At 42.7% G+C, this 287,589-nt stretch overlaps 13 protein-coding genes and 1 long non-coding RNA gene across 22 annotated transcripts; 7 read left to right on the top strand and 7 right to left on the bottom strand.

The window, feature by feature from the left end:
• Positions 1-1,823: 1,823 nt before the first annotated feature.
• LOC306785813 lies at positions 1,824-3,525 on the top strand. The gene is made up of 5 exons (XR_013772446.1): positions 1,824-2,068; positions 2,237-2,282; positions 2,537-2,628; positions 3,167-3,277; positions 3,375-3,525. It is a non-coding gene; the product is annotated as an uncharacterized lncRNA (long non-coding RNA).
• Positions 3,526-16,141: 12,616 nt separating this feature from the next.
• Positions 16,142-17,961, bottom strand: LOC306785682 (apoptosis-stimulating of p53 protein 2-like; the record flags this gene model as incomplete). Its single annotated transcript, XM_079280137.1, has 6 exons — positions 16,142-16,519; positions 16,624-16,823; positions 16,952-17,118; positions 17,303-17,436; positions 17,573-17,710; positions 17,938-17,961. The coding sequence occupies 6 exons, from the start codon at positions 17,959-17,961 to the stop codon at positions 16,478-16,480; spliced, it is 705 nt and encodes a 234-aa protein (XP_079136263.1). The 3' UTR covers positions 16,142-16,477.
• Positions 17,962-29,899: 11,938 nt separating this feature from the next.
• On the bottom strand, positions 29,900-55,731 carry tp53bp2a (tumor protein p53 binding protein, 2a). 3 transcript variants are annotated; one of them, XM_079280587.1, is made up of 21 exons: positions 55,669-55,731; positions 55,213-55,368; positions 45,830-45,977; positions 44,718-44,831; positions 43,415-43,485; positions 42,621-42,725; positions 41,269-41,443; positions 40,897-41,078; positions 40,603-40,767; positions 40,298-40,336; positions 38,728-38,775; positions 37,830-38,013; positions 35,803-35,925; positions 35,504-35,625; positions 34,993-35,404; positions 33,017-33,843; positions 32,208-32,345; positions 31,938-32,071; positions 31,587-31,753; positions 31,259-31,458; positions 29,900-31,154 (listed from the first exon to the last, which is right to left on the bottom strand). In XM_079280587.1, exons 2-21 carry the CDS (start codon positions 55,237-55,239, stop codon positions 31,113-31,115), a joined length of 3,423 nt encoding a protein of 1,140 aa, XP_079136713.1. In that variant the 5' UTR covers positions 55,240-55,368; positions 55,669-55,731; the 3' UTR covers positions 29,900-31,112. The 3 variants fall into 3 exon arrangements, with proteins under 3 accessions (XP_079136713.1, XP_079136714.1, XP_079136715.1); XM_079280588.1 differs by lacking the exon at positions 40,298-40,336; XM_079280589.1 differs by lacking the exons at positions 55,213-55,368; positions 55,669-55,731 and having other exon boundaries at positions 44,764-44,831; positions 45,830-45,968.
• Positions 55,732-57,550: 1,819 nt separating this feature from the next.
• Positions 57,551-69,279, top strand: xpo5 (exportin 5). The gene is made up of 33 exons (XM_079280136.1): positions 57,551-57,700; positions 58,089-58,210; positions 58,298-58,370; positions 58,471-58,608; positions 58,957-59,139; positions 59,255-59,281; positions 59,363-59,548; positions 59,890-59,966; positions 60,059-60,103; positions 60,212-60,302; positions 60,414-60,497; positions 60,590-60,715; positions 60,797-60,887; positions 60,982-61,110; positions 61,403-61,512; positions 61,632-61,787; positions 62,042-62,083; positions 62,175-62,264; positions 62,420-62,619; positions 62,714-62,816; positions 63,025-63,206; positions 63,392-63,492; positions 63,588-63,684; positions 63,774-63,962; positions 64,204-64,306; positions 64,421-64,467; positions 64,881-64,990; positions 65,633-65,692; positions 65,916-66,007; positions 66,093-66,200; positions 66,806-66,943; positions 67,148-67,312; positions 67,474-69,279. Exons 1-33 carry the CDS (start codon positions 57,599-57,601, stop codon positions 67,618-67,620), a joined length of 3,714 nt encoding a protein of 1,237 aa, XP_079136262.1. The 5' UTR covers positions 57,551-57,598; the 3' UTR covers positions 67,621-69,279.
• An 18,478-nt stretch (positions 69,280-87,757) lies between these two features.
• efemp1 (EGF containing fibulin extracellular matrix protein 1) lies at positions 87,758-104,524 on the top strand. Of its 2 annotated transcripts, none has more exons than XM_079279920.1 (11): positions 87,758-87,890; positions 88,406-88,509; positions 88,713-88,758; positions 88,959-89,255; positions 100,002-100,124; positions 100,279-100,398; positions 100,749-100,868; positions 101,043-101,162; positions 102,054-102,180; positions 102,269-102,461; positions 102,627-104,524. In XM_079279920.1, exons 2-11 carry the CDS (start codon positions 88,429-88,431, stop codon positions 102,786-102,788), a joined length of 1,389 nt encoding a protein of 462 aa, XP_079136046.1. In that variant the 5' UTR covers positions 87,758-87,890; positions 88,406-88,428; the 3' UTR covers positions 102,789-104,524. The 2 variants fall into 2 exon arrangements, with proteins under 2 accessions (XP_079136046.1, XP_079136047.1); XM_079279921.1 differs by having other exon boundaries at positions 87,764-87,880.
• An 8,096-nt stretch (positions 104,525-112,620) lies between these two features.
• On the top strand, positions 112,621-138,328 carry LOC306785842 (serine/threonine-protein kinase MARK1-like). Of its 3 annotated transcripts, none has more exons than XM_079280366.1 (18): positions 112,621-112,857; positions 115,526-115,726; positions 119,441-119,494; positions 127,227-127,275; positions 127,795-127,860; positions 128,209-128,279; positions 129,463-129,519; positions 129,660-129,896; positions 131,170-131,289; positions 131,971-132,070; positions 132,187-132,299; positions 132,397-132,544; positions 133,303-133,484; positions 133,695-133,786; positions 133,933-134,073; positions 134,260-134,511; positions 136,482-136,526; positions 136,640-138,328. In XM_079280366.1, the coding sequence occupies exons 1-18, from the start codon at positions 112,807-112,809 to the stop codon at positions 136,983-136,985; spliced, it is 2,325 nt and encodes a 774-aa protein (XP_079136492.1). In that variant the 5' UTR covers positions 112,621-112,806; the 3' UTR covers positions 136,986-138,328. The 3 variants fall into 3 exon arrangements, with proteins under 3 accessions (XP_079136492.1, XP_079136491.1, XP_079136493.1); XM_079280365.1 differs by having other exon boundaries at positions 132,397-132,589; XM_079280367.1 differs by lacking the exon at positions 112,621-112,857 and adding an exon at positions 114,877-114,912 and having other exon boundaries at positions 132,397-132,589.
• A 164-nt stretch (positions 138,329-138,492) lies between these two features.
• LOC306785990 (leucine-rich glioma-inactivated protein 1-like) lies at positions 138,493-143,670 on the bottom strand. Of its 2 annotated transcripts, XM_079280610.1 has the most exons (8): positions 142,988-143,670; positions 142,707-142,778; positions 142,103-142,174; positions 141,937-142,008; positions 141,222-141,293; positions 140,642-140,814; positions 140,369-140,533; positions 138,493-140,207 (listed from the first exon to the last, which is right to left on the bottom strand). In XM_079280610.1, the coding sequence occupies exons 1-8, from the start codon at positions 143,182-143,184 to the stop codon at positions 139,390-139,392; spliced, it is 1,641 nt and encodes a 546-aa protein (XP_079136736.1). In that variant the 5' UTR covers positions 143,185-143,670; the 3' UTR covers positions 138,493-139,389. The 2 variants fall into 2 exon arrangements, with proteins under 2 accessions (XP_079136736.1, XP_079136735.1); XM_079280609.1 differs by having other exon boundaries at positions 140,369-140,814.
• A 2,843-nt stretch (positions 143,671-146,513) lies between these two features.
• LOC306786169 (centrosomal protein of 55 kDa-like) lies at positions 146,514-150,348 on the bottom strand. 2 transcript variants are annotated; one of them, XM_079280855.1, is made up of 9 exons: positions 150,226-150,348; positions 149,453-149,584; positions 148,644-148,709; positions 148,280-148,430; positions 147,921-148,026; positions 147,607-147,838; positions 147,430-147,504; positions 147,071-147,193; positions 146,514-146,767 (listed from the first exon to the last, which is right to left on the bottom strand). In XM_079280855.1, the coding sequence occupies exons 2-9, from the start codon at positions 149,582-149,584 to the stop codon at positions 146,585-146,587; spliced, it is 1,068 nt and encodes a 355-aa protein (XP_079136981.1). In that variant the 5' UTR covers positions 150,226-150,348; the 3' UTR covers positions 146,514-146,584. The 2 variants fall into 2 exon arrangements, with proteins under 2 accessions (XP_079136981.1, XP_079136982.1); XM_079280856.1 differs by lacking the exon at positions 147,071-147,193.
• Positions 150,349-150,845: 497 nt separating this feature from the next.
• myofl (myoferlin like) lies at positions 150,846-169,117 on the top strand. Its single transcript, XM_079280316.1, has 54 exons — positions 150,846-151,026; positions 151,493-151,548; positions 151,704-151,795; positions 153,991-154,099; positions 154,303-154,399; positions 154,691-154,860; positions 155,193-155,321; positions 155,785-155,847; positions 155,961-156,011; positions 156,092-156,122; positions 156,221-156,336; positions 156,865-156,991; positions 157,079-157,182; positions 157,264-157,332; positions 157,442-157,485; positions 157,573-157,655; positions 157,750-157,782; positions 157,919-158,043; positions 158,139-158,252; positions 158,469-158,646; positions 158,904-159,028; positions 159,123-159,232; positions 159,380-159,572; positions 159,665-159,820; positions 159,929-160,060; positions 160,154-160,317; positions 160,735-160,849; positions 161,631-161,733; positions 161,848-161,987; positions 162,074-162,238; positions 162,500-162,587; positions 162,726-162,803; positions 162,930-163,111; positions 163,214-163,372; positions 163,460-163,561; positions 163,745-163,906; positions 164,018-164,183; positions 164,270-164,340; positions 164,438-164,452; positions 164,542-164,640; positions 164,847-164,975; positions 165,426-165,581; positions 165,729-165,820; positions 166,228-166,398; positions 166,499-166,647; positions 166,892-167,031; positions 167,178-167,266; positions 167,342-167,437; positions 167,575-167,716; positions 167,839-167,938; positions 168,068-168,261; positions 168,348-168,457; positions 168,561-168,708; positions 168,823-169,117. Exons 1-54 carry the CDS (start codon positions 150,939-150,941, stop codon positions 168,859-168,861), a joined length of 6,159 nt encoding a protein of 2,052 aa, XP_079136442.1. The 5' UTR covers positions 150,846-150,938; the 3' UTR covers positions 168,862-169,117.
• Positions 169,118-169,966: 849 nt separating this feature from the next.
• On the top strand, positions 169,967-192,925 carry LOC306785393 (poly(ADP-ribose) glycohydrolase-like). 2 transcript variants are annotated; one of them, XM_079279753.1, is made up of 18 exons: positions 169,967-170,013; positions 170,743-170,832; positions 170,994-171,608; positions 171,717-171,849; positions 172,482-172,598; positions 172,707-172,787; positions 173,252-173,326; positions 177,611-177,703; positions 178,840-178,994; positions 181,728-181,807; positions 181,909-181,969; positions 182,499-182,574; positions 184,327-184,474; positions 188,589-188,667; positions 188,758-188,866; positions 189,603-189,708; positions 190,920-191,048; positions 191,700-192,925. In XM_079279753.1, the coding sequence occupies exons 2-18, from the start codon at positions 170,780-170,782 to the stop codon at positions 191,879-191,881; spliced, it is 2,292 nt and encodes a 763-aa protein (XP_079135879.1). In that variant the 5' UTR covers positions 169,967-170,013; positions 170,743-170,779; the 3' UTR covers positions 191,882-192,925. The 2 variants fall into 2 exon arrangements, with proteins under 2 accessions (XP_079135879.1, XP_079135880.1); XM_079279754.1 differs by lacking the exon at positions 169,967-170,013 and adding an exon at positions 170,018-170,091.
• A 2,631-nt stretch (positions 192,926-195,556) lies between these two features.
• ogdhl (oxoglutarate dehydrogenase L) lies at positions 195,557-210,228 on the top strand (the record flags this gene model as incomplete). Its single annotated transcript, XM_079280795.1, has 22 exons — positions 195,557-195,778; positions 196,162-196,326; positions 197,115-197,217; positions 198,818-198,933; positions 199,018-199,172; positions 199,670-199,816; positions 199,898-199,988; positions 200,069-200,248; positions 200,363-200,491; positions 200,919-201,098; positions 201,186-201,338; positions 201,964-202,066; positions 202,195-202,323; positions 202,796-202,946; positions 205,856-205,983; positions 206,056-206,234; positions 206,383-206,454; positions 206,977-207,102; positions 208,015-208,087; positions 208,186-208,349; positions 208,451-208,605; positions 208,698-210,228. 22 exons carry the CDS (start codon positions 195,557-195,559, stop codon positions 208,819-208,821), a joined length of 3,045 nt encoding a protein of 1,014 aa, XP_079136921.1. The 3' UTR covers positions 208,822-210,228.
• A 2,908-nt stretch (positions 210,229-213,136) lies between these two features.
• chata (choline O-acetyltransferase a) lies at positions 213,137-220,703 on the bottom strand (the record flags this gene model as incomplete). The annotated part of the gene is made up of 14 exons (XM_079280819.1): positions 213,137-213,568; positions 216,419-216,556; positions 216,653-216,715; positions 216,889-217,030; positions 217,119-217,237; positions 217,333-217,465; positions 217,572-217,672; positions 218,160-218,329; positions 218,412-218,589; positions 218,844-219,024; positions 219,148-219,201; positions 219,762-219,880; positions 220,172-220,363; positions 220,656-220,703. The coding sequence occupies 14 exons, from the start codon at positions 220,701-220,703 to the stop codon at positions 213,137-213,139; spliced, it is 2,070 nt and encodes a 689-aa protein (XP_079136945.1).
• Positions 220,704-221,960: 1,257 nt separating this feature from the next.
• Positions 221,961-224,448, bottom strand: slc18a3a (solute carrier family 18 member 3a). The gene has a single exon (XM_079280722.1). It carries the CDS (start codon positions 224,051-224,053, stop codon positions 222,485-222,487), a length of 1,569 nt encoding a protein of 522 aa, XP_079136848.1. The 5' UTR covers positions 224,054-224,448; the 3' UTR covers positions 221,961-222,484.
• A 3,335-nt stretch (positions 224,449-227,783) lies between these two features.
• Positions 227,784-233,222, bottom strand: rgra (retinal G protein coupled receptor a). The gene is made up of 7 exons (XM_079279690.1): positions 232,921-233,222; positions 232,448-232,604; positions 231,941-232,062; positions 231,161-231,314; positions 230,922-231,039; positions 228,900-229,013; positions 227,784-228,664 (listed from the first exon to the last, which is right to left on the bottom strand). The coding sequence occupies exons 1-7, from the start codon at positions 232,997-232,999 to the stop codon at positions 228,521-228,523; spliced, it is 888 nt and encodes a 295-aa protein (XP_079135816.1). The 5' UTR covers positions 233,000-233,222; the 3' UTR covers positions 227,784-228,520.
• Between the last annotated feature and the right edge of the window lie 54,367 nt (positions 233,223-287,589).

Genomic DNA, 287,589 nt, shown 5'->3' with positions numbered 1-287,589 from the left:
AGAACTCTGAAGGATAGCTTTTGCCCCAGTTAAATGTCACATAGCCTGACAGAGAACTAGTTTCAACTGCCAGCTCTATGGAGCTAAATCCAGGTCAAAAGTTTCGTTCACTTGAAAAAAAAATGTGAACCTGGAAGTCCAAAAATACAGCAACGTATTCAAAATAAAAATAAGTGAATGAAAAGTTTTTTTTGGGTTGAATATAATTTTGATTCAGTTCTGGAATTTTTTCGAATACATTTTTTTTTTTCAGTTTTCACGTTCATATATATTTTGATATTTGAGTTCTTATATTTTTCAGTTTCAGATTTTATATTTTCAGATTCAAATCTTTTTTTTTTGGGTTTCAAATCTTTTTTTCACGTTCAGGTTTTTTTTTTCATTTCAGGTTTTTTTTTTCAGTTCAGGTCGTTTTTTTCAGTTCAGACTTTTGACCCAGATCTAACGTGGGGGGCGTGGTATCAACTGAGAGGGGCGTGTCATCATGAGTGACAGCATAACAACGAGGGCTGAGGAGTTCCTCAACCACGTTGCCTTCAGGGAACGTGGGCACCGCGAGAATTATGATTCAACGCTTTCTATTCACCATATTCACGTGATTGAGAGTTTAAAAAATGACGCTAGTGCCAAAATTCTGTTTAGCAAGCTGTTTTAGCCTCTACTTGGGACGAATCACAGTAAAAGAGCAATAAACAATGCCATATTGGGCCGTTCAACTACCACACTTTAATATATGACGTTTCGCACTTCCACACACCACTGTGAACGCAGCGATGGCGTCCGCTCCACCTGGACCGCCTGCTGGCGCCAGCGCGCAGGTAAGAAATCGAATACATTTTTTTACAGATACTAGAAATTATCCTAAATATTATAATGATGATTGTAAGATAGCGTCATACATAAAGGGAGAAGATGTATTTAAGTGGGGATTTCGCCAAAGCAAATTAAGCAACTAGCTTAATGCTGTTAGCTTGTGTTTGTGAATTGTTCCCTCCTTACACTGACCAGCTCAAGTCCTTCAATGTGTGTTGTCTTTCGTAACAGAATGTCGACTATAATTCGACAGTGGCTGCAGCTGCACAGAGCCTTATAAATGTTGCTTGGCGTCACTGTACAGAACTTCGTCGTTCATCAGTGTGGCTCCTCACATCGTTATCTCTATCGTTATATAGTTCTTGGTGTGGATGGACCTTTAACGTTAGTTTACACAGCATAACCTTTGCAGTCCTCTTTGTTGTTGTATTCTGATACGTAATTTAGGCTATGATAGACGCCTTCCAAGTTGGCTCACTTTGCATAAGTTTTAAGTAATAACTTGCATGCTGTTTGTTTGTTATGTGTGTCTGTAACTTAAAAGATGTAATCAAGCTAGTAAAATAATTTGTGTTTGTTTTTTCTAGGAGCAACTGAAAAGGGACTTTCTTCAGAGACTACTGACTAAAGTTTCCCAGGTCACTCAAAGACTGCCCCTAGATGTGAACTATTTGCGGTTTGTAGTCAACCAGGAGATGGCTCTTTTTAGGTCATTGTCGGTCCAGGTTCAGATGCCAGAGGATGTCATTAATGCTTTGACACAGTTGTCAACACTTATCAATGTAGAGGAATCTGATCCGACCCCTAGTCAGGTGCCAGTGTTGCAAGGAGAAATGGGACGGCCAAAATATGTTGTGTCTCCTCAGCAACTACAAAGCTTGATACGAATGTCCTTACCAGTGTCATCCATTGCAAAACTTCTGGGTATTTCTGAGAGTACAGTGAAACGGCGCATGCACGATAATGGCCTTTCCATAATGCAGTTCTACAGTAGCCTAACTGATCAACAACTAGACAATTTCATGAGGTCAGTGAAAGCCAGGACACCACACGTAGGATGCCGAATGATGAAAGGAATGCTGCAGGCCATGGGCCACCGTGTCCAGTGGAAGAGAGTGTTTTCATCCATGCAGCGTGTAGACTCTGTTGGTGTACTCTCAAGAATGACAAGGATGGGGTGTGTTGCACGAAGGACATATTCGGTTCAGGGTCCTCTGCACTTGGTACATATCGACACAAATCATAAACTCATCAGGTAAGCCATACATTTGATGTTTACATGCTATTTAGATATACAGTGCTTTGGCTAAATACAGGATATACACTAAAAGTAAAAATGAATATGTTTACAAATTTCCAGTGACATTTTTTTACCACCCTTGTTTTGCATCAGCATTTTGCGTTTCTTTTTTCCCCCTCAAAGATATGGCCTTGTTGTTTTTGGAGGGATTGATGGATTCTCACGAAAGGTAATTTCTTTTTCACCAATAACCATTACTTACAGACTAAGTGAGATGATGACAGTTGAAAATGACCGATATGGGTCTACTGCAACAATTGCTGTCGGGTGTACAGGTCCTCTTTAAAGGATCTATAGTTTTGTTATTATCCATCTAATACCATGTAGCATGAATGTGTGATGTGAACTAGCTTGTATTTACATACATTTACGGGTCTAAAAAAATGCTTTTATTTATTTCCACTGCATGATATTCTGTTCCAGATCATGTACCTCGGTGCTGCGACCAATAATAAAGCATCCACTGCACTTGATTTCTTCTTGGAGGCAGTGCAAAAGTATGGCTTTCCATTAAGGTAAGACCAACACATAGGTGTGGCTCACTGTGGTACTCATTCCTCAGTGATTTGTGCATTAGCTGTCAGTTAAACATGTATTCTTGTTTGAACGTTTTGAGCAGTGAGATAACAGAGAGGTTTTTGCACAACTAAGACATTAGGTAACGACCGATTCTTTACTTACATTAATTCAATTACTACGCTAAGTTGTTGAGAATTTAAACAAATTCTATACCACATTAATTGTCAAGATAAATCAAAGTGAATCAAATCACTATTTATCTGTCTAAAGACCAACAGGTCTTGAAGTATTGTCGTATACAATACTTCATCACTTCACTTTCTATCTATGCTGGTAATCAATCATTACAATGATTTGGATGATACTATTAGGTATTTGTCCAAAGTCTATGCATTTAGAATTCTCACAAAATAAAGATGTAGTTATTGGAGCCTATATCTTCTGTTTTTACATTTAGAACCTTAAATTGCCAATTTTTAAACATATTTTAAACTTTTATTTTTTATTTCTTTAACTGGGATACATTCTCTTTAGAGTACGAGGTGACCAAGGAGTGGAAAATGTTGGCGTAGCACGATGCATGTTCACTATTAGAGGCTGCGGAAGGGGAAGTTTCCTCTCAGGAAAGAGTGTGCACAATCAAAGGTATATATATTTTTTATAATATTCAGTAGAATTAATAATGTCAGATGTTGCAATATATTGTACATACTTGAGGGTAATTTTATGTTTTCTTTACCAGAATAGAGCGTCTGTGGCGAGATGTTTGGATGGTTGTTTCAAACGTGCACTACGAGATTCTTCACAACCTTGAGGATGAAGGTGTTCTAGATCCTTCTGATAGCATCCACCTGTTCTGTGCCCAGCATGTATTTCTTCCACGTCTGCAGAGGGATCTTGATGTCTTCAGGATGGGTTGGGATAATCATCCTTTAAGGACAGAGCAAAATCTGTCCCCACAACAACTGTGGACAATCGGACTCCTCCAGAATCCTGTTAATGCTCCAGACCTGGCAGAGGTAGCAAATCTAAGTTATTTTTATGCAAACATAGTATTATACATTGATAGTTTTGACCAGTGTTTCTGCTTCATAGAATAGCAAAGCTCACACCATTTCCTTGAATTTATTTTAGACACAAGCATTGTGCATAAAACAGCTTTTCAACACTGTAAAGGAAGCCCTCAAAACTTATACCATGAAAAAACATCTAGGTACAACTGAATTTAGTTTACTTTAGATTACACTACCAATTATAATTTGGGGTAAGAAAATTGAATATTGTTTAATAACAGATGTGTCAAAGTTTTTTTCAATCACCAACGTCAAATTAATGAAAGAGATAACAGAACAAAAATGTGTTCAAAACTGTTCAAATGCTGATCAGGGCTTGTATCTCTTTGTTCACATTACAACTAATTAAATGATACTATGTTGATACTTGCATCGTATCAGTTATGTTCACATGTTGATCTATTTAAAATCTGCTTACCTTTATAGTTTTACTTTATGTCCTCTGTTGGGATCTAAAGGAGCGTGTTTGGGTTATCAGCATTTAAGAAACTGAATTCTTGACATCAATAGAATTATTGATGTATGTAACAATTATTAATGATTATTAATATAAACGGGGCACCACCCTGCGAACAGGGACCAATAACCAAACGATAAACTAAGTCTCATAATTAGTAGTCACTCATAATGTCAATAGTCTGCGTATGACTATACATTCAGTGACAGTGAAGGTTTTAAGTTCGAGCACAGGCTACTACATACAGTCTTATCAAATACATATGCACAAGTAATCACAGACGACTGCTCCTGAAAGTATAACAGAGTTTATTGAATCAAAATAATAAATGATCAAATCAATTAATATTGCAACCAAGAAACGTTATCATACAATTTTATATGCCTAAACTAAAGAATGAATAAAATGGATGAGGGTGTATGTCTGTGTGTGTATGTGTATGTGTGTGTGTGGGTCTGTGGGTGAACAGGAAGGAGTCTTACAGCTAGAGACAAAGATGGCGGCGTCGAGTGACGCTGGCCAAAGGGGAGGGGCCTTAAGAACTACAGCTAAAAACTACAAAGATGGCGGAGTCGAGTGACGCGGACCAAAATGGCAGTTAGGCTGCTGTATGTAATTCACGTGTGCCTGGGCAGGACGTGATGTGAGGCGCTCGTTTGAACGAGGTTCCCCAGGGGTAGAACTAGGAGCTGTGTGTGTGTGTTTCGTGAAAGGAGGAAAGAGAAAAAAGGAGCGAGAACTCGAAGTGAATCACGCTTCGGCGTGCGATGTGGTAGGGAGCCTGCTTGCTGGTTCTATCATGCATAAATATACCGCTGTCGTCTTTGAACTGCCGGTAACTTATGCCGTGATAAACCACGCACCTCAGCTCACTCGTCGAGTTAATGAAAAGAGAACTTCCACACGGAGTGGAAGACAATGAATGAAAATAATCCCAAAGAAACAGTCATAGTTGATACACAAATACAGCGGCGCTTCTCTGCGCCGTAATGATTGCGTAATACCTCAATATCACGCGACAGTAATTTAAACACACAAAAACACGGGGATGTCAACATATAAATGAATGGCCTGAATTAAACTTACGTTAATTTAAGCTAAGCTATGCCCAAATGCCAAGAACCTTACTTGTAGATGCTTCGTTGCAACGTGGAAGTGTTTGTGGCAAAGCTGTCCGTTTTCCTCGTCGGGAAGGGGGACAGGGGGGAGCTTGCGGGTCGGCGCGGCTTTGCAGCGGGCGCTGTGTCGCGCGGCGGTGAGCTGGCGCTGTTTCGGTCCGTCGTGGCGTGGCTGTGGAGCAAACGCAGACGTGAACTATCCTCGCTGCAGGGAGGACAGTTTAGCTTCGGCTGAGACGACGTGGTCCGTAGGTCTCCCGGTAATCATCGGTCAGGAGAGGAGCGAGGCTTCGTCGGCTCCTCTGTGCCGGTTTGTGCACAAAATAAAAAGAAGCAGAAAGCACTGAACGAATGCTGATGCAGATTCGTTATCGCGGGCTGTTTCGTCCAGCGAAATGGCTCGTGACCTGTCAGGGTTTGATGAGGGTTCGAGGGGCTCCCTCGTGGGGGGAAAGCTGGTTCTTCTGTGGCCTGGACGGGGGTGTCCGAGCGAAGAGAGCGTGGTGTGCTCCCTGTTCGACGGAGGTCGACGGGAAAAAGCTATGAGGTGGGGGCAGCAGAGAGTTTTGTAGAACATCGGCTGAACCACAGGGGTCCTGGGGTCTCTTGGCCTTCGGCCAATGAGACTGCAGCGGTTACCATGGTTTTTTGGGGGGGAGGGGGAATTCACACCTGAGTGTGAAATTTCACCCAGAGGAGGCTTGTTCTCCTCAAACTACAAGTCAGGATGAGACCTGTGCTTGAAACAGTGAAGGCCCGATTCTCTTTGTCCACAGCACATGTTTAAGCCATAGGCCAGAGCCCAACACCTCTGATTTCTATATGACAAATGTTTAATTAATAAATCTGCCTTTTTTTTCTTAATGAAGGAAATCGAGGATGCAGATCTTGATTTCAACAGTGCCAGTGAGCAAAATGCGACCAGTTCTGGAGTGATTTTTCCACCCATTGCATGTCCCCTATGTGAGGAGGATATGGCACGCCTTAGGGCCGCTATTGATGTTGCTAGACCATCTGAGTCCTACGGCCGAGACATTTATTTAGCTGTATTGAACTATGTACTAACTCATGTATCATAAATGCAAACGTTGTGTTTCAAGGGTTTTACCACTTTAACACCAACAAGTATACAATGAATGTGTTTTAAATGTGTATTTGTTGTGACTGGCAACAGTGAAGCCACATGTAAAGAAAAAAAAAGAAGAATAAATCGTATAAAATCATTTTTTAATTCCAAACCTTAACATTTTGTTCTCTTTTATAAACATTCAACACAATTTTTGTGTGTACGGAACTCATTTTTCAAAACAAGTATTTTTAAATATTACAATTAAATACTTTTCTTTTCTCAGAACATGAGAGTATTAAAACAGCAGTTTTTGCTAAACATGAACGGAGGCAAAAAAAAATAAATGGAGGGTAGAGAGAGACAATTGTCTACACATTGTGAAATTCCTGCCCGAGATGAAAAGCCTCCATCATAACCTTTTTGAACTCGACATATGACCTCATATGTCGTACGGGTAGTGCAATTGTCTTTGTACATGCTGAGACGACAGGGTAACAGATGCTGTGATGCCCAAAGTCTGCACTGCAGTCGTGGTTAAATCTGAGCATCACAGCAAAATCCTTCTTCTCGGATGGGAGAAGTGGGATGTGACCTCGGCCCGTGATCCACTGCAGAAACCTTGCAGGTGTGATGGACCGTGGGCCGTCTTCGTCCTCTTCATGATCTTCAGCTATGAAGCAAAGAGAAGAAAAAAATAAAGTTTTGTGACAGTTTAAAATGTAGTTTTCCTTTTTTACTGCAATGCAGGTCTTTTGATTTAAAGAAGTGAAATAAACAGAGGTACTCTCGGTCACAGAAGAACAGCTGATCCAAAACAAATGTGTGTGATTTCCTGAGGTTTGGAGATATTCGACTGTTTCGGCCAAGCACAATGGTTATAAATGGCATTCTGTGTTAACATTAAGTCTTTTTACATGGAATGGAGATATAGATTGGCCTTTGTAAAAGTTCTCATTAAGAACTAGAGGTTTAGGAAAACAAATTCTCATTTGTATGTATAATGTCTATGCAGTTGTGGAGTGTAACTAATTTCATTTACTAACTTCACTTAAGTACTATTTAAAAGTACTTTTACTTTACTTCAGTATTTGCATTCCATGCTACTTTATACTTCTACTCAACTATTTCAGAGGGAAATCTTGTACGTTTTACGCCACAACATTCATTGAGAGCTTTAGTTTCTGGTTACTTTGCAGATTTAGATCATTAATACACATTACTAAAATTAGCTCCACCTTCAACAGCCACAACATTAAAGTGATCAACATTAATGCATCATATATATATATATAATGACTAATTATACTTTTGCTATATTTTGATGCTAATACTTTTGTGCTGATTTTTTGTGTGAATGCAGGACATTTACTTGAAACAAAGTTTTTTTTTTACAGTGGTATAGCTACTTTTACTTTACTCAAAAATTACTTCTTCCATCTCAATCTATATGTATGCTTATTGTGATAATGGCTTTGCTCAGCCAAAATAAATATTGTGACAGGGATGTGACAGGGCCTCTGATTTAAAACACAAAGTACCCTGGCAAATAATACCTGTTACCACCATCAAGCTTTTTCAGGGACAATATCACTTCTTCAATACCAGTATAACCACAGGGGTAGCTGGCTATTTTTAAATACTACAACAAATTCCTCAATCTTGTGTCACGAAAACACTACAATTTGACAGCTTTTGGAATTTTTTCATTTGCAGGAAATCATAAACTATACACCTTCAGCTTCATAAAGCAGGTCCTGGATGAAGTTGATCATCTCCAGCTCAACCTGATGCCTGGTAGTCCCTTTGTCACTCAGTTGAGGAATAATGGATGCCATTACAAACTGCATTGACCTATGATGAAATAAAATCAAGATGCAAATTATATACACACATTCATTATGAAATTTCATAGAAAGTGTTCTTTGTTCATAATAATAAATGGTCACTCTTGTTTTGCTCACTTTTACATCTTCCCCAGGAACAAACAGGGGCTGGCAGATATCTGGGTACTTCCTGATTAGCAGAAGAAGGTCATACAGCTGCAGGCCTTCCCTTAGTTGTTCCAACATAGGCTGCAACCTCAGCACTGCGTGGAGTATGATGGCACTACAATAGTAGAAAGGAAAATAATTCCTATAAAACCTTACTCATGTATTATACTTTCCTAAACATAAACACATGTCCTCGCGTACCGAACAATTGACTCCTTGTTTCGAACCGAGATAACTCCAGTATATCCGCAATTACAGATTTCATCAGATAGGCCTTCAATTGAATGCTCAGTCGACAACTCAACCTGAAAATGAAAAAAAAAATGTCATCTCGATTAAATCTTCAGGAACATCTCGGTGCCATATGCTATGTAAACATATGGCAATATCATTTGACAAGGACTGCTTTTTTTCATTAACCCAGCATGTCTACCATGTCTTACCTGCTCAATTAATGCACGCAACTGGACATCTGCCACTGCATCACTGTTGAGAACTGTCGGGTTTATCTGCCCACTACAGAGGTAACTGTAACTCCATGGGCTGAAGAAGGCTGGGGCCGGGCCACCTTGTGCCAAACTAACAGCCAAAATCTCTCCAACAGTCCTATTTATGCAAATTGAGCATGAATGTATTACTTATGTTACAACAAAAAGGAATAGTTTGTCCTTACTTGCACAGAAACATACACACCTGTAGAGGCCACTGTCAAAGTCAGTCAGAGAGTATCGTGGGCTCCTCTGATGTTGGGGTCCCTCAAAGAAACGACCCTCAATCCCTGCCACCATTTCTATACACAGAAGTACAAACAGCATTTCCTGTGGTGCTCAACTTCTCTGTCAAGTAGTATTTTATTATTGTGTTATTGTGGCCTTCTAATCTGCGACAACACAAAAATTAACTACTAGCCAATTACTTTAGACCGGAATAGTTTAGTTGAAAGTTCAAACTAAATGTAAATGTAAAAACCGTCTGACTATATTTGTTTTGTATGTAGTCATCTTGACTTTAGTGGGGGGGGGGGGGGGTTCTAATTTGGGTTGTTGAGAAGAGAGTCACTGCTGTAAATAATGTTGTATTCTATTTCTATGTACACTATGGAAAAATTAACTAACACGATTAACAGTATAACATACAACTCAAGGATAGAGGTCCTTCGATAACTACGATATTTTTAAGATAAAAGTGAAAAATGTCTACATGAATCTTGGGTTAGCTGCCCTTTTAACCAAAGTATGACATCACTCATGAGCTGAAACCTAAAACTCTTTCAATAGTGTATAAGAATGCAAATATATATGTTTTTGTTTTACCTGTGAGAAATTATTTTCGGAGAGCACCTGTGTCTACCCCTGCCTCCCCAAAGAAGGTCACTTTCAGAGTAGCAGTGGGTGAATTTTTCTTTTGACGTTGCCACTGTAGAAGGCCTCTCTCCACAATGTTTGTTCTTGAGATTTGGATGTTGAACCGTTTCTCTACGTCAACTCTTTGACAAATGGTGTCCAATACATCATCAACACTGCCAAAAAAACTCAAAATTACCAGATGTTAACTCCTAATGTTGAATACAAAAGCTCTGTAGGCTAAAGATGTTTTTGTATCAGCACAACACAGTATTTACCTCTTGATCTGCTCCTCTCCATTGTCAAGGCTCATGGACGTTGTCTCAGCAATCCTATGGTCTTCTGCTCCTCTAAAACAAGTACAAGGGACACATGTATTGGTACTAATAGAAAAAACAAGTCCTGTAAGTAACATAAACATTAAGAATGTACAGAAACGTCCACCATAACAGATAGGACACGGAACCTTCTGTTGAACATAGAACAGTTTGAATATTAGCGACTGTCCCAAACCATAAAGTTGATGTAGGCATTTCACAATGCACTTCAACAACATTAAGTACCGTACCTCTTCAATAGATGTCTCTGTGTCACGGTGCACAGGGGGAGCTGTCACAGAAACTATCTGGACCTCACTTTGACATGCCTAAGACATAAAAAATTACCCACAAATATGCTGTTATAACTCACTGGACAACAATCAAAAGTTAACGTAAGTTAAACTTGCACAATGCAACATCACATATACAGTATTTCATAGCTAGATTTACCTCAATATCCTCTGCTGCCGACTGAGAATCCATGCACTCTTGAACATGGAGGGCCAAAATCTGCAAAGGGAAACTCACTTTACACGTTTGGCATTGTGCTTTTGGCATACTTTTGAATTCAATGGCATCTGGAGGTAATGGATTTACATCAAACTCATGTTGCAGAGGCACAATAAACAGGGTGTTTCTCCCTGACCCTGTAACACTGCGAATTAGGGTCCCAGTGTAGCCATGAGAATCAGGAGGAATCATTATTAGTCTCCGTTTACCCTGCCCACCTGTAAATGCAACATTGTTTAGATCAGTTGTGTTTGTTTGGGCTACTTATTTGAATGGCAATGTATTACAATGGAATTTATATAACAAGTTTTCTCTACCTGTAGCCTTGTAGAGTAGCCATCCTCCTGTCAGCCCCTGCATCTTAGGATACTCATCTTGTAGTAGTCTGAAGAACTAAAAGAACAATAACATAGGGACTAAGTGATGTCTACATGCTTGAAGAAAAGCCAAACACGAGGATGAAGTTGCATGTTTCAAATATAAACAATTGTGCAATTTGTAACTAGTACGTTTTCTTTATGCAATACCTCTTCATGGCCCATATCCCTGGACATGTTGAGATGTCTTTTTCCAAGTCCTGCCTGGGCAAGGTCAAACTCTTCAGAGGAGGTTGGGGTTGTCTCTGCATTAATGTTCAACAGGTATGCATAGAAACTAAAAGGCCTCCAGGTCTTTGTGGATGCTGTGCCACAGGTCTTTAGACTCTGCATCATTCGCTTTCCACGGTTACTTTTTCTTGTGAAAAACCCAGGGAAAGATCTACATGATTAAAAAAAAACAATTTGATTGAAATATGATGAATATACATATGAACTTGTCAAACTACCATTAAATTAACATGAAAAATTAAATTCCATAAAAACTAAAACCTGGCCATGTCCTGTTCTACAGAAGATGATGGCTCTTGCTGCGTTCTTCCTTGCTCTTGCTGTCCCTGAGAGAGGTTCTGTGCGAGCACATTTATAAGGCTCTGTGCAGCTGCAGCCACTGTCGAATTATAGTCGACATTCTGTTACGGAAGACAACACACATTGAAGGACTTGAGCTGGTCAGTGTAAGGAGGGCACAATTCACAAACACAAGCTAACAGCATTAAGCTAGTTGCTTAATTTCTAGCTTTGGCGAAATCCCCACTTAAATACATCTTCTCCCTCTATGTATGACGCTATCTTACAATCATCATTATAATATTTAGGATCATTTCTAGTATCTGTAAAAAAATGTATTCGATTTCTTACCTGCGCGCTGGCGCCAGCAGGCGGTCCAGGTGGAGCGGACGCCATCGCTGCGTTCACAGTGGTGTGTGGAAGTGCGAAACGTCATATATTAAAGTGTGGTAGTTGAACGGCCCAATATGGCATTGTTTATTGCTCTTTTACTGTGATTCGTCCCAAGTAGAGGCTAAAACAGCTTGCTAAACAGAATTTTGGCACTAGCGTCATTTTTTAAACTTTCAATCACGTGAATATGGTGAATAGAAAGCGTTGAATCATAATTCTCGCGGTGCCCACGTTCCCTGAAGGCAACGTGGTTGAGGAACTCCTCAGCCCTCGTTGTTATGCTGTCACTCATGATGACACGCCCCTCTCAGTTGATACCACGCCCCCCACGTTAGATCTGGGTCAAAAGTCTGAACTGAAAAAAACGACCTGAACTGAAAAAAAAAACCTGAACTGAAAAAAAAACCTGAACGTGAAAAAAAGATTTGAATCTGAAAATATAAAATCTGAAACTGAAAAATATAAGAACTCAAATATCAAAATATATATGAACGTGAAAACTGAAAAAAAAAAATGAATTCGAAAAAATTCCAGAACTGAATCAAAATTATATTCAACCCAAAAAAACTTTTCATTCACTTATTTTTATTTTGAATACGTTGCTGTATTTTTGGACTTTCAGGTTCACATTTTTTTTTCAAGTGAACGAAACTTTTGACCTGGATTTAGCTCCATACAGCTCCGTCTTAGAGATAAACAGCCTTCAAGAAGGGGGGTGAATTGGTGAAGGAAGTGGCTGACTGAAGTCCGACGGGTTCAGCCAATCACTGAGCTGATCGATGGGCTAAGGAATGTGTAATATGAGGACTCTCACACACAATGTGGCCCAACCCTGGCTTGTGTGTGGGTGAAGATAAATTGTTAATACTTGTAGATCGTCTACTGATGAGAAGACTGGATACTCTTCTGACACTGATGAGGGTGGTGATGGGAAGAAGACCAGAGAACCTCAGTCAGGTTTAAACTATGTGAAACCTGATGATGACAGGAAATATTTCAACTTAAAGTACAAGTTTGTTCTCTTTGATAACACCACATGGATTTGGCAGCTTAAAATGGTTCATGTGTTCATGGTCACATAAGTTGATTACATTATTGTATTATCTGGTTCTAGTGATACTCTGGAAGTGTATGTCCAGGAGACTCTTTGCTCAATTCTAAAATGTCTTTGTAACCCCTCTGTGTGTGTTTACTGTTTTCCTGCAGACGTCCAGCAGCTGTTGTTGGTTAAAGAAGAGGTTCCCTCTGAGCAGCAGGAGTGGAGCTCCAGTCTGGACCAGGAGGACCCAGAGCCCTCACACATTAAAGAAGAACAGGAGGAACTCTGCACCAGTCAGGAAGGAGAGCAGCTTCAAGGTCTGGAGGAGGCTGATGTCAAGTTCTCATTGACGCCTGTGAAGAGTGAAGATGAAGAAGAGGAAGCTCAGTCCTCACAGCTTCATCAAAGACAAACTAAACAGATGGGAACAGAAGCTGATGGAGAAGACTGTGGAGGACCAGAACCAGACAGGAACTTGGATCCAGATAGACATCCAGAACCAGATACTGATGAGAAGACTGGAGAGTCTTCTGACACTGATGAGGGTGGTGATGGGAAGAAGACCAGAGAACCTCAGTCGGGTTTAAACTATGTGAAACCTGATGAAGTCCGTGTCAGTGATTCAAGATGTAGCGCTGGTGAAAAACATTTTAGATGCTCTGAGTGTGAGAAAACATTTGGCCAGAGTGGAACTCTGAAGATACACATGAGAACCCACACAGGAGAAAAACCTTTCAGCTGCTCAGTCTGTAAGAAATCTTTTAACCAGCGTTCAACTTTACAGAGACACATGAGAACCCACACAGGAGAACAACCTTTCAGCTGCTCAGTCTGTAAGAAATCTTTTAACGAGCGTTCAACTTTACAGAAACACATGAGAACCCACACAGGAGAAAAACCTTTCAGCTGCTCAGTCTGTAAGAAATCTTATAGCCAGAGTTCACATTTACAGAGACACATGAGAACCCACACAGCAGAAAAACCTTTAAGCTGCTCAGTCTGTAAGAAATCTTATAGCCATAGTTCAACTTTACAGATACACATGAGAACCCACACAGGAGAAAAACCTTTCAGCTGCTCAGTCTGTCAGAAATCTTTTAAACATCGTTCACATTTACAGAGACACATGAGAACCCACACAGGAAACAATCCCCTTTAGCTGTTCTGGTTGCAGTAAAGTTTCCGTTTGTGATAAAAGCTTTCAGCACGAGTCACCTCTGAAGTTACACATGATTAACCGCGGTTCAACTACACTGATTTCAATACAAAAAGTGATTCACTGAATGAGCGCCAACTGTACAGTTTGAAATAGTTTTGATGATTATATTGATTGATTTGATGGTAATGTCAGTTTAAGACGATGGTTTTACCTGCATCTGTGCACAGTATATTGTATTCAAATTATTTCATCAATAAAAAGTAGAAGGTTTGTGTATTTCACTGGTTCATACAGTTGTACATGGCACACTTTGTTCATCAGGATTAAATCCATCAGTGACTGGAGTGTGACACAATAGTTCTTTATCTTACTTGGCAGTTTGCACTCTTTGCTGCTGCCATTACTGGTATAAAATTGTCATCTTGTCTGACACAAACTCATAAAAAGATCCTGAGAAAAAGCAATCTACACATCAGTTAGCCACGTACGTGGCACGGGGCCCTGATCACACCCGGCCCTCATACATTGTGTTACATAATGCTGTTTGGAAAATACTAAATGCTAAAAATAGTGCGGAATGAAAGAAATCTACAGAGATTAAAACAATAAATAAAATGTCAGTGAATCAAAAGACATCACGGAAAGTGATGCAGATCAATCAAAGAAAAACAACTCACTTTTTTACGAGGGAAAAGACAACAGCTCAATCATAGAGTTGGAAATTTGTCTTTAACAGTAAATACACACGTTTTATGTCACTCTCACACGGAGCCATCTAAAAATACATATTACAGGGAGGAACTGAGACAGAGCTCCAGTATTTATCCCACTATGACTACGTCCTACTCAGTGAACTCATAGAAGGGAACCTCCAGCTTTAGAGGAGCAGGTCCCTTTCTTATCCTTCCTGAAGCATCGTAGTGGGAGCCATGGCACGGACAGTTGTAGCCTCCGAAGTCTCCGGCGTTGGCGATGGGCACACAACCCAGATGGGTTCACACACCGAGGACGATGATCCAACAGGGGTTCATCACTCTATCCTTGTCATGCTCACACCTCAGACTCTTCTTCCATATTTGGATTGGTGCTCTGGGAGGTGAACAGTCCTCGTCGGTCCAGCAGGGGGCAGCAACGACAGTGTAACAAAACAACAATATGCATTGAGAGCAACATATTTCTACTCACCTTTATCACAATGATGAGAAAACTGGAATCCGGTCTGTGTTTGTAGTCATACAAGCAGACCATAAAAACTTAGTACAAAGTATTTTATTGTAAATGTTTGAAACACTACAGTACATCTGTGGTTATAGTACTGACAAAAGGGCTAAACAAAAAAGTAACAAAAATAAATACATCTGCATTGACAGATAAGTGATGGGTACTGTGAAGTCTTATTGTATAAATTCCATCTTTTTTATCTTTTATTTGACTTGAGAAATTGTCTCTGACTTTAGGATGTAGCATCATATTCGCTTACCGATTATTACAAAGGTTTCTGGTGTTACGCTTGCCTTCTTACAATATATCGTCATGAAATGGCTGTAATAAAATATTATTTTTCATACTGCATGACATCTCCTCCCTGGTCAAAGGGTTTCTAAAGAGCGTGAAAGTCCATTTTCATAAGAATATAATTCCTACAGTAACTTCACAAGTTTTTTAAAAACACAAATACATGTATACACGGTATCTATGGCATCTCAACCACAATGTATGAAAGCAGACTGGCTTTCTGGGTTTCACAGAACAAACAGCAACAGATCAATCAAAAGCTTCATCGCAGGTCCTTTCGACCAATCATCTCATTTTGTTTTTGTTTAGTCAGAACAGTGACGGTCACAACTGAAACGTTACACCTCTAGTGCCGTTATGAAGAGGCACAGTCACTCAACAGTGATGGTGGAAAAACAGGCGCCCCAAAGATTGTCACGGTAAAGGAGCATTTTTAAATCATCATCATCATCATCCTCCACTTGTTCGCCTCATGCACTGTAGAGCCCCACGTAGTTTTAAAAGACCATTCGAAAGTGTAAAAATGTCTCGCAATAAGAATACCGCTTGTTCAATTTACATCCCAACATTTGTGTTTCTGTCCGTTCAGAAATAGTTGCAGACACTAATTACATAACAGCAAAAAACAGTGGAATAAAAGGGAAACAATGTCAATGGTGTCTTAAGTACACAGTGTGGCCTGGAAAAATAAGTGAAGGAGAATCCCTCTGTCGTAGATACAGAAAAAAAAGTGCCAGAAAGAGTTCATAGGTGATCCTTCATATTGTTTGGTCTGTCTCATTCTCTTCATTATAGCAGTGCCCTTCTCTTCCCCAGTCTGTTAAAGCCTGCCTGTGTGTGTGTGTGTGTGTGTGTGTGTGTGTGTGTGTGTGTGTGTGTGTGTGTGTGTGTGTGTGTGTGTGTGTGTGTGTGTGTGTGTGTGTGTGCGAGAGAGTTTTGGAGAGTTCTGGGACACTGGAATGCGCAGCGTTTTAAGCCAAGGTTCTCTGTCTTGGCTTTATTCTGGGATAGAGCTGTTAAGAGACAAGAAGAAGACAACAATGTCAACAATGCACATTTGTTCATGACATAATGAACACGCTTGTCTTCATTACAGTTTCAGTGACTCGTGACTCACCCCAAGGAGGTTGCGGGGAATGTACCCCTCGGTGTCAGCCATGTGCGCCCACCACCAGTCTATCTCGTCCTCGTCCTCCCTTCGGACGATGGTCATGCAGTCTCCCTCGCGGAACATCAGTTCATCGGGGTTTTCACCACTGTAGTCCCACAGACCATAGACCACTCCCCTGTTCATGATGCCCATCTTCTCTTGCACACCTTAGGGTACACAGATTTAAAATAACAGAAAAATAATTAATAGTGAGTTTTTCACAGAAACATAAGACACAGGAAAGAATTAAAACTAAATTCGTATAAGGTAAAATAATAACACCGCTTTTACTGACCGTAGAGGAACTGGGAGCACTGGGTGTAGCCCTCCTCCATCTCTTCACATTTATCAGCTGCCGTTTGCATGTCACTGTAAGTCATAGCAAACACTGCTGCACCAGACTCCACCAGGAACTTGCACACTTGCACATTGTTACAGGATGCAGCACAGTGAAGAGGGGTCCTGTGTTAGAGGGTGGGTGAAAAAGGAGGTAAGGACAGAGGATACGAGAGTGGGAGCTGAGAAACACCAACCACTAGGAGTAGTTCTGTTGTAGCTCATACTGCTAGATTATGCTCAAAGTTAAGTTGAAGAAAAAACAACATGGAGACGAATGATAACCGTTTGGACTGATCTGAGAACTTACCAGCCATCACTGTCAGCAGCATTGACATTGACACCAAACTGAACCAGAAACTTGACGATCTCTGTATGTCCGGCACAGACAGCATTGTGTAGGGCAGTGATTCCTTCATCGTTGGGCAGACTGGGATCTTCCACCTGTGAATGAGGAATCACAATGAGTTAAAAGAGTTTCAGTTCAGCACCAGCAAAAGCTGACTTACACAGCAGAAAAACAACTGTGATTTTAAACATTATAACCATGTTATTATAATACATAGCAAATGTTTCTTACTTCATAGATGATTCTCTGGACCAGGTCAAATTCTCCCTCCAGAGAAGAGTCCAGCAGCAGAGCCAGTGGGTTGAACTTCAATCTCATGTTGTGCTCAATGCGTTCAGAGCCGAGCTTGCGCAAGTTGGTCCTCTTTCCCTAAAGACACAATCATAACGGTGTATCACACAAACGATCTCAAACAGCCGTTACAAACACAGACATGTAAACTCTCAGATGTGAGAGTCTCATCCTGAAGTGCGTCCACTCTTTACTGGGTTCAATCTGGACTGAGAGCAGAGGAGGGACTTGTTTTCCGGCTCTAAATGCATTTCTAATCCAGGCCCGCCCTCCCACGACGCTCACCACTTCTTTTCTCCACCTACCTCCGAATCAGGTAGACCGGTCATTTTGTTTTTTTGTTGTTGTTATTTGATAAAGAGACGGTTCCTGGTTCGCTGTGACACTTTTGTTTGTGAGCTGTCGGTATCACGAGATCTAGCCAGCGCGAGGACATTCACACTATTGGGGCTAAGTGGATGCAACCTGTCCAATCAATGCTACAGGGTGGCGTCACACTGACACCTAGCGCGCAGATTCTACATTTCTCTTGTGAGCACTCCCTGTATTTATTCACTGCTGCATACTTTCAAACGTCGCATACTTTTTATTTTTTACTTTGCAAAGTACATACTGTTGCATGCATTGGGACATACTTTGTCATAACATTGCACCTCGAACCTTGACCCTCTTGCTCATATATCAGCGGCGCAGAGGATTGTGGGTCAGAATAGCCAGAGAAGCATGCTGACTTGTATAATGCAAAATGCGACCATATGCAGAGGGACATTCTGTTGTTTTTGGCACACTGCATTTGACATACTGCGTATTGGAACATACTGTGTGTGCCAATACCCATACTACCATATTGTTTAGTATGCTAGAAAAAATATTTGCTATGTTGAAAGAGAGTAAAACCGTGGATTTGAGAATTAGGAAAACTCCATATGAATGATTCTGGTGTTCAGTAACTGCTGGAAATGTAACTAAAACTACAATAGCAGTTAAGTTCACCATATAAACTCGTATGTCATAGATGTGTTGACAACTCTGTCTCCAAGTAGCTCAAAGATCAATATCAAAGGATATGCTTACGACAGGTTCACAGAAGACAATGGACATCACTGCAGCTTTTGTTCTTTTTTTTATCAAAACACTTTTATGCAAGACTCCCATCACTCAAATTCAGGCATGCAGACATAATTGTTGGAATGCTGTTAAGCATTCCAACAATCTTTATTCTTTTCTTTATTCTTTATTATTTTCCAACATCTTTATTCAACTTCTTCTATTTCTTCCGTCGCACCTCTTCTTCTCCTTCATATTTTAAGCTCCAGAAACCGTTCAACTATTAAAATGTTCAGCTCTTTCACCAGAGGTCTGCTATGACTTTTCATATTTCTAACCTTTGTTGAGGATTTAACTCGAGTGAACAGACTGAGATCGAGGCGTTTAGCTCAATTCAAGCAATAACATTTATTTGTAACAGAAGTATTATGTCCAGCAGTTAAATGTGCACGGACCTAGAAAAGTGAAAGCTAAAAGGCTTAGACATAGTGCGCATGCGTGTTATAGGTTCTTCTGATGGAAGCCTATTGGTTAAAGCAAAGTTGCAGGCAGGGCTGTGTTTAGCAGAACAGCAGCCTGGTTGGAGCACTGGGCATCTCCACCCACACTGGCTCATGTCCGGATCCCGCCTTCTCTGGCTCATCAGTGTGTATGCATGTTGTTAACACTCAAGGTGCCGGAAAGGGTGCAGTTCTAAGCTATTTCGAAGTCTCTGTGTGAATAGATAAAGAGAACTCTTCTCCTACTCTAAGATGGCAGTTTCCGCCCTAATCTGGTGGTTTAAGCAAGTGTTTCTTTCAGGGCCACTGTATCTGTTTCTATCATGCGAGCAGGTGCAGGAATGCCCTGCTCGGAGTATTTGACCTACTTACAGTGACCTCACAACTCCGCAATATAAGCTTACAAGTATAGCGCATATTATTTAACATTGAATGAATATATTTTATTTACACCTTTAAACTTTTTGAATTATTAAGCTTTTCATTTTCAATGGGATCTCTATGGAGAATATTTTCAAATGGCTTCAGGCACACAGGTGTTCGCGATTGAGCCAATTAGTGATGTTGATAAACACACAGACTCACAGACACACGCGCACATACACTCCTCTCCCTCTCTCTCTGTGTGTCTCTCTCATACAGTCATTCAGGTCTTAGGGATCTTTAGAGGTCTTTCCCCACTCCTCCTCCACCCCGCCCCCCCACACACACACCACACCCCATTTCAAAATAAAAGCCCCAGAGAGTGAATTCTAACTGAACTGCTTGTGATGAAGCCTGTCATTTAATAACCTCTGTTTATGTGTGTCAAACATTATGTCTCCTCTCCCCCTCACTCCCCCACCCAGCCCCACCCTTTCAAAATAAAAGCCCCATGGATTAACTGTATTTAAACAAGCTCAAAATTAGGCTTTTTTGTTAAAAAAATGAATGCTCTAACTACTACTGCTGCTGCTAATATAGTGTTACTACTACTGCTACTACTACTTCTACTATAACTTTTGCTGTTGCTACTATTACTACTACTGCTACTGCTATTACTGCTACCATCAATATTATTACTACCACTACTGCTATTACTACCACTACTATTACTTATATGACAACTGCTACTACTACTATTCATGCTACTAAAAGTAGTAATACTACTACAGCTATTAGTACGACTGCTACTAGTACTACTACTACTGCTACATCTTCTACTGCCATTACTATTACTACTACTACTGTGATATTAAATACTACGACCAATACTACAGCTATTACTATGACTACTGATACTACGTCTTCTACTACTTCTTCTAATTACTAATACTTCTACTACTAATAATACTTCTACTACAACTTCTACTACTACTACAAATATCACTAATAGTACGACTAGTAGTTATTCTAATGCTACTAATACTTCTACAAATAATACTTCTACTACAACTTATACTACTACAAATATCACCACTGATGAATTTTTTTAAGCCACAGAAACTGTTCAAATGTCAAAATGTTCAGCTCTTTCAGGAGAGGTGTGATATGACTTTTCATATTTGTAATCTTTAAACTCTTTGAATTATTAAGCTTTTTGCAATTTGTTTTTGAATTGGATATCTATTTTAAGCAATGTTTTTGCGATTAATTTCAGTTTTCAGCATTCCAACGCATTTTCAGCAGGAAATGCTTTTTCTAGTTCCACTTTACGGTCCTCATCGGTTTCCCCGCCGTCCTCTCCTCCACACCCTCGGGTAAAATATCTACATTTTCCATCTCTAGATTGGGTGAGATTCATGGTGCAGCATATCTCATATCTCAGTAAATGTGGATGTTATGTACACAGGAGCTCAGCATTTAATGAGGGTGTCTGTGGGGAAAGCCAGATCCATCACTTTGCCCTGTTCCTATACCCGGAGAGACACATACCCAATAAAATAACATGCCCAGAGGAGATATACATGGGACTTTAATCATCATATTGCGTAAGACAACTGTACATAGATCAGATATGTATCCGTGTGTAAATACCCTGCAGACCTTCACACTGCTCATAAAAACACAAAGGGCTCGTGTGCTGCAGAGATCAACGAGAGCTCTGATTATGACGAGTAAAACAGCCGCTATCTGTCATTCCACCTATGACTTTCTTTTTGAAAAAAGTATTTATCAGTGCTTTGAATCCATTATGAATGTGTGTATCAATTATAAATGTAGTGAGTCATGTTCAGTGAGCAGTGTTGATGTTGAATTCAGCCTTTTATCTCAACTCCTTATTGCAATGCAGCAGGGGATGTGTGCAGCACAGGGGGTTGTGCCTTAAACGTCCGTGCTGCATTAACCCCCATAAAGCTCACAAAGGGACCCAACAGAGGAAGACCACCGGAGCTTATGGACCAGGAAGTGTCACCGTGCCTGGTTACCATGGCAACAGAGGTACCTGGGAAAAGGCGGTTGGTTCACATGACGACATACAGTAGCCTATGTCGTGGATATATTAGTTATCTACATCAAAGGGTGCAGCACTTCTGTGTCTCTCCCAGTGTGGGCTGGAATAATAAAAGATCTATCGGCACATAAAACACAGCATGCAGTAGGAACACCAGTCAGTTTAAATATAGCCATATTTAATATATATTATACATATATGTTGTACAGGTATCTAGATCTAAACATTGATTGTTTGAGGAAGCTGATGTAACACAACCTAAGAGGGTGAACATGGTGATCATTGTTCTTCATTCAGTCTGTTGGTGCACCACTAAAATATCTCAACAACTATGAGATGCATTGCCATATCATTTTCTACCGACATTCAAGGTCCCCAGAGGATGAATCCGGCTTCAAAATGCTTTAAGTTGCTTTATGTTGTCAGGGACACATTTTTCTCAGGTCTCTGCGTTCAACTCCATGCCTTGTTCCTTTTGACAAGTTCCCACTATAGCTCATGTCCTATTTAGCAAATATAGCTAGGTCACATCCTTTTCAGGTTCTCATGATGTGCTTTATAGAGCTGCGGAACCGATGTTCAAAAACATGCTTATTTTAGCCCAAACCATGATATTTTCCTAAACCTAACTAAATCTAAAGTAGTTTTGCTGCTGAAACCTAAGTGATGCCAATGGGTCCTGACCAAGCGTCGTACAGTGATAATGCGTGGAGGGAACATATAGGACCATGGGAGAGCATATATGCACCACTGGAGAACAAAGGACCCTTTGTCATGTTCACTTTATGTGCCATATGAATCTGGGTAACACAGGGAATAGTAGCGTCAGCTCTGCTTCTAACCCAGGGAGTCTTTGCTGTGAAAGATGAACACACACAGTCACCAGCAGTCACGTCAGCCCTGTAATTTGTTTAACCTGCAGAAGATGGAGCACCACAAGGTGTCGACATGATGGACAAATACAAAAGCACTTGCAGCACTTGGTACACCAATTGTGTACATTGTCTCATGTTGGTTCACATGGTCAACAGCACAATTAAATGTGTTTGATGAGAACAGGTCGGCTCAGCAATAAAAGCATTAGTTGCAATAAGAACACTATGTAGTAAGATAAAATGTGGTGACACAAATAAAACATAGTACTATAGACTGCACGTCTGAAAATGAGGGGTGTGTGTAAAAGTATCCCCAACAGTATTGCACACATTTAATGAGAAAAAGAAACGAGATCTGGGATATGAATGGGACAAATAGATGGATGAATACAAATATATACTTACATAAACAAGAGGATTGTGTGTAGTAACTGGCATCTGTAATTCACATTGATGCTGTTTTTATTTGAAATTGTTCATTTTCTTGGGACTTTTTGTTGGGACCAATATAAAAGACGTCACGTCATTTTGTAAATATCTAGTCTTGGGACAGTAAATAGAAATGGGAGCTATATTTAATGTCTTGCCTGCTTTTTAATTCAGGGCAGAAGAGAATCTCGTCTTAATGTGAGTTCATATGTTCAATGTGACGCATGATTAATGCAATAAGGATCTTGTCCGTCCCGATAATGAACACGGCAAAAGACACACTCAGGCCTACCAACATGCAAAAATACCCAGAAAATAATTCATCGCTCGGTATGTTTTGTTCATACTGATGTCTTGAGGGGTCCAAAAATTAAACCAAACGTACTTTTTTTTTGTACTCGTTTGAAATCAACACTTTTTCTTAAAGAAATAAATCTATACTATATTATACCAGTAGTGTAATACATTCGATCAGTGGTTCTCAAACCTTTTCTGTTGCGCCCCACTTTGGAGGAAGAAAAATGTTCATGCCCCAACAAAATTGTAACAAAATGGTTGAATTTTTATTGAAACAACATTTTGTGACTCCTCCGTCTGTGCTTTTTCAAATAATAGAATAAAGAAAATTGCAATCACTTTTAAGTAAACCAGATTGCTCCATCAGACAAAAACTAATAAAATGTGCAATCGCTTTGTTAGAACAATGCAAATAAAGTTGTATCTGTGCAAAAAAGAACTACAATTTGGCAAAAAATAGCTGCTTGCAATTGGCTGCAATTAACCTGTTTTGCACTCAACATCTTTTCAAGAAAACAATGAAAAACGAAACAAAATAAGTTTCATACTATCCGCAGCTAGTTTTCAGACATAAAACACAGACTGGTCTCTCCTCATCTCCTACCGCATTGACTGTGAAACCCAGAGCAAGATAGTCATCATATGTTCTTCTTGGCTGCTTGCTGTTCGTCTCGGATGCATCGCTTGTGGTTGCTTTTCTGTTCCCGCCTGCCAAATGTTTCTTCATTTGGAACACTTAGCCACACATGTGAGTCGCCAAGGATCATGGCCGTCGCGCATGCGTAACCTGTTAACGGCGTAACGTAAACATTTACACGAAAGTACAGGCATTTTGCCATGTATTTATTAATTACTTTAAAAATAATATATATATATATATATATATATATATATATATATATATATATATATATATATATATATATATATATATATTCTGTATTTCCCCCTGCGCCCCACCTGTAATACCACCGCGCCCCACAGTTTGAGAACCACTGCATTGGATAATAAAACGTGATTAGTGGGGTCCAGTCGGAACACAAAGGCACTGACTCGCTTCATCTCTTACTATTTTCTTGTCAACTAGAACCTGTCTGAATGGACTTTTATCTGTTCACCTTTTCTTCTGGATGGTTCTCCTCTGACTCATCTCCCGAGTCAAAACCACACCCATTAATGCATTGCTGGTGAAATCCAGGCAACTGCCATTACATGTGAGGAGAACTGAGTCAGCACTATCACACTGGATTAGAATTCAGGGTGGACTTAACGGAAACACAGCATCAACTGTCCTGTACAATGGTTGGGAGTACTCGACATTCTCTGGTAAAAGCTTTGGATGGGACATCTTGGCAGGAAATTTGGAATAATGACAATAAGGGTAGAAATTACAACACAATTCAGACATCAGTCAGAGTGAGAAGTGATGGAAGTAAAAGTAGAAAAGAAGATGTTACTTTCAGATTCAGGTTCGGACATACAGGACTCAATGACACATACACATCATGAAAAAGACAGAGTGGGATAAATGTGAGATATGCAACTGTAAAGAAACTGTAGAACATGTGCTGATAGAGTGGAGGAAGTTCAGGGTGGAAAGAGAAAGACTGAAGAACAGAGTGGTAGATACAGGAAGGGAGTGGAGCATCAAAGGATTGTTAGAGACAGGGGACAAACAAGTTCAGCTTAAAAGGGCTTTATTTAATATTTTGAATGGAACGGGTTAAAAGGCCAGAATATGACTGCAATATGAAGTTTATTTCTAATTGTTTCATTATATTTATAAATAACATGATGATTGTGTTTAAATGATAACTGTCATAAAGGCATGATGTTACACACTCCGGTCCAGTAGGTGGCGCCTTAAACATTGGTTTGTAGTCCGCCATTAAAGTGACAGAAGAAGAATGAGAAGAAGACGAAGAAGAAGGAGGAGAGGAAGAAGAAGAGGACGAGGACTAATCTCGTGGTAGCCTATAAAGCTATTGAAGTTAGCTTAGCATGCTACCTGGAAACAGACGGACGGGGACGGAAGTGACCAACACAGCACTAGTCAGAGTTTAATGAGAGTAAACGGTTTTTTAACGGAGTTCGTCTGGAGGACAACTTTCTGTGGTTTAGTGAAAATGTCTAAAGTAGAAATGTTGAGATCTTTAATCAACCAGCGACGAACTGCGGCTGTTGAAGAGATTGTTGGTCTGTTTGAAAGAACGATAGCAGAGTACGAGGAGGAACTCTCTCGTTCAAAAGAGGCGAATAAGCGACAACGGGAACTTCTGGACGCTGTTCTCAACCCGGAAATCCGGATACAAAGAGCACGTAGGTTCACTTTATTTAACACTGTTCATGCTCCGGCTGATAACTTTTAATGTAGTTTGGAGTGAGACTCTGTTGCAATTCGTCGTTTTCTTCTTCAACTGATTTAATACCTGCAAACGTGTCGCCAGCGTTTCTCAGATTGGAGTGAGACAAGGAGAACATGTGATGTCGTGATCTTCGCAATGAAACATATTTGATGCGACGTGTCGAGTTTTGGCCAATCAGCGTTAAGATGTCTACACCGTCTTCATTTCCCTCGTTAAAGTTTAAGTTCCGTTACCGTTCAGACTTGTTGGGTTAAGTTAACGTCCACTGCATGCGGAACTTTGTCAACAGCTAACGCTCATCATTATCAAGATTAGGAGGAAAAAGCGTAACGTGATGAAACATGAATCACCCTCCGTCTTCCGGTTCAGTCCACGCGGTCACTCGTTAACGTTAAACCGGAACAACGGCGGTTCTGGTTGCAGTTTTTTTTGTTTAACTCAAAGTAGAATGAGGCGATTTCGTGGTGATAATAACTTGAAACATGAGGCCCAGATACTGATGAGATGATGAGGTCAGAGAGCTTCAGGAAGAGGATGTTGTGTGTGTAGCGCAGCTTGACGCAGGGCTGAGATGTGAGTGGAGCTGGGCCTGGATAAAGGTGGAGGTCTAAACAGACGTGAAGAGAGAGCAGTACAGCTTCCCGCTGTCAGTGTTTTAAATGCATTGATAAGGCAGGGTATGCTAACTGCAGCCTCTGCTCCAATGAGATGAAGTACATGTAAATAAAATATATTCATTCAATGTTAAACACATCTTATACGCGGATATGTGAGTTCTAGTGCATTCATCGCGCTCGTCTGAACACAGTGAGAAGTATTAGAACTCTGAAGGATAGCTTTTGCCCCAGTTAAATGTCACATAGCCTGACAGAGAACTAGTTTCAACTGCCAGCTCCGTCTTAGAGATAAACAGCCTTCAAGAAGGGGGGTGAATTGGTGAAGGAAGTGGCTGACTGAAGTCCGACGGGTTCAGCCAATCACTGAGCTGATCGATGGGCTAAGGAATGTGTAATATGAGGACTCTCACACACAATGTGGCCCAACCCTGGCTTGTGTGTGGGTGAAGATAAATTGTTAATACTTGTAGATCGTCTACTGATGAGAAGACTGGATACTCTTCTGACACTGATGAGGGTGGTGATTGGAAGAAGACCAGAGAACCTCAGTCAGGTTTAAACTATGTGAAACCTGATGATGACAGGAAATATTTCAACTTAAAGTACAAGTAAAAGTCATGGATTTTGCAGCTTAAAATGGTTCATGTGTTCATGGTCACATAAGTTGATTACATTATTGTATTATCTGGTTCTAGTGATACTCTGGAAGTGTATGTCCAGGAGACGATTTGCTCAATTCTAAAATGTCTTTGTAACCCCTCTGTGTGTGTTTACTGTTTTCCTGCAGACGTCCAGCAGCTGTTGTTGGTTCAAGAAGAGGTTCCCTCTGAGCAGCAGGAGTGGAGCTCCAGTCTGGACCAGGAGGACCCAGAGCCCTCACACATTAAAGAAGAACAGGAGGAACTCTGCACCAGTCAGGAAGGAGAGCAGCTTCAAGGTCTGGAGGAGGCTGATGTCAAGTTCTCATTCACGCCTGTGAAGAGTGAAGATGAAGAAGAGGAAGCTCAGTCCTCACAGCTTCATCAAAGACAAACTAAACAGATGGGAACAGAAGCTGATGGAGAAGACTGTGGAGGACCAGAACCAGACAGGAACTTGTCTCCAGATAGACATCCAGAACCAGATACTGATGAGAAGACTGGAGAGTCTTCTGACACTGATGAGGGTGGTGATGGGAAGAAGACCAGAGAACCTCAGTCAGGTTTAAACTATGTGAAACCTGATGAAGTCCGTGTCAGTGATTCAAGATGTAGCGCTGGTGAAAAACATTTTAGATGCTCTGAGTGTGAGAAAACATTTGGCAAGAGTGGAACTCTGAAGATACACATGAGAACCCACACAGGAGAAAAACCTTTCAGCTGCTCAGTCTGTAAGAAATCTTTTAACCAGAGTTCAACTTTACAGAAACACATGAGAACCCACACAGGAGAAAAACCTTTCAGCTGCTCAGTCTGTAAGAAATCTTTTAACCAGAGTTCAACTTTACAGAAACACATGAGAACCCACACAGGAGAAAAACCTTTCAGCTGCTCAGTCTGTAAGAAATCTTATAGCCATAGTTCAAATTTACAGAGACACATGAGAACCCACACAGGAGAAAAACCTTTCAGCTGCTCAGTCTGTAAGAAATCTTTTAACCGGCGTTCACATTTACAGAGCCACATGACAACCCACACAGGAGAAAAACCTTTCAGCTGCTCAGTCTGTAAGAAATCTTTTAACGAGCGTTCACATTTACGGATACACATGAGAACCCACACAGGAGAACAACCTTTCAGCTGCTCAGTCTGTAAGAAATCTTTTAACGAGCGTTCACATTTACGGATACACATGAGAACCCACACAGGAGAAAAGCCTTTCAGCTGCTCAGTCTGTAAGAAATCTTTTAACAGGCGTTCAAATTTACAGAAACACATGAGAACCCACACAGGAGAAAAGCCTTTCAGCTGCTCAGTCTGTAAGAAATCTTTTAACCAGCGTTCAGATTTACAGATACACATGAGAACCCACACAGGAGAAAAGCCTTTCAGCTGCTCAGTCTGTAAGAAATCTTGTAACAGGCGTTCAAATTTACAGATACACATGAGAACCCACACAGGAGAAAAGCCTTTCAGCTGCTCAGTCTGTAAGAAATCTTTTAACCAGCGTTCAGATTTACAGAAACACATGAGAACCCACACAGGAGAAAAGCCTTTCAGCTGCTCAGTCTGTAAGAAATCTTTTAACGAGCATTCAAATTTAAAGAGCCACATGAGAACCCACACAGGAGAAAAGCCTTTCAGCTGCTCAGTCTGTAAGAAATCTTTTAACCGGCGTTCACATTTACAGAGACACATGAGAACCCACACAGGAAAGAAACCTTTCAGCTGCTCAGTTTGCTGTGATAGATTTGTGTGCAACAGAGATCTGAAGGTACACATGAATACCCACACAGGAAACAATCCCCTTTAGCTGTTCTGGTTGCAGTAAAGTTTCCGTTTGTGATAAAAGCTTTCAGCACGAGTCACCTCTGAAGTTACACATGATTAACCGCGGTTCAACTACACTGATTTCAATACAAAAAGTTATTCACTGAATGAGCGCCAACTGTACCGTTTGAAATAGTTTTGATGATTATATTGATTGATTTGATGGTAATGTCAGTTTAAGATGATGGTTTTACCTGCATCTGTGCACAGTATATTGTAGTCAAATGATTTCATCAATAAAAAGTAGAAGGTTTGTGTATTTCACTGGTTCATACAGTTGTACATGGCACACTTTGTTCGTCAGGATTAAATCCATCAGTGACTGGAGTGTGACTCAATAGTTCTTTATCTTACTTGGCAGTTTGCACTCTTTGCTGCTGCCATTACTGGTATAAAATTGTCATCTTGTCTGACACAAACTCATAAAAAGATCCTGAGAAAACGCAATCTACACATCAGTTAGCCACGTACGTGGCACGGGGCCCTGATCACACCCGGCCCTCATACATTGTGTTACATAATGCTGTTTGGAAAATACTAAATGCTAAAAATAGTGCGGAATGAAAGAAATCTACAGAGATTAAAACAATAAATAAAATGTCAGTGAATCAAAAGACATCACGGAAAGTGATGCAGATCAATCAAAGAAAAACAACTCACTTTCTTACGAGGGAAAAGACAACAGCTCAATCATAGAGTTGGAAATTTGTCTTTAACAGTAAATACACACGTTTTATGTCACTCTCACACGGAGCCATCTAAAAATACATATTACAGGGAGGAACTGAGACAGAGCTCCAGTATTTATCCCACTATGACTACGTCCTACTCAGTGAACTCATAGAAGGGAACCTCCAGCTTTAGAGGAGCAGGTCCCTTTCTTATCCTTCCTGAAGCATCGTAGTGGGAGCCATGGCACGGACAGTAGTAGCCTCCGAAGTCTCCGGCGTTGGCGATGGGCACACAGCCCAGATGGGTTCACACACCGAGGACGATGATCCAACAGGGGTTCATCACTCTATCCTTGTCATGCTCACACCTCAGACTCTTCTTCCATATTTGGATTGGTGCTCTGGGAGGTGAACAGTCCTCGTCGGTCCAGCAGGGGGCAGCAACGACAGTGTAACAAAACAACAATATGCATTGAGAGCAACATATTTCTACTCACCTTTATCACAATGATGAGAAAACTGGAATCCGGTCTGTGTTTGTAGTCATACAAGCAGACCATAAAAACTTAGTACAAAGTATTTTATTGTAAATGTTTGAAACACTACAGTACATCTGTGGTTATAGTACTGACAAAAGGGCTAAACAAAAAAGTAACAAAAATAAATACATCTGCATTGACAGATAAGTGATGGGTACTGTGAAGTCTTATTGTATAAATTCCATCTTTTTTATCTTTTATTTGACTTGAGAAATTGTCTCTGACTTTAGGATGTAGCATCATATTCGCTTACCGATTATTACAAAGGTTTCTGGTGTTACGCTTGCCTTCTTACAATATATCGTCATGAAATGGCTGTAATAAAATATTATTTTTCATACTGCATGACATCTCCTCCCTGGTCAAAGGGTTTCTAAAGAGCGTGAAAGTCCATTTTCATAAGAATATAATTCCTACAGTAACTTCACAAGTTTTTTTAAAACACAAATACATGTATACACGGTATCTATGGCATCTCAACCACAATGTATGAAAGCAGACTGGCTTTCTGGGTTTCACAGAACAAACAGCAACAGATCAATCAAAAGCTTCATCGCAGGTCCTTTCCACCAATCATCTCATTTTGTTTTTGTTTAGTCAGAACAGTGACGGTCACAACTGAAACGTTACACCTCTAGTGCCGTTATGAAGAGGCACAGTCACTCAACAGTGATGGTGGAAAAACAGGCGCCCCAAAGATTGTCACGGTAAAGGAGCATTTTTAAATCATCATCATCATCATCCTCCACTTGTTCGCCTCATGCACTGTAGAGCCCCACGTAGTTTTAAAAGACGATTCGAAAGTGTAAAAATGTCTCGCAATAAGAATACCGCTTGTTCAATTTACATCCCAACATTTGTGTTTCTGTCCGTTCAGAAATAGTTTCAGACACTAATTACATAACAGCAAAAAACAGTGGAATAAAAGGGAAACAATGTCAATGGTGTCTTAAGTACACAGTGTGGCCTGGAAAAATAAGTGAAGGAGAATCCCTCTGTCGTAGATACAGAAAAAAAAGTGCCAGAAAGAGTTCATAGGTGATCCTTCATATTGTTTGGTCTGTCTCATTCTCTTCATTATAGCAGTGCCCTTCTCTTCCCCAGTCTGTTAAAGCCTGCCTGTGTGTGTGTGTGTGTGTGTGTGTGTGTGTGCGTGTGTGTGTGTGTGTGTGTGTGTGTGTGTGTGTGTGCGCGAGAGAGTTTTGGAGAGTTCTGGGACACTGGAATGCGCAGCGTTTTAAGCCAAGGTTCTCTGTCTTGGCTTTATTCTGGGATAGAGCTGTTAAGAGACAAGAAGAAGACAACAATGTCAACAATGCACATTTGTTCATGACATAATGAACACGCTCGTCTTCATTACAGTTTCAGTGACTCGTGACTCACCCCAAGGAGGTTGCGGGGAATGTACCCCTCGGTGTCAGCCATGTGCGCCCACCACCAGTCTATCTCGTCCTCGTCCTCCCTTCGGACGATGGTCATGCAGTCTCCCTCGCGGAACATCAGTTCATCGGGGTTTTCACCACTGTAGTCCCACAGACCATAGACCACTCCCCTGTTCATGATGCCCATCTTCTCTTGCACACCTTAGGGTACACAGATTTAAAATAACAGAAAAATAATTAATAGTGAGTTTTTCACAGAAACATAAGACACAGGAAAGAATTAAAATTAAATTCGTATAAGGTAAAATAATAACACCGCTTTTACTGACCGTAGAGGAACTGGGAGCACTGGGTGTAGCCCTCCTCCATCTCTTCACATTTATCAGCTGCCGTTTGCATGTCACTGTAAGTCATAGCAAACACTGCTGCACCAGACTCCACCAGGAACTTGCACACTTGCACATTGTTACAGGATGCAGCACAGTGAAGAGGGGTCCTGTGTTAGAGGGTGGGTGAAAAAGGAGGTAAGGACAGAGGATACGAGAGTGGGAGCTGAGAAACACCAACCACTAGGAGTAGTTCTGTTGTAGCTCATACTGCTAGATTATGCTCAAAGTTAAGTTGAAGAAAAAACAACATGGAGACGAATGATAACCGTTTGGACTGATCTGAGAACTTACCAGCCATCACTGTCAGCAGCATTGACATTGACACCAAACTGAACCAGAAACTTGACGATCTCTGTATGTCCGGCACAGACAGCATTGTGTAGGGCAGTGATTCCTTCATCGTTGGGCAGACTGGGATCTTCCACCTGTGAATGAGGAATCACAATGAGTTAAAAGAGTTTCAGTTCAGCACCAGCAAAAGCTGACTTACACAGCAGAAAAACAACTGTGATTTTAAACATTATAACCATGTTATTATAATACATAGCAAATGTTTCTTACTTCATAGATGATTCTCTGGACCAGGTCAAATTCTCCCTCCAGAGAAGAGTCCAGCAGCAGAGCCAGTGGGTTGAACTTCACTCTCATGTTGTGCTCAATGCGTTCAGAGCCGAGCTTGCGCAAGTTGGTCCTCTTTCCCTAAAGACACAATCATAACGGTGTATCACACAAACGATCTCAAACAGCCGTTACAAACACAGACATGTAAACTCTCAGATGTGAGAGTCTCATCCTGAAGTGCGTCCACTCTTTACTGGGTTCAATCTGGACTGAGAGCAGAGGAGGGACTTGTTTTCCGGCTCTAAATGCATTTCTAATCCAGTTTGTTCCTTTAAAACCACGATTATGCAACTAAATGGGTCTTAAATGGAGGTGACAAAAGGAGGGAACCAGGGGGGCATCATGTTTATTTCTCATTGGTTTGTAAACCTGCCACCTCACCATAAATCCACTAAATGAGTTTCACTAGGAGATTAACAACAAGAACATGTAAACTGGTCTTTGCTTTCAACACAGAATGGGGGCGAGTAGGGTGGGTATCCGCTTAGTGTAAGCAGAATAAGGCCCATTTTTCTCCAGAAACAATAGCCGTACTTGATAGGGATTATCAAATTGTATAACATCAGACCAGGTCACTGGTCATTAGCAGGTCATTCAAAACTAGAATGTGTACGAACTGTAACTCATGACCTGTCGCTGTGGTACGAACAAACAAACATGTGAGGGGATTTAAAAACGCACACGTAGCACAAACGCACACAAGGATAATCTATACTGTAGACTCTGGGCATCATAATTGTGATTCATACCGGTGGCAGCGTGACCTGGCCAGTGACCTCAGGCGCCTTCATGTTGAAGGTGTCCTCTCCCAAGCTGTCCTGCTCTGCTCCACTAGGGTATGGGGGTGGTGGGTACGGGGGGAACTCCTCCAGGAAGCCGTCTGGAGGCGGAGGAGGCTGGTTGGCCATTGCATCCTCCGAGCCAGCTCGGGGCGGAGGTGGGAAAAGAGCGTCATCTGGCCTGGGGGCCGGGTGGGATGGGGGAGGAGGGGGGATAATGTCCTCGCTCTGGTGCATGGCTGAAGGTGGTTTGGGCTGTTCAGCGGGGCCTGGAATGGGGACTTTAGCACCTGGGATGTGAGACGGGAGCTGTCCCACCTCCGATGGGTGGTTCTCTGCACCACTCGGATGGCTCGGACCATGTGGCCCCGCTGACCCCTCCGCCGCCTTCTCTGCTTCACCAGCATAGTTTGGCGTCGTCACAGTCTCCATGGCTGCCAGCGTGGTCTTCTGGTAGAGGAGTTTCTGAATGTTGGGCCCCGCAGGACCCTCCGGTTCAGTGATGGAGCTGCGTTTCTTCAAGGGCCTCGGGGCATTGTAGAGCTTCTTCCTCAGGGCTTCCAGGTCACCATCGCTCTGATGCCTGTAGGGATTGGAAATGAAGGGAAGCAGCTTGGTGGGGCTGAGGGGCCGGGGGGTGCGTTCCGTTTCTGTTTGGGGAACCTCAGACGGGCTGGGACCCACGTTGTTGGCTCCATTGTGGTCAACGTCGGATTCTAGGCCAGGGGAGCGCCGGTCCGTGTAAGGGTTCTCTGGATGTGGGGAGCCTCCACCGGGGATCACTGGTTTACCATACACTACAAACAGAGATGGGAAACAAACGTCATGACTGCCATGTCTACAGAGATACCCACAATACCACACTGATGACGTAGGGACGGACCCTGTGCTCTCATGATATCAAAATGAAAGTCATCATGCTAATGTCTAATGCTTTCATCCCGTACTTTAACCCTGCCACCTGACTTACCAAGCCTGTGAGACTAGTGTCAGGTCAGCAAAGCGCTACACTAGAGATAAACCCCATTAAGACGGATCTGATAAAGATATTCTTTCCACGAATACACTAGTTGTATTTTGTATCAGTTTCTAAACCTGTAGCCCAATGACATTTTTGTATTAAATATAAATCATTGCTTATAGAGCGCATTGGTAAAGAATGTTCACCTCATGCGAATATCAGTTTTTAGATGCACTTGATGTACTGTTCTGGTCATTTTTCTTTGAACTTATGCATTGAGACATTAAGCGCTACACACCTACATAATCAGTTTTTATATATTAAATAGCATGTCATACCTTACTTAATTATACTGGACCTATATACTCATGTTGAACCTGTGCTAGCGAGTCAGACTTTAGACTCTCTGCTTTGTCTTTTCCTTCAGTGGCTCCCATTGCATTTCTGTCAGGAGGGTGTCTTATATGACTTTGCAAAATACTATTGTATTCATTTTACAGAGCTAGCGTGGATTACATGAACATCCTCAGTATTTGTGTTCCATGGTATTTCCACTATTGCAGTCAGAAGCTGCAGGTTCGGTTGCCTGCGATTGCGTTTGTAGAGTGAAAATCTAACAAATGGCTCAGCCTCTCTAGCTGCTCCTCTGGTCGGTGGCGTGTGAATATTGTCTTCCAGGCAGCAGGGTAGATTTACCTTAAGGTGACTGTATCTCAAGTGACACAAGATAGTACTTTTAACCCTTGTTTACATCATACCTAGTCAGTCTTCAGATATCATTTTTATTCCACCTGTGTTCAGGATCTATACTCTCACTAGAGATGACTCGCAGTGGATTTATGTCTCATTCAAGGTATGACCCTCTATTTCTGCATGTAATCTAAATACACTTTGTAAAGAAGAATGACCCCATTCATCTGTGTCACCTCAACTATTCAAGCGCTAAACTTTAAAAAAAAAAGAAGTTACAACTGGATATTCTTACCACTGACAAATCCGTTGGTGCGGCCCTGAGACCTGATGAGCGCGCCCTGCACACCAGGCTGACTGAAGGGCTTCCCTGCGCCCGGCTGCTGGGTGTACATGGAGTAAATGGAGCTGGCCGCTACGGTCTGGGGCTTACTCATGCTGGCGTCTTTGGAGGAGGGCAGCTCTGGGGTGAAGGGCCGTACGGTGGCTTCAGGTGGAGTGTCCTGCTTGGAGGGCAGGGGGAGTGTCTGGCTCTGTGAGGGCGGGAGAGGGTTGCGGCCCTGTGCCGCCTGGGGCTGCTGGCTTAGGGGCTTGGTTTTGGGGAAGGTGCCTGTGTTGAGACCTGGTTTGCCGTAGGGCACGACACCGGGGCCTTTTGGTTTGGTGGGAACAGGAGGAGGCACCTTGACTGGAGCTTTGGGAGCAGACTAGAGAGAGCGAGAGAGATGTATTAATGTTGGTAATTACTAAATTAGATTTTTTTTTTACTGTGAGGATGTAAAGACAATGTTTCCATTCCCCCTCACCTGAGCGTCCCTGACCAGGTCATCGCTGCTCTGGTTTTTGCGGAGGGAGGAGGCGGGAACCTCCGTTGGCTCAAACATGGAAAATGGACGCACCTTCCTGTCCCTCTTCTGTTCCGTCTCATCTATGCAAAAACCACAAGTAGAGGCAGTAATCAGTTTCATCTCATGTTCAGACACAGTGGGACTAGAACAGAAGAACTCCAGAAGCCCCTTTGGGAGCCGTTGTTCTGTCACATTACTGTAGTTTCCCTTCCAGTAAGGATTTGTAGTGCCGTATCTCTTGTGTGTTTGTCTCGTACCATGTTCTGTGTTAGAGTTGGAGTGAGAGGTCATTCGTGGCAGTGTTGAAGCAGGACCATGACCGTTGGTGTTAGATTCTGGACCTGAAGAGCCCCAGTCTGCCAGCTTGGATGGCTGAAGGCCTGTGGGACCGGCAAGGGAGAAGAAAGCAAAAATTTAAAAAAGGGAGATAATTTAATGTTAGTGTGAAATACCATTCAAATTACCAGTACACAGATTGGAAACTAGCTTCAGCCATTGTTTATCCAGATAAACAAACACAGAGCTGTGTGCTATGCAGGGTCACACAGAACAAACAATCAAGGATTGTTTTGGAAAAAAAGAGTGAATTTTGAAGCATTTGGCCTTTTTTGTTACTCATTTGTTGTTTTGGTTGACTGACTAAGACCCAGCCAGTGGCCATGCATGTTCGCAGACATCCACAGTCAGATGAACCACAAAAGCACGGGGCTCTTGCAACTAACAAGATTAGCATCACAGCGCCTGCAGACTGTAGCTAAATGCTCCCTCTCAAGAGGTGTTGTACGCCAACAAACTCACACACACACACACACACACACACATTTTGAAAACAAGACCAGATCGAGTTGGTCAGAATCCGCATAGAATGTCAGTTCAACTGAAGGTTATGTATTTGTTCCAACTGACCCATTTAGAGCGTCAGAAAGAGAACTGAGGAAAAAGCTCAACAAACACGCTTTAACAAACAGCAGCAAAACAAGGAAACAGGACCAAAGATCCAGCTAGGAAATGATGAGAATAGCTCATCTTTTTTGAGAATCACTCGTGAAGAATAAACACAAAGCCACAAACAGTGAGTACCTTTTCTCTTTGCCCGCAGCTCTTTCAGAGGCGTAAGCAAGAACATGGCTTCTGAGGAAGATGCATTCAAAAGACAAGAAAGACAAAAGTAGCCTTAGAGATCCAAATCCTCCTTTGCTCTCGGCAGCTGTTGGCTGGGCCCAGGCAGGGGCCCCACTGAGGGGCCACACAGAGACCAGCACAATCCCCAGGAGCCTGCCTGATGCTATGCACAACGTCTCAGCTAGAGAAGAACCGGGGAATGGGTGCACACTACGAGCAGATTCCTCTGCATCTCTGCCCATCCCCATCTCTCTTCTGCCCGTACTGCAAATCAACTCAGCATGCAGAAATAATTGCGTGCAACATCATGACAGACTGGGAAAAACCTGTTACTTCTACTTCCTGCATGTGGAATGCTTTAAAATAGGAAAACATGGACTGATGAGGAAGTGAGCGGGGGAATAAGGGAGGGGGGGCTAATTCTTCTGTTGGATCATTAATTTTTAACAACATAAAGCACACTGCTGGCCCACTATCCACTGGTGGACTGATTTAGGTCTAAGAGAGCGAGACTAGATGGCACAAAGAACATCTATAAGTGGGATATGTTGCTCTGGTCCATCATTGGTTTTGGCAGACTTCAGTTCCACTCCACTACACAGCACACATGCTACGGTGCTGGTGGAACAACAGCTTACTTTGTACCGTTTCTCAAACTTGATTTTTAAAAAGAAGCGAGGCATAAAGACACACACACACACACACACACGGGGGGGGGGGGGGGGGGGGGGTTAGGGTTAGGGTTGGAGACCGTAATGTAAGGAGACCGGAAGTTCAGGCTCCGCAATACTGGGTCACAACACACCATCCAGGAGGTAACTAGATACCTTCTGAGCTCAGACTGACATCACAACCAGCTGCTGTCCCAGACTCCTCTGATCCTGCTGGAGGCAGGACAGTCTCTCAAGTAAATGCAGTCACATTTCAATTAAAAATAAAACAACAAATAACATACCAAACTCCATGACACTCACAACGACACACAGGGAACAACAGTTAAAGAATCTCTCCTTTCAAGTTTGCGATCTGAAAATTGCTGCTGCTGAGGGAGCGCTGAATTGAGTTGAAGAAAGAAGTGACAAAGCGAAGGATCGCCAAGTCAGAGATCCGAGTCGTGACCCTAAAGGAAAAGAGGGTGAAAGGCTGCAGACTATGTGCTCACCTGTGCTGGCCTTGCTCTGCGGGTCGTGGACCGGAAGGGTGGCGGTGCCGTCGGGGTAGGCCGGTTTTACGAGCAGGTCGTGCCTCACTGGGCCCCTGGGCATGGTGGACGACTGGATGTACGGGCCAACCGCCGCCACTCGAGACGGACCCGACTGCTGCCCGACTGGACCCTCAGAGGGAACCTGCACGGAGAAAGGATCAGAGGAGCCTGTTAGAGTGGCTAAAGGTCAGCGAGAGCAATCTTAAGCATCTGGTATTACGGCAGACAGCAGAAAGAGAGAACACACTATTTAGATATAAATATAAACTTTGGCCTGAGGGTAGCGCCAGAGCGGACCGTGTTGTTACTCAAAACGAAAGGATTGATTCTGCTTAGCATGGAAGTGTTTAAAGATCTGTAAGGCAGTTACTTGTCACTGAATAACCATGGTGCTTCAAGTAAATGCATGGATTACTGTTGCTGCTGTAGAACGAGTGAGCTTACCCAGATGTATTCATTATTCATGTTATTAGCGTGCTGCTTTTCATAAAACGTGTTGCAATTGAAAACCACGCAGGGATTTTAAAGCAGCTAAGATAGGAGAGGGCTCTCTTACAACCTCTTACATCCTGCAGCTTCATTTGAGGCTTTGAAGTTAGAGGACAGTAACTGTGTCATCGATACAACATCCCACAGAAGAAAACACACGCCTGTAAACCTGGGTGAAGCTTTCTAAAACAACTCCTTGACAAAAACGTATCCTACAGCTAACGTCATTACGACAAGCGGTCTCTTTAAGACAAGATGAACATGGCTCACGTTGCCCAACAATAACTAAATGGAATCTGATGTGCCAAGTCATGCTGAAGAGATCAGGTGAGAAAGAAAAGAGACGCATGTGTTCAGCTCCAGGTACCTGAAGATGAGTGTCTTTTGAAGCCCTCTCTTTACCGGGATAGCCATTCTTGAAAAAAAAGCACAAACATGCAACAGCAGTTCAAATCACCGAATAATCCCCCTTTCTTCGAACGAGCATTTTCCAAGTGCCTCCTGAACTGTGTCACTCTAAGCCGGTGCAGGACGGCCTCGGACTACCTCTCTTCAGTCAGTGCTGTGTGATGTCAGCCGGACGCTTGTGTTTGGTTGGAGGAGAGAGAGAGCAGCTTGGATGGAGTGTGTCTTTGTGCTCGTGTGAAAAAGGCCCAGTCATTATGATTCCAGGCAGGGTTGTTGGTAAATCACCTCCTCACTAGGGCCTATTCAGGCCTTCATCTCTAAACCACACACACACACACACCTTTCTCTCTTCCGTTCCTACTTTACTATGGATGTCGAAGGGACATCAAAAGAGAAGTTGGGCTTCTTTTAAAGTTGGATTAGAGGTGCAAGTTGCTACTTTATCTAAAAGGCTTCCAGCAGAGATTCAGAATGATTTGTTAAATATCCATTCCAACATTCATTATTTACGTTCTAACTCATAGGTCACTTAGGATCGTGCACACTGTATTTGGCAAAGGAGGTAAAAACACAGAGAAAAGAATCTGATGGCATTGAATACAAACAGCTTTGTGATTTGCACTACAAAGTTATAAATCAGCATTCTATAATGAAAATCAATATTTGAGGTTAATTGGTTGAAGGTTAATTTGGTTGAAAGAAAGAAAGTTAAATGTGAAGGCCAATGGAACCCCTTAATTATGTCTGAGAGGAAGTCGACCCCATCAGGAGTACATAGTTAGGGTTAATTACATACAAAATTAAAGAAATGACTGCATCGAGGACAAAGTAAAGTGACTTGTGTTAATAAGAGGGGAAAACATAAAATCATCCATCATCCAATCAGAATGATTATGTTTTCTTTTTGGCCACCCTTACACCTTTGCTATCCCAACACAAGCATCCTCGAGCAGTAAATATGTTAATTCTTCTTCCACACAAGTCTGTTGACTCTACTTTACAGTCCCAAGGCAACCTGTGTTCAAAACAATTCCTGGAAAGTGGAGAGGGGAGCAGAGGAGACACCAGGCAGCGAACTCTGAGCCAAAACTTGAACACCAATTACAGCTAGTGCAAAGACCCTGCTACGTATTTAATGTCAAATGTGTTTTGAAAAGCCAATGTTTTCTTTTTAAGATGGTTCTTGCTGTTACTAAACTGATTATTTGCCTTTTCCTGTGTCTGTGGAGCCAAATAAGATAGCATCTCCCCTGACATTCCTGCCTGCCTGCACTCATTACTCCTCTCTCTCATCTTCAGAAATTGTTTCCGCCAAATGGGACTGAAAACAGAGCCGAGTGAAGAAGCTGAGAGCGTAAACTCAGATGCAACTCTGTGTGCATGATCAACCCTACGATCAATCCCCACCAGCCATCTCAGATAGAGAGAGATCAAAGAATGGAAAGAGGCGGACAGGAGTGGACTCCTTCGACAGAGGTGGTGGGGGGGGGGGGGTCACTTGGGATTTCCCCAAACAGGAGATAGCTTACGTTGACATGGGCGAGCTCTGAATGCCAGGGCATCTGAGGCTTCCGGGTGTAAAGAGAGATACAAACATCCTTTAATATCTGGCCACGAGGGGGAGCTCTCATGAAAAACATTTCCATCACTTTTTTTGCATATATGAATAATAGTGGCTTGACAAATTGTGATAAAGACAGAATAACACTCAAAGCTAACTGAACATTCACAAAATACTGAGATGGAACATGAGCGAGGGGGGGGGGGGGGTTCTGTACTAGGTTATGAGAATGTTTTTTTTTATGCTGTTGTGGCGTAATAATACGGTACTTACAGGCAAGTTCTCTTTCTGCTGCAGCGCCGCCTTCTTCTTCCACAGCCGATCTCGGAGCTCAATGATCCGCTTGTCCATCGCGGCCACCTCCAGGTTGCGTTTGTTCAGGCCCTCTCTCTGATGCTGCAACTTAGAGTTCTGATCCTGGTTGAGCTTATTCCTCAGCTGGCCGAGGAAGATGAGGACAAAGACGAGACATACGTTCAGTGTTTGTGCTCATTTAAAACAGACACCGTCTTTGGAGCTCAATTTTGTTTTGGTGTGTTGAATGGAGTCTGTATTATTTCTGCACACCTGTAGCTCCTTGTAGAGGCGGTCTAGTTCAGCCACAGAGCTCTGGTTGTCGTGGAAGTTGTCCATTTTGCCATTTTTGAGCAACTCCAGCTGCCGGCCAAGCTCCTCCACCTTGGAAGCAGCCATCACTAGTTCTCTCTGCTTCTGCTGGAACAAGTTGTTCATCTGATCGATCTCTTCCACTGGAGAGGGAGAGGCATGAAGACGAGAGGAAGAGCAGGTGTGTGAAGATGACGGAGGCAGGGAAGTGTGGGAAACAATATCAGTCAAAAAGGAAGACATTGTGTCTTCATATATTGAAATCAAATCGTCCATGCTTCTAAATCCCGAGCAGGCACCCATTCATAAAATCCATTTCGTCCATTGGCTTACCCAGTTTGCCGTTGCTGAGGCGTTTCTGCTCCACTTGGCCCTTGAGGGCCCGGACCTTCTTGAGCCGAGTTTCCTGGTTGTCGATGTTCTCTCTGAGGCGCTGCAGCTTTTCCTGCTCAGAGGCTTGCTGCAGCTGCCGCTGCTCCTGCTGCTTCAAGTAGCGCAGCCGTTGCTCCTGGAAAGACAGAAGAGCGGAGCGTGGAGCAAATGTCGGAAACATAATAAATCAGACACATCCCTCATAACTTTCATTTATGAGTAATCCACGGCCGAGTGTCCTCGGGCAAAGCACTGGACTACACACTTAGATGTGAGGGGCTCGCAGCTGTAAGAACACGACTCCCCCTGTAGCTCCTGAAGGGCTGTTATGAATGCATTTTATGACAACATGCTTGGTTAAAAAAAAGAGTAAAGAAAACGTTCTGTGGAGCTAAACACTGTTAAACATTCAAAACCAACAGTCAGACTTGAACTCTGACACACTGTACTGAACACCTGTCCTAGCTCTCCCAAACAGGTTCTGAGAAAGCACACAGTTTCTGACGGGGACTGTAGCGGACGATGTGTGCCGATGGCAACGCCTGTTTGTTTACTTATAAGAGTGACTCGTCAGTGTTCACGACTGCCTGGAGCTACATTCCTTGGCTTTTTTCGCAGAAAAAAAGTTGACTGGATCAGAACACTTAAGGGTTAATGACACAGGTTGCAACTGGCAGAACTTATTGAAGCATGTGAATAGAAACAAAATAGAAAGACGCAAGTTATTTTTTAAGTTATCTTAATATAGTGGATATCTCTGGATCAGCAGATCAGAAACATTTTTAGGTGCCTCAGCAAAAGGAAGAAAAATGGTCAGCCATGTATTTCATTATAGCGTGTCCTGTTTTCTGTCAAATTTCTTTCCCACAGTCACCAATAAATCCTGAGCAAAATGAGAAACAAGTCCTAGACAAGGAAAAAACGGCGCTTCAAATACGAGAGGAGTGCTGCACAGTGAGAATCAAAGGCAGGCAGCTGTCTCAGGCGTCTCAAATTATAAACACTACACCTGCAGCCATCCAAAACTCATCTGACCCATCTATCACATCCACCACGTGCACTCTGTCTCAGCATTCCAGTTTCCTCTAAGTGCACTAGACTTGTTTCAGTACCTTTGATTTGTGTACCATCTCCCCACTTTATCCCAATTACCCCCTCTTTAATCTAGCGCCATTCTTTTTGTCTCCCCCCCCTCCCTCCCTCTCTGGCTTTTACTTTCATCTCCACCATTCAAACCTCTCCATCCCCTGAATCCACCCGTCTCTCTACCGGTCCCCACCTCCCCTTCCATCCTGCGCTGCGTCCAAACTCACCTTGGAGGCGAGGAGCTGTTGTTGACTTTCTATTTGTTGCTGCTGCCTGGCAGCCATCTCTTGTAGTTCGGCCAGCGTCATGTCCATCCGGGGTGTTGTTGCCACCTGAGGTTGATAGAGTGACAATAGGCACATCTTGTGTTGTAATACACACTCGGTCGTTCAAGGTCTAGTACAAGGAAGCAAGTGTAGCATTGAAGGAAAGCAAAGGCAGCAGCAGACAAGCACATAAGTGGAGCAATCCCTTAGTTCCACAAAATAAGACATTTTGGATTTCAGGATTCATCGAACGTGTTCGATGTTATGATGCAAAGATTCATTTTTCATTTGCATTTATACACCGCAGGGTGTTTTTTTAATTGAATTAATTAGTACCCTTTAGAAAATAATCACGTTGGCTCCTTGTTCAGTACAAAGAAAGAAAACAAACCAGGTCACAGAATTTATGTTAATAATAAAATCTGTGACCCACATGACGGGAATAAAAATAAAAATGAAAACGTCTTGGTGGAGACGCATCGAAACATCTTCAGACTTGCGATTGGCAAGGGAAGATATGACTGCAATGTTATTGCAATGATGAGTAAAAAGTATTTGTAAATGAGTCCCAACGCGTTTGTTCTCCTTCTTAAACTTAAGAATAAAATAAAATGTGTGCTAAAGTACAGATAAGGTGTTGTCAGTGGGTCAGATGAAATATTGTGTGAGAATAAATCAAAGTTCTTCTCTCAACAATGGGACGATCCTGCTGAAAGTATTTTGAATTGTCTAAAATATAAGACCCACAAACTCACCCCGTTCTCCATTCTTCTGTCTGGGGGACCCTTCACTCCATTCCTCTTCTGCTCGGAGCCTCTTGGCCCACCTGAGTAACACAAAAGAAGACTCAATCAGACATCGCAATCTACTGTCGGCCTTCATCTAAGGCGACGGCCTCATCACGGTCTCTAACAAACATGGGTACACGCACTGTACGGCTTTCTCTGGACTTGCTGCAGAAGAGATTGCGGATCAGTAGACGGCTAGTGCTGAATGATCCTAGCTCCTCTAGGTAACAACTGGGATCAGTGTTCTTTGTGACTTGCAGTAATCTCGGGATTTAACCGAATACATAATCGTCTGGCGGTGGGTCCAACCGCCAGACGTGTGGCGCTCGTCTGTGTATATAAATGCACTAATATCCTACAATGCTACGGGCATTTGGTGGCTGAGAGGAGGGGCCTGGCAATCCAGATCTCATCCTTAAAGCCTTGGCCCATGACCAAAGCCCTTTAGCGTGCATAATGGTTTTAGATGACCCTTGACATACAGAATGCATGTTAAATACATGCACTGGTTGGTGTTAGTGCTAAGGCTCAATAAGTGTCATTGAGTGTGAAGGTATTTAGCTAGCTCACTTCAGCGGAGAATACATTTCGTCCTCTGACCCGGTGAAAAAGAAAACACCGGCATAACAACAGGAAGTGTGAACTTTTAACTGACTCTGAGTACAGTACAATACTATTTCCATAAATAGTATCAACACCACAGAAACAGGAGACCACATTAACCCATCCTCTGTGTTACGAACACTGAGCAGAGCTAAGCTAACAGTGTGGGAAAACAAGAGCGAGCTAAGATAACAGGAAGGGAAAGCAGCCATCTAATCCCTGGGCCAGACTCAAGCTGTGAGGGGTAAGCTTAGTTACGCAACTGGGAGCTGAGAGGAAAATACACGACCAAAAATACTAGAGTTTTCTGTGTTCCTAACAAAACTGAAAAGTAACAGGCTTATGACGATGTGACCGGGTCACCCCGGCCTCTAACAGTACGACTGAATGAGGCTTGTTCAAGATGTGAGGCCTGCTAATATAAAACCCTTCTCCAGGATAAAGCAGTGTTCAGAGTACTGCCATCGTTCTCATGTTATGGCTTTCATGAATCCTAAACGCCAGAGTGGATGTGTGTACGTTCAGAGGCTGCAGGCATCTCTGGAGTTTACTACGTTAGTGTCAAATGTATTTTCCCTGGGGAATGCCTTCGTCCAAATCATGACTCGTCTTTGAGAGACTGTAGAAACCCTCGCTTCTAACCTGTACGTGCGGTTGGGACTCTTACCCGATTCTCTGACAGGGGCTCGATTGTGACGCAGGAAGAAGCGCACCTCTGCCCGGTGTTGTCCCCATCGCTGGAGCACATCCAGCATCCTCTCCCCGTCACCTACAGCTCGCTCTGCAGACAGAATACACAAATATGTCAGCGAGATAGAAGCACACTCATAAACTCAACATTGAAAATGTTAACTTCTATTTAATTTGGCACGGTTAAAAACGTGTGACGATACCAATCAGGTCAGGTGCGCTTTGTAAAATCCTGCTGCCCGACACTGCTGGTCTACACTGAGAGGAGATTCATTTCTGCACCTAGTTGGTCTTTGTGAGTAACGACCTCGAGGGATGTGTTGTCAGTTATTGTGTCTGTTACTGAGCCAAAGGGCTCATCGTGCATTGCTCAGACATCGTCTTCAACCTGCTGAAGACCATTTCATCACACAAATGGACCGACACATTACAGTCGAGCAGAGGTCAATGAAACGGATGTATCATAAACGGCACGACTGCAAAAACAAAGTCAGAAGACTGGTGAAATATTCGGCTTATTAATAGCTTTACATCTAAATGTGATGCTAAATGTCAGCAGTGGTCTGTAAAGAAACGGCAGCAAAATGAGACAATCTTTTCAGACTACTTGAGGAAGTACTCAAACACAATAATTGGCACTTTCTTCAGTCTTATGGCAGCGTCACCATGGAAACAGCTAGGAAGCTTGGCTCCTTGAGTTTTGATTGTGACTCTCAGAGACGGAGGAAAGAGGGGAAGCATGAGATCTCTCTCCCCCCTCCTTCCACCTGAGAGATGTGGGAGATGTCTGGCTGCTTGTGTTTGTTACGGGGATTATGGGCTCTGCTTCATTTGCATTGTGGACCCAAAAGAGAGATAAGCCCTTCAAAAAGAAATGACTGAGCAGTTGACCACACAGCTAATCTCCATATATGGTCTACTTCAGAAAAAGCAATTTCCCTCTAATTAAAAGGAAGAAGACAAACAAGTGTCTGCACACTGACTCCAGTCTCTTGGGACACATCCAGAATATTCCACGACCAAAATAGCATGTGACTGAAAATCCCATGTCCACTTCACTGTGGGTAGATGGATGAGAACTGGACTCACCAGATCCACGCCACATCTCAGAGAGGTGACAGTCGGCCTCTCCAGTCTCCTTGCACAACTCCACCACGTCCCGGCACAGCGTCTCCGGCGTAACGGGGACCTCAGTAAAATGCTGGTCATTGTTACTGAGGTATACCGTCAGGAACATCTGGGGACGAGAGAGAGAGAGGCAGGCAGATTAGATGGAGAAGTTAAATAACAACAGAAGACAGGCGTGAGTGTGTGTGTGTGTGTGTGTGTGTGTGTGTGTGTGTTTCACTTTGTACTGCTACAGTCTTGACCTTAATATGACAGCATTCAACTTTACATAAAGTAACCAGAAGACTTATTCAACCAGTTAGTTAGATCGTGTCCGGTTAACGTAAAGGGGTGCATATCTGAAAGGAATAACAGATGGCTATAATAATAAATATATATATATATATATATATATATATATATATATATAAATATATAAAACAGTATCTATTCCCAGCTCTCATTCCTCTAATCATCGGAGGCCAGCTCTCAGAATTCCCCTTTACCCCATGTCATCTAAGTGCTAACTAGTGCTGTCACCACTGTGAGAGATCTCTCTATCCCCCCACACACACACACACACACACACACACACACACACACACACACACACACACACACACACACACACACACACACACACACACACACACACACACACACACACACCCCTGCCAAGCACTCTCAAGGGACGGCCACTGAGGATTCTTGAGTTGTCCGTGTGTGACTGACGGATGGTAAAGACCGGTTTAGAACTATCTAAAAAAGAAAGGACTATCTCAATGAAGATGTCACAGCTGAAGAAGTGGGCTGTGAAAGCCTTCAGCTACTGCGGGAAAACAACAACACTGAGCAGAAAATTGAGCCGTCTGACAGCAAGCGTCCCGAAAACTGGAATTCCTGTCACATTCCAAACTGAAGATTTAACAACGTCTGCATTGTTTTCAAAAGGAGTTCTCAAATCAGTACAGGATATACAGGATACAGGATATTGTTATTGTGTATCTTTATAGTCATAACAGGCATTGTGTGTATAATAAAAAAAAAGACAGAAGACCTACATCAAACTAAAGCCGTCACAATCTATTTACACCTCTGGGAGTGAAACATAATGTTCTGCTTATGCAATCCTGAGCTATACAAACACAGACAGTAAACATGTCATGTAGATGTATGACGCGGTTAGGACTGTGTGCGAATATGATCCCATCTGTTATGTCATCACATGAAAAGAGCGTGAGAGCTTTGATAAGGTCGTAATAAAACTAGGACATAACATAGCCATCTTGGGGCAATGCACGAATTGAACTTATTGAAATGTTCTGTATTCGCCTAAAAATCAGCAGCCCAAGAACTAGAATAACCTGGAAAGTGTGTGATTGTTTGTGTCCTAAACCTCCAGGTTTGGACTGCCAGGTTTTTTCTATTCTCAGGACTCTGCCGTGAACAGCCGAGCCTACAGGGGGCCATGGTGGGAGATCAGGTCAGCGGGGTCATGAGCAGAAAGGGCTCGGGGGGGGGGGGGGGGGGGGGGGGGGGCAGCTGCAGCCACGGCGCAGAAACAAAACGTATTGCTTTTGAACTGTGGGGTGCACAGCGCAAAAGCACTAAAGCCTAAAAGCCTCAAGATAAGTGGCTTTATTCCTCTTTTCTTCTTCAAATGGAGCTTACAAAGTGAGCGGTCAGGTGACATGCGTCCTCTAAATCTCTTTAGCAACGTACACAATCGGAAAAGGTTTGCTTTTTTTTTTGTTTCACGGTGAAGGTGGAAACCAGGGGCAGCGGTCTGACTCAACTGGTTTGCTCCATAGAGATGTAAATGAAAGATGCCACATCAATAGAGAGAGTCAGCAGTGAGTCATCCTCGTCGGTAATCTACAGTACAGACGCCGTATTCCTCACCGGCCATATAAGATCCAACAGCTCTTAGTGAAAGACCACCACGGAGAACAAAGCCAAAACCAAAGACTTCTCCTTTCCTGCTTCTCAGAACAGCTTTACTGTTTGTAGGTACGTCGCTGAGAACTAAACTGTTATCAGGTAACATGATAAATTACATCGTCTAAATAAAACCTCAACTGGCAACAGTTTCATGTAGTCTGCCATCGAGAGATCAGCACAGAGCTGCTGACATCGTCACAACTTTCCCGGCAATGTAGGACATTCAAATGACCCTGTTAATATTTGGAGAGTGAAAGAGAAACAACAGAGCAAAGGAGGGGGGAGAGAAAGAAAGTGAGGAGGAGACAGGACACATGGACGGGAGGGGAATGGAGTCCTGGGAGGGATTCCTACACTAAAAGCCAATTCTGTTCAGCACTAAAGTTAATGATCCAGGGCCACCGCTACCCAGCTAGCCTCCATCCAGATGAGTGAGCACTTTGCTGCTGACCTTCATCCACCTCATGCATGCAGCCACGGCCTATAGACTGAGGTATCGCACACATGTGCAACATTTACCTAATTATTTCAAGTACTCAGGCTAATGTTCATAATGTACATATTTGCATATTCATATTGCTCTGGGTAGATTAAATATATGCAAAATACATAGCGTTAAGTAACACATTAATATATTTGTATCTCCTATAGCTGTCTTCATATTGAAAGATTATGTTCATACACTGTTTATCATATTACTGTCTTATTTAACACAGCAGAAAGTCCACTTTGACTTTCTGTTATTAGCAGATCAGTGTGTGTAAACAACAGATATAGAGTTTATCAATATGAGAAAACAATCTCCATAAGGCCGTACTGCAGAGCCTCTGCCATCTTGATTAAAGGGACCGGCCTCAGGTGTCTTAGAAGAGTGCCCCTCATTTTGACTCAGCCAAACAACTTGAGAGTTCATTAAATATTCATAGATACAACAGCGAGTGAAATTAAAACAGCTCAATAACAACAACACCAGCCTATTTTAAAAAAGACACACAACCGCTCACCAGAAAGAATCGTGTTCGGTAGCCTTACACAAACAGAAGGGAGCGGAGCGGGACCAATTTGCATTGTATAGAACACATAAGTACATATCACATTTGACAAGAAATGTGCTACACTTGCCTTCCGTCTATCAGGGTGCACGACAGAAGCAGCTGCTGAATTGCACTTCCTGCCTACCTGAGACAGGGCAAAGAGATCGCCGTGGGGAAGGAGAGGGGGACGAGCTGCTGCTCACCATCACAACGATATAGATTTCTAATTCCATCACAGCATCAGATAAGTCACATCTGTCTCCCAGGGTTTGGGACTGGTGTGACAGCTCACAATTGCAAGATGACAATTATAGGAGCCAGTGCAAAGACATGTGGCCGTTAACGCTACAGCCCGCGCTGTAGATATTCTCACAGCAGTGCCGCTATAAGGCTGGGTCATTGGGGCTATATCTCTGGGATTAAGTTAATCCGCTATATGAAAATAGAGCCTTTCAACAGACTACTGGCTCAGTATTACAATAGGAAGCTTAAAGTCAATAGCCTGCTGATAGAGCTACAGCCACTATGCCTTAAGTGTTCAAGGGAATATGCTTCCAGGTAACCAAGGCCCAGGAGTATGCAGGTGTTCATACTCATAACCAGACACTCCAGAGCCTGGTTCATCCATAAAGATAGCTACTGTGGTGCCAGGGCTGGAACAAAACAACTACAGTCTTTAGGGTGAATGGCTCATGCTTTAAAACATCTGTTCTAATAACATAGATAGGAGTGTGTGTGTGTGTGTCTCAGAGATGAAAGGGTGTAACATCAAACCCTCAGACAAAAGACACTGTAATAAGAACACATCTTAGAGAGAGGGGTGACTGCAGCTGGCAGCACGTACTTGAGTGAGGGGTTAAGAAAGAGAGACGCAAAAACACAAAAGGTATACCGTAACAGTTGTTCTGGGTTATTGCACGGAAACAGGTTTCTTTGTTGACGATTCTGTCCTGTGTGAAATGAAACAAGACGCAGACCCTGCGGGGAGGTGCGGGACTATTATGCGATAAACTAAAAGATATCAGCTACAACGCCTACAGCCCAGAAGATGCTGATTTGGCCTTCGACTGTGCAATTTGGATCCCTTCTCCAATTAAAGCCAGAGGGGCCATGAAGCAGATGCCATTGATTGCAGGCCTGAGGGGAACTGGCTTTTCAAGCCTCTCTGGTTGTTTAGACAGAGGACTCAGAAATAACTCGAGTTTAAAAGAGCAACACTGTAGCCGTAGCCAATTACAGGAAGGAATGCTATGCTGGTGTGTTGGTGTGTGTGTGTGTGTGTGTGGGGCACTCCCACCGATCCTTCAGATAAGGACCGTGTGCACTGCAGCAATAGAGTGCAAATATACAGGATAGGTCCAAAGAAAATGAAGTTAGAAGAATGATCTTTTGATGATGTTACTTCCAGCAGTAGCACATCAACCCCCGCGTGTCCCACCGTCGCGATGCACTCTCTCCTTGTGAGGGTCAATTCTAACGCATCGGCCCCTCAAGATCACTGTCCAAATGCAATTGGCTCCATATTGAGTTAAGTGTTATCAAAACTGTCTGCCACTGCAGTTTCCCATTTCCAAGAATAGACAAAACCACGAGGGGATTGTACTGTAATGGAATTACTCGGCAATATCAGGATATACTCATCCCGTTACTGAGGATTCACATCAATACAACTGAACACACACACACAAAAGAAAATGGTGGTCTAACCTGGAAGTGCAACATTATCTTTTATTAAATCTCAAACAGAGAACTTCACCCATGCATATCGTACTGTGTCGCTACGGTCCCAGGTAGATTTGATTACAGTTCTCTGTTCTCCTGCAGATGAAAGAGTGATAATTATGAATCAATTATGTTAATTTCTCAGTAGGTAAAACTTTGCTGAAGTGAAGGCCACAGCGTTGCCCTCTATAAATAAGCTAAATCCTTTCAGGGTGTTGGATTCACAACAATGTACCTGCATAAACCTGCATTATGCTCCAAAGATAAAAGAGCCCAATATCTGAGTGTGTTGATGAATATTATGCAAAACACAATATCAAGGTTCATATTTAGACTCTGTGTATATAGAGGAGCCTTGGAGGAGCACCGTGGCTGTAGTCAGATCAAATGAGGCAGAGTGTCAGGCGGCTTGATATAACACGCTGGAATTGAAGACCACAGACAACATGTGATTTAATGCCGAGGAGAGAAATGGGACAGCTGTGGAGGTGGATAGTGTGAGGCAGGCTGACGGCAGCAGAAGATAACAGGGGCTGGACTGTGTCTTTGACCACCTGAGGGGTCTCACTGCTGTCCACACACTTTCAATTACGCGTATTGCTGTGGTAAGCGAATGAGTGGGCTCGGTCTGGTTGAGGGAGTCACCTCTGAATGTGTTTGCAGCCGGTCAGTAAGACACTGCAGCAGCACCTCCGTCTTCCCTCTTCTCCCTGCCACCGCTTCAAGAGTTGACTCAGTTCCAGCAGAGCAGTCCTTCAAAAAGACGAGACAGCAGAAAACTCTCTCTCTCATGCATTATTCCTCTTCATCTCTCTCTCACTTTCTGCATGCTGCATTAGGGGGACGAGGGAGTGAGGGAGAAAAGGTCAGGGGCAACAAACGGGAGGCGGAATCTGAACGCACGGGAAGCCTCATTCAGCTGCAGTATTGAGGAGGGAAAGAAAACTTCTACGACACACTGAAGCTGCAGCGAGCTAAGACTCTTCGGTCAGGACGACCTCTTCTCTCGGTCTGCACTGCAGTGCTTAGCCTATCGCTCTGTGATCTGCACTCTGGCAGTAGTCTTCCATTCCAACGTGTGCTTATCTGAGAGATAAGGGAAACGAAGCAGAGGATGTGTCCTTTGTTCCCGGCCTTCTTCAGAGTAACAAGCCATAGCTGGAGATCATAAACGTAAACTTAAATTACCCAAACCTCTATATCTGTTGATTAGTCTGTTATATGATAACTTACTGTACGCAAAACAGTCTTTCATCATCACTTATCTCAAGAGGGAAACTAAAAGCGAAGAGTTGGCGATTCAAAAATGTGGCAGACACACTAATTGGCTTCCTAAAAAAAAAAGAAAATGCACACTGATGATGCGTTTGTGGTGTTTGATCTGACAAATGAAGAGAGACACTTTGGTGAAGCAGAAGAGGAGGCAGAGTACAAAACACTTTTTTCCAATGCAGGAACTTTTCGAGGAACTTTTCGGGGTCTCAGGAACATTCGCTACTTTTTGACTGGAGGAAACGGTGTATAACTATCAGAAGAACCTCCATCAGCGCAGCAGTAAATTATAAATAACTATGTAACTGTATTGTTGTCTTGTTACATGCAACAACAACTGCTTTCTGTTTAGTTAAATTTTCTATTATCTTCTTTGTTCTTCAAATGTGCAAACCTTTAGTTCCTGGGACTCTCTGGTGAAAAAGGGGTCACAAGTTTCCTAGAAGGCCGACTCCCAGACCACCCTGGGTCCACTTCTGAACCACGGCCCATCTGTTCCCCACGGCTGGACCAGTGTTTCAACCTCAAACAATGCCGTCACAAGACCCTCGCTGCTTGAAAAGGGGGTCTCTGGCAGTGTACCACTTTAGTGTGTAGCTCAGCCTTTCACCTGGATTCCTCACAGACGGGAGTCACTCAACAGTTCCGCGGTCGGTAAGTCGATACCTGCTCAGGTGACTCTGTGGTGCTTCAGTGTGCATTCAAGAAACTTATGTAACACATTATCAATTGTCTCAGCTAATATTCTTTGTTCTGCCCGGTGAGGATTAAATATTGTGGACAAAATGTTAGAACCGGTTCCTCAGTGCTATGAAGACACAGATAACCAGCTTGCTGGGTTGGCAGCAAAGTATCAATGCTGGATTTTTTGCGCCACTCTTTTCAGCTAATTAAGTCATCATACCGAAAACTCTTCTTCTTCTAATAAGAGTCAAAACATTGCCCTTGACAGTCCTTGCCGATCACCGACGAGTCTGCTTATGTAACCTCCGCGTACTCTCCCACAGACCGAACACAAAGCCTTCTCGGGTTTCTGTTGACACACAGGCTTCCAGAACATCATCTAATTTTCCCACCATCACAACATCGCCACAAAGTCGAGCAACGGTGAGATTTGTGGCGGTGGAGCTGAGAAATGGTACAAATGTGTGTGGGCACAAGAATGCACAACTAACAATGTGGCAAAGGCACAAGAAAAGGTCAAGCAACTCGTGTCATGGGAGAGGAATGAAGAAGTAAAATGTTTACTGCAACATTTCAAATCTGAAAGCACGCAGAAACTTTTCCAGTTTTTTTGGTTTCTCTTCCTTCATGTTGCCAGAAGAGTCCATCGAATATAATTTATCTTGACAAAAAAAATACAATGTAATACGCCAGCAGAGAATTCAAGCCCAAATGTGGCATTAATACGAGTCTGCAGGACAACGCCTGGTTTAAGTAGAGATAAAAGTAAATCAGGAGTAAATGAGTGATACCTCGCTGTGGTTCAATAAAGGCTGAGCATCTCTTATCAGGGTGCTGCCACACGCACGCACACACACAATGTGCTCTACACAACACGCTGTTAAAGAGTTCCTGCAGCTCTTTGTGTTCAGCACACAGTGACCCCTTATTTACCATCCCAGCCTGTAATTACGACACTACATTCTTACTACCCCCGAGCCCCTGGTCTGTATAAAGCAGGGTCACGGGGCTGAGACAATACCTCACATCAGACGGTTCTATATAGAGGCCATTTTGTGTTTATCGGGCAACACCAGCAGCTCTATCTCCTTCAACCACACCGCACATGCAGAATTATTCTCGGGTGAGATGTTTGGGGTAAAGAGGGTCGTTACCAAAGTCTCATGGGGCCGATAAGGAAACAGATCTCGCATGAAAACATGCACAATTTATACATCGGTGTGGACAAGAACAGAGCTTGGCGATAACAAATGACCATGTGGCACCAGACAGGAGAATCCAAATACGACCGTCTCCTCGGATAAGATGATTAATTCTCTAATCCAGCTGTTTTACTGGAAGCAGAGACGGGCATCATTCGTGGACCCAGAACCTCCTACGACAGAGGATTACACTGGAGTCTTTCATGAGTTGTTACCTTCCTTGTAAATAAAGTGTACGTGCATGTTGTACGGCTCCACAATCAACCGCAGAAGCTGAGACAAAAACATTAATTGCGACAGTGTTTACATTTGGATAATGGCGACGTCATTTCTTCCATAAAGTAAACATCCTGGCGCTGAACCGGCATTCGTTTTGAGATGGTTAGTTTATTAAGATACGAGACAATCAACAGAATATTGTTATTATTACAACTATGACAACAGATTAATCATTAAAGTAAATTACTAGGAAGAAATGCCAAAATACTAATAAATGTGCTTCTTTTCTCTGTATTATATAATTGTTACCAACATGACTCTCTTTATGTTGGTACAACAAAACAAGCACTACAAATATGTTCCCTTGAGCTCTGGGACATTGTGAAGGGCCCTTTTCACTACTTTAAGGCATTTAATTAAATCAACGATTAATCAAAAAGAAATTGACACATTCATCATGAAAGCATTCGTTGGTTGCAGCCTTATCTGTCATGAGATTCTCAGTTAAATACATTCTAGGCACAATAACTTTAGCTGGGTTAAAGCCTTACTAGTTACCGATCAAACCATCACTTCGCTGAACCAGCAAGCAGGCAAAGTGACAACAGAGAACTAAAAATGCTTTGTTAAAAAATAACGTATCACTATTTCTATTTGTTGGGAAGCTTATTTCTCTACAGTGAGCACACAGAAGAAGACCACATGTCCGCTGTCCTCTCTACATAAAACAACAAAGTATTGAGAGACTTTCACTGCAGAAAGAGAGGTGGACCTCTAGTGATGATGATGGTGGTGACATGGCAGGAGTCCAGAGTTGAGGTTAGCGTAGGGCCATCCATACTTGGCAGGACAAGCCTTCAGCTTGTTGTGCATCACACTAACAAAGCGTACAATAAATGCATCGACAGTAAAATACTGTTTAGTCAGCTAAATGTCTACTGTCCCAAGACTGGCTATAGATACACCATGTACATGTATACACCATGGCACTATGACGAAGGGGACTTTGACTGGTTTAGCGTTACATGGAAAATATCCGTCCGTAGTGAAATCATCCCAGAAAGCAAATAAATGACATAGCTTCTCACCAGATGCACCGATCGCACGCATCTGTCACAGCTGATGAACTTCTCAGAAAGAAACCCGTGCGACCACAGACACAGATCAGCAACCACGTCAGTTTAAATGTCCAGGTAACTCACAATGTTACCGATACAATGTCTTAAACGGACATGTTCAGCCGTAGGACAAGGTTTAAACTTGTAGCCATGTAAATGAAGCATGAACTCACCGGCATCATCTTAGCTTCGGACCGCATCTAGCTCACCAACACGGCATGAATCCACACAGGCAGTTTCGACGAAAGCTGTGGGACCGATCACTTGAATCCAGAGCCTGTAAACCCGCGGTGGGCTCGGCTCTACTTTCTCTCTCTTGGAGTCCCGTCCTGCATTAAAAACAAAGCACACATCGTCACTTGGTTAATACAACCGACATTTCCAAAGAACTAAATACAATATCTCGTTTCGAGGACCTGTTGCAACAAATAACAATAACACGGCCTTCACGACTAAAGTTTCCGCTGTAGTTGCGCGAGCGTAGTTTACAACTTTGAAACGGCTCATTGCGAGTGCGAGGCAATGGAAAAAAAATAAAAACACCTCAAGTTTTGTGAGTAGACTAAAGATAAAACAAATTAAACATATATGCGAGGATTATTTGCTATTTTTTAAAAGGTTTTGCTTACCAGAGGTGATCAGCCCGAAACCCCGTTGAGTGACAGCGTTGCTCGGTATCTCGCGGCCTATCCCAGAGTGACGTAGCGGGAGGAAACTCATTCCAGTTTGGAATTCTAGCCCCGCCTCTGTTTGGAACAGACCACACCCCCACCGGACAGACCTATCCGGTGTAAAACAAACACTAAGCCCTTTACAATCACTTTTCCAATTTCCACTAAAGTACACTACAGGTCGACAACATCCAATTGTTATGAAGCAAATTAAACTTACATTAAAAGTACAAATCAACCTGAGTTGATTTGGAGAAAAGTGAGATGTGTCACTCCGCTCGTATTTGACAGGCTGGAAGCCGAAGGTGAAGTGGGAGGAGTTTACTGCAAGATGAAAAACCACACAGTACCATACTCTGGTACAAGTGAAGGTTGTTGTCATATGGCACAGGTGCTTTATTATATCATTCCAATGTTGTATTACTTTGTCAATCAGTTTGTTGCTAATGGCTTCAGAGGCCTATCATTGTTTTCTTTTTTAATTAGTGCCTTTTAGATAATCATTTTAAACACCAATGTATTTGGTATCAGTTTTAATAGATGAAATAGAATAAATAAATAAAATCTTTGCCATGGGTCCAAATTTAAAGTATCATACACTATCAGGGGTTCTGGTTCATTTTGAATTATATAACCAATAATGTTTTGAGAAGAAATAAGTTATAATGGTTGTTTATTACAGTCGGTAGTCTATGTTAAATGTATTGGTAGGATGAGCGTTTAAGTATAACTGTAACGCTATTATATATTATATCATTCGATTATTATTATTCATTCAATGATATGAACATTGTTGTTGGTTGAGGTAGAGCTCATATACTATTATGTAGGACTTCTACTAATGATTATTTTTAATTAATAATCTGCTGATTTCCAGAGAGTTCCAGGGGCCCGCAAATCTCCAGCCTTTACCGGGTGCCTCGTTTGTGCTAATCTGAGGAAGTATTTGTTTGGGAATACGTGTTTTTCACGAGGACATTTTGACTTCGCTTACTAGAAAAAGCAGAGGTGTAAATAATACAATGAATTATGGCTGTGCATTCAGGCTCACTGTCACGTTTACTGGGACACTCGATTGGAACAGAGCTATCTGTAATGTTATAAAAGCAACACCTGTGCTTTTATTAAGATACAAGTCAATATGTCTGGTGATGTTTGGGGGCTGTATAATAAGTGCATCTCTTGTTGATTTAATACATTTGTCCACGTTCTCTCAAATATAAGAACCTTCCACTTATTCAAGGCTATACAATTCAGTAAAACAACTGCTTGCTGGTGAGATGAGAGGACAATCTACTGTGGAACCCCAATGTATGCAATATAAAATATATAATGAAGACACTATAATATAAATACGTGTATGATGAATAAACAGAGTAGGATATACAGTATATATTGCTGGTGGCGTGAAAAGTAACATTAGAAATAAGTGTCATTGGGAAAAGACTTTTGAAAAAAGTATTTAGATAAATAATGAAATTTAATATCTATAAAGAAGATTATGAAATAAAGTGTCACCATTACTTTGGTTTTGATCATTTATAATTTCACAATGTATTAAATAGTGGATGTATTCATATGATCATTTTTCCCAATGTCTTACTAATGAATAAAGAAATAAGATGTACACATAGCGACTCCAAATGTGTTGTTAACCCAGAAGTGATTTCTCTTTTCGTTCAAAGACGATCTTTAAAAAAAAACAAAAAAAGAGTCAACTACAACTCCCAGAACTCCCATTCAACGGCGAGCCACATGTTCAAACGCGCAGGCAGGCAGCACATTTTGTGCACGTTGGTTACCTCCTTGAGCGTACGCAGCTCGCTGTCGTGCAGGTGTTTTGCATAGGAGAGCTCATCGCTTTTGCCTTAAGACACAACCTACAGTCATGGCTGAGCAGGTGGCCGCCATGTGTGAGCAGCTCATCAAAGCTGTGAATGTGATGATGGACGCAGAAACGGCACAAATCTACCGACTGGAGGCCCTAAAGGTAGCATCGTTATAGGTCGCTAGCTAGCTGCTAGCTAGCTGAGCTTGTCATTTATTGTAGCTGTTGTAAAAGTAGAATTGTGTAACGTTACCTGCGTAGCGGAATAAACATTTGTTGTTGTTCTTAGTACGGGCACAGTTCATAAACATAACACCCGGGCACGTTTGTTACATCTCTAATGATGATGGCCAGATGCTAACTTGTGTCATGATTATCACCACAACACTGTCGACTCACGTCCATTCATTCATTCATAGAAACGGTAGACGGACGCATTACACGTACACAATAATAATACGTTAATAAATATGAATAAACCTGCTGAAATGTTGTTTATTAAACTAGGTGCCGGTTCAAAAATAACAGGCTTTATTTTTGTCCACAACAGTTTTGTGAGGAGTTTAAAGAGACGAGCTCCTTCTGTGTCCCATGTGGCTTACAATTAGCCGACAAAGCACAGCCAGCTGTGGTGAGACACTTCGGTTTGCAAATCCTGGAGCACGTCATCAAGTGAGTGTCACATAGAACCCAAGTATAACAAAGTAATGACATGATTAAAGATGCACATGTGAAAGGAAGCAAAAACAATTCTTGCAGGTTTCGATGGAACAACATGGAACAACAAGAGAAAGTCCAGTTGAAGGAGTGTGCCATGCAGCTGTTATCCACTGTGAGTGTGATAGTAACAACATAACCGTCTGTCTGTCAAATTCTGTCTTACTGTCACAGTCGCAAATGCTTATCTGTCACCTGTTTTGGGGTCTTGTCAGGGTACTCATGTAATCCTGGAGGAGGAGAGCCACATCAAAGATGTGCTGTCACGAATCACTGTGGAAATGATAAAGAGGGAATGGCCTCAACATTGGCCCGATATGCTGAAAGAGATGGAGGCTCTCACTAACCACGGGGTGAGTGACTTCTATAATATATATCTATAGTTTGCTACTGCATATCAGTCGTATCCTTTGCCAGCTTGCATGCAATTTGAATACAATTATGTAATAAGTCACATGCAAATAAGTACCAGTCGAGTAGTCATTTTCATGTGGCATCATCATGTCAACTTGGCCATTGGTAGATATTAGCAATTGTGCAGCAACTATGAAGCTGAACAACATCTTTTCCACTGGATTATTTTATCAGTGCACACATTAGTTTTGGCCAAAAGATGCAACCGTTTAATCCCGTCAGCATGGACTTTTTTTTAAATGTAAGTAAGTAAATTAAAAGCAAAAATGCACTTCTGACTATCCTAGGAGGCGCAGACGGAGCTGGTGATGTTGATCCTGTTGAGGCTGGCGGAGGATGTGATCACCTTCCAGACGTTGCCCAACCAGCGACGCAGAGACATCCAGCAGACGCTCACCCAAAACATGGAAAGCATCTTCAGCTTCATGATGGCCATTCTGCATGTTAATGTTGAGGACTACCGTAAACTGGTCAGTGGGGTCTTAACTTTTGCAGAAATAGTTAGCGTTACGATTTACTTATCTATAGATATATGATTATTTATGTTGCAAAAATGAAAACGATTTTTATTTATTTTCTATCTAGAAAGGGTCACCCGGACATGAACTGCAGGTGAGAAAGACATCACTGCATCACTGCTCTAAAAGGAACCGCTCATGGACTTGATTACTTACCTTCATTTTCCACGCACAGGCCAGAGCTCGCTGTCGAGTCGCGGTGGCTACGCTGAATACACTTGCAGGCTACATAGACTGGGTGTCTCTGGTGCACATCACCACCGGAAACTGTCATCTACTGGAGATGTTGTGTTTGCTGCTGAGTGAACCGGAGCTGCAGCTGGAGGCAGCAGAGTGTCTGCTCATCGCTATCAGCCGGAAGGTGAGTCGGTAGGAAAAAACACGCTGTTGAAACCCCATGGTTGCCATAATGCTAGCTGTAAAGAGATTATTCTTTCAGCCTCATTTATTGTCTCTGTTTGTCAGATAGCTACTACTGTATGATATCTTAGAAATACAAGATTTGAATAGAATTCATTGGAAAGTTGGGCCATGGAAAGCAACAGCGCCACCATGTGGCTATTTATAACACCTTTTTTTTTGGCCCATAACTCCTGAACTGAGAGGTGTGGAAGAGTCTTTTTCCCAGAATTCCTGGACAATCAGACCAATTTTTACGACAATAATAAGACGTGTTTAATGATGTGTGTTATTCTGCCACAGGGCAAGCTGGAGGATAGGAAGCCGTTCATGCTGCTGTTTGATGACGTGGCCATTCACTACATCCTGTCTGCAGCCCAGTGAGTACATCTGCTTCTCCATCATTTCTCTTCACAGGGTTCAACGTACTGTCGTCCCAGTTATTGAATGGTTTGTGTCTGTCTGGTTACAGGTCAGCAGATGGACTGGCTATATGTAAGAAGTCCGCTGAGTCACAGTAAGTAACGTGACACACCTGGCTCACTGTAACGCAGTCATAAAAACACATGGCAAGTTCATTCAGTGCACGTAGCTGTGACTCATAGTCCTGTGTGTATGACTTCAGAGCCGTGGAGGTGGTGGAGCGGCGGTACATCTTCCTGAAGAGGCTGTGTCAGGTCCTGTGTGCTCTGGGAGGCCAACTCTGCTCATTAGTGGTGAGTTTGTGTTCGTTTGGCCACACACGTGGTCTTTTATCTGGGTTAACAAAAAGAAGCACGTGTTAACAGTTTAGGCTCTTTTGTTTAAATGTCATGTTCTCTCCACAGGGTTCAGATGTAGAGGTCGAGGTACCTGCAAATCTCAGCAAGTACACGGAAGCGTTTCTAGCCTTCACTAAACATTCCAGTCAGGTGAGAAGACAATCATTTTAACTGCATTTAAATCAGTAGAACGTAAATCTTTCCGCTGTGTTTGAATTCTCCTCTTGTGATTTGTCCTGCAGTTTTTAAAGTCATCCACTCTGGCCACTTGGGGAGCTTTGTTCAGACACGAGACTCTGTCGAAGGACGCGGTTGTTGTTGAGATGGCCGTCAAATACCTCAGAGCGTCTATGACCAACCTAGTGAAGGTGAGACACTGATGTCCGTGCTTCCATTCCCACTGTACACGGAAGCAACACGGGTGTAAAGGTTTCGTCTTTCCTCTCCAGACGGGATTTCCATCTAGAAACGACAACCCAAGTTGCGAGTACTCCCGTGTGGACTTTGACAGTGACGAGGATTTCAACTCGTTCTTTAATTGTATGTATCATGGATTCAGCTTTACCTCAATTCAGAGCAGTGCTCTTTATTTGATCCTTTGGTGTTTTTCACAGTGCGTGTTCATACTTCACAGCTTTTCGAGCGCAGCAGGGAGAGGTCGTGAGGATTGCATGTCGCATCGTCCCTCTGGAGGCTTTCCAGATAGCAGCAGAATGGCTACAGTATCAGATCGCCAGCCCGATTGACACTGGGGCAACAACATGTAAGCGCTTCTCCTCGTTTTTTAAACTTGGAGGGGAGGATTTTTGTGGTGGGTTTGGTTTAACATGTAAAATATGCAACATTATGGATCTAAATGTGGGCTTACAAAGTCCCCCTTGGTTAAATTTACTAGAGCATTCCCCATTGACCACTCGGGTACAACAGACTCATTTGGTTCAATGCTTTTGAACTTGTTTCTGAACTTTTGTTTCACTAGTTTCATACACATGTTGATGATCATGAATTCTTACATGCAGCAAATGTACTTCTCCTCTCTCTCCGCCCGTCACTAGCTGCGGAGGGCCTGTGCTCACTCTTGTCTCCATCAGTGGTCCAGTGGGATGCAATGACCGTCTTAATGGAGTGTGTGGTCGCACAGATTTTCAAAAATCTGGAGGAGGAGGTAACAGGAACAACTTTATTTAGCAGAACAAAACAGTGTGAGACGAAATGAATTTGACTGTCATGATGTGAAGGTTCTCCCCCCCCCCCCCCCCCTTCTTCTGCCTCTCACTATGTTAGAAGTTACCGACAGATCAGAGCATGGAGCTGCTGCAGGCCGTGCTGAACTACAACACCAAAGACCCGCTGATCTCGTCCTGCGTGCTCACCAACATCTCTGCTCTCTTCCCGTTTGTTAAACAAAGGCCGCACTTCCTGCCACAGATTCTCTACAAGGTCAGCGTAGTCGTCGGTGGTCACTATATATATATATTATCCAAACATGTATTATTATTGTATAAGGAAATGGACAGTGTATATATCAAGTGTTTTCTTGAGATTGTTAGATGTGGTGATTTGGGAAATCATAACAGAACAGTGTGTGAAATTTGACCTCTCTCTGGTCACATCATTTTGCATTTAATGTTTCTCTGCCTGCATGACAAGTATGAACATTGGTCTCACGGTGTTTTATTCTTCTGTCCCTACAGCTGTTTAGTGCCATAACATTTGAGGTTGGTCAGGAAAGTAAGGTGAGTTGCCGTCAGAGAACCACACGTTGCTACTTCTCCTCATCCTTTTTGTCCAAGACCGAAAAGCATAATTTCCAACTGACGTCTTCAGGCACCTCGGACCCGAGCTGTAAAGAACGTGAGGAGGCACGCCTGTTCCTCCATCATCAAAATATGCCGGGATTACCCACAATACATCCTGGTAAATGCGAATTTATCCGAGTAGAATGACAGATTGTAACTGCTTTCAGTTGGTGGATGTTATGCATAGAATGTGTCCCTGAAGTACAGCGTGCTGATGAAAAGACACGAGTAGACGTTTGTGACTTTGACGTAGTTTTATTTTTGCCTCTCCAGCCTTGTTTTGACTTGTTTTACAACCACGTTAAGAAGTTGTTCTCGAGCGACGCCACGCTCACTCACATGGAGAAATGTTCGCTGATGGAAGCTCTGGTGCTCATCAGTAACCAGTTCAAAGACTTTGCAAAGCAGAAGGCTTTTCTCGACGAACTGATGGCTTCAGTGGTGGCCGAATGGACCTCGGATGAGATGAGGCGGTGCGTTTTGATTTCTCTCTATTTCTGTTCACATCGTACATGACGTGTTTCGGTGTCGTGGCAGGTCATTGACTTGTGACTCTTTGTGCTTCAGGGTGCTGTGTGACCCGGCTGTGTTCCTGTCCTTTGTGGGTGCCGACCAGGTGGTCAATGAGCAAAGTCCAGATGCAGACACAGCGGGCCTTAATAGGGGCCGGGTAAGTGTGTAGTATGTGAACTCTTAAGGGCCGCAGTATTTCTCTCTCTGGGCTTCTGGTTGTAGATCATTGAGATCAATGTAGACCTGCTTACGTCACACTAATGTATAAGACTCTGCGGTTTGGGCCCCGGCTCCTCCAGTCTGCATGTCAAAGTGTCCTTTGGCAAGACACTGAACCCCATATTGCTCCTGATCTCTTCCTCTAGCTGGGTTTCTGCTTGTATGCCATGTTGGGGGTGGTGAAGCGGGCACGCTGGCCTGCAGACCTGGAGGAAGCCAAGACCGGTGGCTTTGTGATGGGCTACACCGCTGCTGGAGCCCCCATCTACAGAAACCCCTTCACTGCCCAGTTTCTGGTCTTGCTGCCCAACCTGCTGGCTCTAATCAGGTACGCCTGTCGGAGGGCACTGAAGCTGGTGTTCAGCCATGTGGAGAACTGTGTTGGACGAACAAGAACCCGAGGATCATATTGTCCCCACTGTGTGAACAAACACTTGTATGTGTGTCATTTGTGTCTCAAAATACTTGCTGCTATTATGCTGATCTGTCTCCTTTCTTTGCTCCTCGCTGCAGGACTAACAACAGTCTGTTCATGCCAGAGAACATGGCTCGTCTCAGTGAGACTTTCTCCAGGGCCCATGAAGTGATGGTTGCAGAGAGAAATGTGGTTCTTGGTAAGAGCATATTTCGCCACATGTTTTTTTGCCCATTAGTGAGCCATCATCTGAAAAGCCTGTGGTTAAACCCTCTTAATATGGGCTTCCTCCAGGTCTCGCTCAGCATCCTCTGGATATTTGTGACTCTCCTGTGTATAGAACCAGCCCGGAGCGGATGCAGGGGTTTCTATCCACGCTGTATGACAACTGGTGAGGCTTTCCCCCCCAAACCTTTCCTCCGTATTGTTTATAGCTCACATGCAGGTGCAGATTACATTCTGCTTTCTTTACCTCTGTAGCTTCCACGTCCTGGGGAATGCAGGTCTGTCTTTGCAGCAGGAATTCTTCACCATTGAGAGACTGAGCGAAGAAATAGCCGGTTCTGCTTTCTTCTCCCTCGACCGTGTGCCTGACCACAGACTTCGCCCTATGATTCATATCCTCATTTCATTTGATTTACCTTTTTTTCTTCTTCTCCTATTTCAGTGGTTTGATAAACGAGGTGTAAAAGATCTTCGTCTAATGCTGCGTTCACACCGGTCGCGTTGATTTTTTGACGCGCGTCGAGATTACATACAAAGTCTATGCACAGACGCGATGAGACTGTCGCGCCACGATTTAACGATGGCGCGTTGGACGCGTTTTTTACGTTGGACGCCGCAAAATCGCCAGCCAGCGAGTTGAAATTTGAGCTATTGCTTCATGTTAACATGGCATTTCCTTAACAAGCGTACGGGTGTTCCTGAGGCAGTTGGTGCTATCGTGTCCTCAGGAGTACTACAACACTCTGATCTGCCCCCTGCTGGGACCTCTGTTCGCCTACATGCAGCAGGTCAGATGTCCACACTTCCCCTTCTGTAACACTTCTCCTTACTCTCATCTCCATATGCGTTTTATTCACTCGGCCATTATTGTCTCTTGGCCTTGCTTCTGTTTCATATTACAGAGGCTCAACGTCAAGTGGCAGCTCATCAACCAGAGGAGCTCTGTCAAGTAAGTCAAGTGTGATGTAAAGTTTGTGTCTGGAAGTGTTTTTGTTTACACATCAGGAATTTGGAAATGATGTACTTTACAAGAAGAAACATATTTCACTTCGGTCCTCAGACGGTTGTTAAACACATTAATTGAACACTCAAGTTAGACATGAATCCCTGAAATACAAATCACATTTCCCACTAAGACTCCGGTCTTTTGTTTAGGTGGAGAACAACAGAACATTAGAATGTAAAAAAAGCTATGAAACACAGTTCCTTTGACTCTTTATGCAGGTCAAAATAAGCACCGATAAGAGCTCTTCTCAAATCACTCGAAAGACTCTATTGCATATACTGCATATTTATTTAGCTTTTTGACTCTCAAACTGGCTGTGTGGACTTACTGGTAACCTGTTTGTTGTGTTTTTTAAGTGGTGAGGTGGAGGAGGAAGAGGTGGTGTGTCAGGAGAGCCAGGTGACGCAGGAGATGTTGGAGGAGCAGCTGGTTCGCCTGCTCAGCAGGGAGGTCCTGGATCTCCTCGGTAAGTTTCCACATCTGTAGTAACAACATATAAAGGCCTGGTTAAACATCAGCAGTTTGTTCGATGTGCCAGACACGTTGCATTTGTTGGCATAAGTATTGACTCAAAAAAAATGTTTATTGTAAAAGTAGCAATATTTTTTCATCACAATGCTGTTACTCTTGTTTTATGACGGCTATATAACGTCCCTGTCTAAACCTGCTGTAAAGCGGCGCATTAAGTGAAGCTCGGGGCTTCTTCCTGAATGCTGCTCATGCACTTTAGTCGTGTGGGAAGGTTGTGTTTGTGCCTGCTACACAAGCTGAGAACGGCTTCAGAACGCATCAGCAAAGTGCAAATATCAGCCATAATTCCTGGATATCGCTGATATAGACGTGATGGACCAATAGGATTTGTCTTGGGTGACAAACAACCCACTTGCGTGATCATTGAGCTGCACTGTGCACTCCCAAAGTGAAATAGCCAAGCCTTTGGGCTTTGAGGGTGATTCTTGATGTTGGTATTGAGAATGAACCAAAATATATGGGATTCTCAGCAAATCGCAGACAACTGCCTGATCAGCTTTTACTCTAAGACTGACTGTAAATTGGGGAGTTGAGTTATTGTGGGGCTGTAATACTTCTCTTCTTTCTTGTCTTCTAGCTGTGAGCTGTATTTCCAAAAAGCTGCCTGAACCAGCTGCAAATAAGGAGGAAATGGACGGTAAGAGTCAGATTCACGTGCTTCTTAAAAGCTGTTCTTCTGGTTTTCTTCTTCATGAGTTATCCTCGTCCGACTATGATGTCACTGAAGAGTGTGATACCGCTCAGCTGGCCAGACAAGCAAAACAAATACCCACAATCCTAACGACAAAGCAAAACAAGACACGAAGACTGTTGTTGTTTTTTGATTGTGACAAAGCGTCTGATGATATATTCTCTCACAGAGGAAGACATGATGGATTCAGTGCAGGCGGCGTCTCCAGCCCAGCCCACAGAGGAGCTGACTGAGCTGGGAAAATGCCTGCTGAAACACGAGGTCAGCCCAAGACGCATAACATCCAGAGGACAGCATGGCCACTCATTGAGTGCTGTATCTAAACTTAATGTCTCTCGTTTTGCAGAACATCTACATGACCCTGTTGACCCTCTCCTTCACCTCTCTGTCATGGAAGGACACCACTAACTGTCACCGTACTGCTTCAATGGTCTGCTGGACACTTCTGCGGCAGGTAGCGCAACTGTCCAATACAAGCCCTGATTTATTTATTTGTTTTTTTATATCCTTTCATGTCACACTTTCCTCTTGAGGCGCAAGGCTAGCCATATTCTATAGTTTTGATAATTTTCACATTCCATGAAAAGAACTGAAGATGTAAATGTGCACAAGTATATCAGGGCTTACCATGAATATTCTAAATCCGAATATATATATATATATATATATATATATATTCCAATCGTAAATAAATGAATATTACATGATGATAAAAAGCACTACTGCAAATCAAATTCAAAGCGGCGCGCTGCACGGTGCTGCGTCGCACGCAGACAGGTAGGACACAGTGTCATGAACATAACACGCAAAAATAGTTCAGACCTGTAGAACAACTATTTGAATGTCAATTTTTGACAGCCCTGAAGTACACACAGTATACACTTTCATTTTCAATAAAAAAATATTTCCTGAATCAGCAGGGCACTGTAGGACTAGGACGAGGGTTATTGCATTTGATTCTTGTCACTCATCGCCTGTGACTCATAAGGAGGCTGTGAAAAGTATCTTACCACATATTCCTCTCAAGGTTTTTGTCCCACATTCACTCTGTCTCTTCAGGTCGTAGCGGGTAATCTTCTTCCTGAGGCGGTCACATGGTTCTACACCAGTGTCCTCCGAGGCCTTCAGGTTCATGGGCAGCATGAGGTCTGCAACTCCACCCTCTCTCAGCTGGCAATGCTCATCTATGAAAACCTGGTGAGGCTAAAGGCAGCCATCTCTTTAGTTCTGCCTTTGTTTGATCAGTTGGAGAAGTGACCTACGACTTCAACTAACCGACTTAAAACTGTCGCTCAACTAATTGCGTCAGGTTAAATTCATATAGTACTAGAGGTATAATGAAAAGATTCATCAGGGAACGTTCAAGTTAAATCCTTCTTTTTAACTCCTTGTCTGTCCTAGCGGCCTCGCTACATAGAGCTGAGAGCGGTGATGACCCAGATCCCAAACATCAGTGTGGAGTCTCTGGGCCAGTACGACCACAGGCTCATTGACCCCAATGCCCAGAAGCTTGGCGACAAGAAGAGGAAAGACCAGTTCAAGAGGCTCATTGCAGGAACAGTTGGGGTAATGCCACATTCAGCCACTAGAGAGCAGTGCGTCTCTACTGTGTCCCGCTGTAGAGGGCTCAGCAGTGCAGTGAGGCTGTAGAATCTAATGAAATTCTTTCTGGTGGATCTCAGATAGCCGTGTTTAACCTCTCCTCGCTCTCTTTCCCCGGCCAACAGAAAGCTCTGTGCCAGCAGTTCAGGAAGGAGGTTCATATCCGGAATCTTCCATCGCTCTTTAAAAAGCTGAAGCCGGACAAAGATGTACAGAGCAGTGAAGCATTGAGCCTGGAAGCGCTCTTCTCCCCGGAGAACAATACCCTGTAGGAGCACATGGTGGTTCTAATGGACTTCATACTGACTGAAAACAGTTGTGTGTACAAACCGGGGTTTCCCTCTGCATCCTCAAGCTGGAGCAGCTCGGCTCTACCTAACGTAACTGTCAACACTCTTCTGTTTCTCAAAAGCTCTTCTTTTATTTCATGCCACAGCACCAGTCACACTACAAGTACTATCCTTATAATAACACTCACACAGGTGTATGAGATATTGAAATTTGTACTACATTTTTCAGATTAAACAACGGCCTGTTTGTGTTAAAACATCAAGACTGGCCATTGATATTTGCTCTGCAGCAGAAGCTTCATTGAGCCACAAAAGTATCATGAGAGGGACCAAACTGTGTTCTGTTCTGTCATGTTGCGTCTTTTTCATTTTAAGGAGGCAATATTTGCCCTTTGCCCACCACAGTATGTCAGATATATGGGACGAGGAAATCTAACTGAGCGTCAAGCTGTGGTGTGATATAGAGCATAGGAACTGGCATCTAATGATCCAAAAAAAGCAAAGAATACAGAATTGCTGCAGGAGTAGTGCGCGTGTGTGTGTGTGGCTTGTGGAGCGGTGGAGCCTTTTGTACTTTGAGAATCTTATTTTCAGAGGTGAGTGTTGCAGATATGTTATGTGACCACGCTGCTGCTCTCGAGGCCCATATATTCCGGGTCAAGAAGAAGAAAAAATCTTCGTACTCTTATTTTTGCCGTAATTTCCTTTGACTGGACAAGCTTGAATGCAGTCTCTGATTCTGAAGTATGCCCTAAAGGAAACTCAGGTGCGACGTTCCCTAAGATGGGGTGAAGATGCTTTATGGAAACATATTCAGCTGAATAGTGATTTGAAGTTATTGTAGATATAAATATGAACAGTTTTCTGGTTTGCAGACATTACACAGTAGTTGGTGGTTTGCATTTTGCCGGTTCCTCATATCGGCACAATTTACACCGATCCAAGTAGTGTTTTGAATTGCTTATTTAATGCAAAGCACATATCATACTACAAGTATTTCAGCCACATATTGTGCCAAAAAACTCACGATATACTTTGACACGCAACACTGACCAGACAATTATGTCTGAGATGCAAAACCTAATAAGATATGACTTCATGATTATTGAATGGTGGACTCAACAACTAATGTGTAGCTTCATCCAAGTCTTTCTATTTTCTGGCTGTTTAAATTCGTTTTTTTAAGTGTTTTTTGTGTTTGTACTGGTTTTGCCAGCTGTAAGAAAAAGATGAACCAGCACTACATTCCTTCATTATCCAAGGGATTGTTTTTAAGCATAATTCGATGGATGTGTTTTGCTCTTATGGAGCTTTCATGTAGAGTGTGATTTGTTGTGTGTTGTGTAGATTCAGGCCAATAATATATGGGAGCTATTTTGGCTTAGAGTGAGCCCTCTTTAAAGGGCGTACAGACTGCATTTCAGGTATTACTGAAACAGGTTCACATCATCCTTGCCCAGGAACAATCACTTGATTTCACTGTCTCTGTGGTGACCGTGTGTTCACATGTGGCCATTTAAAACAAATGCTTGTCTAACACTAAAAAGTTATGTACAATGGAGAAAATATGCTTTTTAAAACTAGTGTGGTTTCTATTTTGTTTTTAAATAAAAAACGAGATTTCAATTAATCTCAAATACATATCTTTTGGTTTCTTTTAAATTTAGAATAAATGGAAAAGTAGCTCAACTTATTTTGACTTGCTACAGATTGACATATTTGCTTCTTATTAGTTATATATTTTGTTTTTGCTCCTGCACCATTTTCAACATTTTGCAAATTGACCAACATGGTGAAGAAGTTGCAAATATAAATTAGGGTGAAATGTAATCCTAAAGAAGAAACAACTACAATGTGGATAATGATATTCAATCAATTTTCTCTTCAGAGAAGCACAAGTCGATGTTTAACTTGCTGTATATTATGTCAGTGAATCTTTACACTGACATGTTTAATATATTTATTAACAACACCTACATACAAATGTGTATATATACTGACAGATCTCTTCAGAGCTGTCCTGCTCATACATAACTGTATTTTGACAGAATTGAAAACTGTAAACTTATTTCAGACATAAGCTCATTACTTTCCGTGTTAGTTAATACTTATTAAATAATGTTTTATGAGTGAAATGAACACATTTCCACCGTTTTGCCATGTCTTAACTTTCTCACCATGATGCTCCATCTAAATAAAGCATTTCAATACATTTGGAATGCTTGAGTTTTGAGTTTTGTTGCTTTTCTGGATCAAATTGAGTCTGTACTTCTGACTCCACGTCGACAGGGGGCGGTAACGCGCCATTTGCCTTTACCCCACTGCCGTAAATAGCTTTATAGAAGCGCAATTAAGAACGGTGTTCGATTATGGCTGCCAGCGTCTATCGGTGGTTTGTTGTGTACTTTTGTTATTATGAAAAAAATATTTTTAATTAATACATTAATCCACGGAGGCTAAGTATTCATGTTCAACAGGCAGTCGTTTTTACGTGGACGTGTTCGACGCACACGACTAACCCGTAGAAACCTCCTAAACGTTTAAACACCGGTAATTTAACCATTGACGTTAACGTTAGCTGTAGCAAGCAGTAGCTGAACAACTGTCGGCTGAGCACAGATTCCGTAGAACGTTAACGTTGACGTTATAACGTTATAAGGTAACGTTAGCGTTGGTCTAACGTTACATGTAGGTTGTACAGTCATGGTGACTTTTTACGTGCATTTGTATTAAGTAGTTTTAACTGTCACAAGTACAATTTGAGGTACTTTCTTAAGTATTTTCATTTTATGTTACTTTATACTTCCACTCTACTACGTTTCAGGGCGACATATTGTAGCGTTACCTTTTACTCACTAACTAACGTTAGTTAACGACTTCACAATTTAAGAATTTTGCATATCAAATATGTTATAAAATGTTAAAATATGATTTAACTACCCAATTTACTAGTTTATATAACTTAGCAGGTAAAATGAGCTCCACCTCCAGCAGTTACAACATTAAAATGCTGCATAAGTTGCATCACTAATGCTGATCTAAGGAATACGAATAAAAACGTTTTAAAAGCTTAAACAAAGTTAATCTGTATAGTGTATGCAGGGTATAATAACTTTATCAAAGGATGGATTATGATATTTAAAGCTGACGTGACCTGTAATTTAGAGCTGAAACAATAAATCCATTAATCGATCAGGCTTTTGACAGAAAAATGATTATGCAACTATGATAACCAATTAATTTAAGTAATTTATCAAGCAAAATGCCAACCGTTATCTGGTTTCAGCTTTTGAGGATTTGCTGCTTTTCTTGAATATCTTTGCACCGTTAGCGTCACCTCTGGGCTGTAATGGGAATCTTAAACATAAATGGGAAAAGATCCAAAGAACTGTAATTGCTTACTTTCCAGCAATCCCCATTTCCCCCCATGTCCTCTGGGGCCCATTGTCCAACCAGCAGCACCATGCTCCTCCTGCTCTGCCCATCACTGCTGCCCGGCTGCGAGATCTTCTCATCAGCGTGACTCTGAAGACTTGAGCTCAACACATTCCTCTTGTTTGCATCAAATACACGACACACATGCAGCATATGAAGTGGGTGAAAACACCCTTTCTCTTGATCATACCTACACCAATTGTCGATACATAATCCAAATAATCCGAAATAAACTTGCTCACCTCTCAAATTTAGACACCGGACAGGAAGCAAATCTCAGTTCATATTTTCTGACGGTACCCGAAATGAATAACAATTAATCTTAAGCGCAATAATATTGATTCATTTATTGTTAACCTTGTTCTAGAGTGATTCGTGTCACGGGAAGGTACAGCAATTGACTACTCAAGGAAAACATAGAATCTAAATTGCAAAAAAGGAAAGAGAAATGCACTCCCTGCATTGATTTGACTCTCTCCCTTCACTAGCCATAGGGCCTGCTGCAGAGAAGCACCCTCAGCACGGTGCTGCTATAGCAGGCTCCATGGTGGGGATGGTGTGCTTCTGTTAATTTGCAGTGTTTATCTTACACCAAATATTGCACAAAGTATTATGAGCTAGTAGCCCCCTTTCTGCTGTAGCAGTGGCCTCCCACACAACTGCTTTTGTCACACAGACTCCAAATGTTTTGAGGATGGTCTGCTTAAGGCAGATCCACAGCAGTATTTGATATTCCTGTTTCAAGGGATATTCAAAGCAATAGGAATGTCATTCCTGATTCTTCCCTTGACTTCACTTGTTTTTTTGCCAGGAAATGTTGGCCCACTAACCAGTGGTTGTACTGTAATTAAAATAACTTTCAACATTAAACACAGATGACCTCCACTTGGCTCATGTGCATTCTAAAACCAATTCGATACACCATTGATGATTGGCCCAGTGTGTGAAGAGACTGGACACTTCTGAATTTTGTTGATATTTTCATATATATTTTGATATTAAAAGTGTTGTGTTGCTCAGTGTGCAATACATTGTTTTTAAATTACAATTGTGTCAGTTTTTAAAAACAATAAACGTCAATACTGTTGCAAATTTAGTATTTTCTCTTCTTTTTGACTCATGTCAATAGTGTGCTGGCTGAATGTGTTGTTGAATCATGTATGATTATTATGTATGTGCCTGTAGACTGAAACGTTGCTGTATTTCTCGAGAGAAAGAATTGTATTGTAGTTTAGCAACGCGTTTGCTGCGCAACACAAGTTGCAGGTCGCAGTGGTGATCGTTCCTGTTTTAATTAACAGATAGGAAACAGGTGCGCGTTTCCAGCCAGCACGCGTTAACCCCGGCTTTGAACGCGACCTCAGCCATTTATAACCGACGATCTTGGTTCTCACAAGCTCCTACGAAACAACGTTTTGGGTTCAAGATGTTCGTCTGGTTTTGTATTTTCGTTTTTGCTGCCTCCGGTTGCTTTGTAAGTACCGGGATGACCGGTCAGTCACACAAAGTCCCGGTAAACAGCACCAAGGTTGTGAGCGCAGCCCAGTTCGCTGTGCTTGAATTCAACAGAGCCAATGTAGAAGAGCAGTTTGCTTACAAAATTGTGAACATAACATCGGCCAAAATGCAGGTAAAACTTAATCCTGGAGTCCTGCATTTGATACCATAAACATTATTCCCATAATGAGTGTGTTTCCTGTAGGTTGTCTCGGGAATAAACTACATCATGGACATGCTGCTGGGACGTACAATGTGTAAGAGAATCTACACGGCTGACAGTGAACCGTGTGTGTTACACTTTAACCCCAAGGTAAGTATTTGGTGTGGCGCGTAACGCACAAAAAAGTCACCCTTAAACCCAATGCAAGTACAAATGTGCTCCTTACTTGGCCCCTGTGCAATGTGTTGGTGTGGGAATTAAAAGGATGCACTCATTTGCTTTTTATTTCAGGAACTTCAGTGCCACTTCGTCGTAACAGAAATCCCTTGGGAAGGTTCTCGTGCACTTACTCTAAATAAGTGTGACCCATATAATCATTGACTGCTGTTCTGATTGCTGCTGTTGTTGCCAAGTAAACCGTTTTAACTGAACAGTGTGTGTGTGTTTCATAAATGGAGCTTTTTAATATCCTGTCCACACACCCTCTATGTTCATAAACGCGTGATTTCATTGGCTCCCAGATATGCCACTTGTTCTAACGCTGAGTTTGATAAATTCAGTGACCTGCACTGCGTTGTATAGGGCATGTAAAATGGCATAATTATTCCAGTGAGTGACCGGGGGCAGCTTTACTGTGCCTCATCTCTGTGTGTGTCCTGGCAGCTGTAAGGCTCTGGTTGCGTGTCAAGCTTGGTCAGACACATGGCTGCTAAATGGAGACGAGGCTACACCTCTTCACACTACAACCACGGTCTCCAGAAGGGCTGGGCATGGAGGATTACAGGCATTTTCAGATTACTGCTGTCTACTGCTCTGACCCCCTTTTTTTCTTTTAACAGGCGGAATAGATGGTTCACTGATAATGTACAGCGAAACAGGCAATGCATGGGAGGAATTATGTCAAATATTGTGTAAGAGTGTGTAGTTTGTTTGGGGCAATACTGCCATATATCGATATTTGATCTACCACAATTTCAGGAGTTTTTCCTTGACCATATTTTTGCATCACTTAAGAGAAGGAAATGGTAAAAACTGATACAAATATGATTTAGTTGTTAAAATAGCAGACATTGCTAAGTGGTGTGGGGCTGCGTCTGTTTGGCTTTGATTACAGTAAACTGCCGCATGGATAAGCGGTACACACACACACACACCCCCCCTCTCACCCACCCAGCCCATAATGTCTCTAATCAGGGATGTCTTAAACAAACTGAGCAAAACATAAAGAATTGGCTGGTGCCATGGATTAGGTAGCAGGGGTTAGGAATGTGGGGGAAGGGGGTTACTCCTCAATGTAGGATGACTAACATCGAAGCTCTGGTGCCCGGAGTATGCCCTGTCCATCTGCCATTCCACTGACACACTAACAGGTGCGTGTACGCAGATACACGTGTGTTTTTCTGTGCACACGCTCGCATACGCCACCCCGCACTCTGGCCCTACCCCTGTCCTCACTTAGCCTGGGCAGCAGATGGTGAGGGGCAAGGCCTGTAGCCCCCCTCCCAACTCCAAGCCACCAGCCCATCACTCCCAATTCCCCCCCCCCCCCCCCCCACGAACACACGAACACCACCCCACCCCTCTTTGTGTTGTTGAAGAGCCTGAGTGTTGAAAGGCGAGCCCCAGCTTGTCTCCACCCCCCCACAAATCCTTGGCTGGCTGCCATTGGCGGGACTCAGTCAGGTGTCCTAATGCTTCAGTTAGGGGAGGAAACGCTGGTTAATCTGCCCATCGCGTGCCACCGGCCATGGCCTGGCCTCTTTGTGTCTGGCACCCCTCTGATCATTCCCTCCACCCCTTCATCTGTCTTCCCCCCTTCTCTTCCAACCCAGTTGCTCTACCCCAAGACAGTGTCATCCTTTCTTAAAGATCATCCCTCTTCCTCTTGGGATGGGTTTTAACGGCATCCTTTAGACAAATCCAGTCGTTTTGACAGGTTTGAATAGCTCATGGTTGATGGATTGAACTATTCTATTATCCCATCAGTCAATAAATCCTTCTCTATTTTGTGCTGACTCATCTCAGACATCCAGAATACCTTCAAATGCAACTTACAGGAAAACTGTTGCTGTTGAATATTACACCATTCTTACACAACAGTACAGGCCTTTCAATGCCTTTTTGGTGCATACCATGTGTTGAGATATGTATCTCCAACCATGATCACTGCCCGCTTTGTCAATCCCAAGTTACAGTAAAACACTGTGACATATTGTATTTCATCAAAGTTGCTCCTAAAGGAATAATTGAAGTTAATACAAAATTGCTCCCAATTAAATCGGCGTATTAACTCATCGATGTAGTGTAATCCACTATTTGAAATGCTCTATGTCTCGCGTAGCTATGTCTTTTTGTTATTTCGGTGTTCCATATTTTGCTCTTGATCGTTCATGCATCGTCACACAGGTGAACGTCCAGCTCATGATACAGAAGCAGCAGCATAATGTACTCCTGAAGGTCCAAAGCTCTTGTTTGGATGAAGGACGCTTAGATGCTTCTTGCAGGAGGCTGATATGATGTGATTGCATAACCAGAGAGAGGTCATTACCATTTCACCCCTGCTGACCTTCTTTTTGATTGACCCTGGGTTTGGTCACCGCTTCAGAGCACAGGCAGGAGTATAAGGTCAGAGTTCAAAGTATCATCAGCTGTGCTGTCATGGAAACAGCAGCGTTTACTCCTCTGATGGTCAGTTTTAATCCAAGGACAGTGGTTCATTTAAAACTACGGTTTCATTTGCTGTTATTTTGTCTCACCTTTGAAAGGTTTTGGTGTTTACTTCTTTTTAAAGCTCCAAAATTACACTTGTTCTTTAATGTGGCTACATCTTAAGATGTTATCCTTTTGGACTGAAATCCGATTTGGAAATATTGAACACAGATGTTTCTAATTGTCTCTATTGTAGTACTGATGCTTCAGGTTGTTTTGAGGGTTATGTGGCTGTACATTTGCCCAGTTGAAGTAGCATTGTGAACGGCTCGTTACATTTGACAGATCACTAGTTCTTTGTGCTTGTGCTATTTTTTTTGTAGTTGACATGTTTTCTTGGGGTTTTCCTCATGTGCTATACAGCAAAGCACACATCTCCTGTCTTCAGTATTGTGACCAAAGCTTCAGGAGCCGCCATTGTGGTCAATCGAAACACACCCGCGGTTTGTTTTTCCGCTTCCTGTTTGTGACCGTTGTGAAGGGTTTCCTTGCAATCAGTGCTGCGGCAGGCTGGGGGGAGAAAATCAATACTTTCAATGTAACATGCGGCCAATGGAATAAGGGAATGATTTATGTAGGGATGGCGACTCCCTGAATCAGATGGGATTTGTGTTTGGTGGCCGGATGAGTGGAGGGGAGGAGGAGGACGGGTGGCACAGAGACCCAGAGCAAGAAGAACTAGAAAAGGTTAAAAAAAAGTGTGGTTCACTGCTGTTGATCCTGGCACCACTCCTCTCCCTTTCCCGCTGTCCCTCTCCTCTCTTTTCATCTCTCAAACACACCATGCTCCCTGACTGTCCCGCTTAATCTTCGCGCTGTATTATCATGAAACTGAGACCGACGGGATGCACACAGACACACGCCAGGAGTTTAGCAGGTTGTGGACCACCCGCCAGAAAGGGCATATGCCCCATCTCCTCTCCAGATTTATGGGAGCATGTTAATATCACCGTGCAGTCAGAGAGGACGAGATAGAGGCGAGGGGTGGGGAGGGGTGGGGAGATGAAATGTAGAGGGAGAGTGTAAGAGCCTTGCAGACAGACAAGGCAGGAGGAATGAGAGCAGGTCTGCGAGGGAACGAGGCTGAGAGTAAGTCTTGGAAAGAGACAGAAAGACTGAAGTGTGGAGGCGGGAAAGAGCGCGAGAAGCGAGGACATAACAAGCATAGAAAAATATCTGTGTGTGTGTTTGCTTTATTGCAGTGGCCCCACCTACCCCTCCATCCTGTTAAGGAGGCACAGTCCTAAGGAGGAGGGGTAGGATCCCCTCCCTCAGCCACCGACACGCACACACACACACACACACACATGCTCTCTCCCTGGCTCATACACACACTCTGCTCCGTGAGGGAGCAGTCGCTGAAGAGCTCTGGATAGACCATGCGTGGTTCTGCAGGTGTCCCACCCTTCTCTCATCACATGGATGCTTTAGAAGGTACTATTTCCATTTGTTTCTGTCTCCTTTTCGTCACATTTCCCAATTCTTCAGTTTTCTTAGGTTTGCTATTTTCTCCTTCTTCGCTCGAAGATTTCTTCCCTTCATTGTTTGGAGTAATCTGTGAGCCGCTGCTGCTTATATGTTTGTGTGAGATTACATGTGCGTTTGTGTGAGGCTGAATGCATGCTTGCATGGTTGTTTACAAGCTCTACTGTAGCCGCTGATCTGACAACTTTAGTAGAGTGGATCCCATTAGCTACATGTGTTTCACTTCAATTTTATTATCTTGTAATGTGATGCTTCATTTAAAACTAATTTGATGGGGGTTGTGGCTTTGGCCGCCTGTTGTATTGTTTAGTCTGGCATTTTATTATTTTTATTGGCGCTCAACTCTTCAAGGTGGAGGGAGACAAAGCGCATCATGAATGCTCTGTGTACACCCTCTTATATGCGTATTCATGATGTTTGGGTAGAGGCTTTCAGTCTCCTCGAGTCGAGTAGAAATACATTTTTACAATAAAAGTGAAGTTTTACGCTTTTTTCGGGTGTGATAGTGATGATGGTGAGTGTGAAAGAGTTGGAGATGGACAGAGAAGAGTTTTTCAGGTGGTTAATGCTTGACACATTACCCAGACTTTGTTACAGTCGGAAAAAAAGAAAAGTCAGTTGAGTTGAGTTGTGGCCATGCTGCATATTCCTCTTTTCAATCATAAAAAAGGAGATTTGTGTGTCGCAGAAAAGATAATTCGTAAAGGCCAAACCAGAATATATGCTTGGTTAGAGAGAAATGAGGGCGATGGCAGCAAAAGAATGGCTAATAATCCGGTAACGTGGAGAGAGTGAGAGCACATGTCTTGCATGTAACGTGCTGTATTGGAGAATACACCCCTCTTCTGCTGATACGAGAGATGGAATTACAGGAGCAATACACTCTAATGTAGAACACATTTACTATGGACATTTTATTTCTATATGCAACAGAATCATACGTTGTAAATGTGTTTTAAGTCTTCGTTTACTGGCCGTTTCATTTGATGTGACACATTTCCAGGGATGACTCGGCTAAAATGCTTGCCTTATTTTGGTTTTGTCTGAAGACATTTGGTTCACTGTCCTAGCTGGTTGTTTGCTCAGGACATAATAATGACCGTACAGTCTGTAAATGTCTTTTAAAAATGTCTTTTAAAAATAATAATGTTGAAGTTTTCAGGGCAGTCCTACTCTTATTGTCTATCAGTAACATTCAAATTGTGTCCAGGTCATTACATCCCCGTTTGGAAATCAAATTGGTGACCATTTGTTCAAACAGACCTGACAATTAATCTCCAAATCCATCCTGAAAATCGGTTCCTTCCACAATATCTCCCCCTCATCCCTTTTCTTCTGCTCTTCCTTTAGGTTAAAGCAGTGCCCCCCCCCCTTTTTTCAGGCTTATATTGACCTGTTAATAGTATTATCCACAGAGCGTGTGGCAGGGCCAGGGTCACATCCCTCTAGGGTTTGGATGGTCAGCCCTCTGGCCACGGTTTGGCCAGAGAGCGGCCAATAGGACCAAAGCTGTGGTCATCCTTCAATCTAGCTCCTTTCATAGCAGAGGTCACACGAGTCAGAGGGTAATAAGTTTAACCCCTTGAGGGGTGAGGAGTCAAAGGTCACAAACAAGGCAATGGAGAGAAGGTGTGCATCATCAATCAGTGGCACTCCTGGTTATATCTGTGCATATCGATGACACATGCTCGTTTCTGCCAATCTCATTTGCATGGCTTGCTAAAACACAAAGGGCAGCCATTATGACCATAAAAAAGTGACCAAAAATAGCATTGGTATTGTGAAAGAGGTTGTGCAATGTCAGTGGACTGGCTATATGTGGACTGGTTGTACGCGTTTGTTGCTCGTGCATGCTACACCCTTAATACCATGCTGCATTGAATGTGAAACACTGAAAATTACTTTTTCTTGTAAGGGAAAAATAGTCATCATTTTTTTATTAAAGGCTGAATGTGAATTGATCATAGGTTTATTTGTATAGGTGTGGCCTCGTGAGTTCCTTTCCACAATCTTGAGCTGACATACATTGTCTCGGCCTCACAGGTTTCTTTAAATACATGTAATTATTCCCCCATGGGGTGCTATTAAAATAATCTCCTACTATGATACTGTGACATTTTCTTAAATTCTACCGCAGATGAGGAAGTGTGTCCCTCCTTGTAAATCTGAAATGGTGCGGTGCTGATGTTTCAGCTTCTCCCAGAGGTCTTCTCTCCCTGGCTGATGTTAGCGATGTGTCAGCATTAAGCTAGGCCTGCCTTGCTAGGCTGCTGGGGCCGTGGTGGCGACCAGCCCAGCCTGGCCACAAGCCAGACCAGACATGTCTTGGCACCAGACAACAGAGACATGACAGGATCAAGGATGGGGGGGGAAATATGATCATAGACCATGCAGTATTGCTGATGCATAATACCAACACAGTACACAGGAATGTATGTTATGCACAGTCCTTAAGGAATTTAACTATTTTTTATATTTTTTATTCAACAGTGCACGGTGCAAGAAACGATGGGAGGGAGCAGGGGATGAAATAAGACATGCACAAAGATCCCCGGTCTGACTCCAAACCAGGATGTGGTAACTACAAGGTATGTTCTTCCGCCAAATGAACCACCACGACGGTCCTGATGTGTATTACTTTAAGGAAGGCTCCACACGCACATTACATTATATGGGTTGTGGTGCATATATGTTAAACTCGGCACGCTCTAGGACTTGTGCATGCCATTAAATGTGTGAACAAGAGAGATGTTGCTCAGTCAGCTATTGCACTGACAGAGACCATCAATCACAAATGCATGGTGAGCCGCATTGCTCTTTTGCTGGTCCCTCAAGTCCTTTTCTCTGGGCTGGAATTACACAGCGTTTTTTGCCTGCAACACTGCATTTTTCTGGACTTTGTCTTCACCCTGCACCGTAACTCAAGCAACACATTTGTGCGCTGCCATGTCTTTTTAAACTGACGAGAGGTGAAGTTTTATAGTGCAACTTATAAATCAGCCCGATATATTGTACACCGTTTCTATTCGGATTTGATTCATAGTCGCAGTGAAATGTGCACAGGGGGAAGTCCGTAATGTTTGTGGTTTCTACACTGTCTTAAAATAACGGCATAAGTACAACATAGGTTATTGAAGGCCCTTCCCTTGCTGCAACTACTGTGAGCCTTTTATTCGTCTCGCAACAAGGCTTCTCCATGCCTGCTTGACATCTTGTTTCCCTGCATGTACCTGATGTCAGTTGTTAAAGAACGCAATATGAACTCCGGTACCCTTTTCTGTTGTCCTTATGTTTCACCAATATTGTCAATAGGTACATTCTTCCGATGTATTTTCCCTTTTACCATTTTGTATATCTTATTAGGTCATTTCTATGATCTCATAAAACTCCCTCATTTGCCGTTTTGAATTATGTAGAACATTTTAAAAGAACACTTCGTCAAACAAAGCAATTAACTATTAGCTCTATATGGGCAAAAGCCAGCTGTATTTGATAGATGAACGTTGAGACCTTGGGCTTTGGATAAGACACGAGTATGCTGAGGGCTACGGTTTTGGAGCGCGTGTGATAATCAGCAGGTGGACTGGTTGTTGTTGTGATAAGAGCAGGTGATTGATCAGGCGGTCAAGGTCCTGTCTTTCAGACAGTTTGATCAGCTGAAAGGTTCACTTCATATTTATCTCCTGAACTAAGCAGACAACTTACCACGTGTCTGTCGGTCTAAAACTATTCATGAAGGTATCGAGTAGTCGAAAATAAAATCGAGAAAAGATTATCAAAGGAATGAAACGTTTAGCTGTATTGTAAAGTGTCTATTAAGACACCTGCAGATGTGTCTTACTGAAGTGATGCAGTGGCTGGGTTGTCAAGAAATGCTCTTTGTAAAGGTCACATATTACTGCTTGCTATGTTGCGATGCGGCCAATAAAACAGCCCATAGCTGGCCCTGTGAAACATGCATTCATGACAATGTTTTATCAAGGGTTTTATCCTCACAATTGAAAATATATCATTTCAAGAATCATAAGATAATCTTATAGCCTCGTTTATGAAAGTGTGAAACTACACACTTAAGTAATGACTTAACCACAAACTCATAATTCATTATAAACTCACTATTTAAACTCTGGTGTTTTCCTCCAGCTAACAAAGGAGCAGAAAAGACTCTTCATCAGAGAAAGAGCTAAACCTTTGAATCAAATTTATAAAGCAAATTGAAAACAAAGATTGCTGAAATTCAATATTTTGTGTTCCATGTGTTCTTACAAGTCTTAAATGATCATATTACGGGAACTGAATATATTTAAGTTTCATTCAGAGAACTATTTTACAACTGTGACCCATGTTTAAGAGAATAGAGGTGATATTCTATTGTTGTATCTATTGATTTTACTCGATATATGATTTGGTGATACTGTATTTGGGTAAGGGGAGAAGTTGATGAGATGGCAAGGCCTCATTCAGTGCCGGTGCCGTTTGTTAAATCAAGGTAATGAAGAGGGACCATGAAATGACCAAAGGCCGATAACATAATGTTCCCTTGGAACAGGCTAGTCGTCCACTGGGCCTAAATCGACTCCCCACTCATTTACATGAGACATAAATTCACATTTAAATGGCAGAAAATTGCTTGGGTGGCTGATACACTGGGGCATATGAAATTATAATTGTAGTCAGCCGCGTGTATGTGTTTGTGTGTGTGTGTGTGTGTGTGTGTGTGTGTGTGTGTGTGTGTGGGTCGGTGGGTGGGTGATATAAGACTGAAGAGATGTGTGGGGGAATTATGTGTCCAATAACTGAGATGGGATGTAAATATGGAATCAGGACAGCCAGTAGTCTGATGTGCTACCGGCCCGTTTCATCTGAGACTGCAATGCAGGGGCTCAATGGCGGCCAGTCCCACACCGAACGGATGGCAAATCAAAACAGGTCTCCATAGTACTATCGAGAAGTGTTTTATATGACGTAACTGGTCTATGCTGCTGATTATTTTTCTTGATTATTCGCTGTGAAATCACATGACTGTAAAATGTCAAACATATTTCAAAAATATTTGAAAATGTCCAAGATGATGTCTCTAAATATCTTGTTTTGTCCCACCAACAGTCCAGAAACCAAAGACAATCTCTAATGAGAAAAACGGCGAATCCTCCCATAGGAGAGGTTGGAACCAGAAATTGTTTTGTATTTTTTTGCTTTCAATATTGATTTGCTGATGAATTTTCAGTCAGTCAAACAATCGACCACTTGTTACAGCTGTTAAGATTAGTAATCCTGGTTTATAACCGCGTATGACCACTGACAAAAAACACAATCAATCCGAACTCTGAAACATTTTCACTTCAGTTTCATATGATACACATTCGACCTGTTTTCATGTGCGTCTCATTGTCCTTGTAGTTGACGTAGCATAAATGACTTGCTGCCTTTTACTCAAAGACATTGTGCCCCCTCCTCATCCTACTATCCATCTTTCCCTCTCTTTCTTAGTGCAGTTTTTTTCCTTTCACCCCTCCTCTAACGGAAAGGCTGGAACAAATACACACGTCACATCAGTTCATGGAGATCCCAATTGTTTTTAGCCAGTGTGCACCTCTAAGAGGTCTATGGGTTGCCTGTGTTTCTCAGCATGGCTTCGTATACGCAACCCCGACCTCACACAACCCTTGCGCACCATGCTGAACATGCACTCACATTTACAGACTCATACATCGTACATGAACATTGCATTTCTCTGTGTTCACTCTCACACACTGTTTTCTATCTAAATCTCACCACATGTCATTCAGTCCAAACTGGACCATCAACACACAGTACAATATGGCTCAGCAGGAGGCCCCTTACAGACCTGTTTCATAATTTGAGCTGCTCTGTCTATTGTATCGGCCTCCTTTGATAAATTTACCTCCGACTGATACAATGCGTCAGTCTTTTTGTTCGAGGAAGACAATTGCCTGCAGCGAAGGTCCTGGCCCTTAGTGAAGTGCTGAAGCTATTGGGCACAAAGGTCATTTTTGCTCTTAACATTAGATGACAGCTAACGGAGCAGACAACACTGTGAAAGGATGGCGACTAAAGTTCATATGATGATATCATTATTTTATTGTTCAGAGCTATATGTGGAAGCCAGTAAAGCGTAAAAACTAATTTGTAACTGAAGACAACGAGTTGTGGTTTGAGTAGGTTGTCAGTGTCAGACCAGTAATGTGCAGCAGGATCTTGACAGGCAGAATACAACGTAAGACCATTTTGGTTTATTTATTTATTTGGCCATTAAACGTATTTCATTACAAATGCATTCACAGTTACTCTTATTAAAGTCTTTAAAGACACCTGTTTTGCATGTTTCTTTTTGAAAATTCAAATTGTGTGGATTACAAGCACAGCTATTGTTTCGCAAAAGCGTTCAACTTGGACAGCCTTGAAATGTTTGCCTGAAAGGTGAGCCTCTGCTGAAGATGATATCACATGAGTGGAATCATCTTATGTTCTTCCTTAATAGCAGTGTTGCATGATTTCTATGGTAAAGTGTCGGGGGACAGGTTGGGGGGGGGGGGGGGGGGCTCATGATGTTGGGACAGATGGCATTTAGCTCTAGCTGTGCCGAGCTCAGTGGGACCCGAAGCTTAAGAGGTTAGGCCTGTCAAAACCACTCTGTTCATTCACTGCCTAACAAAGTGTGGACTGTCAGCCTGTTCCGTTTAATAAACTTAAGATTTTTCTTTTGTCAACGCCTGAGCAACACTTTGCAACTCGATGACCTGAATATCCAAACATCCAACATGCACCTCTGGCTACAGACTTTCCAAAATGTGTGGAGATGAGTGTGATTCTGTTAGTTAAACTGCAATAGCTGTGTTTTATTAATTAAGCACAGTGAGGTTGGCTCAAGAGGCTTTTTCAGCAAGCTTTATGCATGACCATGATAAAAATGTCAACATATTAATGGAACATTTTTTGTTAAAATCCAGTATTACGTGACTTTAAAAAACTGAAATGATAAAAGGCTAATCAGTAGCGTCTGTATATCATATTTCTGATACACCAGTGCAACAATTCTCAGCGTTAATATGACATATAATGCATTTTTGGGCATTTCCTCTTCATTAGTTAGTTTACAGTGTGAAAAATCAGTTCCAAAGAATTATATTTCACCACAAGAGGGAGACATACTGTAACATGCGGAGTGATTCTCCGCCATACTGTACATTGTCCACACGGGACCACACTGCTGATCTGCACTCAAAACGCCTGAAACACAACAAATGCATACATGCACCAGAATAACCGAAGCTGTCATGTGATCGTGCAGATTTATTGAGTAAACATGTTTTCATTTTTGCCATCTCGCCTCCCCTCTCTCCCCCATCTCTCAATTTGTTTCAGTGCTTGTTGGGGTCAAAGGCTGAAGGCTGGTGAGTGGTGACCTGAGTGAGAGGCCTGGGTGCTATCTGACCTCTAAGTGGGTGTGCGGCTGACCCTGGAGGATACAGCTCAACAAAGGGAGGCACGTGCCTTGGCCCTGTCACCATGGTGACACGGGACCTTTTTGGAACGGTGTGTGTGTGTGTGTGTGGGGGGGGGGGGGGGGGGGCAGGGTCAAAGCTTGGTCTTTATTCTGATCTGTGTTAACCGTCTGCTGCCAATTTGCTGGTATATAAGAGCGTGCCCACCACAGAACAGGATATATGTTTTACCCATCTTGTGGGGACATACATCTGATTACACATTCATATTGTAGGGACTCACTTCCTTTTTGGGACGCAATGTGGACAACATTCATGTCCTCGTAATGTAAATCGTTACAACTTAAGGTGAAGACTTGGTTTAAGGTAAGGGCAAGGTTAAGGGTTAGGATCAGGCTGGTAGCGGTTAGGGTGAGTCTCCAGGAAATGAATGGAAGTCAATGTTATATCCCCAAATGTCGTGAAAGTGTGAAGAATCTAAGGACTGACTGGGTAATCTCTGCAGGCAACTGTGATGGTGCTTTAAATTCTCACAATCACCTGGAGAGATTCTGCAGTTTGTCTTGCCTTAAAAAAACTTGCTAATATAAACCCTTAAACTGTGTCTTTTTTCATCACAAACCATATAATGAAAAGTATGTTTCATCTTAGTGTCTTCTGCAACATGTAAGGAGGAGAGCCAACTGTTTCCCAAAGGTTGGTTCAAAAACTGTCTACAGATGTGAAATGGTGATCAAAGGGGATTTCACGCTCTAGCTTAAGGTAATGATCATTGCACAATAGAAGAGATGTTGCCATGACACACTTTAGCTTGATCTGTTCATGCCTCACTATTACAAGTCAAAACAATTAGTGGGTCTTTTAAAAGACTAAAAAGGGGTATTATTGAATTACAGTCCTGAATGAGGGCCAACAGGTGCAGTCCACCTGGAAGACGACATGTTTCACACTTTATACTTTGCCTCTTTGATGCTGTGCGAGCTGCACGCTCACCACAGATAGCCAGCACCACCCTGATCCTACAACAATCCTGCCATCCCCCTACAACACAGCGCTATACCTACCATACTAGATATTACTCGTCAGCTTCCATGTAATGTAATATTTGACACGTCTGCATTTTTTTTCTTCTTCATTGCCACAGTCGATCCTCCTGTCTCTGGCCTGAGTCCTTTCCCACGTTTACCCCTCCTCCACCTCTGCTTTTCCCGTCTCATCCCCTTCTCCTTGTGTTCTGCTGAGTTTTGGTGAAATCTCAGCTGGCAACTGTGAGTCGTTCACGAGCTGCTCTCACAATGGCCTCTGGGATTATGCTAAACACAGCGCCTCGGCTGCTCTCACCATCGACCGGCGTCAGCGACGCCCTTTGGAGCACACAGGAAAGAGATGGAGGGCTCTCAATGAAGATGTCACTGCAATTACACAAGTGCGTTTCACAGGCACCCTCTCTGTCTGCTCTTCCTCCTCTCGCATCCCCCTTCCCCACTTTTTGAAAAATGTCTTTTCGACAGTCTTTTGAAGTGCAGCCTCATCTCTTGCAGCTCGTTCATAATGCATGCCCACTTTGAATTAGCATGAATTCACTTTCCAGATGCTTCTGCTGCCATCTTGACTTACAATGATGTGTACTGTACAGTAGCTATTGAATTATTGTAGCATGAAAAGAATAATAATGGCTTGTTTTAATGAGTATTTTCGTGTCACTCATCTTACCACGAAGAGATGTTGCAGAGGGTCAAAATGTGTTGTGAACTCCTCACCTTTTGTTGCCCCTGCAGTGATGTTGGGGTGAAGGAAGAACTTTCTGATGTGGATGATACTGCATCAGGAACTGATTGGCTGATGCTCATTTGCCAACAGTACCTGATGCATTGCCTTCAGCATCGAAAGAAACGTCAGAGTACTGGCTCCTTTTATGCTCTGAAAAATGTACCTCACGAGTGAATTAGCCCTTTGTGTGTTGGGACACCAACACTTGTGCTTCGCCTCTGTGATTTGCAAGCATGCCTATCTCATGTGGTTTCCGGGGAGGAACAGGACCTAGGGGAATGTGCTCTCATCCTCTCTTTCATACATCTTGGATAACATCTTCTATTAATCTCTATAAACTACTTTGATTAATCAAGTGCTTTATCTCAATGTCTCCGTCATTTTTGTGCATCTGTTAAATAGCTTGCCAAGTAAAATAAACTTTTAGTGAAGAGTCAAGCCTTTGCGCAATTATTTGTTTGGGTCATCCATGTTTTATTTGCGTATTCTGTAGTTTATTCTTGCATAGTTTTGATGTGTTTAACCCGGTAAACGCTCTCTGATTGCAAGTTAAATACTCACTTTAAAGATTAAATGCTGGACTTGTGTCTTGGTAGAAAATAATCTGATTTCTGCCAGGAAAAGACATGAGTTTGACCCTGCACCTGCAGGGTATCGCACCATGCAGAATCTATCCGCAATCCTCATGTCATCCACACCCTGTGAGGAAAGGTCAGAAGGTCAGCATTAAAGGAGGCGGCACCGAGTCCATTTCTATCCACTTGTATCAGCAAGCAGTTGGCACACACACATGCCTACGCACACACAATAACTTGCTGTCTCTTCGCCCATGGGAAATCCAGGAAGCCATGCCAATTCCAGCAGATGTTCCTGAACTGCAGGCATCTTGTAAACACCATGAAATGTATTGGAGGCTAATGTAGTGGTTGCTGATGGAGGTCTTCAACACACGACTTGATTTTAACACCTGCTGCACACACATACTGTACATATCTCACACAGCATGACAGGGTATACATGTTACAACCCCAAAAGTCATGGAGGTTCATTCTTAAAATAACATGCAGAAATGGTGTAGAGTGTATGCCTATAAAAACTAAAAGGGGTATGACCCCACATTTCCTCTTCACTTCAAACTCCCTACAGTGTTGTTAAAAGAACACTGGTACAATAAAGATAGACATATTTTATGAAAGCTTAATTGAATAATCTATAATGTGTTATTACAGCAATAAATTATAGGTTCCATGTTTAATGTATGGGAGCCAAAGCAGACATATTGGTAACCTTAACTCAGTTTACTTTGGTGTCTTATTATGGGGATATGTTTCTGTGCAGCAAAATAATGAGTAAGGTGTAATAATGGATTGTTTTTGAGCTGAGTTTTCATTTGATAGCGGTGTTTTATGAGGAGTGCCGTATTTTATCACTCGTCATCAGTCTATAGAGGGAGCCACTGGAGCCTGCTGATCGTTTACTGCTCCCCGGTGAGAGAGAAACCCGGACCTCAACCTGCCCGGTACACCGCCCCCAGCATGTCATACTATACGAGCCGCATGTTCATCACAAGTGCTGCTTGCACTCCGACAACGATCTAACATCCACTGCACCGTTTGCATTCAACCGCCAGTCTGCTACGCGCATACTCTCGGATTGCGACCGAAACATAAACCGGGGACGTTTTCTTCAGCGCGCCAGGAGAGTTGGAGATCCGCAGGTAATTGCAGGTACGTCTCCAAGGCGCCACGGGATGACAAAGCTACTGCATACAGCACAGCGCTTTGATTAGATAACGATGAATGTTGAAAGAAATCTGCGGTAGCACTTGTTTCTGTAGCTCTCTTGTTCTCAGGGAATTGATCTGTAACAAGTGTATCTTGAAACAAGGCTTAAATTGAACATGTTTTGTGCAAATACAGAATTTTAATCAACATGAGCTCTGCATGGCTGATTAAGTCGTTCATTTTCCTGACACAGCAGGGCATGTTTACGCACGATCTTTACGCGTATTACGCACTAATCCTTTTGGAGAAAAACAGCAGAAAAACACTTCACTTAGTTGAAGTCGCAGATTTGGCTGGAGCAGTGCCAACATAAACATCACGCCAGCAGCGGGAGATGTTGGGACTCGTTAAGCAATGCCATCAATGATGTAATAGCTGGTATTAAAACTTGAAGGCTTGTCAAGCGAAAAATGATCTTGCACGCTCAATCCATTTGGTTCCTCTGCGTCTCGTTACAGTGCTGCTCCGACGTTTGGTCGACATGCTGGGGATCTGCGTGTGTCTTTGTGCGGTTTTCACACACGTCCTCTCTCAGGAGGCTGAGGAGCCGGTCGTATACTCAGTAAGTGAGAGCTTTTTTTTTTATCAGTCAGTGTTTTTCTGTGTAGGTTTAGCACAACTCGACATGTTGGAGATGCTGTGTACTAGTAGCTGATGGAGACCTCAGGGTTCATGCTTTTATAGTTTTATCATATGATGTTGACACACATGAGAGGACACTCAAATATGTATAATTTCGTGGTAATCATTATCTGTCCTTCACAGTGCACAGAAGGGTATGAGTATGACACAGTCAGAGAGCAGTGCAGAGGTGAGAAATGTTAAGCATTGGTTATTACACATTTGTGCAGCTTTTCATGCTTTAATGAGTTCAATTGTGTCTTTATTTTTCACATATTTTCAACCAAGCTTAATATCAGTTGTCATTTTAACCAATTGGAATAATTCCACCACAGGAAATGACATATCTAATGTCTTTCTATTTGTTTGTCTTCCTGTTTTTCCTGTCAGACATCGACGAGTGTGCCTCGTTAGACGATGCTTGCAAGGGAGGGATGCAGTGTATCAACCACTTTGGTGGCTACCTCTGCCTGCCCAAGAACGCCGTCATCTATATCAGTAAGGACGGCGAGCAAGTGCCGCTGCCGGAATCCATCCCTCCTATCCCTCCTGTCCCTGCTGTCCCTGCTGCTCCACCAAGCCAGCCTATTCTCCCATGGTCTGAAGCCAACCTGGGGGTCTCTCATTCCAGCCGTACCATCCGCTGTACACCCGGATACACTGCAGATGAGCAGAACCTCTGCAGAGGTAAGATCAGCTGCCCAGGTACTCCTACCCCTCTCTCTTCAGCTTCAAGATGATACAAAGTACCATCAAAGTAACTTGAAAAACTAGCCTTTCATTTTTTTTCGACTTTACACCAACACATAGAGACGGATCCTCTTATCTCAGCAAGTGGTGTTGACAAGCTCCCCAGGAGAGAAATAGGAGTCTGTCAGCAAGAGAGGAGGTGTAACCACAAAATGTGGTCTAGAAGTGCAAAAAGGATGTCTGCCACACTCTCTGCATTAAAGAAAAAGTTGTTTCAGTGTTTAATCTTCCAGAATATGAAAGATTTAATATTTGGCCTTCATGAGACAGATTGCAGCCTAACAATGTGGGTGCAGATTAAAATCCCCTGTACTGACTGCCTTTAGCAGAATTAAAGGTGCAATGTGTAAAATCTATCTGGCTTCATGCTACAAACCAATAGGGGGCATCATTTCACCTCTGCTTCTGGGTCCATTTAATCTAAAGTTACAGTTTTCAGTTATAAAAGAAACTACTAACTAACAGCAGGGCAAGAATAAGCACAATTCAACCAAACTGCTGAAACTCTGAGAGCACGTCAAAAATAACCTTGATCTACCGGTACTAATCTTTACGTGTGGAGTCGGTCTTTGGTTTGTGTTAGCCACCTTTGGGTTTACTGTGCCACTAACCGAGGGCCGTAGCTTTGATCGTTTGTTTGCTGGATGAAATCCAAAGTGGCAGACACTAGAAAATGACTCATATTTTAGTTTGATCCGCTACACGGGAAGCCGTTCGCTGTATTAACTCGCATTCAACCAGTGCAAACCCGAGCGCCAGGAGACACAGCGGGAGGTTAGAATGCTCATTTCAGTCGTTATGTCAAAGACGTCTACGTATTGTGCTGCAGACGCCATATGTACGTCTTTGTCATAACATCAACGCTTTGACCTCTTCGCATTCTGTTGATAATGTCAGTTCATTCTGTCCAGATCTTACACATTGCACCTCTAAATGTCAAAATTGAGAAGTGCTTTTATCTCCTGAATATCAGTAGTATGCTTTTGTTGCACTTGGCCAGATGCAGTGCTGCTGCGTGGAAGAATGTGTCTGAATGTGTCTCTAGCAGGGCCAAGCAGGTATTTGATAATTACTTGCTAACGACTTTAGAGCCTCAATAAGCATAGCTCCAAAGGTGAACTGTTCATCCATCTGTCTTGACAGTCATCAACAGCTAAACCATGCGTAGCTGCCAGAGGTGTTGCAAGCTTCTCGACTTTTCTCACTGTGATATCATGTTTTCTAAACTCGTTGGTCGCTCGCAGCATGATGTTTTTGGCCGGAGTTCAGCTTCTTCTTAAAATACAAGAAATTGTTCTTGTCTTGAGTGTTGGGGTCCTCTGCTTCAGGGGCAAATCAAGGAGAGCTTTATAATACTGCAGGGAGCTCTGTGCTCACATATAAACCTTCAGGAGGTATTCTCTGGGCCGTGACCAGCTTGAGATTTTGGTAGCTGCAGAAGATTGTGTGGGTGTGATATTGTGTTTGGGCAAGACTCTTTGATCTTTACAAATGGGGAGTGGTTTGAAGATTTATTCTTTGTCTCACTAACACACACACACGCACACACACACACACCAGTACACACACCAGTACACACACCAGTGCTCTTCACTGCTTTGTGCCAGATGTTCATGGCTGCACCTGAGAGAGTGAATCTCTGATCACTCGTTACCTGTTGTAGCTTTTACCTTGCCATCTGGTCTGTGAGAGACCGGGAAGGTGAGTGTGCATATTTAGGGTTCGCTGTATAAATGTACTGTAAGGTAAAGTGCATTGCTCCTCTTGCCAGTAGGCAGAGGTATGTGGTGAGTGGCTGTGTGGTGAGGCTTGTGGTCACAAAGCTCCAGTGAAAGTAACACATTTGATTTTACACCTGGGGCAAAGATATGTGTGGGGTTCTTTATACGTTTCTCTGAATTGGAACCCAATTAGGTTTTATTAGGGTGTAAAACATGGCAGCATATCAGCTAAAGTAACCACATAAGCGAGCTGGCATGGGCATAATACTTATTCATTCGCTGGCGTGCCGCTTCAGTGCATGGGCTAAACAAAGATAGGCTGTTGCTGTCAGCGTTATTGCTTTGAAATGACTGTAGTTTTAACTGGAAGGCGTCTCGTGCCGTCTCTTGGGCGTATGTTTCTGTTGGTGGAGTGATATAATCTTTGTTTACGTCAGTCTCTGGTTTCTCTGTCATTACCTTGAACTCGTTACAATGAGCCAATTGTTCTCGGACACAGAATTGTCTTTTCTCTTTTTTTTTGTTCCACAGTATCTTGCGAGTGAAGGAATTCCCATTTACTTTCAATGGGGGGGGGGGGGTCGGACCTCAGTGTATCAAATAGCGCTTACATCAGGCTCCTTCACTGCGAACTCACCACTCTGTGAAGGAAACCTAGAGCGTCGAGTCAGGTAGGGCAAAGGGAAGGATAAAAAGGCTGACTCTGACTCAATAACCACAGAAGTGCCTGAGCACTGACCAAGCCAGGTTGTACCAGCGTCATGGGTTGTGCTAATGCTGAGTTGCTTTGGTGACTTACTGCTGAGTGTGGGGCGAATAGTAGAGGGATCATCCAAATACCCTGGAAAAGAAAATGAAGCCAATTTTCCAAAGCACAACATCAAGAAAATAGTTTCTAAAACACAAAAGTTTCTCTTTTGTGCAATATTCTTTATGCTGATTAAAAGCAAAAAAACAAACCCCAAATTATACAATACACTTCAACGCAACAGTTTGGCTTTTAAACAAAGCTTTAATATTCGTTCCCATTTTTTTTGAATAAAGAAGCCCTTTGGCTCTGAGTGTGAACCTGAGCCCAAGTGTGTGTTGTTGCAGTGACACATCGGGGGAAGTTGGCGCCCGACTCCAGCCCCGGCCACACAGAGACACTCTCAACCTTTACTGTATGTGGGACAACTTAATGATGTCTCACATTTCCATGACCTCCCCCCCACCCTCCACCATACACACACATACTTACTGTGTTTACCGCCGGGAGATGCCTACAAGTGGCTTGTTGTAGTCTTGTGTATGCATATTAACTCTTATTTACAGCAGAGGTGAGATCACTTCCTCCTTGAAATGAAGGTTGTCCATCAAACGCGGTAGAAACAGTCATTAAATCTGATGAAAAATAGAAAGCAGCTATTTTATGATCCTCATTTACAGTTGAACATTGTTTGTACTCATAACCAACTTTACTGTGCATTCAGTGACTTTAGGGATATAACTTTGGCCAGAGAGAATGATACATATCATGTTTTACAAGTCCTGAGTTTACTCATATTTCATGTCTAAATTAGATACGAATGCGCTGCAGTATGCGACATGAAAGGACATGCCACTCCTGCTTACCTGTCTGGTTTCCTGAGGTCATGCAGGCCACATTGCCACCTACATGCCTGACTGATTTCAGCTACGTCTGGACGCTCTTCACCTGCAGTGGCTGGAAATCTTTCCCAACTATGTTCTATTAAGACCGTTAATCCCTCTGTGGCAGAGAACTTGTGTACTTTTCCGAACAAGGCAGAGTGCATGCAATAACATTTTTCCACACAGATGCAATGCTCTTGGGAGGAATAGCTGTGGAATGTCAGTGGTGGTTGTTTTTTTCCGTTTGCTCCCATCTTTTGTGATGGTAGGAATTACTCACCACCTTTGACAGATAAGCATCGGATCGATGCGCGAGGAGCAGGAATGCAGAGAGCAGAACACGCCGAGAATGCACAACGTTCCGGTGCTGCACGATTTGACCTTTTTCAATTTATACTTCACAGCTCCACTTGCTGTCATTTCATCCTGACGTTTGCACTTGAAGAAACAAGCCCCAGCCACCCAGTCTTTGCTCATCCACCGACAATGTAAAAAGATGTGAGGATATGCGCAGAGCGATTACAGTTTTTCAGGAAATTCCTTCAGATGTTATCCTGTCAGTATTTGTTTCTCCCAAACATCCATCAAAGATAAGCAACACAGATTTTGGAGAAGGTTGTTGCACAGAGAAGGAAGACTTGAACTGACTTGAACACTTTAGTTGAGGAAGTGGGATCAAGCACAAGCGGACCCACTTTGTTTAGGGTTGCTCGAACAAAAAGACACCTGAGGCACACCTTTGTACCTGTTGAACCCTCCTATTACCAGCTAAGCTCCAGTCTTCCACCTGCTCTCAGACTGATGATTTGCACTGTCCTGCGTCAGTGTGTCTTCGCCGTGTGTTTGTCCTGGTGCCCTACAGCATGGTTTTACGGTCCGACTCGACATTGAACCCGTTACACTGCAGTTCCAGCTGTAACAGCTGGTGTTGCATGTTTGAGCTTTTGAATGGTAGATGCTTTCTAGGAATCGCAACGTTGGACAACTTCAACGGTACTACCTGTTTCTATGTTAAAAAAATAGGAAAAAATTGAAAAAAAGTTGTTAAATCATCACCATTACCAGATGTTCAAATTACTTGATATCTGTATCTGCCTCAAACATCAAGTATGTGTCATGTTTTAAAGTGAAGCAACATTGCTGAGATTTCCGGCTTTCAGAACTCACTTTCCATTCGCAAAGTTTGCTAGAAAACCTGTTGATGTTGCAACTCCTGAGTTGCTGATGAATAAATTCCCAATTCTTTGATGATCTTTTAATTGCTGGATGTACTTCGACATCCGTGTCTCCGTGGCAATAAACAGTTTGAATGTCTTTATCCTAGAAACCAGAAAAGTCAAGAGCTAAACGCCTATGACTGAAACACCTTTTGGCGATTACATCCGAAAACATCGACTACATGAGGAATCTTGAAATCGCTGTCAGAGAATGTCTTCCAGCCCTCCTGTGTTTTAACGGGTGTAACGTGGTGACTGCATGTTGAAGGTGCCAGAGAAGACCTTTCTCTGTGAGCACAGTCCAACGATCCAGCAGGCACAGCCCCTCTGTAGGCCTGTGCAGTGTTGCTGTACAGGATGCTGTTAGTGCTTGTGGCGGTGTTGCTGCTGGCTCCTCGCTGCCATCACATCAACGATGACAGAGAAGAGCCAAGGGGGGGGGGGGGGGAAGCAGCTTTGCCGTGGCTCCTCAGCGTAAGTGCTTAATGTTGTTGTTATTATTCTCCCTGAGGTCGGTGCCTGTCCAACGGCCAGCTGCTTCCTCCTCTGATGTGCTCACATGTGTTGCTCTTTCCGTTTACCTCATGATGGAAAGGGACACAGGGCTGCTATAAATCACTCTTGCGCTCAGCTGGGTGACACTCGCATGCGATCGCAGGGTTCGTGTTACTCACAATGTTTCCCCTTTGATGCATATTTTCACTCTTCTATTTCGACCGTATTTACAGGTTTCATTCCTTCCGGGCCACAAATGTGCTCTGAAGGCCGTGAATGGCTGCTGCAGTGAGGCTACTGACCTGGCAGGTGGGCAGAGTGATTGATTGTCTTCACATTGAATAGCAGGAGAGTTGCTCAGCACTTCTTTTTTCTAGATATTTTTCAGAGTAACAGGAAGGATTATTGTCAGTCAGGAATGTAGCTGGCACACTGGACGGATTTTCAAGAATGTCAAGACTCTGCCCGACCTTTAGAAGAGTGTGGAACAAACTCACAAATCTGTTAATCAGTGTCAGCAGGACTAAAACTCCTGTTCCTCCTGAACAATGGTGAATCTTGGGAGTGGTACGATTAGCAAGAGCATGGGAATATGTCATGCCCTACTACAGATGGAAATACACAGAATATAAGGTTAGAGTGTCGTGAATTCTTTGATTTCTTATCTGCTTTGTGTTTGGACTTGCTTTGAAAGGGAAACACTACCGCTCCTATTTGTCCTGAGGTCTTGTTCAAGCCGGTGATAGATAGCTGCATGTCACACTGCATTGCAGAGGGAATCATACACAAGTGAAACAACGTGCGGGGCAGCGTTTGCCAGCAGGGCTGATATTAAGGTGTTTGAGGTTCAGCACAATGAAACGCTCTGGGGCTGGTGTATGACATGCTAATACAGTTGACGTTGTGAAATTGTATGGGCTATTAATATTGCACATCTTGCCCCCTGCTTTCCCAAAGATTGAATTATCCAATAATCAGAGGGAAACAGTGATGCTGTCCAACAGCGGGATGACTCCAACTGTTCTTTTGGAACAACTCCTGCTTTCCATTGCGGTGGTTCAGTGAAAACAAGAAAACAAGAAAAATGCTCTCAAGTGATAATTACAACAAGCCCTATCATGTCGGTTTCAATCTGGAGCAAATAACACATTGTTCTGAATTCTGGCCAAACTCATTTTAAGTCCCCGTTTTGGACACATATGCTGTTTCTTTCTCGCACATATGTACGCAGTAACACATCAAACATCTCTTCAAAGTGTATAACTCCATTCTGTTAAACATTGTAAAAGGCCATTTAATGTTCAAGCACCTCAAACAGGACCTCTGGTGCACACACACCCACTCGTCCATTACACACACTCTCACATTCTTTGAGCTGCCGCCATCCCCGCTACTCCCCCAACTCCCACAAGGCATTTAGAATTAATCTCCCTGAAAAGCAAGGAGTTTTTAACTCTGACATCACATATGCACACACGGCCATAAATCTAACTTCAAATCTTAAAAAGCCCTTTTTTGTTTAAAAAAAGAAAGAAAGAAAAAAAGACCTCCACCCTTTCTCCTCATTCTTTCCTTCCACATATTCCCCTCGGCTGCTGGACAGCCTTATCTTTCCCTGTGATGTTACAGCAGGCTCGCTCTTAGAGGAAACTTGTAAGCTGTGTTCAATAAATTCTGAAAAAAACAAAAATCTGACTTCAGAGAACAGAGTCACTTCTCCCCACACGCAACACATCATCACATTCGATGGTAAAATCTGTTTTCCTGTGTAAACTATATGGACTGTACTGAATGCGGTGTGCTGTGGAGGCTTTATAGGACCTAAGAGCCAGCCAGTGTGGGATGCCCTCCCACCCCCCCCCCCCCCCACACACACACACACACACACACACGCACACACACACACACTTGTACGCACGCACACACAAACTTCAGCAGAACTTTGTATTGGCAGCGTCTTAAAGGTTTAGTGACAAAGTGGCAGTAACCACAAGATATTCCCGTGAATGAACCTTTGGATTGCATTCAGCACATATGCTTTCATTTAGAGCACTCCAAGCTTTCCAACAGGGGGTGAGGATGACTCTGACTTTTCCGTACACAGAACTTCTTAGGAAGCATTGCTGCATTGTTCCCATTCAAACAATTTACAGCTAGCCATGTGCAGTTACTTCAAACACACAGCTGGTTTCTACACCTGATGTAGGAGAGTGTTGGAACTTGATCCAGCTGCAGATGTCTGCCCTGCACCAGCAACACCTTGTTTGATGATTCTGGTACTCCCAAGTCTCCCAGGTACTCTGTGGCATGAATGTTGTTGGACTCATGCCAGGCAATTCACGCCAAAACCATTCTAAGTCCACCTGATGTAATTCTAGTTGCCCACAATGTCCTAAGGCTAGAGAGCAAATGCTGCTCTCAGCAACTGATTCGGAGTCCACGTATTGACGCCACATGTGGAACAGTCTGAACAAAGCTGAATGTGCTAACTGCAATTGGTCAAACTCTGCTGCGTATCTGATCTGGCAATAATGCTGCAGGAAATAATTGCTTACACCAATGGATTGCTCACTGTTCAAGCAATAACAGCACTGCGGAACTTAAAACAAACTCAAATGTGAACAAAGACAACCCTGAAGCTTAGCAGCACTAGTGGCGTGACTCGAGGAATGGCAATGTTGATTTTGGTCAATGTCTCAACAACTATTTGATCGATTGCCATGAAGTCTTTTGACCTGACAACTTGTTCTCACTCCCAACTCGTCGAAAACGAATGGTTGTTCAGTGCCCTCAGGCACTCAGTGCCACCTTTAAGCTTCTGAATGCGACACGCCGGCTGTAAACCCGTCCACGTCATCATCAGACGCTCAGAGCAACTGACGCAGTATAAAGAGATGTGTGTGTGTGGAGGTGGACGGGTCAAACAAACACAGGACTTTTGTTCAGGAGGCCGCTGTTGGTGTCCTGTGCGCTAAACTAAGTCTTGTTCATTTGTCATACGTCTTGTTCATTTATCATTGACATGACTGCAGGACTAAAGATGTTGCCAAATATCGCTTTCTGTCACTTATGACAAAATCATAATATTTTACTGGCATCACAGTTTGATTGTCTGCTTCTCAGCACCATGGAAGCATCAACACACATACTTTATTTTATCAGGAATTAGGAGTCTCAGGCGTGTGTTGTCTGAATCGATTGCCAGAAGGCAGGGCATTTCCAGTCTCAATGAATCACCAAATACCTCCAGTAAGTAGGTGTGGTTGGGATTCACATGGATTTGATCCCGGTTTCAACTATTTGTTGACATCGGTTACAATTCTTCATTGATATATACAGGATTTTACTTCCATTTTTTTCGCTGACGAGCACATCACCCCTTTTTCACTTTAAGGGTGAGCTACTGGTTTACATTCACTAGCATGTGTAGCTACCTGTCAAGGCTAGCTAATACTGGGGCTTATGTATTGTTGTCTTTTCTAGCCAATTTTCTGCACGTTCAAACTACAGCATAGATAAGTGAATGTACTGTATTATTAGCTGAATGGATGATGTTATTGGTATTGTCACTGAGACAGTTGCAACTTGATCTTCAAATCTCTAGAAATAATGTAGAAACAAAAACTTTTGTGGATGCACTTGCATATATGTGGCCTTACACGCCACATGGGAAAATATATATAATCCACATTTGGACTAGGACTCTTGGCCTAAGAGGTTAAATCTGCATGCTGCAAGTCTACCGTGAGATAGTGAGCCACAGCTTTTTAACAGCCATGTCATGAAGCCTTTGCGCTGTTGGGATGTTATCCCACAGTGTGATGCTGTTCTGATCCAAGCATTCAGTTTCTCTCACACACTCGGTGCTGGATGCAGATGCACTTTCCCAGATGCCTTTTCAGGCCACATCAGAGCGTTAGATTGTCTAAAACAACATTGCTTTTCACATTTGTCCTTTATTGAGCGGGTCAGTGAGCAACAAGCCTTGTCTGTGCATTCCTCCCTGAATGCAATTTGCACCTGTTGTCTCTCAGGTGCACCTTTTAGATAGACCCTGCTTTTGTCCCGAATGTACTGAGTTCATCTTATCACTGTGCTCCCAGAGGGTTGAGCACATTTTAGCCCTCTTACCTTTCCTCTCTTTAAGAGGTAAAGACAGCGTACCTTCTGTCCCACTTTTTGTTTCACCGGCTCTTTCACAGCAAAGCAAGCCAATTTCTATCCGGCTCCAGTCCCAGTGGATGATGGAGGCTGTGTGGAGGGCATATTGGGCACTTGACGCTCTCAGGGAAGGGCATGACACGGAACATGTCCAGGGGAATATAAGATAAGATCTTTATTGATCTCCAGTGGGGAAATTTGGTTGTGGCGATAGTGTAAGAACAGAATTGAATACAGATAAGTACGGAAAGTACAAATAGAATATTAGTTCGACATATCTGTGCAGGAGCAAGTTGGGCTTTCCTGCACTTCATGTCTGCCTGCAATCATGTCTGTTTGTCTGCAGCAAAGAGTTTAAGTTTTCCACTCGGGTTCTTCTGACTATTGTTGGGCTACGCATGTGTCAAATCACAATGCTGCAGAACACCCCCCCCCCCCTTCTTTTCTTTTGTGCGTGTGTGTTATTGAGGATAACTGTCTGTCGTGCTGTTAAACTGATGCCCACTGGCTGTCATCATATGATGAGCTGTGTCAGACCACCCAAGAGGAATGCTGGTGGGCCCACAGGGATGAGAGTATACAGTATGGGCCTATTTGTGTGGGGGGAGATGGAAGATGGAAGAGGAAAAAAGGGGGGAGGGCAGTTACAGTGAGCAGGCCTTTTTTTAAGAGGCTCTGGCTCCAAATAAACCAAAAATCGAAAATGTGAAAATCTTGCCACTACTGTTTCGTTTATTTTAGCCAGAGCTGGATATTTCACTTTTCTGCTAAAATCTTAATAACTTACAAAGGTACTTTGTGAAAGTTTAACACCTTTTAGGAAATCACATTGTCAATAAGTTGGTGATAAATGTGCAGAGTTGTTTACAGTATAGATATTTCTCGCTGCAGTAAAAATGGTTTGACTTTGACATTGGAAATTGTGCATCTTTCTGACAGGAGCTTTGTGTTTTTAAGATTATTTTACTAATGTTATGTCAGTTATTCATGATGGTGTGAGGGATAGATCGGATCTGTGTGCTTTTGGGTTGATGGATGTCTGATGAGAGAGCGAAGCGTTATGGTAGAAAGCACATGACTTATCATTTGAGCTCTCTCTCTTTCATACACACACACACACACACACACACACACACACCCTTCAAAGAGCTGTCCTGTTAGCAGAAGATATGATCTGTGTTTTCCCCTTCACCCGGAGCTGCTGAATAAAAGCCCTCTTTATTTAATCGCCCGCTCTGTGTGTGAACACGTGTGTTTATGCCCATCTGTGTGATGTGATGGTGTCAGTGATCACAGATTTTTACTGTCTGTTTGAAAGCAGTTCACACATCACAGATCACAGAGTACATACAGTCCAGACATGTTGCTTTGCTTTGTCTGCCACATGTTCCTGCGTACAGTAGGCATTAACTTGGTGTAGCTTCCTCTCAGAGTCTGTGTTTGTGTGTTTATTGCAGACTTAGATGAATGTGCGACGGGTAGACACGCGTGTGGTTCTGAACAGACGTGCTACAACACCAGAGGCTCCTACACCTGCCAGTGTCCTCCGGGCTTCCAGAAGAACGGAGACCACTGTGTAGGTGAGTGGTGGACGCAAAACACACTCTCTCTCTTTGTGCTTTTTCACATGATCAGAACTGGTATCAAGCTTTTGAAGTGGTTCCTGTATTCTCTTTTTATCAAGAATTGCTTCTTTGCAATGCATCTTACTGCTCTGTTTCTGTCTTCCTGCAGACAGAGACGAGTGCACCCTGGCCCACTACTGCATGCACAGATGTGTCAACACACAGGGCTCTTACTACTGTGAGTGCAACGCAGGTCACAAGTTGGCCATCAACAACCACAGCTGTGTTGGTAAGTCACTGAAAAGCCACGTGTCCTCGTGTGTTAATGTGTACAACATTGAATTGTGAAAACATGTTGCTTCAGTGTCATTTAGTGGCAGCTTGTCAGACATGTTGTATTGGTGTTGCCAGGCTGACTTTCAATAGATCTGAACACCTGTTGTTACATGTTTACTTGAAGAGTTTATGATAATAATCATAATTACTGCTTTAGTGTACATACAAGCAGAACAAAACCACATGCTAGGGCAAAGGAACGCTAAATATATATACTTGATAAAACACGTAAAAACAACAACAAGTGCAATTAATAAAAAGAGCTGAATCTCCAGGTGTGTAACACTTCTGCTTTTGTTCTAGATGTGAATGAATGTGATGTGGAGAATCCCTGTCAGCACCACTGCTACAACCTGATTGGCTCCTTCCTCTGCCAGTGTGAACAGGGCTATGAGCTGGCACAGGACACGACCTCTTGCCAAGGTGAACACACGCACACACACACAACCACACATACAGCATATACTGTACAAACACAGATATACAACTGCAGATAAATGCATGTTTGTAAACATGTATCACATGCCCATTTTATTGTAAGCATCGCCTTCTGCTGATTATCTAATGTATGTTTGTGTGTGCATTTTTTCTGCACAGACATTGATGAATGCAGCTTCTCCAGCTACATGTGTCAGTACCAGTGTATTAACAGCCCAGGAAGTTACTCCTGTGAGTGTCCAGAGGGATATCAGCTCCAGGGAAACAGGGTGTGCCAAGGTACTGCAGTCCTCCTGTTTCCTCCCCCTTTCCTTCTATCAATCTATTTTTTGAATCCCTTCTGAGTTCATTTATCTATCTTACCCCCATCTCTGTTTTTTCACGCACAACAAAGTCCCTCTCGCCTTTCCTCCTCTTCCTCAACTCTTTGAAGATGATCACTCTTAACAGGAACTTGATCATGCCTGCTATCAGCAACTATATTCTACCTCTCAATCGGGAATGAAAGTCACTCTCAACCAGTACTGTCATGGAAAGAATTCAGAGGTTAGGCAAAACAAACACAACAACTTTGTGTTGCCCCGCAAAGCCACCTCTCTGAATTTATATGCATGATGCTGGTGTCTTGAAGTGGATTTATTTGAAGCTCCGGCAACCGCTCAAAGGGAGAGCTGTTATTTTTTCCTCTCGCTCTCGGTCAGGTGCAGGCTTTATAGAGAGAGCCATGAATCCGGCCGGTTGTGTCAGATGGACCTGATGGTGATGAATCCAAGTTGCTGTGCCAGAAATAACCTTGTGGTTTGGGGCATTTGGGGCATGGGGTTATTTTCATGGTGCTGCAGGGAGAGAGCTGCAGTTAGGCCTGTGTGGGGTTACATCAGGGGCTTCCCTCCACTACAGATGTGCTGGCTTTCCTCTTTTACCTCCACATCTGCTGGAAATGCAGCTATACAACCATAGAAACACTGTTCCCAAATTGTACACGTCCTGAACTTTGACTGTGTTTTCACAGCTCTGTTTCATGAAGCGTGTCGAGTTTGTGTGTGTTTTGGAAGTTTGAGATAGTAGCATTTTCATCCAGCTATTTTTGACTACTCATTTTCTTTTTCTCTCTCTCTCTCTCTCTCTCTCTCTCTCTCTCTCGCTCTCGGTCACCCTGCCAATCACAAGACATAAATGAGTGTGAGACGGGGACCCATAACTGCAACGACGATGAAATGTGCTGGAACTATTACGGAGGCTTCCGCTGCTATCCCAGAAACCCCTGTGAGGCACCTTATGCCAAAACCTCTGAAAAGTCAGTAAACATCATCCAGTTCTTCAGTTTCACTCTCATCAGTACATCCAGTTTCACAAAGATTGTTTTAATCGTTGTGTGTTTGCAGTCGCTGTGTCTGCCGGTCTCCGGCGGAGTGCCAGGGTCTCCCACCGTCAATTGTCTACAAATACATGAGCATCCAGGCGGACCGGACTGTGCCAGCAGACATCTTCCAGATTCAGGCCACCAACATGTACGCCAACACACACAACACCTTCAGGATCAAAGCTGGGAATGAGGCAGGAGAATTCTTCCTGCGGGTAAGTCAGTGGGAATTGTTGTTTTGTTGTTGCTAACATGTTCACCAGCTTAGTTGAGCTTGTTTGGATGCTAACATTTGCTCATTAGCATGCCGTTAGTCTCCCGCCAATGTTGTAAATCTGTATTTACACGCTTACATATTGACGGATTACATGTTGTTGCAGCGCTCCAGCAACGTGAGTGCCATGCTGGTGCTAACCAAGACTCTGTCAGGCCCCAAGGAGTACGTCGTGGACCTGGAGATGGTCACTCACCATCTGACCATGAACTACCGCTCCAGCTCACTGCTCCGGCTCACCATCATAGTCGGGCCCTACGCCTTCTGAACGCCACAATCCCCAACAGCCCACATAAGTCTGGTTCAGCAAACATAGCAGTGTAACACAGCAGATGCCTGTATCAGCATAACATACTGTACATTTTCATACAATACAACATATAACATAGGCTGTCCCAGATTCATACAGCAGCACAGCAGTTCCAATAGGCATGCGCAGCCCAGCCCGTGCAGTAATGTGACCACTGGGCATCTTTTTCTCTCAAGGTGCTGGGAAGCATTGTAATGAAGGGTTTTAGTGTCCCGAGGAACCACACACTGTTTTTCAACAACAGCACTTAACATTTAACATTTTTTCACTTTAAGTGCCTGAAATGGACATAAGAAAGATAAGAAATGTGCTGGATGTAAGCATTTTCACTTTCGCTGCTTCCATACCAAAAAAAACAACAACTGGAAACAGAGCAGTGGCACTGAGGAAAAGAGGCCTAGTGGGCACACATCCATACGATGATGGATCTCTGATGCAGCTGTACCTACATTTATCACTTTGTTTCAGACCAGACCTCCTTCCAATAACCTGTGTATGCATCAGTGAAGCGCTCTGTTGTAAGAAAGAGAGAAATAGCAATCATATTTTCTATATTAATGTACATGACAAATATCCAGTATGAGCAGCTTTTAATACAAAAATAATTGACTGAGCTTTTGTTGATGAATGTTGTAGGGGTTAGTGCTGTTGTGCCACGCTGTTTGTGCAAGTTTCTGTATAGTTTTGCTCATGAGTAATCATTTCCAGAGAAGCCCAGAACAGTTCAGAAGTGTAAAGGGAGAGTCAGTTGAGAGAGTACTAAACTTTACATGACAACAGGCTTGATGCTCGTAGATTTTAGAGTTAAGTCTTGTACATACTGAGGTAAGAAATCTGTGTGTGTGTGTGTGTGTGTGTGTGTGTGAGTGTATGTTTGTGTGTATGTGTGCATGGCTTTGTTTATGCATGCAAGTAAGTGAAAGTGTGAAACACAGATGGGGAGTAAGGGAAAGAGTGAGAAAGAGCTTGTTCTGCGCCCCCACGTTCGGTGGATGTGATTGAGCTGTTTATGTGTTTCTGTGATGCCATCCTCACAGACCTCGGTCACAGAGGCAATAACAGAGTTTTTTTTGTTTCGGGTTGAAAAACACGCACAGGAAATGACGGCTTTCGTTAACACACCTCGGCCAATCGACCACTCACTGGTGCCACAACGATTCTCCAGAGTAACAGCTGGGCTTTCTCATGTCGGTCCCAGTCAAGAAGTCACACTGGCACCAGGCATAATTACAGTGCTTTGCCCTGTAGCTGGTTTCATGTGTGACACAGGGGATTATTAAAGTGTTCATACAAATGCCACCACACTTTTGGCAGAATGAGAAATCTTTCACTACCTGCTTTGCCTTTCGTGACTCTGCGTGTCTGCTCTGGCGTATTGCTGAAACACTGTACACTGTAGACACACAGCACTGAAAACCACACTGAAAACCAACATGTTGTCGCCACTTCAAGTGTAGAAAGTTGTCCATCTTTTATGTGGTTTCAGCAGCGATCATGCATAGTGCCTTAGAGGTAAACACAAATAAAGGTAACACTAATTTTATCATTCATGCTGTCAAGACTTCCTTCACTGAAATGCCTTAATGTTTTTCTCTTCTATTTAAAATATATATTTTTGTCACATGTATCTTATATTGATTGTACTCTGAAGAGCAAAAGTTGTATTGTTGAATAAAATATGATGGATAAATGGGGCTAGGTTGTTGGGTTTTTCCTTTATATTCAACAGCTTGTGTGAAAGAGAGAAACAACAAATGAAAACACTGCACTGTGCCTGTACCAAAGTGAACAAGATCCAACTTCGTATACAGTGTCATGGAAAATGCAGCGGTTGTGTGAAATGCTCCGCTGCTCCTCCAATGCTTTGGGGAAAACGTGAGGATGATTTCATCTGAATATAACAATGATAAATGCAGTGAACATGATGCCCTAGCCATCATATCTATCTTATTTAAAGAGATCCAGAGGGGATGTCGTGATATAGTATGTTGAGTCAATGTGTGCTGAGGGACAAATGTGAAGCCTGCACACACACGCAACATATTTAGATGTGAAATTGGTTGGGAGGGGTTTTATGGTAAGTTGTTACTCAATCATTCTGCTTTCTAGAGCTTTAGTCAGAGCAGCGTTGGGATGTGTAAGATGATACACGATGTGTCATTGTTCCCCTAACCCCATCTTCAGCTCGCCGCTCATTGGTGCGCTGTGTTTTCGCTGTCCGTGCATGATTCAACCCCCAGCAGAAAACATTGCTCACCCGCTTTCTTTTCTGTGACTCAACCATGTGCTGAACTTCTTAAGAAGAACAGCATTTCCAGGTCCTTGTTGGCTAATCATCTACTCAGGGTAAAGATAATTAACTTAATCTCCCTGCATGTAGTTTGACAACTCATTGGTCACTGAAAGACCTCAGCCAGAGTCGTTGGATGAAGATCACAGAGAAGAAAAAAAAAGTCATGAAAGTTCAGCAAGTTGAATGTTTGTTCCCCTTTTTCCACGATCCCAGTGCTGCAATAACTGCCCACTATTTCATCCTGTTTTTATGCTCTGAACATGTTTGGGATCAGATACATAAGTGAGCTGTTCATATCAAACTATTACAATTTTCCAAAAAGCAAGTGAACATTTCTGAATCAAGAAATTCAGTACACGCTCAAGGCATCAACAAGAAATACAGAACACCTGCTTTACAAATGCATACAGTAGATACAGTATATTAACAACAGGGCAAGATTAACCCATTCGGAGGCCCCGGTGAAAACCGAGGTCTGGGCTATAACTGAATTTGTGACTGAGTACAATTTTATATAGCCCAATGCACTGGAGCCTCAACATTAGGTATTTATACAGGTTCTACCTTGTGGTAACCTATAATTTCAGATTATATTGTGATTTTGTGGTTTCTGCAGTGCATTCAGTAAAAACTAAATGAAGTTTTCACAAAACAAATGCCAGAGAACCTGGAGTCTTCTGGGTCCCAGAGGGTACCACTACTTTGCCTGTTTGGTACTAACACACACTTGCAGTATGCAGTACGTAAAGAAGGAGAAAATCCATTGCGTTTTATTCAGATTTTTGTGATGCACACCAAAAAGTTAAAAACACAGCTTAATTATTTCCAAAAGCCCCACCACACACATAGTGGTGCTTTGAGCTAAATGCTATCATCAGTATGTTAACAACATGCAGTAACGATGTCAACATGTTGATGTTTAGCAGGCATAGGCGTTTACCATGTTCGCCATATTAGCATAGCATGTTAGCATATTAACATTTGGAGACATTTCACTCAAAACCACAAATATTAACCTCATAAGAGGAAAAATACATAGGAATACCTCATTCATTTGGAACACATTGTCTGGGATCAATGAATGTCTGTACAAAATGAAAAGGCAATCCATCCAGTGGATGTGGAGATATTCCACAGGTTAAGTAAAAACTTTGAACGCCTGGTGGTGCCACAGGAAAAGTTATTATGATTCATCCTCTGGGGATCGTGACTGATATCTCTACAAACCTTCATCTTGTTGAGATATTTCAATCAGTACCAAAGTGGTGGACCGACACATTGCCCTCCCACAGCCATGAAACGTATGAAACACAACAATGACCCACAAATGGGATTGTGAAACAGCCTTTACGATGCAGCAAAACTATTCATTTAGACATTCACTGTAGACTGAATGACTCTGTAAATGGGATCGTACTTGTTTTAACCAACATAAGGTTTAGCACCACACGCTACCAGTCCCAGCTGTGGCGACATTGGTACAGCTGTCTCTTTGTAAGGCATTGCTAGGCCGATGTACTTTTATTGTTTGTGTCTGTCTTTTTATGTATCTGTCTGTATGGACCCCAAGTCTGAAATAAAGTCTATCTTTCTATCTATCTATCTATCTATCTATCTATCTATCTATCTATCTATCTATCTATCTATCTATCTATCTATCTATCTATCTATCTATCTATCTATCTATCTATCTATCTATCTATCTATCTATCTATCTATCTATCTATCTATCTATCTATCTATCTATCTATCTATCTATCTATCTATCTATCTATCTATCTATCTATCTATCTATCTATCTATCTATCTATCTATCTATCTCTCTATCTATCTATCTTGAGCTCTTTCAGAGTGGGTGTCAGGGAGAGAGGTAAGAGGTGTTTTAATGGCGAGAGAGAGTGCATGAAGAGGTGAGTTTATTGGATGACATTTGAGATCGGAACGGTGTAATAGGATGAGGTCACTTCTTAACACGAGCAAAAAGTGCCACACAAGGGTGGCATAACCACACAAGTGCATTCACAGGGAGACGCACTCACACACACATGCACGCCGCTCGAGAAACCGCTCTCAAGGTACCAAGAACGTACGCGCGCCAAACCAATTAGCAGAACCAGCCGTGCATGTGTGCATGTTTGTGTATGTAAATTGTGAACTCTGCTGGTACGGTATGCTGCCCGGTGCCACTGCATGTGGCTGTTGAACACGTGCTAGGTCATGAACATTTCCTGCCAGCCACAGATGTCATTTCAATCAGCCTTCAGTCAGGCTGAGAAAAAAAAATCCTGGAGGTCCATACCTGTGTGGTTACATTCTCTAATTATAGTTTGGAGCTGTAACTCTGAGATGACTAAACGAGACGGGCCCTCAGGGTGTTGTGAGTGTAATTATATCCAGACAATTAATAGGCCCGCTCCTCAGAGAAGAGTTTGTTACATGATGACGTACCTGACCGTTTTAAGCTCGCCAGGGAAGCCTTTGAATTATGACATAATTACAAGGGAAAACATGATATACAAGGATGATAATTATTCCCAAGTACAGTAACAGTAGTGTAAGTGGCATTGCCTTTTATGATACAAGTTCATATCAAGAAAAACGTTTACATTTCTCCTCTGAGGGGCTGCAGCAGTGTGGCGTGTTTATCATCAGCCGCCTGGTCAAAAGAGGAAATACTTTGGACCTGGAGTGCATCATGTTGGGCCACAATAAGTTGAATTGTTGCTCAAAGGAGGCTTGATCCGTTGCTACGGTATACTGAGTATGTATATCCACACTAGCAAAGCAACACATATCTAAATTGCTGTAAAAAAGGAGAAGGTACAGGCTAACAGGCCATGCATGCAAATAGTAGCAGACTAATTAACACATATTTAGAGAAGTACGTTAGAAAAGGACACGCTAACCCGAACCCTAACCCTAACATATATTGCCAAAATGATTAATGACAACCTGGCAACCTAAATCTTACTGTTCTTACCGAGTGCTGATCGATAAATCATAACAATTGATTTTGTTACCATTAATAAAGCCCTTAGTTGTGGCTTAAGGTATGGCTATAAAGTCCTTCTGACTGATTCTGGCGTGATGGAGAGCGAGTCCGCCAGACGTGCTCTTGTTGGTCCAAAGTCAAGGTGAAGCAGGAAATTGCTCAATAATCCTGGAAGGAAGGTATAGAGGGGCTATAGAGGGGCCTTCTCACACACATGCTACCCTCTCCTTCATTGCTATCTGCATGAAAGGAGAGCTAATCAGGTGCCCGTATGGACACTGACGTGGTTTTGCTTGCTGTAATCGCCATTAAGATATTCATGCTGAATGTGATTTCAATGTAAGTGATGGGGGACAACATCCACTGTGAGTCTGAGTTAGACAAATCAAGTGGCTGTCTTTCATTATCTTTTGGTATGAAACAGTGGCCGAAAACATTGCAACCCATTGCTCCCAGTCCACGTCTATCCCTCCCGCCCTGTCAGCTCACATCTGCCCTGGATCTTTAAGCCTTTTCATAGTTTCCACTTGCCTGACATGCCTCCCAATACAACTCATCGAGAGAGTACATGATGTGTGTGTGTGTGTGTGTGTGTACTGTATGTAGCGCGTGTGAGCACATGCATGTGACAGCGATGAAGACAGGCAGGTGGAGGGGAGGCCAAGGCTGGACGCGGGCTGTTGACGTGCCAGTCAGTAATACTTTTCCTCAGGTTGAGGTGTGCTCACCGGGAGGGTGTGTTACTGCTGGAAAGCTCTGTAACGAACAGGAGGCTGGCTCTCTGCCTGATCAAATTCCACCTTCATATCTGTCTTGCCTTCCAAAAATGTTCAGCATACCAGTGGGTTTTATTGACTTGTCAGAGCAGACAGCGGAGTGCAAGCTCTGCCTTGTAAGGTGTGCAGTTAACAGGTTCCTACAGCAGGAATGTCTGCTGATGACTTTTTATTTGTAATACCTTTTTTATGGTTTTTGCTCAAATTAATGATCAGAGCTACATGTGCTGGGACAGTGGTAATTCAGAATACGAACTTTGACCGTATTTATCCAAGCTGGACTTAATCGTGTTTGCACATGTTCTTTTAAAATGAACTCGACCATGAGTCTAACGTAAGCTAGCCCCAGTGTGTCTCTCATGCATTGACATTACATTTCATTCACAGAGCTTTCCCTTTTCAGAAATAATGTCATTTAACACCACCTATGGCTGTTCTGAAGATATTTCCACCCATATTTTAACCCATCTGGATGGAAACATATTTTGTCTCCTGCACGATAAAAAAAAGATTTGTGAACCTGTTTCCTGAGTTATGCATATAATAAAAAAGATGCTATTGCTGGTCCTGCTCCATTGATTTTGTAATTTTGACCATAATGTCTGACAGTGCTGAAGAAGTGCAATGCTAAATTAAAGGTGTACTATTTTAAAGCTAGGGTAGTTAATGCATTTTCGAAAACAAATGTTGTAATATTTATTGAAATTCTCTTTACATCCTGACAGCATTCAGTAAATCAAATGCTCTGACTCAAAAAAAAGCTAACTGTGGACTGCAATAAGCCTGTCCAATCACTCATCATCCCCGGAGTCTTCCACAAGCATGCGAGCTTGACAGCTGTGAGTACTCGCAATAGCCATGTTTGTTTTCATACATAATAACATGTTTCTTGCATTGTCCAAAAATAGCAAGGACATATTTAATTTCCACTACCTGGATAGGAAATATAGCAGTGGTTGGAATATTGTTTTAGTGTTTCATTGAAAATCTTCAAACCACTTGAATGATTTAAAAAAATACCTTCAGAGCAGCGGTACGGGTTAAACAACCTTTTCAAACATCACCATGTGTTTATTTTTCAGCTGCATAGGTCTGTATTCAAATGTAATGGTTATACTTGAGAGGCACAAAGTGGGCCTGGATGTGAAAATGCAAAACTCTAAAAAAGATTTTCCTTCCTGACGAGGCTGTTCGTGGTGTTTCCCACACTTCTGCAGGATGTGTGCACACATTGTTACTGACTGGAAAGCGTGGCTTGACTTTCACTGGTGAAACTGAGTCAGGCAAAGAGAGCTGTGGTAAAGTGCCAATGCTGACAGATGCTACGTTATCTGTGTCATAATGAGTTTAGCCTCTCCCCCCTCTGTGTCTCTCTCTCTCTGTCTTTCTAACTTACTCTCACCCCCTGTCCTGCAAATACAGTTAACTGCATGACCATCCGCGATGAATGGCGGTTAACAGCTGTCTCTTTTTTTGATGGTTGCCTGTGAGAGCATGTAATTGCATTTGGCCCTGGGTGTACATGCACTCATTAAACCAGTGTCAGTGCCCATTACATTCCACAGCAGTACAACTCAGGTACGGAATGCAAATCCCAGACACGAACCCTGTGAATGCTTTGGGACAAGAGCACTGACGGCTTCAGCTCAATTAAAAAAAAAAGAATGTTGCATTGATTGCTTTTAGGGTAAATTTACCTTTTTCAAGTGAACAAGTCATTCTGATGAACACACATTTCATTGATTTCATTTCATTGTGTAAAACTGGGTCAATGTTATGAAATTTAAAATAGATTCTAGCAAAACACAGCCAAATATCTCAGTATTAGTACTACGAGGATGTGTCTTGCTGGAATAATTTAGCTGGTCCCAGTTGTTTGAGCTCACAGGGGATATAAGATCTGCTATGTTGGGACCGGATCCATGCTGGGATCAGATGCAGAATTCCAAAAATGCCCATCTACATGCCAAGATTCAGTGTTGGACCCCTTTTGTTTTGTTGAACCCATCTTATCTCTTTGGATATTGTTCTGGGATCTCTCCCTAAAAACATTATGAAGACAAAACATTAACCTAAATGTGAAGGAAGTTGGTGGTCCCCCTCAGCCGAAATTACGGAGCTGAGTTTGTAGCTGGTGAAAAATAAACAACAGAGTCCACAAAACCACAAATACAGGCCTAGTGTTCTCAGTGGCTTTCAGGTCCTATATCCATCAGTTATTGTGATACGTTATGTCATGCTGAGTCCATTGTTATGGCTGGGGCCTCTCCGCTGGGTGAGACAAACCATCAGTCATGTAACGCCGAGGAAGGTGCAACTGTCTGCCTGAATTCTACAATAATACTGCAGAGACAAAGAAGACGTGACATCTCATACAAAAAGACTCACATCAACTCCTGTTGCACTGCTTGTTTCTCATCACAATATGACATGTCAGTGCATTCATGACTTATGAGATGGAGGATACAAAGCTGAAGGTAATTAAAGCAACGACAAAAAAAAAGAAAGATGAGTGATGGCATTATTTGCATGCCAACGTGTCAAACCCTGCAGATGTGCAACACAGCCCACTGTGGGTGCAGCCTGACACCTAGTGGACAAACTGCGCATGCACATCTGTCATATCATCATCACCATACCCAGAAAAACTCAGGTAATGACTTTAAGTATGAGACACATTAAGCCTGTGTCTTAGCAGCAGATAGTCGCTCATATTTTGTTCCCTGCTCATACAGAAAGAAAATACTCAAACATAACTGGAGGAACAATGATGAAGGGTGTAATGCTGGGATTTTCCAACAGATGGCAAAGTCTGTCCAGTTTGCAGTGTGACACAGGCCTCACCCTTGAACTAGGCCTCTCTCTGGACAGTGTTTACCACACTGCCATGTTCATTATGAAGTAGCAAATCACTGAGCTGTGACACCATGTATGTCCAACCGCAAGGCTAAACTAAGGAGTTGACTCAACTAATACGGTATTTTATTCATTTATATTATTCCAGTCATAATTGAGCATTTTAGTCGGTCACACTACAAAACCATCCTAACGTGTCCTTAATGAGCCTCTGGATGATAGGTCTCAGGTTTGGCAGTCTGTACACGCCCTATAGTTAGTATAGAGGGACACTGTTCCAACTGTGTGCTTAACTGTTTTCTGGTGACTTGAATAATGAGCTATAAAGAGGAGACAAAGGGAGAGTGTGTGTATGAGAGAGAGAGAGAGAGAGAGAGAGAGAGAGAGAGAGAGAGAGAGAGAGAGAGAGAGAGAGAGAGAGAGAGAGAGAGGGGGGGGGGGGGGGGTCCCTCCATCCTTCCTGGTGGGAGGTTTGAGAAGCGCTGCGCAGCCCCGTCTGTTACCGACGCATCTTCCTGGCTTGCCCCCTCCCTCTCTCTCTCTCTCTCTCTCCCTCTCTCTCTCTCGCTCTTTCTCTCTCTCTCTCTCTCTCGCTCCCTATCTCTCTCTCTCTCCCTATCTCTCTATCTCTCTCTCTCTCCCTCTCTCTCTCTCGCTCTTTCTCTCTCTCTCTCTCTCGCGCTTTCTCTCTCTCTCTCTCTCTCTCTCTCGCTCCCTATCTCTCTCTCTCTCTCTCTCGCTCTCTCTCTCTCTCTCTCTCTCTCTCGCTCTCTCTCGCTCTCTCTCTCTCGCTTCCTATCTCTCTCTCTCTCTCGCTCTATCTCTCTCTCTCTTGGTCTCTCTTTCCTCCTTTTCTGTCTGCCACTAGCCTACCTGAGGGGAAGTGCACAAAGCCAACACGAAAACAACGCTATGCTGCGGTAGAAGGCCGCTGTTTGCGGTGTTTACAGGGGATGTAGAGAGGGACAGAGGCACCGCTCTCCCCGACGGACCGCGCCGAGTGTCTGCTCAGCTCTGCCCAGCCCGCTGCATCGCTGAGCGGCCTGCGAAGCACACAAGATGTCGACCAGAACGCCATTGCCAACGGTGAACGAGCGTGACACCGAGAATGTAAGTGCTGCTATCCAGAGACACCGGTGGGATACCGGACGCGGGTACGGGATGAAAATGACCCGGGCTGTACGGCTATTTTGCGCACTGGTCGGTGCAGGTTTATGGCAGCTCTTTTTGGAGGCTCGTGTTGCAGAGCGACTCGACCAATGAGCACTCCGGCTTTTTTTCCCTTCTCTCCCCTGTGACGGGAATGTTAGCATGGAGCCCAGAATAAAGGTGCAGTTTGGTTATGTCTGCCCCAGTTTCTGGACACAAAACGGCTAGCCCTGAACAACGCACTGCGTCAGTGTGCTGGCTGTAATGATACACGCGAAGCTTGAATGTAATGTTGAGAATGAATGTGGCCTGTGAGAAAAATGGTGTTGCTCCACTCGTGCAACTGGGGGTGTTTTCTAGACCACAACGTCAATATTTAGGGAGGGTGGGGGAGGATGTTGTCCTACTTTTCAATGGCAACGCTTGGTAGCATCGCAATGTGACGTCCATCACCTATTGGGGCCGGTTGTAGCTGCACGCTCAGTGTTGAAGAAGAGGAGGAGGAGGAGGGAGCGTGTTATTATTCATCATTCTGCTGCCACGACACTGATACAGACATGTATGCTATTTATTAACACCGGGCTAAAGGCATGGCTTAAACCGCCGGAGATTTCTCATTCATTGTGTGAAGGAATGTTTATGAACGGCCACCCCACTGCTCGCGCGCGTACACCCACGCGCCCTCAAATCACAGCATAATAACACAAATCTTTTGAGATCAGTCCAAATGAGGACCTCTGGATGTATGCTGACAGGATCTGATTCTTTTCCTGGAAACAGACTAAACCCTCCTTGTATTATATCCGGTTACAAGCAGTGGAAACAGCTGGAAGCTGTCTTTTATTATTCATTTAGTTCTTCCCAGATTTAAAAAAATAGGGCTTTTATTTTGTCTCTCCATTTCAGAGTACAAGTATCTGGGTTATTCATTGTCAGGTGGCAACATTTAAATTGGAAAATGCATTTACAAAGTTATAACCTAAGGCCTAATGACATCAGCTCTCTGCTCATTCTCTGCCAGTATTCAGAAATGCATCAGTGCTGCATCTGTCTTAACAGTCTAATGCTGCGTTAGGTCTCATAGACATAGACTGCTAAGTGTCTATTAAAGCACTGCCTCAGCAGCAATGGCTGTAGCCAGCCAGCCTAGCCTGCCTCTGTTGGACTCCATCATGCAGCCCTAGGGCCTACTAGCAGCTGAACTGCATTGCATAACAGCTAATTACTCAGAGAGACGAGTGGCTTTAAGTGCAGCAAAATATAAGAAGCGCTCTCCTGACTTTCTTTATTTTTTATAAATGTGTGGTCTGTGCAGGTGTGTGCTATTGTCTGGCCTCCCTGAAGACATTACGTAAGTGTTTGAGTTAATGGATGGTCTAGTGAAACAAACTTTGTGTGTTAATCAAGTGCTCCAAATCACCTGCCTGTCCAGATGCTCCACGGTTCATTTACAGAATTCTGCAGCCAAGCCAAGTGTGTGTTTGTGTGTTAACACATGTGCGTCTGAAGGATAAACTGGCCGTATGACAGATCGGATTTAAAGTTGATGGGAGGAACTCAAGTCACTTTAATGTGGACATATAACAGCTGCATAATAAGTAAGGCAGTGCAAGCTACACCGATTTCTCTGCCAAGGAGATCTAAAAGAGGGTTTGGCGCATTAGAAACAAGGATGCTGACTTTGACTGGCATCGAATCAAAACTTTTCCCTGCCTTACACACACACACACACACACACACACACACACTGGGGAGAGTTTGAATCCTGCAGTGCAGCTCTCCCTCTGTCAGGATTTATACTATCAGAGACGATGCGCGTAGTGTTTCTCCAGTGAAACGGAGAAACTCTGGTTACCCAGAGGAGCCTGGGTAACCAGACCAAGGCTTTATTCTCTGGCTGGGTGTGGTGCTCAGGAGCAGAGGATCATGGGATCTCTGACCTGGACTGACATCAGCAGCTGTTGTGGAGGAGAGGAAGCAGACCAGCAGAGACTATGCGTAGCCCGTACCAGCTCTGTACTTATAGCAAGCCAGTCCTAATTCACCTTCAAATGCCGTATCACACTTGTTGTTAACAATGGGGCCAGTGATATTGTTATAACTCTTGACTCTGTTCTGCACACTTTGTAGGTATTCTCAAAGGCACAAAGTCAAAGGAGTTTACTTTCTTTTGTTGTTGAATCTTGTCTTGTGTCTGATAAGGGCTTTTTGAGGTTGCAGTGTCACAGAGGGAGAAGAGGGAGCCTGGTTCTCTCCCACACGGTTCCTCGTTGGGCTTGCATGCAGCGCACTACTGTGTGTGACGGCATGTAAATGAAGTTACAGTATATATGCACGTTCACATGTAGATCCCCTCCTGGAATCTGGATCTAGGTTAATGGGTTCATCTCTGTTTGCACAGCAGATATCCCACCTTTGGCACACACACAAACCTCCACTGCAGCACTCTGCGGCATTGTTTGTTTGTGTGAGGCCAACGTAGCAAGAGGAAGGGTCCCTTTGGGATTACCGACTGTGTCAAAGCCAGAGAGGTTCATGGACTTGTAGAATTGGTGTTTGTATAAATCGCAGCTCCAGTCAGGGAATGAGGATGTTACTTATCTCGACATGTGTGGCCTTTTTCCTGCAGCACTCTTCGGTGGACGGCTTCGTTGAACCCCCAGTTCCCCCGACGAAATCTGCGAGTCGCCACAGCCTGCCGCGATGCCGCAACTCTTTCACCTCCACAGAGGAGCACCCCCATATTGGCAATTATCGCCTCCTCAAGACCATTGGGAAGGGGAATTTCGCCAAGGTGAAGCTGGCACGACATGTCCTGACTGGACGAGAGGTGAGCTTAAATCAAATTATGACTTGCTTCTTCCGATCAACAGTCTAAAACCCAAAGAAGAAAACCATGAATGAACAAGGGAATTTTTGATTTACTTGTTTCAGTTCTGGTAAAAAAAAGAATGACAGTAAGGTCATCTTCTCATTTGAGTTACAATTTTACACATCCACCACATAACCTTAGTAGCAACGAAAAGAAGGTGCCATATTTATTTGCTTCATCAACTCTTTCACAGAACGATTTGGCTTGAACGGGTATTTCGTAAATGAGAGATGTTGATTTCACTCCAAGTTAAACCAATTTTTTGGCCCGTATAAATGAATGAATTCCTGACATGACAATATTGTACTTGTCCATGTTAGTTCTCCCTGTCAGGTCAGGTCAAGCTCTCTCTTTTTCTGCCTCAAACACACCCACACACAGTCATACACTGCTGACCTGTCAGAGTGATGGACATCCTGCTTTGGTGTGTCGGTAATTAAAGCTCCTGTTTGCCTGAGGAGAAAACAGTGACCTGCGAATCTGTTCACTGTATTTCACTCAACAGGTACCACAGCACTCACTGACAGCCCTGATCCACCTCAGATATCCTCTCATGTCTGTTTCTTAGCCACTTGTTTCACTATGTTCTTGGTCATATCAGAGTATGGAGGGCATGAATATTCTAACAGGTCACACCAGTAACAGTCTGATCCATTCTGCGTCCTTTAATGCTGATATTAAACCGGCGTATTGATTATGCTGCACACTGCTTGCTGAGAAGGTCAGCCGCTGCTTTGGGTACCTGAGTGCCCTTGCTGGCTCATCAGAATGCAAAGACATGGATCAGAGTGAGAGAGAGAGAGAACAGGTGGAAAGAACACAACACACTAAAAAAACCGCCGCTGTCTGAGCTTGTGCCCAGCAAGCCGTTTTTATCGGCAAACACCTAAAAAAAAAAAAAAAGAAGGTTTCCCGCTGTAGAAAAACATGAAAAGAGCTCTGTGGAGAGAGCAGCAGTCACTTCTAGGTGACTGAGTGTCCTCTATCTGCTGAAGAGGGTGACTACATGATGTGCACACACACACACACACACACACACACACACACATACACACACAGTCACACACACACAGTCACATGCTGAGCTGTTTGCCTGTAACCTACACCCTCATCTCCTACCCACTAGGGAGGGCGATGATACATTATTTATCAAATTGATTTATCAATTATCAGAAAAATTGTATCGTAATGATACCTCATCATGTTATTGTTAGTAAAAAAGACAACAAAGCTAAACAAAGTCAAGCAAACATGACAATACAGAGGCTATATGGCAAGTAGCTACGAAAACTGGTCGATTTAAAAAAGTTAACTCGTCAAGTGCATTTTGAATAAGAATAAACTGCAAATAACTAGATTTAGTACATACAAAGTCGACAGCGATACACATACATAACGTATCTATTGTATATGCAGTACACATTTTTACTGTATACTGTATTTGCACGATTTTGTACAAACTGCGTAAAGACTGCGTAAAGACTCCATATACAGTGGCAGTGAGATTATATGTGTGTCTGTTGGTGCGTAGAGTATGCACAATACTTGCTGAGAGAACAGAATATTATGTTCACTCTCATACATTATATTCTTATATTCTAGCAACAGTAATGCCTTTCTTTTCTTTGTATGAGATAGGACCTTGTACTCTGCTACAATAGTTCCCTTCAGCTCGCAGGAGATCGTGACCCTGTGGTCGTGTAAAAAAGAGCTCAGGCGGAAGTCAAGACGTCGAAGAACATGTAAAGCTCTTCAGCACACAAGAGCAGCTATGATTAAGTGTCCCCTCCGTGTTCTCTCGCTCAATATTCTTGTTTACGTGTTTGAAAATCACAAGACGCTGAAGAGCATATGGGCCGTGTGTTACGAACGCGCTGAATAATTAACAGTGATGCGGGTTGCCCTTCTGTCACACCGGAGCTGAATTATTCACCCTCAAAACCACCCACATGCACACAGACACCGGCATGCGGTGCCGTGCGCTCGTTCATTTAATCTGAGAACAAAATATAACATTGGTGCACTGGAGAGTCGAGGAAATGTCAAGAATATCTCTGACTCGCGCAAAGGGAATCGTGGAAGTTGGAACAATGGAGTGACACACAGGAGGACGGCTCCGAACACCTGCAGGCATACGTTGACACACACAAACAGACGTACACACATATGCATGCACCTCCAGCTGAGTGCTGTCCATGACAGGAGGAAGCAGAGAGGAGGTGGGCGAGGTCACCCAAGACAGGCTGCAAGGAGACACCACCTGCGTACTGCGTGTCCACACACAGCGAGCCTTTCTGCAGTCTCTCTTCTCCCTCAACTGTGATTAGAGGTCAGATCTCTGTCAGAATCCTATTGAACAGTTGAACTTACAGAATGACAAAAGGGGGGGGGGGGGGGGGGAGAGATTGCTAGCTTGTAAATATGGGTGTAAAAAATGCTGGAGATGGTTGTGTTTCACGAGAGTGGAAAAACGTGCAACACAGTTGTTGTTGGAGCTTGAGGATACACCCCATGGGCTTTGGTGAGGAACACTGAATGTAAACACAACTGTTTACAAGAAAACTCCACAGGGCACATTGAACATAAGAAATGACCTCGCTGGCTATGCAAGCGTTCAATTCTTCGCCACAGTAGCGCCTACCTTGGTTAACATTCGTTAGCATCGGCATTTAGCTCAAAGCACAGAGCTTTGAACTCCTGAGTTATTAGCCACGAGTTGCTCCTCCTTCTCAGTTGAGTTATTTTATTCAACAACAGTGCCCCTTCACATCAACACCACCATGAAACACATTTAATATGTTGAACACTGTGAAATGGTCCGTAAGGACACAGTTGAAGAGTCTAAACTCCCCTTGGGGCCCAAAGAAGCCAAGCAGCTCCAAAGTGGTTTCATCCAACTAAACGTTGGTCTTCCTCAGACCCCCGTGCTCTCTTCAGCAAGGCTGAACAATCTCAACTGTGACATTCATATGTATTCAGCTATTCTTCGTCTAAGTCTGTGCAATTAAAACCATTGTCATTGTGAAATAATTTTGTGCAACATCAAAAGGCCACATTGTTTTCAGTGTAATTACATTATATTGTAAAACTGCTCCTTCAATCTCTTATCAGCATAATGTGTGAGCTTACTGGCGAGTCTGCAGTGTGGCTCAGCTTCGCTTTGTGAAAGCTGCTGAGCTTTCACAAAGCGAAGGGAGCCGGTCGGTGTCGGCGTGCACGTCAGGCTGATTATTGAGATGGATGCTTCAGACTGCTGCCGAGCAAGATCTGCCCGGCCAACAGTAGATCACCGACCTGCAGAGTCACATGTACGAACACTGGCCCGGCTGCCACACGGAGACAGACTGTGTGTGGATGCATTTACATAAACTGTGAATGCATTTTTTTTTTCTTTATCTTCGCCAATCAAAGCGTCATCCCTTCACAAATTACTGAACAGAGGAGCTTTAACGTGTGTTCAGATTAAACCGATTCAGCCGTGACATGTTTAGACAAAGTTACCTCGCAGCAGAACAGTGAAATAATGAGGATAGCTCATATTAACACTTTCTGCGCTTTCTCTGTGCAAACCAAAACACAAATACAAAAGCTAGAATTCATTGTCTTTCATCTCTACATCCCGCTTCCTTTCTTCTCCTGACTTTGCCGTTGTCTGTCCTTTCTTGTTTCTAGGTGGCGGTGAAGATTATAGACAAAACCCAGCTGAATCCCACCAGTTTACAGAAGGTGAGTCAGTGTTTTTATGGCCACATGGTAACATTAATGTCCTGGATACGGCAGTCATGGCTTTTTCATTAGTCATTCCCGAGCGGTTGCCGCTCTTGTTTCCTTGCTCTTTGAACTCAGGATGTGCTGTTTTACATAATGTAATCAGATGTAGTCAGCAGAGACCACAAGGCTTGTTTAATCCAGAGCCCCTCTTGACTTTTTGTTGGTGTGTGGTTATGAGCAGCTATAAATACCCCTTCCTGTCTGTCTGTCACTTACCCTTGTCTCGCAGTCATAACCAATTACAGCGAAGAGTTTGGGACAGTTTCCTGATTACTAGATCCAAATCCAGCTCTTTCTGCTGATTAAACGCACACACTCACACAATGCTCTCGGTGGCTTACAGCATGTGGAAGGGAACCGGTCGCTGCTGCAAGCATCACCTACTGTGAGTCTCACGCAGGTGTTCAGCTGACAGACAGGATTTATTTTCGGAGGTCAGGACATTATCGTGGCATGGCTCCCCGGAGCTCCTCTTTTAATTTCAGTGTTTTGTAAAGGATGAAGAGATTGCTAAGCAACCTCTGCGGTGACTCATTAGACCGTAATAAAGGACTATTGTAACCACCGCCAGCCTACATAGATGGCAGTTGATGTCTCGCTGGACCTCTTGGCCTTCATCTCCCTGGAAGCTGCAAGGCTGAGAAAAAGCTTGCTTCCCAAAATGTCTGCCATCCCACATTTGTCTGAGTGGAGTTAACCCAATGAGTCTGGCTAATCAAACAGGGTGTAATTCTGAGAGAAATAGACAGATTTGGGTCTGGCTTTTAATCCTTCTTGTTGAACTGCGATACGAGACTATCGGGTTTCTGGCATGATTGTGTTCTCCGCGAGCAAATCTGTAATTGTCTTGGATCTTAATGGGATCCGACCGCAATTCGTCAGACAATCAGTGCGAAGACGCCTTGAGAATTTCAAGCGCAGAGTTCTGTACTCGTCGAATCTGACTGAGATGAATTTCATTGTGCGAGCTCTTTTGTTTGACAGCCTATTGTGTGGGTTCTAATCTGCATACGCATAGTGGGCTAATGAACATTTAGAGGCGTTGTGTGTGTGTGTGTGTGTGTGTGTGTGTGGCATTACGATTCTGAATATAACCTCTGGATCTTGTCTAGGTCATGAGAGGTTACACACCCGATGGGTCGGGTTGTCCGCTGCCTGGTGACGGTCACGGCAGACGTATCATGTGAGACTGCCGACCAATCAGGATCTCTCTGATCAATTATTTAGTGAGCCTTTCAGATGTCAGCTGCAGTTGACCTGAGAGGGTCAATACGGAGAAGCCCTTTGGCTTTTCATGGGGGATGAGCTATTATTGGTGTAATAGCGTGTATGTATGAACGTTGGTGTTGGTTCATGTGTTAAATCTGGTGTCTGTGTTTGTGTATTGGAGTGTACAGACATGTTTATATCTGTACGGTGCTCGTGGCTCTGCACTATAGATTGCTGTAATGGTATACAGAGGTGCCATCTGCAATGCAGAAGCTCGTCTTATAATGCAGCAGTCGTCTCCTGGATTGAATCAATAGTCTCATTGGCTCAGAGTGTCCTATTCTATCCTTCTGAAAGCTCAACTAGTGATGCATTAACAACCACCTTGATACAGTTTTTGTTTGGATTGGCCAAATAATATTTGTTCAGAAGGAAGTCAGTCAGTGGTTGTCATTCCTGGGGTTTGGGGTTCGTAGTGCTGCTGGTTTTCCAGATAATTGCAGTTAAAGGCAGTGATTTCCACATTGGATGACCTGATAAAAACAAAGCAAGCTATGGGTCCAATGGAATAGACTTGAAAACCACCACTCTAATTTAACAAACAGACTTGTGGGGATTCTACTCTTCAAAATTCCTTAAAACTATTTAAAATCATAAAAAATATAAATATGCTAAATGTCCCCTCTTTTAATAGGAAAATTGTACTTGATGTCTACAGATTTGGTGTTCAATGATGTAAACATCTCACGCTGATTTCAGTTACCGGTATATCTGTATTTTTCTGCATGCTTGTTTTGTTCATGTGGAGAAGTCTAGACTAAATTCCACTTTGTTCCCCGAGGGTCAGCCAGGAAAATAGCAAGAACATGTTATAATAAACACATGTAGAATCTTAGTCCATCCCAAATTCTGTCTTAGGATGGATTTGTTTCCCGTCTCACATCAGTGACAAAGTAGTCCTGGTAGTTCTGCGACACGGTTTATTGGACAATAAATTGATCAGTGTACATAATCATGGTTAAAAATGCCATTCCCTGCATCTGAGCAGGCTATTTCTAGAGGCGGATGTAAACAACAGACGGTCATAATTATTGATTCGATGACTCAGGCTGTCTACATGCATGAAGAGCAGAGATTGAAGGATGCTTTGGTGAAATTCTGGTGTCTAAAATGACCTTGTCTCCTCTCGCTTTGGAGTTGATTAAACATGTTTGTGCTGAGGATAAACCTGGGGAAGAACTGAACCATGCATTTATGATCCTGTTTGTTTGTCAGTGAGGTTTCTGGCTCTGCTCTGGCTGTATCGCTCCTCCACTCAATGTTAACAGCGACTCTTTCATGTTAGCCCCTCAAAATGGCAGATCCCATACAGCCGCACACACAAGCCTGCATGACACATACATACATAACACAGGAGATCCTTTGGTTTATGCAGAAGGCTCCAGCTGGCAGAATCTCTGTTTTTTTTGTGTTTCAGTCACATTTGGCAACATTTCACGCACTTGGATGCCTTCCTGTACCTTGGTGCAGCCATTAATTCGCTCATATACACATGCAAACACCCTCGAACCAATCTAAGAGTATAGGATTTCGAGACCACAGAGAATCTCTGTTTTTGTCACTTATTTTCCTGACCCTATCTCTGCCGGTCTGGTGTTTCCCCTCCGATTATTTGATTTTAAAAAGAGGTTAGCAGAGGCCAGAATGAGTCACAAGGCTAGAATGAAGCTCTGGTCTGTTCCTTTATGGTCCTTTCTTCCCTGGTGTGACTTTGTGGTGGTTTCAGTGTAACAGGAAATGAAGTCAGCTGAGCTTCCAAAGCAGGAAATGCATCACATGTCATCTGTGGTCAGGGATATTGACGTTGTCAGGGTTTTTAGGCATGTTTGCCCTAAAATAGGCCTCTCTGTTAATCCCCTCTTTCACTGAGCGAACGCTGCTCTCATCCCACCATCCCATCGCTCTCTGTCTCCTCCTAATCTGTAAATAAGAGTTGTCATTGCTTCAACAATGTCAACATCAACGAAATATTAAAGGTTATACAATCGACCAGTCAGACGCGATAGATGCGCCGTTTCAGACCACATTGAAGCCTGTGCTTTTAAAACGCGAGACACATTCACATTTGGTAAAAGGTAGAGCCGTGATGCAAAACAGGCCGGAGAAATGTGCGACAGAAACACTGGCAGCTTCACGGAAAATTCAAATCTCCTTTCTAGATGTGGCTCAGAGCCACAGTGCTGCTAACCTTCAGTCTTCCTACGTTATGTCTGAGTGTCACGGTTTGAAGGCAGCCAGAGTGTGTTCAGAACAACATGCTCTGTGTGTTTTCTGCCAGTTGCAAAAAGCCCACCATGGGGTCAAGCTCTGTTAATGGTTGTTGTTTGTGTCTGTCTTGCGCCTGCCACACTGCATTAGCCAATGAAATGCTGTCGAGCCCATTGGCTACAGGAGCTGTGGTCTTGTTGAGATGAGTGGAATTTGATTGGACAGACAGCACTGGTGTATCGTGAAACAAATCAAACGTTGAGGCGGCAAGATAAGCATGCAAGATGTTTTCAGTGCTGTCGAGACATTTATTGTGAGTTGAAAGATGATTTGCCAAGCAGGACTGTGCTGCCCAGCATCTGCTAACAGCTAACGTTGAAATGCTCTCCTCCTGCTATTTTCAACACAAATTTGTTGTTCACAATGCAGCATTATCAGGGGAAGAAATAACGTGCAAGAGAGTGTTCAACCACAGGCGTGTGGTACTAGTTTGCACGTGCACAGTACTGATCGAGCAGGATGTATGGATCGGGTAGCGAGTGACAAGTTGTTCCTGTGTATCGTAAATTAGCTGAAAAAGTACATGTTCACGCGATATCAGATCGGTGCATAGACTTATACACTCTCCAATACCCGATCCAACATTTTAGGCTGAATCTGAAGTATTTTCCAACACTTTAAAATGGGCTCCTTGGTAAAAGGGAAGTTGAGGCTTGGTGTTGTTGATAATACATATAAGGTGGCACATCTTTGCAGAAGCAGAGAGCGATAGAGACAGGTGTTATTTTCAGCACCAGGGGTGAAGGACTGGACAGATTGTCTGAATGTCAGTGACACCTTTGTTCCCTCTGTCTGTCGGGCATCTGAAAACATGCACACACACACACTCATTGGAGGGGTGAGGACTTCCAGGCTACTCGTCCTATCAATAGTCTGCGCTGTGCTGCTGTGACAGAAACAGTCCAGCCAGTTCCTGTAAGTGTTCCCAGTCTGATATCTGCTGCTCTGCTCCTTTTTGCATGGGGCTCTGCTGTAATTACGGCTAGTTTGGGAGTCTGGGTGCCCCTCTGGCTGGAAGTAGGTCACTGGCACAGACTACTGAGATCCAGGCGCATTAGAAACGGTGTGTTTTCATGTTTGTGATACACATATTGTTTTTGCAGCTATTCTTGGCATCATTTTATTCAATCTCTGTCTCAATTCACCATCTAAATCAATACTTTTTATTCATTTTAGTTTCAACAAAGTCATTTTGCCTTAAAGGAAGTTGGCCCAGATATTCAGGACTCGCTCACCTTCTCCAAAACCACGTTGAAAACGGCTTTATGCCCCGCTGTGACTCCCCTGTATGCCTGTAGATATTATTGATATTCATTCTAGACTAGATCAAAGATCCTAAACTCATTATCTCCTGTCAGCCTCCATGGTGGCTTCATACATCCCCATTGAGTCTTTATCGACAGGAGCTGCGTTTGTTGTCGTCGTTTTCTACCGCTCTTCTCAGATTTGTTCTAATTTATGTTTCCAACTGGCTGCACGCGTGCTTCCCATGTGAAGGGCTTCAGGGCAATGATGCAAACAAGAGAGAGAGAGAGAGCGGAAAAGAGGCAGAGAGAGGAAGAGATAAGAGATGAAGATAAAACACTGACTCTTTAGTCCATCACTCATTCAGATCAGAATAATAAAGAAGTCCTGTACTGAAGGATGCGTCACATGTTAAAGCACGTGAGTGGATGGATGCATATCTAAGTATCTAACTTATGCGTCTATACTTGTGCACTGCAGGACCTTCTGGTTATTGTGTCAGTGTGTTTCCACTCGAGTTGACGTTGTTACCGTGTGGAGGAACCTCTCAGGCCAACGTAGCAGCTGATGAATGTGGAGCAGGGTTTGCCACACAGAAGAAGCTCGCTGTTCTGAGCAGCCACTGAGGGATTGAAGATTTTTGTTGACTAAAACATTGGTGCCGTTTAAATTATGAAATCTGTACACACACACACACACACACACACATTGCTTTAAAATATCAGATTTGAAATAGACATATAATTGCAGTGCTACAGTCGACAAATCTGTAGAAATATTTAAAGACCGCACGTTTTTAATCTAAATGTACAGAGCTAGTGCCTGGTAATGTACTGTACATGGTTGGTGTGTGTACACGATATTACATATACTGTTGAAATTCACTGCACATCTTATTTAGATGAATTAACTCTGACATTGTTCAGTTTTTACACGGAAGATTTTATCCTCAAACCAGTTTATACATCAGGTTGTTTTTATTTATAGTGCAGTCTTGGATGAGGCAGCGGAATCTTTGTATTTGTCTCACTGTCAACAAATCCCATGAAAAGACCAAAACTATTAACAATGTGTTTATGTGTTAATCCACCTCAGTACTTTTTTGAATACCCAACCCTGTTTTTGGTACTTTATTTTCTAATAAATATTTAGTTTTATTTAAAAAGTCTTAAAACAGCTGAGCACTGTTAACATTGTTCACACAACAGTAAATTGTGCAGTCCTTGTGGACTGTTCCGCTGAAGATGAATACACATGTGGTGCTCTGAGTGCTGAGAGCAGTAGGACAGTGCATGTGGGGATTGATTCAAAATAAACTACAGTGCCAATTTTCATTGTAACGAAGGCAGATGTCACCCAGTGCAACAATGCGGCTCGCTTTTTTAAATTGTGTTTGGACAACAATGGAGCTCTATGGCACAGAGGAATAACCCATTTCAGGCGTTGGCTCTCACAAGCAACACTTGTTAGAAGGGGGAAAAAAACGACCTTTTCTTGTTTTCGTATTCTTGTCTTTTTCTGGGATTTTTTGACAATAAGAAAAATATAGAAGCGCTATTCTTTAAGCCCGTCGTGCAGCAGCTCGCTGTTGTGTGTGTGTGTGTGTGTGTGTGTGTGTGTGTGTGTGTGTGTGTGTGTGTGTGTGTGTGTGTGTGTGTGTGTGTGTGTGTGTGTGTGTGTGTGTGTGTGTGTGTGTGTGTGTGTGCTGGGTCTAATGAGACAAGAGGTGTCAGAGAGAAAGAAGAAGAGAGGCAGGAGAGCAAGTAGAGACAGAGGACAGAGGAAAGAATTGGAGAGAGAGGGAGACAGAGAGTACCTGCGTGTTGTTGAACCAGACGGTAGCCGAGAGGTCCTACAGAGTCGGGCCTGCTCACACTGGTATAATGCCTGTTTGATGACCCAGAAACATAGACTATCCGAGCACTTATGTAAGACCGAAAAGGCCATTTGAAAAGCTGCACGCACACACTGACGCAACAATGTCCACTCTCGTTTTTAATGTGACGTGTTCAGTCATGACATCATTTTTGTGTACTTTTACAATGCACAGGAGAAAGCAGCAGACATTTGTGCTTCATCAAAAGTGCTCAGCAAATGGGCAAAATCTGTGCTCCGTCTCAGGTAGCAGCAGTCGATGCTGAATCCCAGCCGAGCGAGCGTGTGTTGAAATTTAACAGTGGAGCCTGAGCACGACTGGGAATCAGCAGAATGTAAATGATTCAACAGCACCTCTAAGTGGCTGCGGGAGCTCGTCTGACATAAACAGCCACGCCGAGAGTGAGGACACACGGCTTAAATGAATGAGATAACTCTGAATTCTCTCCTTTCTCTCACTCAGCTGTTGTACATCGACTAGAGGAGGGGATTTTCCTCTTCGTGGCTTCTCATAAGACTGAATAGCAACTTTCCCCATCTGCAGGACAGCGAGTCCTCTTTATCACAGTAAACCTTGTATGAGAACTCACATTCTGCTTTGTTTTCTAGAACGGCAGCAACTTGATTATGCTGCTCTTTTTTTAAGATGATTACATTCGGCAGCAGATGTCTAACTGGCTGTAAGCCTTTGTACTGCTACTCTGCAGTGGCTAGCTGGCTGGACTGCAGCGTGTCAGTGGAATTGTGATCCTGGTCCTGATTTGTGTTGAGTTTTGTGCAACGTTGTCACTGCGTTTCCACGGTAGATCCTCACGTCCTCTCATGTTCCCGAGTGTAATCCGGTGTCAGCACACTGTGGTGCTTTGGAGTTTATTGTGGCTCAGCTCCCTTCCTTCCGCTCCCTAATCAGAGCTTGATAACATTTTCCAACTATGTTTTCTCAGAAGAGACCGAGCTGACACTCAGGGTCACTGCATGTAATGTTCGTTATGTTTCTGGATTAATTAAGTGTCCTTCTGTGTCTCAACAGCTCTTCAGAGAAGTCCGAATAATGAAGGTACTGAATCATCCAAATATAGGTAAGTTCAAACAGCTCAGCAACAATATTCCCATTTGATTTGGATCAGTGTTAATAATTAAACCGATATTCAGCACCAAGCTAAACCAGTATAACTTGCATCAAATTATTCTTCTGAAATCTGAGCTCACACTTTAATCAAAACATTTAAATTTGTCCTATTTGTTTGTCTTTTTTAGTACATTAATTAATGTATTCATATTTTTTGAGTGGGATTCTCTGATATCCTGTTTTCAAAATAAGAGCATTACCAAATTTTGACTTTTACTAACCTGAAATTGAGGTATGACTCAGCAGTTTGAAGATCTTAACAGTTGCATTGGCTACATACAAATGCTTGACTTCACTTAATATGTTTGAACATAAAGTATTGGCTTCCTAAAGACTTTATTGAGACTCAGATATGACTTTTAATGCAATGAGGGAACTCTCACCAGACCAGTAAAACTCTGTTTTCTAAATAGCTAATGTATTTATCTCTGCTTCCTTCTCTTTCCTTCTTCCCGATTTTTTCCTGCAGTGAAATTGTTTGAGGTGATTGAGACAGAGAAGACGCTTTATTTGGTGATGGAGTACGCCAGTGGGGGTGAGTGAGGCATTAATGCACGTCCACTGAATATGTAACACTTGGTTGATCATGCGAGTGTATTCCTGCCTTTCATTTCCACAATATGGCTTCTAGAGCAACTTAAATTAGCACACAGACAAATTCAGTCATTACTTTATACCACAAGGTCATGTAAATTGAAGCTGCCTTCAAATCTAATATTCATGTACAAATAATAAACTATTTTAAGTGCAAAACATGCCATTTGGATGCTTTTATCTAAAACACCTCACAGCACCAGTGACTACATGATTATAGTCGTGATGAAGGTAATATAAAATGTGAATATACTGACTGATACTTGTGTGTTTCCTGTCTCTACTCCAGGAGAAGTATTTGACTACCTAGTAGCTCACGGCAGAATGAAGGAGAAGGAGGCCAGGGCCAAGTTCAGACAGGTGAGTCATCAGTAACGCAGCGCTCGCACCTCTGTCGTCATTCCACTCACTGCTTTCAGAGGGAAGACTGCATGCACCAAGATCAGGCTTCGTCACCAACTGCAGAGGAGAGCTGGAGTGCTGATAGCTTGGCGAGAGAGAACAGTCTGGGGGGGGGGGGCTGAGAACAACTTCCCTATAGATGCTGCTCTGACACCTAGTGGTGCTATAAGAGCAATAAGGCATCAACAGCAATCCAATGGCCTCTTTCATGCTCACTTATACTCTGAAGATGAACAGAATTAGACCAGTTCTTTCACATCCACGCTGTTCATGTTCATAATCCCCCACCGATGGTCTTAGATGACTCAGAGGAACTGTGTGTGACACAGTGTAGGCGGCTTGTGTGTGTGTGTGTGTGTGTATCTCACAGTACAGATCGATCAACATTCAGAAAGGTAAAGTGTGTGTGTGTGTGTGTGTGTGTGTGTGTGTGTGTGTGTGTGTGTGTGTGTGTGTGTGTGTGTGTGTGTGTGTGTGTGTGTGTGTGTGTGTGTGTGTGTGTGTGTGTGTGCGGCTGAGAGCTGGCAGGTGGGCGGCATCTGTCAGAGAACAGTGTGTTTTTTTATTTGATTGATGCTATTCGGGCATATGTTGGTGAAATTACAACATGATGCAATATGAGCTTTTGGTCGTAGAGGACATCACCAAAATTCTCCTGCTGTTGACAGTGAATCTGAATAATTAATTTACTTCAGCTTTGATGAAGGGGTTTGCTTGATGAGGATGATCTATTTCGATTTGCTTACCTGTGAAAAAATGACGATTTAAATGTAATTTTGGTGCTGAAACAATGTTGCAAACAAAAAGTCTTGCAAGCATGAAAGCACTCTTGTTTGTTTATTTCCCCACAATTTCAGATAAGCCATGACAACAATTCATACTTTTTTACATTTTGTTGCAGAGCTTCAACAATTAGTCTATTGTCAGAAAATTCATCTGCAATTGTTTTGATAATGGATTATTAGTTTCAGTTACTTTTCACGCAAGAAAAGCCAAATATTCTCGGGTCTTGCTACTTTTCTTTCTCATATGTGACAGAAAATTGAATTTCTTTTAGTTTTGAAAAGTGCTGCAACAGTTTTCTTCCTTAATATTTGATATACCCGTGGTGTCCCATGACGTGTGTGTGTTTGTATTTCAGATTGTGTCTGCAGTGCAGTATTGTCACCAGAGGAGGATAGTACACAGGGATCTAAAGGTGAGGTCTGATTTCTCCTGAGTGGTATCCATATCCGGCATGTATATCTTGGGGAAAACCATCTATAATCAATCATGTTCTGTCATCTCTGATATGCTAACAATCCACATGATGATTTGCTTCATCTCGTCCCACCTCAGGCGGAGAACCTGTTGTTAGACGCAGATATGAACATCAAGATAGCTGACTTTGGCTTCAGTAATGAGTTCACTGTGGGAAGCAAGCTGGACACTTTCTGTGGCTCCCCGCCGTACGCCGCTCCAGAGCTCTTCCAGGGAAAGAAGTACGATGGACCAGAAGTGGATGTGTGGAGCCTCGGGGTCATCCTCTACACTCTGGTCAGCGGATCGCTGCCCTTCGACGGACAGAATCTAAAGGTGTGCACTCGTTCTGGTTCTGGGATGCATCGCTGTCTGTGTTTATGTGGACAGAAGTATATGTTGCTTTACAAAGCTCTTACAATGTTGTTTTAGTTTGATACTGTTCCTTCTGATCAGCCAAACTTGTTTCTACATTTGAAGCAGTTAACACATCACTGCTTTTCACCTCTGGCAAACACATATTGATAAAATGCTCATATGCTTCAAATGAAGTAGTTGTCAAGTCGTCTAACGGTATGGTCACATGATGCTTTCAGATTTCTCTCCATCTTTCATTCACCTCTATTTAACCCTGCATGACTTGCATGCGTTTCCTGTTTTGGTGCGATTTAAATCACCTTCTGACTTCACCTTGCTTTCAACTTTGATTACCGGTATGTAGATATGCTCGGTCTGACAGTAGAAACGCTGACGCCCTGTGTTTGGAAATGGTGACGCTTTTTTATAGTTCATTGATCACCAACATCGGAGACCTTTTATGGGGGTTAATTGAAGAGTTTATTCTTAAAACAGAAGACTAAATGATCGTACCTGAGACCTTTACGACAACCTGACAATCATGACCACTTTAATGGTGCGACTGTGCAGAATTGTGAATGTAGGCTGGTTTTGAATTTCACACAAGTAACTGCGTGTGCAACACCACAAAGTCCTTTGATTGTCTGAAAGTGTGCAGCGTTTCCGTCCTTTTTTATGATGGCAGACTTTCTTTTTTTTTTTTGGTCAGAAAGGTATAAATACTTTTGCTTTTAGACATATTCAGATGACAAACAACGTAGCTCATTTGAAAAGGGCTGGAACTGACGAACATTTACCATGTCAATGAATCTGTCTATTACTTTCTCTATAATTGATTATTGTTTATGCTGTGAAATAAGAAAAAGGTGTTTCCAAAAGCCCGAGATGATGTCCTTAAATGTCTTGTTTTGGCTACAACTCAAAGATATTCAGTAAATGTCATAGAGGAGCAAAGAAACAAGAACATTTTAACATTTAAGAAGCTGAAATAAGATAATTTTGACTTGATTTTTCAAAAGAAATTCATGCTGAGACAGTTGATATGTCCCCCAGAACAGAGATGAAAGGACGAAGCTGCCTCTGTTGCAATTGAAAGTCTCAATAGTAAAAGTAACATCAACAAATGCCTCTCTGAGACATTTTTTATTCATGAAAATATCTGAACAATTTAGTTGGAATCTGAATTCGCATGGACAGTAAACGTGATTACTCATGCGGTTTCATGTCTGTCTGTCTGTGGCTTGGTGTTCAGGAGCTGAGGGAGAGGGTCCTGCGGGGAAAGTACCGTATTCCTTTCTACATGTCCACAGACTGTGAAAACCTGCTGAAGAAACTACTCGTGCTCAACCCTGTCAAACGAGGCAGTTTGGAGGTATCACCGCCGTTTGCATTGTTGCATCTTCGCAGTCATTTGCGCTCCATTCAAAAGTGTGTTGCGCAGCAGCCAAGCATACAGTCCTAATGGTTTGGAAACACGATTGTTGTGCATCATCTGGAAGCACATAATTGCTGCTGTTGTTGATTATCAACCAACAGAACATTTCCCTTTACAGTCTGTCAGATGGAAATTTGGAATCATTATTCATCTGAGATCAAAGAGCGGTCTTACATAATTCTTTGATGGAAGCGTTCACGAATAATAAAGTTAAAGCATCGTAACAGATCAAACTTAATCAATTCAACATAATCCGTCTTTTCGTGCATCCACGTAATCGGGGACAGCTGTAGCTTGTTTTCTTCTTTGCAAACAACATACAGTTTTCAGTTCAATTCACACTCCATCTGTCCAGAGTCAACACCACCGCTGCACCCAGAACCAGGCTGACGTTCAATAGTAAAGATTTCTCCACCAATAATAACAATTGATCACACTGTTGTTCAGCCCCAGCTGATTTCATAAAGAAGTCATTCATTTCTCTCGTGCCATTTGCCTTGCACTTAGCTGTCATGTTGTGTAATTAACAGGCGTGAGTCGTGATTAATTATCTGAAACTGCAGTTGAAGTCATTGTACTGCACATACATGAGCTCTAATTGTCTTGTTTCTTTGTTAGCAAATAATGAAAGACCATTGGATGAATGTGGGTCACGAGGAGGAGGAGCTAAAACCTCACATCGAGCCGGAGGCGGACTTCAGTGATTCAACCAGAATAGGTGTGTTTGAAAGCATGTGTGTGTGTGTGTGTGTGTGTGTGTGTGTGAGTGTCACTCTTCATGTCATGTCCAGTTTACTGACTCTGGGATTCATTTTGACTTCTATCCGCCATCAGAGCTCATGGTGACGATGGGCTTCCCTAAAGACGAGATCACAGAGTCTCTACAGGTCCAGAAGTTCGATGAAGTCATGGCCACCTACCTGCTGCTGGGCAGAAAATCTCCGGAGGTCGGTTTGTATGACTTGCATCATCTTCACATCATCCCCAGTGGTTGATGCATCAAGTCATGTGACCACCCCCTCATCCTATGTCTCTATGTTTCAGTTCGAGGGGAGCGAACCGCTCGCCAATAGCGTCCTGGGTCAGCGACAGCGGCCGACCAGTGACATCAACAACAGCGTTTCTCCTGCTCATCCCAAGGTCACACGCAGCATCTCGGCCAATCAGAAGCAGCGCCGCTACAGCGATCATGGTGGGGATGATGAGGGTGGTGGTGGTGGTGTCGTAGAGAAGCCAAGTAAAGTAACCTCAATCTTCCCAGCTCTGAGAGTGCTGCTGGCTGCGTGCTGTGTCGGGGGAAGTTGCTCTTAGTCACTGAGGATTGGCCTGTGATCACCCTGCCGATGTGCCAGTTAGCAAGGCACTGGCTCTGCCAGCTCCAATGAGGCTCCTAAACAGCTGAAAAAAGCTGATTGAGCTTTAGAAACGTTGAAGAGATAAATACAGCACGGTTCAACTGTTATAGTGAAAAACAAGGTGTGCATCAAACCTAGACTAAGTGGTTTGTTGGCTTCATGTTTATTTTCAAAATCAGTCCATCCAAATGTTCAAATCAGTGACTCAACCTCAACACTGCACTGGTTGTTTAGCAGCTTCCTCCTATGTCATGTGGGGCCATTGTGTCTGGCTCCATCTGCTGGCTGCCTGCCTTCCTGCAGCTCCCCGAGGAACAGCGCCTCAAAGCATGAGGAGGGAACAGCTTTGCTTTGTACATGCTCAGCTTGGCTTCTGTAGCTGTATGACTTCATAAACAAAGTGTTTGGTGCAGATTTATATTTCATAGACTAGATGATGTCTAAATCTTGGCTTTGAGTGGCTTTGCTTGACGCTATTGCAACGAAGGCACTGTCCTTGTTTGTTTGTCTGATAATTCCTGCTATTGGAGCCGGAATAGTGATATGTTCGTTTCGAGAGTTGAGAAGTTTGTTCTCATATGTGTGTGTCTGCTAGTTGGTCCGTCTGTGCCCCCGGTGGTATCGTACACGAAGCGTGGCCAGGCCTTGAGTGTGGAAAGCGACCACCGGGAGGAGTGGGACGGAGCGCGCCGGCTGGAGCTCAACACGTCGAAAGGAGACGTTCCCGCCTCACCACTTGGGGTGCAGGAGAGGAAGAAAACTACAAGTGCTGTGGGGGTGAGGAAGAGGAGGACACAATTGCTCACACATGTCCATCCACAAACATCACATGCTCATCAACAAATAGGTGCAGGGGGGTCTGTAATGTACACATTTCTGTAACAAAAAGTACAAAGGCGTTTGCCTAATCATTCCTCTATTTGTTAAATCCCTCTTTACTGATGCTTGAAATGCTTTGACATGTTTTTTGTCTCTTTCCACAAACAGACCAATGGATCAATGACTCGCAGGAACACATACGTGTGTGAACGATCCTCGACTGACCGCTATTCAGCTATTCCCAATGGCAAAGACAGCAGGTAAGCACAGACACACTAACAGTTCAATGCAGGGTGAGATATAGCTCTCCGTGTTCTCTGTCAAATTTATTTTTCTAATTTAATAGTTCATAACACAAACCCCCACTGTACCAATGACTTCATATATCTTCATCCTTGGTCCCCAGTTTAACCGAGGTGTCAGGGAGCACCTCGTCGACTGCAATGAGCTCAACACGACCTCGTCACGCCAAGTCCATGTCGTCGTCAGGGCATCCTTCAAAGAGCACACTGCCCCCCATCGACGACAACACGGAGCTGAAGGCCAGGTGAGCACCCTGATCATCACCTGTCCATCTGCAACAACTGTGACTGTCTGGACTGCGTATTTTCTATGTTGAAGTCTGTTTGTGGCAAATGATAATATGGTTTACTTCTAAATTACAGCATATATAGCGAGCGTGCAGATCTTTTGACACATAGTTGTGATTTCTCCTTTGATTTTTATGTTGCAGCTCCTCTCCGCGGGGTCCATCCACCTCTCCGTCTGCACACAGTATTAGCACCCCAGAGAAGAACCGTTTCCCCCGTGGTACCACCAGCCGCAGCACCTTCCACGGAGCTCAGCTCAGAGACCGGCGCAGTGCCACTTACAACGGCCCCCCAGCTTCGCCCACGTTGTCCCATGATACGGGGGCTCTCGCTCAGCAACGCAGGGGCACCTCCACTGGGATCATCGGCAAGATCACCTCAAAGTTTGTCCGCAGGTCAGTACTTTCCTCTTCTTGCACCTAACAGTTAAGGTCTTCACATTTCCTTTGGCTGGGAGGTCTCAGCTCAGGAATAAGTGTACGACTTTATAATGCCTGAGTGACGTAAGTACTGGCATTCATGAGCGCTTCAGTTTTGAAGGAATTGTTGTTCCTTTGCTACTGAAGTCTGATTTATACTCCTGCGAGTGTGCGCTTATGCATTCTGCAAGCTCTGAAATGCCAATTTAGACTTCTTCATTGATGACTGGTCCAACTGAACACACGTGTTGCAAATAGCATTTTTAATGTATGTCATCTGCTTTCATTGTTAATAACCTCCTCTTTACATGCATCCACATTATGAATCTTAATGGGCTTGATATCGTATTCTTAAGACTAAGGGCCATGCTGCAGCCATGCTAGCAGCTCTGTTTGAGCTGAATGCTCACGTCATGCTAACAAGCTGATGTGCAGGTATGAAAATAATAGAGTGCTGCAGGGACCATGTATTTATGTAGCCCAACCCGGAATTTAGCATTGCACTTTTTTGGCGGACTAGTGTTCTAGTGTTCATGACATTTTTTTGTCTCATTGAGCCTCTTGTTAGCGACCCTTTTTTTAAAAATATTTAAAAGCTTCAAAATTCAAACTACAGACCATATTTCTAACCAAAAACACAGTAAAACAACCATTGACTTCGAGACGAGGGAGCCGGACGTGCAGGAATATGGACTCATTTCCAGGTTTTAATGCGTTTTGATGCGTTTAATGGTTTTATGTGAAGCACTTTGAATTGCCTTGTTAAAATGTGCGACACAAATAAACTTGCCTCGCCTTTTAGGACTCCTTCCTGCAGCCCTCTATACCAATGTCACTGCTGGTATCTTAGTTTAGCATGTTTGCACTGCTAACGTTTGCTAATTAGCACAAAATACAAAGTACAGCTGGGGCTGATGGGAATCATTTTGCAGGTATTAGTCATAAACCAAAGTACTGGACAAATTGAATAGCGAATAAATTAAATTGCTAAAGCTGGGCTTTGAAGTGCACGCAGAGACATAACAAAAAAAAACATCCATGGTTATTGTATGTCGCTGATTAACCTTAAAACAATAGTAAAATTCCCCAAAACCAAACTAAAGAGATTAAAGGAGAACTTGTGTTCAGATTACTCTATGGAAGCTTTTTCAGCAGTAAAAACAAAGAAAGCATCACACAAGCTCCCTGCCTCCTGAAGACATTCTGCTCTGCTCCCAATGCTGAGTGCTTATCATAACTCCACACTGTTACCTCTTGCTGTCAATAGGACAAGCAAAGCATAGGACCACATCGTGCACACAGCAGCTCCTTGTGTCACCTTCACGCCTGCCCATCTGGTTGAGGCTCACAGCTTTCTCTCCTTCTCTCTCCACATAGAGCTCTGTCTTTCAGGTCGACCCGGAGGTAGGAGAACACAACGCCCGTGTGTCCTTAACCCCTTACGTATTTGCCCACTACACCACATCCTTGCCCACTGACACCCTTGTTATGCCGTCTATTTCCTTCCCTTGTGTCCACCGCCTCGAGAACAAACCTCACGGCTCCTCGAGAACAAACCTCACGGCTCACCAGTATTTCCTTTACTAAGCTAAGCCACGATATGTGCTCCTCGAGTCGCTGGCTTTCCTCTCCTCACTCTCCCTCGTCTTCATGCTGATCTTAAGCGAGAAAGCATGTAATGGCAGAATCACTTTTCCACTCCTTAGAGATCAGTGGGGATTAAGGAAAGGTAGCGTTCAGTAGACGGGATGATGCCTTTGGTTGTTGTGAAGGGGGCTACAATGGTATGTGCATCAAGAAGTCACCTCATTGTGTGCTGAACCCTGATACCCAGGAGTGTGGATTCTTTCCTGGCATGATGCCTGACACCCCTCTCTGTGTCCAGTGATGATGAACTCATGTTGATCAGGTTGGGGGACTAACAGTGTATTCCTGGTTTGTTTCAGAGTGCCTAGTGAGGGAGAGGCCAGTGCCAGGACAGAAACACCGAGGTGAGAATTTGATTGAGACGTAGATTGCATAGAAAGCCTGTAACCAACTTGCGCCTCCTTCAACGCCTCTCTCCACTTCTATTTCTGTTCTGTCCTCTCTTCTGTTGGTGTAGAAGTGTGTCAGGTGATCCAAAAGAGGACGGCAGTCGGGACTCCAAGCCTCGCTCGCTTCGTTTTACCTGGAGCATGAAGACCACCTCCTCCATGGAGCCCGCCGAGATGATGAGGGAGATCCGAAAGGTTCTCGACGCCAACAGCTGCGATTACGAGCAGCGTGAACGCTTCCTGCTTTTCTGCGTCCACGGCGACGCTCGCCAAGACAACCTGGTCCAATGGGAGATGGAGGTGTGCAAGCTGCCCCGCCTTTCCCTCAACGGCGTGCGCTTCAAGAGGATATCGGGCACGTCCATCGCCTTTAAGAATATCGCCTGCAAAATTGCCAATGAGCTCAAACTGTGACAGCAGATGGGAGTCCCAGTCAGTCTTTGGTGAGCTCTGGTTACGGTCTATTCTCATCACTGGATTAGTGTTGACTTACAGGACAGCATTACACAATTCAGCACCGAAGGTCCTCACCTCGCAGAATCAGGGTGAACTCGGCTGGTAACGTGCAATACTGGCCATGAATGTACTGTACAGGGTAGTGGATCGGAGAGATAAAGCAAGGTTCAACCTCTGTGACGGAGAGATAGCAAAAACAGCTAAACCCCCGTTTTTTTCTTCCGTCCGGCCCTCTGTCTCTCTCATTAGCCCGCTGCTCCTCGTCATAGCACACATTCATGTAACACGTGCAGTATGCAACTAAAGATGACCATCCTGCAATAATGTTTTCAAATCTCATTTTCTAAACGCCTACTACAGGATCTACTCTCCTCGCTGAACATACATTAAAGTTACTGAAAGCTAAGATAGCCGCTTTTCCACCTGTGTTAAGTCAGTATATAGATCAGGCTGGAGCCCATACTAAAGCTATGTAAAAAGAGAATTGTACTGTATGCATAACATCTGCAGGTACTGTATTGTATATTGATTTTGCGTTCTGTACAGAATTTAATTGTCGATAATGTCTTTTTTTCATGGGATTTCAGTTATTTCCGAATATAATTGATGTCTCTTAAAGCATTACCCTTTCGGTCTGTGAGGTTTTTTTTTTTTTTATTAATTTTTTTAAGAGCCACCATATGAAAATAGTGTTTTTAATTTTATTTAAAGAGCACTAAATTATTTTGTGGAGTATTAAGGGATGTGTTCCCTTGCCTTTTGTGTTATATTTGATTTGCCTATGGAAAAAAACACTAAGTTGCACCACATAGACTTGAGTCGTAACTTCAGTTAAAACTGAAAATGTGTTCACTTTATTTTGTCTCAGCAGTAGGTCGGTGATTTGGGGATCCTGCTGCAATTGCACAAGTTTTCCAGGGTGATGTGTCTGAACATGAGAGTATGCACCTGTATTTCTTTCATGTTGGTTTGGTAGTCCTCAGTTTAAAGAAAAAGCAGGGTTTAAATTGGTTTACTTTAGAAAGCAGAGGACGGGATGCCAAAAACAAACTGAATGAAAAGTCAAACAATCACCTTGAAAGAAGCAGTTGGTCTCACGGAGCCTTTCTAACGAGTCTGATTTCGTCCTGCCACCAGTGTGATTGTGCGAGTACTTGTGTATCTCCTTGCTTGTGTTTTTTTCCGGGTTTTTTTTTTATTCAGCGAATTTTATTGTATTTATTCCATTACATTGTAATGTGCTGCTTTGTAGAATTGAGGCGTGCACTTTGTTGGAGAAAATAAAAATGATTTTATTTGTTTGTATCTATTTAATTTGTTTTCTTCAAATCTGAATCCATAAGTTAAGACGTCAATTTCCCCAGAGCCGTGAAGCAGACGCGTTGGTGCGTGGACCTGGTGTCGGTATTTCACACTGAAGCAAGGCCATGCTACACAGCGCCATGAGAGAGCTCAGATGAGATCGTTAATAATGTAAACCTTTATTGACTCTACAGAGCATGATGTTAGTCAGTAACTTAATTCTAATCGTGACACAGTTGATGTATTTTGCATACATGTTAGTCAAAGGTAAAGCATTATGAACAATATCCACAGTGTTTCAATTCAGTTCTTTCAATTGTGTGAAAATAGTTCCTGTGCCCAAAATGTTTTCCATACTTCTTATGAAAAACTGCAATTCAATACTTTAAACATTATACAAACGGTTAACAATAAAAACGTTAGTTGCAAGGATTTACAGGTATATTCTCACACATTTCTGTTGATATTTTCCAAATTATAAACATAATTTTAAATCATTCTCCTTAACAAATATGTATCGAAGTGGCGTGGTCCCTCTTAAACTTACAAAAGCTAAATTTACAAATCTTTTAGCGCACACGTGGAAAGACAGAAAAATGTAAACATTTCGTTTTGGCAGATTTGTTCAGTTAAACATTGTTAATAGATTCTAAAGTACCATGTCGTCGTTTATTTCTGTCGACAAATATATGAGATTACAAATGTATAAACATTGCTGAGTCACATTAAAAGCTGAGCACAACAAAAAAAAAACCTACAGGCAAGATTGAATGGATTAATGAGCATGGATGTTGCATTCATCAGGATGGGACGGCCAGTGTGAAGCCCTGCTCATGCATTTATGTCTTGGCAACATATTGGGTCTAATCCTAATTTCAGGTGCATGCATTGAAACAATATGCATCTCAGCCAAACGTATTTGGTTGAAAATACATGAATGCCTGCCTTGCTCAAGTTAGGATCACCTGACACTTGCAGTGTTGTCTAGACAACCATCTCTTAAACACAGTAAGCTCTCAAATAACCAAACAATCAGCCAACCAGTCAAGAGAACATTCGCTCAGTCGCTCATATCAATGACCAGGTGCTCATAAATCTGAGTTTTCCCTTTGAAACTGGACGCCAGCAGGAACTGCCGGTTGTCTATGGAGACTGGAGAGAAGGCCCTCGGTGACTGGATGTTCACCTCCTGGAAATGGACAAACTCGCCCTTCTTGGCATCCCAGCGGTACACCTGGGTGAAGGAGTAATCGCTGCCCAGGATGGCGTACTGCCAGCTGCCCACGGAGAAGGGCTGGAACACCATGGAGCCACGGGAGGGCACGGTCTGCAACTCTCTGAAGAGGGCCCCGTCCCAGCGCATCACTTTGGAGTCGCCGATGAATCGCGTCAGACAGATGAAGAGGTCGGATTTGACCTGAAAATGCTTCACAGCGTAGACGTCCTCCATCTCTGGGATGTCGGTGCGTCTGTCAAACAGCTTGGTGGTTTTGTTCCACTGGTAGATGACCGGCCTCTGGGAGCTGCTGGACAGGATCAGGTGAGGCTTGGAGGAGATCTCCATGAACTCCACATCGGTGTCCCGGTACCACGGGTGGAGCGATTGGTGAGAGTAGAAGCCATTGCCGTTCCACTTGTAGATGGTGGTGGAGCCGGCCTTGGAGCTGTCTGCTATGACGAAGAAGGATTCTCCGTCGATGCGGAACGTCTCCACGTCGTTTGGTTTGCGGATTTTGAGGATGTCAATGCCTTGGAGTTTGATGAATTTGTTGGCAGAGGTGTCGCGCTTATAGATGTGTGAGCCACCAAACAGCTGGGCCACAATGACAAAGAGCTGGCTGTCAATGACCAGAGGTTTGCAAATCACTGTGGATGTGCCTGGTGAGGAGAAAGAAGAGAGAAAATCAAGACGGTTTCACTTTGTCTTCAATGCATGTCTCCATCTAGTGGCTCCTCTTCCAATCTCACCCCACTCCTTTTACACTCACACAGCTCATTCACAACCACATGACAGCATATTTGAAAAGACTTTTACTTACTGTCAATGTCATCAAAACTTCTGAAGACCATCTCCACGTGATCCCACTCTAGAAAGCTGCATTTCCCTATGAAGGGCTGGGCAAACACCACATACTGGTCATTCCCGAAGGAAAATGCCTCCACGGATATGGATTCAAACTTCAGGGCCTGGTAGGAAGTGAACTCTATGAGAGGAACAAAAACATGCTTTAAATGACATTGATAAAGGCAGGAGAAGCTGCGATCATTGCTATAAAAATAAGGTTGAATGAGAAGTATTTGCTGTGTTCTGCCTGTGGTGATGCAGTCGAAGGACAGCGGCACCACCAGGTCGTTGATCTTCTTGTCCAGCTGTGAGGCCGGGCCTTTACAGTAAATCTGGTCCACTGTAGCATTGGTGCTGTATATCCACTCCACCAACCACTTCAGCTTACAGTCACAGGTGAACTGGTTCCCTCTCAAGTCCCTGAAGATACAAAACCAACAAACTAACTTCCAACGGGAATGCTCTCAGCCGTTTGAATGGATTTTTATTTTCACTCATTGAAGTGTTCCTGCTGCCGTTGCTCTCTGGCCCTCACAGCTTCACTCCGTGCTCTCATTAGTATCAAGAGGGAGCACAAAGGAGAACTGAACATCTTCAGCGGGTGATGGATTGCAAACTATCTCTCTTCCTCGCTGCCGCATGTAATTTTAATGGCGCTAAAAGCACCACCCACACATTTTTCAAGCCTCGGCTGAAGAGAACTAATTACACAGAGGTCTATTTATAGAAGGACTTGTCCACGCTAGCATCCATTATACTTTGTTACGTAACACTGTGCAATTGATCTCTTTGTTTCCGGATAACACAGGAATGAAATTTGTACTTACACTTTCGTCAAGGCCTCAAGACCCTTGAACAAATCTTTGGGCAGAGTCTCCAGATTATTGTAGGCCAGACTCCTGGAAGAGAGGAAAAAACAACCAGATATGTTGCTCATTGTTTGTGTTTCACCAGCTATTACAATATACCTTCCCCATCCTTCCCTCTTCATTAAATGCAAATGTGCTGCTGTTTGTATTTTCATTTGTAAAAGGAACTTCCAGTGCCTCATGAAATCGAAATGAGGATGTGTTATGCAGTGTTTCCTTGCAGAGGGATAGAAGGATGTCCGTTAAAGAGGTTGGGCACATCTTGTCACCCTGGAGACAGACGGCAGGAGCATTGCTTCGTCTGAATTTAAGGAAACATTAAGCTATTTTTAGAGCTGCCTCCTCAGCAATTGTATGGCTCTCTCTGCTACAAAGAAATGGTAAAAAGTACTTCTCTTGAAGAGATTTTCTGACTTACTTTACTAAATCTGAAACAAAATGAACATGAAATGGGCCTTTAGGCTTCTAAGCTTCATTAAGTTGGACAGTGAATGTGACAGGATTGGCTTCATAACCATGTCAACAGCTGCACAGTGTCACAGAAATGTCTGTGTGGCAATACATATTGTGTAATAGACTTTGTCACTGGGAATCAGGACATCATCCTGTTTTGTAAAGAAGAATAGCTCTACTTTTTGTTGCACAGGAAGTAAGAAATACAGTGTATACTTACAGATGCACGAGGGTTTTCAGTCCACGGAAAGCATGCGGTGAAATCGACTTAATTTGGTTGTTTTCTATGAACCTGAAAAAGGTGTTGAATAAATGCATGAGAGGGGAGACAATCTTGTTTTTTTAACAGCTTTTTAACAGCTTGTAAACTTGGGGCATCTACTCACAGATACTCCAGATGAGGAAGACCGAGGAAAGCGTCCTCATTTATAGATTCCAGGTTGTTGGCTGTGAAAAGACTGTGCCGAGAAATCCATTATATTTCACTCTTCCTCCTCACAAATTGGATACTAACAAGCTGTGGTCTGTAGCTTAATGGACCCGGGATGGAAAACTCCCTCATTTCTCCTTCACCGTAACCATAATACATCAAAGACAAAGATCAATGCAGCCTCGCATGTTTATATGAAGAACACAGTGAGTCAGTCAGTACTCCACCCCATGAGACAGGAGTGAAGGGGGATTCCCTTTTCAAAAGGAGGGATTCCCAATCAATAAATCTGCATCTGAAACCAGGTCTCATTCACAATATGCACAAATACACGTTAAGGCAAGACTCAGATGAATGCTAGCTAGGCAGAGAGACTATTCTACCCTGATATGAAAAGGTCTGTAGGGAAATCATTTAGAGAGGTCATTTTCTCCAAAATGATTCATGGTAATGTGTGGCATCAGAGTCTTGAGCATTAAACATGGCGTTGATCACCTCACTGGGGACTGACAGCATGCAACAAAGACTGAAGAACAAAAAGCTCCAGAGAGATGTCTCACAGGAGATGCAGGGCGGGCGTGTGGATGAAGCTCTCCTTCGGGATTTCAGTGAATTCAGACTTGACGAATGACCTGAGGGGGGAGGAGGACACACGACAGACAGACACACTGGTTAGCTTCGAAGCAGACTGTCTCATACGAACAGTGATCCCGGTGTGTTTCATGCATTACTGTACAGCAGCAGCAGCATCAGCACTGAAACCCACCAGCAGAGACGAGTGTGTTTTGTTAATCTATGAAAGCCCTGGTTAGGAATGCTTCATGAAATAACAATGACTTACAGTGATATGACATCGGGCGGAAAGCTGCGAGGGATCAGTCCTGCGCTTTCGCACAGCGCGTTATCTTTGGTACATGTACATGATGAGGGGCAGCGAGGCGGTCTGACTCTCTTGCTGTCCACTGCAAGTAAAACGGACACCACTACAAGTACGCAAAGCCAGGGCGATCTCTTGGGCATCTTGCGTGTATTTTCCATTCTTGCGAACCGTTGCGGGCACGACCTGCGCGTCGAACAGCCCTGCACATGAACCAGGGTCTCCGCTGTGGTTCCTCTCCCACTGCTGCTGCTGCTGCCTGGAGGCCAAGCGACGCGCTGTCCGCTCCCGTGTATCTCCGCAAAGTGCCGTGCGCCGCCACCGCCGTACGTCTACAGCGCTGTAATTACACGACACCCCCTGACCAAAAAAAAAAAATCGATATCCCCCTGTGACTAAAATATAATCGAATCAAATTCGTGCTGTAGTGGCTGAAGCTCAGAAAAATACCAGCTGGCGCGGTGACAAACACGGTGTGAGGGCAGGTGGGGATCCCAGCGGGAGCAGAAGGATCATCTCCATCCAAAACCACGCCTATGATTTCAGCAAAACGCCACTCTCTCCGTGTCGACCTCCCGGAGGATTCCGCCCAACAGCCAACGCGACGGAACGGTGTAAATATTCGTGAATCAGCTGGAGAAAATGAAGCCCCGACATGAGCCAGCGGATTTGCAGCCTGTGGCGCAGACGCACACGGGCTGTGTATGCGGGAAGCGGGTGGGAAACCCGAGGAAAATGAATTGTCATCATCTAAATACAGCTGTAGCATTGGCTGAGTATACTCCACTAGACTGCCAACATCCTGCCATATAGCTTGTAATCTTATTGTCATTATTACTTCGGGTTTTGCTTCAAATGTTCCCATGTTTTCTTGGCACAGTTTGGGTTCATTTCCTGGTTTGCACGCGGTTTCTATGGCGACTGGTGGATGCAAAATGTGGCTGCCCTGTGATGGAGGGGTGTGGGGAAGCCCTCCTGTCATCTTGACATCTGCTGTGCCGAAGTCAAATGGACCCCATCCCCCCTCACAGACAAAGGACAGGTCTATCTGCACGAGATTGTGTTTCACAAAGCCACATAACAAAGCATATACTCCTTTCTTTCCGCCCCTACTTTATTGCTTTTTCAAATTGCATTCACTGTTTTATTGCACTGTTTGCTGCTGTACCAGACATGACATGGGAGCCCCATTACGTCTTATTTTTAACCATCTACTTCCTCGCTGCAGATCCCTCCAGAGACTGAAGTAAGATGAATATGTTTATTGTCTGTTCCTGGAAGGGCTGCATGAGTCAGGCCTTTCTGGGAAGAAACATGAGTTTGAAAAGGTCTCTGAATAAACACAGAGTGCTCTGGAACTCCAGTCTCTCTGATGCGATTACACCATTTGATGTCCAGTGTCTGTTTATGATGATAATACAATTGTGCCTTTAAAAAAGACAGCAGGGCATTTGGAGGAGCAGGGCCATGCTTCGGAAGCTGCGTCACAGTATGCTATAAGGAAGGTTGGCAGAATAAAGCTCTCACCCATAAGGGAGATACGGAGACTGCTTGTACTTCAGAGAGGAAATATTCAGAGAGGAATTGTGGACATGGAGGAGCTGGAAGGGACAGAAAGAAAGAAATGTCTTTTTTCAGAAGCAGCTTTGAATCTAAATGGAGAACAGTGGATATAATTGTTGTGTTGCAAGATGATGGGTAATGTCTGCGCCTCATAAATGCCGTCATTCATCGGCAGAATAGAACACACACTGTCCAGCAGTTATTTGACCACAGCGCCTGAGCCATGGTGTTTGTGACTGTTAATGGACTAGATCTGTGTTATTGATCTTTATGCAACTGATAACCAGCATATGACTACACATTATGCATGTGCACGACTTCCCGAATATGTCTCTACGGCTAAAGAAATAGGCTAGCATTATAAATAAATGTGTTTCCAAGGCAAACATTCACCTTTCTGTTGTTGCAGGTGCACAAAGAGCCTGACTTCCCCGAGTGCCCCACCAGAGGGAAATAGAACCAAGGTAGAGGTGGATTGATTTACGAGCTCCCATCTCTTTAAAGGTTTTCTATCTGGATTTTTAAAAAACGTTTTTACTTGCATCTTTCTTTTCCTATTTTCTCTCAAAGATTATTCATCTTAAATGAGTTGTTGTTATTATTATCAATAAGGAGTTTCGATCACTTTTAGAATCATATTCATACTGCTCTAAAAAACAATCCTTATTTTCAGTCATATCATGGTACAAAACAGAAGAGGTCACACTTCTGCTCCAGTCCTCCTTCACCAGTGAAAGCAGCACATTAAGTAAACATACTCTTGTGTTTCTGTTTGGCCTCTGCGCCTACAAAATGTCGTACGGTGTCATGTCAGTCCACAAAGCTGGCTGACCTCCCTGGAAGTGATTTGCGGGCTTTTGTAACTGAGATGCTCTCTGGTTCCTGTATGAAGTATGACGTTTACAGGCCACCTGTCAGTCTCGCATTCAGGGGATGATTGCTTATGGCAGCATAACCTCCATCAATAACCTCCACCATAACTGGCTGACTTAATTGATCAGTGGATTTACTGAAAACAGGCTTTCCATCTTGTTCAACCCCCACAGAGATTTATTTAGGATGTGGAGAGATTTACCTTTTTACAAACTAGTTAACACACACGGTCCTCTTCTCTCTGAAAGTATTTTTGTCATGTCTGGGGTTGATCATCTTCAAGGCAGTCAGAGAAACATCCTCTTGGAAATACTGCAGGTCTTCCTCTCAGACAGGCTAAACTCATATTCAACTTTCCATGAAGATGTTTCTGTATGAAAAGTTGCTGAAAGGCATAGCAAGCTAAATGTCGACACCACATTAGCATATTTTTCTAAAGCTGTTGGCCTACAGTAGGTTAACCCTTGGAGTCACATTTCCTTTCAAAGCCCTCAGTCACTGCACAGACCTCTGACTCCCCATTACGTCGAGGAGCAAAACTAATCCACGTCCATAAACAGTACAGGGACGGGATTATCACGCTGTTTTGAGCTGTTCATCTGGTTTCAGACAGTGTGAGACATAGGGATGTGTGTTTTACAAAGTATCACACACAACTCTTTATTCATTTTTTTGGGAATACTTACAAACAAGACTACAGCCATGCTGATGTTTAGCAGGACATATTTACCAGGTTCACCATCGCAGATTAGCCTGTAAGCATGCTAACATTTGCTAATCTAAGAATGTCTGGATACAATGTTGTGTCAATACATCTGGTAGATGTTGGGACTTTGACGTGCTGGTGCTGCTTGAGGAAAAGTTTGAGTAAAAGTCATAAGACTCGATCCTCTTGGGACCTTGAATACCTGCAGAGCTGCTCGCGTGGCTCAAGATCTGCTGTCTTCTGATAAAGTAAGAAAGAATTCAAAATACTCTGAAGCACCACCTCAGCAAGTCAACAAGTAGTTTATTAAGATAACCTTAAGATGACGTGTACCTCTGGTTACACAGCGTACTGCAGGTAAAAAACAACAACAATCCATATTACAGAAGACACAGAATTGAAGAAGTTCTCGTCTCGGCTCAGTGGAAACAGATTTCCAGGTGGCTCATCAGTTCTCGGTAGTGACTGGCTGGATACTCGGCTCGGCAGCTGGGACACTCCAGGAAGCTTTCATCCAGCGAGCTGCTGGGAGGGGACCATGTCGGGGTGTCTCTGGGGCTCAGGGAGGCCGCTTCACAGGAGGTGCGATCCTGCTGGTCTCTCTGATATGAATGGAGTCAGCAATCAGTTATCACAGATAAAACTCTGGGTAACGAAATCAACTTTTCAAGCACTGTTATGGTCAACCAGCAAAAAACAATATTTGATATTAAAAATGGATCAAATTAGCTCTTTCAGTTTGTTTTGGATTATTGTTTTGGTTTTTCAAACCGCATCTGACTCTTATCAATCTTCTCCGTGTTTTTACGCTGCCCCTCCAAAAATCAATTACTGCAGCTTCAAGGTTCATCGCTGATGAAGTTAGGATACAATAATTACTAATCCTTTGCACTATTCATGCCAACCTTTGACTGTTTTGTCGCGTGGTCTCTAGGTTTTTGCAGCTTCTTCAGAAATCTGACCATTTGCGTCTTTAAATATGAACAATTCTGCTTCTCATCCTCGAGGTCTTGTGAAGAAATCTTGATCTAAAATGTAAACAGTTTGCATTATTATATAATATTGCATAGTTGTGGGGTATTAGTTTTCAAACACAAAGAAGTAAATCCTTTGCGTATGTGAGGACAGATAGTTTCCCTTTAGAAGAAAAGCAAAGAGGTAATTAAGTATGACACGCCCACTTCCGTGGAAGATTGAGGCTTAGATTCACAAAGACAGACTGAAGATTTATTACAGTGAGGGGACCAAAAGTGAGATTTCATACCTGTCGCTCCAGGTCTGCAATCTTTTCCTGGTCTGCATGTTGACGATTTAACAAAAACTTCTGAAAGAGAGACGACTGAAAAGAAAGATTTGACTTCCATTTGGTCTGCTTTCTTCCCTTGTATGTTGACAGTAAGATTCTTTATTTTTCTTACTCTACAGTTCAATGAAGACGTACCTGCAGCTCAAAGTGAGCAGACCTCCGCTTCTCCTTATCCAGTCTGCACTGGAGGTCTTCGGTCTCAGCCCTCTGCCATTGTTCTTCATCCTGGAGGTTTTCAGTCTCAGCACTCAGCCATTGTTCTTCATCCTCAGAGCAATGATGATCTCCCGGTGCACTTGTTCTGCTCATATTTGCAGTCTGCAGCTGTTGCTTTAGCTCTTCCACCTCCCTCTCTGTTTCCATGCACCTACACATAAAACGGTCTGTCTTGCAGCTGACTACCAACTTTAAGCAGCAACATATTCTTTATTTTTTAGCAGCAGACATACCACTTTTGGGTCATGTTGAACTTCTCTCTGAGCACCTCCAGCTCGTCTTTGGCTTTCTGTAAGAGTCTTTCATAGTGCTCCTGCATCTGGCTTATTTTCTCCATTTCTGTAACGAGAGAAGCAGAAGCTAAACATGTAGGATTGAGGACAAAATTACACAATCACAGATGTCAGAGACAGCCATACAACATGCACCATGTAGTAATAAAATACATGTTTTTGCCAGTGCATTGCAAGCTGCGGATTCTGTAACAGCGGCTACTCAAGGGCAATCTTGATACCCTAAAAACCTTGTTGTGACAGTCTGTTGCCCCTCGTGGCCCCAGCAGTGAGTACCCACTGCCCACTGTCTCACTCACTATCTGAATGGTCCTCATTGTGCTGCTGTAAGTGGGCCTGATTGGCTTCGTTCAGCTGCTTCTCCAGCCATAACATTCTGGCCAGAGTTGCCCCCACGTAGGCTTCTCTCCGCTGGTCATATTCCAGCCACTGCTTGTTCTTCTCCAAGGCCTCGGGGGATTGAATAAAAGAGAAGCACATAACTGAGAAACAGGGGGGGGGGGGGTATACTGGGGTATACTGTACACAGGCCCACGTGGAAACAAATGCGTACACAAAGTAGGCACTAACCACGAATACAGAAAGGTGGATTAGGCTTTTCTGAACAATACAAACAGAAGAGACCTTTTCCCTCCAGATGTGTGGCCAACAAACAACACTTACCTCACTTAGGTCATTTTTGAGCTGTATTGCAGTGTTGGTTGAGGCCCATTCATCTGAAGCGGAGTCCTATTTGACAACAGGAAAATACAGTACAGCATTACACAACTCTCCCCACTGCTTTAATAAGACACTGGATTGTGACATGTCATACCAAGGCTCGAAAACACAGGCACAGTGGGATTTAAAGCAACACATTCTCAAGTGTTGTGACCTCTACAATATCCAAAAAGTCTCTGTGAATGCATGCTCTGTATGAGGAAGTGTGAACAGGACTCCTCTTCTGAGTGGGAGACTCTGCAAAACAACTGCTGCCATCTAGTGGTGTAAAACTGGTAATCACAATCACTAAGCAGCAACATTTGTCATTTACGTAAGACTAAAATCAAGTCGTGGTATACCTTCTTCCGTGCAACCTTGTTCTCGAGATATTGACACCTAGTTGAGGCGCTCACAAGCTTGTTCTTGATTTCTTCGACCTCTCTTGAGTAACTGGATATGCTTCTCTTTCTCCTCATACTCACTACGTCCATCTGCTTCCCTTCTTTCTTACTCATCTGCTCTGACGGCAACGCCTTCTCGTCTCTGGTCGTGAGCTGCTGACAACTCACAAGCCCAACAGTTTTAAGAGAGAGCAATCTCTGCAAATAACACAATGAGACATACAAGTTATTTTACTGATGCTAAGCTATTGTAAATCATACCTTGTATTAAAACAACTCCCAGCTCCCAGTGGCAACATGATTTAACAGATCAATGTGAAACCTTGGCGAGTTGACTTCTGTTGGGTATTAGAGTATTATTGAGTTTACCTCTACTAGCCTGTCAAATTCAACCAGGGTCTTCTTCAGAAAGGCATTCTCCTTCCTCAGACTGCTGATGACCACATCAAGCTCTGACTTGAGCTTCTTCTTGAGGGCACGCTTATATCTGGGTGACGTCATCTCAAGCACACAACACATATCACAAGGGAGATAATACATTTTCACATTTTGTCAGAATTTACAATTTCAACAATAAGTTGGTTTCCCTCCAGATGTCATTAGCAAAGTAACTTTGTTTTTTATGCAATTCAGACATTTATCATTAGCTGCACCTTACTAACACATTTACAATCTAAAGTTCCAAAGCATTAATTCCACAATAACCTTAAGGTAAACATCTTATGACATCGAGTTTGTGTTCTGATTTGAAAATTGTATTGAGTTAAATTGACTAGCTTAACTTTTAAGCTAGCCATGGCCCAGTGCTCAGTCAATGTAAACTACAAACCGCTAACCTTACTAAATGGACCTATAGTTTAGTGACTGTTTGGGCAACAAGTTATCGGTAACTTAACCTTACATTTGTTAATGCAACGCTAACACAACGTTAGCTAACTGATTGCCTTTATACTGGATTTTCGATGCTGGTCTTACTAAGCTAACGTTAGCAGCTAACTACATAGCTCACAATATGTTAGCTGAACGTCAATTTATCCTACAGATATTTTCACATTTTAAAGCTCGTTTTGTTAGCCAGTAACAGCTTAATGCTAGTAGATGACATCACATAACGCTAACGACAATTGAGCTCGGCAACTAACCTTGTTTTTAAATGACTATTTCACCAGGTCCCCTTCAGTAGTAAAGGAAGTCAGTTACCTGGCTAACCGCTAGCTAACGTTAACTGCGTTGCTTTCAACACTGCCGCCTAAACTCCGGCCCGGTCCAGCCAGAGCAGTTCAGTGCCAGCATGTTTAAAGAACAATAACATTGTTTCTGGAGCAGCGTGTTTTTGTGACTTAATGATCTGGGAATTGTAGTTGTGTTCATGTCTCATCAAAGTAAGGAGTGAAGGCTTACTGCAAGCTAGCATGTTTAACATGTAGGTAAGGTTAACTGCTAGTTTAAAAACGTTATTGCTGACGTCATATGATGACGCAATACGCCACCAGAGGGTGTTGCAGCACAAGAGAAAAGAGGACGAACTCCGCAGGTTTGCCTGGATGGTACATGATTTAACTCCCAGTTCTGCACAATGACAAACAATATATAGTTATACGCATGACGCCTTTTTGAAAGCTAACGAGGCAACTAGGCTCTCCTTTCCTTAGTGTGTGTGTGTGTCTCGCCTCCTAACTCTCGTCACCTAGGCTGGCTGGTGTGTGTCAACTCTGACTCATGAGTGAGGCTGCCCTCTGGTATCCAGTGCTCACCCCTCTGCACATCTGTGCGTTTCAGTTCCCTCTGTAGCGGTCTCCCTCTCTCGCGACGGAATATGATTCCTTTCTCTGAATAAATTTGGACTTTTACCAAAATGCTTCGTGTAATTGTGGAGTCGGCTTGTGGGATTCCCAAAAAGAGAATTGGAAACCCAGATCCAATCGCTGCGATTGTCTTTAGAGGTGAGACTATTGCTTTTAATTATTTTTTCCTGTGGTAACAGCTATATGCTCTATTTACTATTTATTCATGCACACAGTGTTTCACTTTCTGTCAAGCTATCATATTTTCTGTCATCCTGAAGGTTTTCTACATCACTTTTGCAGTTAAATGCATTAGCAATGTACAGTAGTTTGAATACGTTGGTAGTGATTCACAATCAAAACGAAGAGTACATCCTTATAAGGTCAGATACGACCTCTGTCCACAGATAACAGCCACTTCCTCTGACCTCAGCTTGGACTTTATATTTACAAAATGAGATACCTAAGGTATTAAGTGGTCCTCTGTTTCCAGCAGATTGTAAAAGGTTGATTCAATCTTCTTTTTTTTTTTTTAGAGTATCGACTGTTCTTTCCAGAACATACAACTGTAAAACCAGATTGTGAATTTTTGCATATGAATATGGTCTGTTTGTTGTGTTTACAGGTGAAAAGAAGAAAACCAAAGCAATTGACAATGAATTGAATCCTGTATGGAACGAAGTAAGTGCAGAATGAGTTAACTGTAATGAGAGACATTTACAGTGTGTTGACTTGGAAATGACTTACCAGAGATCTGCTGTCATTACCTCAGTTAAACTACTGTATGTTGTTGTTTTAAATGATTGAGTGTAAAGGTCTCTTCCCTTTAATTACAGGTGCTTGAATTTGATCTGAAAGGCTCTTCCCTGGATGCGTCTTCATTCATCAACGTGGTTGTCAAAGACTATGAGACAATCGGCAAAGACAAGTACGTGCATGACAAGCATCAGGCATTGACATTGTGACATTTGCATGTTTCATATTGGTAGCTTAAAGTGTGCTTAAGACATTGTTTAGTTTTTTTGGAGTGAATGAACACATGACCCTCAGCCTACCGCCCAGTATGACTAAATACTGATCATTTAAACACACTGCCACTTCAGTGCAGGAGGGCCTGTGAGTGTGAACCACTTCCCCATGACTATGTAGCGGCCTTGATAGAAACCCCCCTCCCAAAAAACAAACACCTATGTTTTGCTTATAGCGCAGGTAATAACTGAAAGGGGAAACCTCACTACGCCTCAAAGGTTTAGCTTTTGAGAAGGTAAACGTGTGATTCTGTGAAAGTGCTTGTTTCTTACTACAACTGACACTATAACTATGCATTTTAACAGTTGAGAGTATGTTATGGTCTTTTCTTAAGAAACAGAGCAGCATGTTTCAACTTAACTGAGCTGTATAACCACAGGAATCACTGCGGCCTTGTTAAGACTTGCAGCAGCGTCAGTGAAGAAGCTGTTTTGTCTACCTCACAATCGCACGCTCGCTCTTACGAGCAATGTTACCTTAAAAGGAAAACAAGTCACTTCTTTCTAACCCTCCCTGCGGTAGACTCTGCAATTTATTATGTTTCTGCTTCATTTCTTATCGTTTATCTGTTTGTTAGGCATTGTTGTAATTGTGATTTTGACTCTTTTTGTCTGTCTGCAGTGCAGGCAAGAATGTGGAAGTAATAATAATAACAACAAGTGACTCACTAGTATAAATTATTCTGGGGCAGGCACAAGGGATGGGGGGAGGATGGGGAGGTGACTGCTTCAGCCACGAACACACAGGGATATTTTTCCATGATCGCTGCCTCCAACGCATGAGGGGGGGGGGGGATAAGAGAGCTTGCGCTGGCTTGTCATTGGCACGTTTGTGATGACTAGTTGTAACACAGCCTGTCATCCAAAGCTAAATAAACTTTAGACAGACAATCAAGCTGATTCTGGAGGAAAATATGTTTGGCAACACCTTGTGACAAACTCTTCCCCATGTCTTCAATCTAGGAAAATCTAGAAAATGAATTTGACTCGAAGAACAGGGAGATCTAATCTGTGGTACTGCTTGGAAAAGATTGCTTTACGCCTAAATTAGCTTTGTTTAACAGTGATGTCGTAGTAGTGGAAAATATATGCCAGGCAAGTATCTATCTGGCTCTCTCACTGTGGATAGAAAAAAATAGTTTCTTTCAGTGAAGCAGATCTAAATACTTGAAACTAGAGTTTTAAAGTTTCGTTTTCGTTTCTGAAGCGAGTAATGTATACAAACGTTAATTTGTATAAACCAGTCCTTGCATGTGGCCTCTGACAGTAGAGACAGTAAAGTTCCATACCACATTCCTCTCTGTTACCCTCCACAGTTGACCATGCTTTCCAAGGACAAGCCACGTTTTTTAAGCTCTGTGTAATGATTAATAATGGCACAGCTGTTGAGAAAACATAGCCTGAGCACAATCATGAATATGGTTTTGCCTGCTCTCGCGTTGCTTACCTCAGACTGCCTTTTCTCCCACCTCCTTTGCTCTATATTTGACGACACTTAAACTGGGCACAGCGCGCCCAGCACATGCCTGTGGTAGATGTTAATTGCTTCCATCTTTCTGCTTTTTCTTCTGCACTTTTTCATTATCTTGGGGCCTTGTAACCGTGTAACCAGCCGACCCTTGTCACACAGCAAAGTATCCAGTTTGTTCTCTTAACCTGAGATACTACTGCTGCCCACAAATGGCTCTTTTGTTGTTCATGTTTCATGTTGCTATTATGATTTTAGAAAATGCCCAATGTGTTGTAATCCATTGTGGTTAATAATCACTGTTGCTACATGACTCCTGTTGGGTAGAACAAGTAGGTGGTGTTTCTAGGCTTGTCATAATATGTGAAGAAGTGAAATTGGGAAGTAGAAACCGCCAGCTACCCAGAGCAACGAGTAATTACAGTCCCAAACATTGCTTTGAATCCCCTCATGTGGTAATTGCACAAGTTTGTCACAAACTGTGGAACCAAAGCGTCCTCTTATTGTTTCTTTTACCTGTTCGGCCCTTTTTAAACAAAGACTGTTGTTTCTCTTCAGCTGCAATGATGCATTTAATGATGTGTCTGATCGCTGTCAAAAGGATAAATAAGTGCGATTGCTTTTCAGGTTCATTGGCTCTGCAAAAATCCATCTGAGAGACTTGGCCAGTGGTCACATGAATTCCCTCCCATCAAAGAATGTGCCCTTGATCAATGAGAAACAACACGCTACTGGGGTGAATACATTTATCAATAACATGTGATACTTATGCAATTTTACAATACAGAATAACATAGTTCCGCTTTAGGATGGTATCTGTATAGATCTGCAGGAAGTAGTTGACGTTGAAGTAGTTGACTATCCTATGACATATATTTGGTGTTTGACATATACAGTAGAACTTATACTGCTTATTTAGAAAGCATTTTCTTTGTTCAGGCAACCATCAACTTGCTCATTGGGTATGAGCCACCAGCCGACACTACTGTAAACCCAAATGACCAACCTGATGGAGACACGTCTCATGTGGATGCAGGTAAGTAAACAGATAAGTCTAAGAAAAGAGATGGTAGCTTCTGATTTGACTTATTCCCTCCCAAAATAACAAAAGAAAACATCACATTCCTTTATAAGGAATTAAAAAAAAATAGTAGTTTTTAAGGTATCTCCTAGAAATATCTGATTATTATCGTCAAGATTTCGATACATGTAAAGAAATGTGTCTGTCATGTTGTAAGGAGGTTAGCAGATACATCACACACTCCCAAAAGTGTTTTTGGAATATTGATTTCAATCATTTTGTGATTATTGTGGTTTTGCTCCGCAGGAGACAGTGATGAGGGTGATGAGAGGGAGGCAGACGTGGAGGGAGGAGGGCAGAGTGGAAGCCCAGAAGCTCCCACTTTCCCAAACCAGCCTGGGAAAGCCAGCCACAAGCCAGTCCGTCTCAGACATAAGAGGACTAGAGCCTTGGCCAATAAGCCTCAGGACTTCCAGGTATTGTTAGAGTTTTGATTCATGTGGAATTCTTATAATTAATCACATGAATGACAGCAGGCTTCACCAGTGCCAATATACAAAGAAGCCAACAGATAGTGAACTATAACATGTGTCCCTCATTTTAGAGAATTGCAAACATGGGAACCTTCTATTGATTATGGCTCAGGACAAGTTTCACTGAGTTTCTTTGGGAACATAATTTTGTTCCTGTAAAAGGTCTTTGTCAGTATTTGTCAACCCAAATTAATCAATGGCACCTTTTCATAAAGGACCCAGAGAAATGTTCTCACTGTTTGCTCAGCTGCCTCACTGTGGCTTGCAATGTTCAGATTCGTATTCGGGTTATCGAGGGTCGACAGCTGTCTGGCAACAACATCAAGCCAGTGGTTAAGGTGAACGTATGCGGACAGACCCACAGGACCAGAATTAGAAGAGGAAATAACCCGTTCTTCAACGAGGTAATTAGTCTGCAAAAAGACACCGCATCCTATAGAAAGAAATTGGTGACCGCTGACTTTTGCCTTTTATCTTGCTCGTCAACATCCATGTGTCTTCTCTCTTTGCCACTGAATCCCCACCAGCTTCAATAACTCTCTGGGGTATTTCTCTCTGGGGTATTTCTCTCTGGGGTATTTCTCTCTGGGGTATTTCTCTCTGGGGTATTTCTCTCTGGGGTATTTCTCTCTCTGTCGGCCGCGGTGATATGACAGTTGACTTTGAAGGCAGTGTCAGCTTTGTCTAACTCCTCTCATATGCATTTTCCTCTGTCTCAGCTTTTGCCAATGCATAAGCATCTCAGCTTAACAAATTGTAAGTCCTATCATGTTTGTCACAATCCCTGATAACAACGTGTGTCTGACATCAAAAGGTACCGTGCATACTGTGACTAGGGAAATACTAATACTTGTTTATGTCCCTCAGATGTTTTTCTACAATGTTAACATGCTACCTTCAGAGCTGTTTGACGAGAGCATTAGTCTTCGGGTGGGTAGATAACTCCTTTTTAATGCAATTTTCTTTTGCAAACATGAAAATTGACATTCATTTTTTAATCAGAAAATGTCTACATCTACTGTAAATTGTGTTTTTCTTGACAGGTTTATGACTCCTTCTCCCTCAGAGCTGACAGTCTAATGGGAGAGTTCAAGGTATGCCAATTGAAGTGCCAGCAGGTTGACAGATTTGACATTTCTCAATGATTGAAACGTTTTTATTCTTGCTTACCCAGCTGGATGTTGGCTACATCTATGATGAACCAGGTCAGTATTTCCATACAAAATGCATACTGTGTGAAAAATGTATATTGTTTGTATGTATATACTGTAGGTGTTTGAACGTGTTGAATATCTATGTCCAGGTCATGCCATAATGAGGAAATGGCTCCTCCTGAGTGATCCTGATGACTCTAGCTCAGGGGCCAGAGGATACCTGAAAGTCAGCATAACTGTTGTGGGCACTGGAGATGATCCACCGGTGTGTGTACCTTCTTTCTTACCATCAAGTTTATTTCTAGTAGACACAGAAGCCAGATCTGTTTTGAAAGCAGACCCACAGTAGAGGGTTGTACATGGGGCAATAGCAACAAATAGATACCGAGCACACCTGCATCCACACATTGGGGAGGAGTGTTGTTTCTGCTGTCAGACTGAGACCTTGGAACACTTGTTTGTTCAGTGTCCTCGACTGTTGAAGGCCCGACTCAGGGTGGAACACGCCTCCTACCAGACGGTGGACAATTTACAGGCCTTCAGGGAACATATTGATCATTGTGATTGATTGTTTATTTGTTCCTTGGTGCTTTAATAATGTGCTTAGTTTGATTTATTTAATTTTTTTCTTTTTTCATTTTTGCTTTTCAAGTGATGTTTTAGAGTGTTTCCTGTTTTTCCCTGCAACAGTGAAATAAAGGGACTTTAAAAACCTCTCCTCTCCTCTCCTCTCCTCTCCTCTCCTCTCCTCTCGTCTCCTCTCCTCTCCTCTCCTCTCCTCTCCTGTGTCCAGACTGAGAGGAAAGGGATAAGTGAGGAGCAGGAGGACATAGAAAGCAATCTCTTGGTGCCGGCCGGTGTCACAATGCGTTGGGCCACACTCAGCCTCAAAGTCTACCGTGCCGAGGATATGCCACAGAGTAAGTGACCTATAAATTCCTGCAACCAGTTTAATGCAGTCAAATCCCCTTGAAAAACTTCTATTTAGAACCCATTTTTCATTGCAGTGGATGATGCCTTTATTCAGACGGTAAAGCAGGTCTTTGGAGGGGATGGAGACAGGAAAAACTTGGTGGATCCATATGTGGAAGTCAGCTTTGCTGGCAAGAAGGTACTTCATGTTTGACCTAAAAGAAAAAAACGATGTCACTGTGTGACTATTATGTGTATAGCAATAATTTCTTTTTTTTAGCTGCACACCAAACGCGTTGAGAAAAATGCAAATCCGGAGTGGAATCAACTCATCAATCTCCAAGTCAAGGTAAGAAAGACGCATATTACGTAAGATGTATCCAATGGGCTTGATTCAAATGTCCAAAACACTTGAACCTTCAACACAAATCAACACATGCCTCTGTCTGCCTCTTTAGTTCCCGTCCATGTGTGAGCGCGTGCAGTTGACTATTTATGACTGGTGAGAACTCAAATTCATTCATACACAGCTGCGCAAGTGACAATGATATCAAAACCAATATTTGAAGTGCCAGTTTATTCTTGGCAGGGATCGTCTAACCAAGGACGATGCCATCGGAACAACGTTTTTAAACCTGAGCAAAATGTCTTCCTCTGGTGGAGAGATTGAAGGTAATACTGTAAGCTGCATTTTTACAATGATTACATTTTGATATTGCTATACGACATTTAATATAGATGTTTTTTTTCCCCCAACTGGAAACAGACGCACGGGCTGAGTGTAACCCAGTGTCTGACTGTACGTAAGAATGGTCCTCTGCATGTTTTAACATGTTGCATTGAGTGTTTAATCCTCTTGTTCTCATGCACCTCACTGCTTTAAAGCCTTGAAACTGTCCATGTTGGTTGTTAAACAGAGTGTCTGTATGTTACAGTGAGCACTGCAGCATCAGAGGTTGGTTTTCTCCCAGCTTTCGGGCCTTGCTATGTCAACCTGTACGGTAGCCCGAGAGAATTCACCGGCCTGCGCGACCCATACGAGGAACTCAACTTTGGAAAGGTAGGCCTACTTTATCAGCTTAGTGCAGTCGCTTCAGTGCTCCAGCTAGAGACAGATGGGACATTTGACCTACATTGCATTTCGATACGTTTCAGGGTGAAGGGGTCGCCTACAGGGGTAGGGTCCTTGTTGAGCTGTCCACTCAGCTGGATGGGAAGGTTGATAAGAATGTGGATGACATCTCCAGTGATGACATCCTAGTGGCACAGGTATACACTTTGTACTATAACTACTGCTGTCTCCATATTTATTTGATTTCTATGATAATCCTTAAGCTAAAAGGCCCAAGGTTTTGAATCTGTAAGTTGTCATAGATTACTTTAGCAGCTCAGTGTCTAGCGAAATATATTTCCAGTTGAGAACAGACACGGAAGTAATCCCACCCTCACCTCTAACACTGCCACATCCTTTTGAATCGAGTGCAGAAATACCAGCGGAGGAGGAAGTTCTCTCTGTGCGCTGTGTTCCACAGTGCGTGCATGCTCCAGATGCCGGGCGAGCCAATCCAGTTCGAGGTCAGCATTGGCAACTATGGTAACAAGCTGGACTCCACCTGCAAGCCCCTGTCGTCCACCACCCAGTACAGCTTTGCTGTGTTTGATGGTATGAAAAGCTAAAGTCTGAAAGAATTAAAAAATGACTCGAAGATTTATTCTGTTTTATAATCAAAGATGTTATATACGTATATTAATACAACCTCTGCTCTAGCAGTGGACAGCTCTCATGTCAAACTGTTTACTGTGCTGTAAATCTGTGTTTAAGGTGTCATGAAGCCAAAGAGAAGAACCACATGTCAATGAGCTGTCTACTCCACAACTTGTGTTTAAAAAGACGTGGTATATTTATCTTCTATCCCACAGGTAATCACTACTATTACCTGCCCTGGGCTGACACTAAGCCCGTAGTGATCCTTATTTCACACTGGGAAGACATCAGCCACCGTCTGGACTCTGTCAACGTTCTCCTCTTCATCGCTGAGAGACTGGTGAGAATGAGTTACAGTAGCACATACTGTACGTCTCAACACAGGTAGTACTGCTCAGTCATCTCCCTTTGTCTTTCTTTGTGATTTGTTTTAGGAGTCCCACCTCACGTCTTTAAAAACCGCCATGTTAGCCAAGGTGCCTGAGACACGTCTGGCAGAGATTTGGCTCAAACTCATCGACCACATGATTGAGGACCTGAACAGGTAGGACAGGACCAGACAGATTCCCACACTGGACCTGTGTGTTGTATGAAGTAATGCTATAATGTAACTTATCATTCGGAAAAATGTTCATGCTTTACCTTGTGTTGTTCCCATCCAACATTAATCTCACCAACAAACTTTTAACAGTTTCCAGCTTCCAGTGCTAGAGGGCCAACCCAATGTGACTGCACTGGATCTCCAGTTGAAAAACCTGCGTGATGCTGCTGTAGTCGATATCAGAGCGATGGCCAATCGCATGAGAGAGGAGGCTACAGATGTCAAGGCTACTGTTGGTGACATTGAGGACTGGTTGGACAGAATCAAGCAGCTGGCAGAGGAGGTCAGGAAATGCAAATAAAATAATGTTATGTAGCTCAAAAATACAGCAATTAAACTTAATTATGTAACTGAAATGTAGTGTGTCTCCATCAGCCTCAGAACAGCATGCCAGATGTGATCATCTGGATGTTAAGAGGAGAAAAACGGGTGGCTTTTGCTCGAGTCCCAGCCAACCAGATCCTGTTTTCAAACTTTAGCGAACAGGCTCGTGGCATACACTGTGGACGGACCCAGACCATCTTCATGCAGGTACAAAACTAGCCAACATACAGTAACACATTCATATGTTTTTTATTATATATTTCACTGTTATATTTTCAGAAAGAGTTGCCACACTAACACTTTTTGGTTTGTCAGTACCCCATGGACAAAAACAAAGGTGTGAAGGTCCCTGTTCAGCTGCGGGTCAACATGTGGCTCGGTCTCTCTGCCCATGAGAAGAAGTTCAACAGCTTCTCAGAGGGAAACTTCAGCGTGTATGCTGAAATGGTACAGTAGCAACACAAAGCATGAGCTTTTTTAAAAAATGCATTCATATTTAATCTGATTTCAGTCGTGCTATCTCTGACTTTAATTCCGCAGTACGAGAACCAGGTCCATGTTTTGGGGAAGTGGGGAACTACCGGCCTGGTCGGTCGTCACAAGTTCTCCGATGTGACTGGAAAGGTGAAACTCAAACGAGAACGCTTTCTGCCACCCCGTGGGTGGGATTGGGAGGACGACTGGTTTGTTGACCCAGAGCGATGGTAAGTTTGAGAAACTGACTTTATCACACACAAGCACACACTCTTACAGTTGTACGTGATTCATGGCTTGTATAGTTTCAAGTACAAACATCCTGTTATCGCTGAGCATTTGGACACGCTCCAGAATCCTGTTCTTATTTCAGCCCTGTCCTCTATTAATCTATTAATTGGCAGTAATCATAAATCTGTACCAGCCACAGCATGAAAACAATCACAGGAAATAAAAAGGAATTTCGGCATTACTCAGGGTTTTGGTTTAAGGAGGTCTCCCTCCCACCAAGGCTCATGTCAACAATTTTAGCTCTCTGAAGCTTGTCTTCCTGACCTGTTCCACTTAGTTTGTCATGGTCCTACATAGCTGCCGTGTGACTCACAAAGTGTCCCATTAACTTTGTGCTGTGGTGGTGTTTTCTACAGCCTGTTGACAGAAGCAGACGCCGGCCACACAGAGTTCACAGATGAAGTTTTTCATAATGAAACTCGTTTCCCTGGTGGGGAGTGGAAGCCCGCGGCAGAGCCCTACACAGACGTGGTACGGCCTACTGCTCTCACACAGATACAGTAGACACACTTTGAATTTATGTGAAAAATGTGGATGAAGATAACAGGACAAAAGCTTGTCTATTCATGCTAGTTTGCAATGTTTTTCCTGCGCCATCATGTACTTTGGAAAGGTAGGTTGCATAGTTGTTTAGATAAACATGGACCTTTGCAAACCTTTTATGGATGTGATCTGGTGTCTTCCTGGTTATGATATGTAGTTTCCATTAGGGCTGACACTAATAATTTACATAATTTTGGGTACTTATAGCTAAAAAGAAATAAAGCTGCTCTACTCAATATTTTAAATGTATTAAATGACTATGTGTGATGTAGAGTGGGTCACTCAAAGAGAACTTTCACCAAAACTGCTCAGTTCTTTGAAGCAAAGTAAAGTAAAGTTGTCGCCCATGAAACTAAAACACGCTGATGCAAACAGCTTGTTTTAGTTTCATGGGCGACAACTTTACTTTTGGATCCACTTTTATTCCAGAAGCCTCTCTGATAAACTCACTGTATGCTACCAGCAACAAAAGTTAAACGCACAAAACGAGCGACTAGATGGTGAACGTAAAGAACCAGATATTTTCCTCAGGAGTTGGTCGAAAGATAAAACAGAGCTAGAAGAAGCGGCCATGTTGGATTTTAAAAAGCCACAAGTAGCAAAGGAAATTAGTTCATGCAGGTTTAAGGCTTATAAGCATTGATAGTGATATCAATAGAAATTCTTTACATCGAGTAAATTTGCTAAAATTAGGGTCTGTGATGTCTAGAATGGAGAAACGGTTCAAAGCCCAGCAGAGTTTGAGTGTCCACCTGGATGGAGCTGGGAAGATGACTGGAGCTTTGACAGCGACAAAGCTGTTGATGAGAAAGGTATCATGAACACTAAAACTGAACTATGTGATCAAAATGTTCTGTTCATTGTGTTTGAAATACTGCAGGTTGAATTGATCTGTGTGTATGTCTGTGTGTGTCTTCTGACACTAGGTTGGGAATACGGAGTTACCATTCCTCCGGATGATAAGCCCAAATCATGGGTTGCAGCAGAGAAAATGTATCATGTCCATCGCAGGAAGAGACTCATTAGACCACGGACGAAGATATCTGACAAAATGGCTGTTATTGAGGTGAGGAAGAGGAGACAAAGAGTAGATTTGAGAGCTGTTATGAGTGCAGTTTCCCATTATTTTTCCTGTCCTTGTCTCTTCCACAGAAGCGAGAACCAGGGGAAGGCTGGGAATACTCTTCCCTGATTGGCTGGAAGTTCCATAGGAAGGAGCGTTCCTCTGACACGTTCCGGCGCCGCCGCTGGAGAAGAAAGATGGTCCCATCAGACTGCATCGGTTCCTCCGCCATCTTCCGGCTGGAAGGGGCATTAGTGAGTCTTACTTAAGTCCCCTGAGAAACTCTTCTACATATGAGTTGTATTCTTAAATTTCCCCGAACGAGGCCGTTCTCATGGCAACAACAGTTACTTTATGCCATCTGAGTCACATCCTCTCATTATTCTGCTGCATACGCCCGTTCCTGTCAGAAGTTGGCAAATCACTCAGGAAGTTTGTTTTGGTTCTGCATTCTTTCCTTCACATTTTCTTCTATTTTGTTCTTTTAAGCACTTCACCCTGCGTTTTGTTAACAGGGAGTCGATGTTGACGAGAAGGCCAGTAAAACGGATGCAGCCAAACTATTTGGTGCCAACACACCCACTGTTTCTTGCCACTTCAGCCGTAAGTTGTTGGGTCAGATAAAGCTAATTACTGGTCCCTCATGCTGAGTGTTTCTTTAAACCTCCTGATGCACGATAACATTCAACGAAGATGTCAGTTTTACAGTTGAACATGCTGAGGAATGTTATCTCCCTTCAGAGTCTCACCGTTACCATCTGAGGGTGTACGTGTATCAGGCGAGGAATCTCTGTGCCATGGACAAAGACAGCTTCTCAGGTGAAAACAAAGCAAAGTGCTAGCCTGGTCAAGAGGAATAAATGACAGTCACAGTATGAATTACATTAAACAGAACATATTCACATGATTTGAATACTGTTCATCAATACTCCCGGTCCTCCCCAGATCCCTACGCTCATGTGTCATTCCTACATGTGAGCAAGACCACCGAAGTCATAAGGTCCACCCTGAACCCCACATGGGATCAGACTCTCATCTTTGAAGACATTGAAATCTACGGAGACCCACAAAGTATTGCCCGCAACCCTCCTGATGTGGTGTTGGAGCTGTGCGACAGTGATCAAGTAGTACGTTGTATATTTAATCTGCAATTTAATGCAAAAGGGGTTCATGGACAGTGTGATCAGGCTATGCTAAGTCTCGGTGTGCTGTTGCGCTTTATTTCCAAGGGCAAAGATGAACCCCTGGGTCGCTGCACATGCCCTCCAATAGTGAAACTGAACCCCACTGTGGCTGTCAGCCCTAAGCTGCTGTGGTTCCCGGTCACCAAAAAGGGTTGCGGTGCTGGGGAGATACTGCTGGCTGCAGAGCTCCTGCTGAAGAACAAGGTAAAGAAGAAACTAGAGAAAGTAAACATACTGTGACTTTAACTGTGAAACTGTATTCAGGAGGTGATGCCGTGCTTTGCCGTGCAGGTGAATGACGGAGATCTGCCCCTGGTGCCTCCTCGCAGGGGGGAGAAGCTCTACATGGTTCCCCAGGGAATCAGGCCTGTAGTGCAGCTCACTGCGATTGAGGTACACCGTCACGCCATCCTGCTCCTTTGCCAGGCCCTATAAATTCCCTTCACACACATTACTTGATCAGACAAGACCAGCCCAACCCTAAGATTTCTGCTGTGATTGCGTTTCAGTCCTTTAATCTGCTCATCTGCCCAGGTTTTTTTTTTTAAGTGCGTTAATGTGTTCCTTTGATCCCAGGTCTTGACTTGGGGCTTGAGGAATATGAAGACCTACCAGTTGGCCACAGTTTCCTCCCCCAGTTTGATAGTGGAGTGTGGTGGTGAGATTGTTCAAACCGCTGTAGTCAAGAACTTCAAAAAGAACCCTAACTTCCCTGGATGTGTGCTGCTGCTCAAAGTGGTACAAACCCTTGAACTTTCTAGAATAAATACTCAGACACCTGGAAGTGTTTCATGTCTGGACTCATCCATATTTTCCTACACGTTCTGTTCTATTCTTTTCTCGCCTTAGCTTCTGCCCAAAGAGGAGATGTACACCCCTCCTATCGTGCTGAAGGTAATCGACCACCGGCCATTCGGTAGGAAACCAATAGTGGGTCAGTGCACCATTCACTGCTTGGAGGAGTTCCGCTGCGATCCGTATCGCATTAACAGTGAAGTCTGCATGTCTGCAAGAGGTACATACAAAAATGCATATAGATAAATGCACACTCAGCTACATACTGTAGAGGCTCATTGTATCCTGTTTCCATTGACTTTGCAGTGGCAATGATAACTGCTGCCCAGCGAGATGTCGTCATAGACATTGAGGAGAGACCCATCGTGAAAGCTGAGGTAAATAGCAATGCTCTCACAAAAGGTGGGAGACAATATTTTTTACATTTGCTTCCTTTTATTGATACATATTCTTTGTTTGCTTCTCACTTTGCAGCTTCAAGCAGAAATGGTGAGATGCTCTCTTTTCAGAGATCTACAGTCTAATGATAGATAACATCCCTAAAAATACTAAGTTCATCATTATTTTCCATCGTGTAGGAGGAGGAAGCAGTAGACTGGTGGAGTAAGTTCTATGCCTCTGTTGGAGAAGAGGAAAAGTGTGGGCCTTACCTGAAAAAGGGATACGACACATTACACGTAAGAACATGTCGTCACACAATTTTTGATTTTATCTTTCCCTTTTTCCTTGATTGTGTTGGTTCTACAAGCAGCAGCAATCTAGATGTGACAGACAGCGTCCTTGATCTCGTTCCTCGTTTCCTCAAGAGTTTGCAGTGGTGTGCATATAAAACAGAGAGAAGTTTGCTAACAGTAGCAGTCAGTGGTTGTGTTATGGTTTTCAGGTGTTTAACAGGGAACTAGAAGAGGATGCACAGTTCCAGGGATTCAATGATTTCTGCAGCACTTTCAAACTTCAGCGAGGAAAGAGTGACAATGAGGAAGAAGACCCCTCTGTGGTGGGAGAGTTCAAGGTAATGAAGCTACATTTTGAGGAGATATTCCTGTCATGAAGCATCCCATTATACCTGAACTTTTGTAACATGAGAAATCTCTGCTTTTGCTGTTGGACAGCCACGTCTGCCCTCTGGTGGAGGATTTATGAATTTCATAGACATAATATGGACAGCATTATTTATTGAGCCTGCAGATTGGTATGTCTGTAAGGGGATAGTTTGTTGCATGGTATTTCATCGTGTCCTGAATGTTTAATTTAGTTCTGCTATATCTTGAACTGGAATTCACTTTGGATTATATGGATCATTCTTTTTATACTGTTGCAAGCATATTTAATAATTAAGAGCAGTCACAATGTTTAAAAAGATTGACCAAGCTGGTCACGAGTGGCAACGTCAGTAATATTTTGTTGCTTGTCGATAAGATGTTGTATGACTAATGGTGCTGTCCTCTTCGGTGATATCCAGGGCTCGTTCAAGATTTACCCACTGCCCGATGACCCAGGGGTGCCAGCTCCACCCCGCCAGTTCAGAGAGCTTCCTGCGAGCGAACCTCAGGAGTGCCTGGTCAGACTTTACGTGGTGCGCTGTCTTGACCTGCAGCCGAAGGATACGAATGGCATGGTGAGTATTATATGATGCTACAACTGACCAACCAACCTGGTTTTGTGATAAAGAATTGAGTCACAACCGTGCTCTAGATTTAATGAAGTGAAAAAGATGATTGAAGCTAATGAAGCTAAGATTGTTTTTTTTTCGTTCTCATTTCAGTGTGACCCATATGTGAAGATTGCACTGGGAAGGAAAACACTGGATGACAGAGATAACTACAAACCAAACACCCTTAACCCAGAGTTTGGGAGGTGAGACTGAACCTTTTGTTCATTTATTATTCGTTCAAATGGTTGTGGCTGCTTTTAAAGGAATACCTCACCCCCGAAATGACCATCTGTGTATTAATTACTCAGTTACCTTTGATTCTAAAGTTAGTTTTTCCTGCATGTCTACACGGTGAAGGACGAATCCAAAAACTGAGAAAAGTCTTGATGAATTGAGCTAAATGGGGGCCACATCACATCAAGACTTTTCTCAGTTTTTTGATTCTCAGTACACCATGGGAGCATAGGAAGACATTTTTCTTCAAGAATTCAAGATTCACGTTTGAATTATTGACGTAAAAATGGTAATTTGAATGTTAATGTATACTTTTAAGTTTGTGTAGGACATAAAGGAGCAACAAACACAATATATGTCCTCCATTTATGCCCAGGATGTTTGAGATGTCCTGCTTCCTGCCTCAAGACAAGGACCTGAAGATTTCTGTGTATGACTATGACTTACTGAGCAGAGATGAAAAAGTCGGTGAGACAGTCATCGATTTGGAGAACAGAGTCCTGTCTCGTTTCAGGCCCTGCTGTGGCCTGCCACAGACGTACTGTGTGTAAGTATGTACTCTCACAGTACAACAGCTACAGTGCAGTTGATACATCCTACAAAGGAAGCCTCAAAGCCAAACCAACAAAGCTACAATTTTCCTGCAGCTCAGGGATCAATCAGTGGAGAGACCAGCTGAAGCCTTCTCAGATCCTCCAGAGCGTGGCCAGAGTGAGAGGCGTTCCTCCTCCACGCATAGAGGGAGATGGCAGCTCCCTGACTTTCTCAGGAATACAATACAACCTGCAAGATTTTGGTAATGCCAGTCTTGAATGCCCTATCATCACATTTTTTGTAGAATTATTACTTACTGTATATCTACTATCTGTATGACCATGTCTCGTTTTTATATATTGGCCTTGTAAAATATTTAACACATTATTAATTAGTATGCTGCAGTTGCATTTTGTTCTCATTCTGGCTTATCTGTGATATTAACATCTTCTACAGTATACTATTCTTTCATCCTTGACTGTTATGGTTTGTCATGCGCTTTGCAGAGGCAAACACTGCGATCCACCCGCACTTAGGCCCAGCCAGAGAGAGGCTGGCTCTGCATGTCCTCAGAAACCAGGGCTTGGTACCAGAGCATGTGGAGACCAGAACCCTGTGCAGCTCCCACCAACCGAACTTGTCTCAGGTTAAAACAACAGCAGTAACCCTTTTTTTTAGTAGAAGTACAAGAAGTAGAGATAACGTATGAAGCTGATGATCTGTGAAATATATATTTTAAAATTGTTGTGTGATAGCTTTGTTTAAAAGTCTCATAATTTTCCACAAATACAGGGACAAATTCAAATGTGGGTGGACATCTTTCCCAAGAGCCTTGGTTTGCCAGGACCCCCGTGTGATATCACTCCACGCAAAGCCAAGAAGTAAGAGACACTTGTCTAAATAATGTTTTATCATCGTTTATTCAAGGATCAAATATAACAGTGTATTTAAAATAGGTACGTTTTGCGAGCCATCATTTGGAACACAACTGATGTTACTCTGGACGAAACAAGCATCACTGGAGAAAACATGAGTGACATCTACGTCAAAGGGTACATTACTTGTCCTTTTCTCTTCCCTCAACCCTTCTTTTGTGTTTACATATGTTTTACTTTTATATGCATTTTTCTACCCACATGGACTCGTTCACAAATAGTCAATCTGAAGTCAACATTATCGTGTTTCCCAGATGGATGCCAGGTATGGAGGACAAGAAGCAGAAGACTGATGTCCACTACAGATCCCTGGATGGTGATGGAAATTTCAACTGGAGGTTCATCTTTGGGTTTGACTACCTGCCCGCAGAGCAGCTGTGTCTTGTCTCGAAGAAAGTGAGTGAGATCGTGGAGCAGGAACGAAGCATCAAGTGACTGTTGCTGTAACCATATCATTTTTTTTGTGGTGCTGATATGATGGCAGGTAATGATCTGAATAAAGTGTCTGTCTTTTACAGGAACACTTTTGGAATCGGGACAACACTGAATTTAGGATCCCTCCTAAATTGATCATCCAGATTTGGGACAATGACAAATTCTCCTTGGATGACTACTTAGGTGAAACAGCATTGTTATTAACCCCGTTTTATGCCATGACAACACAAGTCCTTTAGAAATAGAGATCTGCCAGAGAGAACTACTGCATAGGAGACAAATTCATATTTTCTATCTCTATCTCTGTTACAGGTACAGTTGAACTGGACCTTCTCAATCTGACCTCTCCTGCTAAAAGCCCAGAAAAGTGCAGTCTGAAGATGGTGACAGGGAGAGCGGGCTCAGTCGCCTCCAAGAAACCTCTGCCCAACTCACTTTTCTCCCAAAAGTCTGTGAGAGGCTGGTGGCCATGCACGATCGAGCAGGATGGGAAACATGTGCTTGGTGTATGTTTATGTCAACAGCACAGTCCCTAGTTAAGTTTTGTTTTTCTCCTGGTTACTGTTTAAGACTGTGTTTTAAAACTCTGCAGGGTAAAGTAGAGATGACACTGGAAATAGTGGAGGAGAAGGAGATGGAAGAGAGACCTTCTGGGAAAGGCAGAGATGAGCCAAACATGAATCCCAAACTAGACCCACCCAAGTAAGAAATCCTGAATAAAAATGCATGGAACATACGATTTTCTTGTTCTATGAATTGCTTAACATGAATAATGTGAGTGTTGCTGTCTTTCTCCATTCAACAGCCGCCCTGACACGTCATTCTTCTGGTTTATAAACCCTTGCAAGACCATGAAGTTCATTGTTTGGCGCAGATTCAAATGGATTTTCATGGCAGCGATTCTTCTTCTGCTGGTCATCTTGTTCCTTGCGATCCTGTTCTACTCCCTACCCGTACGATTACTTAGTTTTCTGATAATTTATTAATTTCTATATTTCTGAAATAATTTGTTTTTCCACAGTGTTTTGTAATCTGAGTGAAAATTAATGTCGATTCTATATCCACAGAACTACATCTCAATGAAGATTGTGAAGCCTTTCTCTTAAGGAGCGTTGCAGAGAAGTTGTGTGCCTTCCTGCTGCAGAATTTACAGTCCTCTTCATGGCTTCCATCCCTCAGAAATATGCAATAACTTCCTCTGTTGATGCCATAACGTACTGATCTTCAGCATTCTAAACTCACATAATCTCACATAATCATATAACTCACATAATCATAAACTGCTATTATTTTTTGCACTCTCAGCTTGTGATGCAAATATATCTCATGTTAAAATTAAGACAAAAAGAATCAAGAATTTCAAGAGTGATGTATTTTAATAAAATTTGTTGTGAAGAAGTTGTTCATATTTTTTGCACACATTTGAAATCAGTGCAAGTGTTGGAAAACTATCTACCGGTATAGGAGTGTTACCGGTTATTCCCAATATTAAGTTATATTATTATTATATAATATCAAAACCAGGTCCACCTTTGGTCAATTATAGGTTGTTAAGATATTATAAAGTGCATTAAATGGTTAACGCAACCTATTTAGATGTACAGCCTCGTATTTTAGTAAAATTCACTCTATTCCCAAAGAACCAATCATGTAATTACAACACAATTTAGAAACGTGGCTGCAATAAAGTGAGAACCGAATAATTTAAGCAATGAAAAACATAAATACAATAAGGCTAAAATGAAGTACAACATGAAAATATAGTGTCTACTAAGGTGTTTTACGACTGATGTATGATATACATTTCTTTACTTGACATAATTTGCTACTTTGTTACTTTTCTTCTATATTTTCTCCAGAAGGACTGCGGTGAGTCACTGTGGGAAAAACAAATGCTCCAAACAAAATACACAGTTAATCATGTCACAATTAAACCTCAGTCTTAAGTATGTGTTTGTTGGGTAGCTCTCATTTAGAATCTCGAAGTTCACCTATTTTATCTTTGGAAGAAGTAGAAATGTAATGTATCTTTACTTTACTCTTCTATCTAGTAGTATATCAACGCTTCCTTAATGGTTGCACGACAGTAAACTCCTTTTTGGCCTAGTTGCTAGGATACCAACTCATCGTCCCGCCTCTTTTTCTGGTGAACGTGTCTGATTGGTGGAGTGTTTCGACTGTTAACGTACAGGAGCTGCCTGCAACAACTAAGAAAACGTAAACCTATGACGGCATGATAACATTTGGAGTGATATGTGGTAAGAGAAGTAGTTGTATATGAAAATGATAATGTAATGCAGCTAACTCACAAGTCTTACACCAAGAGGGACATGCTTGTAAGTTGTATCTTTTCGTTTTATTTATTGGACGCAGCACTGCTAGCTCAATGAGGTTGAATTACGTCAGCGCTATCTACAAGAATTGCGGCTAGCGAATAATAGCTAACGTTTTGGTTTTTAGCCAATCAAAGCTACGTTAGCTCAAAATGACTAACCAAATCCCTCGGAAAGAAACATCGTACAACTATGGTGAATACCCCAAAACAAGATTTACAGAGAAGATAACTCATGTCAAAACGATAAGGTTGGTTGGGGTTAGTTAGCTAGCTAATTGTAGCTTTATTGAACCTGCTAGGAGATTTTCATCGTGATATGCTGGCCACCGAGCTCTTATTATAATACAGTGACTGGTAGAAACTGTCACTGACTCGAAAGCTAAGACCACAGCTCGCCCCGCAGTCTCGTGACCTGAGAAAGTGGCCGAAACAAAGTCCTAAAACACCTCTGTGAAGTATTACTGTCTGTCCTAAGGTCTAAGTGTCTCTTCCGTCGAAGACCAGACAAAACAAAGCTTTGTATTTGGCTCGATGTAAAGTCCAGTGTTACATGAAACCGGGCAGTATATAGCTGTATTATAACTTCATGTTTGAATACAATTATAAACATTGTCGCAGCTTCTTAGTACGTTCATCTTTTGTCTTTCTTCAGCAGCTATTGTTGATTCATCTTGTCTGACCTGTTGAAGATGGATGAAGGGATGGATTCTCAAGAAATCAATCCTGCCACAATTAGTTCTAAGTAAGTTTATAATGAAGCAATCGGCACATATAAGATACTTGTTAACAAAGTGCACGCTGGGAAAGGGGATGCTGCATCACTATGATCATAAGTGACACACTGTAGATTCAGCCTGCTAACAAGTTCTTCTCTCACTTTGTTCTCTTCCTGTCCTGTTACAGTGTGGCTGCTGAAGTCAAGCCAGAGGGCGCAGAGAATGATGATCCAAAAACAAACTTAACAGATGAAAAAGATGAACTCTTTTGTGGACCACAAAGGAAGGACACAACACAAGACTGTGATGATGCAGCATCTCAGACTTCAGTGGACTGTGGCTCTGCAAGTGGGCTGGATGAACCTGTTCCTGCAGGCAGCAAAAGTGACACAGCTCAAACACACTGTTCTAATGGGCAGAAATCTAAAAGGTCATCTTCTCCTGGTTATAACCCTGTTAAAACAACCTGTGCTGCTGCACCCTCTTCAAATCCCAAACTCACACTCTGTCTCAGTGATAGTCCCAGGAAGGGTGTCAGTACACCCACCAGTGATGTGGAGATGCTGAGTCCAGACAGCCCCGTGAGTAAAACCATGTTCGTCAACAGCTCTGCAGGCAAGGATCACGATGGCGGTGCTTGTGCAGAGGACTCTGAGCTGTTTGACAAATACTCTGATTCTGGATGTTCTGCCAAAGAAGAAGTCCCTCTGGTTGCCATTAGAAGTGAAGATGCTGAGTGCAGTGGCTCATCTGATATGAGCCAGGAAGCAATTGGAAGCCCGTCGGTTGCATTTTCCGAAAGGTACTTGTGAACAGTTTTCCGTGTCACACCTTTTTGTCCTAGCTCCACTCTGCTCACAATGTCCTCATCACGTGGTATACTGTCCTGTTCTGTCTTTGTTCTTTACAGCGTTTCACTCGCATCACATAACATGGACAGAAGATGGCTGGGGACACCCATAGATGAGCTGAACAGAATGCCTCAGTGTGCCCCCCCTCTGTCTCACCTGAAAGCAATGCATAACCACACTGTCACAGTCAGGGTGAGTGTTCTTTGTGTGTGGTATGTTATGAAGAGTAAGGGCACTAATATAACTTGCATGCAAATGGGACTGGGCATTGTGTGGTGGGTCAGCACTTGGTGTTTTAACAAGAGAGAAGAAGATAAGGAAGCGTGGTAGGGAGAGTGAAACCATCCTCCATGATCCCCTCAGGGCCTCTTGTCAGTAAAGCTCCTATCAGCATGTGTCCTCCACTAGTCCCACAGGAACACTGTCAGTGCTGCTGTGTACACTTGCTCTCGCCATCAACTAACCACTGCCACCCATGCGAGATTCTCTCCATCACCCCCTAAAATCACACAAATACTTTAAGTCAGTCCGCAAAGGAACATATGACTTTTGGTAAAACAAGTATCAGGCTTGTATTCCCATTATCTATGTATTCAGTTGTAAGATCTATAGAATATCTCTTAATTAATTTACTTTAGAAGTAATAAACTGAGCTAAAGTGACTGACTTCTTAATTTCACAACATCTACCATACCTTGTAATACGTTTCCAAAGTTTCTAAAAGCCAACTTTTTGATGAGCAAAGAGAAAGCAGTTATCTCAATTATCACTTCTCTCCGCACAGCAGTAACCTTTAAAGACATTTTGTTGTTTCTCTGTTACAGACAGATCTCCTCAGAGAGGGTGAGGTCCCTGTTTCATATCCCGGCAAGTTTAAAGATGTGTGGGAGGACGTGTCCGTGAAGATGCCTTGCTCTGAGAAGAATCTTTTTCCTATGGAGGTATACTATACTATGGTGTACTAGTGCATCACGGCTTTGCATACTTTTTTTTACCACAACATTGTTAGTTACTTTAGGAATATCGTAGTAAAGGCAATTTGTCATCAGGATGGAGGTGGTTTCCAAAGTCGGTGGGAGCTGATCCACACTTCCTTGCAGGGAGGGTTCAAAAGTTCTCTGGATGTGAAGGTGAGACAACTGTGCTGGACCAGACTCTGAATTAGGCTGAACATACTCTTTGTCCTCATTAAGACAGGTTAAACAGCCTTTAAATGTCCCCACTGAAAAATCTAAAATTAGGGAAACAGACTGTCTGTGTTTTAACAAAAAACATCGAGACAAGATGTCTATTCAAATTTAGCATTTATATTCGGGCAATGTAATAAAATTGGTACGTTGGCTTATTTGGAGGCATGCTGGAGCCTTTCTACAGTATTATTCCAATTGAACTGTCACAGGAGTTTAAAATGTACAAAACATGTTCCATAAACAACCACATGGTGGCAGAGTTTGTCTTGTATTAAAAGAAGCCTTGTAATCTGAGATCCTAAATATTGTTGTGCTTTAAACTTGCTGTTAATCTGCTGCCACACAGTTTAATATATTTAAGAAGTGTCTTCTATGTATAAATAACGTCATGTTCTTCTACACAGGATGCTATATTGAGATACAACATAACCCATGCAAAGAAATGGGACTTCACTGCCCTGAACCTTCTTTGCACAGAGGTAAGCTGTCCAGAACATGACTGCTAACTGTTAGTTATCGGCTGCTCTTGTACAAAAGATAAAGCAGGAAGAATGCAGCTTCCCTGAAGCCTGCTGATCACACTGTATTGTCAAAGCGTGTCATGAGTCTTTGCTGAACATGAAGCATATGAATTTTAAATCCAATTATTTCGGAGTAAAACATAATAATAAAAAAAAACGATACATTCATTCTTACCCTAATTTCTTATTTTTCTGTAAAACGGGCTTTTCTTTTTGTAATTTTAATTGACTTATAAATAAACACCTCATCAGTGAAATGCAGCCATTTGTGTGTTTAACAGCTCTGACAGTCCCTGTGAACTTTCCTGGCAGTGTTTGTCTAACTCACCGTGATTAATAACCGGTATGTCTTTTAAAATGAACCTCAATGAAGAATGACGCTAAAGCTCGTACTAAACTAGAGTTGTTGTCGCAAAGGGAGCCTGCTCTCCTCTGTTTGGCTGCGAGCCCATCAGTGTGCTCCATCCGGAGTCTCACGGGAGCAAATATGCTTCAGTTAGGACAGATGAGCACAGAGCATAGCGGCGGCAGCTGTTGCTGGTGAACCAGGGGAATGTCTTTCTTTTTTTCTGTCTACTTCCTATTTTCTAACACTTAGTTTCCTCTTCATGGACTGTAATCACATACCTGTTGTTAGAGAAACTTTCTCCCATGTGGGATTCTTATGAGATTACTTATTAAAACTGTAATGACATTTAGTATATCCAAATAAAGCGTCAGTCCTGCAGGAATTCCTTCACATCTTGAAGATACAATGTTTGTCGTACTGTTTGCCTGCTGGACTTAAATAGAGTCTATACGTATGGCATATTACCACCCAAATTGCTCAAAAAGAAGAAGACGGGGTCTTTGAATAGGTAGTAAACAAATTTCAGCTCCAAGCCTAGTTTGGTTACCTCCGCGTTTATCATCAAACTCTTTCAGGGTGGTCTCGTTTCTTGGTTGGAGCCATTATTCTAATGAAGCTCTTACAACATTTCATCCTGGTTACAGTCCAGTCAGACTGTTATCTGAACATTGATTACTCAGCTAAATTCAGACAGTTCCAAAACTATGTTTTTCTTCTCCTCTCTAAAATCATTTCTCAGAGAAGAAGCAGAGCGCTCCGTAAATCAATAGCCACCTGAGCATTTTCTTCATACCTTAATCCAATTTAATTAAAAGGTCCCATGAACTCCAGCAAGAAACTCGCCCTTCATGGAGTCTTTTGTGTCAGCGCGGCTCCGCTCTCTACCCTGAGCACAGTATTTCCCCGCATGTATTTCCTGCAGAGGAATTTAGCAAGGAGGGATGGTATAAGTCAATTGACAAAAGTTATATACAGATACAAAATACCTACTGGTTGTGTCTGCGTCCTATCAGTGACATTTCTACTAGTTAATGGATGTGGAATGAGGGAGCATTTAGATCGTCCTGCCAACACGTGGAGCAGGAATGATTAACAGCTGCCATTCTACAGCAGACATACCATCTTTCTCACAGCGACTAATGTAGTGAAGAATCACATACACTGAATTGGTTAGCCATTCCTTGGACAACCCAATTGAATAGTAATTGACAGAAAACCTTTTACTGCTCCTCCACTCACACCTTTTTAATAAAATGTTACTCCTTTCTCCCGTAGTTTGTGGTGAATTTGAATCTGAACTGTTTTACTCCTCGGCCAAGCTCACCTAATTAAATCTGGAGCAACATTTGTGCAGCACTGGGGTAATTGTCACGAGGTACATTGCCCCTGGGCCAATGATTGACACGCCGCTCAACGTGTAATAGCCATAGGGGAGGGGGAAAAAAAGAGTTATCCAAATTTGGGCTTGTCTGTAAATTGTCTTAGTGTTCCCCCCCCCCCACCCTGCCAATTGAAACTGTCACTGTGTCACTTTCTGATGAATGTCTTCTGGCTGAGCAGGAAAACAGTCCAGAAGTACGTACAGCTGATGTTACAACAGTACCTGAACATTCAGCCGCAGGACAACAACACGCTCTACCCCTCTCACTTTTGTGCTTCGGCACTTGTTTTGTTTTCTGTAACATTCTCAGACCTCCAAATACAAATGTAAGATTGAGACTTGCGTAGGTTGAGCTGCCAGGAAATGAAAATAACTTATATGAAGACCAGAACCGATGAAAGATCAGAGTGTAATCGATTATTAGCCCATGCAGTGTGTGTGTGTGTGTGTGTGTGTGTGTGTGTGTGTGTGTGTGTGTGTGTGTGTGTGTGTGTGTGTGTGTGTGTGTGTGTGTGTGTGTGTGTGTGTGTGTGTGTGTGTGTGTGTGTGTGTGTGTGTGTGTGTGTGCGCGTGCGTGCTGCCTAACCTGTGTGTTAGCAACGTGGAAAGGCTGGGGGATAATCTTTCTACCCTCATCCTGTCACATCACCAGCTACCATCTATTAGTCCCACACAAGCACTTTATGATGTCTGCCCCCTCATTACTTCTGACAGCATTTAGTCAGACCTGCTCTGCAGCCTTATAAATGCCCCCCCGGCCAAATCACGCTCCGAAGACTTCCTGCTGAAATTGAAGCCATCTTGCCACTCTCCACAACTGGTCATTAACATTTGCTCCAGAAGTCCATTTAATCAGTGCAAGCCTCCCTGCTTACCTTGATAGAATAAGGCAAGTGATTGATGAGCGAGCCAATACTCTCATAAGTGATTGCGTTGTAAATCTGGGTCTATGATGGAATAACTGGGTGTTTCTTTTAGAGGGAATTGCAGATGGATGCTGAGGTAAGCTATAGGCTGAAGCATGCCTCGGCCGTGGCAGGCTCGCTCCCAGATTGATGGTAGTTTCTTCTGAAACTGGTTTCTGTGTAGCGAGCAGCTCTGCAGCATTTATTTTTCCTCATTCGCCGCTGAAGTGTTGGGATTATTTATATCTGAGGAGTGGAAGTTCACCCTCAAACAACAATAAACCTCCATTACCTCCACTGACACTGAGTTTTCTTGTTGGATGTGAGAGAATTGAGCATCTTTCCTGAGATATTGGTTACTGGTATTGGGTTATGACCTCAGACTCACTGTCAAACAGTTATTACACCTTCCTCATATTCTTCAGGGCCAGGTTGTCTCAAGATAATACTAAACCCTAAACAAATCATTGCAACGATTGAAAAAGAAATTGCATGTGGAGCTTTCACGTGTCATTGTGTTTTCAGTTGTAACAGAACGGTTATGTGGGTGTGAACTGTTCAAAACTGATTTGTTGAAATCTATCCGTACAAAGTAAAGTATTACTGAACCAGCCTGTTTTCTATAAAATAAGGGTAATGGAATGTTAATGTAGAAATGTGAGAAACACAAAAAGTATTATTTGAATCAATTGATATGAATTAGAAATTGATTCTGTAACTAACCAGGTAAAACCAATACATGTTTTCTCTCACTTTTGTGTCTTGTTGTTTGCATTATTATTATTATTATTATATTATTATCATTTGATGATGCATTCAAGCAGCTCCATTTGCAACATATTTGACGGCAACAATTTGTACTCACTGTTCAGGACGTGGTTTGTGTCAGAGACGATGTTGTTGGCCAGCCGTATTGTGTTATTTTGTTCGGCTGATTCAAAGACTTTCTCAGGGGGGTTGACCAACAGTCTAGCAGACTTTCATTTGGTCGAGCAGTTTTGACTTTAACGTGACGGACAGACATTTGCACCGTGTATTTCAGGGTTTGTGAGAGCATGTAAAACCCGGAACAAATGAATAAACCCAGAACGTTTAATGCCTGTATAATAAAGTATGCGTGGCTCAGTTATGATCGACTGAGAATAATCTATGTTGGTTAAACAATACTTAAATGTTCGGGCAGATCAGTTATACCTCTCTGTGTGGCGTGACTGCAGACTGCGGCCTTTTTATTCTTATTTTTTCACGTATACGTTGATGTTTTAGAGAATGTATGGTCGTGACAATTTGCCCGGCGGCATTGAAAAGTCCTGGAAATGTTTTGGTAAAAATATGTTTGGACCCTGTGTTTGTCTCACTGTGGTTTTCTGTATGTTTACTTTAAAATCAAAGGATATAGTTGCCAATATAAGAGATGCAAACTGTTTAAATTGTAATAAAGAAAGTAACAATACAAACAAGACATTAACATTTTGGTTGGAAAACAAATCAGTGGTGTTACAAACCAGTATGTCACTTCAGATCTAATCAGTCACTCTGACTGTAGGCAGATAAATCCCATCTCACAGAACTTCTGCTGTGTGTTTGTTTTTCTCTCCTCTCTCCAGTATCTTGTTCATCCAGAGTTACAACAACTGTTTGATGATATACTACCAGCTATGGTTGACCTAGCACTCAATGCTCCTGTCCTCTGCACAATGGTAAGTGCAGTGTACTATTTTTGAATATGTACACAGTTTATGTTTTGGGGGGGGGGGGTTGTGTGAGGTAATTGAATGGTGAGCTATTGCACTACAGTTAAACAGAGGTCAGCCGCGTAGAGGGATATAGGAGGAAGGATGTAAGTGCGTGCAGTCAGTGAAGAGGAGAGGCTAATGGTTCGATGGTGGATGTTCTACAAGATCAGCTCATGATTTACAACCGCCAGATAATGAATCCCCCCCCCGTTTTGGTCCATATCGAGAACTGCTTCATTAGAAAACAGGGCTGCGAGAGGCGAGGGCCGTCTCATTTCCACTCATCCGTCTGACGTGTCATGCTTGTGCACTTGGGGAAATTCCTCTTATGAAATTAAAAACATCAGTCCATTCCTTTTGACACGTTAGTTGTTCCTCCTCAAAGCAATATATATTGAGAAACAGGGCCCTCTCTTTGACTCACAGTAAATTCAGCTGATCCATGTCACAGATATTTTAAATGTCATCCCCATTTGTCTTCATTTTCGTTCTCCGTCATCAATTACAGCGATGCAAAAATTCCAAGATTGCTATATCGGTAATTCAGTTATCTATTTCTGAGTCCTCAGTTTAATCAAATCATCTTAAATCAGCTCCCACTCTGGGCAGGACTGGAAAATCCCTCTGATTGCTGCTGGAGACAGAAACAAGGGGCAGAACGTTGAAGATGCTCAGCGGTTGGCCGATGAAGCTTTCTGACTCTCCGCTTTAGTTTGCAGTATTAAGCGTCAAGGCTAACGTTTGTGTGTGTGTTATTAGAGCTGCTATTGATCTGCTCACTGGGCAGCCTTGGGAGGCTCTTTAGCCCTAATCAGTGAAGATAGATGGGCCCCGTGTGTCTGACTGAACGAACCTAGGGGAGAGCAAGAAAACCAGGACCTTAATTACTACCACCCATTTACCTAATGGAACTCTCCTTGTCTCCTCTGCTTGCTATATTGCTAAACTAATTACCTACCCCCGTTAGCCATCAAACCCACACTACTGCACACACATGACCTTGTGTGTCTCTTTGTCCCGATGTTTTCCATTCTGATCTCCAGTCCCTCAGGTTCGGTGTCTTTGTCACTTTTTTGTTTCCTCTCTTTTTCTCTTTCTAGGCAATTCCCCTACTGAAGTCAAGGATGAACCACTCCCTTACTCTCTCTCAGGAGCAAATAGGCTGTCTTCTGGCCAACGCCTTCTTCTGCACATTCCCCCGACGTAACTCCCACAAGTCGGAGTACTGCAATTATCCTGAGATTAACTTCTACAGGTAGAGGCCCGCCATCATGTCAAGAACTTTATAGACACAAAACAATGATCAGTAGCTCACCAGGGTAATGGAGTGAGCTGCAGTTGTTAGTGTTTTATTCACAAAAGGAAATTTGCCCCGTGAGCTTTTCGCCCTTTGTACGCCATTACTTTAAGCAGGGCACTTAGTTGATCTTAGACTCTGTATGAAGCCTCAGGTTGCCTCATTGGTCTGTTTGCTTCAAGAGGAAGCTTACGATGCTGTCGGACAGGAGCAGGATTGGAGTCATTGGCATCGTCACACTTTTTCTGGTCCGAATTGATTGTGGAACATCCCGTGTTGCCCAGGTTTTATTGGCATAATAGACTTTAGCCGCAGTACGTGTGCATCAAATACATTCAGAGATAAGTATTGTTGTAGTTTGATTATATCTATTACAAACTGGTAGAATTCTGATTGAGCTCTGTTTTCAGTGATCCTACCATTCAGAGGAAACTGCTTTCCATAAGGGGGCACTACTGCCTTGGAAACCTTAACAGATGAGTTATATTACTCAGCTTTGACTCATTTAGTGTCCAGTACGTTTACACACAGTAATCTGGGCCGGTGGATCTAGCTGTTAAACAAAGTCACATCATGTGGTATCGCATTTGTTCTTTTGTCGAAGAGCATATTTCTGTTTTTGTATAGTTGTAAGATTAGTGCCTGCTGTACAGTGACTGCCCTGTCACCTTATAGCCTTGAGGACGGGACTGTGGGCAGAGAGTCTCTTTGAGCTCCATGTTTCTGTTATACCTTTTTGAGTGGGAGGGAGATTCAGAGCCAGAGTGTTACATTGGGGTTTGCTGTGTCTACCCACTCAGAACCAGTGGTCTGTTAAGAATTAGCCTGGGGTGGCGAATTGAAACAAACAGTTTGAATATACTTCTTTTTTAAAGGCACAGCACACCTATCTATCTGTCACTGGCTTCTCACAATCTGGAGCAGTCACGTTATTTGGAACGGAGGGAGGTGATGCATGAAGACAGTCAAGTCTATTTTCTTGTGTCTGAAGTAGACACAAGCTCTATTCCAGTATTTATGGACTGAGCACCTCAGCACACACTGACTTGACATTGTCCAGATGTCACCTCAACTCAATTTCCCTGCGTTTCTTTGAGGCACCGTCTCCTCGTTAGTGATGTGTGATCACTTCCGCTGTTGTTGCCCGACAAGCTGGAGATGTCGTTGTGGCGATACCTTATTATGATAGTGTAGAACATAAAGGGTTTAATACTATATCATTTTGATATTCCCTGCAATCTGCATGGGCTCTAACTGCTATCCAGAGTCTAATTAGCCGTCTGCTCTCCCTCGGGGGTCGAGCAGTATTATTTTATGAATCCCAGGAATGGTCATATTGATCATGTGTGATTTGTTCTTCCCCTTCAACTCCCCCATTTTATCAGAATCTTAATTGTACTCGCACAATCAGTCATCTGTATGGGTGCGTGTGCTTCCACATCAAATGTTAGTGGCACGCTAAGTGAAGGGCGCTCTGTAATAATGTAAGCATTGATTCCAGCTGCAGGGCTGGCTGTTCAGACCCATGCCAGCGCTCGGTTTGCCTGCCTGCCTTCACTATTAGCATTTCTACCGGCAGTGAAATACAGGAAAGAGCAAGGGGGGGGGGGGTCTTAGTGTTTCTGAGAAGATGAGACAAGACAACCAGTGCCGTCTAAAATGGGCCCTGGATCGTTACTGGCCCTCCCTTTCCCCCTGCAATTGAGGGAGTGTCCGTCACTTTGCTTATCGGCTACAGTAGCGCTCTGTCTCTCTGCAAGCAATCTGCTGATTGCTGTTTTGGCAGAACTGTCAAGGTTTGTCCTCTGTTAAGTGATGGATAGATTCGAGGAAGAGGAAAGAAGGCAGACTTATCTCTTTAGCTTCTTTCCCTCCGTATGAGAAGATGACGTAGGAAGCCTATTTTGCAGTTTAGTCAAGAACGAAAGCTCATTATTAAGAAATATATCTTCTGTTTTTGTTCCTGAACCAAGTGACTACAAGTTGGCCTCCCTCATTTGCAGGGAAACAGCCTTATTGGTATTGTTAAAACTGTCAGAAATCCTCCTCCTGGTGCACATTATGTAGGAGGTAAGGTTACAGTGGATAGGAACCAATTCATTAATATGACTTTTGATTGCCTAATATATTTGTTTTGTTTCTCTCACTGAAGGCCTTTTAGTGCATTGCATTTTCATTTAATTTTCCCCGTCTGTTTTTGTTTCTTTACTGGTCTGGGCAGAACGTGGCAGGAGGGAAAATGAATGCTGAACAGTGATTAATCATCAGCGTAGGTCACTTTTTAAATGAGGGAGAGTACCAGTATGGGATGATTTTAAAATGTCCACCCAATGCTCTCTCTCTTTTCTCTCGCTCTCCCCCTCCTTGTCCCTTTCCTCAGTCCACCCCAGTTTTAATGGTAACTCTAAAGAAGTGAAACACGGCCTCTGGCATTCCCATTGTATGAAGGACAGAGGTAGATGGGAGAGACATTAAGCCATTTTAAATGCTCGACCTCACTCCTGACATGTTGTGGCATGGTTGTGCACTGAGCTATAGATAATGCATCTAAGTGAAACATCCATGTCTCTCATCTGCTGAAACACATTACGTTTTAATTTAATACCAACACAAATGTATATTGTAAGTAGCACATACTCTATTCAACAAGGTCTCTTGTGAACTCAAATTCTCATTTGCTTTATTTTTCAGGTTATTTGAAGGTTCTTCACCAAGAAAAATTGAGAAATTGAAAACTCTGCTGTGTTACTTCAGGAGAGTTACACAGACCAGTAAGCATTAATGATACCCCACATCATCTCTGTAATGCTCTCCCATGTTTTTCAGTTGAAGAACATTTGTTTATTTTTTTGTTTCTATGTTCTTTTTTAAGAGCCCACGGGTCTTGTTACATTCACAAGACAAACACTGAACACTCCTCCGAACTGGGAAAGGTATTACTTTCAACTCTACTTCATTATTCATTAAATGACTTAATGACACACAACAATCCATATTAAAGGACATTTGTTTTTCAAATGTGTCCAATATGTATTGATGCTATGTTTTGGGTCAGTAAATATTCTTTTTACGGACAGTGACTCTTTACATTTGGTTGAATTGTATCAAAAGATGTGAATGTCCCCACCACTTGAATGAACATATCTGAATGTGTTGATGTGGTCTGAGTGGCGTAAGGACCACGCTAACAACATCAACACATCACGGTTCCTTTGTTGCTCATGTGCACAGCTGATCGTTATCACAGAAAGTTCCTACAAAGTAATGACTCGAACAGTTTCAGGTGATATGTGTTGTTGTATTTATTGCATTAGATCAGTTTACTTTTAGTACATGCACACTTTCCTGGAGCAAGTTGTGGCTTCACCTCCTTTGCATTGAATTCGTTTATTGTTTTAATACAGTGAATTGATCATTGGTCAAAGAATAACTGAACATTTTGCTGTCTTTTTTTTTGTCAAGTTCCGAGACTCTGCTGAAGCGCCTACACATCACTTGTGAAGGGACGATTGAGGATGATGGATACGGGATGCTGCAGGTAGGAATTTGTTTGCATGTTTTGCACCAAACGTCAAGTATAACTAATTATTCAGCCTGGCGTATTTAAGGTATATTTTCTTGCCAGTGCCCCCCAATCTTTGTAAAAAGATTCCCCTTTTAAATGATTTCCTTTTCTAAATATAAACTCAAACGTGGAAATTGTTTGGGCAGATTTGAAATAGCGTCCCTGTTTTGCATTGGTAGTGGTCAAACCCAATAAACATGTCTCTGACCATCACCAACGCCTTTCGTGAAGCTTTCAAAAGTCAAAGAGACTCACGTGTCTGAATAGTTGTCCACAACATGCCGACAATCCAAATCTGGTATCTGATTTTTGTGTATCTGGGTAAATTATTGGCTTTCTCCTCACTCCCCCTCAGTTTTCAAGGACGGCTGGTGTTTATTTTTTTACTCTAGCTGACAGCTGATTTTTACACTTGAGTAGTTCAGAGGAGGCAAGGGTGGAGGAGTAGACCCTGGTGTGGGGGGGTGGGGGGTGTGAGTGAAAAGGAGGCACATGGAGGAAAAGATGACGAGGGTGAGCCATCTCACTGGGGCGACCCAGTGGGCCAGGAGTCCTCTCGGCGGATTGATGGCTACCTCAGCGGGCTGGGCGCTGGCTGTGTGTTGAGTTTTCATAGAGCAGAGAGGGCTGTCATTCTGTCAGGAGGTGAAATTGAAGGGTGGGGGGGGGGGTGAGGTCAAAGGTGAAGGAGGTGGGAAGTTGAGCGACTGGTTAGACGACATACACACATGCAAACACACTCACGTTCACACAGATTGACGCAGCTGTGGGCCAGTGAGCAGAACCCTCACCCCTGACAGCCTGTTTAAATAGCAGCATTTTGATTGAATACACTTTCCTCGTATCCATGCCACAAAAACAAGGAGTGGGCTTAAACCCACTCCATGAAGCTCCAGGATCACACCAAGATATTTGGCGAAAAATGGCTTAAATTCGATTGAGTTCGATGCTCCAAAACCAGACAATGATTTATCGGCTCACAGTTTTTTCCATAAACCCATCACGTACATCTATCTATTACGCACATTTTGGATCCGTGGATTATTGACCATCATATACATCGATACCGATATATCTGCAATGAGCTTATATCGACCAATATGTTGGCCCAGCTCATTGCGAACAATGCAATCGTAAAATCATCTTTCATCCTTTGGACTACAGGTTGTACTTCCCATTATCAGACGAAAGGATGACAAATATTAAGTACCCACTTGTTTTTACAAAGGAAAGCCGGAGTGTTTCCTCTCTCCCTGTGGCTACATCACTATATAGTGAGACCACACAGGGAATGCCAATCTACTTATCCCATATTTAGAAATAGAGGCAGTCTGCAGACGTTCATGCAGATTCTGCATTACTGCTCATCAACTGAAGATTTTTAAGATATTTTAACTATCTCTTTCGATTCCATGCGAGTTGTTCTGCTGTGATTTCCTGATTTGATTATTCACTAGCAGGAAGCAGTGCAGTGATCCTGAGACATGTATCTGTGTTAAATGACCACAATGGATGACAGATAATAAGTAGACACTAATAGAGTAATATGTTCACGTGATGGGAGTGACTGTAGCTAAACCTCACAGTTCTTCTCAACTGCATAGAATGGGCAAGACAATATATTATTGTTGCTGATTCAAGGTTTGTGTTGTGAATATACCTGAGGTATTTTGGGCCATTGTGGTTAACTCGTCACTTTATTCTCTTGTAATATTCTTTCATTAGGTGGACTTTGCAAACAGGTTAGTTGGTGGTGGAGTAACAGGACATGGTCTGGTCCAGGAAGAGATCAGGTTCCTCATCAACCCTGAACTCATTGTCTCGCGCCTCTTTACTGAAGCTTTGGAATACAATGAATGCCTCATCGTCACAGGTACGTAGTCACACACGTGCATAATACATATTTTCATATTCTACTTTGCATGGCATTAATTGTCTTGAAAAATCGTTTCACTTTTAGTAAACCAAATGAAATCAATACCGGCGTACACCAGGGAACAATATTATCGACTAATTACATTTAAAAACAGGAAAGAGCAAACTGCGCTTTTCACTTTCCTTTGTTTTATTCAGAGCTCCATGTTTCATGGCTGCTTCTTTTACTGACCTCGATCTGGTCCTTCCTTTCCTTCCTTTGTGGTTTCCCTGTCTTCGCGTCATGTGTTGTTGACAAATGGGATAAAGCAGAAATGTATTGTCAACAAAGGAGAAGTCATATTTCAGAATAAATATATGTAGTACAAAAAATAAACGGTACAATAAATTAACAAACATATCCGAGTAGTATATAATAATTCATATGAAATAAGTAACCACAGAACAATATTGAGGTAAGTCAATAATTAAAAAACAATTCAAGTCATGGCATATGAAATAAAATACCTTATATAAGTTCTTGTTCTTTGAGGTTTGGTTGGCTCAGTGGATTCCTAATTAGCAGACAGACAGCAGCTTCTGTGTGGCCTGAGTCTGCAAGACTGGAGGTTGCGCTCCAATTATCATGGCGTCACAATGCTCAGCCTCATCAGGAAAGCTGCAGCGATGGGACCCTTGAGTAGTTGTAATGAATTGTATTCTCGGCAATAAGTCAAGCTCATTTTTTGATGTCATGGGCAGAATCTCTGCCAAGTGGCGAGTGTGTTTTGGTGACCTCAAGAGTGCCTCTCTGCTTTTTACAAATGATGAAATTTGTGTGGTTTTATCGGTCTGTGACCTCTAGCACCCACTTGTGCTGGTTGCATCTGTGTATGAAATGAGTCAGCACCACACATATCTCTCATGTCTTTCTAGTATTACACATAAAATTGGCTAAACTTGTGTTTTTTTTTCATCTCTGAGTTATTTTCACTCGTTCATTGAGCCCCGTGTGTTTATTGGGCTCCATTAATTTCTTCCCCCGTCTTTCTATCCAGTAATGGTGTAAATCCATTGCATTGATTCACTTGTGACTGCCCAGTTATCCTTCATTCCTCTACAGCAGAATTGCTCTATTTTTCAACCTCCAACTCACTCTGCTTGGGTCAACCTCTCTAAGTGTTCTGCCCTCTCACTCGCCTCCCTCCTCCTCCTCTGGCCCGCCTCCTCTCTGGTCAAAGTAAGGGCTAACGCAGATTAAGATCTGGATCATGGAAGCACGTATTTAATACAATACCCCATGTGCAGGTACTGCCAAAAAAATTAATTAACATAAATGTTGGGATGGACAAATGTACCTTCATTATCTTTGTTTGTAGTGTCATTGCAGAGTACGGAGAAGTTTTATCTCATTGCCCCCTCACCCCGTTTCAAAATATCCTCCGTTGAGTCAGTTGATTGATGCTTGCATCATATTTATTTTATTGCTCCTTTATCTAACTTGACCGAGCAAATATTTATACACTCGTCCTGCTTTTGTGCCTGTATCTCACAGGGGCATTCAAATTAGCCTTCAGATTTGCTTTGATGACACAAGAGGCATCATTATCCGGTTTCAAAAATCCATCTGTTTGACATGAGTGCATGTATTATAACTTGGCTGTGCCTGCAGAAACTCGAATATAGATGGTGCTCCCAAATGTCTGCGCTTCATTGATTCTGTTGATTCTTTGAACTTGTGCCTAGCAAGAGAGACACATGGGCTCGGGCTGAGTACCGAACGCAGGACTTTTAAGGGTACAGACCGAATTACTTCTGATTTACGTTGAATCAATCAGTGCTCAATTTGGGTACTTGAGACCGCACCTTGGTGAGAGAGTAACTTGGGACTATAGAGAGAAATAAAGAGAGTGGGACTACGTCACCGCTGCAGCTTTTTCAAGTCACAGTGATTCAGGGCAATGGCGAGCCAAAAGCGGTTCTAAGGGTGGGGGTTACACTTTCCAAAACTCGACTCAGACAGTGCAGTGTTTGTAATGCGAAATGCAAAGCTGGCCAGGGCAACACGTCTCACATGTGCTTCCTCCGAGAGACACATGACTGCGCTCTCAAGCCATGTCCTGTTGACAGACTGTGATAGGCTGGAGGTTGTAGGGATGGGAGAGGGAAGGGAGGTACAGAGCAGTTTTATTTTGTGTGGTCTGTGTCAAATGTTCTGAATAAATAACACGTTGAAATTGGCTTCTTTTTTTTTTTTACAACTGAAATTACACTGTTGTTATTACAGAGAGAGTGAAGTACCGAAAAAAAGGAAAAGTTGGGTACCAGTACCAGTATTGGTTATAATGTGAACGGTACCCAACCCGAACATGGACAAACAAAATAGGAAGAGACGAGGAGTTTGCATGGTATATCTGCACCTTGCATATCTTCTACTGTGCATTGCTTGTTGCACATAGTCTGGTTGGAACAGCAGAGTAAAGAAAAGGAAGAGCCAACGTGGTGTTATCACCCCTGAGCCACAGTGGTCATACCACAAAGCACACACACACAACCAGTGCTGTTCAGTCAGTGTTAAAATGGACTTCTGTCTTGTTCAGTACGTCTCTCTTGTCTGGCGCCATGTTATCTTCTCTGGAACTCCCTTCCCTTCCAAGTCACCTTCAGTGGTTTGTCATCGTCCTCCTCCCTGCCTCCCATCATTCTGCCTCCCTCCCTCTACCCCTCCTCCTCCTCCTCCTCTCCACTTAACTTTATTACATTTGGACAGAAAGGAATTTATTGCCCAACTAAGGTCATTGCTCCACTAATGGAATGGCCAGTTATGCCATAGATTTATTTAAACCTTGCAGAATATTCCTTGCACGCATTCAGTGTTCCCTCTTAAAGTCTAGTCTCTATTTCTAGACTCTCTTCTTCTGTCTTTGTTTTTCCTCTTCGGTCGAGTTAATCGTACGTCTTTGTCTTTAGAGGCGTCTTAACTTGGGGTCTTTCAGTGCATTTGGAACTCATACGTCACATCAGTTTTTGTCCATAGGCGCTTTCGTATCGGAAGTTAGAGGGACACGATGTAATCTTGTGATGGAAGCCTGTATGCCAGGAGGCTTTCATGGGCGGTTGCCAGCATAAATAGGATCAAGGTGAAGGACAGCTCTGTTGATGGAGGAAGCGATACGGGTTGTTTGACATGAAGAGTCACTAATGTTGTAGAAACAAAACTTTGAATGGATGTTTAAAATAAATGTTCAATTTGTTCATTCAGCCAAACCTTTATTTAGTCATTTGCCCAGTTGTTGTTGGGTTATATCATGGCTCCAGAACAGGCCATTATCTATGTCATACTTTTACATAGAAAGGCACAAATCAAAAATCATCATTCACACTTAGACTTCAAGTATTAGCAGATGGTACATGCTTAAAATGAAATGAAGTCAATTTTGAGAAAGTAAAAGCAGCGTTTAATTACTGCTCTTCAAGAGATACTTTCAAGAAAAGACATTTAGCATTGCTTTTAAAATACATTTGATCTTCTCTTCCACTACCATATGTGACTCTGCCAGTACATGCAGGAAAACCTCAATGGCTACATGAATCAAGTGTTAAGCACCTGCTCTTCATTGAAGTGCAGTAAAACTTCCTCGTCCCTAACGCATAATGTTCGGAGCCCAGGCATCGCTTTCAGAATTGAACAGCTGTATTTGCATTAAAGAAACGATGAAATCTTTGGAGCTCTAACCGTTAGCTCACACCAGTACGGTATATAAAGAAGCTAACTTCTTAATGACAGCGGTGTGTTACCCTGTCGGCTAATGAATGAGTCAGGGCTGTTTCGTGTTTTGAAAGCATTTTGGGAATGTGGCCAAGGTTAGCTTCTTCTGTTCCAACCATTTCTTCATATTATGGCTGAAAGCTTTTTATTTAAAAGCCCAAAGCGGATTACTTATTAAATCAATGGCCTTTATTTATAACAATCCAATACAAGCTGATACTGTGTACTCACATGGGGAGCGCAGAAAGCACTAAATGTGATTTAAGAAATAAGTGCTGAAACGGATTTAGGCCCTCTGGGTGCTCTGACTGCTGAATACTGAGTAATGTCTTCTTTTGTTTCGACTTTCTTTCTTGTTCCGTAGGTACTGAACGGTACAGTAAATATTCTGGCTATGCTGAGAGTTACAAATGGAAGGACAGCCACAAGGATGAGACTGCCAGGTATTTTTTCCTCGCATAGTACTGTTGATGGGTGGATGTTTTAAATCATTGTCAATTCCATCTCTCTTCTTCTTCTTTTTTTTTTTTCAGGGATGACTGGCAGAGACGATGTACAGAGATCGTGGCCATTGATGCTCTTAGATTCAGACACTTCCTCGAGCAGTTTCTCCCTGAGAAGATGCTCAGAGAACTCAACAAGGTGAGAGAGAGAGATTATGAATCCCACTGCTTTTCCTGGCAAAGCCTGTTCTGCGTAGCATTAAGGAGCTAGGACTGGCCAGGTGTCTATGTTCGCCGAGGTACCGGTCAATGCCTAACCCTAACCAATCGTCTCCGCCTCAACCAGGTGTGATATTCTTGTCTGTGTTTGCACATAGATTGACCTGTGTAAAAGTATAGTTCGTTTACATACATTATTAAACAATCCTCAAACAAATGTGAGAAAAATACAAAGTCAACTCTTCCAAAAGATGTTGTCAGTAAGTGACGTATAGGATAATGCTGGACATTATGCTGTGAGTAAAAGCTCATAGGGCTGAACTTTGACATGTCATTAGGGACCACCTGCAAAGATATTCAATTAAGGCTCGGTGATCTGTCACACCACTGAATTGATCTCATCTCTACCGACAGCTGACACCCAGCCGCTGCTCTGCGGCCAGATACACAATGGGGGAGAACAGTCGGCTCACTTCTATTTTTTGTATTTGGACGGTGTGTTTGGCTAACCGCTAAAAATATAACGGAACGACCAGGAGACACACTGCTGTACCTCAAACTGAAACCAACACTGCTGTATGCTGTACATCTCAATACAGCACCCACGGTTCTAATATATTGTACAAATAGAACGTAGAAAAATATTGAAACGGTTTCTCTTGTGTCTATTTGCTTCCCACCTTCCCTTCCTCCGACTCCCTGTGCATGTATCCCAGGCATACTGTGGATTCTTCAGACACAACGCAGACAGCAAGCCCCTCTCTGCGGTAGCCACAGGCAACTGGGGCTGTGGGGCTTTTGGTGGAGACACACGGCTCAAAGGTATCGTTAGCTGAATTACAAACATGTATCCGGATAGATTGTGTATAACAACAGGTGTGAGGAGATAAAGCTTTTTCATACACCAGAGCTGAAATGGTACCACTGATATAGGCCAGGAGATGCGTAATATTCCTTACGTTAAAATATGAACCGTGGATTCTCAAGCGGGAGGTAAATATAAGTAGCTCAGATCCATTGGAGCTCCTGCTCTCGCCCAATCTCCTCTGGTCAATTAGTAGCTCTCCCAGGGTGTCACTCACCCGTCCCGTCCCCCCCTTTATAGATCAGCTGACACACATTTATGTTTTCCATTAAAAGGACAATTGATTACAGGGAGGGGACACCATGAATCCAGGCTGATGCAGTTCTCTGTGGGCTTACACTACATCACTCTTCACAAGCAGAGGCCCCTGACTGTCCCCTCCAGTAAACCACACTGCACAGTTGTTTTTTTCTAGTCAATGTCTTTAAACATTTTAATTAACTGTTATGTTGATCGTACTTATCATTAAAGGGGGCTGTGCTTTACTAAAACCCAAATCTTCTCATGAATGTCCTTCATTATTCATGTGATTGGAATAGCATAGGTATGTTTTTTGTAGTTTCATTTAGAACTGACGCTGTTAATTTCCTCTGCAGCACGCTATGAATACATCCCCTGGATTTGACAAAGTCCCTGAGGATGATATTAGCCTTCGGGGACCCCCGCCCTTTAGCCCTGGAATTAGCATAGCAGGTATTTTTAGACGGCAATAACTGTATTTAAATCACAGTCCCGAAGCTGAACTGAGATGTGGTAGTTACATAAGACCGAGCTGTTATGTTGTTCTTAAGATTATAGACCTTTTGCCAATTATGTTCGTTTTGCGTGTTTTAATCTGGAATCAATATCCATTATGTTAAATATTTAAAGGTGTTAAGACCCAATTTGCAATGGCTAAAAGATTGAGTGCTGTTGATGGGGCTATGCTAGCAGTGGTGGATTATTTACTCTTCTGATACAAATTGCTCCTGTCACTCGCGTTCTTTTCTGCCAGAAGCTCTACCTTATCCAGCTTATTGACCAATTACTTCCCTTCCTCAGCTTCTTTTCAGCGGTCAATGACACATTTATGATTGCATTCTGAAACTGAAGGATACTAATGATGCTAATATGGTAAATTGGTGTTGCCTGGATTTCTCTTTCGCTTCTCACCCTCTCACTTTCTCAGCCCTGATTCAGTTGATGGCTGCAGCAGAGGCCGGGAGAGACGTGGCGTACTTCACATTTGGAGATGCTCAGCTCATGAGGGATGTTCATGGAATACACACTTTCCTCACTGAGAGACAAGTCACCGTCGGTAAGACTCGCACACAAACACAAATGTCTTTTTGTTTCGGGAGTTAGACTCTCGAGTCACTAAATTGCATAACGAACATGAATGGAAATGATACCAGCCGCTGTTCGGAGTGTGGGGCTCACGAGGCTCGTACAGCACACGGAGGTTGTTCCTTGCTGGCGTCATTACAGAGACAGTATGCGTAAATAACGGAATGCAGTCCATCTCAATGTTAAGGTATTCTACCTCATGGGCCATCTCTGTTCCTCAGCCCATCCATTCAGCCTCAGCCGCAGAGTGGATTACTGCCTGAGCTGACCCCGGCCTCTCCCCTCCCCCTCTTTTCATTTCTCTTCCGCTGACATTTATTGAAGCCTTTCAGAGAAATTCCCCTCTAGCCATCCATTTCCTAAAGTGGAGCTACAGAGAAAAAGCTCACAACTTGTGTGTACGTGTGCTTGATTTATAAATGAGCCCGAACACGCTTTAATTTTTCTTTTTTCTTCTGGTTCAGTTTCTGTCTCTCTTGCTTGTACTGTGACGACCTGTTTATTCTCATAGTCCACATTTTCTCATAAATCCTGGTTTTATCTCCCTTTTATTTCTTTCTTCTCTTGACCCCTGCACCATCCCCTCTCTCTATCTTCACCGCTCTTCTTTTCTCTTCTGCAGGGAGGCTGTACTACCTTCTGAACCAGTACTCCAGTTTGATGTGCAAGAATTGCCGCACGACGCGACCTGACGTCAGTCTCTACGGTTTCATCTATAAGAGAGTCTCTTCCCCTGCGCCCGCCGACGCCCCAGACTCTGCTAAGGATTCTGGGACGTCCTCTCTCACATCAGACTCTCAATAATACAGACAGAGCTGCAACTTAACCTCTCTCCCTCTGTCTCTACGTGTAAAAGAGACTCCAGGTTCCGAAAAAGCCTCAATGTGCTCTCAGCCTTGTGCTTACAATCACGTTTTCTCTCACACACTCTCCCTTTAAGTTTGTGATCCCAACACAAACTACCGAACACACAGTTTTGCCTTTCTCGTTGGTGGTATTATAGGAGCCTCGTAGTATGTCACCTACATGTGGTGAACTGTTTCAGAGACTTATAGCAACAGTAAATCCTGGTTACTGTTCGGCCTTTCTTTAGTCTAAATGTGATGTGGAATTATTTAGTTTTTACACCAATTACAAATATTGCCAAATATTCATCATATGCATGGTTGTGGACACTTCATTGTTAATAATCCAGGACATGATGATCATCCCTAGTTATCTTGTCCTGTATTGTGTTTGCTTCTGTTGTGGATGAGTTGTCTTCTCTATTTGCCGTATCCAGGCTGTGGTGATGTTCCTGAATGCAGAGAGATGATGCGATGCCATACTGTAGTCTATGCATGGGTAACATTTATTTATCAAATATTCTACAAACATATGCTGCTCTTTTATATCCCCTAGGATGTAGATGTTCAACTCACATATTGTCCTTATTTTAATGAGTCAAAACCAACTATAACATGAGAATCATCTCAGATGAAACGGATGCGTTTATTTTATGCTGATTTGCATCTTCAGGCCTTTGATTATATTTTGAGTAACATAATCATTTTCAATATATATTTGCTGTTAAGCACAGCAATATTACTGTACTTTATATACTAATTAATAAACGGGAAGCAGATAAAGAAGTAGTTGCACGCAAAATATTATTTTTGTTAATGTTTTTACTCAACTTTTACTTTGGCGATGTTTTTTATTCTTTACTGTATTTTCTGATTGACAGTGTGGGTTCTATTTAATGATGGGTTCATAAATAAAATGAAAGGCTGTAAATGTCTTGCATAGTAGTGTACTGTTTTTTAGGTTGTCCTCTTTATTATCTTTTCTTCATTAAAGTATGTCCTGTTAAAATGGTGTTTCTCTGCTGAAATCATTCTGATTTACTGCCTGATGATCAAAGGATCACTAATACAAAATAATGTGGGGACCAGCTGTTTAGTGGTTGCACAGCCTTGCTTCAGTTAACTCACACCTTTTGATGTAAACCAAAAAAATATGTCAAGAGGCCATTCTGCTGTATTTTCAGCATGTAGTTTATTTACATCAGAATATGATGGTGCTGTAATTATTCATAGATAATATAGAAATTATTATTTCAGACACATCAGAGGAAAATAATGTCCCATGTGCATGTTTGTAGTTGTGCCTCGGCGCCACAGATTTGTCACGTAATTTCACATAATATATTATTTAGTCATATGGAAATGTGATTGATTTTTGTGATAGCACGTGTACCAAGGGCTTTCAGACAAATTTAATTCGGCCTCCAAACATGCTTTATTAGATGAATTACGGCTCCTAAATACCCTCATGATGTGGACTTCCATAAATGGGGTGCAGGCTTGGCGAGGGTAAGTGGATTACACATTATCTGCTTCTCCCGCTCTTTGTACTGAGGCCGGCAATGAGCTGTGGTCTCAAAACAAAAGTCAATGTGGTTTGGCAGGCCTGACTGTTGATGGCGGCTCTGAGCCGGGGTCACCTGGACATGAACTTTATTTGGGTTACTGGTGCCTCCTGGATTTATTGACTGATGTGCCAGCCAAATCCAGCAAATGAATAACCATAGCCAACAACAATGATGACATATTTAGACTTATTCATATATAAAAAACTATTTATGTCAACAAAAATAGAAGGTTAGAGAGATTGTCACTTGTTTAATTTCCCGCTGGTGCAGTTTTGGCCTGTCTGGTGATGTAATTATTCTAAAACAGAATGTAATTTAACGCTGAGCCTGTAATGTTACCCAGCGGCACAGGTCTTTTCATCGATAAACACTATTAATAAAATGCCAAAACGCAACTGGTCTTCACTCCATCTTTGTCAGGCGGTGAAATCACTGCAACAAAATGGCATTTCAGTTCATAATTGCCTGACCGTTCTCCAGGTCAGCCGGAGACCAGCAGCAAACACGAATGCAAATAATGAAAAAGGAGGAACTCTGTCAGGAAACACTGAGCATGACTGTGGTTTGTTTTAGACTCCATGCATAGTGAATATGTTCTTGGCGTGGGCTTGCTTTTATTGTTTGCTTGTATAAAGTGTGCTGTGCATTATGTGAATACATATTTTAATGGTTAAATTTTACATTTAGCTGTTGTTGAAAGGGGAGACTGACAAAAAAATGACTAGTTTAAAAACACATGATGTTCTAATTCATGTGATGCTCTGATATTTAGACCTACACCGTGCTGTCTTTTAGATCCTCTTGCAGCTCTTGCCCACTCCATTTTCCCTTTCCAGGGTCGTGTTTGTCATGATTGATAATACTGTTCATTCTGTGCCAGCAAGTATGAATGATGAAAATCTAGATGAGGAGGAGAGACAGAGAGAGAGAGAGAGGTTGGAGGGGGAGGGAGGGCGGGCCAATTATCTTATTGTTAACCCACTCAAGGTTAGAAGCCCATCAATCTGAAACCACTTGCTCAAATGACTCATGTTCAGCCTTTATAAAAGTTTAATTGCCTTATATAATTAACACTGAGAGGAAAGACGTATGCGTGATGTAACTTAGAGGGAAAAATGACTGTCTGGATGAGAAGTGTGTGCAGGGACTCATAGAGTACGGTAGTCTGATTATAACATTGGTTACAAATAATACCCCACAAACACAATAATACACGTTTTTTTGAATCACTTAACAAACAAAAAAATGCATGAAAAGATATTTCAGTTTGATGATCCTTTTCCTTTCTCTGTTTCCCTGAGATGGTGTGTTGGTCCGTTACCTGTGCACCACCACCTTTGGGTGCAGCAGGCTGCTCGCTGTGCACAGGAAGCGCCACCTGACACGCGCGGGGCGTGTCAAGCCGTGCGTGCACGCACTCGGATCTGTCACCTTCACTGATACCTGTCCTGTTTACATCCTGCGGCGATGACAGTAAGAGTCTAAGGTAAATGTAAAGTAGAGAAGTAAAACGTGGGTGGCATTTTAAACCACTGTGCTATTTCCCGTGATACCGCGCGAGACGCAGAGACGAGGGGGGGAGGGGGGATTATGAGGATTTATGTTGAAGTTGAGGGATTAGTGGTCAAGGGGAAATAGACCCAGGATGAAATAGGCAAAGATTTGGCATTGATTTCATCACTGTAGCTTGAAGAAGCGTGTAAAGCATCCTGTGAGAAAGTTAGTAGCGGTAGACGCTGCAGACCGTTGCGCAGAAACAAACGCGCAGGCCGTTACGTGGCTGTATTTAGTCTTGCAGAGGTGTTACATTACGTATACGCTGCTTCGGTCAGTGGAAAGCCCATTGAAAATACACGCATGTAGGTCATTCATGACGTGCGCAATTATAGCGCGATATATGCGCTCTGCCTCTGGAACGTACAATTTAAGCAGCGGAAATATTGTTTGATGTGTCACATTCAGAAATACCTCATTCAGAGGTTGTTTGTAATACACCATCAAACCCAGTAATGCACACATTGTTGACTCTCTCTAACCCCCAACTTTCTCTTTGCCTCTCTCGAGCTATGAGTCAGTTTCGGGCGTTAGCGGGTGTGCTGAGGGGTGGGTGTGTTGGAGGGAGTCAGTGGCTGCGATGGTGTGGAGGTGTCCCGGCCAGGCGCTGGGTTGATCCCAGGAGAGGCTGCTCGTCCGGGGCCGCGCCTGTTCTCTCCGCGGTGGTCAGCAGCCCCAGCTATGTGGAGGAGATGTACTTTGCCTGGCTGGAGGATCATAAAAACGTCCACGAGGTAATCGTGCAACATGTGCCATGTCTTCCCACATTACAGAATAAGAGATGACAATGTAAAATTGAATGTGTTTTTGCCCATGAATGGACATTTTTAGAGTGAACACACAGAGTTGGGTGGGAGAGGGTTTAGCAGCTACATTACCATAAACTGCTGTTGTCAGCGTTGGTCTTGAAAAGGGCACTTATTAAATGCGCTGCAGCTCAGATGCCTGGGGCATCTATAAAATAGAGGCTACTGCTACAATGTCTTGGATTCCTGTCCAGTGTTTCTCTGTCCTGTCATCCTCCAACCGTCCGTAAGCAGCAGGGATACTCCTCCTCCGTGTTTTTGCGATGGACCAGTTTGTCTCTGCTGGATCTGTCTTTCTGTGTGTTCTACAGTCTTGGGACACCTTCTTCCGTAACATCCAGGCCTCCAGTCCGTCTGGTGAGGAAGGTGAGAGACGCCCTTCCGCTCTGCTCCAGGGCCGAGCGCTGTCACCAGACACGGCACAGAAAGTGGTGGAGGACCACCTGGCCGTGCACAGCCTCATTAGAGCCTACCAGGTACTCCACACTCACCCGGCCCAGCTGTGACACACACACACACACACACACACACACACACACACACACACACACACAGCTATCAGCTTGTATAATGTACATTTATGTTATTCACAAATTAAAAGATTGATCACATATCTCATGGGCATCTGTTTAAATTGTAATGAATTAAGATGTCATCTACCCCGATCCGCAACTCGACGTGTGTGTGAAAAATACATCAAACAAAATCCACTCAACTTGCCGAAACAGATGCATGTGGCAATGAAAGCTGTTTATACTCTGTGTCCTTGTATTAAAAGGAATATACAATTTGTTTGTCCCTGCACGAGGCTATGCAAATTGCAAGATTACCTCTAACCTACTTACCCTTGCTGCTTTTTGAAAACTGGAAATATCAAAGCGATTACTTAAACCAAACAGGAGGTAACATTTCCCCTCCACCTCAAATGAATTTGAAGAACTATCAGAGGGATTTATTAAATTCTGTCTTTTGGCAAAGGCGTCAGTTTTATTCCCAGTTTGATGCAATCCTGGTGTGTGTGTGTGTGTGTGTGTGTGTGTGTACATGGACATGAAAGCACTCCCATGGGGCTCTTTTCTCAGAAAGGCTGACCTATAGTTGAGTGTTAGCTTATTCTCCAGCTGTTCACACTCGGCATCATAATGGTAGCCCCTTTCTGAATCTTATTCTCTCCTACCTGTCATTTTCCCTTTTCTTTACCTGATTCTCCTCAACTCTTCTTTCCTCCCTCCTCCTTCACATCTTTGTCTGTCTCTCTGTGTAGATTCGTGGTCACCATGTTGCCCAGTTAGACCCTCTGGGAATCCTGGAGGCTGACTTGGAGTCCTTTGTTCCCTCTGACCTGATCACTACCATCGATAAACTAGGTGAGCCTCACAACACCAGCACTCATACCACAGACATCCAGATCACAAAAGACGACCAAAAATCTAAATTGTGAATAAAAGAAGATTTTCATCTTGTCTTGAGTAGATATTCGTCATCGTTTTTCATTTACTCAAGTCGTTTCATAACCATAGGCTCCATGAAACACATGTAAAACAGGCTGTATCATTTAAACAATACATGTCACAGTAAAATGTTTTGTCATGTAAATACAGGTCTACAGTAATACTTGTACATTTTCTGTATTACTTTGTGCGGATATTGTATAGAGCTCTCTATTTTATCCCCCATTCCTAACTAACGGCAAATAGACATAACCCACAGGCGGTAAATATGCTAATTAGATTCCTACTATCGAAGTCCTTCCTTCTAATTACCTCAGGATACTTGTTGTGCTTACGTATTTCAGTCATAAGCATATTATTCTCATTTGCGGGTTTACTTCAAAAGCTTAATTTGCCATTTGTAATGAAAATATCTGGATTTAAATGTTTCCTCCTCTTAATTACGATAACAGTTTTTATCCCATTGAGGGTTTGTACAGTACATACATGTGCATCTATACACACATTATCCACACCCAGGGTTGCATAACTCATCATCAGACTCTGGTATTTCAATATAAAAGGCCCCATCACGTTTCCCCGCCAAGTCTGTACAGTATACGGGCTGGTCAGCCTAATGCTGTCATTAATCTCAGGCCAAGCTCTTGTCATTCTCCATTTCATTTAGCGGACTGAGGATCGGGGGATGCGGGACGGCCACTGAAAGCAATCGAAGTCGACAGTAACAGCTAGTAAAGAGGAGAGAGAGAGAGAGAGACATTGTTTCTGTTGGCTGCTGTTATCAGCGATCAGTGTGTGTCAGGACATAGCGTTGCATTATGTATTGTTACCAGGGCTAAAGCTCCCTAATGAAAGCTAATGACAGCCTCCGTGGCCCCTTATTTGGTCAGCTGATAGTACAAGAGTCTATTCTTGGCCCCCTTTGTCTTTGCTGTGTTCCTAATATGATTTGCACCTGTCTCCTCTTATGTTGCCTGCGATCTTGAGCTTGACCAGCTCTCTCAGGTGGGCTTTGTCAGCACTATAAGTTACGTGGGTCCTCTGATACGGGTGCTGTATCTCCACAGGTCCTGCTATTGTACTGTCTATAAACACGTCCTGGAAGTTGTTTTTACTTCATAACCAAGCTATATTTTCGATAGTTTTTGTCATCAAAAAGAAATTTACTTGGATCAAGATGTAAGTTAATTCACTGCATGTTTGCAGGGAGCATGACTGTCCTATTCAAAATAAAAAATTAAAAAATCCAGTCCAAAAAGTGATTCTGCTACCCTTTCAATAAGATTGATTTGGATCAATTTGGATTGTCACTGGAACAGTTCTCCTTGTAAGCTGGCAGCTTCCCTCCTCTACAGTGTGGTACTGCACAAAAACATGATGGCAATTGATACATATCAATAATTTAAAAAACACTTCATTTGTGAGGGAGATTCTTTTTGGGCAAGACTTGGAATAGGTGTTAGTCCTGTCTCAAAAGTCTGAAGCAAACCTGTGTTTCACGCGGTGTTTATCGTAGGTTTCTACGGTCTTGATGAGTCTGACTTGGATAGAAGCTTTCAACTTCCCCCCACCTCCTTCATCGGAGGAGCAGACAACACTCTTCCTCTTAAAGAGATCATAGGCAGACTAGAGGTATTGTTTTTGTTTACATGTGTTAATGATGGGGGGGGGGGCGTAAAACTATATGACGCTATCTGTTTATCTCTTCTTTGTCAGGCATCGTACTGTGGTCACATAGGAGTTGAATTCATGTTCATTAACTACGTGGACCAGTGTCAGTGGATTCGTCAGAAATTTGAGACTCCGGGAATCATGCAGTTCACTAATGCTGAGAAGAGGACTTTGCTGGCCCGTCTGGTCAGATCCACACGGTCAGCAGTGAATAAACATCGACTGACTTCCACTTTGATGACGGCACAATACCTCACTTTTAGTTATAGCTCACATCAGAGCCTCACATAACATTAACACAACTCTTGCACATGCATATATTCGGAGAGATAAACACCCTGTTCTTCATGTGAGCTAATTGTCACCTGTGATGAATGATCTCGGGAGTTACTGGAGTTTCCTAGAAGTGATCTGTCTGTTGTTAATGTGCATGCACTTCTTATTGTATCCTTGCTTGTACTATGCTGTTGCAGGGTTATCATTCCTATTAACACACACACACACACACACACATTGGTCCTGAAATAGATAAGCTAAATTCTTGAGCAAAAGTTCTCGAAACCATCACAGTTTTGTTCTCATAATAATTGTCTGTACAGAGCTTTAGTTACCATCGATACCAGTCAGTGTAATCTGTATCATCAGTTGTGCAGAAAAACATCCGTGAACCTTACATCTGAACATTTTTTATGTCCAGCTTTGAGGACTTCCTGGCCAGAAAGTGGTCATCAGAGAAACGTTTTGGTCTGGAGGGCTGTGAAGTGCTCATCCCTGCCCTTAAAACCATGATTGACAAGTCGAGCGCTGCTGGCATCGACAGCGTGATCATGGGGATGCCACATCGGTACCGTGTATCACACATTTCCTCACATCTTAGCTCAATCTGTGCATACAGCTGATTCTAGCCCTTCCATATTTGATAAAGGGGTCGACTGAATGTGTTGGCCAACGTGATCCGTAAGGACCTGGATCAAATCTTCTGCCAGTTTGACCCCAAGTTGGAGGCTGCTGATGAGGTGAGGGAACAGTGTGGAAAAGTATCAGAGGAACGCATTCTGGGGATGCTTTATTTCATAACCTTTCTCTACACCTGTAGGGGTCGGGTGATGTTAAATACCACCTTGGGATGTACCACGAGAGGATTAACCGTGAGACAGACAAGAACATCACTCTGTCACTCATGGCGAACCCCTCCCACCTAGAGGCAGTGGATCCAGTGGTTCAGGGCAAGGCCAAAGCTGAGCAGTTCTACAGAGGAGACACTCAAGGAAAGAAGGTAACTCTCATTGTACTGGATGCATGGTGGCTTATTTTCTGTTTGGTGCTGTAAATGTAGGTTTCCATCAGCGATACGTTGTGTCCTGTTCAGTCTATGATGTCCTTTTTACAGGTGATGTCCATCTTGATTCATGGCGACGCTGCTTTTGCTGGACAAGGAGTTGTGTATGAGACTTTCCACCTGAGTGAGCTCCCCTCCTACACCACACATGGTACAATCCATGTGGTGGTCAACAACCAGGTATTGGAGTGTTTGGTGTCATGGGACCTGATACATTAACCAATCACCAGAATGCATATATTTTGTAATGTACTCGCATGTTATGGCAGTCATACTAATCTAACACTAATGACATCACTGTTACTACTATATATTTAGTACTTCTGCAACTATTAATAATTTGGGCTGGACAATAATTCACTATCATCTGTCAACTGAAGGTGTAATCATATTGTTTTATTTATACAAATCAATTTTTTAAATTAATTATAAGGAAACTCTGAAGGAAAAACTAACAAAATGAACTGTTAAACGTTTTGTTTCAGACACATTAAGATATTTTACAATGTTAGTCATAACACATATGGGTATTTCGTGGTACTCGACATGATTTCATTAAATGTGCATGTGGCTCTCAATGTTTTGGTGTGTGGTTGTTGCCTCTCAGATTGGCTTCACCACAGACCCTCGAGTGGCCCGCTCCTCCCCCTACCCCACCGATGTGGCTCGGGTTGTCAATGCACCCATCTTCCATGTGAACGCCGATGACCCCGAGGCTGTCATGTACGTGTGTCGGGTGGCTGCAGAGTGGAGGAGCACCTTCAACAAGGATGTGGTCATTGACCTGGTTAGTCACAGCCGTGTCTTAATGGATTATCAGGAAACACAATTATAAGTGCACACTGAGACATGATTCCTGCGTGTGTATTTACAGGTTTGTTACAGGCGCTTTGGCCACAATGAGATGGACGAGCCCATGTTCACCCAGCCGCTGATGTACAAACAGATCCGTCGGCAGCAGCATGTGCTGAAAAAGTACTCCGACAGGCTCATTGCGGAGGGAGTGGTGACACTGCAGGAATTTGAGGTTTGTGATCTAATGCTGTTTGCTTTTATTATATATACTGTGTATTTGTAGCTGTTACTGTATACTGTTTTATGTGGCATCACCATCCGCAGGACTAAGTGCATTAAATCACACTCAGATATTACCCTGGCCTTCGAGTAAATATGTTGCGCCAGCAGTGCTGTATTTGAGTTTCAATTTACTGCCTCAGTTCAATCACCGAGCCTCACAATCCCTCACATAGAGAATATATTGCTCAATGAAGTGGAAATACACCTCAGATTCTTGCGCCATTCAATGGAATTGCTCAGGCTCGTCATCCAAAACAGAAAATTTGATTGTAACATCCATTCTGAACATTTTTTTTACACCACGATGTCAGAGAAATACTTCCTGGCCTTTGATGGGCATTGTTTTCTGTTGTGCTATTTGGACTCATCTGAAATATAGCAAAGCAGAACCATTACTGCCGGTGGAGAGTTCTCTCCTCCTCTAATATTTCTCTCTCTCTCTCTCTCTCTCTCTCTCTCTCGTGTTCTCTTTCTTTCTGTCTCATTTACACACAGTGTTGGTTAGCTGTAGTCCTTTTAGTTGAAGTAATTCAACTGTGCATCAGTTAATATGTGGCGTTTGGCATTGGTTGCAGGAAGAAGTTGCCAAATATGACGAGATATGTGAGGAGGCATACACAAGCTCCAAGGATGAAAAGATTTTACACATCCGACACTGGCTCGACTCCCCCTGGCCAGGTAAATTGTTCCTTTGCGATCCAGTAATTCAAATTCAGAAAATAAATCTTTTGATTGACTCCCTTTTCTGTGGATACTTTCTGTTCCTGCTGGAGTGAAGCTGTTTCACTCTCTTTCTCTCTCTGTAGATTTCTTCACAGCTGAGGGAGAGCCCAGGAGCATGAGCTGTGTGCCCACAGGACTGGATGAGGAGGTCCTGCAGCACATTGGCCAGACAGCCAGCTCAGTGCCTCTGGAAGACTTTCAGATCCATGCTGGTGAGTTGAGTACCTTTTGTGCTGGAGAATAGAGCAGACAGACGGTCTGATGACGGTAGTCCTACTGCTATGCTGTGCTAGAAATCGACACAATGACAGAAGAACATTGCTGCAGGATACGAGACACAAACTGCCGAATGATCAAGATCCTTAAAACACTTAAACCTCAGTGCCACGAGTTTCTTAATTTGTTGTCTGCAGGGATGATATCAAGTCAATTAAAGGAGTTCACCTGTAAACACATCCTTTCCTAACAGCAGGTGTTTAGCCTGCACAGCTGATTTGGCGCACACTATAACTATTAAGCCTGCCACAAGGGTTTTTAATGTTATTTATGACACAGTGCGTCAGCCCATTACGTTTTACACTCGCTTCCCCAGTGCTCTCCTAAGAAATCCCTTGGTTTCATTTTTGTTCATCTGTCTGTCTCTCTGTGTGTGTGTGTGTGTGTGTGTGTGTGTGTTCTCTCCAGGTGTGTCTCGTATCCTGCGTGGCCGAGCTGACCTGGTGAAGAATCGGCAGATGGACTGGGCTCTAGCAGAGTACATGGCCTTTGGTTCCCTTCTCAAAGATGGCGTTCATGTACGACTCAGTGGGCAGGATGTAGAGCGGGGCACCTTTAGGTGAGTCCATGTCAACCCAACTGAAAACTCAATGTTGCCTCTACAAGGATCGATATGAATCTTTTTTTTTTTAAACATCTCTGCCTTCTTGTGTCTTTAGTACGATATGGGACACTAGGAAGAGCCCTCTCTGCCACCACAGTATAGTAATGAGTAAGTGTAGTCAGTGAATAAACAGCATTTTAGGAATCTAGATTTTTACCGCTTATAGCTTGAGAGTCCTTGTGAAGTCATTGTCTCATCACTCGCTGAATGAACTCACTTACTGGGTCACACATTAGCTTTGTCTTTCCCTACAAGGCGTGTTGCTAATTGGTGCTCAACAAACTTGGAGCTAAATCATATCGAGATGACATTTTATTATCTTTTCATAATTCAACAAAGGTGTTGTCTGGAGCGCATTGGTAGCCGAATGATTACAGCGCATGACGTAATTTAACCGCATCGTCATTTTTATTCTGGCCTCGGGAAAAATGATAATCTAAAAAATCAAACGAAAAAAGTGTTGCCCAAAATGAATAAAAGGAGTCGTTTACTCATGAAGAGTTTTTTAATTTTTTTTATTTAATGTACAACACTGCATCGTTGTTGGAAAAATATTTTTAACATTGAGATATTGATTTCAACGAACCACCCAGCCTAACAATGAGTTGAATTGATATTGCCCCAAATGTATTGTTTTGAAATTAAATTGGGTCATTTGTTGAGTCTGTTGGGGTCAGCCTGCCTGACTGGACATCAAGGGTAAATCACCTAGAAATAGTGAATGAAGTAATTGGGGGGGGGGGGGGGGGGGGAGGGTGTCTGACAGACAGAAGAGTCTCCTGGGAACTGTGAGGCCCACGTGGTGTTGTCATGGCATGGAGGGACGAGTGACACATGAACAAAACCAGCTCCCCCTTTCACTGTGCCTGTCTCATCTGTCCCCTATCATTTCTCCACCAGCCCATCTTCACTGACACCCCCCCCCCCCCCCCCCCCCCCCCCCCCTCTCAGCTCACAGCGACATACATCACACTAACTAACCAGAGGCTACGGGGCTTTTTCTCCTGCCTCGCATTCACCACTGACATCTACTTCTTCCCAGCCGCTGTCCCCTCCAGCAGGGTAATTTGCCAGGCTGACAAAAATGACAGCAGCCAAATACTCCACCCTTTATCTCCGTATCACCTGTTGTTCATTTAAATCCTCTTCCGTGTGAGAGTCCACATTGTGTGATTTGTTTTCTTTCTCATTGAACTTCAGGTATACTTTACCACCTCTTACTGCTTTTTTTCCCCCACCTACACTTTTTTTTCATCCCCCGCTACTCTGTTTCCCTTCACAGTTCTTAGGAGCTGAGCATATTGGCATGTTGCAGTCGAGTGGGTCTGTTTGCGTTTCTGTGATGTACGTAACAGCGTGCACTAATGGATTCTTTCGTCGTGTTTGGGTGGGTTGCGTGCGCCGTGCACCCCTTTCCCTGACTAATGGGGCCCCCAGGCAGAGGAAGTGTGTGTGTTTTTGTGTTTGTGAAAGAAAGAAAGAAGAGAGGAGTGGGCACACAGTTTGAGGCAATCCCAGAGAAAGACCTCATTCTCGTGAGGTTTTTGGTTCCTCTTTGGATTGCATGCAAGTGGTTCGAGAAAATGAAACGTGAAATTATGTGCGTTACCTCAATTAATGCTGGATGCTCTCGATTTTGTTCGTTCATCAGAAGATTTTTTGAACAGAAAGTGGATGTACGAATGTGGATCAAGGATCAAACCCAACAATTATGCAGTACATTATATGCCTTCATTAGTCCATAATTATGGGTGATGTTATTCAGCGGACCCAAATCATGATTATCTAGTCTTCAAGGTGGTAATATATCATGTTCAAGATAACAATCAATAGATTTTGGTTATTTCCTGCAGTTGTTCCGCGTGGCCGTTACATAACCTTTCGAGTCCAGTGTGTGTGTGTGTGTGTGTGTGTGTGTGTGTGTGTGTGTGTGAGAGTGTGTGTGTAGAAGTCATTGAAGTGATGTTAAAGGGGTGTAAGTGATTGTCTGATCGTGCTGGTTTTGAAGGCTGATTCTTGCAGTGGGAGCGAGTGGACTGCTAGAACGCTTGGTTCTTTGCTCCCATCAACTCCTGTACAACTCCTCATACTGACTGAAGATGAGGAGAGTGGAGGGCACTTTTCATGAAGCGCCTTTATGTGCAGTGTGTGTGTGTGTGTGTGTGTGCACCCTGCATTTCCTCCGTTAAGAACCTTTTTAATAAATCCTTTTACCCTGTTGTTTTTGCCATCGTCATTGAAGACAGCTTAAGAGTCCTGCAAATCCTTTATGGCAATATCGGGCCGCTGTTATAAATACTAGACTTTGTTTTTGTCCTCTACTTTAAATACTGGTGGTGAAATTATTTATTCAAGCAATAATTAATCACAACAAGTCATTTATCAAGTAAAAATATTTGAAACATTTTTGAATCAATTATGAAATTCATGTGTTTGTCTGTTTTCTATACAACATGTGTCACAGCCTCTTAAATTGATTTGTGTGGTTGTTTTTGTTTATATCCAACTTTATCAACTCATCTCAGCTGAATGTGATGGTAATGTATTTCTGTTGGTCAGTCAGTTCACTTTGATCTGGGCTGGAATATCTCAACAACTATTGGATGGCTTGTCAAGGATCAAAGGATCAATCCAAATGACTTTTGTGTTCATGTTTGCATGCTATCACACTTAACTAAGATGGTTAACACTGTAAACATCATAACTGCTGACAGTTAGCTTGTTAGCATTTTCATTGTAAGCATGTCAGCTCAAGCCACAGATGTAACTAAGTACACGCTCACAGAGCCGATAGCATGGCTGTAGTACTGTTTCTCTATGCCTGTTTCAGTCCTTTCTGTTTCTGGCTCCCTTATGTTTTGCAGCCACCGTCATCATGTTCTGCATGACCAAGAGGTGGACAAACGTACCTGTGTTCCCATGAACCACCTCTGGGCCGACCAGTCTCCTTACACTGTCTGCAACAGCTCCTTATCAGAGTATGGAGTGCTGGGTAAGCCAGACAGCATGCTTTAGTTCGTAGGTCATTTTCTGTAGCTCCATATAATGATGCATGTGACTCCAGGTTTTGAGCTTGGCTTCGCCATGGCGAGTCCGAATGCTCTGATCCTCTGGGAGGCCCAGTTTGGAGACTTTCACAACACAGCCCAGTGTATCATTGACCAGTTCATCAGCCCGGGTCAGGCCAAGTGGGTCCGCAACAATGGTATTGTCCTACTGCTGCCACACGGGATGGAGGGAATGGTGAGAAGGGAAAACAAAGCACCCTATATGATGTCATTCTGTAGTATTTACAGATGGATTTGGATGTTTTTGGAATACATGTTTTAGTGTTATTCCTCTTCCATTTTGTCATCATGTGTTATATGCTGTCGTTCTCTTCTGTCCTCAGGGCCCAGAACATTCATCAGCGCGACCTGAACGTTTCCTGCAGATGAGCAAAGACGATCCCGATCACTTCCCTGTATGTTCACATGTGCACTTTACATTATGGCTCTAATGCTTACCAATTTAAGTAACATCATTACCTAATGCAAAAACTCAAAGCCACCACACAGTGACCTGCAGTTTATTGGCTATGCTGATGTCATGACCACTTAAGTAATGGCTTAAGTGATGATTGCCAATTTCTCTAGAGCTTAAAAGTCTCTTCATTATGGCCTCCAAAGAGTTGGTACTCAGCAGTAACTCATGTCCCCAGGGTGCACTGGTATGAGTGAACATTCAAGGAGGTAACCACAGCGGGCTGTATCAGCAAAAGCTTAACAGATTCATCTTCAAATGGGATATTGATCAAACTATTAGTGGGAGCACCCAAAGGGATTAACATTCACTGTCCTGTGTGTGTGTGTGTGTGTGTGTGTGAGAGAGAGAGATACAGTACACTGATGCACTCATGCATATCCTGCCAAATTATGAGAAAAAAACATGGCTGCAACCAACACGACAATTCTGTCATTCAGAATTCTTTTTTTCTTTTTTTAAGGAGTTCAATGGAGATTTTGAGGTCCAGCAGCTGTACGACTGTAACTGGATTGTGGTAAACTGCTCAAAGCCTGCTAATTACTGTCATGTGCTCAGACGGCAGATTCTGCTACCATTCAGAAAACCGGTAAAGTGTAACATCGTCTTTACTATATGTTCTGTGTCTTAATTAGCCCCAGTTTGTGCTTGTTTTGTAATTATTGATTGTACATTTGAAATTCAGCATCGATTGAAGTCACACACGTACAGTAAGCCTACTACCATAAAACGTCTAGATGGTCATTTGACAAGACTATATATTAAAGGCAATTCCTTATTTCCTTGCTGACATTAAAAAAAAGCAGTTTGGGCTTTGTATTTATCTTTGAGTGGGTCATGTCTGTTATTGGAATGAAATCAAGAGTCTCAAATATGAAAACATAAGAGGCACAAACTGGGGTTATGTCCTTTTCACATCTGTTCATTGCTTTATCATAAGAGACAAACTATTAAAACTACTATGTTATGATACAATACCATCTCAAAAAGGATCTCTGTTTTCAGAAAGATGCATGAATCTGATTTAAACCTCTAAAGTAGAGCTAGTTTGGGTATAAAGTTTTGGGGCGCAAAGCATTACTCCTTTTGTGTATATGCACAGCTCTTTTTTCAGTCTCTCACAGTTTTCAGCCACAGTGAATGTCTTAACTGATCCCCTGTTGCACATAAATGCAATGCTTTACCAAGCATGAGAAAATGACTTCCTGAGCAAATTAGCGAGGGGGGCCAATTGGGGATAATATTGTTTGTTTTTTTGTGAAAAACTCTGAATTTGGTCGACTGAGCACAAAGGGTTTTATTTACTTGATTGTTGAAGAAATGTTTTGTTTTCCCAATGCTGAGCTTGCGTGCTGTATGGTGGCAGCAAATTAGCGTGAAAAGAGATAAAAACTTTTTTTCTCTTGAATTTTTTAAAAGCGTGCAAAAAAAGATGCAGATGATGGAATCTATCTGTTGTTTGTCATTGACGGAAACGTTTCCCTTTTTTCTTCCCCCACAGCTGATCATTTTCACTCCAAAGTCTCTGCTGAGGCACCCTGATGCAAGGTCCAGTTTTGATGAGCTCGCTGAAGGTGGAGTTTTACTTTGTCTCAGAAAAATGTGACGTAAAAATCTGTCATAAATGTTGGCGGACTGGATTTGTGTTGCATATCATATTCAATGTCTGCAGGCACTAAATTCAAAAGGTTGCTTCCAGACGAGGGCCTTGCGAGTCAAAACCCATATCAAGTGAAGAGGGTGATTTTCTGCACTGGCAAAGTCTACTATGAACTGGCCAGAGAGCGGAAACGGCACAAATTGGAGCAAGACATCGCCATCATCAGACTTGAACAGGTGTTTAACCCCTCAGCGCATGCCATGCACTGAATTTTGAAAAAAGAGTGATACAATGTCATCATTTCCTCTTCTACTTATTCTTCGACCTCCCCCCTCAGATCTCTCCATTCCCGTTTGACCTGGTCAGAGCAGAGGCAGAGAAATACACCAATGCTGAGCTGGTCTGGTGTCAGGAGGAGCACAAGAACATGGGGTACTATGATTACGTCCGGCCACGTTTACTCACAGTGGTGGCCAACAGGAGGCCAGTTTGGTAAGGGGCTTATGTTCACTTGTCACCTGATTTGTTCATGACAGAGGTAAATTGGAATAATCAGGTGACACACCTTCAATATTTTATTTCAGGTATGTGGGTCGGGACCCGGCAGCTGCTCCTGCGACGGGGAACAAGTCCACCCACCTGAATGAGCTGAAGAGGTTCATGGACACAGCGTTCAACCTGAGAGCCTTCCATGGGAAGGACTTGTAACTGAGAACTGGAGCGAGAAACAGACTGGAGGTGCAGTTTCATCTCCAACCATTATGGTCTATTTATTAAGTCTTAAATTAAGTGCAAATTGGCACATTATGAAAGTCTTTTAGCTTTGTGACAATCTGGAGCATGGTGTTTTTGGTAAATATAGTTTCCACCCGTAATAATCGACAGCGCTAACTGACCTACTCCTGGATCAGACGGCACAACGTTTATGTTTATTGAGATGCTCTCTATGTCAGATTTAGTAAGCGATTATTGTTCAAACCCGATCAATAATAACTTGCAGTCTTTCACGGCCTGCAACAACGATGATGTGAAGAGCATCATGAAGCACAACAACAAATTGGACGCACTAGTCTTCCCAGGGGCCTCGCGAGTATCCCAAACACTGTGATAGAACGACAAACTGTTGTGCTCTGACCATGTCCCATGCAAGTAAAATCAAGTCGTTCTGATTGGTGTAGCCTCGAATAACCCTTTATCACCATTTGTCCTTTTAACCTCAGTTTGGATAAGGGACACTCCACACAAAACACCTCATCTGTCATCGGGCATTTACAGTCCGATCACACGTAGTCTGGATCTGCACTTTATTCAATGAACACTTCTCATCGCAGGACATTTACTGTATGAGGGCTTATATGTGTGCATGCACCACTAAGCCTTGTCTAAAGAGAACCAGACACAAAGACTTTCAGCCCCTCAACCGTGCTACAACACCTTCATTTCATAATAAAATACAATAAAAACATAAAATAAAAGTCACATCATTGTTACCCAGTTATGTGGTGAAGTAGCAACAGTACCCTCTTTGTACCCCTAATAACACACCAAAATTAGGATTTGTGACAATCACGGTTATTGGAGTAGCTTTAGTGTACTAGTATATAATATATAATACTAGTATATGATCGTAGTATAGATTTGTTTTTGTATTGATTTTTGTAGATGAGTAATGGAAGCAATGAGACACACACAAAACACCAACTGGTGTAATTAAACAATGAATGTGAAATACACATCGCAGGTATGAAGACTGTTTTGAAATTGAACACATCAGTAGGTTTAGTGCCTGTATTTGTTTTGGCTACCTTAGCTGTAAGTCAAGGAGTGCGTATTTATTGTCACACCTCACTTCACCAGGAGACGTGAGCCAGCTGGCACAGCGACTGGCGGCCATGTTTTCTATTGAGGACATAAGGCTCAGCTTCCTCTTTGGAGGCTGAGGGATGCGCACACATAAATACAGCAAAGCTTTGGATGCTTTCAGAGAAATATTGACACTTTGTTGTCACGTTAAAATCCCCAGGTATTAGTTACCACTGTGTTTAGAAATGTTCTGTTTCCTGTTTCGCTAAACTGTAGCTTACCTTTTTTCACTTTCAGCTGGGATATTTAAAAACATAGGCCATGCACAGATGTAATTTTACATTTATTTATTACAATTATTTTAAAGACGGATTATTTGTGTTCGTATTTTAATGAAAAAAAGATGTCCACATATTAATATGCAATAAAATATGCAATACACTGTATTTAAGTTTAAGAACCTGCTTGGTCATGATTTTTGGTTGCAGATGATGCTTGACAGTGTAAAATAGTTTAAAGCGAGAATTCATACATTCTTTTTTTAAATTTATAAACACACTCAGATGTTTTGCTACTACAGACGACTCGGCCCAGAACAAATCAGACCAGTCTTGTTTCAGCAGACTTGAGATATATTTTGCTGTGTGACTGACATTCGAGTCAGTTTTCAGGCTGTGTGACTCTGCTCTATCACTGTGTTATTGTTTTCATTTACTGTTAGAAAAGGTATACGTACACAGCAGGACAGAAATCTGTTGGCGTTGTATGTGCAGTATCACCTCACAAGTTGTCATTTCGTAAAGTGAACACAATGGACTACATATGGCATATTCAGTATTTTCCCAGAAATCAGCCTGTAAACATATGCTGGACTTATACAGCCAGGTTTTATGTGTGTCAGTTAGTTTGTTATAATAAACATAATTTAGGAATAAAAATATACATAAATATGCGATGGGTGACACATGCCCCTCTAAAAAAGACCGGCCCACAAGATTAGCTAGTAATGCAGTGATAATAATAATAATAATTTAAAAAACAACAACCAATAAGTGCATTTACATACAAATGAACTTGTCTAGACTGGGTTGTTGAAGAAGAGAACGGAATGCACATGAGTGTTTTATATTGTGTGATTTATGTTATCTTCAGTAAGCGTTGTCCACAGCAGTAACAGCCTCTTTGCAAACTGGGTCCAGTTTTCCATCTCCACCTCCAGAGAAAAAGCATTAACAGGTTTCCAGACGATGACTCTGCTTAACGTCACACAGTGATATCACATTAATGTAACACGTCTCCGCTTTCGGTCGAAGGTCAAAGGTAACCAAACTCACCAAACTCCAGCTGCTTTACATTACAACGGAAGACGATCTCCCCGTTGACCACGAGCTCCACCATGTTCCACTCGCGCGTGTTTTCCAAGACGCATTGGTGCCCGCGCGATCTCAGAGCGGCTGCAGACATATTGGACGGACACTGTTTGAACTCACTTAAAACAGTCAAGACAGACACAACATGCTGGTGTCCTTATTGGACGAGCAAAGAAACGTACCCAGAAGACCCTGAAGGCGGATGGTCCTGTGTTCTACTACTCCATTGGATTCATAAGGTCCATTGCAAAGAGTCACCCGCGCATTTTTTGGCATTGTTTGTTGTGGTCACCTCACCTGGGTTACTGTTGCACACTATGCACCTGTTGCAAACATGACCTCTCTGAAAACTGTCCAAGGATTTCTTTGCTCCGCTTGTTAAAAGACACAAAACCTTCATGCAACTTTGAAATATTATTTTTTAAGGCAATGTGATCAAATAGTTCTTTAGTGGAACACTAAATGACATGTATCTAGTTACGATAAATCAAATATCAACATTATTATAAGTCAATATACTGTAAGATTTAAGACTCAGATTTTACTTTTTTTGCACCAGAAGAAACTTTATTATAACCATGTATCACAAATAAGATACTATAATATGACTTGCTATGCTGGTTATCTTTAAAATAACTCTTTGTTTGCCATAATTCCAAGGGTTTTGGTTAATACTGATACATTTGCAGAGGTTGATCAATGTGCATTGTCAAAATGTCAAAATAAATAGATAATTTAAGAAGTCATAATTATGAAACTTGCTAAAAAATAAATGATATAGTTATGATCAAATGGACATCCTGATTCCATAACACAACTGGTCCATCAATTCAGAGCAGTTGCTGGCATGCTCAGTGTATACCTTAATGTGGCGGATATGTGTTTTAATAAAGCAGAATCAGAGTATTTAAAACTCAAACATGGTATTGATATGCATCTACTCTGTGAACATTAAAATGAATACAAGCCTTTAGGTTTCTTTCTTTTAATCTTCAACAGTACTTCATAAATACAATTGGACAGTCATTAACACTGATCACCTCTGGTTAGTAAGTTTGACATACTTACTTTTTGTACTTACATTTACACGTTGTAACATTAAATTATATGATACAAAAATAAATAACTTAATCGATATCTTCTCTTCATAAATTTACAAATAAACATTTTTTTTTATCACACTTAACATTCTTTGATAAGCTAAACAGCGTCCCTTTAAAATCTTTGCCAGTTGATTGTTCCAGTTTATGGAATACAGTACTCTGCATCTAATGATTTTATAAAAGGATACTTTTGTTTTTAGACATGTAATTATTAGCACATGTATTGTTGGTACATTAGACACAATTTATAGACAGAAAGTGCATAGAAGATTCTAGTTTAAACAAGTTACCTTAATCTTCAGAAAATCATGAGATAGCAGCATGCTATTTGCAAGTTGACATATAGTGAGATGATCAGCAATTTGTCAGAACTCACAAGCTATTTTTGCTCGACACCCAAAAATATATTTACTCTTTTCTTTGGCTGATCCATCACAGTTTAGTGCAAAACAACAATCAAAAGCTCAGCTTGATTTTGTTTTTAACCTACACATTTTGACAGACTTGATTTTTTTGTATGTGACAGAACAGAAAATGTCCTCTATAATAACCAAACACCTCTAATATTCTCTAAGTAAATTACCATCAGCATGTCATACATTTTACAGTATACAACGAACAGCTTTACGGCACATTTTTTATCACAGTTACAGTGCATATTTTGTGAACGACTCCAGGAATACATTGTGACAGCACAAATATATACACAATCACATCACCACTATTTTCACTGGCACTGACAGTTCCCTATGATTTCTTTCCGTTCTTCAAAGCTTGTGCCTCTTCCTGTGATGAAGTCTGGGTTTGAGCCTCCACTTTAGTCTGGTCTGGTGTCTTCAGCACAATCTGCGGCAGTGTTTGCTGCTTCTTGGTCAGGTCAGTTGGTCTCTGAGGTGTTTTGTTTGGCCAGTTTGTGTCTGTCTGCGTGTGCGTCTCAAGGGTCTGACCCTGTCTTTGCTGTGCTGGATTGGAGGCGTAGTTAGATATATTGCAGAGATCCCTCATGTCCAGGAGTCCCTGCACCAGACTCTTGACAAATTCTGCTGAACATGTCTGCGAGCTCTCGCGGAAACTGGACACTGAGAAGATAATGTGGTCTGATTGGGGGTTGTAGCATGCTCCATATCCGTTTGGAACCACCGGCCCGTAGCTGCAGAACATCTCAACAGTAGTAGGAACCTGAGGGAAGACCAAACCCTTCAGTACTGAACTAATGACAGTTTAACTAGTGTGCTCAAATACTGCTTTTAAGCCGTGTATTGTACGCCTGCGCTTTAGTAAGAAATAAATGATCAAAGCTAAAGCAGCTGAGGCCGAGATACCCTGAAATACCCCCGAGAAAATGTTGGCTTCTACACTTCCCATTATGCAACTCAGCAGTGTCTTTCATTTCAAGCTGCAACGATTCATCAATGAAAAGAAAATTGATGTTTGTTGATGTGATGTGAACAATTTTGTCAATTGATTTGTCGTTTAAGTCATATTTCAAGCAAATATGCAAAAACTTAGATTCCATGTGTTCATGATTGAAGACGTTTTTCTTGTTCTTACATTGTAGAATATTTTTTGTGTTCTGAACTTTTGGTCCGATTGGACATTAGATATTGGACTGTTTTCTTTGGGCATTTTATGAGATAAAAAAAATAAGGCAATTGTTCATTGTTTTGGTGACAACACACGTCAGTAGGGCAGTCATGTCACGGCCAGGCCGTGCCTCCTGCTTGGCGTGTGTGTGTGTCGTATGGACAGGGCTCCGAGCTGGTCTCCAAACCAGCTGCACTCCATCAACTCATCAACCCAACAGCATATCTACCCCGGTTCTTCATCCACTCTTCGCCAGATCGTTATTACAGCTCACGTGGTAGCTAGTTGTTCTTGGCCGCTCTGTTTGCAAATAATTCAGAGTTTTCTCCCAAGTGTTCTTTCAGTGCTTTGACCCTGTCTCTCTGTTCCTGCAGTTTTTTCATCATCCCGGTTCCCCAGTCTGCCTGCCCTGCCATACCTCCTCCGGCCTGGATTTCACCCTCACCCTCCCTGGATTTTCCTGCTGTGCTCTGGTCACCCCCCCCCCCCCCCCTTGGTTTCCTGTCAATAAACCTTTCACCTATAATCCCTGGTCTGTGCCTGCATTTGGGTCCACACTCACACCCCGTGACAGAACGATCGGGCCCACATGGACCCAGCAGCTTTAGATTCCCTCCGTCAGGCTCTTGCCTCACTAGGCGCTCTCGTGGGCCAGCATGACCAACTTCTCCGGACTGTGGTGGAGTCACTCAGTTCCCTTTCCGCTGACGTGGGCCGGATTGGACATCACCTCGAGCGGGTTTCCACATAGCTTTCCTCTCCTGCCCCGGAAGCCCCTGCAGCTCCCCCAGCTCCTTCGCAACCCCACCTCTTTTAGCGTAGCAGAGTTTTCTGTAGACTTTATGACTATTGCACAGGGCTCAGGGTGGAGCGACATATCTCTCCAGGGGTCTTTCTCAGAGGGCTTAATAGCCCTGTGACAGGAATTAGTAATTAGGGATGACTCAGAGTCTTGATGCCTTAATTGCCCTTGCCATCAGACTATTAGAGAGTCGCTTCCGTGAGATTATGAGAGAGAGACCTAGCCGCCCTCTTAGTTTGCCATTCCCTTACTCAGCTCCTTCTCCTCCCCCTCCTGTGAGAACCAGCCATGGCCCAGCTTCGAGTTTCCAGACCCTTCCTGCCGTCCCTGTTCCCTGTTCCCCAGCAGAGGAACCCATGCAGCTGGGCAGAGCACGCCTTTCAGCAGAGGAGCGCCTCCGCAGGATCAGAGCAGGAGTGTGCATTTATTGTGGCCAGGCTGGTCATTTCCTGGCCTCCTGCCCCCAGCGGCCAAAAGAGGAGGCTCGTCAGTAGAGGTGGGGATACTGGTGAGCCAAACTACTCCCTCTTCAGTCCCACAGACCAGAATGCAGCTTGAGGCCACCCTCATGTGGAACCAACAATCCCTTCCCCTACGTGCTTTGGTGGATTCAGGAGCGGATGAGAGCTTCATCGACACAAGCCTGGTTTACCAAGCCGGAATCTCCATCCAGCCACTAAACACTCCCCTCCGGGCCTACACTCTAATCGGGAGGCTCCTCGCTCATGTTACCCATGTCACGGAACCACTGCACCAAGATACCTGCCAGGTCAGAAGGTTTGGTTGTCTTCAAGGGATATTCCTTTACAGACTGCTTCTAAGAAGCTTACGCCCCGTTACATTGGGCCCTTTGAGATAGACTCCATCATTAACCCTTCAGCCATGAGACTCAAGTTACCTGCTTCGTTGAGGATTCACCCAATATTCCATGTCTCCCAGTTGAAACCTGTCTCGGTCAGTCCACTTTGCATTGCATGTGCCTGCATTTGGGTCCACACTCACACCCCGTGACAAGTAAAGTATAGTTGCAGCTTGCCGGGAAGAGACCGGACGCAGCTCCAGAGAGATGGCTGGCTGGTGAGCGAAGTAGCTTGTCCTTGTCAGTAACGATGGCGAGTGAGGCGGAGGGACAGTTAGACCCAGCGCTGCCACTGGCCAGAAGTCCGCTGTACGGCCCCCTTTTCTGTAACCAGTGTAGCATTAAAGCATGACGGAATGAGCAAATTAGCCAGCTGTCCGCTAGTTAGCTGGCCAGCTAGTTAATTCCACCATGCTGATATGCTACACGGGTGACAGAAAAATCAGCTAAGTTGTCACATATAGCGATAGCAATGTGCTTTCCTACACCGTGACAAGAGATGAAGCATTCAGTTGTTAAATTGTCCTCATTGACTCTGCTCTCTATGCTTTGAAACATTATAACTGCACCGCTCATTTTATTCGTTACTGCAAAATCTCACCTCAGTGAGTACGCAACGTCCCGTAAGTTTGTTTAGTTTATGATGTGGACAATAGACCACTGCTGTCACAGGCTGAGCAGTACTCCATGTAGTGAGTAAACGGAACTTCATGTGTAAAGTCGGTTGATATTTCTGATTCAAGTGTAGTTGCAGTCTAATGTTTTAAAAATCAGATGACAATACCTGACTTGTAGAGAGAATGAACTGATTACTGATGAGATGAGCTTCGTCTTTGAATATTTCTGGCTTCTCCATCTTCAGCTCATGTGCAATTTCACGTAGTCCTAGTAAGTGATTGTCTATTGCCATCCCTGTAATAGCCTGCAAATGAGAATGAATACATATGTTATTGTGTTTTCTTTGGCAAGTAAAGTCAATGCTGTCATAGAAATCAGTTTGAGGTTCGGGAATAGTCACCAGAATAGTATATTTTGTTTGCGCGGTTATGGCACTTCGTAACATCTCCATCCTCTCCGTATCCTGGAGATGTAAACAAATGAGAGTCGATTACTCGATTATTAAATCCCTTTACTTACAGTAAACATAGTTATCATGGTGAAGTTCATCAACAGACTGAAGTAGAACATCGAAACACACTCTCAAAGGCAAAGACAACTGCCAATCTCATTGAAATTGGACAGTATGTATCTTACGTTCGTGCTCAGTTTCCCATCAGTCATTGCTTTGACAAAGGCCAGAGCTTCTGGTGTGGCTGAGCGGATGTTGTCGACCCTGCCCTCCTGAAAACGCCGAATAGAAGCACTCTCATAGGTTGACACCGGTCTGCCGTGACATCTGACACAAAGACAAAGCCTTGTAGCTTGGTGCTCTGGGTTAATGTGACGTATGAGAATCAGTCCTGTTGTAATCATCTCTTTCTTACCGGTAGTAGGCTAACTGAAGAGCAACCTGGATGTAGGCATCGGGACTCATCTTCTGCTTCTTGATGAACTCTTTCCCGTAATCGAAGAATTTGTGGACATTCATGTCCAGATTTTTCACCTGTCTGAGCAAATAAGGACACACCCTGCTGCAGTACAAGCTGAACGCATCTACCGTACTCGCATGTTTGATTTCACAGAAACTAGAGTGAACACACACCTCTGTAGTTTGTCAGCAGAAGAGGCGAGGAGTTTGTGAATCTCTGGAGTACATTTCCACCGGAGCCTGCGTGGTGCAGGCAGCTCGCTCACACTTGCCGCCCTGACCAGCTTTGATGGGCTTCCAATCCTAATTTCACATGAGAATATTATATCAATTGGCATGTTTTTTTTAGGATAGTCTTATTTGGATTTTCTAATCGTATCACACACACATTTTACATTTGATTTCTTACATGTATTTGAGCAGATATTCTGTGCACTGCACAAGGACAATTCCTTCAAATGCTGAGTGTTCACACACAACTCCGCAGCAGCCGTCAGCTCCTACAACAAACTGGCATAGTCATGCTTTTGTCAGTGGTATTTTCTCATTGAACCAAACTGCAATGCTTGCTTATCTAAGATTCAGTTAATTTGCAGTGAAGAAATCATTCAAAAAAAGAGAGCCAATTCATTCGAGACATTTTAATTCTTCATCAAAACATCTCCATCAAAGTTCATGCTCATGAACATCGGGCTGATGGCTTGTAATCCAATGGAGACGTCTCCATCAGGATTTCTTTTGATGTAAATTATAAATTTGGCATGAGATTGGCTAATTACATCCACTGGCACTGTGAGATAGGAACATGAATATGTTCAGTTATGTAATTTGCATCAATAATTAAGGAGATCCCATCTTTACATACGTTCCTTTCCTCGCTTCATTCTTGTTTTCTGTAACTGCTTCACAAGTTCTTTCAAACATTAACGGACAGCGTGCAACATGCGAAGGAGGCCAACATTAAAAGTAGCCTTACTAGCTCGCTGTGCTCACGAACCTGCATTGGCTTGTCGTACCAGCGGTTGCCCCCATTCTTGGCCACTCCTCCGCCGTGCAGCATCAACATGGCTCTTGTTGTGTCATTTAGCCCCAGCCCACTGGCGTCATCCAGACAGACCAGACACAGACAACGTTCAATCATGTCCAGAGAGTCCCTGTTAGTAGACTCTAGAGAATAAACAAAGTCAATTTGTTGGGGCAAATAGACTTGGAAACACTGAGATCCACCTGACTTATAAGAGTTTCGTACCTCTCATTAGCACACTGCGAGACTCTGCCCACTCTGTCCGTCCATCTGAAGTGAGGAGCCCAATAGGTGGGAGCTGCTCTTCTTTGCTGTCAGCCATCCTGGCGATCTTGTCCAGCTGAGTCAGCAGGTCTCTTTCCTTCAGTCGGCGGAAGTTGATAACCACATCCAGCACAAAGAACTGGACAGGGGTTCGGGTTGGACAGTAGATGTTTCAGTGCACTCGTCCCTCAGGTCTTATTTTAACATTAGCTGGGAATATACAATGCAGGCTGAGGCACACAGGAGAATTGTTTCTGATATCTGGTAGGATGTGCATGTTGAAGGGCAGCGGAGACTTAAAGGATAATTCTGTTTTATTACAATTAGTAATTGTTAAACTTTGATAAACTGGTCTATGACAACTTTGGATTTGTTTTTTTCACTGTGTCTGACCTGGTTTTTACAAGCCACAATGATGTGCTCAGGCTCTGGCATCACGCTACTCTCCTGGGCCACCAGTGTGTCCCTCTCAGGCCCCGGTAGGCGGTAGGAAGTGAAGAGGCGATAGTACTGCTCCATGCAAAGAGGAGTTCCAGCCAGCTGGCCCCGAGCACAGTCCACAGGCAGGGCACGTCTACACACAAACATACATGACTTTGTCAGGCATTTCAGTTACACATGAATCATATGTGAGAAATGATTCTGTTGTGATTGAATCTCTCAAGTTCATTTGTCCTCTCATTGTAGAATAACTTACGAATCAAGAAGCGTCTTGTATTCCAAAGCCCCAGAAATTAAGTGAGCAGCAAACCTAGGAAAAAAAAAACATTTCAATTGTAAAATACCTCACAAAACACACAGGCATGTTGTACTTGGTCTCTCCTTCTCATACTCTGTGCTACTATTTCCCTGCATTTAGCCTTGTTTTTATGTAGCTGTACTACACTTAACAGTATAAATGCTACATGTAGATCATCTGGTTAAGGAGCCAGTCTCAGATCAATGCCAAGTTAACCAAACCTCTGCCTTCATTGTCTGTTAACCATGCCACCAGTAACCTGGCCTGGCCTCGCAGCCCTCAAGGTGTTCTGGGTAATGGCCCTATCTGTCAATGTATAACACGGAAGTGTTCGATTCGCAATAATCAATCAAAGCCAATCTCATTTCTCATGTCTTTGATAGACAAAAATGGCCTGTCAAGTGGTACATTTTTGATTTTTATAATGCATGGCAATTTCAGCTTCCTCCTTCACAGTTTCTGTTGTAGAAGATTGCTAACAAAGGGACACAACTGGGTGACAATGCACTTCTGTGATCTGTCCTGAGGTTTCCCTCGTGACTCATTTGTCTCCGCTGTGCAGTGTCTCACACCTTAAAGAGTCCATGGGAGCCTTGAAGTGCTGCTGTGGGAAGACCATCACAGGACTGGAGTTGACGGGCAGAGCCTGTCTGTTGTTCAGGTACATTTCATTCAGCCAGTAGTCGTACACCTACAGTCGGACATAGTTGAATATTGATTTTACACAAACTGACTGCAAGTCAGTTCATGTTTTCCTAATCTGTGAAGGGTTTGTTTACATCAGTATTATTTGTAAACAATGTTGTAAAACAGACACATAATTGTATTTATTGTCACACAAAATGCAGTTTATTTGTGCTCAATGTTAACATTAAAGATCAAATACATTTCAAGATGATGCTTAGCGTCAGTGAAAACAATTTGTTTGAAATTACTTGCACGCACCTTTATTGTGTGCTTATGACCACATGATTTTATTTACCCAGTTTTCCTTGTTGTCCCTCCTCTCCATGAGTTTGCTCTGTAGTAGCTCCCCCACTCCTCCAGGTGCTCCAAACTGCTGCACCACATGTTGGGTCTTGTTGAACTGTTCCTCTGTGAGCAGGTGCTTCATACCCCTCAGGTATATGTCCAGTGTGTCTTTCAGAGCGGGGAGCGGCAGCGTAGGAAGACCCTGAGCAGTGTGGGACATGTCAAACTTCAGAGTCTCCTCTGCCACATGCAATTTTTAAATAGTTTTTATAAATATTAATTCAGCTGCTTGCCAAAGTTGTAAATTGTTCACTTGACTCAGAAAAAGAGAATATTCATTGAACTTATTTGTTTGATTTTCTTTCTATGTATGGTTACCGACATCTGGTGAATATTTCATGTCAATAGCACCTTTATAAATATATTTACTGAGAAAAATGGTGACGTGTTCAATACATATTTTACCCGCTCGTATAAGTAAAGTATATATTTACATCTCTGCCTCCAAAACCTTTAGAGGTCTCTTGGTCCAGAACTGGCATGTTGGCGGTGCAGAGGGGCAGCCTTTGAGACAGACTCTGTGTCCACAAATAAAATGTTATCAGTATCAAGATCATGCAAGTCGCTTTATATTAGAAGGTCTCACTAACAGCAGTTGTCTTTAGATGTTGCACTGCTGTGGGAATATTTCAGACAAATGTACAATGAATAAATAAAATGTATCACCGTCACAATAAAAGAATGCACACTTTGGAAGATGTTTGCATATTTTTCAAAATTGTTTAGCAAACTTGCCTATTTGATGTTAACAAGCTGTCATAAATAACATTAATAGGCTACATTTACCAAAGTTGAATAAACCCTCACTTAAAAATAGAAATGTTTTACTCACCAGAAGGAAAAGAACAATCACTCGTCCTGGGGCTCAAACAAGGAGTTTAGGTTTATCCGTTTAGACTTGAATCCATTTCTGGGGAAATTTTCACGACTTTGATCCTTTGATTTTCAGCATCTTTCAATCTTCCAACATGGAAAGAGCGCATCTCCCTCGCTGGCTCAGGAGAGATGCTGAGAGGGTGTACCTCACTCTCTTGGCTGCCAGGCTCCTCCCAGAAGTCCTGCTATTCGCCGAGAAGTTTATTTGGCACTTTACATCTTCACGCCACCTTATTGAACGCCTCAGATGCTCACACGCTGTGCCGACGAACACTTAGAATGTATTTTGCATGAACTTTCTCCTTTGCTTTGTGGATTCTCAACACTTTCAGTCCAGTTTGTGCGCATTCATTCCACCGAACTGCATTTGACTGATGTAATTGACGTTGTGTATTTAACATGATATGCAGAGATTTGCATTCTGACAAACGATTGAATTTACACACAATATCAACTTCAGGAGCCTGTTCCGAACTTTTATTTCATTCGGAGAAGTTGCCCTTGATATGTTTTATGTGTAACTCATCAGCATCACAATACCGCAGTTGCAGGCCGTAGTAGATTTAATATTCGATTGTTCAATTAATTCGTGTTCAAAGGCGAACGTTCAAATTGAAAAAAACCTGCGTTTTAAAAAATACAACCGTAATTTATAAAGTAACATGATGTTATCATAATCATTTTGTCAGTGATTCCTTCACCTGTAGAAGAAAATAAATGTCAACTACCACAATAAGTGTAATTAAGTATATGTCATTTAATTAATTGCTTAAATAAGTAATTTCCATAAACAGTATCATTCACATAATATTGATTGAATTATTTACATGAATATACATGTATGTACAGTCGTAGATCACACAAGGAGGCTATGCATTCCAGAAGTTCATCATCCAAAATAAACAAAAAAGAATCAGACAACAAGACGCAGATTTCAGTTCATTTCCAATCGTTATATCTTTCTAAAACCGTCGTGTGACACACAGTATTGCATATTGAGTTTAGCAGCACAACTCTGGCAAAATCAATACATATTACATTGAAAGACGCGTACATTATAATTGTTCTTTTGTTAAAATACATTTACACACAATCCCTGAATATGAGTCAGTTTCTGATACAGTCATAACTACTGTTAATGAATAAACATTTATCTCGACAATTCTTTCACAATACTCTCACTTTAAGATGAACAAACGCCAGCGAGCGCCTTTCTACTGCAAAAGCGTGAAGCTACTTGATTTGACAATACCCGGAGGAATTGGTACCAGAAGCAGAAAATAATTGATGTCTTTACACAATCCTAATCGTGTTATGCAATTGATTGGATCGGAAGAGATGCACACAATTCACCATGGGCACTTTGATACGTTTACACTTGGGTAATTTACGCATACTCTCCTGAGGATTCCTCCTCAGAACACGACCGTTGCGCAAATGTTTCAATGCTATTATCGTCTATTGTTGTACACAAACCCTTTCTCTTCTTCTCTCGTTGCTCCATCTTAATCGTATCATACAGTCCTGTTGGGCCGTCTTCCAGTAGCATATTTCGCTCGGAGAACGAAGGCTTCATCTGTGTCACGTTCTTTAGCAGAAGGAGCGCCGGTGCGTAAAGTATATTGGCGAGGCCCATGCCCAAGTTGAGCTGGACAAAGCCCAGGTTGTGCACTATTTGTCCAGCCGCCACTGGTCCCAGGGCATATGCCACGCAGTAAGAGATATCTGCGATGGCGTACACACTGCCATACACTGATACATGTCGCACATCCACCAGGAAAGCCAGGGTTGGCAGGAGCGCCGTGTCCACAAAGGCAATGCCAAAACAGATGCCGCACAGCGGGATCATGAGCTGTCCAAAGGTTTTACATGCTGGCACTGTACAGGAGCTTGCGCCTATGAACACCATACCTATAGCCCCGTAAAACCACTGAAGATGGGGGTACTTGGCTGCTAATTTGACAGTGAGATATACACCTAAAACATGAGGAAAGAAGGCAGGGAACCAAGTCATGCCGATCTGCCACTTGCTGGCATGCATGTTTTTCTCCATCCAGTTGGCGATAGTGGGTTCAAGAAAGGCGAGAGGGATGTTACAAACGGTTAGAGCACCAGCCACTACAGCTATATAAGGATCAAGCATCAGTTTATGCATGGGGGTGCCCACTGGCATGTTTTCTCTCTCTCGGTTAGAGAAGGGTTTCAGCACAGTCAGGCACAATATACCATCGAGGAGGCAGATACAGGCCAGAATCAGGAAGGGCACCCGCTTCCCTGCAAACTGGTAGAGGACCCCTCCAAAGGGGGGCGCCACAAGACTTCCAAAGGAGATGAAAGCCAAGGCAATACCCAGCGCTTTGCTCCTCGCTTTCTCCTCTGTGTACCTGTCTGCAATCAGAGCGATCCCCGCGGTGTCCGCGAAAGCCGAGCCGAAGCCCTGCATGCTCCGCGCCAGGAACAGAGTCGCGTAATTTTCAGCGAAGGCAAAAGTAAGGGTGGACAGAAACATGACATTGAGACCGATGAAGAGTGGAATTTCATACCCGACCCTGTCTATGAATGTGCCACTTAGCGGGTTCACCAGAAGCTGTAGGATGGCCTTGGAGGCAAAAAGAACACCAATTTGTAGGTCGAAGTTCCCCTTGGCTGTTTTGTGGATGGTGCTGTTAGTGAAGTTGGTGTGCGGTGCAATGGCTTGGGCATGATCCGCTTCTTTCTGTAGCTCTTCGAGGTAATCGGGTATAATTGGCACGATGACCATGTAAAGCATGTTGTCCAACAAAAGTGCTGTACATACTATTACTAGAATAATCCGTTTCTGCCGATCTGGGTCTTGGATCACATTGCCCAGTTGTTTAGTTCTTTCGCCCATCTGGGACAGTCTGGAGGCGGCAGATTGTGCCAAATTAGTAGTTTGTCCCTCTGTGGTCCTCTCCGGCTCCATGATTTGCTCCATGTCTGCCTCAAGTCTTGTCTTTTGAGAAAGAAAATCGGCTTCCCCCAGTTGATTTGTTTATAGAATTGCGCACGCCTGGCACATCTGTTCTGTCTTTTACTTAGTTTTTTTTCCAGCACCGGGAGCCCTACTAATGAACTAAGTAACTTCCCTCTACTTTTCCTCTTCTCTATCCCTTGCGCCTTCCGTCATCGCACGCGCTTTTCCACTCCCGTGACTTGGACTCATTTTATCCACGTCGTCCCTAGTTGCTTCATTGTCTCATACCCCGTCATTCAGGTGACGCGCTTGTCCCAGGCAGCACTCACAGGTTGGGGATTCACCTACAGCTCACAGTGCCGCGGCTCCATCAGCGCGCTTGCTCTTTTAGGTTCGTCTTGCGCTCTTTCGGCTCCCAGACGTTCCCAGTTGTCTCCAGTCACCCTTAACGCTGTGAGCTAAGTCATCATTTTACATCAACCGGACTGGTTTTGTCGGCCGTGGAAGGAATCCACACTGCAGTTTGTTGACTCCCATAGGTGCCTCCTCCCTCCCTCCCATCTTGGCCGGTGGCTGTGACGCACAATCCTGCTGCTCTCCAGAAAATCTTTTATGCTGATTAAATACAAAATCCCGACTGCGCACTGCTGTCCAGTGGATTTCTCCAAGACAGAGCCATGGGTTCTTGCCTCCAGTGTATGTTATATTTAACCTCCTCAATTTTAAATGTACTTCAGTGCAATTTGATGATTTGATTCTAAAAGTATGATATATAAATCGCTAAAACTCTGTCAATGCCACTCAATAACACAAGGGAACTTGTAGTTATACAACTGGAGCTCAGAAGCAACACGGCTACAAATATCCGCGTTCCTTGATAAGAACACAAGTCATTCAGCACCACACTCAAGTGGACAGCTCCACAGAAGATGCAGCTGAGGTTTAAATGACGGAATTGAAACGTAATCTTTTGAATCTTTCAACGTTTCCTCTCTAATACAAACTCTCGCTGTATTTTGTTTGTAAACGTTGTTTTCTGGACAGCAGGGAGTCGAAGTATATGTTTAGGTTCAAGGCTCCCCATCCACATTGTAACTGAGCAAAGCACTAAACGCATGATTCAAAATCTTTACGTTCAACTGACAGGGTTTCATCCTTATCATCAGCTGCATTTATATATAGTATTGGCCCTTACCGACAACTTCCTGTTACTTTTCTGTGTGTAAATATATTTTGTTCATATTTAGCTTTTCAAAGAATCTCGCTTAAATTAAGACTTTCACGCTGGATAAGCTATCGTTAAATCTGAACATATACAGGCATACTACTTCTGTCATACATAAACTTCAAGAGATCATGTTTGTTCTGCTTTTTAACCGAAACGAGAGACTAATCTGGGGGTTTTAATATCGCTGGACACCGCCATCTACCGGTTCAGAAACGCTTCAGCAGCTGTCACCAAATTCGTGAAAGCAACCTACTGTTGGGGATAAATGATTTATTAATTTTTTTTTCTCATATTGGCGTCAGCTGTTTTCTATGTTGTTGTTTTCTGAAAACTGTTAGATTTACATTTGTACTACAGTGAAATTGCTTTGGAACCTGAGTGATCCACTCCATGGGATTTATTGTGTGTTTTTTCTGTCTTTTGTTGTTTCAGCTGCTTCTATATGTTATCGGAATAAGTAAAACCAAAGACACTAAATGGTCTTTTGTTTTAGTCGGTTTCAGATCAATTATTAGACAGAGCAGTACTGACATCTAGTGGAGGAAGAATTAATTAGTCAAGGGACTCTTGAAAAGGACCCTACTGCACCAGAACCCCCCTACATATTTGATTCTGTCTGAAAATATAATAAAATCCGGTGATTCATTGCAAAAAAAACATGATTTGATAGTGATTGGCCCTATTAATCTGACCAAGTTCGAAAGAGTTAGACGACTTGTGAATGAAATACTATTTTCACAAATGTATTAACCAGAGATTTGTAAATTGGCATCTTAGGTTTCAGTCATGTTGCTTCAATGAACCATGAAAGTGATTTCCCTGTTGGTTTTCTCTTTGGATGTCGTGTCCTCGTTGAGCCAGTAGATGTCCTCATAGCCTTATAAATGTAAACTGCAAAACAGTTAAAGCACAACTTTTCTTATAACTTTATCTATTTATACTTGTCACAGTATAACAATGTCCATATTAGACTGTCAATGCCCTGCATCTTGTGGAGAGGCTTTGTTTATTTGCCCACATCGTACACATGATGATGCAGTCACAGGCCGCGAATAGAGGCATAATAAGACTAATCTAAATGCAAGATAAACATACAAGACATTTAAACCAGGAAAATATAAATTACAAAAAGGTGGCTACCATCAAAGCGGTCAATGTCCGTGTAGCTTAATGTTTTATTGAAATATAATTGCTGTCGTGCTTCTACCTTCCTCTCAGCACGAGTAGTGTTTAACTACAAGTCATTTATATGGAAGGTCAGCACTATTCCCAACCTTTTTAGCTTGTTGGCCCTTAAAAATGAAAAAGCGTCGTGACCAAAATTCTGAGCAGTCTTTTTCTTATGTTGTTTCATTTTCAGGGTTTTTGAGGAGACACTAGTGAATAGGGTGAAAAAAACAGACACATATAGACAAAGCGTTTTCTTTCCATTCGTCTAAAAGAAGACATGTTATGGGAGCAAAATAGCCCAAAATCTCAAAATCAACCAGTGCATTAAACAACTATGTTTTTGCAAGGGGTGTTTACAGTTTTGACTGTGGTGTCTAGAGTTTAAGTATCTTTTCTTCTGTCATCTCCCTTTAAGGGACCCCTCACATATTTTAGGTGAACCACTGTGCATGGGGCAAGTAAAGGGATAGAAGACAGAGTCCCAGTCCGAGCAACTCTATCAACAGACAACCTTGTACAGTCAGGAGTACAAGAATACAATCACAAAGGTTCAAATGTGCATTGTATTCATACATAAAAATGTAAATGACATTTCTTGCCCCCATCATAATCACCAAAATGCAAGAAACAAATACTCACAAAATAAAACCATGGATAAAACAACACAAAACTACATTCCAAAACAAAAAAATACCATCCAAACAACACAATAAAAGCAGGCTGAGACCAAAGCTAATTTAAGTCCCAGTTTGACCTCAATGTAAAGCTGTTATTAAGCCCTGTTAGGGTCGTAATGTAACGCACAACAACCAAAACATCTCTTAAGATATTTAACGTTTTCATTTGCCAATGAAACGTAGGGAGGGTGGTGGGTCATGTTTGGCCTGTGTGTAATGCATGACACTTGCATAGTCCAGATTTCCTGTTTGAAAGGCTGTTCTGTGCTTCTTTTCAGTTCTGTTAGTTCATTCTGATAGATTGCACACTTGTTGTCTTTTTCGGAACACGTAAAACCAGTTGCAGCCAGTGAAAGAAATTTTTTTCTTGATACTCTTTGCTGGTGAATCAAGCCTTCCTATGAGAGCTCTGACAAGTGCAATGGTCTATAATATATACACATGTCAGATAACATTACTGAAGTGGTCCTAAGTTGAATGCAATCAATTTAGATTCAAACCACCAAAGATGCTGTTCATTTTCAGAGAAATCTGACAAATCCAGCCATTCGTTTCCCTCGGGGAGCTTTGTTTGACGTAGACACTTTAAATGCAGTCAATAAATGTTAGGAATGTTACCAAGAAGGGGCTCAACATTTTTCAGATTCATTTTTAGATGAAATGTTACATCACATTAGTGAGAGAACAGCTTTGATAATCACATTTATTTCCCGCCGTGAACATACTGTAACTGGAAAGCTTAAGCAGAGTCATGAAGGCAGGAGCTCTGTGTTGGCTTCTGGTTCACCAAAAGAGCCCTCGCCCTCTCTCTCTCTCTCTCTCTCTCTCTCTCTGACAAACTCACATGCTCTTACACACAAACACACACAAATACACACACACACACACACCTACAGCGACACAGCAAAAATCACATGAACTGGTGCTTGGGGTTACCAGTAGTATGCAGTGTTACAACCATCCATCAGTCCACATATTATTTTTAGTTTTTTTTCCTCCCTCATTGCTCAGGACAATGCTGATTCATATAACTTATTATTTCTTTTCTAGAACATTCCTCACTCACTTTCATTCTCTCTTTCTCTCGCACTCGTGCTCATGTTGCTGTGTAATCCTCTCAAAAAGCCCATATGAAAACTTCATTGGTTGACCAGACATAATCCTCAGTGGACTCTAAGTACCTGAATATGTTTGATTGTGAGAGTGGGGTGGAAAGCAGACTGTGGTGGTCTGCTGCCAGACATTTGGATTCAAATTTGCAGAATTCATTGGACAACAAATTTAGGACGGATATTGACAAGGGCCAAAGGCTACCACTGTTCAAGAGACAACATACAATCACAGACAGAAACATCTAGGTACCTGTAAGAAACCACCATGACAGTACGTGTTTGTAATTATTGCATGCTTGGTTTATTTGGACTTGTTCTCAATTTGAGGCACATCAATCTTTTCCCCAGTGAGGAGCTGCCAGATGCCTCCTCTGTAGTTCTCATTTCCCAAAGCGTAGAGGAAGACATTGAAGGTGGGAGAGGTCTTAGCCAGTATGGGAGCTATCTGCAGAGACAGGTGGCAGCATTTAAAAGACCACAAGAAGCAGATTATCCTGAAAATGCACTAGAATACAGTTATCAAGCATAATTGCTTGTTCGGCTAATTAGTTAAAGACACTTAGACTCAAATCTTTACGGCAATATCAAAAATGAAACAATCCCGGTGAAAATCGATACACCAATAGGTCTGAATTACAGTGGAGGGTTATTGTGTGCATCTTTGTGCTGGCTGTCCTTACCATCCTGAGCTTGGGGGAGACAAGGGTGGCGTTCTCCACAGCGGCGTAGAAAGCCAGGAGGCCATAGGGTCCCCAGCAAAACAGCATCGTCTTAAGAGGAGCGTTGGGGTTGAACTACAGAGGGTAAAGAGAGGTAAGAAGGAGGTACACAACATGAATGATTACCTATCTAACAAAGGGAGTGAAGGAGACAAAAAATGCCTTGTGTCATGAGGTCCAGTCACACGCCTGGGATAACATCTGGGAGAATCACTGTGTCTATGTTAAGACCATTCATGCTCAGCAGAAAACAGAAACAGCTCGCGAGTAAAAGGGCAGTTTGCTGTAATCTAGGGGTCAAAGTTTGAGTTCAGAGATATATTTAACCTCTTAACATACAGGGTCCTCTGTTGTTAAGTAGCGTTAAGGTAGGAAAAAACTATTTTATTCCACACTGTCTGATATATATTCTGCATCAGCTTCTTGCAACTCTGCATTGAAGATATATGATGGTTACACTAAGTGAACTATTCAAACCCACAACATGATTTTATGGCTGAACTTTCCATGAATTGGAAATATTCTAGCTTGTGTATCATTTTATACACATTTGGCAGCTTTGGAAACTTTGGCAGCGCTCCAAAAAAAAGTAGGTTTGAACTAAGTTTGTACTAAAGTTTAGTTTGTCCTGACTATAGGAGTCCTACGCCTGAAGAGCCAGTTACAGAGGCATATAAGGATATCTATGAAGCGACATCAGACACAACTTCTCACCACTTCTTGGCCATGGGACAAATCTGGACAACTGTATCTCTCCAGGTTTTTATGGCATATATTGCGTGACGTTACATTACACAATTCCATTGCTCTGGTAGAGAGCATGGTGCCGCTACTCTGCAGCCTTTGTGCGTGTAATGAAAGTGTCTCCAGCCAACTCAGATGACTGTGAGTCTATAGGGCTTATGCAACATTAAGATTTAGCCCCTGAGGAACTCCACTATTGGACTCCCCATTCACAGATACATTGTTCTTTTCAACACACACCAGCTACTGTCCGCATTCCCAACTGAAGCACCCGGTCTTCCCCCTGAGGCATTGACCTACATACGTCACAGGCTGCATGCTCTCCATTCACTGTCTGTTTGTCAGTCTAAATCAGGATGTGAGAAAGTTGTGGTGACAGGAAGAGATTGAATTGATGTCAATATAAAGAGGATTTCTTCCAATGCGCAGTGATGGATGAAGTATTCATCTTTTTTTTAAGTTAATGAACTAGTATCACACTGTAAAAATATCCTGTTAAAAGTGAAATTCCTGCATTGTTACTTGAGTAAAATAATGTAAATATAATCAGGAAAATTTAAGATCATTTAAATACATTTAAATAAAAGGGAAAGCAGTGAATCGTCACATTTGTGAAGCTGGGACCATGAAATGTCTTTGCATTAAATAATGACTTAAATTATCAAAAATGTTAAATTCATTTTGTGTCTAATTGTTTCAGCTGCACTTGTATATGCTGTTGGGTAGTTTAATTTACAAGACAATGTACTTTATAAGCTCATATGTTTTTGATGTAGAAATCTTAAATTGTAACTAAAGCTGTCAGATAACTGTAGCGCCTAAAAAAACTAAGTATTTTGAAATGTAGCATATAGTAGAACTAGAGAGAGGCATGAAAAGAAAAAGTAAGGTACCTCACATTTGGACCTAAGTCCAGTACTTGAGTAAATGCATTTAGTAACATTCTAACTCTGACTTCAAAGGAAGGCAGGAAGAATCTTGATGTGGATTGCATATTTGTAAGGATTTGTGCATGAGTTATAACTTCTCTGTTACTTACAACTACCAACTATCATTTCTAAAGTCCAGCAAGCATGTGATTCAATTTGGTTTTGGAGCAACTAAAGCGAAACAGAGTCAGTCTGTCGATGTGTTGATAGAATTACTATGTCAACTTAATTTTAAATCTTTGTGAATCATATTATACATCTGATGTTGTTGGATTTCGTATGTTTTTTTGTTGTTGTTTTTTTAACTTACCCTGGGGTTGCCAGTCTTCTTGAATTTCTGTGCAATGGACTGGTAAGAGGACATGACAACAAACACCTGGATGGCCATGTTGAAGATGCTCATGGGGATCAAATAGGAAACATAGTTTCTGTGGCGAAAGAAAATGCACATACGGCTGTAAAATCAGTATAAACGAATCACAATGGGGGATAGAGTATGCAAAGACATCAATGTTTATATAGTGAAGAGTGTATGTGCGTACACAGTACCTGTCTCCCTTGGTATAGTCCAGAGTGCAGCAGGTCCTGAGGGGCTCGTAGTCGTACTCTCCCCAGCCAATGAGAGGCATGGCAGACCAGAAAGCAGTAAAGAACCAGACAAATACAGCCAGAGTGATGGCGCTGCGCCACTGCAGCTTTGTCCCTGATGAAAGCAAGTTCAAAACATTCATCATGACATTTTCTAACACCTCCAAAAGAGGTCACGCTACTGCAGAAGCACTTTGTTTTAACGTGTTAATACCACAGTCACTAGCTGTCTTATAAGCACAGAAAAACAGTGTGAACTGCAGGTGAGATGTTCAGTCACTTCCTCTTCCTCCCGTATCCTGCTATTAATGATGGCTAACAATAGCGATGGAGCTAAATTATTTCTGACCATGAGAAGAAATGTTCTTTACTCAACAGGTTGCAGTTATAACACCAAAAAACTGCAACTTGGGAAACAATGTTGGTTATCTCCACAAGCTATTTGGTCTTTGTTCCTTCATGGCCATGGTCTGTGGCAAATTTAAAGACAACAGGCCACTTGTAACCAGCTGGTCTCTTCAGATTAGCAGGAGGTCTTAAGATCAGCTGGAGACCGAGAACAAAAAGCTACTCAGCGTTTGATTGGGTGTGTTGTGTTGTGTTGTGTGTGTGTGTGTGTGTGTGTGTGTGTGTGTGTGTGTGTGTGTGTGTGTGTGTGTGTGAGAGTGTGTGAGAGAGAAAGCCTGTGCTTCATGGGAAAGTGAAATGCATTTGGTTGTAACTGTGCATTTTACTACTTACTAGTGCAGTACTGGTGGTATCTGTCCCAGGCGATGGCGGCTATGAAGTGGATGCTGGCGAGAGCTGTCACGAAGCCCTGGAAACCATGAGTCTGGCATCCGTCAGAGCCATAAGGCCAGTACCTTGAGACAAAGGGTGTGTTCATAAATGTACTAATGTATTAATCTCAAAAGAATAAGTAACAACTTACCAAATACACTAAAACTGATTGATGTAAGCAATCCATGCATTTACAATTTTAGATTGTGGGAATAAACAATAATAGGAGGCTATATATCAAAATATATATATACTGAGAGCAGCATATTTCATCTCGTAGTTTGACATCGAACCTTTATTCAGCAGTGTGGTATTGACCGCTCCCCCTCCCCTTTACAACCCTGATTGTTCCTCCCGGTATCGATTATACAGCTCCGTGTAGATTCGTCTCGGGAACAGGTAGCCAGGTAGTATTTGCTCAATACATTCCCATGATATTCATGATTTATGGGGGTGGTTACCACGAACCTCAGGAAGCTGGAGAAAGCGGCGACGGTGGCGTTCATAGAGATGCCAATATCAGCCATCGCTAAACTGAACACGAGGAAATTGCTGGGTGTCCTTAGCTCTCTCACTTTGAGGAAAGCAACGATTGTCACCGCATTCAGAAAGAAGCCCAGCAGACCTTTGGTGGAACAGAACAATCATGAATGAAGGCAGTGTGCGGCGGTGAATGGAAACCAGTGCGCACAGCGATGCTTATTGCGTCACATGCAGCACCGTAAACATGCTCCTTTCAAACATCGCAGCCATGCATTTTGTTAACAGATTGCACGTGTAGGTTAATATGCGAGTCTTAAGAGACGGCTACAGTCTCTGCCTCCGTGCACCTAGTGTCAGTGACCGGGTGGCCGGTCCTGCCACAGGTTAACGTTACTCAGCGGGTGCAGCGCTCGTATCCTCGCAGTAGTTTTGGCTGATTTCCAGCACAAAAGACTCACCCTCCACCAGCAGACAAGATCCCAGTGAAAACACATCGAAGTCGGTGAAGCCGTCCGGTAAAGGGTAAGACGAGACCATCCTGAAGTCCAGTTGATACACAACAAAGTGTCAAAGACTTTTCACTCCTCCCAACCCGCTCGTTTACGATGTGCCTCTATGTGGGAGACCGCTTTTAAAGGGGCTTTTCACGTGAAAAGGATGCACTTTATTGTGCAAAGCCCTCGCACTCTCCGTCGGCCCAATCCGTGCAGGAATGTCTTAATGAACATAACCACACAAACCTCAACCCGTAATGCGTATTTGGCCACCACAACAGTAAGCCCTCAATTAGTTACACAACAAACCTTTGTGTCTCTGCTTCCGGGTGAGGATGCAGAGAGGAGACGACGCGTTTGATGCAGCTCACAGCGTTGAGTCGTTTTAAGGAGACTCAACAGGTGTCTGCAGAGATCCAGCCTCCCGTCAATCCAGGGGCGGGCTGGGGGGGAAAAGTGGCCCGGGAGTTTACTGTCAGGCCGGCCCGTATACGCGTTGCCCACTCAATACACGGCGCGTTGCCCACTCAATGCATCGCACGTATTGACCAGTCAGTGGCCTACTTGGAAAAATACCCATACACTGAACATTATTTTCGATGATGACAAAGAAATTATATCAGATATGTTTTTGTTTTTTTTTTACAACATTTGGATCCACCAATTTGCCTGATGGACACATTGAATAAAATAATACTCGTTATTGTAACACTCCAAGGTAGGTTTAGTTTGCTAGATGAATATGCTGAACTCTGGGCTAGTTTGCACTCTTTGCTGCTGCCATTACTGGTATAAAATTGTCATCTTGTTTGACACAAACTCAAAAAGGATGAAAAAGATCCTGAGATAAAGCAATCTACACATTCTTTGGAGTCACAAACCAACAACATCCTTATCTCGATCTATAGTTCCTTCCAGTTGATCAGCAGGCCGACACATTCCTGAATGTGTTCACAACTTGTCGATACTTTTTTAGATTGCCGGTTTCTTGATCGTACCATCATCTTAGCCTAATCATTGTGCTCCCCAGGCCTCTTGTTCATGTGTATGAGCACTTTTACCAGCTCAACTTTAGGTAACCATGAAACAGGCCCCACCTTTGACTTTATCACACAGCTCCAACACAATATATCAGGATTGGTGCGGCAGCAAAGGGGTTGGACCTGATCACACCCGGCCCTCATACGTTGTGTTACACAATGCTGTTTGGAAAATACTAAATGCTAAAAGTAGTGCGGAATGAAAGAAATCTATAGAGATTAAAACAACAAATAAAATGTCAGTGAATCAAAAGACATCAAGCTAAGTGATGCAGATCAATCAAAGAAAAACAACTCACGAGGGAAAAGACAAGAGCTCAATCATAGAGTTGGAAACAGAGCTCCAGTATTTATCCCACTATGACTACGTCCTCCTCAGTGAACTCATAGAAGGGAACCTCCAGCTTTAGAGGAGCAGGTCCCTTTCTTATCCTTCCTGAAGCATCGTAGTGGGAGCCATGGCACGGACAGTAGTAGCCTCCGAAGTCTCCGGCGTTGGCGATGGGCACACAACCCAGATGGGTGCACACACCGAGGACGATGATCCAGCGGGGGTTAATCACTCTATCCTTGTCATGCTGTGTGTTTGTGTGTGCAATCATAATTCCACATGTTTGAAACCCTTTTCTCCTGTAGGCGGTGCTGTCGGAGGCCTTCTGGGCTGCTGGCTGACCAGTGGACAGTTCAAACCGCTGCCTCAGATCATAATGGAGCTCAGTTCTCAGCAGCAGCAGAAGCTTGATGGTATCTTCTGGCCGTGCTGGGAGTGTAATGATAAAAAATGTTTTAACCTCCTCATGATATTTTCTGTGAGACATATTGCTGTTTAGAAAGTTCATTTGTATGGGCGTCTGAATGTCTGAACACATTGACCTATTTGGTCTAGGACAAAGGTCACTTTTCTATAGTCGGGACAAACAGCCGACGTGTTCTTTCTCTATATCAACTGCTTCTGGTTAGACTAAACATTTCTGCCTTAGTCTCCTGTGTTTTATCTGTTCCTCTCTGCCGGCAGGTATATAATTGTTTTGATTCTGTGTCATTTAGAGCATATTCACAGTTCACTGCAATACGTGGTTGTGTTTTGTGTTCTCTGTTTGCAAACATTAAATAATAATGAAACTTTGATCATTCATCAAGACTCTGTTTTTATGTTAGACACTTTGGATAAAACCAACTTCACTCCTGAACTTGTTAAGGAAATATTCCACAACAGGAGTCATTCAGTGGACAGATTTGGCTCAGCTAACTGCTCTAGTGATGGGCAACGCCACCCTGAAGCAGCAGCTGACGGCGACCCTTCTCGGGTACATCTCCAAGGAGCTCCAGGCGCAGGTGCACGACGTGGATTAGTGTCTGTGGAAGAACTGGGATACTCTGACTCAGGGGCCCACATGCTCAGAAGGTCTTTTGAAAAGAATGTGAACTGTTTGTATGACGCTGGAGAGACTCTTTATCAAATATGAAATCACATGTTGTAAATTTGCACAGACGCCATCACAGTCTTGGTTACAGGTTATTGTGAAAACAGCTGAATACCTGGATTCATTTATTATTGGAAGTACACTCATCAGATGAAGGAATTATTTATTCATCAATGGCACTGTTAATCATATAAGAGACAAAGTGGTTCTGTTTGTGATAACGGTTTTATACCAAATGTATAAAATACATTTGACACACCACATGAACCATCACACAGGGGAGGAACGATGGAGCTTTCATCCTATCTTTATCCAAGAGCGTGTTCTTTCAATTTGAGAGCATCGCTCATTGAGTCCACGCTCAGATTTGGTACTGTCTTTAGCTTGATCCACTAATTGAGTTTTTATTTTCTAGTTCGTGTTGGTTTTCTAGAGGGGGCCGGGGACACGCTCACCTGGAAGAAAATGTTGTACATTTTAAAGTTAAATGCATCAGTCTGGTGCACTCTGAGACCAACATAGAACATGAACATAATTCATGCTGAAAGTAACGCAGTTTAAACTGACAAATGCAGGAAGGACAGCTGGCAAGAAATCACTAACTGTCATTCTGTAAATTAACCGATTTATAATATCACTGCTTCATCTATAACGCGATAGATCTGACTATAATAACACGTGTATTCACGTCAATGTTTTACTTTGATGTATTCTTATTCTTTCAGCCGAGACCCCAGCGATGTGAAACTGACTTTTGGGCAAATAAATAAAAAAATATATAAATATAATTCTAAGCAGTAAGGAAGTTTCCTTCCATCACTTAAAATCACCCACACCAAACATTAAAGTAGCCGGAGACTGCAAGACACGACTCAAGAAGCCGACACACGTCAGTGAATGTGTGATGAGAGAATATTTACACATTTCTTTTCTATTTACTCCTGTAATGTTTCTGTATTGTAATTATGACCCAGACGAACAACGACTTGATGCACTGCAACAGGCTTTTATTCCGAGCTTCGTATACACGCTGTTCATGCGGTCTTGCTGACTGACTGTGTATATCCTGTTCTGTATTAACTGTATCCCTTAAAACATTAATTTCACACTCTGTCTTATAGAAATGTTTAACAAACCCTTAACTTCACAAACTTGGCTAAATCAGTACCTTTTAAGTTCACAACAGATCAAATGAGTGTCCATGTCCCTGAGCATATTTATTGTATGCAGCCAAAAGATTGTCCACGTTTAACTGTCCATAATCTACCCATAGTCCTGTAGGTAGGCGGGAGGACGTCTGTTGTGCCTTGAGGGGTATCTCGGTGTTGTTGAGGTATTGGAGGCATCACTGTAATCACAATCCTCATCATCGGGATCTGGTGAGATGTCCATTACTTCTGGAGTGATCTTCTTGAAGAATGAAGAATTCCTGACAATGAAGTGTCCACTTCTGGCTGCTGTGATCATGGAGCCTTTGACTTTGGTCACCGTGTATGGCTTACTGTTATACGCTGCAGTGAGCTTGTTGTGCTTGGGCTGACGATGAAGCACAGCGTCACCTGGAGTGAGAGTGTGTGGTGTAGCGTTACGATGAGAGTCTGCATGAGATTTCATCTTGGCTTTAGCCTTGTTGTCCCTTGCTCTCACTTCAGAGTCTGAACAGTTCCTTGCAGTGTGAGTGATTGAAGGAATCTTTGTGTACATCTTACGTTGGAACAACAGTTCAGCAGGTGAGCTTTCTGTTGTGCTGTGAGGTGTGGATCGATACTCGCGTAGAAAGATGTTCAGTCGTTGTTTCCAGGGAATGCCTTGTGTTTCGGCCACACGAATAGCTTTGCCTATGGGTGCGCATGAATCTTTCAGCTGTAGCATTAGCTTGAGGCCACAGCGGTGTGATCCGGCGGTGGTGGAATCCTAGATACTCTGCAAACTGGGAGAACTGGTCACTGTTGAATGGGGGACCATTATCAGTTTTCACAACTCTGGGGATCCCAAACATGGAGAAAACTTTCTCCATAACCGGAATGACTGTGTTAGCCGAGGTTGACCTTATGCTCTCTACAACTGGGTAGCGTGTGTAATCATCCGTGATGACAAGCAAATACCGTACTGTCCAGTTGGAAGTGGTCCATAGAAGTCTGCACTAACACTATGCCAAGGAGCTTCTGGCAGAACGGACATTTTTAGTGGCTCAGTATGTGCAACTGGCGTGTTGGCTTGACATGCAATACAACTGCGTACTACTGCTTCTGCTTTGCGATCAATGTCTGGAAACCAAACCTTGGTTCTGAGTAGGGATTTGGTTTTGACAATGCCCTGATGTCCTTCATGGGCTAGCTGTAACACTCTAACTTGTCGGGCCGTGGGAATTATTATTCTAGTGCCCCGCAGTACAATGTCTGATGCATGTGATGTTGTTAGTTCACTGCTAACTTGTCTGAACTGCTTTACTATGTCAGCATGTCGTGACTTGTCACTCTGGTGCCATGTGTTGTGTCTGATGTGAGCACTAATCACTTGAAGGATTGGGTCTGCGAGTGTCTCTCTCGTGATCTCAGTGAGTGTCATGGCTTTAGGTGTTGCATGACTTGCGATGAAGTTCACATACTCCTCTGCTACCTTTGCTGCACGTGTACTGTCAGCTGTCTGAGACAAGATAGGATGACGAGACATATAGTCAGTCAGCAAGACCGCATGAACAGCGTGTATACGAAGCTCGGAATAAAAGCCTGTTGCAGTGCATCCAGTCGTTGTTCGTCTGGGTCATAATTACAATACAGAAACATTACATAACTCCCAAGTCTGTTTGGCACCACTAAGGCTACAGCTGAAAGAATAAGGCCAAAATATTGTCATACCCACCATGAAAACACATCTGCAACACATTCATTTACCATAATACACACATGTACTTATAGTCAGATCTATCGTGCTCTAAATGAAGCAGTGATGTCATAAATCTGTTCATTTACTAATTCACACAGTCTGAGATTTATTGCCAGCTGTCTTTTTTTGCATTTGTCAGTTTAAACTGTGATGATGTAATATTCATCAACGGTGCACGTACCGAGCTCTGATTGGTCAGTGTGTATTTGAAGAAAATGAATTAAATCACACGTTGCTGAGGGAGCAGAGGGGCAGAAAACGGTCTGAAGGCAATTCATTGGTGATATTTTGTCTTCAATTTAGACAAGCAGTCAGTGCCTCCACACCAACCACAGGATATGTGTTGTCCCGATCTCTGAATAACATCCATTCAAATATCATGACACAATTTCATTCAATCGACCGTAGAAGCCTAGAAGACATTATACAACATCTGAAGTCATCCTCCTGCTGCTTGGATATTCTACCAACACACTTTTTCAAAAATATTTCAAACTGCATGACCACTGATCTCTTACATATTGTAAACACATCCCTTCTCTCAGGTGTCTTCCCACAAGCCCTAAAAACTGCAGTTATTAAACCGCTCCTAAAGAAGGCTAGTTTAGACTCCGCAACGATGAAAAATTATAGGCCAATATCAAACCTCCCATTTTTAAGTAAAATAATTGAAAAAGCGGTTTTCCAACAGCTGACCAACTTCTTGGCCGTAAATAACTGCTTTGATGTTTTCCAGTCAGGCTTTCGACAGCACCACAGCACTGAAACTGCTCTTGTTAAGGTTTTCAACGACATCCACTTAAACATAGACAATGGCAGAAGTTCAGTCTTAGTGTTACTGGATCTCAGTGCTGCATTCGACACGGTCGACCATGCCATACTCCTAGAAAGACTAAACATCTGGGTGGGACTCTCTGGCACAGCACTTAACTGGTTTGAATCCTACTTGAAGGACCGAGAATACTTTGTGTCTGTAGCTGATTACACATCAGAGCTGACTAAAATGACATGTGGTGTTCCCCAAGGTTCAATACTGGGGCCTCTTCTGTTCAACATCTGCATGCTTCCACTAGCTCAGATTATGGAAAGCAACAAAGTGTGTTATCATAATTATGCAGACGACACACAAATCTACATAACTATGTCACCAGGGGACTATAATCCCATACAAGGGCTGGGTAACTGCATTGAACAAATAAACATCTGGATGTGCCAGAATTTTCTTCAATTAAACAAAGATAAAACAGAAGTAATTGTTTTTGGTACCAAGGATGAACAATTGAAAATCACCGCTCAGCTTCAGTCACTGATGTTAAAACCCACAAACCAAGCCAGAAATCTAGGTGTAGTTATGGATTCAGACCTCAACCTGAACAGCCATATCAAGACAATTACAAAATCAGCCTACTATCACCTGAAGAATATATCAAGGATTAGAGTACTTATGTCTCAACAGGATTTGGAAAAACTTGTCCATGCATTTATCTTCAGCAGACTGGACTACTGTAACGGTGTGTTTACAGGTCTCTGTAAAAAGTCCGTCAGAAAGCTGCAGCTGATTCAGAACGCTGCAGCTCGAGTCCTGATGTCTTTGCACTGGCTTCCTGTCCAACAAAGAATTGACTTTAAAATCCTACTGTTGGTTTACAAAGCACTGAATGGTTTAGGGCCAAAATACATCTCTGATCTGCTGCTACCTTACGAACCATCCTGACCCCTCAGGTCGTCTGGGACCGGTCTACTATCTGTTCCCAAAGTCAGAACTAAACATGGAGAAGCAGCGTTCAGTTTTTCTGCTCCACATATCTGGAACAAAGTCCCAGAAAGCTGCAGGTCTGCTGAGACCCTCAGCTCATTTAAATCAAGATTGAAGACTTTTCTGTTTGCTGCTGCCTTTAATTGAACCACATTCAATTAATATATTAATCAATTTCCTGCATTTCTGCATTTTACTACTGCATTTTATTTCTTACACTGTTCTTAATTGCTGTTAAATCTACTTTTCGCCTTATGTTTTGATGCTTTTAATGGTTTTAAAAGGACTGCACAATATATCGCCATTTCCTCCGGGACCGAGTTCGTGCAAGGTGTCAAGAAGAGTTGACCCCTCAGAGCTGCCTCGGTAACATGTGAGCACATTCAAGGGAGAGTCAGGATATAAGAGCACAAAGCATATACTCAGAATAAAGTGTAATCAAAAGATAAAGTGTATGAATTATATAACGAAATGTTTAATCAATATGTAACGAATGTTTAAATGCATAGAGTGATTTAACTATTGTAATAAGTGTTTAACAAATGTTCTGTGTAACTGGAGCTGAGATAGAAATGTACAGTCAGGATGACTTGCGATAAATGTACTAGTCAGAATGACTTGCAAAATCAGAGGCAGATGTTATGGGTGGAGTTAGGAGGAGAATGTTGCAAGAGATGAGTCAGAGGCAGGAAGCCTGGACTTGTACGGACTTGTTCAAGAACCCAACGCCCTCTCCAGAGGGAGGGGGGATGAGATCATGTATTGAACAAGGGGGCTGATTAAGCCCGAATGAGGAATAAAAGGAGATGGTTGCAGGCAGCACACTGGGATTTCAACACGAGTGCCGTCCAAGAGCACCGAGGGAAGATACGGACGATCGCCACTGATGTATTGAGGACTTCGTCTCGGTTCATGGAAAGAAGGCCGCTGTTCGTGGACAATAAGATTTAAAGACGGAGGTTTTCCTCTCCCCACTGCTCGACTCTTAACATCTGGACGACGGAGAAGACGCAGCAGCCCGAGAAAGACTTTGTACTGAGTTTTGAGGACTGTTGGACGGACTCCGTTGCAGAGCAGGAGGACCGAGGGTCTGGCCAGACCTTCGCTCCTAACAACTCCAAAATAACCTTTTCATCGCACCATTGAACATCCAGCTCCAACCGAGCCGTCTCGGCAACTAAAACTAATGAGTATAATCAGAGAAGAAAATTAACGTAACGAATCAAGTGTAGTGACATTTTATGTGAGCTGTAGCTTTAACCCTTGCAAACTAACCAAATATAACCTGCAATAAATATCTAATCTGCATTTAAAGTAAATTTCTCAAGTGCATTCATTTGCTCAAGTAGTAAAAAGTTCCTCGTGGTAATAAAAAGTTAAAGCAATTGTATGTCTAACAACTGAGTTCTGAAAGGTTATCCTAGAGACCGACTCCACTTAACAATCCCTTACGGTTTTAGAAAGAATTAATCCTAGCCGTTAAAACCTAACCTGGCATTTACCAAGAGCACGGATCCATAAGAGGGAAGCTGCCATAACCGACGCGACTGGTGGGAGCGCCCGGGGCCAGGACTGGTCTCTCGGCCGAGCGCGCTCTGACCGGAGGAAGCAGGGTAGACGTTGGGAGTAACGGCAGTTAGCGGAGCCAGGCGAGTTCCCTCGCCAGAACACCAGCTCGACAATCTTTTAATAGAGAGCTGAGTCAGTAAGTAGCCCCGTATCGGGCCAGAAGTACCCCAGGATCTAACACATGGCGCCCAACGTGGGGCGCGACGGAAAAGGAGTACGTTGAGTCCAAAAGAAGAACCCCAGCAGCCAAGAGAGGCTGTCGTTCGTGTACGAAAAGACCTGAGGTGAGGCGTTGGGTAGAAAGTAAAGCTGCCCAAGCCACGAAGAAGTCCGATGGCGAGACATCCACGCATCAAAGCTGTGTGTGGTATTTACAAGCCAGCACAGGAGAAGCCACAGGCGACGGGGAGCATCGACCAGACTCGCCCGACCTGTAGAGGGGCCAGAGCCTGATCCCATCCCTTCCTCAACGCGCGACGAGAGGCTTTGGGAGGAAGGCGACTCGAGACAACAAAGACAAAGACAAAGTCCAAGATGCAAGTGCAGCAGAACGGACCAGATGTTCCAGGGACCGGCCGGCAGACGGAGGCGACCCAGCGGGACGAGCCAGCGGCCCAGATGAAGGAATCGACACCGGACGGCCGCGAGGACCCGATGGCGACGAAGGCAGCCCGCAGACGACGACGACTCAGCAGGACGTGCCAGCGACATCGACCCATGACCCGGCAGCAGACGGCAGCGAGGACCAGGAGGAGGACGGCGCTGGAGCACGCAGAGCGGCATCGGGAGGACCAACGCTGGATAAAGACGACAGAGGCAACGTCCAACATCAGGTCATCCTGTACGGAAGAGGATGGACCACCTGGGACGCTGCCATCCAACAACACCTAACCAACCTACATCAAGAAGAAAGTACGGCGTCGGTTAAAGGAGAAGTAGAACGGCAGTTAGAAGAGCCAGGCGAGTTCCCTCGCAAGAACACCAGCTCGACAATCTTTTAATAGAGAGCTGAGTCAGTAAGTAGCCCCGTATCGGGCCAGAAGTACCCCAGGATCTAACAAAGGCGTACACTATAAAACGCAGATCGGCAGAGATCTTTTCCAGACGTGGTTTGTGTGCGAGTAATTGCAGAATTGCGGCAGTGTATGGTTGATTGCGTGCAGCGCAATGTCTCAGGGAGACATCGATTCAAATTTAGAAAGTGTACAATATGTCGCCATTTCCTCCGGGACCGAGTTCGTGCAAGGCGTACACTATAAAACGCAGATCGGCAGAGATCTTTTCCAGACGTGGTTTGTGTGCGAGTAATTGCAGAATTGCGGCAGTGTATGGTTGATTGCGTGCAGCGCAATGTCTCAGGGAGACATCGATTCAAATTTAGAAAGTGTACAATATGTCGCCATTTCCTCCGGGACCGAGTTCGTGCAAGGCGTACACTATAAAACGCAGATCGGCAGAGATCTTTTCCAGACGTGGTTTGTGTGCGAGTAATTGCAGAATTGCGGCAGTGTATGGTTGATTGCGTGCAGCGTAATGTCTCAGGGAGACATCAATTATTGTTTCAATGTATGTTTTAAATCTCCTTTACTTTTTACGACTGAATTTTATTTCTTACACTGTTTCTTTAATTGTTTTTAAATCTCCTTTTCGTTTGCCTTATGTTTTGATGCTTTTAATGGTTTTATGTGAAGCACTTTGAATTACCTTGTTGTTGAAATGTGCTATACAAATAAACTTGCCTTGCCTTGCCTTGCCTTGCCTTGCCTTGCCTTGCCTTCAATAAATAAATGTTGGAAAACAATCACTTGAGTCGTCTCGTTGCACGACCCACAACTGTTACATATGTACCAGATGGAAGGTCACTGAAGATAGGAGTAATGATATTCTATTTTATTAGTTTAAGGGGCTTTTGTTACCCACCAAGTTGCAGCGGAACCGGATGTTCCTCGTAGAACCTGTCTGAATGGACTTTTATCTGTTCACCTTTTCTTCTGGATGGTTCTCCTCTGACTCATCTCCAGAGTCAAAACCACACCCATTAATGCATTGCTGGTGAAATCCAGGCAACTGCCATTACATGTGAGGAGAACTGAGTCATCACTATCACACTGGATTAGAATTCAGGGTGCACTTAACAGAAATATAGCATCGACTGTCCTGTACAATGGTTGGGAGTACTCGACATTCTCTGGTAAAAGCTTTGGATGGGACATCTTGGCAGGAAATTTGGAATAATGACAATAAGGGTAGACATTACAACACAATTCAGACATCAGTCAGAGTGAGAAGTGATGGAAGTAAAAGTAGAAAAGAAGATGTTACTTTCAGATTCAGGTTCGGACATACAGGACTCAATGACACATTATACACATCATGAAAAAGACAGAGTGGGATAAATGTGAGATATGCAACTGTAAAGAAACTGTAGAACATGAGCTGATAGAGTGGAGGAAGTTCAGGGTGGAAAGAGAAAGACTGAAGAACAGAGTGGTAGATACAGGAAGGGAGTGGAGCATCAAAGGACTGTTAGAGACAGCGGACAAACAAGTTCAGCTTAAAAGGGCTTTATTTAATATTTTGAATGGAACGGGTTAAAAGGCCAGAATATGACTGAAATATGAAGTTTATTTCTAATTGTTTCATTATATTTATAAATAACATGATGATTGTGTTTAAATGATAACTGTCATGAAGTCATGATGTTACACACTCCGGTCCAGTAGGTGGCGCCTTAAACATTGGTTTGTAGTCCGCCATTAAAGTGAAAGAAGAAGAATGAGGAGAAGACGAAGAAGAAGGAGGAGAGGAAGAAGAAGAGGACTAATCTCCTGGTAGCCTATAAAGCTATTGAAGTTAGCTTAGCATGCTACCTGGAAACAGACGGACGGGGACGGAAGTGACCAACACAGCGCCAGTCAGAGTTTAATGAGAGTAAACGGTGTTTTTAACGGAGTTCGTCTGGAGGAAAACTTTCTGTGGTTTAGTGAAAATGTCTAAAGTAGAAATGTTGAGATCTTTATTCAACCAGCGACTAACTGCGGCTGATGAAGAGATATTTGGTCTGTTTGAAAGAACGATAGCAGAGTACGAGGAGGAACTCTCTCGTTCAAAAGAGGCGAATAAGCGACAACGGGAACTTCTGGATGCTGTTCTCAACCCGGAAATCCGGATACAAAGAGCACGTGGGTTCACTTTATTTAACACTGTTCATGCTCCGGCTGATAACTTTTAATGTTTTTTGTTGAAATAATGAATACTCTTACTAATACTGCGACAACTACTACTACTGCTAATATTTCTAGTATTACCACTACTACTACAACCTTTGCTGTTGCTACTATTACTACTACTGCTACTGCTATTACTGCTACCATAAATATTATTACTACCACTACTGCTATTACTACCACTACTATTATTACTGATACCACAACTGCTAATACCTCTATTCCTGCTACTACCAGTACTAATAACCAGTACTAATACTACTACAGCTATTAGTACGACTGCTGATACTACTACTTCTTCTAATTACAAATACTTCGACGACAACTTCTACTACTACAACAAATATCACTACTGCTGGAATTCTTTTAAACTACAGAAACCGTTCGAATATCAAAATGTTCAGCTCTTTCAGGAGAGGGGTGATATAACTTCATATTTGTAATCTGTTTGGATTATTCAGCTTTTTGCAATTTTTTTAAAATTAGATATCTATGGAGTGGTCTCACTGACGTCACGATCTCCTTAGTTACCAGGTCGGTCGGCCATGTTGGAGTACATACAGATCCTCCATGGCGGCGAGTAAACAAGGAAGTGCGGCGAAAATACCATACTTTGAATCACTGGATAGTGCATCAAAGGTTCGCTACCTTGCCAAATTGAAGGTTATTGGTAACTTGGATCCTTATACGATGAGTGCAGATCGTTTCAGTGCCGAGCCTACTTACCTTCCATCGGTAAACTACGCCAACATCTACACATATCTCGTGAACACCCCGAGTCCTTACACGAAAGACGAGCTGGAGTGCTACAAAGGGCTCGACGCTTATAATCAGTTTGTCAGTGGATGGGTCCGAGACGTCAAAGCAACGGTCGTCGACAATTCTCATCTCGTCATTGGAAGGGTAAATATATACAGATCTGGTCAGATATTTAGCAATATTCAATGTTTACTCATGTTTACAACAGACACGTGTGTTTGTTTACATTGTACATGCATGTCATTGTGTGCGTGTGTGTAGCCTGTAGGAATTAACTTTAAACTAACCCCTAACTTCATCCCCCCCACACACACACATATATATATCTATATATCTATATATATATATATATAATTAATGTGTAATATATAATTATATAATATATATGTGTGTGTGGTGGGGGGGGGGTGAAGTTAGGAGTTAGTTTAAAGTTAATTCCTACAGGCTACACACATGCACACAATGACTATATATTATCAGGGGTGTGGATATCTAGAAAATGAATTTAAGATTCCCATGTTCTATTGACTTACTTTTATAAATTGTTTTACTTTTTTTTCAAATTCAATGCACAGAGATACATCAAACACTCAAACCCAGCTTTATGTGTGTGTAACTGGGAAAGAAAAATGAAATTTCTGGTCAAAACAAATTAAATCTCAGTATTTTGGATAAATTAGAATCTCCATGTTTTTTTACCTTCATATTATAAAATATATGTAACAACTTAATTTCCCCTGTTACAGGTAATGCATTCACAACGCCTGAGAGAGACTGCTCTGAAGCCGTGGCTGGTTGCTGAGAAGACAGGAAAGATTCTTTGCGCGCACTGTAACTGTATGGCTGGCCTTGGCGAGACCTGTACGCATGTGAGTGCCCTGCTGTTTTGGATTGAGACGACATCGCGCATTCGAGATTCTCGTACAGTGACACAGGCGGCGGCATATTGGAAACTTCCACCCAGTCTACGAGATGTACATTATCTTCCAACCAATGAGATAGACTTCACATCCGCTAGGACTAAGAAAAGACGGTTGGACTCCCTTGTTTGTGACAATACTGCAACCCCGGGAAAGCGGCAGGTAAAAGAAGTGCCTTCACCGACTGCAGGCGAACTGAACACCCTGTTTCAGCAATTGAGCCTGGCGGGATCAAAAGCTGCTGTTCTGAGGGTAGTGCCTGACATATGCAAGCAGTTCAGGCCCACATCACTGTCAGAGACATTTCCTTGTGTGTTGACAAGCCTATACAAACCAGAACACTTGACGCTCAATTTTATTGAATTATTAAAGAAATGTGAAGAAGTGGAGCTGACTGTTACAGCGGAACAGGCGAAATCTGTGGAACAGGCTACCAGATCCCAAGCGTCAAGTAAACTGTGGTTCCGATTCAGATCTGGCCGCATAACCGCCTCAAAGATGAAGCGAGTATGTACATCAAACCCTGATCTGCCATCACAGTCTCTGATAAAATCTATATGCTACCCAGAGTCGACCTCTTTCTCTGTGGATGCAACTAAATGGGGGTGCAAGCACGAGGACACAGCCCGAAAAGTGTACTCTGAGAAGATGACAGAATCACATGACAATTTTTTGATTCACGACTCTGGATTTGTCATCCACCCCGACTACCCGCACATCGGTGCTACACCGGACGCGGTGGTGTCATGCGATTGTTGTGGCAGTGGGGTGGTTGAAATCAAGTGTCCCTACTGTGCACGTGACAGTACAATTGATGACTTGACTGCGGGAGGCTTGAAGACTTGTCTGGAGAAGGACGGCGAGCTTGTATTTTTGAAAAACGACCACGAGCACATGTATCAGATACAGACTCAAATCAGTGTGTGCAATGCCGAGTTTGCGGACTTTGTGCTATGGACAGAGAAGGACCTCCACATTGAGCGTATTGAAGAAGACCAATCAATGTGGGACATAATGGTGGCATCATCCAAAGACTTCTTCAATAAGGCTGTCCTGCCAGAACTTGTCGGGAAATTTTATTCTCGAGAGAATGTCCAGACGCCAGCACTGTGTGCCATCCAGGTACCATGCGGAGAGAACTCGGCGAGTGCAGATGATGACTCGCCAACATACTGTTATTGTGGGGAGTCTGAGGACTATGACGACATGATAATGTGTGACGATGAAAATTGCAAAGTAGTCTGGTATCACTTGGTCTGTCTGAAAATCAAACGTGTTGGGAAAGGCAAGTGGCTCTGCCCTGACTGTCGAAAACAATCTAAAAAGAAGCCTCGTAAAACTAACAAGTGATATATGTAGTAGCTGTGTTAGCAATATTCTATGTCTACTCAGTGTAATACAACATACATGTATGTGGGTTGATTGGAAGAAACAACAAACAATAAAATACACTGTACAACTTGGAAATGTATGTAGTTTTACTTTCACAATTATTCCAGTACAAAATACTTGTATGTTAGAAGAAACATGCTGACTCAAACGCTGATGTGTATTTACAGAAGTCTATGGCACATACATTTAGAGTGAGTGACAGTGTCGAAAATTCACCATTCACGCATTGCAGTATCCCATATTTCATACAGTACTACACATAACCTGTCCAACATCACTCTATCGGAACTACGGATGGGCACAGGTTTGTTAGAGCACAGCAAATAATCGCTACCTTGTCCAGAGTGGTCAGTTGTGAATTGTTTGCCATAAACTCAAGCGGAAGTGTGCTCTGTAGAATGGTATACTTCTGACGCAGACATCCTATCACCCTCTCAACATGTATTCGAACATTTGCAATTCTTCTAGTTGCCTCCACTTCCCTACCGCTTAGTTGTTTTTTCCCTTTCGTGAAGGCGGGAATGTGCAGAGTAGCTCCCATCATCCCAACACTATCCGCAATGTCAAACCCACGATCCGCGAGCACCTCGTCACCAGGATTTAGTTTATTGAGCAGTCCACAATGTTCTGTTATGCATTTATCGCTGGTTCTTCCACCCCATCCCTTGGATAAGAAAGATATGTTGCCTTGTGGTGTCACACCAATCAAGAACTTCACAGTGTTATTGTGTTTGTATGAGGACCATGTCCATGCCCGAGCACCAAGAGTGGATGGTGTGTCCAAAAAAACTTCAAAGCAGTCGATGATAACTATAACCTAAGTGCCAAAATGCGCACGGAACGACATCGGCATTGTCTCCTGGAGCTCCTCCCGCTCCGGCCAAACAATCAGATCCTTCAACCTCGTGTGCAACACGTCAATCATGTTCAGAAAAATACGCGAGGATGAAGACTTGTTTATTCCAAACCTCTGACCGAGATCCATATGGGCCAAGTTAAGTCTGAGTTTTAATAAACAAAGTGTCAGCTGTTGGAATTTGGTGAGAGCACTGGCAGTAGAAGATGGGATGTGTGGTTCTATAAAATAGTATAAAATTTGCAGGGTTGAGAAGTCCGGCAGTCCAGTATAATATCTCACTTTTTCATCATTATTTTGGAAAAATTGTGAATCAAACTTGGATCGTTCATCGGAAAGTTCCTTTTTCAAATTCTGATTTTCCGTGAGTAGGCGCTGCATCTCAGCTTGTATTGCTGCAATCGTGGCCCCACCGAGGTCTGTCTGGGTGGCTTGGTTCTTCTTATCCTCGTCCACATCCTCTGCTGCTGGTGGGCTGTCATATGCATGATCCGACGTTAAACTCACATCAAGCAATGCTGAGGCTGCAGCTACGTGTTTCGCCTGTTGTACACGCTCGACACGTCTCTGGTACCGACTGCTGTCACGGGCCGATGAAGCTTCGGTAACCTTCTCATGCCCAAGTTTTAGAGACGGAGACCAGTCTGGATTATCGCCATCTTGGAGAGTAGAGGGTTTACCTGAAACAGTTTGTAATCAACATGAAATACAAGTTAACCGAAGTAGTCTTATCGGATTAATTTATATTGCCTTAATTAAATACTGTTCACAAACGAATTTGTAAATAAAATCACTGACCACTTATAAAGTGATCCGCACATACTCTAGTGTACGCCAAATTCCATTCCTTTATGTCCCGAGAGATGCGCGACAGCCATTTCTCGCGACGGATAGTTCCTTCGTGTCATTTCCTTGATGTGTAATGACCGCTGGTAAACGAAAGAATGATTTCTTGTCTCTATCAGCTCTGCTGCCACAACCAAAGACAGCACAAAAGTTCACCACCGATAGGTTATGCGACTCAGCCGTGCATGCCAGTGGCTTTGTGTGTACTCCAACATGTACTCCAACATGGCCGACAGCTAAACTGTGACGTCACACGAGACCACTCCATTTTCAGCAATGTTTTTGAGATTCATTTCAGCTTTCAGCATTCCAACGCATTTTCAGCAGGAAATGTGGCCCAACCCTGGCTTGTGTGTGGGTGAAGATAAATAGTTAATACTTGTAGATCATCTACCGTTTGGCAGCTTAAAATGGTTCATATGTTCATGGTCACATAAGTTGATTACATTATTGTATTATCTGGTTCTAGTGATACTCTGGAAGTGTATGTCCAGGAGATGATTTGCTCAATTCTAAAATGTCTTTGTAACCCCTCTGTGTGTGTTTACTGTTTTCCTGCAGACGTCCAGCAGCTGTTGTTGGTTAAAGAAGAGGTTCCCTCTGAGCAGCAGGAGTGGAGCTCCAGTCTGGACCAGGAGGACCCAGAGCCCTCACACATTAAAGAAGAACAGGAGGAACTCTGCACCAGTCAGGAAGGAGAGCAGCTTCAAGGTCTGGAGGAGGCTGATGTCAAGTTCTCATTGACTCCTGTGAAGAGTGAAGATGAAGAAGAGGAAGCTCAGTCCTCACAGCTTCATCAAAGACAAACTAAACAGATGGGAACAGAAGCTGATGGAGAAGACTGTGGAGGACCAGAACCAGACAGGAACTTGGATCCAGATAGACATCCAGAACCAGATACTGATGAGAAGACTGGAGAGTCTTCTGACACTGATGAGGGTGGTGATGGGAAGAAGACCAGAGAACCTCAGTCAGGTTTAAACTATGTGAAACCTGATGAAGTCCGTGTCAGTGATTCAAGATGTAGCGCTGGTGAAAAACATTTTAGATGCTCTGAGTGTGAGAAAACATTTGGCAAGAGTGGAACTCTGAAGATACACATGAGAACCCACACAGGAGAAAAACCTTTCAGCTGCTCAGTCTGTAAGAAATCTTTTAACGAGCGTTCAACTTTACAGAAACACATGAGAACCCACACAGGAGAAAAACCTTTCAGCTGCTCAGTCTGTAAGAAATCTTTTAACCAGCGTTCAACTTTACAGAAACACATGAGAACCCACACAGGAGAAAAACCTTTCAGCTGCTCAGTCTGTAAGAAATCTTTTAACCGGCATTCAACTTTACAGAGACACATGAGAACCCACACAGGAGAAAAACCTTTCAGCTGCTCAGTCTGTAAGAAATCTTATAGCCAGAGTTCAACTTTACGGATACACATGAGAACCCACACAGGAGAAAAGCCTTTCAGCTGCTCAGTCTGTAAGAAATCGTTTGACCAGCGTTCACTTTTACAGATACACATGAGAACCCACACAGCCCGCCCCTGCGTCAATCAGAACTACACTCACATTTAAGGAGAAGGCAAAACCCTCCAACCACAACATCAGAAGTTTCCCCTTCATTAGCACCAACAATAATAACACCATTTTTCTTGGACGTCCATGTTCTTGCCAAAGACTGCATGAATTTTAAGTTTGTGTGTGTGTGGATAAGTGTAAAGACAAATGGTGTCTTATCTGCAAGCAAGGAGTTATCGTTTCCAGTTTTCCAGCACATCAACCCGCAGCAGTTTATGCCCAGCTTATATTAAAATATAATGTTTCTGATGTGTTTCAATTCATTGCAGTAACCCCATTCGCTGATTAATGACACAAAGGGATTAATGTGACACTACAGAGGATCAATGAGAGTACTGTTGCTCTGTATCTTTTTTTGAATCCTTTGTCCCATATGGTATGCTCTGTTTTGACTTGTGGATGTGAAACTGGACGTCAGCACGTGCTTTGTGTACATTTTCTTTTTTCTTTGTATGGAATAAAGCTTTTGATATGTTCACTGACCTCAAGATATTAAACCAATATGGCATCTGCCTGGAATGATAGAGGACGAAACAACTTCCCGTTTGGAACCGCAGACACGTGTCAAAGGAAGCTTGATTCAGTCTGGAGTTTGATAAGGGATACATGTGTTGTACAATAAAAGCATGTGTTCCTAGCGTAACAAGGATGTAAATGACATGAAATCCAGCCGTCATCTCCACCCTTCAATGCATTTGTCACGTTTATTGAGACGTAATTTGCAGCTTTTCATGCCAAAGGGATAGAGGGGACACAAGCCTAACAATGTGTTGCTGAAGTCTCTCTTAGTCTCAGGATTATAAGATCAGAAATATTGGTGAAAATGTATGAAAAGTGCTTAATAATATGGAATGCCAATGGTCAAGATCCAGAATATAGTTTACATCCTACTAAAAACAAATGACTCCAAACAACAGAAGATCACTGTGACCTTGATTGACCCAAACATGAGTTGAAGTGTGCAGTTGTCACTTTTTTTTTGCATGCGTCTTCCTTTTTTTGGTCCAAATTTAACATCTTAAAGTTGGTTACACTAAAAATATATATAAAATAATGCTTTACGATATCAACAAACATTCCATACCATTCAAAAATATCCTCAAAAGTGTGTACTGTCACAAATACGTGTATACAATGTTTTTTGATGACCTTTTCTGCTCAAAGCGCTTGTGCACTGATGCGAACTCTAACGTTTGATCTGACAACTCTTGCTTCATATTAACCCAGTAATGCGGATGACACAGCAAACACTCCCAAATCCTATTTATTCTGATGTTACTTCTGTTCTGATGAGGCTTTTTGCGCACTAAGGATGACATTGCACCTCAAATAAGGTCCAGTCTTCTAGTTCATACAATGTAAAGGGACAGCTTTATTGGATTCAGTAAATGAGATTAACTAGGCATTGCAATATGGAATGTTTAACATTTTCAACATGAGGGAACATGAATTCACAACATGTTTAGAGCCTCAACACAGACCTGAAAGGTTGTTAAACCATCCTGATCAACCTGTGATTTGAAGGGATTTTAAAACAAAAGAGTGAAATAACTATTTAGTAAAGGGCAAAGACGGGAGAGTTGAATATATCCATATGTCGCACATTATTCAGTAACTATTATTGTCATTATCAATCTAAAGGATGTATTAATCTCTATCAAACCTTTTTGACCTGGCACTGTGGTGAAATGTTAGTCAGATGCAATGTTGGTTCTTTGTCCAAACACATTAAAGAGTGTTTTGTGTGTTTCGTCAGATCTTCAGGCCAGAGTCGGCACACTTTGCAGTGCCAGCCAAGTGTTACACTAAGCTTCCAGCATGATGCAATACAAGGGGAAACACAAGGAACAGGTGGCAAATAACACATGGATTTACCAATACAGCAAAACTCAAACCTTACAATGGGAGGTATTTTCCTCTCGTAGTGTTGGATTAACTAAGGGGAAATCTAAAGGCCACTGAGTCGCTTTCACTCAAACTGATAAACATACATTTCTTTCTTATTTTAGTCCTTTTATTTATTTTTACATTTTGTGTTGGTTTATAAAACACTTGTTTCCTGTTGATTAATCGTCTACATGCGTCATTTACGGGCAGATACATAAATGGGATGAAGAGGGGGTGCCAAAAGGAGTACAACTTTTAAGAATGGGCATTTTCCTTGATGAGACATTGTGCAGGAAATTATTTGATTCATTTTTGGAAATATCTTGTCAGTGGTTCAGGCCCCAACTGTGGGTCATTTTCTCTTCTCTTACTTTACATGAAAAAAAGTATTTTCATATTATTGTTCATTTTACATCAAAGTCTCTATATCTGCATTCTAACTGCAGTGATATTAGTTGTTTTATGATAAAGAAAATAAATACATTTAAAAAAAAGGACTGCGGATTAAGGAAATGTTAAATCAGCATCTGTGCGAAGGTCTCAAGGTCGGAGCCGCAGGCTGGGATAAAGGGGCCACCTTGTGGTCGAACATAGTGCTGTCCATTTACAGATTGACTGTGTCAGTAGGTGGCGGAAAATGGATCAAGGACATATGGTTACATGAAAGTGCATATCTTAAATTGTTTTAAAAAAGCCTTAAGGGCTAGATTGAGGTCTGTAGCTCCAATTTGTGGCCCTAGTCTATTGTTTTTATAAAGCATAGATAGATAGATATATGTAGATATAGAGAGAAAGAGAGAGAGGGAGAGAGGGAGATAGATAGATCGAGAGAGAGAGAGAGATGGATACTTTCTTCCACATTACATATACCCAAATGTTCAATTAAACTCTTCCTTTTAATCGCAGGTCGCTCACATGTATGGAAGAGAGTGCGTTTGGGGCCATACCAGAGAACCTTCCAGATGATATGACCAAAATACGAATAGAAAAATCTCACTTTACTGAAATACCCAGAGGGGCATTCTCACAGACGCCCGCCTTGGAAAACTTGTGGTGAAACTTAAGGCTAAAATATTGTCATACCCGCCATGAAAACACATCTGCAACACATTCATTTACCATCATACACACATGTACTTATAGTCAGATCTATCGTGCTCTAAATGAAGCAGTGATGTCATAAATCTGTTACAGTAATTTACTAATTCACACAGTCTGAGATTTATTGCCAGCTGTCTTTTTTTGCATTTGTCAGTTTAAACTGTGATGATGTAATATTCATTAACGGTCCACGTACCGAGCTCTGATTGGTCAGTGTGTATTTGAAGGAAATGAATTAAATCACACGTTGCTGAGGGAGCAGAGGGGCAGAAAACGGTCTGAAGGCAATTCATTGGTGATATTTTGTCTTCAATAAATAAATGTTGGAAAACAATCACTTGAGTCGTCTCGTTCCACGACCCACAACTGTTACATATGTACCAGATGGAAGGTCACTGAAGATAGGAGTAATGATATTCTATTTTATTAGTTTAAGGGGCTTTTGTTACCCACCAAGTTGCAGCGGAACCGGATGTTCCTCGTAGAACCTGTCTGAATGGACTTTTATCTGTTCACCTTTTCTTCTGGATGGTTCTCCTCTGACTCATCTCCAGAGTCAAAACCACACCCATTAATGCATTGCTGGTGAAATCCAGGCAACTGCCATTACATGTGAGGAGAACTGAGTCAGCACTATCACACTGGATTAGAATTCAGGGTGGACTTAACGGAAACACAGCATCGACTGTCCTGTACAATGGTTGGGAGTACTCGACATTCTCTGGTAAAAGCTTTGGATGGGACATCTTGGCAGGAAATTTGGAATAATGACAATAAGGGTAGAAATTACAACACAATTCAGACATCAGTCAGAGTGAGAAGTGATGGAAGTAAAAGTAGAAAAGAAGATGTTACTTTCAGATGAAGGTTCGGACATACAGGACTCAATGATACACATCATGAAAAAGACAGAGTGGGATAAATGTGAGATATGCAACTGTAAAGAAACTGTAGAACATGTGCTGATAGAGTGGAGGAAGTTCAGGGTGGAAAGAGAAAGACTGAAGAACAGAGTGGTAGATACAGGAAGGGAGTGGAGCATCAAAGGACTGTTAGAGACAGGGGACAAACAAGTTCAGCTTAAAAGGGCTTTATTTAATATGTTGAATGGAACGGGTTAAAAGGCCAGAATATGACTGCAATATGAAGTTTATTTCTAATTGTTTCATTATATTTATAAATAACATTATTATTGTGTTTAAATTATAACTGTCATAAAGTCATGATGTTACACACTCCGGTCCAGTAGGTGGCGCCTTAAACGTTGGTTTGTAGTCCGCCATTAAAGTGAAAGAAGAAGAATGAGAAGAAGAAGAAGAAGAAGAAGAAGAAGAAGGAGGAGGAGAGGAAGAGGACGAGGACTAATCTCGTGGTAGCCTATAAAGCTATTGAAGTTAGCTTAGCATGCTACCTGGAAACAGACGGACGGGGATGGAAGTGACCAACACAGCGCTAGTCAGAGTTTAATGAGAGTAAACGGTGTTTTTAACGGAGTTCGTCTGGAGGAAAACTTTCTGTGATTTCGTGAAAATGTCTAAAGTAGAAATGTTGAGATCTTTAATCAACCAGCGACTAACTGCGGCTGATGAAGAGATATTTGGTCTGTTTGAAAGAACGATAGCAGAGTACGAGGAGGAACTCTCTCGTTCAAAAGAGGCGAATAAGCGACAACGGGAACTTCTGGACGCTGTTCTCAACCCGGAAATCCGGATACAAAGAGCACGTAGGTTCACTTTATTTAACACTGTTCATGCTCCGGCTGATAACTTTTAATGTAGTTTGGAGTCAACTGGCCAGCCAGCGTTTCTCAGATTGGAGTGAGACAAGGAGAACATGTGATGTCGTGATCTTCGCAATAAAACATGTTTGATGCGACGTGTCGAGTTTTGGCCAATCAGCGTTAAGATGTCTACACCGTCTTCATTTCCCGTTTTCATTGTGAGGAATTTAAGTTTTAAAGCGCTCCTAGCGATGGATATTATGTGTTACAATATGTTTACTTGTAGAAGGTTTAAACTAAAGGGAGAGTTACTGAATTTGTTGTGCACTGTGAGAGAAACCAGAGAATTTATGACACCGCCATAAAGTCAGAGAGAGGGGGATGTTGCTGAAGAGTTTCTGAGCACAGCCTTCAAGAAGGGGGGTGAATTGGTGAAGGAAGTGGCCGACTGAAGTCCGACGGGTTCAGCCAATCACTGAGCTGATCGATGGGCTAAGGAATGTGTAATATGAGACATTTCAGAGACTTTGGAGGGACAAAGAAACTGTGAATCCCCGGAGATAACCAGACCTCATCTGGACCACGAGGCGGACACACCAGTCTGTCGTGTGGTGCGGATTGGGCCTCTATTTCATGAAATATTACTACTGATAGTGTAATTCAGTTTGTAACTGCATTTTCTTTTGTTGGTATATTAAATTCCTTTTGATTTAGACATCAACCAGCTGATTCGGCCCTGCTTAATGATGGAAGAAAGAGAGCAGGGGGGGGGGGAGAGCTGCCTCTCCTCTGGAACAATGAGGGGGGCTTTTTCCTTTACCTTTTGTTTGAGACATTTTTAACATAACAGTATTGTGTGTGTGTGTGTGTGTGTGTGTGTGTGTGTGTGTGTGTGTGTGTGTGTGCTCATTTGCAATAGTGTTGCGTGTGTCACAGAGCAACGGTTTGAATCTCCGGTTGAGGCGCTCCCCGTACAAAGAGGGAGCTCTGACACGCAGGTGGTAGCTTAAAACTTATAACTAGTTGTGTTGTGAATCGGGTTAGTCGGTGGGATATTGTGCAGCAACCTGCAGGAACAGCACCTTCCCCATCCCTGAGACTCCAGGACTCCCACACACAATGTGGCCCAACCCTGGCTTGTGTGTGGGTGAAGATAAATAGTTAATACTTGTAGATCGTCTACCGTTTGGCAGCTTAAAATGGTTCATATGTTCATGGTCACATAAGTTGATTACATTATTGTATTATCTGGTTCTAGTGATACTCTGGAAGTGTATGTCCAGGAGACTCTTTGCTCAATTCTAAAATGTCTTTGTAACCCCTCTGTGTGTGTTTACTGTTTTCCTGCAGATGTCCAGCAGCTGTTGTTGGTTAAAGAAGAGGTTCCCTCTGAGCAGCAGGAGTGGAGCTCCAGTCTGGACCAGGAGGACCCAGAGCCCTCACACATTAAAGAAGAACAGGAGGAACTCTGCACCAGTCAGGAAGGAGAGCAGCTTCAAGGTCTGGAGGAGGCTGATGTCAAGTTCTCATTGACTCCTGTGAAGAGTGAAGATGAAGAAGAGGAAGCTCAGTCCTCACAGCTTCATCAAAGACAAACTAAACAGATGGGAACAGAAGCTGATGGAGAAGACTGTGGAGGACCAGAACCAGACAGGAACTTGGATCCAGATAGACATCCAGAACCAGATTCTGATGAGAAGACTGGAGAGTCTTCTGACACTGATGAGGGTGGTGATGGGAAGAAGACCAGAGAACCTCAGTCAGGTTTAAACTATGTGAAACCTGATGACGTCCGTGTCAGTGATTCAAGCGCTGGTGAAAAACATTTTAGATGCTCTGAGTGTGAGAAAACATTTGGCAAGAGTGGAACTCTGAAGAGACACATGAGAACCCACACAGGAGAAAAACCTTTCAGCTGCTCAGTCTGTAAGAAATCTTTTAACCAGCGTTCATATTTACAGATACACATGAGAACCCACACAGGAGAAAAACCTTTCAGCTGCTCAGTCTGTAAGAAATCTTATAGCCAGAGTTCAAATTTACAGCTACACATGAGAACCCACACAGGAGAAAAGCCTTTCAGCTGCTCAGTCTGTAAGAAATCTTTTAACCAGCGTTCACATTTACAGATACACATGAGAACCCACACAGGAGAAAATCCTTTCAGCTGCTCAGTCTGTAAGAAATATTTTAACCAGCGTTCACATTTACAGAGACACATGAGAACCCACACAGGAGAAAACCCTTTCAGCTGCTCAGTCTGTAAGAAATCTTTTAACCAGCGTTCACATTTACAGATACACATGAGAACCCACACAGGAGAAAATCCTTTCAGCTGCTCAGTCTGTAAGAAATCGTTTAACCAGCGTTCACATTTACGGATACACATGAGAACCCACACAGGAGAAAATCCTTTCAGCTGCTCAGTCTGTAAGAAATCGTTTAACCAGCGTTCAAATTTACAGATACACATGAGAACCCACACAGGAGAAAAACCTTTCAGCTGCTCAGTCTGTAAGAAATCGTTTAGCCATCGTTCAACTTTACAGAGCCACATGAGAACCCACACAGCCCGCCCCTGCGTCAATCAGAACTACACTCACGTTTAAGGAGAAGGCAAAACCCTCCAACCACAACATCAGAAGTTTCCCCTTCATTAGCACCAACAATAATAACACCATTTTTCTTGGACGTCCATGTTCTTGCCAAAGACTGCATGAATTTTAAGTTTGTGTGTGTGTGGATAAGTGTAAAGACAAATGGTGTCTTATCTGCAAGCAAGGAGTTATCGTTTCCAGTTTTCCAGCACATCAACCTGCAGCAGTTTATGCCCAGCTTATATTAAAATATAATGTTTCTGATGTGTTTCAATTCATTGCAGTAACCCCATTCGCTGATTAATGACACAAATGGATTAATGTGACACTACAGAGGATCAATGAGAGTACTGTTGCTCTGTATCTTTTTTTGAATCCTTTGTCCCATATGGTATGCTCTGTTTTGACTTGTGGATGTGAAACTGGACGTCAGCACGTGCTTTGTGTACATTTTCTTTTTTCTTTGTATGGAATAAAGCTTTTGATATGTTCACTGACCTCAAGATATTAAACCAATATGGCATCTGCCTGGAATGATAGAGGACGAAACAACTGCCCGTTTGGAACCGCAGACACGTGTCAAAGGAAGCGTGATTCAGTCTGGAGTTTGATAAGGGATACATGTGTTGTACAATAAAAGCATGTGTTCCTCGCGTAACAAGGATGTAAATGACATGAAATCCAGCCGTCATCTCCACCCTTCAATGCATTTGTCACGTTTGTTGAGACGTAATTTGCAGCTTTTCATGCCAAAGGGATAGAGGGGACACAAGCCTAACAATGTGTTGCTGAAGTCTCTTTTAGTCTCAGGATTATAAGATCAGAAATATTGGTGAAAATGTATGAAAAGTGCTTAATAATATGGAATGCCAATGGTCAAGATCCAGAATATAGTTTACATCCTACTAAAAACAAATGACTCCAAACAACAACAGAAGATCCCTGTGACCTTGATTGACCCAAACATGAGTTTAAGTGTGCAGTTGTCACTTTTTTTTTTGCATGCGTCTTCCTTTTTTTGGTCTAAATTTAACATCTTAAAGTTGGTTACACTAAAAATATATATAAAATAATGCTTTACGATATCAACAAACATTCCATACCATTCAAAAATATCCTCAAAAGTGTGTACTGTCACAAATACGTGTATACAATGTTTTTTGATGACCTTTTCTGCTCAAAGCGCTTGTGCACTGATGCGAACTCTAACGTTTGATCTGACAACTCTTGCTTCATATTAACCCAGTAATGCGGATGACACAGCAAACACTCCCAAATCCTATTTAATCTGATGTTACTTCTGTTCTGATGAGGCTTTTTGCGCACTAAGGATGACATTGCACCTCAAATAAGGTCCAGTCTTCTAGCATATTCACAGTTCACTGCAATACGTGGTTGTGTTTCGTGTTCTCTGTTTGCAAACATTAAATAATAATGAAACTTTGATCATTCATCAAGACTCTGTTTTTATGTTAGACACTTTGGATAAAACCAACTTCACTCCTGAACTTGTTAAGGAAATATTCCACAACAGGAGTCATTCAGTGGACAGATTTGGCTCAGCTAACTGCTCTAGTGATGGGCAATGCCACCCTGAAGCAGCAGCTGACGGCGACCCTTCTCGGGTACATCTCCAAGGAGCTCCAGGCGCAGGTGCACTACGTGGATTAGTGTCTGTGGAAGAACTGGGATACTCTGACTCAGGGGCCCACATGCTCAGAAGGTCTTTTGAAAAGAATGTGAACTGTTTGTATGACGCTGGAGAGACTCTTTATCAAATATGAAATCACATATTGTAAATTTGCACAGACGCCATCACAGTCTTGGTTACAGGTTATTGTGAAAACAGCTGAATACCTGGATTCATTTATTATTGGAAGTACACTCATCAGATGAAGGAATTATTTATTCATCAATGGCACTGTTAATCATATAAGAGACAAAGTGGTTCTGTTTGTGATAACGGTTTTATACCAAATGTATAAATACATTTGACACACCACATGAACCATCACACAATGGAGGAACGATGGAGCTTTCATCCTATCTTTATCCAAGAGCGTGTTCTTTCAATTTGAGAGCATCGCTCATTGAGTCCACGCTCAGATTTGGTACTGTCTTTAGCTTGATCCACTAATTGAGTTTTTATTTTCTACTTCGTGTTGGTTTTCTAGAGGGGGCCGGGGACACGCTCACCTGGAAGAAAATGTTGTACATTTTAAAGTTAAATGCAGCAGTCTGGTGCACTCTGAGACCAACATAGAACATGAACATAATTCATGCTGAAAGTAACGCAGTTTAAACTGACAAATGCAGGAAGGACAGCTGGCAAGAAATCACTAACTGTCATTCTGTAAATTAACCGATTTATAATATCACTGCTTCATCTATAACGCGATAGATCTGACGATAATAACACGTGTATTCATGTTAATGTTTTACTTTGATGTATTCTTATTCTTTCAGCCGAGACCCCAGCGATGTGAAACTGACTTTTGGGCAAATAAATAAAAAAATATATAAATATAATTCTAAGCAGTAAGGAAGTTTCCTTCCATCACTTAAAATCACCCACACCAAACATTAAAGTAGCCGGAGACTGTAAGACACGACTCAAGAAGCCGACACACGTCAGTGAATGTGTGATGAGAGAATATTTACACATTTCTTTTCTATTTACTCCTGTAATGTTTCTGTATTGTAATTATGACCCAGACGAACAACGACTTGATGCACTGCAACAGGCTTTTATTCCGAGCTTCGTATACACGCTGTTCATGCGGTCTTGCTGACTGACTGTGTATATCCTGTTCCGCCCATCAGGTGGCGGGGTTCTACTGTGAACATCACATTGCCCTTTTTTATTTTTAAAGAAATACCTAAAGCTTGACATTCTTAAACGAGGCTTGCTCTTACATGTTACTCAAACTTCAACAACTATATTTACTGTACTGAACATTGTACTCATCTAGAGGCAGCTCTGTATTAACTGTATCCCTTAAAACATTAATTTTACACTCTGTCTTATAGAAATGTTTAACAAACCCTTAACTTCACAAACTTGGCTAAATCAGTACCTTTTAAGTTCACAACAGATCAAATGAGTGTCCATGTCCCTGAGCATATTTAGTGTATGCAGCCAAAAGATTGTCCACGTTTAACAGTCCATAATCTACCCATAGTCCTGTAGGTAGGCGGGAGGACGTCTGTTGTGCCTTGAGGGGTATCTCGGTGTTGTTGAGGTATTGGAGGCATCACTGTAATCACAATCCTCATCATCGGGATCTGGTGAGATGTCCATTACTTCTGGAGTGATCTTCTTGAAGAATGAAGAATTCCTGACAATGAAGTGTCCACTTCTGGCTGCTGTGATCATGGAGCCTTTGACTTTGGTCACCGTGTATGGCTTACTGTTATACGCTGCAGTGAGCTTGTTGTGCTTGGGCTGACGATGAAGCACAGCGTCACCTGGAGTGAGAGTGTGTGGTGTAGCGTTACGATGAGAGTCTGCATGAGATTTCATCTTGGCTTTAGCCTTGTTGTCCCTTGCTCTCACTTCAGAGTCTGAACAGTTCCTTGCAGTGTGAGTGATTGAAGGAATCTTTGTGTACATCTTACGTTGGAACAACAGTTCAACAGGTGAGCTTTCTGTTGTGCTGTGAGGTGTGGATCAATACTCGCGTAGAAAGATGTTCAGTCGTTGTTTCCAGGGAATGCCTTGTGTTTCGGCCACACGAATAGCTTTGCCTATGGGTGCGCATGAATCTTTCAGCTGTAGCATTAGCTTGAGGCCACAGCGGTGTGATCCGGCGGTGGTGGAATCCTAGATACTCTGCAAACTGGGAGAACTGGTCACTGTTGAATGGGGGACCATTATCAGTTTTCACAACTCTGGGGATCCCAAACATGGAGAAAACTTTGTCCATAACCAGAATGACTGTGTTAGCCGAGGTTGACCTTATGCTCTCTACAACTGGGTAGCGTGTGTAATCATCCGTGATGACAAGCAAATACCGTACTCTCCAGTTGGAAGTGGTCCATAGAAGTCTGCACTTACACTATGCCAAGGAGCTTCTGGCAGAACGGACATTTTTAGTGGCTCAGTATGTGCAACTGGCGTGTTGGCTTGACATGCAAGACAACTGCGTACTACTGCTTCTGCTTTGCGATCAGTCTGGAAACCAAACCTTGGTTCTGAGTAGGGATTTGGTTTTGACAATGCCCTGATGTCCTTCATGGGCTAGCTGTAACACTCTAACTTGTCGGGCCGTGGGAATTATTATTCTAGTGCCCCGCAGTACAATGTCTGATGCATGTGATGTTGTTAGTTCACTGCTAACTTGTCTGAACTGCTTTACTATGTCAGCATGTCGTGACTTGTCACTCTGGTGCCATGTGTTGTGTCTGATGTGAGCACTAATCACTTGAAGGATTGGGTCTGCGAGTGTCTCTCTCGTGATCTCAGTGAGTGTCATGGCTTTAGGTGTTGCATGACTTGCGATGAAGTTCACATACTCCTCTGCTACCTTTGCTGCACGTGTACTGTCAGCTGTCTGAGACAAGATAGGATGACGAGACATATAGTCAGTCAGCAAGACCGCATGAACAGCGTGTATACGAAGCTCGGAATAAAAGCCTGTTGCAGTGCATCCAGTCGTTGTTCGTCTGGGTCATAATTACAATACAGAAACATTACATAACTCCCAAGTCTGTTTGGCACCACTAAGGCTACAGCTGAAAGAATAAGGCCAAAATATTGTCATACCCGCCATGAAAACACATCTGCAACACATTCATTTACCATAATACACACATGTACTTATAGTCAGATCTATCGTGCTCTAAATGAAGCAGTGATGTCATAAATCTGTTCATTTACTAATTCACACAGTCTGAGATTTATTGCCAGCTGTCTTTTTTTGCATTTGTCAGTTTAAACTGTGATGATGTAATATTCATCAACGGTGCACGCACCGAGCTCTGATTGGTCAGTGTGTATTTGACGAAAATTAATTAAATCACACGTTGCTGAGGGAGCAGAGGGGCAGAAAACGGTCTGAAGGCAATTCATTGGTGATATTTTGTCTTCAATAAATAAATGTTGTAAAACAATCACTTGAGTCGTCTCGTTGCACGACCCACAACTGTTACATATGTACCAGATGGAAGGTCACTGAAGATAGGAGTAATGATATACTATTTTATTAGTTTAAGGGGCTTTTGTTACCCACCAAGTTGCAGCGGAACCGGATGTTCCTCGTAGAACCTGTCTGAATGGACTTTTATCTGTTCACCTTTTCTTCTGGATGGTTCTCCTCTGACTCATCTCCCGAGTCAAAATCACACCCATAAATGCATTGCTGGTGAAATCCAGGCAACTGCCATTACATGTGAGGAGAACTGAGTCAGCACTATCACACTGGATTAGAATTCAGGGTGGACTTAACGGAAACACAGCATCGACTGTCCTGTACAATGGTTGGGAGTACTCGACATTCTCTGGTAAAAGCTTTGGATGGGACATCTTGGCAGGAAATTTGGAATAATGACAATAAGGGTAGAAATTACAACACAATTCAGACATCAGTCAGAGTGAGAAGTGATGGAAGTAAAAGTAGAAAAGAAGATGTTACTTTCAGATTAAGGTTCGGACATACAGGACTCAATGACACATTATACACATCATGAAAAAGACAGAGTGGGATAAATGTGAGATATGCAACTGTAAAGAAACTGAAGAACATGTGCTGATAGAGTGGAGGAAGTTCAGGGTGGAAAGAGAAAGACTGAAGAACAGAGTGGTAGATACAGAAAGGGAGTGGAGCATCAAAGGACTGTTAGTGACAGGGGACAAACAAGTTCAGCTTAAAAGGGCTTTATTTAATATGTTGAATGGAGCGGGTTAAAAGGCCAGAATATGACTGCAATATGAAGTTTATTTCTAATTGTTTCATTATATTTATAAATAACATTATTATTGTGTTTAAATGATAACTGTCATAAAGTCATGATGTTACACACTCCGGTCCAGTAGGTGGCGCCTTAAACATTGGTTTGTAGTCCGCCATTAAAGTGACAGAAGAAGAAGAAGAATGAGAAGAAGAAGAAGAAGAAGAAGAAGAAGAAGAAGAAGGAGGAGAGGAAGAGGACGAGGACTAATCTCCTGGTAGCCTATAAAGCTATTGAAGTTAGCTTAGCATGCTACCTGGAAACAGACGGACGGGGACGGAAGTGACCAACACAGCGCTAGTCAGAGTTTAATGAGAGTAAACGGTGTTTTTAACGGAGTTCGTCTGGAGGAAAACTTTCTGTGATTTCGTGAAAATGTCTAAAGTAGAAATGTTGAGATCTTTATTCAACCAGCGACGAACTGCGGCTGTTGAAGAGATTGTTGGTCTGTTTGAAAGAACGATAGCAGAGTACGAGGAGGAACTCTCTCGTTCAAAAGAGGCGAATAAGCGACAACGGGAACTTCTGGACGCTGTTCTCAACCCGGAAATCCGGATACAAAGAGCACGTAGGTTCACTTTATTTAACACTGTTCATGCTCCGGCTGATAACTTTTAATGTAGTTTGGAGTCAACTGGCCAGCCAGCGTTTCTCAGATTGGAGTGAGACAAGGAGAACATGTGATGTCGTGATCTTCGCAATAAAACATGTTTGATGCGACGTGTCGAGTTTTGGCCAATCAGCGTTAAGATGTCTACACCGTCTTCATTTCCCGTTTTCATTGTGAGGAATTTAAGTTTTAAAGCGCTCCTAGCTATGGATATTATGTGTTACAATATGTTTACTTGTAGAAGGTTTAAACTAAAGGGAGAGTTACTGAATTTGTTGTGCACTGTGAGAGAAACCAGAGAATTTATGACACCGCCATAAAGTCAGAGAGAGGGGGATGTTGCTGAAGAGTTTCTGAGCACAGCCTTCAAGAAGGGGGGTGAATTGGTGAAGGAAGTGGCCGACTGAAGTCCGACGGGTTCAGCCAATCACTGAGCTGATCGATGGGCTAAGGAATGTGTAATATGAGACATTTCAGAGACTTTGGAGGGACAAAGAAACTGTGAATCCCCGGAGATAATCAGACCTCATCTGGACCACGAGGCGGACACACCAGTCTGTCGTGTGGTGCGGATGGGGCCTCTATTTCATGAAATATTACTACTGATAGTGTAATTCAGTTTGTAACTGCATTTTCTTTTGTTGGTATATTAAATTCCTTTTGATTTAAACATCAACCAGCTGATTCGGCCCTGCTTAATGATGGAAGAAAGAGAGCAGGGCGGGGGGGAGCTGCCTCTTCTCCTCTGCATGCTTCTTCTCCTCTGGAACAAGGAGGGGGGCTTTTTCCTTTACCTTTTGTTTGAGACATTTTGAACATAACAGTATTATGTGTGTGTGTGTGTGTGTGTGTGTGCTCATTTGCAATAGTGTTGCGTGTGTCATAGAGCAAAGGTTTGAATCTCCGGTTGAGGCGCTCCCCGTACAAAGAGGGAGCTCTGACACGCAGGTGGTAGCTTAAAACTTATAACTAGTTGTGTTGTGAATCGGGTTAGTCTGTGGGATATTGTGCAGCAACCTGCTGGAACAGCACCTTCCCCATCCCTGAGACTCCAGGACTCCCTCACACAATGTGGCCCAACCCTGGCTTGTGTGTCGGTGAAGATAAATAGTTAATACTTGTAGATCGTCTACCGTTTGGCAGCTTAAAATGGTTCATATGTTCATGGTCACATAAGTTGATTACATTCTTGTATTATCTGGTTCTAGTGATACTCTGGAAGTGTATGTCCAGGAGACGATTTGCTCAATTCTAAAATGTCTTTGTAATGCTGCGTTCACACCGGTCGCGTTGATTTTTTGACGCACTGCAAAAAAGCGTCCAACGCACTGCAAAAAAGCGTCCAACGCGCCGCCGGTCGTGTTCACACCAGACGCCGCAAAATCTCGTAGCGCCGGAGAGGGGGCGTGGTTTATCGTCCTGGAAGCCTCAATCTGGCCGCCATTGTTTTCCGCCGTCAACCGGAGGAATAAGGACAATTTCTGCTCTGTACGTGTTGTGGAAGTCCCTCAAACGTCGGAATGCCAAACACCGTCGTCTCTGGGTCCATAACAGCATCCGTAGGCGCACACAGCTCGGTGAATTTCACAGACTTCTCCAGGAACTACGTCTGGATGACTGCCGCTTCCAGCGCTACATGAGGCTAACCATTAGCCAGTTTGATGACCTGTTGGCTCGGGTCGGTCCCAGGATTTGTCGACTGGACACCTACTACAGGCGTTCCATCTCAGCTGCGGAGCGCCTGTCCGTCTGTCTCCGGTGAGTGGCAGTTCCATAAAATGAATTAATGAAAGAATGAAAATATAAGAATGAAATAAGTTCAGGCTTTGTCGGTCCACAACAGGGCAAGGAAGCCACTTTAACATAGTTTTTCTGAATGGAGTTTGGATCCATGATGGATCCGAAGTCCGACAATACTCAAAATAACGTAATCTTACGAAAATCACCAGCATTTAAGATGTTTATTATTCATGACAGCAGCTGTGCAGTCATATCAATAAAAAACGACTTCTATTAGCAGCTACAGTATGTTCAATAACTCTGTTAAATTGAATGTTCTTCTGTGCTGCAGATATCTTGCTACTGGTGACTCCTTTAGGACCATCGCAAACAGCTTCCGTGTCGGGGTCTCCACTGTCTCCGGTATTGTCCCAGATGTTGCCACAGCTATTTGGGACTGCCTTGTGGAGGAGTTCATGGCTGTGCCCACCACAGAGGAGTGGAGATCAATTGCTGTGCAGTTTGAGGAGCGGTGGAATTTTCCTCTCTGCTGTGGAGCACTGGATGGAAAGCATGTTGTCCTCAAAGCCCCTGCTAATTCCAGATCTTCCCATGGCAAGACACCGTGTAATGCCCAAGCACATCCAAAACGGCTCTTTTAAGAGCCACCCACACATTACTACTGAGCAAACCTCCTGCAATGTTACTTAATATATGTTGTAGCAGTGTGTCCTTCACTATATATATATATATATATATAGTTGTTTTCTTGTAAAACTACAATAAAGAACATGGACAAAGTAACATGAAATGAAGTGCATTGATTTATTGAAAATGTATAGAAAAACATATACAAAAAACAAACTAATTTTTACAAAATACAAAACTAATTGTTTTTTTTTAATTCCTGGTTCGTTCCCTGGAAAGATTGTCCCCCAGATGTCTAATCCATTCTTTTGCTGGCTTGGCAATCTTTCCAGGGAAGGAACCAGGCTCCTCATGAAGAGTTCATCCTCAGATTGTGGTGGAGCTGGTGGAGCAGGGGTGTCTCTCTCCAATGCCTGCAGAAGGCGCTTCTCTATCTCCTGCTGCTTCTCGATCCCTCTTGGCCTTTTTGGGGCCCTTCTTTTTCCTGTATGACATGGAAACAACATATTTCGTGAAACTATTGCATCCCATCACTACAATAGCTTGTAAAGTAAATATTTGTAATTGTGAAAAACATACCATGAATGCATAAATTGTATTCATACAAAAAAATGCAATCCAACTTTTGTGATGTACATACCCATGGGTGGAGCAGGAGCGGGAGGAGCAGCAGGAGGAGGAGGAGCAGCAGCACCTTGAGGTTCTTCCTCACCGTCCTCTGATGACCAAGCTGTTTCATCGTTGAACATGAACAATAAAACAATTTTATGACTCAAAAGTGCTGCTTTAATTAAATAGTAATTTGCCTTCAAAGCTATGACAGTATAGTGGTTTAAGATCCGGAGCCCAGGGTTCAAAGCTCCTTTATTATAACTTATTTTTGCTCATGAAACATTTTTTTTAATAAGTATGAAGACTATACAGAACCAGGCTTTGCCAAATGAAAAAAACAAACCTCTTGCACTGCTTTGGCCTGTCGTTACTACTTCAGCTGTAGTAATATTTTCTGTATGACTTAACTATGCTGTGCTTTTGTGTCTTCACTTCAACAAACCTCTCCTGTCAATCTCAGATGGCCCTGTTGCTGCCTCTGACATGTCGTCCTGGTCTGGTCCTGCATCTGTGAAGTACTCTGCGGTACTGTCTCCCTCGACCCTCCCCATGTTACCGCTACTCTCCCTGGGAGTCACGAAGGGGTTGAGGAAAGACATAACCGCAGAGTACTTCCGCTTCTTTGATGGCCCTGCTCCTGAGCCACTATTTCTCTCTGTCTCCTCTCTCCTCTTTCTCAAATAGGTGTCCCTGAGAGTCTTCCACTTCCGTCGGCAAATCTCATCTGACAAGGAACGCATAACGTATTTAGTGTGAAAGCCGGTGGTTGGGCTAGCTTTCATGCTAACATGGTTCATATAGCTAGTTAGTAAATTACAACCGATAGCTAGAATCAAGTAACAAAGACATAATAATAACTTACCAGGTTGTCCGACGTCCTCACCTACTTTCCTCCATGCCATATCCTTTTTAGTTCGGTCGCGGTAGAGATACGACGACGTATCGTAGAGCTCGGGGAAGCCGCAAACCGCCACTATTAATTTGTCCTCCATTGTTGTTTGCGATTCAGCACCGCAGGAGCTACGGCACTGATGACGGGGGCAGCAACTCAACGCTGATAGGCTATCGCGCCACAGCGTCACGCGATTATGTCGCTGAAGTTGAAAAATTTCAACTCGCGCGTTGGCGATTTTGCGGCGTCCACCGCGTCCACCGCACTGCAATAACGCGTCCAACGCGCGGCGCCATCGCAAAATCGCGGCGCGCCAGTCTCATCGCGTCTGTGCATAGACTTTGTATGTAATCTCGACGCGCGTCAAAAAATCAACGCGACCGGTGTGAACGCAGCATAACCCCTCTGTGTGTGTTTACTGTTTTCCTGCAGACGTCCAGCAGCTGTTGTTGGTTAAAGAAGAGGTTCCCTCTGAGCAGCAGGAGTGGAGCTCCAGTCTGGACCAGGAGGACCCAGAGCCCTCACACATTAAAGAAGAACAGGAGGAACTCTGCACCAGTCAGGAAGGAGAGCAGCTTCAAGGTCTGGAGGAGGCTGATGTCAAGTTCTCATTGACTCCTGTGAAGAGTGAAGATGAAGAAGAGGAAGCTCAGTCCTCACAGCTTCATCAAAGACAAACTAAACAGATGGGAACAGAAGCTGATGGAGAAGACTGTGGAGGACCAGAACCAGACAGGAACTTGAATCCAGATAGACATCCAGAACCAGATACTGATGAGAAGACTGGAGAGTCTTCTGACACTGATGAGGGTGGTGATGGGAAGAAGACCAGAGAACCTCAGTCAGGTTTAAACTATGTGAAACCTGATGAAGTCCATGTCAGTGATTCAAGCTGTAGCGCTGGTGAAAAACATTTTAGATGCTCTGAGTGTGAGAAAACATTTGGCCAGAGTGGAACTCTGAAGATACACATGAGAACCCACACAGGAGAAAAACCTTTCAGCTGCTCAGTCTGTAAGAAATCGTTTAGCCAGCGTTCAAGTTTACAGAACCACATGAGAACCCACACAGGAGAAAAACCTTTCAGCTGCTCAGTCTGTAAGAAATCTTTTAACAGGCGTTCAAATTTACAGAGCCACATGAGAACCCACACAGGAGAAAAACCTTTCAGCTGCTCAGTCTGTAAGAAATCTTTTAACAGGCGTTCAAATTTACAGATACACATGAGAACCCACACAGCCCGCCCCTGCGTCAATCAGAACTACACTCACGTTTAAGGAGAAGGCAAAACCCTCCAACCACAACATCAGAAGTTTCCCCTTCATTAACACCAACAATAATAACACCATTTTTCTTGGACGTCCATGTTCTTGCCAAAGACTGCATGAATTTTAAGTTTGTGTGTGTGTGGATAAGTGTAAAGACAAATGGTGTCTTATCTGCAAGCAAGGAGTTATCGTTTCCAGTTTTCCAGCACATCAACCCGCAGCAGTTTATGCCCAGCTTATATTAAAATATAATGTTTCTGATGTGTTTCAATTCATTGCAGTAACCCCATTCGCTGATTAATGACACAAAGGGATTAATGTGACACTACAGATGATCAATGAGAGTACTGTTGCTCTGTATCTTTTTTTGAATCCTTTGTCCCATATGGTATGCTCTGTTTTGACTTGTGGATGTGAAACTGGACGTCAGCACGTGCTTTGTGTACATTTTCTTTTTTCTTTGTATGGAATAAAGCTTTTGATATGTTCACTGACCTCAAGAGATTAAACCAATATGGCATCTGCCTGGAATGATAGAGGACGAAACAACTGCCCGTTTGGAACCGCAGACACGTGTCAAAGGAAGCTTGATTCAGTCTGGAGTTTGATAAGGGATACATGTGTTTTACAATAAAAGCATGTGTTCCTCGCGTAACAAGGATGTAAATGACATGAAATCCAGCCGTCATCTCCACCCTTCAATGCATTTGTCACATTTGTTGAGACGTAATTTGCAGCTTTTCATGCCAAAGGGATAGAGGGGACACAAGCCTAACATTGTGTTGCTGAAGTCTCTCTTAGTCTCAGGATTATAAGATCAGAAATATTGGTGAAAATGTATGAAATGTGCTGAATAATATGGAATGCCACTGGTCAAGATCCAGAATATAGTTTACATCCTACTAAAAACAAATGACTCCAAACAACAACAGAAGATCCCTGTGACCTTGATTGACCCAAACATGAGTTGAAGTGTGCAGTTGTCACTTTTTTTTTTGCATGCGTCTTCCTTTTTTTGGTCTAAATTTAACATCTTAAAGTTGGTTACACTAAAAATATATATAAAATAATGCTTTACGATATCAACAAACATTCCATACCATTCAAAAATATCCTCAAAACTGTGTACTGTCACAAATACGTGTATACAATGTTTTTTGATGACCTTTTCTGCTCAAAGCGCTTGTGCACTGATGCGAACTCTAACGTTTGATCTGACAACTCTTGCTTCATATTAACCCAGTAATGCGGATGACACAGCAAACACTCCCAAATCCTATTTATTCTGATGTTACTTCTGTTCTGATGAGGCTTTTTGCGCACTAAGGATGACATTGCACCTCAAATAAGGTCCAGTCTTCTAGTTCATACAATGTAAAGGGACAGCTTTATTGGATTCAGTAAATGAGATTAACTATGCATTGCAATATGGAATGTTTAACATTTTCAACATGAGGGAACATGAATTCACAACACGTTTAGAGCCTCAACACAGACCTGAAAGGTTGTTAAACCATACTGATCAACCTGTGATTTGAAGGGATTTTAAAACAAAAGAGTGAAATAACTATTTAGTAAAGGGCAAAGACGGGAGAGTTGAATATATCCATATGTCGCACATAATTCAGGAACTATTATTGTCATGATCAATCTACAGGACGTATTAATCTCTATCAAACCTTTTTGACCTGGCACTGTGGTGAAATGTGAGTCAGATGCAATGTTGGTTCTTTGTCCAAACACATTAAAGAGTGTTTTGTGTGTTTCGTCAGATCTTCAGGCCAGAGTCGGCACACTTTGCAGTGCCAGCCAAGTGTTACACGAAGCTTCCAGCATGATGCAATACAAGGGGAAACACAAGGAACAGGTGGCAAATAACACATGGATTTACCAATACAGAAAAACTCAAACCTTACAATGGGAGGTATTTTCCTCTCGTAGTGTTGGACTAACGAAGGGGAAATCTAAAGGCCACTGAGTCGCTTTCACTCAAACTGATAAACATACATTTCTTTCTTATTTTAGTCCTTTTATTTATTTTTACATGTGTTGGTTTATAAAACACTTGTTTCCTGTTGATTAATAGTCTACATTCGTCATTTACGTGCAGATACATTAATGGGATAAAGAGGGGGTGCCAAAAGGAGTAAAACTTTTAAGAATGGGCATTTTCCTTGATGAGACATTGTGCAGGAAATTATTTGATTCATTTTTGGAAATATCTTGTCAGTGGTTCAGGCCCCAACTGTGGGTCATTTTCTCTTCTCTTACTTTACATGAAAAAAGTATTTTCATATTATTGTTCATTTTACATCAAAGTCTCTATATCTGCATTCTAACTGCAGTGATATTCGTTGTTTTATGATAAAGAAAATAAATACATTTAAAAAAAAGGACTGCGGATTAAGGAAATGTTAAATGAGCATCTGTGCGAAGGTCTCAAGGTAGGATCCGCAGGCTGGGATAAAGGGGCCACCTTGTGGTCGAACATAGTGCTGTCCATTTACAGATTAACTGTGTCAGTAGGTGGCGGAAAATGGATCAAGGACATATGGTTACATGAAAGTGCATATCTTAAATTGTTTTTAAAAAGCCTTAAGGGCTAGATTGAGGTCTGTAGCTCCAATTTGTGGCCCTAGTCTATTGTTTTTATAAAGCATATATATATATATATATATATATATATATATATATATATATATATATATATATGTATATATCGAGAAAGAGAGAGAGGGAGAGAGAGATAGATAGATCGAGAGAGAGAGAGAGAGAGAGATGGATACTTTCTTCCACACTACATATACCCAAATGTTCAATTAAACTCTTCCTTTTAATCGCAGGTCGCTCACATGTATGGAAGAGAGTGCGTTTGGGGCCATACCAGAGAACCTTCCAGATGATATGACCAAAATACGAATAGAAAAATCTCACTTTACTGAAATACCCAGAGGGGCATTCTCACAGACGCCCGCCTTGGAAAACTTGTGGTGAAACTTAAGGCTAAAATATTGTCATACACGCCATGAAAACACATCTGCAACACATTCATTTACCATCATACACACATGTACTTATAGTCAGATCTATCGTGCTCTAAATGAAGCAGTGATGTCATAAATCTGTTACAGTAATTTACTAATTCACACAGTCTGAGATTTATTGCCAGCTGTCTTTTTTTGCATTTGTCAGTTTAAACTGTGATGATGTAATATTCATCAACGGTGCACGTCCCGAGCTCTGATTGGTCAGTGTGTATTTGAAGAAAATGAATTAAATCACACGTTGCTGAGGGAGCAGAGGGGCAGAAAACGGTCTGAAGGCAATTCATTGGTGATATTTTGTCTTCAATAAATAAATGTTGGAAAACAATCACTTGAGTCGTCTCGTTCCACGACCCACAACTGTTACATATGTACCAGATGGAAGGTCACTGAAGATAGGAGTAATGATATTCTATTTTATTAGTTTAAGGGGCTTTTGTTACCACCAAGTTGCAGCGGAACCGGATGTTCCTCGTAGAACCTGTCTGAATGGACTTTTATCTGTTCACCTTTTCTTCTGGATGGTTCTCCTCTGACTTATCTCCAGAGTCAAAACCACACCCATTAATGCATTGCTGGTGAAATCCAGGCAACTGCCATTACATGTGAGGAGAACTGAGTCAGCACTATCACACTGGATTAGAATTCAGGGTGGACTTAACGGAAACACAGCATCGACTGTCCTGTACAATGGTTGGGAGTACTTGACATTCTCTGGTAAAAGCTTTGGATGGGACATCTTGGCAGGAAATTTGGAATAATGACAATCAGGGTAGACATTACAACACAATTCAGACATCAGTCAGAGTGAGAAGTGATGGAAGTAAAAGTAGAAAAGAAGATGTTACTTTCAGATGAAGGTTCAGACATACAGGACTCAATGACACATTATACACATCATGAAAAAGACAGAGTGGGATAAATGTGAGATATGCAACTGTAAAGAAACTGTAGAACATGTGCTGATAGAGTGGAGGAAGTTCAGGGTGGAAAGAGAAAGACTGAAGAACAGAGTGGTAGATACAGGAAGGGAGTGGAGCATCAAAGGACTGTTAGAGACAGGGGACAAACAAGTTCAGCTTAAAAGGGCTTTATTTAATATTTTGAATGGAACGGGTTAAAAGGCCAGAATATGACTGCAATATGAAGTTTATTTCTAATTGTTTCATTATATTTATAAATAACATTATTATTGTGTTTAAATGATAACTGTCATAAAGTCATGATGTTACACACTCCGGTCCAGTAGGTGGCGCCTTAAACATTGGTTTGTAGTCCGCCATTAAAGTGACAGAAGAAGAAGAAGAAGGAGAAGAAGAAGAAGAAGAAGAAGAAGAAGGAGGAGAGGAAGAGGACGAGGACTAATCTCCTGGTAGCCTATAAAGCTATTGAAGTTAGCTTAGCATGCTACCTGGAAACAGACGGACGGGGACGGAAGTGACCAACACAGCGCTAGTCAGAGTTTAATGAGAGTAAACGGTGTTTTTAACGGAGTTCGTCTGGAGGAAAACTTTCTGTGGTTTCGTGAAAATGTCTAAAGTAGAAATGTTGAGATCTTTATTCAACCAGCGACGAACTGCGGCTGTTGAAGAGATAGTTGGTCTGTTTGAAAGAACAATAGCAGAGTACGAGGAGAAACTCTCTCGTTCAAAAGAGGCGAATAAGCGACAACGGGAACTTCTGGACGCTGTTCTCAACCCGGAAATCCGGATACAAAGAGCACGTAGGTTCACTTTATTTAACACTGTTCATGCTCCGGCTGATAACTTTTAATGTAGTTTGGAGTCAACTGGCCAGCCAGCGTTTCTCAGATTGGAGTGAGACAAGGAGAACATGTGATGTCGTGATCTTCGCAATAAAACATGTTTGATACGACGTGTCGAGTTTTGGCCAATCAGCGTTAAGATGTCTACACCGTCTTCATTTCCCGTTTTCATTGTGAGGAATTTAAGTTTTAAAGCGCTCCTAGCGATGGATATTATGTGTTACAATATGTTTACTTGTAGAAGGTTTAAACTAAAGGGAGAGTTACTGAATTTGTTGTGCACTGTGAGAGAATCCAGCGAATTTATGACACCGCCATAAAGTCAGAGAGAGGGGGATGTTGCTGAAGAGTTTCTGAGCACAGCCTTCAAGAAGGGGGGTGAATTGGTGAAGGAAGTGGCCGACTGAAGTCCGACGGGTTCAGCCAATCACTGAGCTGATCTATGGGCAAAGGAATGTGTAATATGAGACATTTCAGAGACTTTGGAGGGACAAAGAAACTGTGAATCCCCGGAGATAATCAGACCTCATCTGGACCACGAGGCGGACACACCAGTCTGTCGTGTGGTGCGGATGGGGCCTCTATTTCATGAAATATTACTACTGATAGTGTAATTCAGTTTGTAACTGCATTTTCTTTTGTTGGTATATTAAATTCCTTTTGATTTAAACATCAACCAGCTGATTCGGCCCTGCTTAATGATGGAAGAAAGAGAGCGGGGGGGGGGGGGGGGGGGGGCTGCCTCTTCTCCTCTGCATGCTTCTTCTCCTCTGGAACAAGGAGGTGTTGTGAAAAATAAAGCTATCTTCCACACTAGGGCGGATTTAAGAATACAACGAAAGCTCTCAGAGACGTTTAGTTATATCAAAGCAATAGATTTATTATCAACAGAGTTATTCAGCCCAAACAATTAAACATGCATGGGGTCTAATGGTTGCACTCTCAGAGATTCACCATGAGACACACTTGGACACGGCAGTGTGAAGCTTAATATAGGGTTCCTCCCCTTGAGGCCCATTGGCCAAAGTCAAAGTAGCAGGCGGAGCATGTTTGTACATGTATACAGCCTGGGTGGAGGCCTGAACGTCCGTTCACATTGGCCCCTCCCAGAAGGCGTGGTCATCTGTCAGTGTGTGTGAAATGTTGTCGACTGCGGGGGGGGGGGGGACTGGTTTAATACAGCCCGAGGCTGTTGGGCCTACTCTTGGCTCTTGTGACGCAGTTAAGCCAGTGATCTGTCAGTACTCTTCCACTGCTGCTCTCTCGCCCTACGGTCTCATATGAGTATTGCCTGAGTAACTATTAAAGCTAAGACTATTAAAGCTGCTGCTATAAAGCTATTTTATCCATACTAACTGCGAAGCAGTAGCAGGTGTAAACTATTACACCTTAAAAGAAATAATTTTCTCAACAGAGGGGGGCTTTTTCCTTTACCTTTTGTTTGATACATTTTGAATATAACAGTATTATGTGTGTGTGTGTGTGTGTGCTCATTTGCAATAGTGTTGCGTGTGTCACAGAGCAACGGTTTGAATCTCCGGTTGAGGCGCTCCCCGTACAAAGAGGGAGCTCTGACACGCAGGTGGTAGCTTAAAACTTATAACTAGTTGTGTTGTGAATCGGGTTTGTCGGTGGGATATTGTGCAGCAACCTGCAGGAACAGCACCTTCCCCATCCCTGAGACTCCAGGACTCCCACACACAATGTGGCCCAACCCTGGCTTGTGTGTGGGTGGAGATAAATAGTTAATACTTGTAGATCATCTACCGTTTGGCAGCTTAAAATGGTTCATATGTTCATGGTCACATAAGTTGATTACATTATTGTATTATCTGGTTCTAGTGATACTCTGGAAGTGTATGTCCAGGAGACGATTTGCTCAATTCTAAAATGTCTTTGTAACCCCTCTGTGTGTGTTTACTGTTTTCCTGCAGACGTCCAGCAGCTGTTGTTGGTTAAAGAAGAGGTTCCCTCTGGGCAGCAGGAGTGGAGCTCCAGTCTGGACCAGGAGGACCCAGAGCCCTCACACATTAAAGAAGAACAGGAGGAACTCTGCACCAGTCAGGAAGGAGAGCAGCTTCAAGGTCTGGAGGAGGCTGATGTCAAGTTCTCATTGACTCCTGTGAAGAGTGAAGATGAAGAAGAGGAAGCTCAGTCCTCACAGCTTCATCAAAGACAAACTAAACAGATGGGAACAGAAGCTGATGGAGAAGACTGTGGAGGACCAGAACCAGACAGGAACTTGGATCCAGATAGACATCCAGAACCAGATACTGATGAGAAGACTGGAGACTCTTCTGACACTGATGAGGGTGGTGATGGGAAGAAGACCAGAGAACCTCAGTCAGGTTTAAACTATGTGAAACCTGATGACGTCCATGTCAGTGATTCAAGATGTAGCGCTGGTGAAAAACATTTTAGATGCTCTGAGTGTGAGAAAACATTTGGCCAGAGTGGAACTCTGAAGATACACATGAGAACCCACACAGGAGAAAAACCTTTCAGCTGCTCAGTCTGTAAGAAATCTTTTAACGAGCGTTCAACTTTACAGAAACACATGAGAACCCACACAGGAGAAAAACCTTTCAGCTGCTCAGTCTGTAAGAAATCTTTTAACCAGCGTTCAACTTTACAGAAACACATGAGAACCCACACAGGAGAAAAACCTTTCAGCTGCTCAGTCTGTAAGAAATCTTTTAACCGGCATTCAACTTTACAGAGACACATGAGAACCCACACAGGAGAAAAACCTTTCAGCTGCTCAGTCTGTAAGAAATCTTATAGCCAGAGTTCAAATTTACAGCTACACATGAGAACCCACACAGGAGAAAAACCTTTCAGCTGCTCAGTCTGTAAGAAATCTTTTAACCGGCATTCAACTTTACAGATACACATGAGAACCCACACAGGAGAAAAACCTTTCAGCTGCTCAGTCTGTAAGAAATCTTTTAACCATCATTCAAATTTACAGAAACACATGAGAACCCACACAGGAGAAAAACCTTTCAGCTGCTCAGTCTGTAAGAAATCTTTTAACCAGCGTCCAAGTTTACAGAACCACATGAGAACCCACACAGGAGAAAAACCTTTCAGCTGCTCAGTCTGTAAGAAATCTTTTAACCATCATTCAAATTTACAGAAACACATGAGAACCCACACAGGAGAAAAACCTTTCAGCTGCTCAGTCTGTAAGAAATCTTATAGCCAGAGTTCAACTTTACGGATACACATGAGAACCCACACAGCCCGCCCCTGCGTCAATCAGAACTACACTCACGTTTAAGGAGAAGGCAAAACCCTCCAACCACAACATCAGAAGTTTCCCCTTCATTAGCACCAACAATAATAACACCATTTTTCTTGGACGTCCATGTTCTTGCCAAATACTGCATGAATTTTAAGTTTGTGTGTGTGTGGATAAGTGTAAAGACAAATGGTGTCTTATCTGCAAGCAAGGAGTTATCGTTTCCAGTTTTCCAGCACATCAACCCGCAGCAGTTTATGCCCAGCTTATATTAAAATATAATGTTTCTGATGTGTTTCAATTCATTGCAGTAACCCCATTTGCTGATTAATGACACAAAGGGATTAATGTGACACTACAGAGGATCAATGAGAGTACTGTTGCTCTGTATCTTTTTTTGAATCCTTTGTCCCATATGGTATGCTCTGTTTTGACTTGTGGATGTGAAACTGGACGTCAGCACGTGCTTTGTGTACATTTTCTTTTTTCTTTGTATGGAATAAAGCTTTTGATATGTTCACTGACCTCAAGATATTAAACCAATATGGCATCTGCCTGGAATGATAGAGGACGAAACAGAATTGCCCGTTTGGAACCGCAGACACGTGTCAAAGGAAGCTTGATTCAGTCTGGAGTTTGATAAGGGATACATGTGTTGTACAATAAAAGCATGTGTTCCTCGTGTAACAAGGATGTAAATGACATGAAATCCAGCCATCATCTCCACCCTTCAATGCATTTGTCACGTTTGTTGAGACGTAATTTACAGCTTTTCATGCCAAAGGGATAGAGGGGACACAAGCCTAACATTGTGTTGCTGAAGTCTCTCTTAGTCTAAGGATTATAAGATCAGAAATATTGGTGAAAATGTATGAAAAGTGCTTAATAATATGGAATGCCACTGGTCAAGATCCAGAATATAGTTTACATCCTACTAAAAACAAATGACTCCAAACAACAACAGAAGATCCCTGTGACCTTGATTGACCCAAACATGAGTTTAAGTGTGCAGTTGTCACTTTTTTTTTGCATGCGTCTTCCTTTTTTTGGTCTAAATTTAACATCTTAAAGTTGGTTACACTAAAAATATAAAATAATGCTTTACGATATCAACAAACATTCCATACCATTCAAAAATATCCTCAAAAGTGTGTACTGTCACAAATACGTGTATACAATGTTTTTTGATGACCTTTTCTGCTCAAAGCGCTTGTGCACTGATGCGAACTCTAACGTTTGATCTGACAACTCTTGCTTCATATTAACCCAGTAATGCGGATGACACAGCAAACACTCCCAAATCCTATTTATTCGAATGTTACTTCTGTTCTGATGAGGCTTTTTGCGCACTAAGGATGACATTGCACCTCAAATAAGGTCCAGTCTTCTAGCATATTCACAGTTCACTGCAATACGTGGTTGTGTTTTGTGTTCTCTGTTTGCAAACATTAAATAATAATGAAACTTTGATCATTCATCAAGACTCTGTTTTTATGTTAGACACTTTGGATAAAACCAACTTCACTCCTGAACTTGTTAAGGAAATATTCCACAACAGGAGTCATTCAGTGGACAGATTTGGCTCAGCTAACTGCTCTAGTGATGGGCAACGCCACCCTGAAGCAGCAGCTGACGGCGACCCTTCTCGGGTACATCTCCAAGGAGCTCCAGGCGCAGGTGCACGACGTGGATTAGTGTCTGTGGAAGAACTGGGATACTCTGACTCAGGGGCCCACATGCTCAGAAGGTCTTTTGAAAAGAATGTGAACTGTTTGTATGACGCTGGAGAGACTCTTTATCAAATATGAAATCACATTTTGTAAATTTGCACAGACGCCATCACAGTCTTGGTTACAGGTTACTGTGAAAACAGCTGAATACCTGGATTCATTTATTATTGGAAGTACACTCATCAGATGAAGGAATTATTTATTCATCAATGGCACTGTTAATCATATAAGAGACAAAGTGGTTCTGTTTGTGATAACGGTTTTATACCAAATGTATAAATACATTTGACACACCACATGAACCATCACACAGGGGAGGAACGATGGAGCTTTCATCCTATCTTTATCCAAGAGCGTGTTCTTTCAATTTGAGAGCATCGCTCATTGAGTCCACGCTCAGATTTGGTACTGTCTTTAGCTTGATCCACTAATTGAGTTTTTATTTTCTAGTTCGTGTTGGTTTTCTAGAGGGGGCCGGGGACACGCTCACCTGGAAGAAAATGTTGTACATTTTAAAGTTAAATGCATCAGTCTGGTGCACTCTGAGACCAACATAGAACATGAACATAATTCATGCTGAAAGTAACGCAGTTTAAACTGACAAATGCAGGAAGGACAGCTGGCAAGAAATCACTAACTGTCATTCTGAAAATGAACCGATTTATAATATCACTGCTTCATCTATAACGCGATAGATCTGACTATAATAACACGTGTATTCACGTCAATGTTTTACTTTGATGTATTCTTATTCTTTCAGCCGAGACCCCAGCGATGTGAAACTGACTTTTGGGCAAATCAATCAAAATATATATAAATATAATTCTAAGCAGTAAGGAAGTTTCCTTCCATAACTTAAAATCACCCACACCAAACATTAAAGTAGCCGGAGACTGTAAGACACGACTCAAGAAGCCGACACACGTCAGTGAATGTGTGATGAGAGAATATTTACACATTTCTTTTCTATTTACTTCTGTAATGTTTCTGTATTGTAATTATGACCCAGACGAACAACGACTTGATGCACTGCAACAGGCTTTTATTCCGAGCTTCGTATACACGCTGTTCATGCGGTCTTGCTGACTGACTAAGTTCACAACAGATCAAATGAGTGTCCATGTCCCTGAGCATATTTATTGTATGCAGCCAAAAGATTGTCCACGTTTAACAGTCCATAATCTACCCATAGTCCTGTAGGTAGGCGGGAGGACGTCTGTTGTGCCTTGAGGGGTATCTCGGTGTTGTTGAGGTATTGGAGGCATCACTGTAATCACAATCCTCATCATCGGGATCTGGTGAGATGTCCATTACTTCTGGAGTGATCTTCTTGAAGAATGAAGAATTCCTGACAATGAAGTGTCCACTTCTGGCTGCTGTGATCATGGAGCCTTTGACTTTGGTCACCGTGTATGGCTTACTGTTATACGCTGCAGTGAGCTTGTTGTGCTTGGGCTGACGATGAAGCACAGCGTCACCTGGAGTGAGAGTGTGTGGTGTAGCGTTACGATGAGAGTCTGCATGAGATTTCATCTTGGCTTTAGCCTTGTTGTCCCTTGCTCTCACTTCAGAGTCTGAACAGTTCCTTGCAGTGTGAGTGATTGAAGGAATCTTTGTGTACATCTTACGTCGGAACAACAGTTCAGCAGGTGAGCTTTCTGTTGTGCTGTGAGGTGTGGATCGATACTCGCGTAGAAAGATGTTCAGTCGTTGTTTCCAGGGAATGCCTTGTGTTTCGGCCACACGAATAGCTTTGCCTATGGGTGCGCATGAATCTTTCAGCTGTAGCATTAGCTTGAGGCCACAGCGGTGTGATCCGGCGGTGGTGGAATCCTAGATACTCTGCAAACTGGGAGAACTGGTCACTGTTGAATGGGGGACCATTATCAGTTTTCACAACTCTGGGGATCCCAAACATGGAGAAAACTTTGTCCATAACCGGAATGACTGTGTTAGCCGAGGTTGACCTTATGCTCTCTACAACTGGGTAGCGTGTGTAATCATCCGTGATGACAAGCAAATACCGTACTCTCCAGTTGGAAGTGGTCCATAGAAGTCTGCACTAACACTATGCCAAGGAGCTTCTGGCAGAACGGACATTTTTAGTGGCTCAGTATGTGCAACTGGCGTGTTGGCTTGACATGCAATACAACTGCGTACTACTGCTTCTGCTTTGCGATCAATGTCTGGAAACCAAACCTTGGTTCTGAGTAGGGATTTGGTTTTGACAATGCCCTGATGTCCTTCATGGGCTAGCTGTAACACTCTAACTTGTCGGGCCGTGGGAATTATTATTCTAGTGCCCCGCAGTACAATGTCTGATGCATGTGATGTTGTTAGTTCACTGCTAACTTGTCTGAACTGCTTTACTATGTCAGCATGTCGTGACTTGTCACTCTGGTGCCATGTGTTGTGTCTGATGTGAGCACTAATCACTTGAAGGATTGGGTCTGCGAGTGTCTCTCTCGTGATCTCAGTGAGTGTCATGGCTTTAGGTGTTGCATGACTTGCGATGAAGTTCACATACTCCTCTGCTACCTTTGCTGCACGTGTACTGTCAGCTGTCTGAGACAAGATAGGATGACGAGACATATAGTCAGTCAGCAAGACCGCATGAACAGCGTGTATACGAAGCTCGGAATAAAAGCCTGTTGCAGTGCATCCAGTCGTTGTTCGTCTGGGTCATAATTACAATACAGAAACATTACATAACTCCCAAGTCTGTTTGGCACCACTAAGGCTACAGCTGAAAGAATAAGGCCAAAATATTGTCATACACGCCATGAAAACACATCTGCAACACATTCATTTACCATAATACACACATGTACTTATAGTCAGATCTATCGTGCTCTAAATGAAGCAGTGATGTCATAAATCTGTTCATTTACTAATTCACACAGTCTGAGATTTATTGCCAGCTGTCTTTTTTTGCATTTGTCAGTTTAAACTGTGATTATGTAATATTCATCAACGGTGCACGCACCGAGCTCTGATTGGTCAGTGTGTATTTGAAGAAAATGAATTAAATCACACGTTGCTGAGGGAGCAGAGGGGCAGAAAACGGTCTGAAGGCAATTCATTGGTGATATTTTGTCTTCAATAAATAAATGTTGGAAAACAATCACTTGAGTCGTCTCGTTCCACGACCCACAACTGTTAAATATGTACCAGATGGAAGGTCACTGAAGATAGGAGTAATGATATACTATTTTATTAGTTTAAGGGGCTTTTGTTACCCACCAAGTTGCAGCGGAACCGGATGTTCCTCGTAGAACCTGTCTGAATGGACTTTTATCTGTTCACCTTTTCTTCTGGATGGTTCTCCTCTGACTCATCTCCAGAGTCAAAACCACACCCATTAATGCATTGCTGGTGAAATCCAGTGAACTGCCATTACATGTGAGGAGAACTGAGTCAGCACTATCACACTGGATTAGAATTCAGGGTGGACATAACGGAAACACAGCATCGACTGTCCTGTACAATGGTTGGGAGGACTCGACATTCTCTGGTAAAAGCTTTGGATGGGACATCTTGGCAGGAAATTTGGAATAATGACAATAAGGGTAGAAATTACAACACAATTCAGACATCAGTCAGAGTGAGAAGTGATGGAAGTAAAAGTAGAAAAGAAGATGTTACTTTCAGATTCAGGTTCGGACATACAGGACTCAATGACACATTATACACATCATGAAAAAGACAGAGTGGGATAAATGTGAGATATGCAACTGTAAAGAAACTGTAGAACATGTGCTGATAGAGTGGAGGAAGTTCAGGGTGGAAAGAGAAAGACTGAAGAACAGAGTGGTAGATACAGGAAGGGAGTGGAGCATCAAAGGACTGTTAGAGACAGGGGACAAACAAGTTCATCTTAAAAGGGCTTTATTTAATATTTTGAATGGAACGGGTTAAAAGGCCAGAATATGACTGCAATATGAAGTTTATTTCTAATTGTTTCATTATATTTATAAATAACATTATTATTGTGTTTAAATTATAACTGTCATAAAGTCATGATGTTACACACTCCGGTCCAGTAGGTGGCGCCTTAAACGTTGGTTTGTAGGCCGCCATTATAGTGAAAGAAGAAGAATGAGAAGAAGAAGAAGAAGAAGAAGGAGGAGAGGAAGAGGACGAGGACTAAACTCCTGGTAGCCTATGGAGTGGTCTCACCGACGTCACGATCTCCTTAGTTACGAGGTCGGTCGGCCATGTTGGAGTACATACAGAACCTACATGGCGGCGCGTAAGCAAGGAAGTGCGGCGAAAATACCATACTTTGAATCACTGGATAGTGCATCAAAGGTTCGCTACCTGGCCAAATTGAAGGTTATTGGTAACTTGGATCCCTATACGATGAGTGCAGATGGTTTCAGTGCCGATCCTACTTATCTTCCATCGGTAAACTACGCCAACATCTACACGTATCTCGTGAACACCCCCAGTCCTTACACAAAAGACGAGCTGGAGTGCTACAAAGGGCTCGACGCTTATAATCAGTTTGTCAGTGGATGGGTCCGAGACGTCAAAGCAACGGTCGTCGGGAATTCTCATCTCGTCATTGGAAGGGTAAATATATACAGATCTGGTCCGATATTTAGCAATATTCAATGTTTACTCAGCGCAAACAGACACGTGTGTTTGTTTACATTGTACATGCACGTCATTGTGTGCGTGTGTGTAGGAATTCACTTTCAACTAACTCCTAACTTCATCCCCCCCCACACATATATATATATATATACATACATATATATATGATCTGACGTTAAACTCATATCAAGCAATGCTGAGGCTGCATCTCTGTGTTTCGCCTGTTGTACACGCTCGACACGTCTCTGGCACCGACTGCTGTCACGTGCCGATGAAGCTTCGGTAACCTTCTCATGTAAAAGTTTAATTTATATTTCCTTTATTAAATACTGTTCACAAACGAATTTGTAAATAAAATCACTGACCACTTATAAAGTGATCCGCACATACTCTAGTGTACGCCAAATTCCATTCCTTTAGATCTCGAGAGATGCGTGACAGCCATTTCTCGCGACGTCGCTTGGATAGCTCCTTCGTGTCATTTCCTTGATGTGTAATGACCGCTGGCAAACGAAAGAATGATTTCTTGTCTCTATCAGCTCTGCTGCCACAACCAAAGACAGCACAAAAGTTCACCACCGATAGGTTATGCGACTCAGCCGTACATGCCAGTGGCTTTGTGTGTACTCCAACATGGCCGACAGCTAAACTGTGACGTCACACGAGACCACTCCATAAAGCTATTGAAGTTAGCTTAGCATGCTACCTGGAAACAGACCGACGGGGAAGGAAGTGACCAACACAGCGCTAGTCAGAGTTTAATGAGAGTAAACGGTGTTTTTAACGGAGTTCGTCTGGAGGAAAACTTTCTGTGGTTTCGTGAAAATGTCTAAAGTAGAAATGTTGAGATCTTTATTCAACCAGCGACGAACTGCGGCTGTTGAAGAGATTGTTGGTCTGTTTGAAAGAACGATAGCAGAGTACGAAGAGGAACTCTCTCGTTTAAAAGAGGCGAATAAGCGACAACGGGAACTTCTGGACGCTGTTCTCAACCCGGAAATCCGGATACAAAGAGCACGTAGGTTCACTTTATTTAACACTGTTCATGCTCCGGCTGATAACTTTTAATGTAGTTTGGAGTCAACTGGCCAGCCAGCGTTTCTCAGATTGGAGTGAGACAAGGAGAACATGTGATGTCGTGATCTTCGCAATAAAACATGTTTGATGCGACGTGTCGAGTTTTGGCCAATCAGCGTTAAGATGTCTACACCGTCTTCATTTCCCGTTTTCATTGTGAGGAATTTAAGTTTTAAAGCGCTCCTAGCGATGGATATTATGTGTTACAATATGTTTACTTGTAGAAGGTTTAAACTAAAGGGAGAGTTACTGAATTTGTTGTGCACTGTGAGAGAAACCAGAGAATTTATGACACCGCCATAAAGTCAGAGAGAGGGGGATGTTGCTGAAGCGTTTCTGAGCACAGCCTTCAAGAAGGGGGGTGAATTGGTGAAGGAAGTGGCCGACTGAAGTCCGACGGGTTCAGCCAATCACTGAGCTGATCTATGGGCTAAGGGTTGTGTAATATGAGACATTTCAGAGACTTTGGAGGGACAAAGAAACTGTGAATCCCCGGAGATAATCAGACCTCATCTGGACCACGAGGTGGACACACCAGTCTGTCGTGTGGTGTGGATGGGGCCTCTATTTCATGAAATATTACTACTGATAGTGTAATTCAGTTTGTAACTGCATTTTCTTTTGTTGGTATATTAAATTCCTTTTGATTTAAACATCAACCAGCTGATTCGGCCCTGCTTAATGATGGAAGAAAGAGAGCGGGGAGAGAGAGAGAGAGAGAGAGAGAGAGAGCTGCCTCCTCTCCTCTGGAACAAGGAGGGGGGCTTTTTCCTTTACCTTTTGTTTGAGACATTTTGAACATAACAGTATTATGTGTGTGTGTGTGTGTGTGTGTGTGTGCTCATTTGCAATAGTGTTGCGTGTGTCACAGAGCAACGGTTTGAATCTCCGGTTGAGGCGCTCCCCGTACAAAGAGGTAGCTCTGACACGCAGGTGGTAGCTTAAAACTTATAACTAGTTGTGTTGTGAATCGGGTTAGTCGGTGGGATATTGTGCAGCAACCTGCAGGAACAGCACCTTCCCCATCCCTGAGACTCCAGGACTCCCACACACAATGTGGCCCAACCCTGGCTTGTGTGTGGGTGAAGATAAATAGTTAATACTTGTAGATCATCTACAGTTTGGCAGCTTAAAATGGTTCATATGTTCATGGGCACATAAGTTGATTACATTATTGTATTATCTGGTTCTAGTGATACTCTGGAAGTGTATGTCCAGGAGACTCTTTGCTCAATTCTAAAATGTCTTTGTAACCCCTCTGTGTGTGTTTACTGTTTTCCTGCAGACGTCCAGCAGCTGTTGTTGGTTAAAGAAGAGGTTCCCTCTGAGCAGCAGGAGTGGAGCTCCAGTCTGGACCAGGAGGACCCAGAGCCCTCACACATTAAAGAAGAACAGGAGGAACTCTGCACCAGTCAGGAAGGAGAGCAGCTTCAAGGTCTGGAGGAGGCTGATGTCAAGTTCTCATTGACTCCTGTGAAGAGTGAAGATGAAGAAGAGGAAGCTCAGTCCTCACAGCTTCATCAAAGACAAACTAAACAGATGGGAACAGAAGCTGATGGAGAAGACTGTGGAGGACCAGAACCAGACAGGAACTTGGATCCAGATAGACATCCAGAACCAGATACTGATGAGAAGACTGGATACTCTTCTGACACTGATGAGGGTGGTGATGGGAAGAAGACCAGAGAACCTCAGTCAGGTTTAAACTATGTGAAACCTGATGACGTCCGTGTCAGTGATTCAAGATGTAGCGCTGGTGAAAAACATTTTAGATGCTCTGAGTGTGAGAAAACATTTGGCAACAGTCAACATCTGAACAGACACATGAGAACCCACACAGGAGAAAAACCTTTCAGCTGCTCAGTCTGTAAGAAATCTTTTAACCAGCGTTCAAATTTACAGACACACATGAGAACCCA

The sequence above is a fragment of the Melanostigma gelatinosum genome (genome assembly GCF_949748355.1).
Source record: "Melanostigma gelatinosum genome assembly, chromosome: 12".
NCBI lineage: Eukaryota > Metazoa > Chordata > Actinopteri > Perciformes > Zoarcidae > Melanostigma > Melanostigma gelatinosum.
Note: the sequence above shows the minus strand (reverse complement) of the source record. Positions and strands in the feature narration are given on the sequence as shown.

What these genes read in the sequence shown, in the direction of transcription:
- tp53bp2a (XM_079280587.1), bottom strand. Translation starts at nt 55,239, where the DNA reads ATGCGGTCCGAAGCTAAGATGATGCCG. An exon ending in CACCAACGGATTTGTCAGTG is followed by an intron (nt 33,844 to 34,992) that starts GTAAGAATATCC and finishes CTCTGTTTGTAG; the next exon opens with TGTATGGTAAACCAGTGATC. An exon ending in GTGCTCCCAGTTCCTCTACG is followed by an intron (nt 31,459 to 31,586) that starts GTCAGTAAAAGC and finishes GTGTACCCTAAG; the next exon opens with GTGTGCAAGAGAAGATGGGC.
- xpo5 (XM_079280136.1), top strand. Translation starts at nt 57,599, where the DNA reads ATGGCTGAGCAGGTGGCCGCCATGTGTGAGCAGCTCATCAAAGCTGTG. An exon ending in CACCCGGACATGAACTGCAG is followed by an intron (nt 59,282 to 59,362) that starts GTGAGAAAGACA and finishes TTCCACGCACAG; the next exon opens with GCCAGAGCTCGCTGTCGAGT. An exon ending in AGAGAGAAATGTGGTTCTTG is followed by an intron (nt 63,493 to 63,587) that starts GTAAGAGCATAT and finishes GGCTTCCTCCAG; the next exon opens with GTCTCGCTCAGCATCCTCTG.
- efemp1 (XM_079279920.1), top strand. Translation starts at nt 88,429, where the DNA reads ATGCTGGGGATCTGCGTGTGTCTTTGTGCGGTTTTCACACACGTCCTC. An exon ending in AGGAGCCGGTCGTATACTCA is followed by an intron (nt 88,510 to 88,712) that starts GTAAGTGAGAGC and finishes TGTCCTTCACAG; the next exon opens with TGCACAGAAGGGTATGAGTA. An exon ending in GGACACGACCTCTTGCCAAG is followed by an intron (nt 100,869 to 101,042) that starts GTGAACACACGC and finishes TTTTCTGCACAG; the next exon opens with ACATTGATGAATGCAGCTTC.
- LOC306785842 (XM_079280365.1), top strand. Translation starts at nt 112,807, where the DNA reads ATGTCGACCAGAACGCCATTGCCAACGGTGAACGAGCGTGACACCGAG. An exon ending in ACTGAATCATCCAAATATAG is followed by an intron (nt 127,276 to 127,794) that starts GTAAGTTCAAAC and finishes TTTTTCCTGCAG; the next exon opens with TGAAATTGTTTGAGGTGATT. An exon ending in TAGTACACAGGGATCTAAAG is followed by an intron (nt 129,520 to 129,659) that starts GTGAGGTCTGAT and finishes GTCCCACCTCAG; the next exon opens with GCGGAGAACCTGTTGTTAGA.
- LOC306785990 (XM_079280609.1), bottom strand. Translation starts at nt 143,184, where the DNA reads ATGGAAAATACACGCAAGATGCCCAAGAGATCGCCCTGGCTTTGCGTA. An exon ending in ACGCCCGCCCTGCATCTCCT is followed by an intron (nt 142,175 to 142,706) that starts GTGAGACATCTC and finishes TTCTCGGCACAG; the next exon opens with TCTTTTCACAGCCAACAACC. An exon ending in CTTCCTCATCTGGAGTATCT is followed by an intron (nt 142,009 to 142,102) that starts GTGAGTAGATGC and finishes CACCTTTTTCAG; the next exon opens with GTTCATAGAAAACAACCAAA.
- LOC306786169 (XM_079280855.1), bottom strand. Translation starts at nt 149,584, where the DNA reads ATGACGTCACCCAGATATAAGCGTGCCCTCAAGAAGAAGCTCAAGTCA. An exon ending in TTCAACATGACCCAAAAGTG is followed by an intron (nt 147,839 to 147,920) that starts GTATGTCTGCTG and finishes TTTTATGTGTAG; the next exon opens with GTGCATGGAAACAGAGAGGG. An exon ending in ACGCGACAAAACAGTCAAAG is followed by an intron (nt 146,768 to 147,070) that starts GTTGGCATGAAT and finishes CATTCATATCAG; the next exon opens with AGAGACCAGCAGGATCGCAC.
- myofl (XM_079280316.1), top strand. Translation starts at nt 150,939, where the DNA reads ATGCTTCGTGTAATTGTGGAGTCGGCTTGTGGGATTCCCAAAAAGAGA. An exon ending in TGCCGAGGATATGCCACAGA is followed by an intron (nt 156,992 to 157,078) that starts GTAAGTGACCTA and finishes TTTTCATTGCAG; the next exon opens with TGGATGATGCCTTTATTCAG. An exon ending in ATACAACCTGCAAGATTTTG is followed by an intron (nt 166,648 to 166,891) that starts GTAATGCCAGTC and finishes TGCGCTTTGCAG; the next exon opens with AGGCAAACACTGCGATCCAC.
- LOC306785393 (XM_079279753.1), top strand. Translation starts at nt 170,780, where the DNA reads ATGGATGAAGGGATGGATTCTCAAGAAATCAATCCTGCCACAATTAGT. An exon ending in TGAACCTTCTTTGCACAGAG is followed by an intron (nt 173,327 to 177,610) that starts GTAAGCTGTCCA and finishes TCCTCTCTCCAG; the next exon opens with TATCTTGTTCATCCAGAGTT. An exon ending in CTCCTGTCCTCTGCACAATG is followed by an intron (nt 177,704 to 178,839) that starts GTAAGTGCAGTG and finishes TTCTCTTTCTAG; the next exon opens with GCAATTCCCCTACTGAAGTC.
- slc18a3a (XM_079280722.1), bottom strand. Translation starts at nt 224,053, where the DNA reads ATGGAGCAAATCATGGAGCCGGAGAGGACCACAGAGGGACAAACTACT.
- rgra (XM_079279690.1), bottom strand. Translation starts at nt 232,999, where the DNA reads ATGGTCTCGTCTTACCCTTTACCGGACGGCTTCACCGACTTCGATGTG. An exon ending in GACTATACCAAGGGAGACAG is followed by an intron (nt 231,040 to 231,160) that starts GTACTGTGTACG and finishes CTTTCGCCACAG; the next exon opens with AAACTATGTTTCCTATTTGA. An exon ending in AGAAGACTGGCAACCCCAGG is followed by an intron (nt 229,014 to 230,921) that starts GTAAGTTAAAAA and finishes TACCCTCTGTAG; the next exon opens with TTCAACCCCAACGCTCCTCT.